We start from the raw sequence: 288,358 nt of genomic DNA, 5'->3' as shown, positions 1-288,358 counted from the left end.
TGGAGGATGGTCGACATTGATGTTACACAATGGTCAGTGCTGGGACCACAGTTGTTTTTTTTTACCGCATAAAAATGACACGGATCTTGGAATACGGAGTAGAATTTATATTTTTTCTGATGATTGCAACCTTGGAGGAGTGGGGAACAGTGAGGACGATACAAACCACCGACAACATGATATAGATAGGCGAGCAGAATGGACATAGAAGTGGCAGGTAGAATTTAATAAAGAGGAGTGTGAGGTAATGTATTTTGTCAGAAAGAATAGGAAGACAACATAGACTTAATGACACAGTTCTAAAGATTTTGCAGGAACAGAAGGACCAGGGGCTCCATATGCATTGATCTTTGAAGGTGGCAGGACATATTAGCAGAGTGTTTAGCAAAACATATCAGATCTTGGGCTTCATCAAAAGAGGCAAATATACAAAAACAGGGCGGTTTAGCTGAAACTTTACAAAGCTTTGGTTAGACCCCAACAAGAGAACTGTGCCCTGTTCGGGTCGCCAGACTGCAGGAAGGATGTGAAAGTCCTTGAGAGGGTGCAGAGGAGATTTACCAGAATGAATCCAGGGATGGGAGTTTAGGTACAAAGTGAGTTTGGAGAAGATGGAGTTGTTCTCCCTGGAGTAAAGGCAATTGAGAGAGATTTGATAGAGGTGTACAAGATTATGATAGACTTAGATAAGATAGACAAGGAAAAACTGTTCCCATTAACTGATGCAACGCAGACTAGGGGGCACAGATGGAAGGTTTTGGTTAAGAGATGCAGGGGAATGTGAGGAGGAACATTTTTACACAGTGGATGGTAATGAGCTGGAACTCACTGCCCATGAGGGTGGTGGAAGCCGAGATAATCAAAGATTTCAAAAGGAAACTGGATGGAAACCTGAAGGAAATGAACTTGCAGGGATACAGGGATTGAGCGGAGGAGTGGGAGAGTGGGGCTGACTGGATTGTTGCACAGAAAGCCGGCAGTGAGGGGCTGAATGGCCTCTTTCTGTGTTGTTAATGACTCCATCAATTTCTACCACACTATGTTGGATATGTCACCTGCTCCTGCCTGTAAATATGAAGATACATAGAAGTTCAATGAAACTGTGAGCTTAACAACCACTGACAGCTCCGTCCTCACCCTGGTGTGAGGCTCCAGGTTGTGTTACAGGAGGTGACACAGCTCTGTGACCACCTCCTTATTGAATCAGAGTCACCTCACACATTGCTCCTGGGTTAGGTGTAGGTAGGAAAAGTGCTCTTGGAGCACCCGGGGTGGGTAGGGAAGAGCCCTCTCCTCCTCTCTCTTTACAGAGCTTCCCCTCTCGGCAGCATCTGCTCCATTTGTTGGTCATGTTACAGACCCAGAGACAATGTAACTACAGTCCCCATACGTCGTCCAGAGTTGGGTCACAAAATCGTCTGTACTCAAAGAACAAAGAAGAAAGAAAATTACAGCACAGGAACAGGCCCTTCGGCCCTCCAAGCCTGCGCCGATCCAGATCCTCTATCTAAACATGTCGCCTATATTCTAATGCTCTGTATCTCTTTGCTTCCTGCCCATTCATGTATCTGTCTAGATACATCTTAAAAGACGCTATCGCGCCCGTGTCTACCACCTCCGCTGGCAACGCGTTCCAGGCACCCACCACCCTCTGCGTAAAGAACTTTCCACGCATATCCCCCCTAAACCTTTCCCCTCTCACTTTGAACTCGTGACCCCTATTAATTGAATCCCCCACTCTGGGAAAAAGCTTCTTGCTATCCAACCTGTCTATCCCTCTCATGATTTTGTACACCTCAATCAGGTCCCCCCTCAACCTCCGTCTTTCTCATGAAAATAATCCTAATCTACTCAACCTCTCTTCATAGCTAGCGCCCTGCATACCAGGCAACATCCTGGTGAACCTCCTCTGCACCCTCTCCAAAGCATCTACATCCTTTTGGTAATGTGGCGACTAGAACTGCATGCAGTATTCCAAATGTGGCCGAACCAAAGTCCTATACAACTGTAACATGATCTGCCAACTCTTGTACTCAATACCCCGTCCGATGAAGGAAAGCATGCCGTATGCCTTCTTGACCACTCTATTGACCTGCGTTGCCTCCTTCAGGGAACAATGGACCTGAACACCCAAATCTCTCTGCACATCAATTTTCCCCAGGACTTTTCCATTTACTGTATATTTCACAAATGTCCCTGAATGTCTGCAGCAGCTCACAACACAACCTCCAGAAAAACATCCACAACACCTCCACTAACTTTACAATAGCAGAAGTAAGTCAAAAGCCTGTAGGCTAGATGCCTGGTATTTTTAAATAACACCAGGGGGTTTCCTTTTGCTACTGACTGTATATTCAACGGTGAGTGACTAACACAGGTGGTCAGTGGACATGCACAGAAAAAGTTTAAAGAAGTACATCAAAGCTGCTGGTATGGTACATTGACATCACTTTCAAATCCACCCTCAAAGTAACAACACATACAAGGTACAATTGAGCTAGAGCCCTGCGCAGCTTGGGACACTGTGCAGGGCATAGAAGAGGTGGCCGGCTGTGAAGACCACGCTGACAGCACATAGATGATGTGACTGGGCTGGAGTCCCACCCAGCATGGGATATTGTGCAGACCGCACTGGAAGTGGCCGGCTGTGCGATTCACATCTCTTTTTGGATCCCAATTCTGTACCGTCAGCAGCAGTCTTGCTGCAGAGTCTAAAATCGTGGCTCGGAACAGATACTGAGGGAACGAAATTCACTTTACAAGGAGAACTGAAAAAAGATTGAAGTCGAAAGATTTGCAGGAATAGATGAATTGGAGAGGGGAAAGTGAATAAATGGAAGGGTGAGGCCATGGAGAGATTCAAACACAAGAATGAGAATATTAAAATTAAGGTGCTGCCAGACGGGAGCCAATGTAGATCAGTGAACACAGGGGTGATGGGTGATCGGGATTTGGTGTGAGTTCGAATACAGGCAGCAGAGTTCTGGATGGGCTGTGGTTTATGGAGGTTTAGAACTGTGAGGGTGAACAAGATGGAATTGGAATTGTCAACTGTGTATTTAACAGTGATGCGGATGAGGGTTTATGCAGTAGATGGGCTGAGGCAGAGGTGGAGTTGGGTGATATCATAGAGATGATATTAGGCAGGGTTAGTGATGGAAAGAATATGGAGATGAACTTAGCTCAGGTTTAAATATAACAAAGAAGTTGTAGACTGTCTGGTTGAGCCTCAGATATTGGGCAGGGTGGAATATGTGCCTCCCAGATTGGTGATGGAGTTTGTGATGGAGAGCAATGACACTGGCTTCCGTCTTCCCAAAATTTACATAACAGAACAGTATTTCAGTGAAACAGGGTTTACAGATCTCCTGGCCTGAAATAGAGACAGCAATAGCAGCAAAGATGAGAGAGTAAATGACAAGAACTGTAATACTGTTGACAATGGTTTGTTGAGCTAATAGCTGGAGATATTCACCAGGCATACAACGGCAGCAAGAAGGGCAGAGTAAATTACAGGAGCAGTAATGCAGTCAAACATGGTTTAAAGGATTTATAGCTAGATAGAGAGACTTACCAGGGACACCAATAATAGCCAGGATGGGATAGTAAATGTATTGAATAATCTTCAGTGCGAGATAGATACGAGTGATTAATGACATCCAATCATAATATGTAGAAAGAGAGGAAAGATCCGAGGATAAACTCCTGTCCATTGTTGTAACATTCCAATCTATTGTTCTCAGATTCTGACCCATTGTTGTAACATTCCAGTCTTTTGTTCTCAGATTCTGATCTATCCTCTCTCTATCTCTCTGGAGCAGCTGATCTCTGTAAGTGCCGGGGCTGATGTTCCCACTGACACTGTGGGATAACACATTGAAAGAAGCCCCTTATTAATAGAAGATGGAAAACGTCCAGTGACACAATTAGGGTCCATGGAGACTGACATTAATTACAGTCACAGAACAAACAGATTCAGTTAACCTTTTTCAATCCAACACTTTAGTACCACGATAAAGTTGAACATTTATCCAGTCTGGATGGGATGTATGAGGGTTGCTGAGGGAAGCAATGGTGGAAATAGCAGAGGCACTGGCCAGAATCTTCCAATCCCCCTTGAATATGGGCGTGATGACAGATTTCCACAGGCTCACCACCCTCTGGTGGAGAAAAGTCTCTTCATCTCAGTCCTGAAAGTTTTACCCCATATACTTAGACTATGACACCTGGTTCGGTAGTCCCCCACCATCGGGAACATCCTTCCTGCATATACCCTGTCAAGCCATGTTAGAATTTTATAGGCTTCGATGAGATCCCTCCTCACTCTTCTGAATTCCAGTGAATATAGTCCGAACCGACTCATTCTCTCCTCATACGACAGTCCTACCACCCCAGAAATCAGTCTGGTAAAACTCTACTGCACTCCCTCTATAGCAAGAGCATCCTTCCTCAGATAACGAGACCAAAACTGCACAAAATATTCCAAGTGCGGCCTCACCAAGGCCCTGTATAATTGCAGCAAAACATCCCTGCTCCTGTACTCGAATCCTGTCTCTATAAAGGCCAACATAACATTCGCCTTTTTCGACCGCCTGTTGCACCTGCATGCTTACCTTCAGTGACTGGTGTACGAGAACACCCAGGTCTCGCTGCATATTCCCCTCTCTCAGTTTATAGGAGTTCAGATAATAATCTGCCTTCCTGTTTTTGCTAGTCAAGTGGATAACTTCACATTTATCCACATTATACTGCATCTGCCATGCATTTGCCCACTCACTCAACTTGTCCAAATCACCCAGAAGCCTCTCTGCATCCTCCTCACAACTTACCCTCACACCCAATTTTGTATCAGCTGCAAATCTGGAGATATTACATTTAGTTTCCTCATCTAAATCATTACTATATATTGTGAATAGCTAGGGTCCTAGCTCCGATCCCTGCGGTACCCCACTAGTCACTGCCTGCCATTCAGAAAAAGATCCGTATGTTCCAATGCTTTGTTTCCTGTCTCCCAAACAATTTTCTATCTATCGCAATACACTACCCCCAGTCTCGTGCACTTTAATTTTACACGCTAAACCCTTACGTGGAACTTTGTCGAGAGCCTTCCGAAAGTGCAAATAAATCACATCCACTGGCTCCCTCTCATCAACTCTACTAGTGACATCCTCGAAGAATGCTAGTAGATTTATCAAGCATGATTTCCCTTTCATAAATCCATGCTGACTCTGTCCGATTCTACCACTGTTCTCCAAGTGCTCTGCTGAAAAATCTTTGATAATGAACTCCAGGATTTTCCCCACGACCGATATCAGGCTGACTGGTCTACAATTTCCTGCTTTCTCTCTACCTTCCTTTTTTAATAGTGGGGTAACATTCCAATCTGTAGGAACTGTTCCAGAGTCCATAGAATCTTGGAAGATGACCACCAATCCATCCACTATTTCTCGGGCCACTTCCTAAGTACTCTGGGATGTAGATTACTAGGCCCTGGGGATTTATCGGCCTTCAATACCATCAACTTCCCCAACACCATTTCTCTACTAATACTGATTTCTTTCAGTTCCTCTCTCTCACTAAACCCTGTATTCACCAATATTTCTGGTATGATATTGGCGTCCTCCTTTGTGAAGACAGAACTAAAGTATGCATTTAGTTGGTCAGCCGTTTCTTTGTTTCCCATAATAAATTTCCCTGTTTCTGACTGCAACGGACCTGCCTTTGTCTTCGCCAATCTTTTCCACTTCACATACCTATAGATTCGTTTACAGTCAGTTTTTATGCTCCCCGCAAGCTTACTCTTGTACTCCATTTTCCCCTTCTCAATCAATCCCTTGGTGCTCCTTTGCTGAATTTTAAACTGCTCCCAATCCTCAGGTCTGTTGTTTTTTTCCTGGCAAATTTATATGCCTCTTCCTTGGATCTAACCCTACCTCTACCTTTCCTTGCAAGCCATGATTTGGCTACCTTTTCTATTTTACTTTTGCGCCAGACAGGGATAAACAATTGTTGCAGTTCATCCATGCGCTCTTTGAATGTTTGCCATTGCCTTTCCACCGTCAACTCTTCAAGTAAAGTTTCCCAATGTATCATCAACGACTCATGCCTCATACCTTCGTAGCTTACTTTATTAAGATTCACGACCCCAGTCTCAGAATCAACTAAGACACTCTCCATCATGATGAAGAATTCTATCATATTATGCTCGCTCATCCCAGAGGGATCTCGCACAACTAGATTGTCAATTATTCCTCTCTCATTATACAATAACCAGTCTAGGATGGCCTGTTCTCCAGATGGTTCCTCAAAGAATTGGTCCTGGAAACCATCCCGTATATTCTCCTGGAATTCCTCCACAATGTATTGTGACCAATTTGATTTGCCCAATCTATATGCAGATTCAAGAAACCCATAATTACAGATGTTCCTTTATCGCATGCGTCTCTAATTTCCTGTCCAATGCCATTCCCAAATTCAGCACTACAGTCTGGGGGTCTATATGCAACCCCCACTAACGTTTTCTGCCCCTGAGTGTTTCTCAGCTCTACCCACACATATTCGACATCGTCAGATCTAATATCCTGCCTCACTATTGCGTTCATTTACTCTTTAACCAGCAATGCAACTCCACCGGGGTTGGAGATAGGCCGTTTTAGTGATGGTGTGAATATTTGGTAGGAAGCTCATCTCAAGGGATCTCAAGGTTAACTATGTAAACAAGTTTGTGAACAGTTTGGCTTCGTCTCAAACATTTACAAAGGAGACGGATGGAGTGTGTAACTAGGACATGTTTGGAGCAGAGACAGAAAGCAATGGCTTCAATCTTCTCAATATTTAATTGGCATTGCAGATGTGTGAGGTAATACATTTTGAAAGGATGATTGAAGAGAGACAATACAAGTTAAATGGGACAACTATAAAGATGGTGAAATAACAGAGACACCTGGGATTTGTACATAAATCTTTGAAGGTGGCAGGAAAGGTTAACTTGACAGTTCATAAATGTATGGGATCCTAGGGTTTATAAATAGAGGCAAAAAGAACAAAAGCAAGGACATTATGTGAAACATATATAAAATACTAGTCCAGCTGCACCTGGAGTCTTGTGTCGAATACTGGGAACCACACTTTAGGGAGGACATGAAGCCTTCGGAGAGGGTACAGAACTGTTTTCCTAGTATTTGTCCAGGCATGAGGGATTACAGTTATGTAGCTGAGGTTGTTCTGCTTGGAGCAGAGAACTTTCAGAGGAGATTTGATTGAGGTGTTTAACATTAGGGAGGATTTAGATAAATTAAATAAAGAGAAACTATTTCCAATGTCCAAGAGACACAGATTTAAGGCGATTGGTAAAAGAAGCAGACATGAGGATTTTTGTTTCTGAGTGGTTTGGATTTGGGATGCACTGTCTGATAGGCTGATGGATACAGATTCAATAGTAGATCCCAAAAGGGAATTGGATAAATATCTGAAGGAGAAAAAATGCAAGGATATAGTGAAAGAGCCAGGGAGTGGGACTAATTGGATTGCTCTTTGAAAGGGCCAGCACAGACTTGATGGACCGAATGGCCTCATTCAGTTTGTGCTATTCTGTGATTCTATGATGGTTCCCACCTGGACTTTCACAATATTCCAATCCTTTCACAAGGCGTTTGAAAAAGTTCCACATAACAGCCGTGTTACCGAATGAGAAACACATGGGATTAAAGGACCAATGTCAGCTGTGGCTCAGTTTGTAGCTCTCTCCCCTTTCAGTGGCAAGCTTCCAGGATCAAGTGTCACTGCAGGACTTGATCACAAGAATCAATGCTGACATTGCAGTGCAGTACTGAGGGTGTGCTGCACTGTCAGAGGTGCAGTCTATCGAATGAAACTTTAAACCAAGTTGCAGTCTGCCCTCTCAGGTGGATGTTAAAGATCCCATCGCACTATGCAGAAGCAGAGCAGGCGAATTATTCCCGGTGTCCTGGTCAATATTTTTTCCTTCAATCAACATCAGAAAAACAGATCTGATCATTCTCACATGACTGCTTGTGGGATCTTGCTGTGCAGAAATTGTCTGCCTGTTTCCCACATTACAAGAGTGACTTCGCTTTAAGAAGTATTCATTGGTTGTAAATCACTTTGGGACATGCAGTGGTCATGAAAGGCGTTTCATAAATGGAAGTCTGTTTTTTATTTTCAATGTCAGCATGTGGGAAATTAGCTCAGTGACAGAAAGTAGAGAATAGTGGAGAATGTTATTCTTCAGCCTGGAGGGAAGTACACAGTGGGGTTCCCCAGTGTCACAGTTGGGATCACAGTTGCTGTATGTTATTACAATGGGCTTGTGTACAGAGGTGATAATGTCAAAGTTTTCAGATGGCAGGAAAATCAGAAATGTTAATAAACAGTGAGAAGGATAGTAACAGACTTCAGGAGGACAGAGACTGACCAGTGAAATGAGCAGGCGAATGGCAAATATAAATTAACACAGTGAAGTGTGAAGTGAGACATTTGGGTAGGAAGTGTAAGGGAAGGCAACAGAAACAAATGGGTATTGTTTAAGTGAGGAGACAGGAACAGATAGATCTTTCAGACAGATCTTTGAAGGCCGCATGAAAGGTTAACAAGTTTATGTCTGATATAACAGACATCAGGTAGAAAATACCATTGAGAAACAGGCTGAATACAGAAGGTCCAGAGGGGAAGTGAAAAAGCAAATAAGAGAAGCAAAGAGAGAGCATGAAAAGAGGTGAGCATTAAATGAAATCCCAAAGTTTTCTATCGGCATCTAAACAGTAAAAGGGTAGTAAAAGGAACAATGGGGCCGACTCCGGACCATAAAGGGGATTTGCACATGGAGGCAGAGGATATAGCTGAGGTAATAAATGAATAATTTCCACCTGTCTTTACCAAGGAAGAAGATATGGAATCCTTTCCTTTATCAGCCGAGGTATAGAATATACGGCCAGGGAGGTGATGCTAGAATTCTATAATTCATTGGTTAGGACACAACTTGAGTACTGTGTGCAGTTCTGCTCACCTCATTACAGAAAGGATGTAATTGCACCAGAGAGGGTGCAGAGGAGATTTATGAGGATGTGGCGAGGACTGGAAAAATGCAGCTATGAGGAAAGATTGGACAGGCTGGGATTGTTCTCCTTGAAATAGAGAAGGCTGAGGGTAAATCTGATTGAAATGTACAAAACTGAGAGTAGAGTGGAGCTGAAGGGTCCATTCACCTGAGCAAAGAGGTCAGTGGCGAGGGGGCATGGACTTAAAGTGATTGGTAGAAAGACTAAAAGGGAGCTGCGGATTTTATTTTTCACCCAGCGGGTGGTGGGAGTCTGGAACTCACTTTCTGAAAGGGTAGTTGAGGCAGAAACCAACAACTCATTCAAAAGGTGTCTGGATATGCACCTCAAGTGCTGTAATCTATCAAATGCTGGAAGGTAGGATTAGAATGGATGGATCGTTTTTTGGACAGCATAGACACGATGGGCCAAGTGGTCTCTCTCTGTGCCATAAACTGTCTATGATTCTAAGATGCAACCCAGGCAATGTTGAAAGAGGAGATAAGTCAGACACTAGTGGGGTTTAAAATTGATAAAGAGGAAGTATTAGATAGGCTGTCTGGAATTAAATTGAATAAAGCACCAGGACCAGATGAGATGTATCCAAACATACTGAGGGAAGTGAGGGTGGAAATCGCAGAGGCACTGGACATAATTTTCCAGTCTTCCTTAGACTCGGGGTGATGCCAGAGGACTGGAGAATTGTAAACGTTACACCCTTGTTCAAAAAAGGGTGTAAAGATAAGGCCAGCAACTATAGGCCTGTCAGTTAAACTTCGGTGGTGGGAAAACTTCTAGAAAGAAATAATCTTGGACAAAGCTGATAGTCACATGGACAAATGCGAGTTAATTAAACAAGCCAGCATGGATTTCTTGAGAGAACATCATGTTTAACTAATTTTCTGGAGATGTTTGAGGTGGTATCAGAGAGAGTTGATGAGGGCAATTCTGTTGATGTGGTGTACATTGATTTTCATATAACGGTCTATTCAGTTTCAAATGAACCTGCCTCCACCATTCTCAAGCTGTGCATTCCAGACATTTAACTATTCCCTGCATGCAAAAACCTTTTGATACAATGCCACACAACAGACCTGTGAGCAAACTTGTAGCTCATAGCATAAAAGGGACATTAGCAACATGGATACGAAATTAGCTGAGTGACAGGAAACAAAGAGTAGTGGTTAATGCATGTTTTACAGGCTGGAGGAAGGTTTGTGGTGGAGTTCCCCAGAGATCAGTGTTGGGATCCTTGCTTTTCCTGATATATATTAAGGACCTAAACCTGTGTGTACAGGGCACAATTTCAAAGTTTGCAGCTGATACGAACGTTGGAAGCATTGTGAACTGTGAGGAGGATAGTGTAGAACTTCAAAAGGACACACACAAGTTGCTGGAATGGGCAGACAGGTGGCAGATGTCGTTCAATACAGAGAAATGTGAAGTGATTCATGTTGGTAGGAAGAACATGGGGTGACAATATACAATAAAGGATACAATTCAATAAGGTGTTCAGGAGCAGAATAGCCTATGTGTATATGTGCAGAAGTCATTGAAGGCGGCAGGACAGGTTGAGAAAGTGTTTAATAAAGCATGCAGTATCCTGGGCTTTATTAATAGGGGCAGAGAGTACAAGAGCAAATAAGTTATATTGAACTTATATAAGGCACTATTTCAGCTTCAGCTGTGGTATTGCGTCCAGTTCTGGGTGCCACACTTGAGGAAAGACGTGAGGGCATTGGAGAGAGTGCAGAAAAGATTGACCAGAATCATTCCCAGGTTGAGGAATTTTAGTTATGAAGATAAATTGGAGAAGTTAGGAAAGTTTTCCTCGGAGAAGGCCGAGAGGTGATTTATTAGAGGTTTCAAAAATCATGAAGTGTCTGGACAGAGTAGATAGAGAGAAACAGTTCCCATTCGTGAAAGGATCGAGAACGAGAGGGCACAGATTTAAAGTCATGGGTAAAAGAAGCAAAGACGACCTGAGGAAAATATTTTTTCACACAGTGAGTGGTTAGAGTCTGGAATGCACTGCCTGAGAGTATGGTGGAGGCAGGTTCAATTGAAGCTGAATAGACTGTTATGTGAGAAGGAAGAATGTGCAGGATTACAGGAAGAAGGCAGGGAACGGCACTGGGAGAATTGCTCATTCGGAGAGCCAGTGCAGACACGAAAGGCTGAATTGGTCCTTCTGTGCTGTAATAATTCTCTGATGTTTTTATTACAGGATGCTGACCAAGGGGACACTGTGATGGGGCTTCTCAGATGGGTGTAATGGTGGAGAATGGGGAATTCATGGCTGGAAAGGGAAGTTGTCCTATGGGAACTGGAATCTTAGCAGGGACTCTCCGACAGCTTGTCTGGGTCGAAGGCATCCAGGAAATATCTTCCCTCCCACCTCCTCCTGAGGTGGCCTCTGGATTCCTGGTGCCAATGCCTGTGTCCTCATGATGGTGATGATATGAAGGGTGCAGCAGAACACCATGAACTCAGACACCTGCTCCAGTGAATACTGGAGGGCTCTCCCCGAGCGCTTCAGACATCGGAAGCATTGCTTCATCACACCGATGGTCTGTTCCACCATGTTCCTGGTGACTCCATTGCTCACATTATACACATGCTAATTGCGTAACTAACTGTTGATGGTGGGAGGTGGATTGAGGGTGTAGAAGCATGGGCTGTGTCTAGAGGGGGTTCATTTGTCTCCAAGGAGCTACATTCTGGTTTTTCATGGAGCCCCGATGTGTTGGGACCGGCTGACTGATTCAGAATGAAGGTATGGTGGCTGCTGCCCGGATAGTGGACATTCACCAACATGACGTACTGGCCATGCTCACACACCAGCTGTACATTGATGGAGTGAGAGTTATTTCAGTCCCTGTACCTCAACCCATGGGTTGACATGGGGTCCCCGCAGAGCCACCTACACCATCAGGAATTCCGCTATCCTGACAAAGCCACGGGATCTTTCATCCTGCTTCTCCCTGCTGAGGGAGATATTGATGATATAGATGGTCACCCTCACCTCCCAGAATTATCAATGGACAACACACAGGCCTAGTAACTACTGGCCAGTTAGTTTAACATCAGTTGTGAGGAAAGTTTTAGAAACAATAATCAGGGGAAAAGGATAACAAACACTTGGAGAGGTTGAGTTAATTAAGGATTGTCAGCACGGATTTCTAAAAGGCAGATCATGCTTGATGAACTATTTTAATTTATTTAGAGAATCAGAGAAGGTTGATGAAGGGAATGTGGTGGATGTTGTCTACGTGGATGTTATGAAATTATTTGACGAAGAAACACACAGAAGCTTGGCTAACAAAATTGAACCTCATGGAATAGCATCTAATTGGATCAAAAATTGTCCATAGGACAGAAAAAAGAGAAATGTGTTAAATGGTTGTTTTTCAGACTGGAGGATGGTAGACAGTGATGTTTCCCAAGGGTCAGTGCTTAGGACCACTGTTTGTTTTTTTGCTATATATAAGTTACATGGATCTTGGAATACAGAGTAGAATTTCAAAATTTTCCGATGATACCAATCTTGGAAGTGTGGTAAACAGTGATGATGTTGCAAACCACCTGTAGCAGGATATAGATAGGCTAGCAGAATGGACAGAGAAGTGGCAGGTGGAATTTCATACAACGGAGTGTGAGATGATGTATTTTGTCAGAAGGAATAGGAAGGTAATATAGACTTAATGACACAGTTCGAAAGATTGTGCAGGGACAGAGCGACCTGGGGCTGCATATGCATTGATATTTGAAATTGGCAGGACATATTAGGAGAGTGTTTAGCGAAGCATATCAGATCTTGGACTTCATCATTCGAGACAATGAATTCAAAAGGATACTGGATGGACACCCGAAGGAGATGATCTTGCAGGGATACGGGGACTGACTGGGAGAGTGGGACTGACTGGATTGTTCCACAGGGAGCGGGCACCGAGGGGCCGAATGGCAATCTTCTGTGCCTTAAATGTGTCTATCACTCTCTATGACTCTATGTTTGATATGTCTCCTGCTCCTGCCTGGAAATATTCAGATACATGGAAGTTCAATGAAACTGTGACTTTAACAGCCACTGACAGCTCCGTCCTCACCCTGGTGTGAGAAAGAACAAAAGAACAAAAAACATTACAGCACAGGAACAGGCCCTTCGGCCCTCCAAGCCTGCGCTTAGCCAGATCCTCGATCGAAACATTCGCCTATTTTCAAAGGGTCTGTATCTCTTTTCTTCCTGCCCATTCATGTATCTGTCTAGATACATCTTAAAAGACGCTATCGTGCCCGCGTCTACCACCTCCGCTGGCAACGTGTTCCAGGCACCCACCACCCTCTGCGTAAAGAACTTTCCACGCATATCCCCCCTAAACTTTTCCCCTCTCACTTTGAACTCGTGACCCCTAGTAATTCAATCCCCCACTCTGCGAAAAAGCTTCTTGATATCCACCCTGTCTTTACCTCTCATGATTTTGTACACCTCAATCAGGTCCCCCCTCAAGCTCCGTCTTTCTAATGAAAATAATCCTAATCTGCTCAACCTCTCTTCATAGCTAGCGCCCTCCATACCAGGCAACATCCTGGTCAACCTCCTCTGCACCCTCTCCAAAGCATCTACATCCTTTTGGTAATGTGGCGACCAGAACTGCACGCAGTGAGGCTCCAGGTCGTGTTGCAGGAGGTGACACAGCTCTGTGGCCACCTCCTAATTGAATCAGAGTTACCTCACACACTGCTCCTGGGTTAGGTGTGCAAAGGCAAATTGCTCTTGGAAAACCCAGGGAGGGTAGGGCAGAGCCCCTTCCTCCTCTCACTTGACTGAGCTTCCCCTCTCTGCAGCCTCTGCTCCATTTGTTGGTCGTGTTACAGACCCAGGGACACTGTAACGACAGTCAAGAACAAATACCAAAGAACAGTACAGCACAGGAACAGACCATTCGGCCCTCCAAGCCTGCGCCGATCTTGATGCCTGCCTAAACTAACACCTTCTGCACCTCCGGGGCCCATATCCCTCTCTTCCCTTCCTATTTATGCTTTTGTCAAGATGTCTCTCAAACGTCGCTATCGTATTTGCTTCTAACACCTCCCCCGGCAGCAAGTTCCAGGCACTCACCACCGTCAGTGTAAAATACCTGCCTCGCAGATTCACTCTAAACTTTGCCCCTCGCACCTTAAACCTATGTCGCCTAGTAACTGACTCTTCCACCCTGGGAAAAAGCTTCTGACTATCCACTCTGTCGATGCCGCTCATAACTTTGTAAACCTCTATCATGTCGCCCCTCCACCTCCGTCGTTCCAGTGAAAACAATCCGAGTTTTTCCAACCTCTCCTCATAACTAATGCCCTCCAGACCAGGCAACATCCTGGTAAACCTGCTCTGTAACCTCTCCAAAGCCTCCACATCCTTCTGGTAGTGTGGCGGCCAGAATTGCACGCAATATTCCAAGTGTGGCCTAACTAAGGTTCTGTACAGCTGCAACATGACATGCCAATTTTTATACTCTGTGCCTCGTCCGATGAAGGCAGGCATGCTGTATGCCTTCTTGAATACCTTTTCCACCTGCGTTGCCACTTTCAGTGACCCGTGGACCTGTATGCCCAGATCTCTCTGCCTGTCAATACTCCTAAGGGTTCTGCCATTTACTGTATACTATCCCACCTGCATTAGACCTTCCAAAATGCATTACCTCACATTTGTCCGGATTAAACTCCATCTGCCATTCCTCCGCCCAAGTCTCCAACCGATCTATATCCTGCTGTATCCTCTGACAATCCCCATTATTATCTGCAACTCCGCCAACCTTTGCATCATCCGCAAACTTACTTATCAGACCAGCTACATTTTCCTCCGAATCATTTACATATACTACAAACAGCAAACGTCCCAGCACTGATCCCTGCGGAACACCACTAGTCACATCCCTCCATTCAGGAAAACACCCATCCACTGATACCCTCTGTCTTCTGTGACCAAGCCACTTCTGTATCCATCTTGCCAGCTCACCTCTGATCCCGTGTGACTTCACCTTTTGTCTGCCATGCGGGACCTTGTCAGAGGCTTTACTAAAGTCCATATAGATAACATCCAATGCCCGTCCTTCATCAATCATTTTCGTCACTTCCTCAAAAAACGGAATCAAATTAGTAAGACACGACCTCCCCTTCACAAAACCATGCTGTCTCTCGCTAATAAGTTCGTTTGTTTCCAAATGGAAGTAAATCCTGTCCCGAAGAATCCTCTCTAATAATTTCCCTACCACTGACGTAAGGCTCACCGGCCTATAATTTCCTGGATTATCCTTGCCACCCTTCTTAAACAAAGGAACAACATTGGCTTTTCTCCAGTCCTCTGGGACCTCACCTGTAGCCAATGAGGATGCAAAGATTTCTGTCAAGGCCCCAGCAATTTCTTCCCTTGCCTCCCTCAGTATTCTAGGTTAGATCCCGTCAGGCCCTGGAGACTTATCTATCTTATTGCTTTGCAAGACACCCAACACATCCTCCTTTTTGATAATGAGATGACTGAGACTATCTGCACTCCCTTCCCTCGGCTCATCATCCACCAAGTCCTTCTCTTTGGTGAATACTGATTCAAAGTACTCATTTAGCACCTCGCCCATTTCCTCTGGCTCCACGCATAGATTCCCATCTCTGTCCTTGAATGGGCCAACCCTTTCCCTGGTTACCCTCTTGCTCTTTATAAATGTATAAAAAGCCTTGGGATTTTCCTTAAACCTGTTTGCCAATGACTTCTCATCATCCCTTTTAGCCTTCCTGACTCCTTGCTTAAGTTCCTTCCTACTGTCTTTATATTCCTCAAGTCTGTTCCTAGCCATCCAGCCCTTACAAATGCTTCCTTTTTCTTTTTGACGAGGCTCACAATATCCTGTGTTATCCAAGCTTCCCGAAACCTGCCCAACTTGTCTTTCTTCCTCACAGGAACATGCTGGTCCTGGATTCTAATCAGCTGACGTTTGAAGGACTCCCACATGTCAGATGTTGATTTACCATCAAACAACCACCCCCAATCTAAATTCTTCAGATCCTGCCTAATTTTGTTATAATTAGCCTTCCCCCAATTTAGCACCTTCACCCGAGGACTACTCTTATCCTTATCCACAAGTACCTTAAAACTTATGGAATTATGGTCACTGTTCCGGGAATGCTCCCCCACTGAAACTTCGACCACCTGGCCGGGCTCATTCCCCAACAACAGGTCCAGAATGGCCCCATCCCCAGTTGGACTATCTATATACTGTTTCAAGAAGCCCTCCTGGATGCTCCTCACAAATTCTGCCCCATCCAAGCCCCTAGCACTAAGTGAGTCCCAGTCAATATTGGGGAAGTTAAAATCGCCCACCACTAAAACCCTGTTACCTTTACATCTTTCCTAAATCTGTCTACATATCTGCTCCTCTCCCTCCCGCTGGCTGTTGGGAGGCCTGTAGTAAACCCCCAACATCGTGACTGCACGCTTCCTATTCCTGAGCTCCACCCATATTGCCTCACTGCATGACCCCTCTGAGGTGTCCTCCCGCAGTACAGCTGTGATATTCTCCTTAACCAGTAATGCAACTCCCCCACCCCTTTTACATCCCCCTCTATCCCGCCTGAAGCTTCCAAAGCCTGGAACATTTAGCTGCCAATCCTGCCCTTCCCTCAACCAAGTCTCTGCAATAGCAACAACATCATATTTCCAAGTACAAATTCAAGCTCTAAGTTCATCTGCCTTACCTGTTATACTTCTCGCATTGAAACAAATGCACTTCAGACCACCAGTCCCGCTGTGCTCAGCAACATCTCCCTGCCTGCTCTTCCTCTTCGTCCTGCTGGCGTTCTTTACTATGTCCTCCTCATTTATTTCACTAGCTGTCCTACTGCTCTGGTTCCCACCCGCCTACCACACTAGTTTAAACCCTCCCGAGTGATGCTAGCAAATCTTGCAGCAAGGATATTTGTGCCCCTTCAGTTTACATGCAAACCGTCCTTCTTGTACAGGTCCCATCTGTCCCTGAAGAGAGCCCAATTGTCCAGATATCTGAAACCCTCCCTTCTACACCAGCTGCTCAGCCACGTGTATAGCTGCACTATCTTCCTACTTCTAGCCTCACTGGCACGTGGCACAGGGAGTAATCCAGAGATCACAATCCTCGAAGTCCTGTTTCTTATATTTCTACCTAACTCCCTAAACTCACCCTGCAGGACCTCATCACTCTTCCTGCCTATGTCATTGGTACCGATGTGTACCACAACCTCTGGCTGTTCACCTTCCCCCCTTCAGAATGCCCCCTGTTCGTTCAGAGACATCCTTGACCCTGGCACCAGGGAGGCAACATACCATCCTGTAGTCTCTTTCACGTCCACAGAAGCGCCTATCTGTGCCCATGACTATCGAGTCCCCTATAACTATTACTCTTCTGCGCTTTGTCCCTCCCTGCTGAGCAACAGTGCCAGCCGTGGTGCCACTGCTCTGGCTGCTGCTGTTTTCCCCTGATAGGCCATACCTCGTCCAGAGTTGGTTCACCAAATCCTCTGTCCTCCCTGAATGTCTGCAGCAGCTCACAACACAACCTCCAACAAACCATCCACAGCACCTCCACTAACTTTAAAATAATAGAAGTAAGTCAAACGCCCCTCACCTGTAAGTTGGATGCCTGGTCCTTTTAAATAATACTAGATGGGCTTCCTCATGCTGCTGAATATATGTTCAACTGAGAGTGACTAACACAGGCGGTCAGTGGACATGTACAGACCAAGTTTCAAAGACGTACATCAAAGCTGACGGTATGGTACATTGACAACACATTCAAAACCATCCTCAGAGCAGCAACACAAACATGGGACGATTGAGCGAGAGCCCTGCCCAGCTTGGGGCATTGTGCAGGCCGCAGTAGAAGTGCCCTGTTGTGCAGTTCACATCTCTCTATGGATCCCAGCTTCTGTACCGTCAGCACCAGTAGTGCTGTAGAGTCTAAAATAGTGGCTCGGGACAGATACAGTGTGAAAGGAATTCACTTCAGAAGGACTAATGAGAAAAGATTGAAGTCAAAACATTTTCAGGAATATGAGAATGGGCAGGACAATGGGACTAATTGGAGGGGTGAGGCCATGGAGGGATTCAAACACAAGAATGACTATATTAAAATTAAGGTGCTGCCAGACATGGAGCCAATGTAGATCAGTGAGCACAGGGGTGATGGGTGATCGGGATTTGGTGTGAGTTAGAATACAGGCAGCAGAGTTCTGCATGGTCTGTGGTTTATGGAGGTTTATAACAGGGAGGGTGACCAGGATAGAATTGGAATAGTTAAGTGTGGATTTAACAAAGGTACAGGTGAGGGTTTATGCAGCAGATTGGCTGAGACAGAGGTGGAGTTTGGGGATATTACAGAGGTTGTCGTAGACAGGGTTGGCAATGGAGAGAATATGGAGATGGACTCAGCTCAGGTTTAAATAGAACACACCGATTGCAAACAGTCTGGTTCAGCCTCAGATATTGGGCAGGGTGGTGTATTTGTTTCACAGATAGGGGATGGAGTTTGTGATGGAGATCAATGACACTGGCTTCAGTCTTCCTAAAATTTACATAACAGAACAGTATTTCAGTGAAACGGGGTTTACAATGCCCTGCCGGGAAATAGAGACAGCAACAGCAGTAAAGATGAGAGAGCAAATGTCAAGAAATCCAATAAAGTTGGCAATGGTTTATAGAGCTAATAGCTGGACATATTCACCAGGAATACAACGGCAGCAAAAAGTGCAGAGTAAATTACAGGAGCAGTAATGCTGTTAAACGTGGTTTATAGAATTAATAGCTAGATAGAGAGACTTACCAGGGACACCAATAATAGCCAGGATGGGGTAGTAAATGTATTGAATAATCTTCAGTGCGAGACGCATACGAGTGTTTAATGACATCCAATCATAATATGTAGAAAGGTAGTAAAGATCCGAGGATAAACTCCTTTCCATTGTTGTAACATTCCAATCTATTGTTCTCAGATTCTGACCCATTGTTGGAACATTCCAGTCATTTGTTCTCAGATTCTGATCTATCCTTTCTCTCTCTCTGGAGCCGCTGATCTCTGTTGTGCCGGGGTTGATGTTCCGGCTGAAACTATGGGACAACACATGGGAGCCCCTTATTAATAGAAGATGGCAAACCTCCAGTGACACAATTAGGGTCCATGGAGACTGACATTATTTGCAGTCACTGAACAAACAGATTCAGTTAACCCTTTTCAATACAGCACTTTTTGTATCACAATAAAGTAGATCATTTACCCAGTCTGGATGGGATGCATGAGTGTTGCTGAGGGATGGAATGGTGGAAGTAGCAGAGGCACTGGCCAGCATATTCCAATCCCTCTTGTACATGGGAGTGATGACGTAATTTCACTGGCTCACCACTCTCTGGGTGTTGAAATTTCTCCTCATTTCAGTCCTGAAAAGTTTACCCCATATCCTTCGACTATGACCCCTGGTTCTGGACTCCCCCACCATCGGGAGCATCCTTCCTGCAACTACCCTGTCAAGTACTGTTAGAATTTTATAGGTTTCTATGAGATCCCTCTTCACTCTTCCGAACTCCAGCGAATATAATCCTAACTCTCCTCATACATCAGTCCCGCCATCCCAGGAATCAGTCTGATAAACCTTCATTGCACTCTCTCTTTAGCAGGAACACCCTTTCTCGGAGAAGGAGACCCAAACTGCACAAAATATTCCAAGTGCGGCCTCACCAAGGCCCTGTATAATTGCAGCAAGACATCCCTGCTCCTGTACTCGAATCCTGTCTCTCTGAAGGCCAACATAACATTCGCCTTTTTCTACCGCCTGTTGCACCTGCATGCTTACCTTCAGTGACTGGTGTACGAGAACACCCAGGTCTCGTTGCATATTCCCCTCTCTCAGTTTATAGCAGTTCACATAATAATCTGCCTTCCTGTTTTTGCTAAGAAAGTGGATAACCTCACATTTATTCACATTATACTGCATCTGCCATGCAATAGCCCACTCACTCAACCTTTCCAAATCACCTTGAAGCCACTTTGCATCCTCCTCACAACTCACCCTCCCACCCAGTTTTGTGTCTTCTGAAAATTTGGAGATATTACATTTCGTTCCCGCATCTAAATCATTAATATAGTGTGAATAGCTGGGGTCCTAGCGCCGGTCCCTGGGGTACGCCACTAATCACTGCCTGCCTTTTGGAAAAAGATCCGTTTATCCCTACTCTTTTTTTCCATCTGCCAAACAATGTTCTATCTATCGTAATACACTACCACTAATCCCATGCGCTTTAATTTTACACACTAATCTCTTATGTGGGACTTTGTCGAAAGCCTTCTGAAAGTCCAAATAAACCACATTCTCTGACTCCCCCTCATCCACTCTATTAGTTACATACTCGAATATTCTGATAGATTTATCAAGCATGATTTCCCTTTCGTAAATCCATGCTGATGCTATCCGATTCTAACACTGTTCTCCAAATGCTCTGTCATAAAAACTTTGATAATGGACTCTAGAACTTTCCCCACTACCGACGTCAGGCTGACTTGTTTATAATGCCCTGCTTTATTTCTACCTCCCTTTTTAAATGGTGGGGTTACAGGAGCTGCCCTCCAATCAGCTGGAACTGTTCCAAAGTCTATAGAATCTTGAAAGATGACCACCAAAGCATCCACTATTTCTAGGGTCACTTCTTTAAGTAATCTGGGATGTAGATTTTCAGGCCCTGAGGATTTATCGGCCTTCAATACCATCAACTTCCCCAACACAATTTCTCTACTAATACTGATTTCCTTCGGTTCCTTCCTCTCACTAAACCCTGTGTTCCCCAACATTTCTGGTAAGATATTTGGGTCATCATTTGTGAAGACAGAATCAGAGTCTGCATTTAGTTGGTTAGCCATTTCTTTGTTTCCCATAATAAATTCCCATGTTTCTAACTGTAAGGACCTACATTTGTCTTAACCAATCCTTTCCTCTTTACATACCTACAGAAACCTTTACAGTCAGGTTGTATGTTCCTCGCAAGCTTACTCCCGTACTTTATTTTCCCCTTCTTAATCAATCCCTTGGTCCTCCTTTGCTGAATTCGAAACTGCTCCCAATCCTCAGGTCTGTTATTCCTTTCTGTGGAATGTATCTGCCTCTTCCGTGAATCTAATACTATCTCTAATTTTCCTTGTAAGCCATGGTTTGGCTACGTTTCCCATTTTACTTTTGCGCCAGACAGGAGTAAACAATTGTTGCAGTTCATCAATGCACTGTTTGAATATTTGCCATTGCCAATCCACCGTCATCCCTTTAAGTAACGTTTCCCAATCCATCATAGCCATACTCGTGCCTCACACCTTCATAGTTTCCTTTATTAAGATTCACGACATTAGTCTCAGAATCAACTACGTCACTCTCCATCTTAGAGTCATAGATTCGTGCAGCATAGAAACAGGCCATTCGGCCCACTGCGTCCATGCCGACCATAATGCCTATCGATACTAATTCCACGTGCCTGCATTAATTCCATATCCGTCTGTGCTTTGCTCATTCAAATACCTGTCCAGATGCCTCTTAAATGTTGCTGCTGTTCCTGCCTCCACCTCCTCCTCTGGCAGCTCATTCCAGATACCCACTATTATTTCTGTGAAAAATTTACCCCTTTGATCCCCTTTACACCTCCTCTATCTCACCTTTAATTTATGCCCTCCAGTTTTAGTCAGCCCTACCATGGGAAACAGACTCTGGCTATCTGCCCATCTATGCCTCTCATAATTTTATATACCTCTATAATGTCCCCTCTCAGCCGTCTTCGCTCCTGGGAAAACAGACCCAGCCTATCCAATCTCTCTTCATAACTCAAGCCCTCCAAACCAGGCAACATCCTTATGAATCTTTTCTGCACCCTCTCTAGCTTAATCACATCTTTCCTATAGTGCGGCGACTAGAACTGCACACAGTACTCCAATGTTATGTACAACTGCAACATGACATCCCAACTCTTGTACACCATGCGCAGCTGATGAAGACAAGCATGCCATACACCTTCTTCACCACTCTGCCGAGCTGTGTTGCCACTTTCATGGTACTATGTATTTGCACCCCAACGTCTCGCTGCTCAACAACACTCCCCAGGCCCTGTCATTCACTGTATATGTCCTGCCCTGGTTTAACTTCCCAAAATGCATCACTTCACACTTATCTGTGTTAAATTCCATTTGTCAATCCATTGCCCACTTTCCAAGTTTATCTATATCCTGTTGTAACCTGAGACAACCTTCTTCACTTTCTACTATTCCATCAATTTTTGTTTCATCTGCAAACTTACCAATCATGTCCCCTACATTCACATTCAAGTCATTAATATATATGACAAACAAACGAGGGCCCAGAACCGATCCCTGCGGCACACCACTGGTCACCGGCCTCCAATCTAAAAAACAACCCTCCAGTTCCACCCTCTGCCTCCTATTACCAAGCCAATGTTGTATCCAATTGGCTAGCACACCCTGGATCCCATGTGTTCGAACCTTCTGGACCAGCCGACCATGCGGGACCTTGTCAAAGGCCTTGCTAAAGTCAATGTAAACAACGTCCATCGCCCTGCCTTCGTCAATCCTCATGGTCACCTCCTCAAAAAACTCAGTCAAATTCGTGAGACATGATTCCCATGCACAAAGCCATGCTGACTATCCCGAATCAGACGTTGCCTTTCCAGATGCAAATAAATCCTGTCTGTCAGAGTCCCTTCCAATAACTTTCCCATCACTGATGTAAGGCTCACCGGCCTGTAGTTCCCTGGCTTATCACTGCTGCCCTTCTTAAATAAAGGCACAGCATTAGCTATCCTCCAGTCTTCCGGTGTCTCACCCGTGGCTAACGATAATGCAAAAACCTCTGCTCGGGCTCCAGAAATCTCCTCCCTTTCTACCCATAGCATCCCAGGATACACCTGGTCAGGCCTTGGGGGATTTTTCCACCTTAATGCGCTTCAAAACCTCCAACACCGCCTCCTTTGTAATGTTGATATGCTCCAGGATATCGCTGTTCCCTCCCTTCAAATCACTAGCTTCCATGTCAAATCCATGGTAAATATAGATGCGAAGTATTCATTTAAGACCTCGCCCATTTCCCGTGGCTCCACACATAGATTACCACACTGTTCCTTAAGGGGACCTACTCTCTCCCTAGCGTCCCTTTTCCTCTCAATCTACTTATAGAATATTTTAGGATTCTCCTTTAGCTTATCTGCCAGCGAAATCTCATGGCCCCTTTTCACCCTCCTAATTTCCTTCTTAAGAGTACTCCTACATCCCCTGTACTCCTCGAGGGACTCGTGTGATCCCCGCTGTCTGTACCTGACATATGCCTCCTCTTTTGTCCTGACCAGAACCTCAACATCCCTTGTCAACCAAGGTTCCCTAAACCTGCCAGCCCATAACTATTCCTTTCTCACTTTTAAAAGCCTCCCACTTGCCAGACGTCCCTTTACCTGCAAACCGTATCTGCCATTCAACTTTTGAGAGTTCCTGTCTGATGCCATCGAAATGAACCTTCCTCCAATTTGGGACTTCAACCTGAGGACCAGTCCTATCCTCTTCCATAACTATCTTGAAGCTAATAGAGTTATGGCCACTGGTCCCAAAGTGCTCCCCCACTGACACATCATCTACCTGCCCATCTTCATTTCCTAAGAGGAGGTCGAGTGCAGCCTTTTCTCTCGTAGGGCCATCCACATACTGTTTCAGAAAACTATCCTGGACACACTTAACAAATTCTTGCCCATCTGATCCCTTAGCACTAAGACAGTCCCAGTCAATATTAGGGAAGTTAAAATCACTTACTATTACAATCTTATAATTCCTACACCTATCTGTGATTTCCCTACATATATGCTCCTCCAATTCCCTCTGACTATTGGGGGGCCTATAGTATAATCCCATCAAAGTGATCACCACTTGTTTATTTCGAAGCTCTACTCAAATGGCCTCACTGGACGTTCCCCCCGGGATATCCTCTCTAACTACTGCCGTGATGCGCTCCCTAATCAGTAGTGCAACTCCCCATCCTCTCTTAACTCCACCTGAAGCATCGGTACCCCGTAACATTGAGCTGCCAGTCTTGCCTATCCCTCAACCACGTTTCTGTAATAGCTACAATATCACAATCCCATCTACTGACCCGTGCTCTGAGTTCATCTGCCTTATCTGTAAGGCCTCTTACATTAAAGTACATGCAGTTTAGCCTACCAGATCTTCCACGCTCCCTGTCTGGCCCCTGCCCGGCCTGCCTACTGGACTTTCTTGCATTAACCTCTACATTTACCTCAACTACCTCATCGGAGAGACTACTACTTTGAGTCCTACCCCCCTGCAAGACTAGTTTAAACCCTCCCGAGTAGTACTAACAAACCTCCCCTCAAGGATATCGGTCCCCTTCCAGTTTAGACGCAACCTGACCCTCTTGTACAGGTCATCTCTGCACCAGAAGAGATCCCAATCATCCAAGTAGCTGAAGCTCTCCCGCCTACACCAGCTCTTCAGCCACACATTCATTTGCCTAATCCTCCTATTCCTACCCTCACTAGCACGTGGCACAGGGAGTAATCCTGAGATTCTTCTTCTTCTTTGGCCTCCTTGTCTCGAGAAACAATGGATACGCGCCTGGAGGTGGTCAGTGGTGTGTGGAGCAGCGCCTGGAGTGGCGATAAAGGCATATTCTAGAGGGACAGGCTCTTCCACAGATGCTGCAGAAAAATTTGTTTGTCGGGGCTGTTACACAGTTGGCTCTCCCTTTGCACTTCTGTCTTTTTTCCTGCCAACTGCTAAGTCTCTTCGACTCACCACACTTTAGCCCTGCCTTAATTGCTGCCCGCCAGCTCTGGCGATCGCTGGCAACTGACTCCCGCAACTTGTGATCTATGTCAAAGGACTTCATGTCGCGTTTGCAGACGTCTTTAAAGTGGAGAAATGGACGGCCGGTGGGTCTGATACCAGTGGCGAGCTCGCTGTACAATGTGTCCCTGGGGATCCTGCCAACTTCCATGCGGCTGACATGGCCAAGCCATCTCAAGCGCCACTGACTCAGTAGTGTGTATAAGCTGGGTATGTTGGCCGCCTCGAGGACTTCTGTGTTGGAAATACGGTCCTGCCACCTGATACCAAGTATTCTCCGGAGGCAGCGAAGATGGAATGAATTGACACGTCGCTGTTGGCTGACATACGTTGTCCAGGCCTTGCTGCCATTGAGCAAGGTACTGAGGACACAGGCTTGATACACTCGGAGTTTTGTGTTCTTTGTCAGTGCGCCTTTTTCAACACTCTCTTGGCCAGTCTGGACATAGCAGTGGTAGCTTTTCCCATGCGTTGTTGATTTTATTTTAGAGATACAGCACTGAAACAGGCCCTTCGGCCCACCGAGTCTGTGCCGACCATCAACCACCCACTGATACCAATCCTACATTGATCCCATATTCCAACCACATCCCCAACTGTCCCTATATTTCCCTACCACCTACCTCCACTAGGGGCAATTTTATAATGGCCAATTTACCTATCAACCTGCAAGTCTTTGGCATGTGGGAGGAAACCGGAGCACCTGGAGGAAACCCACGCAGACACAGGGAGAACTTGCAAACGCCACACATTTCTGCATCTAGAGACAGGTTACTGGTGATAGTTGAGCCTAGGTTGGTGAACTCTTGAACCACTTCCAGAGCGTGGTCGCCAATATTGATGGATGGAGCATTTCTGACGTCCTGTCCCATGATGTTCGTTTTCTTGAGGCTGATGATTAGGCCAAATCCTGGGATTATCCCTAGAGGTTCTACTTTTTAACCTTCTGCCTAACTCCCTGTATTCACTGTGCAGGACCTTATCTCTCTTCCTGTGTATATCGTTTGCACCAATATGGGCCACGACCTCTGGCTGCTCACTCTCCCCTTCCAGAATTTTCTGCAGCCACTCCGAGACATCCTTGACCCTAGCAGCAGGGAGGCAACATACCATCCTGGTGTCTCTTTTGCGGCCACAGAAACGCCTACCTGCACCCCCTACGATAGAATCCCCTATCATGATAGCTCTTCCACCCGTTTTCAACCCCTGCTGTGCAGCAGATCCCTCTGTGGTCCCACGGGCCTGGCTGTTGCTGCTTTCCCCTGGGAGGTCATCCCCCCAACAGTATCCAAAGCGGTCTATCTGTATGAGAGGGGGGTGGCCACAGGGGACTCCTGCACTACCTGCCTGTGCCTACTACTCCGTCTGGTGGTCACCCATCGCTTTTCTGCCTGTGCAGCGATTACCTGCGGTGTGACCACCTCGCTAAACATGTTATCCACGACTTCCTCAGCATTATGGATGCTCCACAGTGATTTCACCCGCAGCTCCTTCTCCGTAATGTGGGTAGCCAGCAGCAGCAGATGGATACACTTCCAGCACACATGGTCACCAGGGGCACTGGAAGCGTCCCTGATTTCCCACAAAGGGCAGGAGGAGCAGATCACGGGGCTGAACTCTCCTGTCATGACCTACCCTTAGATTAATTAGTTACACCCTTAATTTAAAAATACTAATTACATGAGGGGCCTTTTTCTACCCACTTCAATCTAAGATTCTTAATAAACTACACTGAATTAAAAAAATAAACATTTCAGTAGTACTTTGGGCGGCACAGTGGCGCAGTGGTTAGCACCGCAGCCTCACAGCTCCAGGGACCCGGGTTCGATTCCGGGTACTGCCTGTGTGGAGTTTGCAAGTTCTCCCTGTGTCTGCGTGGGTTTTCTCCGGGTGCTCCGGTTTCCTCCCACAAGCCAAAAGACTTGCAGGTTGATAGGTAAATTGGCCATTATAAATTGTCACTAGTATATGTAGGTGGTAGGGAAATATAGGAATAGGTGGGGATGTTTGGTAGGAATAGGTGGGGATGTTTGGTAGGAATATGGGATTAGTGTAGGATTAGTATAAATGGGTGGTTGATGTTCGGCACAGACTCGGTGGGCCGAAGGGCCTGTTTCAGTGCTGTATCTCTAATCTAATCTAATCTAATCTACTCACTTTATCACCAGAGTTCTTTTCCCACAAAAATAAACTTTTCACTTTTTTAAAGATATCGACATGCACTAACAGCTGCTACTCACCCAACCAATCAGCTTGCCACTCCCCCCTGCAGACACTCCCCCCTGCTCTCATGCTCACATCTATGTCCTGGGATTGCTGCAGTGTTCCAGTGAACATCAACGCAAGCTCGAGGAACAGCATCTCATCTACCGATTAGGCACACTACAGCCTGCCGGACTGAACATTGAGTTCAATAATTTCAGAGCATGACAGCCCCCCATTTTACTTTCATTTTTAGTTATTTTTTCTTCCTTTTTTTACATTCTTTTTTACATTTTTTACAATCTTCTTTTGCATTTATTTCATTTCATCTTAGTTTGTTCAGTTAGCTGACCCACTGTTTTTTTCCAGGTTTTTTTTCAGGTTTGCACTTGCTGCTGTTCAATATTCAGTGTATTTACACCTAATCTGGACTAATGCTTTGTCTTTCAACACACCATTAACATATTGTTTGCCTTTGCTCCGTGATCTTTTGGTCAGCTATGTGGCCTGGTCCAATCTGAACCTTCTCCTTTGTTATCTCTTGCCCCACCCCCACCTCACTTGTTTATAATCTGTGACTTTTCTAATATTTGTCAGTTCCGAAGAAGGGTCATGACCCGAAACGTTAACTCTGCTTCTCTTTCCACAGATGCTGCCAGACCTGCTGAGTGATTCCAACATTTCTTGTTTTTATTTCAGATTTCCAGCATCCGCAGTATTTTGCTTTTATTATGGCCTGTTCTCTGGTTGGTTCCTCAACGTATTGGTCCAGAAAACTATCCCATATACATTCCATGAATTCCTCTTTGACGTTATTGTGACAAATCTGATTTGACCAATCTATATGCAGATTAAACTCACCCATAATTACAGATGTTGCTTTATCGCATGCATCTCTAATTTCCTATTCAAGACCATTCCCACATCACCACCACAGTTTGGGGGTCTATATATAACACCCACTAACGTTTTTTGCCCCTTAGTGTTTCTCAGCTCTTCCCATACAGACTCCACATCATCAGAGCTAATATCCTTCCTCACTATTGGGTGGAAATAAGCCGTTTTACTGATGGTGTGAATATTTGGTCGGAAGCCCATCGCCAGGCATCTCAAGGTTAACTATGTACCCACGTTTCTGAACAGTTTGACTTCGTCTCAAGCATTTACAAAGGAGAGGGATGGAGTGTGTAGCTAGGAAATGTTTGGAGCAGAGACGGAAAACAATGGCTTCAATCATCTAAATATTTAATTGGCATTGCAGATGTGTGAGGTAATACATTTTGAAAGGATGAATGAGGAGAGACACGACAAGTTAAATGGTACAACTATAAAGGTGGTGAAATAACAGAGACACCAGGGGTGTTTGTACACAAATCTTTGAAGCTGGCACGAAAGGGTAGCGAAACAGTTAATAAATATATGGGATCCTAGGTTTTCTAAAAAGAGGCAAAATGAACAAAAGCAAGGACATCATGTGAAACATATATAAAATACTAGTTCAGCTGCACATGAAGTCTTGTGTCGAATACTGGGAACCACACTTTAGGAAGGACATGAAGCCTTTGGAGAGGTGACAGAACTGTTTTACTAGAACTTGTCCAGGCATGAGGGATTACAGTTATGTATTTGGGATTGTTCTGCTTAGAGCAGAGAACTCACAGAGGAGATTTCATTGAGGTGTTTAACATTAGGAAGGGTTTAGATAAATTAAATAAAGAGAAACTGTTTCCAATGTCCAAGGGACCGCTAACCAGAGACACAGTTTTAAGGTGATTGGTAAAAGAAGCAGACATGAGGATTTTTGTTTCTGAGTGGTTTGGATTTGGAATACAATGTCTGATAGACTGATGGATACAGATTCAACAGTGGATCCCAAATGGGAATTGGATAAATATCTGAAGCAGAAGAAATGTTAGGATATAGTGAAAGAGTCAGGGAGTGGGAGTAACTGGATTGCTCTTTGAAAGGGCCAGCACTGAATTGATGGGCAGAATAACATCATTCAGGGCTGTGCAATTCTATGATTCTATGATTGTTCCTGTCTGTACTTTCCCAATATTCCTATCCTTTCAACAGGTGTTTGAGAAGGTACCACATAACAGCAGTGTTACCGAATTAGAAACACATGGGATTAAAGGGACAATGTCAGCCATGGCTCAGTTTGTAACTCTCTCCCCTTTCAATCACAAGCTTCTAGGATCAAGTGTCACTGCAGGACTTGATGACAAGAATCAAGGCTGACACTGCAGTCCTGTACTGAGGGAGTGTTGCACTGTCAGAGGTGCCGCCTTATCAAAGAAAAGGTAAAGCCAGGCCCCGTCTGCCCTCTCAGGTGGATGTAAAGATCCCATGGAATTATTTAGAAGGTCAGGGGAATTATTCCCAGTGTCCTGGTCAACATTTACCCCTCAAATTAACATCACAAAAACAGATCTGATCATGATCACACTGCTACTTGTGGGATCTTGCTTAGGCTTTATTAATAGAGACACAGAGTAGAATAGTCAGGATGATATATTAATCCCATAGAAAAGACTAGTTCATCTGCACCTGGACTATTGTGTCCAATAATGGAAAACCCACTTTAGGAAGGACATTAAACCTTTGGAGAGGGGATTTCACTGGAACATTTCCAGGGATGAGGGATTACAGTTATGTAGCTGGGATAGTTCACCTTAGAGCAGGGAAATTTAAAAGGAGATCTGATCGAAATGTTTAAGATTATGTGGAGTTTATATAAATTAAATAAAATGAAATTGTTTCCAATGTGTGAGGGGCCATTGACCAGAGGACACAGATTTACGGTGATTGGAAACAAGAAGCAGAGGTGACACGGGGATTTTTTTTATGCAATGGGTGTTTCGGATTTGCAATGTGTGGTCTGGTAGGCTGAAGGATACAGATTCAATAGTAGATTCCAAAAGGGAATCGGATAGATATCTTAAGGCAGAAAAAATGGAAGAATCTGGGAAAGAGCCCGGGTGAGGGACTAACTGGAAGCTCTTCAAAAGTGACAGCACAGACTTGATGGACTAAATGGCCTCCTTCAGTGCAATGCTATTCTATAATTCCTATGATTGTTCCTGCCTGTACTTTCCCAATATTCCTACCCTTTAAACGGGCGTTTGATAAAGTACTACATCACAACCATGTTACCAAATTAGAAACACATGGGATTAAAGGACCAATGTTCGCAGTGGCTCAGTTTGTCGCTCTCTCCCCAATCAGTCACAAGCTTCAAGGATCAAATGTCACTGCAGGACTTGATCACAAGAATCAAGGCTGACACTGCAGTGCAGTACTGAGGGAGTGCTGCACTGTCACAGGTGCCGCCTTATCAAAGAAAAGGTAAAGCCAAGCCCCGTCTGCCCACTCATGGGATGGAAAGATCCCATGGAATTATTTAGAAGGTCAGCGGAATTATTCCCAGTGTCCTGGCCAACATTTACCCCTCAAATCAACATCACAAAAACAGATATGATCATGATCACACTGCTACTTGTGGGATCTTGCTGTGCGGAAATTGGCAGTGTTTTTCCGACATTACAAGACTGACTAAACATTAAAAGGTACGCGTTGGTTGTAAATCGCTTTGGGACATGCAGTGGTCATAAAGGCGTTACATAAATGGAAGTCCTTTTTTTTTATTTTCAATGCCAGCAAGCAGGAACTTAGCTCCGTGACAGAAAACGGAGAGTATTGGAGAATGGTTGTTGCTCGGTCTGGAGGGAAGTACACAGTGGGGTTCCTCAGGGTCACTGTTGGGATCACTGTTGCTGTATGTTAATGTAATGCGCTTGTGTTCAGACGGGATAATGTCAAAGTTTCCAGATGACAGGAAACTCAGAAATGTTAATAAAGAGTGTGATGGATAGTAACAGACTTCAGCAGGACAGAGACTGACTGGTGAAATGTACAGGAACATGGCAGATGTAATTTAACACAGTGAAGTGTGAAGTGAGACATTTGGGTAGGAAATATGAGGAGAAACAATATAAACTCAATGGTACCATTATAAAGTGGGTGCAGGATTAGAGAGAACTGGAGGTGTACACACACAGATCTTTGAAGGTAACATGTAGTGTCCTTGGTGTTAGAGAGAGAGGCACAGAGTAATAAAACTCAGGAGGAAATGCTGATTTTTATACATCATTGGTTAGGTCCCAGCTGGACAATTGTGTCCAATTCTGATCACCACACTTTGGTAAGGATGTCAAGGACTTAGTGAAGATGCAGAGATGATTTACTAGAATGGTACCAGGGACCTGGGAATTCAGTTACGTGGAGAGATTGGAAAAGCTGGGATTCTTCTCTTTAGAGCAGTGAAGGGTAAGGGGAGATTTAATATAGAATTCAAAATCATGAAGGGTCTTGATAGGTTAATTAATGTGAAACTGTTTCCAGTGTCAGAAAGTTCAGTATTAAGAAGACGCAGATTGAAGGTAATTGACAAAGAACCAGAGGTGAAATGAGGAGAATTTTCTTACACAGCAAGTTGTTGGGATCTGGAATTCACTGCTTGAAAACATGGTGGAAGCAGATTCAATAATATCTTTCAAAAGAGAATTCAGCAAATACATGAATTGGAATTTAAAAAGCTGGAATGTGGGGCAAGAGGAGGGGAGAGGAACTAATTAGATATCCCTTTCAAAGAGACTGCACTAACACAATGGGCCGAATATCCTCCTTCTGTGCGTCGGGTTTGTGATTCATGATCTGCCCGTGCCCGTTCTTGTTGAGGCAGGTGACACACAAAGCTTCTGCTGTCTCCTCATTTCCATGAATTCTACTTGCTGCCCAGGGTGACCCGCACTGCTGTCTGTCTGCACTGTTAACTGGGACAGAACTGTGTGTGAGGCTGGCTCGTGTTTCAGCCAGCATTCAGCTTTTAAAGGCAGTCTGTCCCTCTTAAAGGGAAGCTGCACTGAATCACAGGAGTCTGCGTGTGCTGACTGTGAATTCTGCAATTGGAAACAAGGTAAATGGAACATTAGGGCGGCACAGTGGTGCAGTGGTTAGCACTGCAGCCTAACAGCTCCAGCGACCCGGGTTCAATTCTGGGTACTGCCTGTGTGGAGTTTGCAAGTTCTCCCTGTGTCTGCGTGGGTTTCCTTCGGGTGCTGCGGTTTCCTCACACATGCCAAAGACTTGCAGGTTGATAGGTTAATTTCCCATTATAAATTGCCCCTAGTATAGGTAGGTGGTAGGGAAATATAGGGACAGGTAGGAATATGTGGTAGGAATATGGAATTAGTGTAGGATTAGTATAAATGGCTGGTTGATGATCGGCACAGACTCGGTGGGCCGAAGGCCTGCTTCAGTGCTGTATCTCTAACACGAAAACTAAAAAACTATAGAGGGCTCTGCAGTTCACGGATGTGGTGCTGGAGGCCTTAGTCATGGAGGGTGACAGGAGGAAAGAGGCCATGTTTCCATGGCGTGCGGCCGAGGCCCTCAAGTAACGCTCTCTGAAGGGACTGGGAGAAGGTGGCCAGGGATGTCAATGCAAGAGGTGTGGGCCCGAGGACGTGGCAGCAGTGCCAGAAGAAGTTTAATGAGCTCACACGGGTGTTCGATGTCAGTGACGTCATCTCCAAATGGCATCTCCTACCCCCAACATCACCAACATCTCACACTGCTCAATGTACCACACCCCCATCACTCACCCATCAGGAGCACCGAACACTCAGGACTCACACCGAACATTCACATACTCCACCTCACCCTTACACACCTTCCACTGATACCAGCCTCATACCCACCTCTCACTGCCTCCACATACCTCCAGCTATTCAGCTATGGCAGGCACATCACCCAAATACAGTGAAACACAATTACTGATATTCCATCCCATCTCTTACAGGACAAGGTGGCCCATAATCACAGGCGAAGAAGTGAACCGGCGGGAGTCAGGCAGACCTTCATCCCCTGAGCCTGAGGGAGGAGATGATTCTCCACATCATGGGACCGGCTGTGACAGAGCCAGTAGCATCCGACATGACCAAGAGCATTCAGGATGATGTTATGCACCTGCCTGATGTCCCTTCTTAACTCCCACCTCCCCCTCATCCTGCTGTCTGGGATGATGTACAAGCTGGAGATGGTGGGACCATGGACCTCCTGCTTTCCATCCCACCCCCAATCCCTCAACCCAACCCTCCCCTTCTGATTTTGTACTTTCCAACGATAACTGAAAACACCAGCTTCCCAGTCACAGCAGCTCCAGGAGACAGAGAAAGAGCAGCAGCACAGCACTGATGGTGAAGCCCCATCACTTGCTCTGATACTCACAGCCAACAGCTCAAATACTTACACTGTGTGTGCTGTAGAGGCTGGTATAGAGTCAGAATCTGCACGTGGTTAGTCACCGAGCACGAGTGAGCTGCAGCCAGGCCACGGGGAAAGGATAGTTCATGTGCCAGCTCACCGGAGGGCAAGGTCACAAACGAGTTATTATACACAGGACTCGGATGTAAACATTGCTGGAACAGCATGCAGGAGAATGCTGATCGACATGTACACTGAGATACTTTGTCCATTGACAGGCCTGTCAGACACTCTGTTATCACTGTCAAGGAACATGGAGGAGTCCAGCTCCAACATGGCACAGGACATTGCACAGAGGTAGAAGCCTATTCCTTCCCCTGTGGAAGTGGTCACTAACTCTATGACAGCATTAGGGGACTCAGCTGCGATACAGTGTTCGGTGACCATTAGATTAGATGAGAACATTATAGCGCAGTACAGGCCCTTCGGCCCTCGATGTTGCGCCGACCTGTGAAACCATCTGACCTACACTGTTCCATTTTCATCCATATGTCTATCCAATGACCATTTAAATGCCCTTACAGTTGGCGAGTCTACTACTGTTGCAGGCATGGCGTTCCACGCCCCTACTACTCTCTGAGTAAAGAAACTACCTCTAACATCTGTCCTATATCTATCACCCCTCAACTTAAAGCAATGTCCCCTAGTGTTTGCCATCACTATCCGAGGAAAAAGACTCTCACTATCCACCCTATCTAACCCTCTGATTATCTTGTATGGCTCTATTAAGTCACCTCTCCTCCTCCTTCTCTCCAACGAAAACAACCTCAAGTCCCTCAGCCTTTCCTCGTAAGACCTTCCCTCCATACCAGGCAACATCCTAGTAAATCTCCTCTGCACCTTTTCCAAAGCTTCCACATCGTTCCTATAATGCGGAGACCAGAACTGCACGCAATACTCCAGGTGCGGTCTCACCAGAATTTTGTACAGCTGCAGCATGACCTCGTGACTCCGAAACTCGATCCCCCTACTAATAAAAGCTAACACACCATATGCCTTCTTAACAGCCCTATTAACCTGGGTAGCAACTTTCAGGGATTTATGTACCTGGACACCAAGATCTCCCTGTTCATCTACACTACCAAGAATCTTCCCATTAGCCCAGTACTCTGCATTCCTGTTACTCCTTCCAAAGTGAATCACCTCGCACTTTTCCGCATTAAACTCCATTTGCCATCTCTCAGCCCAGCTCTGCAGCCTATCTATGTCCCTCTGTACCCTACAACATCCTTCGGCACTATCCACAACTCCACCGACCTTCGTGTCATCCACAAATTTACTAACCCACCCTACTACACCCTCTTCCAGGTCATTTATAAAAATGACAAACAGCAGTGGCCCCAAAACAGATCCTTGCGGTACACCACTAGTAACTAAACTCCAGGATGAAGATTTACCATCAACCACCACCCTCTGTCTTCTTTCAGCTAGCCAATTTCTGATCCAAAGCTCTAAATCACCTTCAACCCCATACTTCCGTATTTTCTGCAATAGCCTACCGTGGGGAACCTTATCAAACGCCTTACTGAAATCCATATACACCACATCCACTGCTTTACCCTCATCCACCAGTTTGGTCACCTTCTCGAAAAACTCAATAAGGTTTGTGAGGCACGACCAACCCTTCACAAAACCGTGCTGACCATCGCTAATGAACTTATTCTTTTCAAGATGATTATAAATCCTGTCTCTTATAACCTTTTCCAACATTTTACCCACAACCGAAGTAAGGCTCACAGGTCTATAATTACCAGGGCTGTCTCTACTCCCCTTCTTGAACAAGGGGACAACATTTGCTATCCTCCAGTCTTCCGGCACTAATCCTGTCGACAATGACGACATAAAGATCAAGGACAAAGGCTCTGCAATCTCCTCCCTGGCTTCCCAGAGAATCCTAGGATAAATCCCATCTGGCCCAGGGGACTTATCTATTTTCACACTTTCCAAAATTGATAACACCTCCTCCTTGTGAACCTCAATCCCATCCAACCTAGTAGTCTGAATCTCAGTATTCTACTCGACAACATTTTCTTTCTCTACTGTAAATACTGACGAAAGATATTCATTTAATGCTTCCCCTATCTCCTCTCATTCCACACACAACTTCCCACGACTATCCTTGAGTGGCCCTAATCTAACTCTAGTCATTCTTTTATTCCTGATATACCTATAGAAAGCCTTAGGGTTTTCCTTGATCCTATCCCCCAATGACTTCTCGTGTCCTCTCCTTGCTCCTCTTAGCTCTCCCTTTAGATCCTTCCTGGCTGGCTTGTAACTCTCAAGCGCCCTAACTGAGCCTTCACGTCTCATCCTAACATAAGCCTTCTTCTTCCTTTTGACAAGCGTCTTCAACTTCTTTAGTAAACCACGGCTCCCTCGCTCGACAACTTCCTCCCTGCCTCACAGGTACATACTTCTCAAGGACACGCAGTAGCTGCTCCTTGAATAAGCTCCACATTTCGATTGTGCCCATCCCCTGCAGTTTCCTTCCCCATCCTACGCATCCTAAATCTTGCCTAATCGCATCATAATTTCCTTTCCCCCCGCTATAATTCTTGCCCTGCGGTATATACCTGTCCCTGCCCATCGCTAAGGTAAACCTAACCGAATTGTGATCACTATCACCAAAGTGCTCACCTACATCTAAATCTAACACCTGGCCGGGTTCATTACCCAGTACCATATCCAATGTGGCATCGCCCCTGGTTGGCCTGTCTACATGCTGTGTCAGAAAACCCTCCTGCACACACTGGACAAAAACAGACCCATCTAAAGTACTCGAACTCTAATATTTCCAGTCAATATTTGGAAAGTTAAAGTCCCCCATAACCACTACCCTGTTACTCTCGCTCCTGTCAAGAATCATCTTCACTATCCTTTCCTCTACATCTCTGGAACTATTCGGAGGTCTATAGAAGACCGGTGACCTCTCCTCTCCTGTTTCTAACCTCGGTCCATACTACCTCAGTAGACGAGTCCTCAAACGTCCTTTCTGCCGCTGTAATACTCTCCTTGATTAACAATGCCACACCCCCTCCTCTTTTACAATCTTCTCTGTTTTAACTGAAACATCTGAATCCCGGAACCTGCAACATCCATTCCTGCCCCTGCTCTACCCATGTCTCCGAAATGGCCACAACATCGAAATCCCAGGTACCAACCCATTCTGCAAGCTCACCCACCTTATTCCGGATGCTCCTGGCGTTGAAGTAGACACACTTTAAACCAAGTTCTTGCTTGCCAGTGCCCTCTTGCGTCCTTGTAACCTTATCCCTGACCTCACTACTCTCAACATCCTGTACACTGGAACTACAATTTAGGTTCCCATTCCCCTGCTGAATTAGTTTAAACCCCCCCGAAGAGCACTAGCAAATCTCCCCCCCAGAATATTGGTACCCCCCTGGTTCAGGTGACGACCATCCTGTTTGTAGAGGTCCCACCTACCCCAGAATGAGCCCCATTGTCTCAGCTTCCACAGCAGCACAGACGGCAGACACCCAGTGTCTCAGTGATCCGGTGGATTACATGGATTGCTGAGGTGTCATCAAGTGGGATTTACAGTGGCTCCGTGGAGCATGAACCTGCTTTCCTCTCTCAGGATGACAGTATTTGTTCTCCCTTCACTGTCACTCCACCAATGTCCTTGCTGTTACTCATCAGCCAGCCCAGGCTGCTGCTGCCCATATCGAGGTGGTGCAGTCTGAATCCGAGCCCCCAGTGCCCAGAGCCGCTCGAGGACGTCCACCAAGGCAATCTGCAGTCACCCCCCAGTGAAAGTCAGCAGCCTTTCACCAGCCATGCTGCAGTCACTGGAGAAACATTGTGTAGGAGCACAAGGCAGGTCGAGGGAACTCACAAGACAGGCACCAAGGGAATACACAAGTGTGAATAGTTCAGTTTTGTTTGTTTAATTGGTGATGGATAGAGATGTTCATGAAAAGGTTTTTGTTGGTGGCTTTTATTGCAGGATGGTGACCAAGGGGACGCTGTCACGGGGCGTTCAGATGGGTGTAATGGTGGAGAATGGGGGGGATCCATGGTGGGACAGGGAAGTTGTCCTGTGGTATCTGGAATCTTGGCAGGGACTCTCTGACAGCCTGTCCGGGTCGAAGGCAACCAGGAAATATCCTCCCTGCCTCCTCCGCTTCCTCCTGAGGGAACCTCCGGATTCCTGGTGCCAATGACGGTGTCCTCATGATGGTGATGATATGAAGGGTGCAGCAGAACACCATGCACTTGGACACCTGCTCCAGTGTGTACTGGAGGGCTCCCCCCGAGCGGTTCAGACATTGTAAGCATTGCTTCATCACACCGATGGTCTGTTCCACTGTGTTCCTGCTGGAGTGTTTGTTTGACTGGCAGTGGAAAGTGGGTTTGGGGGTGTAGGAGGTGTAGCCATGTCTGGGGTGGGGGGGGGGGGTCCATTGTCTCTGCGGAACCGCATTCCGGTTTTCCATGGAGCTCCGAAATATTGGGACCAGCTGACTGTTTCAGAATGAAGGTATCCTGGCTGGTGCCAGGATCGTGGACATTCACCAACATGATGTACTGGGCATGCTCACACACCAACTGCACATTAATGTAGTGAGAGTTCCACCAGTTCCTGTATCTCTCCCCGTTGTCAAGGGGACCCCGCAGAGCCACCTACACCATCGCGAATCCCGATATCCTGACAAAGTCACAGGACCTTTCATCCTGCTTCTCTCTGCTGAGGATTGGACACAGGGCAGTCTTTGAGGTGGACAGGGGTAGACACTGAATGAGGGCCCACTGATACCCCACAAGCCTGAGGATTGGACACCGGGCAGTCTTTGTAGATCCAATAGTTGGATACAGAGACTTACCAGGTACACCAATAATAGCGAGGATGGGATCGTAAATCATTTCAATCATCTTCAGTGCAAAATAGATCCGCCATTCTAATGTTATCCAAAAATAATCTGCAGCAATTTCGCCAAGCCAATAGGAGAAACTCCTGCTGCCCATTGTTGTAAGATTCCAATCTATTGTTCACAGATTCTGACCCATTGTTGTAACATTCCAATCTATTGTTCTCTGATTCTGACCCATTGTTGTAACATTCCAATCTATTGTTCTCAGATTCTGACCCATTGTTGTAACATTCCAATCTATTGTTCTCAGATTATGACCCATTGTTGTAACATTCCAATCTATTGTTCTCAGATTCTGACCCATTGATGTAACATTCCAATCTATTGTTCTCAGATTCTGACCCATTGTTGTAACATTCCAATCTATTGTTCTCAGATTCTGACCCATTGTTGTAACATTCCAATCTATTGTTCTCAGATTATGACCCATTGTTGTAACATTCCAATCTATTGTTCTCAGATTCTGACCCATTGATGTAACATTCCAATCTATTGTTCTCAGATTCTGACCCATTGTTGTAACATTCCAATCTATTGTTCTCAGATTATGACCCATTGTTGTAACATTCCAATCTATTGTTCTCAGATTCTGACCCATTGTTGTAACATTCCAATCTATTGTTCTCAGATTATGACCCATTGTTGTAACATTCCAATCTATTGTTCTCAGATTATGACCCATTGTTGTAACATTCCAATCTATTGTTCTCAGATTCTGACCCATTGTTGTAACATTCCAATCTATTGTTCTCAGATTCTGACCCATTGTTGTAAGATTCCAATCTATTGTTCTCAGATTCTGACCCATTGTTGTAACATTCCAATCTATTGTTCTCAGATTCTGACCCATTGTTGTAACATTCCAATCTATTGTTCTCAGATTCTGACCCATTGTTGTAACATTCCAATCTATTGTTCTCAGATTCTGACCCATTGTTGTAAGATTCCAATTCATTGTTATCAGAATCTGATCTATCCTCTCCATCTCACTGCAGCCACGGATCCCTCTTCGTGTCAGGGTTGATGCTCCAACTGAAACTATGGGATAGCACTTTGAATGGAGCCCATTATTAATAGAAGAGGGAAACCCTCCAGTGATGCAATTAGTGTCCATAGTGACTGACATTAATTGCAGTCACTGAACAAACAGGTTCAGTCAACCCCTTTCAATCCAACACTTTTTGTACCACAATAAAGTAAAAGATTTACCCGGTTGAGATAGGATATATGAGGTTTGTTGATTGAAAGAATGGTGGACATAGCAGGGGCACTGGCCAGAATCTTACAATCCTCCTTAGATATGAAAGAGTTGTCAGAGGACTGGAAGGCTATAAATGTCACACCCTGTTTCCAAAAGGAGAGATTCGATAAACCCTATAACTACCGACCAGTCAGTGTATGTTGGTGTTTGGTAATTTCTAGAGGCCGTAGCCCAGTGCAAATAGATATCTTGCTTGGGAAAACAGGGTATAATAAATAACACGTGCCAGTGAGGATAGAAATAGGAATATGGTGCAGTTAAACACGTGGCTGAATGGCTGGTGTAGAAGGGAGGGTTTCTGATATCGAGACGATTGGGATCTCTTCTGGGACAGATGGGACCTTTACAAGAAGGACGGGTTGCATCTAAACTGGAGGGGCACAAATATCCTGGCTGCGAGGTTTGCTAGCGTCCCTCGGGAGGGTTTAAACTAGTGTGGCAGGGGGTGGGAAGCAGAGCAGAAGGACAGAAAGTGAAATAAATGAGGGGGAACAAGTAAATAAGGCCAGTAAGACGAAGAGGAAGAGCAGGCAGGGAGATGTTGCGGAGCACAGCGGGACTGGCGGTCTGAAGTACATTTGTTTCAATGCGAGAAGTATAACAGGTAAGGCAGATGAACTTAGAGCTTGGATTAGTACTTGTAAATCTGATGTTGTTGCTATTACAGAGAATTGGTTGAGGGAAGGGCAGGATTGGCAGCTAAATGCTCCAGGCTTTAGAAGCGTTAGGCGGGATATACGGGGTGTAAAAGGGGTGGGTGAGTTGCATTACTGGTTAAGGAGAATATCACAGCTGTACTGCAGGAGGACACCTCGGAGGGGGCATGCTGCGAGGCAATATGGGTGGAGCTCAGGAATAAAAAGGGTACAGTCACGATGTTGGAGGTTTACTACAGGCCTCCCAACAGCCAGTTGAAGGTAGAGGAGCAGATATGTAGACAGATTTTGGAAAGATGTAAAGGTTGAAGTGGTGGGTGATTTTAACTTCCCCAATATTGACTGGGACTCACTTAGTGCTCGGGGCTTGGATGGGGCAGAATTTGTGAGGAGCATCCAGGAGGGCTTCTTGAAACAATACGTAGATAGTCCAACTAGGGATGGGGCCGTACTGGACCTGGTATTGGGGAATGAGCCCGGCCAGGTGGTCGAAGTTTCAGTCGGGGAGCATTTCCGGAACAGTGACCATAATTCCATAAGTTTTAAGGTACTTGTGGATAAGGATAAGAGTAGTCCTCGGGTGAAGGTGCTAAATTGGAGGAAGGCTAATTGTAACAATATTAGGCAGGAACTGAAGAATTTAGATTGGGGGCGGCTGTTTGAGGGTAAATCAACATCTGACATATGGGAGTCTTCAAGCGTCAGTTGATTTGAATCAAGGACCAGGATGTCCCTGTGAAGAAGAGCGATAGGTTTGGCAAGTTTCTGGAACCTTGGATAACGCGGGATATTGTGAGTCTAGTCAAAAAGAAAAAGGAAGCATTTGTAAGGGCTGGAAGGCTAGGAACAGACGAATCGTTTGAGGAATATAAAGACAGTAGGAAAGAACTTAAGCAAGGATTCAGGAGGGCGAAAAGGGTTTATATGAAGTCATTGGCAAACAGGATTAAGGAAAATCCCAAGGCTTTTTATACGTATATAAAGAGCAAGAGGGTAACCAGGGAAAGGGTTGGCCCACTCAAGGACAGAGAAGGGAATTCTACGTATGGAGCCAGAGGAAATGGGCGAGGTACGAAATCAGTACTTTGCATCAGTATTCACCAAGGAGAAGGACTTGCTGGATGATGAGCCTAGGGAAGGGAGTGTAGATAGTCTCAGTCATCTCATTATAAAAAAGGAGGAGGCGTTGGGTGTCTTGCAAAGCATTAAGGTAGATATGTCCCCAGGGCCTGATGGGATCAGGCCCAGAATACTGAGGGAGGCAAGGGAAGAAATTGCTGGGGCCTTGACAGTAATCTTTGCATCCTCATTGGTGGCAGGTGAGGTCCCAGAGAACTGGAGAATAGCCACTGTTGTTCCTTTGTTTAAGAAGGGTAGCAAGGATAATCCAGGAAATTATCGGCCGGTGAGCCTTACGTCAGTGGTAGGGAAATTATTAGAGAGGGTCTTCGGGGCAGGATTTACTCCCATTTGGAAGCTAATGGACGTGTTAGCGAGAGGCAGCATGGTTCTGTGAAGGGGAGGTCGGATCTCACTAATTTGATTGAGTTTTTGAGGAAGTGACGAAGATATTTGATGAAGGAAGGGCATTGGATGTTATCTATATGGACTTCAGTAAAGCCTTTGACAAGATGGCAGACTGATACAAAATGTGAAGTCACATGGGATCAGAGGGGAGCTGGCAAGATGGATACAGATCTGGCTCAGTCATAGAAGACAGAGGGTAGCAGTGGAAGGGTGCTTTTCTGAATGGAGGGATGTGACTAGTGGTGTTCCACAGGGATCAGTGCTGGGACCTTTGCTGTTTGTAGTATATATAAATGATTTGGAGGAAAATGTAGCTGGTCTGATAAGTACGACACAAAGGTTTGTGGAGTTGCGGACAGTGATGAGGATTGTCAGAGGATACAACAGGATATAGATCGGTTGGCGACTTGGGTGGCGAAATGACAGATGGAGTTTAATCCGGAAAAATGTGAGGTAATGCATTTTGGAAGGTCTAATGCAGTTGGGAAGTTTACAGTAAATGGCAGAACGCTTAGGAGTATTGACAGGCAGAGAGATCTGGGCGTACAGATCCACAGGTGGCTGAAAGTGGCAACGCAGGTGGATAAGGTAGTCAAGAAGGCATACGGCATGCTTGCCTTCATCGGTCGCGGCATAGAGTATAAAAATAGGCAAGTCATGCTGCAGCTGTACAGAAATATAGTTAGGCCACACTTACAATATTGCATGCAATTCTGGTCGCCACACTACCAGAAGCACGTGGAGGCTTTGGAGAGGGTACAGAAGAGGTTTACCAGGATGTTGCCTGGTCTGGAGGGTATTAGCTATGAGTGGAGGTTGGATAAACTCGGAATGTTTTCACTGGAACGACGGAGGTGGAGGGGCGACATGATAGAGATTTACAATGTTATGAGCGGCATGGACAGAGTGGATAGTTACAAGCTTTTTCCCAGGGTGGAAGAGTCAGTTTTTGGGGACATAGGTTTAAGGTGAGAGGGGCAAAGTTCAGAGGGGATGTGCGAGGCAAGTTCTTTACGTAGAGGGTGGTGACTGCCTGGAACCTGTTGCCGGGGGAGGTGTTGGAAGCAGTTACCGTAGAGACGTTTAAGAGGCATCTAGACAAATACGTGAATAAGATGGGTATAGAGGAATCCGGACCCCGGAAGTGCAGAAGGTTTTAGTTTAGGCAGGCATCGTGATCGGAGCAGGCTTGGAGGGCTGAATGGCCTGTTCCTGTGCTGTCCTGTTATTTGTTTGTTCTTTGACATTCAGCACTGATAGGGTAATGGAAAATCATATCTGATAATCTTAATCAAGTTAGTTGATGACATAACTGTGAGTGTTGATGAGGATAATGTGTTTTGTCTTATGTATATGGACTTTCAAAAGGCCTGTGATCAAATGACATTTCGTTGACTTGTTATGAAAGATGGAACACATGGATTAATGTGACAGTGATAGTGTGGATAAGACACTGACTCAGTGACAGAAAGCAGAGAGAAGTGGTGAACAGACATTGTTCAGACAGGGGGAGCGGGAGTATACAGTATTGTGTCTCAGGGGTCCGTATTGGAACTAGCGCTGTTCCTGACATACAAATAGATATATGAATGACATAGACCTTTATGTAAAGAAAAACATAATTTCATGTCTTTCAGATGACATGAAACTCATAACTAAGGGTGGCAAACGCACAGACCACAGAATCATCCAACCTCACAGACCTTGTTTTTTAAGAATTATTCCGGATTCATATCCAACCACAATTTATTTCTCATTCTAATTTATTTGTGTGTGGTTCTCGTGTCAGTGTCTGCGTGAATGCAGTATATTTTAATTATTTTATTTAGACTCAATTAGAATTTTGAAATGTAATAAACTTACTTCCAGTTTAATCTCAAGAAAACCTGTCTGATTGGTTCTTTCACGATCACAACAAACAATCACTGAGGTGTTAAGCACGTCCACTGTTAAAAATGAATAAACCTTGTTGTGATCAAATAAACACGAAGACAAATGGGGAGACTGGGACCCATCCTCATCTGTTTTCGACAGACATCTGGAAGTTCCAGTGACCATAACCCAACAACAAACGAGAAATTGGAGTCACAGGGTTACACATCATAGAAACAGTCCCATTGGCCCACCGTGTCCACGCCCGCCATCAGGCCTATCTATTCTAATCCCATTTTCCAGCACTTGGCCCGTAATCTTGTACGGTATGGCGTTTTAAATGCACATCTAAATACATCTTAAACGTTGTTGTGAGGCTTCCTGACCTTCACCCCTTCAGGCATGTGTTCCAGATTCCAACCACCCTCTGGGTGAAAATAATTTTTCCACAAATTTTCTTTATACCTCCTGCCCCTTAATTTCAGTCTTTGCCCCCCTAGTTATTGACACTTCTGATAAGGGAAAAGGTTTCTTCCTATCTCAGTCCTTATAATTTTGTGCACCTCAGTCAGGTCCCCAGTCAGCCATCTCTGCGCTAAGGAAAACAACTCTAGCCTATCCAGTCTCTCTTCATAGCTGAAATTCTCCAGCCCAGGCAACATCCTGGTGAATCTCCTCTGCAGCCTCCCCAGTGCAATCACATCCTTCCTATAGTGTGGTGACCAGATGCGTACACAGTACTCCAGCTGTGCCCTCACTAGCGATTTATACAGCTCCATCATAGCCTCCCTGCTCTTACATTCTATAACTTGGCCAATCAAGGCACGTGTCCCATATGCCTTCCTAACCACCTTATCTCCTTGTACTGCTGCTTTCAGTAATCTATAGACAAGTACACCATGGTCCTTCTGACCCTCTGTACTTCCAGGGGTCCTCCCTTGCATTGTATATTCCCTTGCCCTGCTATTCCTCCCAAAATGCATCATCTCACATTTCTCAGGATTAAATTCCATTTGCCACTGTTTGCCCATCTTAATAGCCCATCTATATCGTCCTGTTATCTCAGGCTTCCCTCCTCACTATTTTCAACACCGTCAATTTTCGTGTCATCTGCGAACTTACTGATCATGCCTCCTATATTCACGTCTAAATCATTGATGCATACTACAAACAGCAAGGGTCCCAGCACCGATCCCGGTGGTACACCACTGGTCACAGGCTTCCACTCGCAAAAACAGCGCTCAACCATCACCCTCTGCCTCTAGCCACTAAGCCAATTTTGGATCCAATTTGCCAAATTACCCTGGATCCCATGGTCTCTTACCTTCTTAACCAATCTCCCATGCGGGACGTTATCAAAAGCCTTACTGAGGTTCATGTAGACTACATGAACTGCTTTATCCTCATTGACACATCTAGTCACCTCCTCGAAAATTCAAGCAAGTTTTTTAGACACGATCTCCCCCTGACAAAGCCATGCTGACTATCCCTGATTAATCTCTGCCTCTCCAAGTGGAGATTAATCCTGTCCTTCAGATTTTTTTCCAATAGTTTCCCAACCACTGATGTTAGACTCACTGGCCAGTAATTACCTGGTATATCCCTGCTACCCTTCTTGAATATGGTACCACATTCGCTATCCACCAGTCCTCTGGTACCCCTCCTTTGGCCAGAGAAGTGGCAAAAACAACTGATCCTGAGAAAACAATTACAAATTTCAAAGCAGTATTATTGTGTTTTCCACTGCTAGAGCACTAACATATCCACATTCGAAGCCAGTACCCTCCGAAGCCAGCGCAAACGAACACGTGAACATACGAATTAAGAGCAGGAGTAGGCCACTCGGCCCCTCAAGCCTGCCTTGCCATTTAATAAGATCATCGCTAATCTGATTTTAACCTCAACTTTAACTTCTCACCTACCTCTGATAACCTGTTACCCCCTTGTTTATCAAAAATCTATCTACCTCTGCTTTAAAATATTTAAAGACTCTGCTTCTACTGCCTTTTGAGGAAGAGAATTCCAAAATCTCACAACCCTCTGACAGAAAGAAATTCTCCTCTTTCCTGTTTTAAATGGGCGACTCCTTATTTTTAAATAGTGACCCCTAGCTCTAGATTCTCTCACAATGGGTAACATCCTTTTCCACATGCACCCTGTCAAGACCCCTCATGATTGTATATGTTCCAGTCAAGTCGCCTCTTACTCTTCTAAACTGCAGCGGATACAATCCTAGCCTGTCCAATCCTTCCTCCTAAGACAATCCACCCAATCCAAGTATTAGTCTCGTCAACCTTTTCTGAACTGCTTACAATGCAGTTACATCATTCCTTAAATAAGGAGACCAGTACTGTACACAGTACTCCAGATGTGCTCTCACCAATGCCCTGTGCAGCTAAAGCATAATCTCCCTACTTTTGTATTCAATTCCCCTCATGATAATCGATAACATTCTATTAGCTTTCCTAATAACGTGCTGTACCTGCATACTAACCTCTTGCGATTCATGCAGTAGAACACCCAGATCCCTCTGCATCTCTGAGCTCTGCAATCTCTCACCATTTAGATAATATGATTCTTTTTTATTCTTCCTGCCAAAATAGACAAGTTCACATTTTTCCACATTGTACTCCATTTGCCAGATCTTTGCCCACTGACTTCACCTATCTATATTCCATTTTTAACCTCCTGATGTCCTCTTCACAACTTACTTTACTGCCTAACTTTGTGTCATCAGCAATTTTAGCAACTATACCTTTGGTCCATTCATCCAAGTCATTTCTATAAATTGTAAAAAGTTGAGGCCCCAACATTGATTCCTGTGTCACACCACTCATTACACCTTGCCAACCAGAAAATGACCCATTTATGCCTACCTTCTGTTTCCTGTGAGCTAGCAATTCTTCTATCCATGCCAATATGTTACCCCCTATACCATGAGCAATAACGTTTGATGTGACACCTTATCAAATGCATTCTTGAACTCTAAGTACAGTACATCCATCTGGTTCCCTTTCTCCACAGCACATGCTACTTCTTCAAAGAAATCGAATAACTTTTGTTAAACATGATTTCCTTTTCAGAAAACCATGTTGACTCTGCCTGATTATCTGATTTTTCTAAGTGTCTGCTATTACGTCTTTAATAATAACGTCTCACATTTTCTGCAAGACAGATATAAAGCTAACTAGCCTGGAGCTTCCTGCTTTCTGTCTCCCTGTCTTTTTGAATAAAGGAGTTCCATTTGCAATAAAGGAGTTACATACAGAGTAAAGTAACTCGGTACAGGTTAACATCCTATCAGTTGAAAAGTTGAGTAACAAATTAAAAGCAAAATACTGCGGATGCTGGAAATCTGAAACAAAAACAAGAAATGCTGGATTCACTCAGCAGGTCTGGCAGCATCTGTGGAAAGTTGAGTAATGTGGCTGGACAGTTAGGGGTTACTCTCCGTCCAAAAGCTCGGAAACCCGAAATCCTAAGACCCGTGTGCAACCATTTCTCACTTGAAGCTGAAGACTCACACAGGGTTAGAATTACTAACAGATAGAGTAATGTCAGCTATGGTAAAACTAGAACAGAACAGACTAGAATTAGAATTCCAGAGAGAGCGAGAAAGAGCAAAGTGATAGGGAAAAAGTAAGAGTGTTCCAGAAGGAGAAGGAAGAAAGGGAGTTGAGGTGGCTCAAACAACTAGAGGAAGACCCAATACGCCCAGTGAAGGCACAGCTAGTGAGGGAGCTACCCCGAGATCAGGACCATGCGCCGAGCTCTTAAAGATCTCCCAGTTCATGAGAAAGTTCAATGAGGAGGATGGCAGAATTTTTTGTCACTTTTGAAAAACTTGCAAAGCAGCTGAAATAGCCCGCAGAGAGAAGGACACTGTTTTTGCAAAATAAATTAACAGGAAAAGGTTTATTCACTGTTTCCAGATGAAAGTTCATCAGATTTATGATGACTAAAAATGCTATCCTGGGTACATACGAGATAGTACCAGAGGTGTACCAGCAGAAATTCTGAACCCTTCGAAATCGGCTTGACTAAACTTACCTCGAGTTTGAAAGAGGTAAGCAGCTTCGGAACATAGGAGCTGGAGTAGGACATTCAGCCCATCGAGCCTGGCCCGCCATTCAATATCATAATGGCTGATCATCCACTTCAATGCCTTTTTCCCACAATATCCCCATATCCTATTATGTCACTGGTATTTAGAAAACTGTCAATCTCCACTTTAAACATACACAATGACTGAGATTCCACAGCCCTCTGGGGTAGAGAATTCCAAAGATCACAACCTTCTGAGTAAAGAAATTTCCCCTCATCTCTGTCCTAACTGGCTTCTCTATTATTTTAAAATTGTATCTGCTGGTTCTAGACTCCCCAACCAGAGGAAACATTTTACCAGCATCTACCCGGTCTAGCCATTTCAGTATTATGTAGGTTTCAATGAGATCATGGTGGGTGCGTGGAATGCACTGCCAGCGGTGGTAGTAGAAGCAGATACATTAGGGGCATTTAAGCGACTCTTGGCTAGGTACATGGGCGATAGTAGAATGAAGCATAGGTAGTTACTTAGATCTTGAGTAGGTTAATGGTTCGGCACAACACCGTGGGTCGAAGGGCCTGTACTGTGCTGTACTGTTCTATGTTCTATGACCTCTCGGTCTTTGAAACATGAGAGAATACAGGCCCAGTTTCCCCACTCTCTCTTCACAGGACAGTCCCGCCATCCCAGGAACAAGTCTGGTGAATCTTCGTTGCACTCCCTCTACGGCAATAATATCCTTCCTAAGGTAAGGGGACCAAAACTGCACACAGCACTCCAGGTGTGGTCAAACCAAGGTTCTATACAATTGAAGCAAGACTTCACTACTCCTGTGCACAAGTCCTCTTGTGATAAAGGCTAACATACCATTAGCCTTCCTAATTGCTTGCTGCACCTGCATGTTAGCTTTCAGTGACTTATTGACAAGGATACCCTGGTCCCTTTGTACATCTACACTTTCCAATCTCTTACCATTTAAGAAATGCTCTGCACATCTGTTCCTCCTACCAAAGTGGATAACCTCACATTTGTCCACTTTATATTGCCTCTGCCATGTTCTTGCCCACTCACTAAGTCTGTCCAAATTCCCTTGAAACCGCTTTGCATCTTCCTCACAGCATGCATTCGCACTTATTTTGGTATCATCTGTGAACTTGGAAATATTACGTTTGTCCTCATATCCAAATCATTGATATATGTTGTGAACAGCTTGGGCCCAAGCATTGATCCATGCAGCACCCCACTAGTCGCAGCTGGCTAACGCAAGAATGCGCTATTTATTCCTACTCTCTGCTTTCTGCCTGTTAACCAATCCTTAATGCATACACATATATTATCCCCTATTCCATGTGCTTTAATTTTGTTAACCGATCTCTTGTGGGATACTTTATCGAAAGCCTTCGGAAAATCCAAGCATACCACGTCCACGGACTCCCCCTTACTAATTCGGTTAGTAACATCCTCAATAAAAACTCCAACAGGTTCGTCAAGAATGATTTCCCATTCATAAATCCATGTTGACTATGCCCAATCAGATCATTATTATCCAAGTGTCCATTTATCACATCCTTTGGAATAGATTCCAGATTTTTGCCAACGACTGATGTAAGGCTAACAGATCCTTAATTTCCGGTTTTCTTTCTCCCTCCCTTCGTTAATAGTGGAGTGACATTTGCTACCTTCCAATCTGCAGGAACCGCTCTGGACTCTATAGAATTTTGAAAGATGATCATCAATGCACCCACTATCTCCATAGTTACCTCTTTCAACACTCTGAGATGCAGGATATCATATCCTGGGGACTTGTCAACCTTCAGCCCCATTAATTTCTCCAATGCAACCTTCTTACTAATACTAATTTCCTTCACGTCCTCATTCTCCCGAGTCCCTTGGATCTCTAATTCTGGGAGATTTCTTGTATCTCCCTCAGTTAGGACAGACACAAGATAATCATTTCGCTTCTCTGCCGTTTCTCTGTTCCCCATTATAAATTCTCCTGACTTTGCCGCAATGGACCCACATTTGTCTTAACCAAACGTTTCCTTTTTATGTATCTATAGAAGATTTTACAGTCTGTTTTTATGTTTTCTTTTGACCAGTAGATATTGACACTCAAGATAGAGCCCACATATGTAGACCTCAGATCGTTCTCGAGGAGTTCAAAAACTCGCTCTCCCTCCCATTAAAACCCACAAAGAGGGGCAAGAGGTTGAAAGAGCCAGGCTGGTTGCTTTGCAGGCTGATGAATTTTCTCTTGTACACAAGGCCTTAACACCAAAGGGAAACACTTCCCTTGTCTCCCCGAAGACCAGAGAATAAAAGGAGGATGATTGGATCCCGGCTAGCCATGGGCTAGAAGGAAAAGCTGGACACACGGGGGCCCATCCTCAAGCCAAATAGGAAGGTACTGAGACCAGGAGTAATGGCCGAAGATCTGTATGTTTCCACTGTAATAAGGCCGCTCACCGTCGAGCTGAATGATGGAAATGACGGGGAAAACCTGTAGGATTAATCAGAGTCCACCAGATCAGTGCTGGAAAACGGGCCCCAATGGAAAGCACGGCAGATCAGACTGTGCCTCTAACTGCGGCAGTCAGACCCAGTAAACCTACCACAGAGAGAGCGGGAAAACTTAACAAAATCACCGAGAGTTACCTGGAATTTGTATCCCAAGGAAAAGTGTCCCTATACCCCTCCAATGACGCAGGCAAGCCCATAGTCATACTGAGGGATACAGGGGCGACCCAATCCCTTTTGCTGGGAAAAGGCATGACCTTCCTCCGAGCGTGCAGTGAATGCTAGAGTGTTAGTGAATGGTATCAGAAGATGGTATATGTCCATACTTTTATATCGGGTGCAGTTGGAGTGTGACCTAGTTTCAGGACCGCTAACCATGGAGATTGTACCTAGTTTACCGGTGGATAGATCGACCTACTCCCAGGTAATAATCTGACAGGGGGAAAGGTGCAGCTTCCCCAGTAGTTCTCGAGAAATAAAAAGAGGTCAGGGAGAAAGAGCAGTTACAGGAGAAGGTCCCTGACGTTCTCCCTGATTGTGTGGTGACTCGGTCAATGGCCAAACAATCCCTTGAACTGACACTGCAGATGGATGACCCGACTGAAAAAAACTGAAGCAGAGGGAGTTGCAGAGTGCTACTATTTAAAGAATGAGGTGCTGATGAGGAAGTGTAGACCTGCTCATCAGACCTGCGGATGAACAGAGGACAGTGGTTCACCAGATAGTGGTGCCGCTGAGGTACCTTAAAGAAATATTAAGAATGGCCCACGAACATCCAATGGCTGGACATGTCGGTGTATGAAAAATCGAAGCCGACATAAGACAGCATTCTGACTGGCCACAACTCCACAAAAATGTGATAGAGTTCTGCAAAACTGGTCAGACATGCCAGGTTGTGGGGAAGCCTCAGTCTGCAGTAAAACCTTCACCCCTAATTCCCATACCAGCTTTTGGGGAACTGTGGGAGCAGTTATGCTGAACTGTTATTTGAGTAAGTAGATTAATATAATCCTAGTGAATATATTTATACACTCATATACAAGTTGAAAGTATAGCCACATATTGTTACAGAATGGAGTATTTACCCAAGGCATTGTGGGACAAATTAGTTAGCTTGCAGCCTTGAGCAAGGTACTGCTTAGCACAGCCAATTAGCCTGACCAAGGAGGGCCCCCATATCAGTGCATAAGACAGCAGTTTTGTGTAACTGCAGACTGCACGAAGCAATCAGGAATGCAAGCTTGATAAAGGTAGAAGGATTCATTGTGAAGACTCAAGGATAGTTGATAAGGGGGTCTGGGAACATCACAAGATGATCAGGGGGCTTGCACGAGCTGATCACGTAACCACATGATGCCTAATGAGTAATCTAATTGGTAATATGTATAATGTATGTAATCAATAACCGTTATGATTGGATTATGTCCAGCTGGGATGGAATGAGTAATTGTATATCCGTTGTGGATTTCCTTTGTTCAATGGAGTGGCACTGGACAGCCTTTAGGTAAGGTGTGCGCCCCATGATATCATGCAATAAAGTGTTTATTCTCAAAGTCTGAGTCCGGAGAATTTGTTCAATAATTTTGGCATAATCTGTATTTCTCCAACAGGAACCATTCAGCAGAGTGTTGGTGGATTGTGTGGGACACCTACTGAAAACAATAGAGGGATTACCAGTATCTTCTCACCATTATGGATGTGGTGACCCGATTCCCAGAGATCATTCTCCGGAAGAACTATCTCTGCCAAGGTAGTAGTGGAGGGGCTAACCCAATTCTATACCCGATATGGGCTGCCTGCTGAGATCCAGATGGACCAGGGCAAACATTTTATGTCTACTCCTTTTGAAAAGGTCATGGGTAATCTGGACATAACCCAGCTAAAGTCCAAGGCTTACCAACCACAGTCACAAGGGGCTCTGGAGCGGTACCACCAGACCCTAAAAACAATGATCAGGCCATACTGCTATGAGAAACCCCATGACTGGGACATAGGGCTGGGATTTCTCCTGTTGCCTATCAGGGACTTAACCAATGATTCCACTGGCTTTAGTCTCTTTGAATTAGTTTTTGGACACGAGGTGAGAGTTCCTATTAAATTAATCAAGGAGAAGTTTTGGGGACAGAGGAATGAGGCTTCCGTGTTAGACTACATTTCCATGCTCTGGGAGTGGCTCACGGGAGCCTGTGTAGTGCCGCAGGAACAACTAAAGATCTCCCAAGCAGCTGTGAAAATGTAAACATAAAGAAATGCCAAGGTTAGAACATTTCAGGACAGAGACCATGTATTGTTACTACTCCCAATGCAGGGAGAACCCCTGAAATCCCGGTTCAGTGGTCCATATCGAGTGGCAAAAGGAATAGCGGGTAAATTATTTAATTGACACCACAGACCAAAGGAAAAAAAAGTAAAGGCTGTGGAGGGGACAGACAACTGCAGATCTGTCAGACAGTCAGGAGGGAAGGATTGAAAAGAATCGTGAGGACACGTTAGAGGAGGGCCAGGAGGAATACCAACTGGAATTTCCTATTCTCCGATTAGTGAACCCTGAAATGTTAGATAAATAAATCCCCACACTCTCCTCCTTAAATACAGATCCAAGAGGCACCCTAAAAAGGCTGCGAACAGCATTTACATAAACATGCAAGGACAAGGAAAGTTCCCAAAAATGCATGCCAATGGTGAGTGAGATGCCTTACTTAGTCGAAGTGCCGCAGGAGAATGCAGTGAAAGCTGGACAGACATCTGCGAGCACTAATATCCCAGAGGATAAAGGGCAGATTAGAAAAAAAGATCCTCCCCATAGTAAAGGGAAAAGTGAAGGGAAAATACCCTCAAGTAACCAGCACTTGTGTACCTCACCAGAAAGCTAAAAGTAAGGTCAGTGTGGATCTACCCACTGAAGAACCCAATGATCAGGTCCCAAACCCAAATCTAATCAAACACAACAATTTCAAAGCAGAACTCAGCAAGAACAAAGGCCCAGAGGAAATCTCAGCCACCTCACTGGGGTTAAAGAAACAAGTTATTACTCACTGTCGGTTTAGGGAGAAAGATTATCAAGGTGCAGGAACCTGAATGGTTAAAGCTTCATTGCAGGAGAGAGAAAAAAATATATAGTAGCTGTTGATGCATTGTCCAGGGTCGAACCCGACACATAACCATCCCAGAAAAAAAACCTCCAACACAATTAAATCAGCACAACTGTAACAGAAAATCTCAGCTGCAGTAATTCTAAGGTTAATGTGTGAATTTGAGAAGTTATTATTGGGAATAAATGTGTGTTTCCGTCTATTTCTTCCCACAATTCTGCAATGAAATGCTCCTATTATCACATTTGCAGTGTCAAGATAACACAATATGCCAAATGGTGAATTTTAATTCATAGATTGAATATTTAATGGAAAAATCCGACAGTTAAACTCGAAAAAACAGGCAGCCAAGATGGCCACCGCAATTGGCATCTGAAATACTTTTTCACATTCCAAGGCCTACAACAGGAGACACGTCTGATGAGCCTGGACCCAAATCACAGGCTTGTTCTAGAGATTGAATGACCTAAGCTTACAATCATTGACATGGCATACAAGGCCACCCTGACACACTGACTTTGAAAGAGCAAACTCCTCCAAGTGTAAATACTGGTATCCTGAACCCTGCGGAGATAGAAGTTTCCAACCTTGAATCTCATTATAAGGGTCTAGAGAATACAGTGAGGCAGTCATGAGACCTTCTGCCCATCTCTGTGAAAGCTGTTAGTTTCTGCTGGACAAAGACAGACAAGCCAGTGGTTCAAATTGTGCAGAAGCAGAAGGGTTGTGTCCCTTCTCTATCTTCAGATAACATCACAAGTTTGAAAACCACATCCGACTGTGGTCCCTCCAGGTCTATAGATTACTACAGACAGAGACATCAGGGAAAGGAAGACACCTACAAGTCTGCCTCCAAGAAATCTCTGAGCCATGTGGGCCAGCCACAAAGGACACTTCCAATAGCCAAAGACTTCAAGAATACAACTTCAGCCAGAAGACCTCCGAATCGTCCAACCTCACAGAATGGGTATTTTATTTTTATATTTATTCTGGACTCCAATTCAACCATAAATTTACTTCTCACTCTGTAATCTATTTCTGTGTGATTCTCGTGTGGATGTGTTTTATATTGTTAAGTATAATAAACTCACCTCTTTCGTGTTTCAACTTTCTAAACTCCTCTCAACTTTCTGTAGTATTGAGTTCTCAGTGTCGGATATATGCTTCCCTTTTCTGTCTTACCTTACCATATAGGATCCTTGACATCCATGTGATTCTGGATTTGGCCGCCTCACTCTTTTCCTTTGTGGGAACATGTTTACCCTGAACCTCTTGAATCTCCACTTTGAATGCCTCCCAGTGCTCTGAGACTGAGTTACCTTCAGTTCGCTGTTTCCAGTCCACTTTCGCTCCTCGGTTTAGTAAAATTGGCCTTGCCCCAATTGAGAACTCTAAATCCTATTCTATGTCTGTACGTTTCCATAGTTATGTTATAACTGTTTGAATTATGATCACTCCCACCAAAATGCTCTCCCCTGACACTCCATCCACCTGCCCATCGTCATTTCCTAAAACAAAATCTAAAACTGCACACTCTCCTGTTGGACTTTCTGCATGCTGGACAAAAATGTTGTCCTGAATGCACCTCAAGAATTCTGCTCCCTCAATTCTTTTCATACTAAAACTATCCTCGTTAACATCGGGGTGATTAAAATACTCTACTATTACTGCCCTGTTGTTCTTGCACTTCTCAGAGACTTGCCTACTTATCTGCTCCTCTATCAACCTCTGACTATTTGGCTGTCGAGATCACTCTCCCTGCAGTGAGATTGCCCCTTTTTGGTTCCTTAGCTCAATCGATATGGCCTCACTTGATGAACCTTCCAACATATCATCCCTCCTCACAGCTGCAAAAGATTCCTTGACCAGAATTGCCAATCCCCTCCTTTCTTAACCCCCTCCCTATTGCGTCTGAAAACCCGGTAACCAGGAACGTTGAGCTGCCATTCCTGTCCCTCCTTAAGCCAAGTTTCTGTAACAACTATGATATCATACTGCCACATGTCTATCTTTGCACTCAGCTCATCTGCTTTATTTGCGGCACTCCATACATTGAAATAGATACCCTTGAACACTGCCAAACCATTTTTTCATTTTCTCACCCTCATTTCCTCTGTCTTCTAGACTCATCCATTAATTTGCCACCTTCCATTTTCATTTCTGATTTTGTCCCAGTTGAGTCTACCCTCAGGTCCCCATTCCCCCTGCTAAACTAGTTTAAACCCTCCCCAACAGTGCGAGCAAAACATTCCGCAAGGAACCCAGTCCTGGCTCTGTTCACGTGCAACCCGTCCGGCCTGTAAAGGTCCTGTCTCCCCCAGAGCCGGTCCCAGTGTCCCAGGAATATGAATCTCTCCCTCCTGCACCATCTTTCCAGCCACACATTCTTCTGTCTTATCTTTCTATTTCTATACTCAGTTGCACCTGGCACTGGGAGTAATCTGGAGCATTCTACATTTTGACTATGTTTGATGTCCTGCTTGCTAATTTCTTCCCTAGCTCCCTAAATTCTGACTGCAAGACCACATCCCTCTTTCTACCTCTGTAGTTGGTTCCTATGTGGACCACGACTTCTGTCTGTTTCCCTCCTCCTTCAAGAGGCTCTGCAGTCGCTGAGTGAGATCCTTGACCCTGGTACCAGGGAGGCAGCACACCATCCTGGATTCACGTCTGTGGCCACAGAAACGCCTGTCTGTTGCCCTGACTATTGACTCACCTATCACTATGGCTCTTCCAGTCATCCCTGTATCCCGCTCTGCAGCTGAGCCACCCGTGGTGCCATGGACTTGCTGTGGCTGCTCTCCCCAGGAGAATCATCACTTCCCTCAGTATTCAGAACTGAATACCTGTTGGAGACTGAGATGCACTCAGGGGTCTTCGGCACGACCTGCCTGATACTTTTTGAATGCCTGCTGATCACGCATTCCCTCTCTCCCTGCATGCTCTTCAACAGTGTGGTGAGCACATCTATGAACATGCTAAAGCTGAATAAACTGGTATATGAGAAGGAAGGATGTGCAGTGTTACAGGAAGAAAACAGGGAATGGGATTAGGTGAATTGCTCATTCAGAGAGGCGGTGCAGACAGGAAGGGCTGAATAGTTCCTTCTGTGATGTAATAACACTGTGATGGGGCATCTCAGATGGTTGTAATGGTGGAGAATGGGGGATCCATGGAGGGAAAGAGAAGTTGTCCTATGGGAACCGAAATCTTAGCAGGGACTCTCCGACCACCTGTCCGGCTGGAAGGCATCCAGGAAATATCCTCCCTGCCTCCTCCTCCTGAGGTAGCCTCCGGATTCCTGGTGCCAATGCATGTGTCCTCATGATGGTGATGATATGAAGGGTGCAGTAGAACACCATGAACTTGGACACCTGCTCCAGTGAGTACTGGAGGGATCCCCCTGAGCGGTTCAGACATTGGAAGCATTGCTTCATCACACCGATGGTCTGTTCCACCATGTTCCTGGTGATTCTATTGCTCACATTATACCCATGTTAATTGTGTGAGGTTGGTTGGTGGCGGGATGTGTTTTGGGGGTGTAGAAACATGAGCTGTGTCTAGAGGGGTTTCCTTTGCCTCCGAGAAGCCACATTCTGGTTCTGCAAGGAGCCCCAGAGTATTGGGACCGGCTGACTGATTCAGAATGAAGGTAGCCTTGCTGCTGCCAGGATAGTGGACATTCACCAACATGATTTACTGGGCATGCTCACACACACATTCATGGAGTGAGAGTTCTTTCAGTTCCTGTACCTCTCCCCCTTGACATGGGGGCCCCGCGCAGACACCTACACCATCAGGAATCCCACTCTCCTGACAAAGCCACGGGATCTCTCATCCTGCTTCTCCCTGCTGAGGGAGAAAATGATGACACAGATGTTCACCCTTACCTCCCAGAATTATCAATGTACAACACACAGGCCTAGCATCTACTGGTCAGTTAGTTTAACATCAGTGTTGAGTAATGTTTTCGAAACAATAATCAGGGGAAAAATCAACACACACTTGGCGAGGTTTGAGTTATTTAAGGATTATCAGCACAGATTTTTAAAAGGCAGATCTTGCTTGACTGAACTAATTGAATTTATTTCGATGATCTGAGAAGGTTGATGAAGGGAATGTGTTGGATGTTGTATGCATGGATTTTATGAAATTATTTGATGAACAACCACAGACAAGCTTGGTTAACAAAATTGAAGCACAGAAATAGCATCGAATAGGATCAAAAATTGTCCAAATGACAGAGAAAAGAGAAATGTGTTAAATGGTTGTTTTTCAGACTGGAGCATGGTAGACAGTGATGTTCCCCAATGGTCAGTGCGAGGAACACTGTGCTTTTTTTTTGCTACATATAAATGACATGGATTTTGGAATAATGAGTAGAATTTACATTTTTTCTGATGATTGCAATCTTGTAGGTGTGGTAAACAGGGAGGATGTCACAAACCACCTGCAACATGATATAGATAGGTTAGCAGAATGGAAAGAGAATTTAATAAATAGGAGTGTGAGATGATCCATTTTGTCAGAAGGAATAGGAAGGCAATATAGACTTAATGACACAGTTCTAAAGACTGTGCCGAAACAGAGGGACCTGGGGCTCCATATGCATTGATTTTTGAAGGTGCCAGGACATATTAGGAGGGTGTTTAGCAAATCATATCAGATCTTGGGCTTCATCATTAGAGGCAAAGATACAAAATAAGGAAAGTTATGCAGAAACTTCATAAAGCTTTGGTTAGACGCCAACTAGAGAACTGTGTCCAGTTCCGGTCACCACACTGGAGGAAGGATGTGAAAGTCCCTGAGAGGGTGCAGAAGAGATTTACCAGAATGATTCCAGGGATTGGAGTTTAGTTACAAAGTGAGTTTGGAGAAGATGGAGTTGTTCTCCCTGGTGCAAAGGAGATTGAGAGAGATTTGATAGAGGTGTACAAGATTATGATAGACTTAGATAAGATAGACAAGGAAAAACTATTCCCATTAACTGATGAAACACGGACTAGGGGACACAGATGGAAGGTTTTGGGTAAGAGATGCAGGGGGAATATGAGGAAGAACCTTTTTACACAGTGGATGGTAATGAGCTGGAACTCACTGCCCATGAGGGTGGTGGAAGCCAAGACAATCAATGATTACAAAAGGAAACTGGATGGACACCTGAAGGAAATGAACTTGCAGGGATACGGGGATTGAGCGGGGGAGTGGGACTGACTGGATTGTTCAACAGAGAGCTGGCATGGAGGAGCCGCATGGCCTCCTTCTGTCTTGTAAATGTCTCTATCACTCTCTGTGACTCAATGTTGGATATGTCTACTGCTCTAGCCAGGAACGATCCAGATACACAGAAGGTCAATGAATCTGTGACCTTAACTGCCACTGACAGCTCCGTCCTCACCCTGGTGTGAGGCTCCAGGTTGTGTTACAGGAAGTAACAGTGCTCTGTGACCACCTCCTTATTGAATCAGAGTCACCTCCTGGTTTAGGTGTAGGTAGGAAAAGTGCTCTTAGAAAACCCGGGGTGGGTAGGGCCCCCTCTCCTCTCTATTTACAGAGTTTCCCCGCTCTGCTGCCTCTGCTCCATTTGTTGGTCATGTTACAGACCCAGAGACACTGTACCTACAGTCCCCATACCTCGTCCAGAGTTGGGTCACCAAATCCTCTGTCCTCCCTGTATGTCTGCAGCAGTTCACAACACAACCTCCAGAAAACCATCCACAGCACCTCCACTAACTTTACAAAAGCAAAAGTAAGTCAAAAGCCCCTCACCTGTATGTTGGATGCTGGTCCTTTTAAATAACACTGGAGGGGTTCCTCGTGCTGCTGAATGAATCTTCAGCTGAGAGTGACTACCACAGTCAGTCAGTGAACATGCACAGACCAAGTTTCAAAGAAGTACATCAAAGCTGCTGCTATGGTACATTGACATCACATTCAAATCCACCCTCAAAGGAACAACACATGCAAGGTACAATTGAGCGAGAGCCCTGCGCAGTTTGGGACACTGTGCAGGCCACTGTAGAAGTGGCCGGCTGTGAAGACCACGCTGACAGCACAAAGATGATGCGACTGGGCTGGAGACCCTCCCAGCGTGGGACATTGTGCAGACTGCACCGGAAGTGACCAGCTGTGTGATTCACATCTCTTTATGGATCCCAATTCTGTACCGTCAGCAGCAGTCATGATGCAGAGTCTAAAATCGTGGCTCGGGACACATACAGAGTGAAATAAATTGACTTTAAAAGGAGAACTGAAAAAAGATTGAAGTCAAAAGAGTTGCAGGAATATGTGAAATGGACAGGGGAAAGTGAATAAATGGAGGGGTGGGCCATGGAGCGATTCAAACACAAGAATGAGAATATTAAAATTAAGGTGTTGCCAGACTGGGAGCCAATGTAGATGAGTGAGCACAGCGGTGATGGGTGATCGGGATTTGGAGTGAGTTAGGATACAGGCAGCAGAGTTCTAGATGGGCTGTGGTTTATGGAGGTTTATAACTGGGAGGGTGACCAAGATGGAATTGGAATAGTCAAGTGTGGATTTAACCGTGACACGGATGAGGGTTTATGCAGCAGATGGGCTGAGGCAGAAATAGAGATGGGTGATTTCACAGAGGTGGTAGTAGGCACACTTGGTTTTGGAGAGAATATGGAGATGAACTCAGCTCAGGCTTAAAAGTAACGCAGAAGTTGTAAACAGTCTGGTTCAAGCTCAGATATTGGGCAGGGTGGAGTATGTGCTTCCCAGATAGGGGATGGAGTTTGAGATGGAGACCAATGACACTGGCTTCAGTCTTCCCAAAATTTACATTACAGAACAGTATTTCAGTGAAACAGGGTTTACAGATCTCCTAGCCTGAAACAGAGACAGCAGCAGTAGCAGAGAGAGTAAATGACAAGAACTGTAATACAGTTGACAATGGTTTATAGAGCTAATAGCTGAAGATATTCACCAGGCAGACAACAGCAGCAAGAAGTGCATAGTAAATTACAGGAGCAGTAATGCAATTAAACATGGTTTAAAGAATTAATAGTTGGATAGAGAGACTTACCAGGGACACCAATAATAGCCAGAATGGGATAGTAAATGTATTGAATAATCCTCAATGTGAAATAGATACGATCGTTTACTGAGTACCAATTATAATATGTAGAAAGATAGTAAAGATCCGAGGATAGACTCCTGTCCATTGTTGTAACATTCCAATCTATTGTTCTCAGATTCTGACCCATTGTTGTAACATTCCAGACTTTTGTTCTCAGATTCTGACCTATCCTCTCTCTATCTCTCTGGAGCAGCTGGTGCTGATGCTCCCACTGACACTATGGAATAACACATTGAAAGAAGCCCCTTATTAATAGAAGATGGAAAACACAATTAGGGTCCATGGAGACTGACATTAATTACAGTCACGGAACAAACAGATTCAGTTAACCCTTTTCAATCCAACATTTTTTGTACCACAATAAATTTGAACATTTACCCAGTCTGGATGGAATGTATGAGGTTCGCTGAGGGAGGGAATGGTGGAAATAGCCGAGGCACTGGCCAGAATCTTCCAATCCCCCTTGGATATGGGCGTGATGACAGATTTCCACAGGCTTACACCTCTCTGGGTGAAGAAACTTCTCCTCATCTCAGTACTGAAAGTTTTACCCCGTATCCTTAGACTATGACCCCTGGCTCTGGACTCCCCCAACATCAGGAACATCCTTCCTGCATCTACCCTGACAAGTCATGTTAGAATGTTATAGGTTTCGATGAGATCCCTCATCACTCTTCTGAATTCCAGTGAATATAGTCCTAACCGACTCAATCACTCCTTATACGTCAGTCCCGCCATCCCAGGAATCAGTCTGGTAAAACTCTACTGTACTCCCTCTATAGCAAGAACATCCTTCCTCCGATAAGGAGACCAAAACTACACACAATATTACAAGTGCGGCCTCACCAACGCCCTGTATAATTGCAGCAAAACATCCCTGCTCCTGTACTCGAATCCTCTCGCTATAAAGGTCAACATAACATTTGCCTTTTTCTACCGAATGTTGCATCTGCATGCTTACCTTCAGTGACTGGTGTACGAGAACACCCAGGTGTCGCTGCATATTCCCCTCTCTCAGTTAAATGGTCAGCCATTTAATTGTTTTCCATAATAAATGTCCCTGTTTCTGACTGTAACGGACCAACATTTGTCTTCACCAATCTTTTGCGCTTCACATACCTATAGATTCGTTTACAGTCAGTTTTTATGTTCCCTGCAAGCTTACTCTCGAGCTCCATTTTCCACTTGTCAATCAATCCCTTGGTGCTCCTTTGCTGAGTTTTAAAATGCTCCCAATCCTCAGGTCTGTTGTTTTTTTCTGGGAAATTTATTTGCCTCTTCCTTGGATCTAATGCTATCTCTAATTTTCCTTGTAAGCCATGATTTGGCTGCCTTTTCCGTTTTACTTTTGCGCCAGACAGGAGTAAACAATTGTGGCAGTTCATCCATGTGCTCTTTGAATGTTTGCCATTGCCTTTCCACCGTCATCTCTTTAAGTTGTCAATGTATGATCGACAACTCATGCCTCATACCTTCGAAGCTTACTTTATTAAGATTCACGACTCTAGTCTCAGAATCAATTAGGTCACTCTCCATTGCGATGAAGAATTCTATCATATTATGCTCGCTCATCCCAGAGGGATCTCGTACAACGAGATTGTCAATTATTCCTCTCTCATTATACAATAACCAGTCTAGGATAGCCTGTTCTCCAGTTGGTTCCTCAAAGAATTGGTCCTGAAAACCATCCCGTATACTCTCCAGGAATTCCTCCACAATGTATTGTGACCAATTTGATTTGCCCAATCTATATGCAGATTCAAGAAACCCATAATTACAGATGTTCCTTTATCGCATGCGTCTCTAATTTCCTGTTCAATGCCATTCTCAAATTCAGCACTACAGTTTGGGGGTCTATATACAACCCCCACTAACGTTGTTTCTCAGGTTGTTTTTCTTCAGGTTTGCACTTGCTGATGTTCTATATTCAGTATATTCACACCTAATCTGTACTAATGCTTTGTCTTTCAAAACACCATTAACATATTGTTTGCCTTTGCTCTGTGACCTTTTGGTCAGCTATGTGGCCTGGTCCAATCTGCACCTTCTCCTTTGTTATCTCTTGCCCAACCCCCACCTCACTTGTTTATAATCTGTGACTTTTCTAATATTTGTCAGTTCCGAAGAAGGGTCACTGACCCGAAACGTTAACTCTGCTTCTCTTTCTACAGATGCTGCCAGACCTGCTGAGTGAATCCAGCATTTCTTGTTTTTGTTTCAGATTTACAGCATCCGCAGTATTTTGCTTTTACCCCACTAACGTTTTCTGCCCCTGAGTGTTTCTCAGCTCAACCCATACAGATTCTATAACATCAGAGCTAATATCCTGCCTCACTATTGCGTTCATTTACTCTTTTATCAGCAAAGCAACTCCACGGGGGTTGGAGATAAGCCATTTTAGTGATGGTGTGAATATTTGGTAGGAAGCTCATCTCAATACATCTCAGGGTTAACTATGTAACTAAGTCTGTGAACAGTTTGGCTTCGTCTCAAACATTTACAAAGGAGAGGGATGGAGTGTGTAACAAGGAAATGTTTGGAGCAGAGACAGAAAACAATGGCTTCAATCTTCTCAATATTTAATTGACATTGCAGATGTGTGAGGTAATACATTTTGAAATGATGAATGAGGAGAGACAATACAAGTTAAATGGTACAACTATAAAGGTGGCGAAATAACAGAGACACCTGGGGTGTTTGTGTACAAATCTTTGAAGGTGGCAGGAAAGGTTAACTAAACAGTTAATAAATATATGGGATCCTAGGGTTTCTAAATAGAGGCAAAAAGAACAAAAGCAAAGACATTATGTGAAACATATATAAAATACTAGTTCAGCTTCACCTGGAGTCTTGTGTCGAATACTGGGAACCACACTTTAGGAAGGACATGAAGCCTTCGGAGAGGGTACAGAACTGTTTTGCTAGAATTTGTCAGGGTATGAGGGATTACAGTTATGTAGCTGGGGTTGTTCTGCTTAGAGCAGAGAACTTTCAGAGGAGATTTGATTGAGGTGTTTAACATTCGGAAGGATTTAGATAAATTAAATAAAGAGAAACTATTTCCAATGTCCAAGAGACACAGATTTAAGGCGATTGGTAAAAGAAGCAGACATGAGGATTTTTGTTTCTGAGTGGTTTGGATTTGGACTGCACTGTCTGATAGGCTGATGGATACAGATTCAATAGTAGATCCCTAATGGGAATTGGATAAATATCTGAAGGAGAAAAAAAATGCAAGGATATAGTGAAAGAGCCAGGGAGTGGGACTCACTGGATTGCTCTTTGAAAGGGCCAGCATAGACTTGATGGGCCGAATGACCTCATTCTGTATGTGCTATTATATGAATCTATGATGGTTCCCACCTGGACTTTCACAATATTCCTATTCTTTCACAAGGAATTCGATAAAGTACCACATAAAAGCCATGTTACCGAATTAGAAACACATGGGATAAAAGGACCAATGTCAGCTGTGGCTCAGTTTGTAGCTCTCTCCCCTTTCAGTCACAAGCTTCCAGGATCAAGTGTCACTGCAGGACTTGATCACAAGAATCAATGCTGACATTGCAGTGCAGTACTGAGGGTATGTTGCACGGTCAGAGGTGCAGTCTAGTGAATGAAACTTTAAACCAAGTTGCAGTCTGTCCTCTCAGGTGGATGTTAAAGATCCCATCGCACTATGTAGAAGCAGAGCAGGGGAATTATTCCCGGTGTCCTGGTCAAAATGTTTCCTTCAATCAACATCACAAAAACAGATCTGATCATTATCACATTGCTGCTTGTGGGATCTTGCTGTGCAGAAATTGTGTGCCTGTTTCCTACATTACAAGAGTGACTTCGCTTTAAGAAGTATTCATTGGTTGTAAATCACTTTGGAACATGCAGTGGTCACGAAAGGCGTTTCATAAATGGAAGTCTGTTGTTTTGTTTTCAATGTCAGCATGCGGGAAATTAGCTCAGTGACAGAAAGTAGAGAATAGTGGAGAATGGTTGTTGTTCGGTCTGGAGGGAAGTAGTCAATGGGGTTCCCCAGGGTCACTGTTGCTGTATGTTAATGCAATGGGCTTGTGTACAGAGGTGATAATGTCATATATTTCAGATGGCAGGAAAGGCAGAAATGTTAATAAGCAATGAGAAGGATAGTAACACACTTCAGGAGGACAGAGACTGAATGGTGAAATTTGCAGGCGGATGGCAAATATTAGTTAACACAGTGAAGTGTGAAGTGAGACATTTGGGTAGGAAGTGTAAGGGAAGGCAATAGAAACAAATTGGTATTGTTTAAATGAGGAGACAGGAACAGAGAGTCTTGCTGTGTATTCAGACAGATCTTTGAAGGTCGCACGAAAAGTTGACAAGTTTATGCCTGATATAACAGACATCAGGTAGAAAACACTATTGAGAAGCAGGCTGAATATTGAAGGTCCGGAGGGGAAGTGAAAAAGCAAAAAAGGGAAGCAAAGAGTGAGCATGAAAAGAGGCGATCATTGAAGGAAATCCGAAAGTTAGGCACCCAAATAGTAAAAGGGTAGTAAAAGAAACAATGGGGCCGACTCAGGACCAAAAAGGGGATTTGCACATGGAGGCAGTGGATATAGCTGAGGTAATAAATGAATAATTTCCACCTGTCTTTACCAAGGAAGAAGATATGGAATCCTTTCCTTTATTAGCTGAGGTATAGAATATACGAGCAGGGAGGTTATGCTAGAATTGTATAACTCATTGGTGAGGACACAACTTGAGTACTGTGTGCAGTTCTGGTCAGCTCATTACAGAAGGGATGTAATTGTACCAGAGTGGGGACACAGGAGATTTACGAGGATGTTGCCAGGACTGGAAAAATGCAGCTCTGAGGAAAGATTGGACAGGCTGCGGTTGTTCTCCTTGGAATAGAGAAGGCTGAGGGGAAATCTGATTGAAATGTACAAAACCCGGAGGGGCCTGGATAGAGTGGAGGTGATGTGTCTATTCACCTCAGCAAAGAGGTCAGTGACGAGGGGGCATGGAATTAAAGTGATTGGTAGAAAGATTAAAAGGGAGCTGCGGATTTTTATTTTTCACCCAGCGGGTGGTGGAGTCTGGAACTCACTTTCTGAAAGGGTAGTTGAGGCAGAAACCCACAACTCATTCAAAAGGTGTCTGGATGTGCACCTCAAGTGCTGTAATCTATCAAATGCTGGAAGGTAGGATCAGAATGGATGGATCGTTTTTTGGACAGCATAGACACGATGGGCCAAGTGGCCTCTCTCTGTGCCGTAAAATTTCTATGATTCTAAGATGCAACCCAGACAATGTTGAAAGAGGAGGTAAGTCAGACACTAGTGGGGTTTAAAATTGATAAAGAGGAAGTATTAGATAGGCTGTCTGGACTTAAATTGAATAAAGCACCAGGACCAGATGAGATGTATCCAAGGATAATGAGGGAAGTAAGGGTGGAAATCGCAGAGGCACTGGACATAAATTTTCAGTCTTTCTTAGACTTGGGGTGATGCCAGAGGACTGGAGAATTGCAAACGTTACACCCTTGTTCAAAAAAGGCTGTAAATGTAAGGCCAGCAACTACAGGCCTGTCAGTTAAACTTCGGTGGTGGGAAAACGTCTAGAAAGAAATAATCTTGGACAAAGCTAATAGTCACATGGACAAATGCGAGTTAATTAAACAAGCCAGCATGGATTTCTTGAGAGAACATCATGTTTAACTAATTTGCTGGAGATGTTTGAGTTGGTATCAGAGAGAGTTGATGAGGGCAATTCTGTTGATGTGGTGTACATTGATTTTCATATAACGGTCTATTCAGTTTCAAATGAACCTGCCTCCACCATTCTCAAGCAGTGCATTCCAGACATCTAACTATTCCCTGCATGCAAAAACCTTTTGATACAATGCCACGCAACAGACCTGTGAGCAAACCTGCAGCACATGGAATAAAAGGGACGGTAGCAACATGGATACGATATTAGTTGAGTGACAGGAAACAAAGAGTAGTGGTTAATGGATGTTTTACAGGCTGGAGGAAGGTTTGCATTGGAGTCCCCCAGACATCAGTGTTGGGATCCTTGCTTTTCCTGATATATATTAAGGACCTAAACCTGGGTGTACAGGGCACAATTTCAACGTTTGCAGCTGACACGAAAGTTGTAAGCATTGTGAACTGTGAGGAGGATAGTGTAGAACTTCAAAAGGACACACACAAGTTGGTGGAATGGGCAGACAGGTGGCAGATGTAGTTCAATACAGAGAAATGTGAAGTGATTCATGTTGATAGGAAGAACACGGGGAGACAATATACAATAAAGGGTACAATTCTATAGGGTGTGCAGGAGCAGAGGGACCTGTGTGTATCTGTGCAGAAGTCATTGAAGGCGGCAGGACAGGTTGAGAAAGTGTTTAATAAAGCATGCAGTATCCTGGGCTTTATTAATAGGGGCAAAGAGTACAAGAGCAAGGAAGTTATGTTGAACTTATATAAGACACTATTTCAGCCTCAGCTGTGACATTGCGTCCAGTTCTGGGTGCCACACTTTAGGAAAGACGTGAGGGCATTGTAGAGAGTACAGAAAATATTCACGTGAATGATTCCCGGGATGAGGATTTTCAGTTGTGAAGATAGGCTGGAGAAGTTAGGACTGTTTTCCTCGGAGAAGGCTGAGAGGTGCTTTCGTAGAGGTTCCAAAAATAATGAGGTGTCTGGATAGAGTAGATAGAGAGAAACAGTTCCCACTCGTGAAAGGATCGAGAACGAAAGGGCACAGATTTAAAGTCATGTGTAAAAGAAGCAAAGACGACCTGAGGAAAATATTTTTTTCACACAGTGAGTGGTTAGAGTCTGGAATGCACTGCCTGAGAGTGTGGTGGAGGCAGGTTGAATTGAAGCTGAACAGACTGTTACATGAGAAGAAAGAATGTGCAGGGTTACAGGGAGAATGCAGGGAACGGCGTTAGGTGAATTGTTCATTCGGAGAGCCTGTGCAGACACGAAATGCTGAATCGGTTGGGGATGGAAAGAAAATGGACATGAGCTCAGCTCAGGTTTGAATATAAGCGGGCAGAACAGGCTCCTCCTCCCTCTATGCAGAGCTTCCCCTTTCTGCAGCCTCTGCTCCATTTGTTGATCACGTTACAGATCAAGGGACATTGTAACTACAGTCAAGAACAAAGAACTAAGAACAGGACAGCACAGGAACAGGCCATTCGGCCCTCCAAGCCAGCGCCGATCTTGATGCCTGCTTAAACTAACAACTTCTGCACTTACGGGGCCCATATCCCTCTATTCCCTTCCTATTCATGTATTTGTCAAGATGTCTCTTAAACGTCGCTATGCTATCTGATTCCACCACCTCCCCCAGCAGCAAGTTCCAGGCACTCACCACCCTCTGTGTCAAAAACCTGCCTCGCACATCCCCTCTAAACTATGCCCCTCTCACCTTAAACCTATGTCCCCGAGTAACTGACTCTTCCACACTGGGAAAAAGCTTCTGACTATCCACTCTGTCCATGCCCCTCATAACTTTGTAAACATCTATCATGTCGCCCCTCCACCTCCGTCGTTCCAGTGAAAACAATCCGAGTTTATCCAACCTCTCCTCATAGCTAATGCCCTCCAGACCAGGCAACATCCTGGTAAATCTCCTCTGTACCTCTCCAAAGCCTCCACATCCTTCTGGTAGTGTGGCGACCAGAATTGCACACAATATTCCAAGTGTGGCCTAACTAAGGTTTTGTACAGCTGCAACATGACTTGGCAATTTTTATGCTCTGTGCCTCGACCGTTGAAGGCAAGTGACCTGTGGACCTGTACGCCCAGATCCCTCTGCCTATGAATACTCCTCAGGGTTCTGCCATTTACTGTATACCTCCCACCTGCATTAGACCTTCCAAAATGCATTACCTCACATTTTTCCTGATTAAACTCCATCTGCCATTTCTCCGCCCAAGTCTCCAACTGATCTATATCCTGCTGTATTCTCTGACAATCCTCATCATTATCCGCAACTCCACCAACCTTTGTGTCTTTCGCAAACTTATTAATCAGACCAGATACATTTTCCTCCAAATCATTTATATATACTACAAACATCAAAGGTCCCAGCAGTGATCCCTGCGGAACAACTAGTCACATCCCTCCATTCAGAAAAAACGCCCATCCACTGTTAGCCTCTGTCTTCTATGACCAAGCAGGTTCTGTATCCATCTTGCCAGCTCACCTCTGATCCTGTTTGACTTCACCTTTCGTACCAGTCTGCCATGAGGGACCTTGTCAAAGGCTTTAGTAAAGTCCATACAGACAACATCCACTGCCCTTCCTTCATCAATCATCTTCGTCACTTCCTCAAAAAACTCAATCAAATTAGTAAGACACGACCTCCCCTTCACAAAACCATGCTGCCTCTCGCTAATAAGTTCATTTGTTTCCAAATGGGAGTAAATCCTGTCCCGAATAATCCTCTCTAATAGTTTCCCTACCACTGGCGTAAGGCTCACCAGCCTATAATTTCCTGGATTATCCTTGCACCCTTCTTAACAAAGGAACAACATTGGCTATTCTCCAGTCCTCCAGGAACTCACCTGTAGCAAATGAGGATGCAAAGATTTCTGCCAAGGCCCCAGCAATTTCTTCCCTTGCCTCCCTCAGTATTCTCGGGTAGATCCCATCAGGCCCTGGAGACTTATCTACCTTAATGCTTTGCAAGACACCCAACACTTCCTCCTTATTGTTAATGAAATGACTGAGACTATCTGCACTCCCTTCCCTAGGCTCATCATCCACCAAGTACCTCACTTTGGTGAATACTGATGCAAAGTACTCATTTAGCACCTCACCCATTTCCTCTGGCTCCACACATGGATTCCCATCTCTGTCCTTGAGTGGGCCAACCCTTTCCCTGGTTACCCTCTTGCTCTTTATATATGTATAAAAAGACTTGGGATTTTCCTTAATCCTGTTTGCCAATGACTTTTCATGACCCCTTTTAGCCCTCCTAACTCCTTGCTTAAGTTCCTTCCCACTGTCTTTATATTCCTCAAGGGCTTCGTCTGTTCCTCGCCTTCCAGCCCTTACAACCGCTTCCTTTTTCTTTTTGACTAGGCTCACAATACCCCGTGTTATCCAAGCTTCCCGAAACTTGCCAAACTTGTCTTTTTTCCAGAACATGCTGGTTCTGGATTCTAATCAGCTGACGTTTGAAAGACTCCCACATGTCAGATGTTGATTTACCCTCAAACAGCCGCCCCCAATCTAAATTCTTCAGTTCCTGCCTAATATTGTTATAATTAGCCGTCCCCCAATTTAGCACCTTCACCCGAGGACGACTCTTATCCTTATCCACAAGTACCTTAAAACTTATGGAATTATGGTCACTGTTCCCGAAATGCTCCCCCACTGCAACATCGACCACCTAGCCAGGCTCATTCCTCAATGCCAGGTCCAGAATGGCCCCATGCCCAGTTGGACTATCTACATACTGTTTCAAGAAGCCCTCCTGGATGCTCCTCAGAAGTTCTGCCCCATCCAAGCCGCACAAAGCGAATCCCAGTCAATATTGGGGAAGTTATAATCACCCACCACTACAACCCTGTTACCTTTACATTTTTTCAAAATCTGTCTGCATATCTGCTCCTCTCCCTCCCGCTGGCTGTTGGGAGGCCTGTAGTAAACACCAACATCGTGACTGCACCCTTCCTATTCCTGAGCTCCACCCATATTGCCTCGCAGCATGACCCCTCTGAGGTGTCCTGAGCAGTACAGCTGTGATATTCTCCTTAACCAGTAATGCAACTCCCCCACCCCTTTTACATCCCCCTCTATCCCGCCTGAAGCTTCTAAAACCTGCATCATTTAGCTGCCAATCCTGCCCTTCCCTCAACCAAGTCCCTGTAATAGCAACAACATCATATTTCCAAGTTCTAATAAAAGTTCTAAATTCATCTGCCTTACCTGTTATACTTCTCGCATTGAAACAAGGGCACTTCAGACCACCAGTCCCGCTGTGCTCAGAAACATCTCCCTGCCTGCTCTTCCTCTTCGTCCTACTGGCCTTATTTACTATGTCCTCCTCATTTATTTCACTAGCTGTCCTACTGCTGTCCTTCCCACCCCCCTGCCACACTAGTTTGAACCCTCCCGAGTGATGCTCGCAAACCTTGCAGCCAGGATATTAGTGCCCTTCCAGTTTAGATGCAAACCGACCTACTTGTACAGGTCCCATCTGTCCCTGAAGAGATCCCAATGGTCCAGATATCTGAAACCCTCCCTTCTACACCAGCTGTTCAGCCACGTGTTTAGCTGCACTATCTTCCTATTTCTCGCCTCACTGGCACGTTGCACAGGGAGGAATCCAGCGATTACAACCCTCGAGGTCTTGTTTTGTAACTTACTGCCTAACTTCCTAAACTCCCCCTGCAGGACCTCATCACTCTTCCTGCCTATGTCATTGCTACCGATGTGTACCACAACCTCTGGCTGTTCACCTTCCCCCCTTCAGAATGCCCCCTTTCCGTTCAGAGATATCCTTGACCCTGAAACCAGGGAGGCAACATACCATCCTGAAGTCTCTTTCACATCCACAGAAGCGCCTATCTGTGCCCATGAGTATAGAGTCCCCTGTAACTATTGCTCTTCTGCGCTTTGTCCCTCCCTGCTGAACAACAGTGCCAGCCGTGGTGCCACTGCTCTGGCTGCTGCTGTTTTCCCCTGATAGGCCATACCTCGTGCACAGTTGGGTCACCAAATCCTCTATCCTCCCTGAATGTCTGCAGCAGCTCACAACACAACCTCCAACAAACCATCCACAGCACCTCCACTAACTTTACAATAATAGAAGTAAGTCAAAAGCCCCTCACCTGTACGTTGGATGCCTGGTCCTTTTCAATAATACTAGAGGGGGTCCCTCATGTTGCTGATTGTATGTTCAGCTGAGAGTGACTAACACAGGCGGTCAGTGGACATGTACAGACCATGTTTCAAAGACGTACATCAATGCTGCCGGTATGGTACATTGACATCACATTCAAAACCATCCTCAGAGCAACAACACATGCATGGTACGATTGAGCTGGAGCCCTGCCCAGCATGTGGCACTTTGCAGGCCGCACTAGAAGTGCCTGGCTGTGCAGTTCACATCTCTCTATGGATCCCAGCTTCTGTAACGTCAGCACCAGTAGTGCTGTAGAGTCTAAAGTAGTGGCTCAGGACAGATACAGTGGGAAAGGGATTCACTTCAGAAGGAGAAATGAGAAAAGATTGAAGTCAAAACATTTTCAGGAATATGAGAATGGGCAGGAGAATGGGACTAATTGGAGGGGTGAGGCCATGGAGGGATTCAAACACAAGAATGACTATATTAAAATTAAGGTGCTGCCAGACCGGGAGCCAATGTAGATCAGTGAGCACAGGGGTGATGGGTGATCGGGATTTGGTGTGAGTTAGGATACAGGCAGCAGCGTTCTGGATGGGCTTTGGTTTATGGAGGTTTATAACTGGGAGGGTGACCACGATAGAATTGGAATAGTCAAGTGTGGATTTAACAAAGGCAGAGATGAGGGTTCATGCAGCAGATGGGCTGAGGCAGAGGTGATGACGGGTGATATAACAGAGGTGGTAGTAGGTATAGCTGGTGTTGAGGGAAATATGGCAATGAACTCAGCTCAAGTATAAATATAACGCAGATGTTCCAAACAGTGTTTCAGCCTCAGACATTGGGTAGGGAGGTGAATGCAGATAGTGGATGCAGAGTGGATTTTGTGACAGAGACTGAAGACAGCGGCTTAATTCTTCCCAAATTTAATTCACAAAAACACCATATCAGTGAAATATGGTTTATGGATCTAATAGTTGGATACAGAGACTTACCAGGGCCACCAATAATAGCGAGGATGGGGTGGTAAACCGTTTGAATAATTTTCAGAGCATAATAGATCCGCAATTCTAATGTCATCCAAAAATACTCAGCAGTAACCAGGCCAAACCAATAGGAGATACTCCTGCTGTCCATTGTTGTAACATTCCAATCTATTGTTCCCAGATTCTGACCCATTGTTGAAACATTCCAATCTATTGTTCTCAGATTCTGACCCATTGTTCTAACATTCCAATCTGTTGTTCTCAGATTCTGACCAAGTGTTGTTACATTCAAGTCATTTGTTCTCAGATTCTGATCTATCCTTTCTCTCTCTCTGGAGCCGCTGATCTCTATTGTGCCAGGGTTGATGTTCCCGCTGAAACTATGGGACAACACATGGGAGCCCCTTATTAATAGAAGATGTAAAACTTCCAGTGACACAATTAGGGTCCATGGAGACTGATATTATTTGCAGTCACTTAACAAACAGATTCAGTTAACCCTTTTCAATACATCACTTTTTGTATCACAATAAAGTAGATCATTTACCCAGTCTGGATGGGATGCATGAGGGTTGCTGAGGGATGGAATGGTGGAAGTTGCAGAGGCATTGGCCAGCATATTCCAATCCCTCTTGTACATGGGAGTGATGACGCAATTTCACTGGCTCACCACTCTCTGGGTGAAGAAATTTCGCCTCATTTCAGTCCTGAAAAGTTTACCCTGTATCCTTAGACTATGACCCCTGGTTCTGGACTCCCCCACCATCGGGAACATCCTTCCTGAAACTACCCTGTCAAGTCCTGTTAGAGTTTTATAGGTGTCTATGAGATCCCTCTTCACTCTTCCGAACTCCAGCGAATATAATCCTATCTCTCCTCATACGTCAGTCCCGGCATCCCAGGAATCAGTCTGATAAACCTTCATTGCACTCCCGCTATAGCAGGAACATCCTTTCTCGGAGAAGGAGACCAAAACTGCACACAATATCTACGTGCGGCCTCACCAAAGCCCTGTATAATTGCAGCAAGACATCCCTGCTCCTGTACTCCAAATCCTGTCTCTATGAAGGCCAACATAACATTCGCCTTTTTCTACCGCCTGTTGCACCTGCATGCTTACCTTCAGTGACTGGTGTACGAGAACACCCAGGTCTCGTTGCATACTCCCCTCTCTCAGTTTATGGCAGTTCAGATAATAATCTGCCTTCCTGTTTTGCTAACAAAGTGGATAACCTCTCATTTATTCACATTGTACTGCATCTGCCATGCAATAGCCCACTCACTCAACTTGTCCAAATCACCCTGAAGCCACTCTGCATCCTCCTCACATCTCACCCTCCCACCCAGTTTTGTGTCTTCTGAAAATTTGGAGATATTACATTTAGTTCGCTCATCTAAATCATTAATATGGAGTGTGAATAGTTGGGGTCCGAGCGCCGATCCCTGTGGTATGCCACTAATCACTGCCTGCCTTTTGGTAAAAGATCCGTTTATCCCTTCTCTTTTTTTCCATCTGCCAACCAATTTTCTATCTATCGTAATACACTACCACTAATCCCATGCGCTTTAATTTTACTCACTAATCTCTTATGTGGGACTTTGTCGAAAGCCTTCTGAAAGTCCAAATAAACCACATTATCTGGCTCCCCATCATCCACTCTATTAGTTACATCTTCGAAGAATTCTAATAGATTTATCAAGCATGATTTCCCTTTCGTAAATCCATGCTGACTCTATCCGATTCTAACACTGTTCTCCAAGTGCTCTGTCATAAAAGCTTTGATAATGGACTCTAGAATTTTCCCCACTACCGACGTCAGGCTGACTTGTCTATAATGCCCTGCTTTATTTCGACCTCCCTTTTTAAACGGTGGGGTTACATTAGCTGCCCTCCAATCAGCTGGAACTGTTCCAAAGTCGAAAGAAGCTTGAAAGATGACCACCAAAGCATCCACTATTTCTAGGGTCACTTCTTTAAGTAATCTGGGATGTAGATTTTCAGGCCCTGAGGATTTATCGGCCTTCAATCCCATCAACTTCCCCAACACAATTTCTCTACTAATACTGATTTCCTTCGATTCCTTCCTCTCACTAAACCCTGTGTTCCCCAACATTTCTGGTAAGATATTTGTGTCATCATTTGCGAAGACAGAATCAAAGTATGCATTTAGTTGGTTAGCCATTTCTTTGTTTCCCATAATAAATTCCCATGTTTCTAACTGTAAGGACCTACATTTGTCTTAACCAATCCTTTCCTCTTCACATACCTACAGAAACCTTTACAGTCAGGTTGTATGTTCCCCGCAAGCTTACTCATGTACTTTATTTTCCCCTTATTAATCAATCCCTTGGTCCTCCTTTGCTGAATTCTAAACTGCCCAATCCTCAGGTCTGTTGCTTCTTTCTGGCGAATGTATATGCCTCTTCCGTGAATCTAATACCATCTCTAATTTTCCTTGTAAGCCATGGTTTGGCTACCTTTCCCATTTTACTTTTGCGCCAGACAGCAGTAAACAATTGTTGCAGTTCATCAATGCACTTTTTGAATATTGCCATTGCCTTTCCACCATCATCCCTTTAAGTAACGTTTCCCAATCCATCATAGCCAACTCGTGCCTCATACCTTCATACTATTCTTTATTAAGATTCTCGACCCTAGTGTTAGAATCAACTACGTCACTCTCCATCTTCGAGTCATAGATTCGTACAGCATAGAAACAGGCCCTTCGGCCCACTGCGTCCATGCCGACCATAATGCCGATCTATACTGATTCCACGTGCCTGCATTAATTCCATATCCGTCTATGCTTTGCTCATTCAAATACCTGTCCAGATGACTCTTAAATGTGCCTACTGTTCCTGCCTCCACCACCTCCTCTGGCAGCTCATTCCAGATACGCAATATTCTTTGTGTGAAAAATTTACCCTTTTAATCCCCTTTAAATCTCCTCCCTTTCATCTTAAATCTATGTCCTCTAGTTTTAGTCACCCCTACCATGGGAAACAGACTCTGGCTACCTGCTCTGTCTATGCCTCTCATAATTTTATATACCTCCATCATGTCCCCTCTCTGCCATCTTTGTTCCAGGGAAAACAGACCCAGCCTACCCAAGCTCTCTTTATGACTCAAGCCCTCCAAACCAGGCAACATTCTTATAAATCTTTTCTTCACCCTCTCTAGCTTAATCACATCTTTCCTGTAGTGCTGCGACTAGAACTGCACACTGTACTCCAAATGCGGAATAACCAATGTTATGTACAACTGTAACATGACGTCCCAACTCTTGTACTCCATGCCGCATTTGATGGAGACAAGCATGCCATACACCTTCTTCTCCACCCAGTCTACCTGTGTTGCCACAATCAGGGAACTATGCACTTGCACCCCAAGGTCTCTCTTCTCAACAACACTCCCCAGGCCCTGTCATTCACTGTATATGTCCTGCCCTGGTTTAACTTCCCAAAATGCATCACTTCGCACTTGTCTGCATTAAATTCCATTTGCCAATCCCTTGCCCACTTTCCAAGTTTATCGATATCCTGTTGTAACCTTAGACAACCTTCTTCACTTTCTACTATTCCATCAATTTTTGTTTCATCTGCAAACTTACCAATCATGCCCCCTACATTCATATCCAAGTCATTAATATATATGACAAACAAGAGAGGACCCAGAACCGATGCCTGTGGCACACCACTGTTCACCAGCCTCCAATCTGAAAAACAACCCCCCACTACCAGCCGATCACCAAGCCAAATTTGTATCGAATTGGCTAGCACACCCTGGATCCCATGTGTTTGAACCTTCTGGACCAGCCGACCATGCGGGACCTTGTCAAAGGCCTTGCTATAGTCCATGTAGACAACGTCCATCGCCCTGCCCTCGTCAATCCTCTTGGTCACCTCCTCAAAAAACGCAATCAAATTCCTGAGACATGATTCCCATGCACAAAGCCATGCTGACTATCCCTAATCAGACGTTGCCTTTCCAAATGCATATAAATCCTGTCTGTCAGAATACCTTCCAGTAACTTTCCCATCACTGATGTAAGGCTCACCGGCCTGTAGTTCCCTGGCTTATCACTGCTGCCCTTCTTAAATAAAGGCACAACATTAGCTATCCTCCAGTCTTCCAGTACCTCACCCGTGGCTAACAATAATGCAGAAATCTCTGCTCGGGCTCCAGGAATATCCTCCCTTTCTTCCCATAGCATCCTAAGATACACCTGGTCAGGCCCTGGGGATTTATCTACCTTAATGCGCTTCAAAGCCTCCAACACCGCCTCCTTTGTAATGTTGATATGCTCCAGGATATCGAAATTCCCTCCCGTAAACTCACTAGCTTCCATGTCGTGTCCATGGTAAATAAAGACGAGAAGTATTCATTTAAGATCTCGCCCATTTCCCGTGGCTGCACACGTAGATTACCACACTGATCCTTAAGGGGACCGACTCTCACCCTAGCTACCCTTTTACTCTTAATATACTTACAGAATATTTTAGGATTCTCCATTATCTTATCTGCCAGGGAAATCTCATGGCCCCTTTTCTCCCTCCTAATTTCTTTCTTGAGTGTACTCCTCCATCCACTGTACTCCTGGAGGGACTCGTTTGATCCCCGCTGCCTATACCCGACATATGCCTCTTACTTTTTCCTGACCAGACCCTCAACATCCCTCATCAACCAAGGTTCCCTAAACTTGCCAGTCTTTCCCTTCCATCGAACAGGAATATGCCAGCCCATAACTCTTCCTATCTCACTTTTAAAAGCCTCCCACTTGCCAGACGTCCCTTTACCTGTAAACAGCCCCTTCCATTCAACTTTTAAGAGTTCCTGTCTGATGCCATCGAAATCAACCTTCCTCCTATTTAGGACTTCAACCTTTGGACCAGTCCTATCCTCTTCCATAACGATCTTGAAGCTAATAGAGTTATGGTCACTGGTCCCAAAGTGCTCCCTCACTAACACATCATCCACCTGCCCATCCTCATTTTCAAAGAGGAGGTCGAGTGTAGCCTTTTCTCTCGTAGGGCCATCCACATACTGTTTCATAAAACTATCCTGGACACACTGAACAAATTCTTACCCATCTGATCCCTTAGCACTAAGGCAGTCCCAGTCAATATTAGGAAAGTTAAAATCACTTACTATTACAACCCGAAAATACCTACACCTATCTGTGATTTCCCTGCATATATGCTCCTCCAATTCCCTCTGACTATTGGGGGGCCTATAGTATAATCCCATCAAAGAGATCACCCCTTGCTTATTTCTAAGCTCCACTCATATGGCCTCACTGGACGTTCCCCCCGGGATATCCTCTCTAACTACTGCCGTGATGTGCTCCCTAATCAAAAGTGCAACTCCTCATCCTCTCTTCCCTCCAACTGAAGCATCGGTACCCCGTAACATTGAGCTGCCAGTCTTGCCTATCCCTCAACCACGTTTCTGTAATAGCTACAATATCACAATCCCATGTACTGATCCATGCTCTGAGTTCATCTGCCTTACCTGTAAGGCCTCTTGCATGAAAGTATTTGCAGTTTAGTCGACCAGACCTTCCACTCTCCCTGTCAGGCCACTGCCAGGCCCGCCTACTGGACTGCTTGCATTAACCTCAACTATCTCATCGGAGAGACTACTACTTTGAGTCCCACCTCTCTGCAAGACTAGTTTAAACCCTCCCGAGTAGTACTAACAAACCTCCCCGCAAGGATATTGGTCCCCTTCCAGTTTAGATGCAATCCGACCCTCTTGTACAGGTCACCTCTGCACCAGAAGAGATCCCAATGATCCAAGTAGCTGAAGCCCTCCCGACTACACCAGCTCTACAGCCACACTTACATTTGCCTAATCCTCCTATTCCTACCCTCACTAGCACGTGGCACAGGGAGCAATCCTGAGATTCTTCTTCTTCTTTGTCTTTGGCCTCCTTACCTAGAGAGACAATGGGTAAGCGCCTGGAGGTGGTCAGTGGTTTGTGCAGCAGCGCCTGGAGTGGCTATAAAGGCCAATTCTAGAGTGACAGGCTCTCCCACAGGTGCTGCAGAAAAATTTGTCTGTCGGGGCTGTTACATAGTTGGCTCTCCCCTTGCGCTTCTGTCTTTTTTCCTGCCAACTGTGAAGTCTCTTCGACTCGCCACATTTTAGCCCCTCCTTTCAGGCTGCCCACCAGCTCTGGCGATCGCTGGCAACTGACTCCCACGACTTGTGATCAATGTCACAGGACTTCATGTCGCGTTTGCAGACGTCTTTAAAGCGGAGACATGGACGGCCGGTGGGTCTGATACCTGTGGCGAGCTCGCTGTACAATGTGTCTTTGGGGATCCTGCCATCTTCCATGCGGCTCACATGGCCAAGCCATCTCAAGCGCCGCTGACTCAGTAGTGTGTATAAGCTGGGGATGTTGGCCGCCTGGAGGACTTCTGTGTTGGAGATACGGTCCTGCCACCTGATGCCAAGTATTCTCCGGAGGCAGCGAAGATGGAATGAATTGAGAAGTCGCTCTAGGCTGACATACGTTGTCCAGGCCTCGCTGCCATAGAGCAAGGTACTGAGGACACGGGCTTGATACACTCGGACTTTTGTGTTCCGTGTCAGTGCGCCATTTTCCCACACTCTCTTGACCAGTTTGGACATAGCAGTGGAAGCCTTTCCCGTGCGCTTGTTGATTTCTGCATCTGGAGACAGGTAACTGGTGACAGTTGAGCCTAGGTAGGTGAACTCTTGAACCACTTCCAGAGTGTGGCCGCCGATATTGATGGATGGAGCATTTCTGACATCCTGTCCCATGATGTTCATTTTCTTGAGGCTGATGGTTAGGCCAAATCCTGAGATTACGCCTAGAGGTTCTACTTTTTAACCTTCTGCCTAACTCCCTATATTCACTTTGCAGGACCTTATCGCTCTTCCGGTCTATGTCGTTCGCACCAATATGGACCACGACCTCTGGCTGCTCACTCTCTCCTTTCAGAATTTCCTGCAGCCACTCCGAGACATCCTTGACCCTCGCAGCAGGGAAGCAACATACCATCCTGGTGCCTCTTTTGCGGCCACAGAAACACCTACCTGCACCCCTTACGATAGAATTCCCTATCACGATAGCTCTTACACCCCTTTACCTGCCCTGCTGTGCGGCAGAGCCCTCTGTGGTCCCATGGGCCTGGCTGTTGCTGCTTTCCCCTGGGAGGTCATCCCCCCCAACAGTATCCAAAGCGGTCTATCTGTTTGAGAGGGGGTGACCACAGGGGACTGCTGCACTACCTGCCTGTGCCTACCACTCTGTCTGGTGGTCACCCATCCCTTTTCTGCCTGTGCAGCTATTATCTGCGGTGTGACCACCTCGCTAAACATATTATCCACGACTTCCTCAGCATTATGGATGCTCCACAGTGAATTCACCTGCAGCTCCATCTCCATAATGCGGGTCGCCAGTAGTTGCAGATGGATCCACTTCCTGCACACATGCGCACTTGGGATACTGGAAGCCTCCCTGATTTCCCACAAAGGGCAGGAGGAGCAGATCACGGGGCTGAACTCTCCTGTCATGACCTACCCTTAGACTAATTAGTTACACCCTTAATTAAAAAAAAATACTAATTACATGAGGGGCCTTTTTCTACCCACTTCAATCTAAGATTCTGAATAAACTACACTGAATTAAAAAAAGAAACACTTCAGTAGTACTCACCTTATCACCAGAGTTCTTTTCCCACAAAAATAAACTTTTCACTTTTTTAAAGATATCTACATGCACTAATAGCTGCTACTCACCCAACCAATCAGCTTGCAGCTCTCCTCTGACGTCACTGTTGGCTTTCTTCATGACAAATTCGATTATATTATGGTCGCTCATCCTGAAGGGATTTCACACAACTAGATTGTCAATTATTCCTCTCTCTTTACCCAATACCCAGTCTGGGATGGCCTGTTCTCTAGTTGGTTCCTCAACATATTGGTCCAGAAAACCATCCCGTATTCTTTTGGGCCTCCTTATCTCGAGAGACAATGGATACGCGCCTGGAGGTGGTCAGTGGTTTGTGAAGCAGCGCCTGGAGTGGCTATAAAGGTCAATTCTAGAGTGACACGCTTTTCCACAGGTGCTGCAGAGAAATTTGTTTGTCGGGGCTGTTGCACAGTTGGCTCTCCCCTTGCGCCTCTGTCTTTTTTCCTGCCAACTACTAAGTCTCCTCGACTCGCCACATTTTAGCCCCGTCTTTATGGCTGCCCGTCAGCTCTGGCGAACGCTGGCAACTGACTCTCACGACTTGTGATCAATGTCACAGGATTTCATGTCGCGTTTGCAGACGTCTTTCTAGCGGAGACATGGACGGCCGGTGGGCCTAATACCAGTGGGGAGCTCGCTGTACAATGTGTCTTTGGGGATCCTGCCATCTTCCATGCAGCTCACGTGGCCAAGCCATCTCAAGAGCCGCTGACTCAGTAGTGTGTACAAGCTGGGGATGTTGGCCGCCTCGAGGACTTCTGTGTTGGAGATACGGTCCAGCCACCTGATGCCAAGTATTATAAAAGCAAAATACTGCGGATGCTGGAAATCTGAAACAAAAACAAGAAATGCTGGATTCACTCAGCAGGTCTGGCAGACCTGCTGAGTGAATCCTGCATTTCTTGTTTTTGATGCCAAGTATTCTCCGGAGGCAGCGAAGATGGAATGAATTGAGACGTCACTCTTGGCTGACATACGTTGTCCAGGCCTCGCTGCCTTAGAGCAAGGTACTGAGGACACAGGCCTGATACACTCGGACTTTTGTATACACTCCAGTAATTCCTCCTCGACGTTATTGTGACAAATTTGATTTGTCCAATCTATATGAAGATTTAAGTCACCCATAATTACAGATGTTGCTTTATCGCATGCATCTCTAATTTCCTGTTTAAGACCATTCCCACATCACCACCACAGTTTGGGGGTCTATATATAACCCCCACTAACGTTTTTTGCCCCTTAGTGTTTCTCAGCTCTACCCATACAGACTCCACATCATCAGATCTCATTTCCTTCCTCACTATTGTATTACTTTCCTTTTTAACCAGAAATACAACTCCACCGCGGGTGGAAATAAGCGATTTTACTGATGGTGTGAAAATCTGGTCAGAAGCTCATCGCAAGGCATCTCAAGGTTAACTATGTAACCAAGTGTGTGAACAGTTTGGCTTCGTCTCAAACATTTACAAAGGAGAGGGATGGAGTGTGTAACTAGGAAATATTTGAAGCAGAGACAGAAAGCAATGGCTTCAATCTTCTCAATATTTAATTGGCATTGCAGATGTGTGAGGCAATACATTTTGAAAGGAGGAATGAGGAGAGACAATACAAGTTAAATGGTATAACTATAAAGGTGGTGAAATAACAGAGACACCTGAAGTATTTGTACACAAATCTTTGTAGCCAAACCGTTAATAAATATATGGGATCCTGGGTTTTATAAATAGAGGCAAAAAAAGCAAAAGCAAGGACATTATGTGAAACATATATAAAATACTAGTTCAGCTGCACCTGAAGTCTTGTGTCGAATACTGGGAACCAAACTTTAGGAAGGACATGAAGCCTTCGGAGAGGGTAAAGAACTGTTTTACGAGAATTTGTGCAGGCATGAGGGATGACAGTTATGTAGCTGGGGTTGTTCTGCTTCGAGCAGAGAACTTTCAGAGGAGATTTAATTGAGCTGTTTAACATTAGGAAGGGTTTAGATAAATTAAATAAAGAGAAACTGTTTCCAATGTCCAAGGGGTCACTAACCAGAGACACAGATTTAAGGCGATTGGTAAAAGAAGCTGACATGAGGATTTTTGTTTCTGAGTGGTTTGGATTTGGGATGCACTGTCTGATAGGCTGATGGATACAGATTCAATAGTAGATCCCAAAAGGGAATTGGATAAATATCTGAAGCAGGAAAAATGTTAGGATATAGTGAAAGAGTCAGGGAGTGGGTGTAACTGGATTGTTCTTTGAAAGGGCCAGCACTGAATTGATGGGCAGAATGACATCATTCAGGACTGTGCTATTCTATGATTCTATGATTGTTCCTGCCTGCACTTTCCCAATATTCCTATCCTTTCAGCAGCTGTTTGATAAAGTAGCACATAACAGCTGTGTTACCGAAATAGAAACACATGGGATTAAAGGATCAATGTCAGCAGTGGCTCAGTTTGTCGCTCTCTCCCCTTTCAGTCACAAGCTTCTAGGATCAAGTGTCACTGCAGGACTTGATCACAAGAATCAAGGCTGACACTGCAGAGCAGTACTGAGGGAGTGTTGCACTGTCAGAGGTGCCGCCTTATCAAAGATAAGGTAAAGCCAGGCCCCGTCTGCCCACTCAGGTGGAGGAAAGATCCCATGGAATTATTTAGAAGGTCAGGGTAATTATTCCCAGTGTCCTGGTCAACATTTACCCCTCAAATCAACATCACAAAAACAGATCTGATCATGACCACACTGCTACTTGTGGGATCTTGTTGTGCGGACATTGGCTGTGTTTTTCCTACATTACAAGACTGACTAAACGGTTAAAAAGTACTCATTGGTTGTAAGTCGCTTTGGGACATGCAGTGGTCATGAAGGCGTTACATAAATGGAAGTCCTTTTATATTTTCAATGTCAGCATGCAGGAAATTAGGTCAGTGACAGAAAGCAGAGAGTAGCGGAGAATGGTTGTTGTTTAGTCTGGAGGGAAGTACAAAGTGCGGTTCACCAGCGTCACTGTTGGAATCACTGTTGCTGTATGTTAATGCAATGGGCTTGTGTACAGAGAGGACAATTTCAACGTTTTCAGAGGGCAGGAATCTCAGAAATGTTAATAATAAGTGAGAAGGATAGTAACAGACTTCAGCAGGACAGAGACTGACTGGTGAAATGGACAGGAACATGGCAGATGTAATTTAACTCAGTGAACTGTGAAGTGAGACATTTGGGTAGGCAATATGAGGAGAAACAAGATAAACTCAATGGTACCATTATAAAGTGGGTGCAGGATTAGAGAGACCTGGGGTGTACACATACAGATCTTTGAATGTAACATGTAGTGTCCTTGGTGTTAGAGAGAGAGGCACAGAGTAATGAAACTAAGGAGGAAATGCTGATGTTCATCCATCATTGGTTAGGTCCCAGCTGGAGAATTGTGTCCAATTCTGATCACCACACTTTGGTAAGGATGTCAAGGACTTAGTGAATATACTGAGGTGATTTACTAGAATGGTACCAGGGATCTGGGAATTCAGTTACGTGGAGAGATTGGAAAAGCTGGGATTGTTCTCTTTAGAGCAGTGAATGGTAAGGGGAGATTTAATATAGAATTCAAAATCATGAAGGGTTTTGATAGGTTAATTAATGTGAAACTGTTTCCAGTGTCAGAAAGTTCAGTATATAGAAGGCACAGATTGAAGGTAATTGACAAAGAACCAGAGGTGAAATGAGGAGACTTTTCTTACACAGCGAGTTGTTGGGATCTGGAATTCACTGCCTGAAAACATGGTGGAAGCAGATTCAATAATATCTTTCAAAAGAGAATTCAGCAAATACATGAATTTGAATTAAAAAAGCTGGAGTGTGGGTCAAAAGGAGGAGAGAGGAACTAATTTGATATCTCTTTCAAAGAGACTGCACTGACACAATGGGCTGAATATCCTCCTTCTGTGTGTTGGGTTTGTGATTCATGATCTGCCCGTGCCGGTACTTGTTGAGGCAGGTGACACACAAAGCTCCTGCTTTCTCCTCATTTCCATGAATTCTTCTTGCTGCCCAGGGTGACCCACGCTGATGTCTGTCTGCACATTAACTGGGAGGGAAGTGTGCGTGAGGCTGGTACGTGTTTCAGCCAGCATTCAGCTTTTAAAGGCAGTCTGTCCCTCTTAAAGGGAAGCTGCACTGAATCACAGGAGGCTGCGTGTGCTGCTGCTGCTGACTGTGAATTCTGTAATTGGAAACAAGGTAAATGGAATACCAGGACAGAGAGAGGGATCTGCAGTTCACGGATGTGGTGCTGGAGGCCTTAGTCGTGGCGGGGGACAGGAGGAGGGAGGCCATGTTTTCATGGCGTGGGGCCGAGGCCCTCAAGTAACACTCTCCGAAGGGAATGGGAGCAGGTGGCCTGGGAGGTCAATGCAAGAGGTCCGGCCCCGAGGACCTGGCAGCAGAGCCAGAAGAAATTTAATGAGCTCACACGGGTGATCAATGTCGGTGAATTCATCTCCACATGGCATCTCCTACCCTCAACACAACCAACCTCTCACACTGCTCAATGTACCACACCCCCATCACTCACCCATCAGCAATCCCTAACACTCAGGACTCACACCTAACATTCACTTACTCCACCTCACCCTCACACACCTTCCACTGATGCCAGCCTCACACCCACCTCTCAATGCCTCCACATACCTCCAGCTATTCAGCTATGGCAGGCAAATCACCCAAACACAGTGAAACACAATCACTGCCATTCTGCGCTCTCTCTTACAGGACAAGGTGGCCCATAAACACAGGGAGCAGCAGTACTCCGGCGAGGGCCAGGCATAACTTCATCACCTGAGCCTGAGGGAGGAGATGGTTCTTCACATCATGGGATCGGCTGTGACAGAGCCCGTAACATCCGGCATCACCGACAGTATTCAGGATGATGATATGTTCCTGCCTTATGTCCCTTCTTAACTCCCACCTCCCCCTCATCCTGCTGTCTGGGATGATGTACAAGCTTCAGCTGGTGGGACCATGGACCTCCTGCTTTCCATCCCACCCTCAATCCCTCACCCCAACTTTTCCCTTCTAATTTTATACTTTCCAATGATAACCCAAAACTACCAGCTTCCCAGTCACAGCAACTCCAGGAGACAGAGAGAGAGCAGCAGCACAGCACTGATGGCGAAGCACCATCACTTGGTCTAATACTCACAGCCAACAGTTCAAATACTTACACTGTGTGTGCTTTAGAGGCTGGTATAAAGTCGGAATCTACACGTGCTGAGTCACCGAGCACAAGTGAGCTGCAGCCAGGCCAGGGGGAAAGGATAGTTCATGTGTCAGCTCACCAGAGGGCGAGGTCACAAACGAGTTACAATACACAGGACTCAGATATGAACATTGCTGGAACTGCATACAGGAGAATGCTGATGGACATGTACACTGAGAGACTTTGTCCATTGACAGGCCTGTCAGACAGTCTGTTATCACTGTCTCGGAACATGGAGGAGTCCAGCTCCAAGATGGCACAGGATATTGCACAGAGATTGAAGCCCATTCTTTCCCCTGTGGAAGTGGTCACTAACTCCATGACATCACTCGCAGACCCAGCCATGATACAGTATCTGGTAACCATTGTCTCAGCTTCCACTGCAGCACAGACGGCAGACACCCAACGTCTCAGTGCTGCAATGGAAGCTCAGACTGAGGTCATGTGATCCATGCTTGCTGCCATGCAGGATCAAGCTTCTCTGGTGGGTAGGGCAGAGCCCCCTCCTCTTGCCTCTTGACATTGATTCCCCTCTCTGCAGCCTCTACTCCATTTGTTGGTCATGTTACAGACCCAGAGACACTGTAACTACAGTCCCCAAACCTCGTCCAGAATTGGGTCACAAATTCTTCTGCCCTGCCTGAATGTCTGCAGCAGCTCACAACACAACGTCCAGAAAAACATCCAAAGCACCTCCACTAACTTTACAATGGCATTAGCAAGTCAAAAGCCCCTCACCTGTAAGTTCGATGCCTGGTCCTTTGAAATAACAAGTGACTAACACAGGTTGTCAGTGGACATCCACAGACCAAGTTTCAAGGTCAGACATCAATACTGTTGGGCTGGTGCACTGACGTCACCTTGAACCCTCCTTACACTAACAGCACATACATAGAACGCCCGGGCATGTCCCCTGCCCAGCATGGGGCACTGTGTTGGCCACACTAGAAGTGGCTGGCTGTACAGATAGCATCATTTTATGGATCAAGGTTTCTGTAACATTGGCACCAGCATGAAATTCACAGCCGGGGGAGATAGAGAGAAAAAGCAACTCACTTTCAATGGGGAATTGGGAAAAGAGTTGAAGGCATAAGATTTTCAAGAATATGGGATATGGACAGGGAAATGGGACTAAGTGGAGGGGTGAGGCCATGGAGGGATTCAAACACAAGAATGAGAATATTTAAATTAAGGTGCTGCCAGACCGGGAGCCAATGTAGATCAGTGAGCACAGGGGTGATGGGTGATCAGGATTTGGGGTGATGGGTGATCGGGATTTGGTGTATATTAGCTTACAGGCAGCAGAGTTCTGGATGGTCTGTGGTTTATGGAGGTTTATAACTGGGAGGGTGACCAGGACAGAATTGGAATAGTCAAGTGTGGATTTAACAAAGGCACGGATGAGGGCTTATGCAGGAGATGTTTTGAGACAGAGGTGGACATGGGTGATATTACAGAAGTGGTATTAGGCAGGTTAAGTGATGGAGAGAACATGACGATGAACTCAGCTCAGGTATAAATAGAACATAGAGGTTGTAAACTGTCTGTTTCAGCCTCAGCCATTGGCTAGTCAGGTCGATATAGACAGTGGATAGGGAGCAGACTTTGTGAGAGAGACTGAAGACAGAGGCTTCAGTATTCCCAGGATTTACATGACAAGCGCACATGTCAGTGACATATGGTTTATAGATATAATAGTTGGATACAGAGACTTACCAGGGACACCAATAATAGCGAGGATGGGATAGTAAATCGTTTGAATCATCTTTAGTGCATAATAGATTCGCATTTCTAATGTTCTCCAATAATAATCTGCAGTAACTTCGCCAAACTAATAGGATAAACTCTTGCTGCCCATTTTTGTAAAATTCGAATCTATTGTTCTCAGATTCTGATCAATCCTTTCCCACTCTCTGGAGCTGCTGTTAGTGTGGGGGTGATGCTCCCGGCTTGGAATAACACATTGAAAGAAATTCCTTATTAATGGAAGTGGAAAACTCTCCAATGACACAATTAGGGTGCATGGAGACTGACATTAATTACACACACTGAACAAACAGATTCAGTTAACCCCTGTCAAACCAACATTTAGTGTTCCAAAATAAAGTAGAACATTTACCCAGACTGGATGTTATGTATGAGGTTTTTTAAGGGAAGGAGTGGCAGAGTCACTGGCCTGAAGCTTTCACTCCTCCTTGGCTATGGGAGTAGTGACAGGGGAGTGGAGTACTGTGAATGATGCACCCTGTTTAAAAAAAAAGAAATTGGATAAACCCTGTAACTTCTGACCAAACAGTCTAATGTCGGCGATTGGAAATTTCTAGAGGCCATAACCCAGCTCAAAAATATATCTTTCTTGGAAAAACATCTGATAATAAATGACAAACAGGATGGATAGCTTGATAATCAATCATGTCTGATAATCTTGATCAAGTTAGTTGATGACATAACTGTGAGTGTTGATGAGGTCAGCGTGTTTCGTGTTTTGTATATGAACTTTCAAAAGGCCTGCGATCAAATGACATTTCATAGACTTGTTATGAAAAATGGAAGACATGGATTAATGTGACAGTGATAGTGTGGATATGACACTGACTCAGGGACAGAAAGCAGAGAGAAGTGGTGAACAGACATAGTTTATTCTGGGGGCGGAGAAGTATACAGTGATGTTTCTCAGGGTTCAGTATAAGAACCAGTGCTGTTCCTAACATATATATAGATGCATGATATAGACTTAAATGTAAAAATAAACAATTTCAACTCCTGCAGATGACATGAAACTCATATGTAAGGGTGGCAAAGGCGCAGACCACAGAATTATCCAACCTCACAGACTGTATATGTTTTCTTCTTTATCATGGACTCTCATCCAACACCAATGTATTTCTCACTCTAATTTATTTATGTGTGATTCTCATGTGAGTGTGTGCGTGAATGTGTAGCGTACATGTTTATTATTTTATTCAGATCCAGTTTAGATTGTTAAGTATAATAAACTCACCTCTTGTTTAATCTCAAGAAAACCTGTCTGACTTGCTCTTTCACGAGCACAATAAAGGTATAAGGTAAAATACTCACTGAGGTGGTCAGCACGTCCAATGCGAAAAAGGAATAAACCCTATTGTGGTCAAATGAGAGATAGGACAAGAGGGGATCTGGGAACCCTCCTCACATGGCTGTAACAGAAATTGATTGTAACCCAATGACAAACGAGAAATTAGAAGTAGGATAAACAATTGATTCCCAGAAAAAAATGAAGATTTCAATGTAGGTTTTATTGTGGCTTTCGCTGCTACAGCACTAAAAAGTTCACATTCTTAGACAGTACCATCCTAAGCCACAGCTTATGAAAATATGAACAGATGAATTAGGAGCAGGAGTAGGCCACTCTGCTCCTCAAGCCTGCTCTGCCATTCAATAAGATCATGACTAATCTGATTGTAAACTCGACTTCACATTTCCACCTGCCCCCGATAACCTTTCACCCCCTTGCTTATCAATAATCTATCTACCTCTGCCTTACAAATATTCAAAGACTCTGCTTCCAGCGCCTTTTGAGGAAGAGATTTCCAAAAACACACGACCCTCACAGGAACAAAATCTCCTCATCTGTGTGTTAAATGGGTGACCCCCTTATTTTTAAATAGGGACCCCTAATTCTAGATTCTCCCACAATGGGAAACATCCTTTCCACATCCACCCCGTCAAGACGCCTCAGAGTCCTATATGTTTCAATCAAGTCGCCTCTTACTCTTCTAAAGTCCAGCGGATACAAGCCCAGCCTGTCCAATATTCCCACATAAGACGGCCCGCCCATTCCAGGTATCAGTCTAAATAGCCTTCTCTGTACTGCCCCAATACATTTACATTATTCCATTAACAAGGAGACCAATACTGTACACAATACTCCAGATGTGGTCTCACCAATGCCCTGTGAAACTGAAGCATGACCTCCATACTTTGCTATTCAATTTCTCTTGCAGTAAACAATAACATTCTATTAGTTTTCCAATTACGTGCTGTACCTGCTTACTAGCCTTTTGTGATTCATGTACTTGGACACCCAGATCCCTCTGCATCTCAGAGCACTGCAATCTCTCACCATTTAGATAACAGGCTTCCTTTTTATTGTTCCTGCCAAAGTGGATAATTTCACACTTTCCTGCGGTATACTCCATTTTCCAGGTCTTTGCCCACTCACTTAACCTATCTATATTCCTTTGCAGTCCCCTATGTCCTGTTCACAACTTAGTTTCCGACATATCTTTGTGTTATGGGAAAATGTAGCAATTCGGTCCCTTCATCCAATTCATTTATATAAATTGTAAAAAGTTGAAGATCCCTGTGGTACACCACTCGTTTCATCTTGCCAACCAGAAAATTACCCATTTATGCTGACACTCGGTTTCCTGTTCGCTGGTCAATCTTCTTTCCATACCAATATTTTACCCCCGACACCATGAGCTTTTATTTTCCACGATAAACTTTGATGTGGCATCTTATCAAATGCCTTATGGAAATCTAAGTCCAGTGCATCCACCGGTTCTCCTTCATCCACAGCACATGTAACTCCATCAAAGAAATCCAACAAACTGATTAAACATGATTTAACTTTCATAAATCCATGTTGATTCTGCCTGATTACCTCGATTTGTTCTGAGTGCCGGCTATACCATGCCTAAGAATATCTTCTAAATATTTCCCCAAGACAAAAGTGTAGCTAACTGGCCTGTAGCTTCCTGCTTTCTGTCTCCCTCCCTTTTTGAATAAAGGATTTATATTGCCCATAAAGGAGTTACATACAGAGTGAAGTAACTTGGTATAGGTTAAACGCCCTGTCTGCTGAAAAGTTCACGAATGTAGCCGGAAGGTTAGGGATTACACTCCGTCCAAAAGCTAGGGAATACGTAATCGTAAGACTTGTGGCCAACCATTTTTCACTTGAAGCTGAAGGCTCAAACAGGGTTTGAGGGTAAAATGTTGGAAAAGGTTATAAGAGATAGGATTTATAATCATCTTGAAAAGAATAAGTTCATTAGAGATAGTCAGCACGGTTTTGTGAAGGGTAGGTCGTGCCTCACAAACCTCATTGAGTTTTTTGACAAGGTGACCAAACAGGTGGATGAGGGTAAAGCCGTGGATGTGGTCTATATGGATTTCAGTAAGGCGTTTGATAAAGTTCCCCACGGTAGGCTATTGCAGAAAATACAGAAGTATGGGATTGAAGGTGAATTAGTGCTTTGGATCAGAAATTGGCTAGCTGAAAGAAGACAGAGGGTGGTGGTTGATGGTAAATGTTCATCCTGGAGTATAGTTTCTAGTGGTGTTCCGCAAGGATCTGTTTTGGGGCCACTGCTGTTCGTCATTTTTATAAATGACCTGGATGAGGGTGCAGAAGGGTGGGTTAGTAAATTTGCGGATGACACGAAGGTCGGTGGAGTTGTGGATAGTGCCGAAGGATGTTGTAGGTTACAGAGGGACATAGATAGGCTGCAGAGCTGGGCTGAGAGATGGCAAATGGAGTTTAATGCGGAAAAGTGTGAGGTGATTCACTTCGGAAGGAGTAACAGGATTGCAGAATACTGGGCTAATGGGAAGATTCTTGGTAGTGTAGATGAGCAGAGAGATCTTGGTGTCCAGGTACATAAATCCCTGAAAGTTGCCACCCAGGTTAATAGAGCTGTTATGAAGGCATATGGTGTGTTAGCTTTTATTAGTAGGGGGATCGAGTTTAGGAGCCACGAGGTCATGCTGCAGCTGGACAGAACTCTGGTGCGGCCGCACCTGGAGTATTGCGTGCAGTTCTGGTCACCGCATTATAGGAAGGATGTGGAATCTTTGGAAAAGGCACAGAGGAGATTTACTCGGATGTTGCCTGGTATGGAGGGAAGGTCTTACGAGGAAAGGCTGAGGGACTCGAGGTTGTTTTCGTTGGAGAGAAGGAGGAGAAGAGGTGACTTAATAGAGACATATAAGATAATCAGAGGGTTGGACAGGGTGGATAGTGAGAGCCTTTTTCCTCGGATGGTGATGGCAAACACGAGGGGACATAGCTTCAAGTTGAGGGGTGATAGATATAGGACAGATGTCAGAGGTAGTTTCTTTACACAGAGAGTAGTAGGGGCGTGGAACACCCTGCCTGCAGCAGTAGTAGACTCGCCAACTTTAAGGGCATTTCCGTGGTCATTGGATAGACATATGGATGAAAATGGAATAGTGTAGGTCAGATGGTTTCACAGGTCGGCGCAACATCGAGGGCTGAAGGGCCTGTACTGCGCTGGAATGTTCTATGTTCTATGTTCGACAGATAGAGTAATGATAGCTGAGGTAAAACTAGAACAGAAAGGACTAGAATTAGAATTCCAGAGAGAGCGAGAAAGAGCAGAGTGAGTGTCAAGAAAGGGAAAAAGTAAAAGTGTTCCAGAAGGAGAAGGAGGAAAGGGAGTTATGGCGGCTCAAACAACTAGATGAAGACTCAGTACACCCAGTGAAGGCACAGCTAGTGAGGGAGCTGCCCCTAGCTCAGGACCATGTGCTGAGCTCTTAAAGTTCTCCCAGTTCATTCTAAAGTTCAATGCGGAGGATGTGGCAGCACTTTTCTTTCCTTTTAAAAATGTTTTCAAAGCAACTGCAATGACCGTCAGAGAACTGGATGCTGGTTTTACAAAATAAAATAACAGGAAAGGATGAATGTTCATCAGATTATGAGCGGACTGAAAATGCTATCCTGGGCCCATATGAGATGGTACTGGAGCTGGACCAGCAGAAATTCAGAATCTTTGGAAAGCAGCCTGACCAAACCTCCCTTGGCCTTTGAAAGAGTTAAGCAATTTCGGAACATTGGAACATAGGAGCTGCAGTAGGACATCGAGCCCTGTTCCACCATTCAATATGATAATAGCTGATCATCCACTTCAATGCCTTTTTCCGACACAATCCCCATTTCCCGTTATGTCACTGGTATTTAGGCCGGGGCATTGAGTACACCAATTGGGACATCATGTTACATTTGTACATAACATTGGTTTGGCCGCATTTGGAGTATTGTGGGCAGTTCTAGTCGTCGCACTACACAAAATATGTGATTAAGCGAGAGAGGGTGCAGAAAAGATTCACAAGGATGTTGCCTGGTTTGAGGGGCTTGAGTTATAAAGAGAGACTGGATAGGCTGGGACTGATTTCCCTGCAGCGAAGAAGGCTGAGAGGATACATGATAGAGGTATATAAAATTAAGAGAGGCATAGATAGGGTAGATAGCCAGAGTCTGTTTCCCATGCTAGGGGTGACTAAAACTAGAGTGCATAGATTTAAGGTGAGAGGGAGGAGGTCTAAAGGGATCAAAGGGGTAAATGTTTCACACAAAGAATAGTGGGTATTTGGAATGATCTGCCTGAGGAGGTGGTGGAGACAGGAACAGTAGTGACATTTAAGAGGCACCTGGACAGGTACTTGAATGAACAAGGCATAGAGGGATATGGAATTAATACAGGCAGGTGGGATTAGTATAGATCGGCATTATAGTCAGCCCAGACACGGAGGGCCGAATGGCCTGTTTCTATGCTGTACGACTCTATGACTCCATTTAGAAATCTGTTAATCTCTGCTTTAAACATACTCAATGACTGAGCTTCCACAGCCCTCCGGGGTAGAGAATTCCAAAGATTCACAACCCTCTGAGAAAAGGCATGTCTCCTCATCTCTGTCTTCAGTGGATTTCCACTTATTTTGAAATTGTTTCCCCTGGTTCTAGATCCCCCAACCAGGGGAAACATGTTAGCTGCATCTACCCTGTCGATCACTTTCAATACTTTGTAGGTTTCAATGAGATCACCTCTCATTCTTCTAAACTGTAGAGAATACAGGCCCAGTTTCCCCAATCTCTCTTCGTGGGATGGTCCCACCATCTCGGGAACAAGTCTGATGAACTGTCATTGCACTCCCTCGATGATCATAACATCCTTCCTAAGGTAAGGGGACCAAAACTGCACGCATTACTCCAGGGGCAGTCTAACCAAGGTTCCATACAATTGCAGCAAAACGTCACTACTACTGCACTCAAATCCACTTCAATAAAGGCTAACATACCATTAGTCTTCCTAATTGCTTTCTGCACCTGCATGTTTGTTTTCAGTGACTTATTGACGAGGACATCCAGGTCCCTTCATACAACTACACTTTCTAATTGTCTTACCGTTTAAGAAATACTCTGCACATCTGTTCCTGCTACCGAAGTGGATAACCTCACATCTTTCCACATTATATTTCAACAGCCATGTTCTTGCCCACTCACGACATCTGTCCAAATCCCCTTGAAGCCGCTTTGCATCTTCCTCGCAACACTCATTCCCATCTAGTTTACTGGCATCTGAAAGCCTGGAAATATTACATTGGTCCCCACATCCAAGTCATTGATACAGGTTACTGGTGATAGTTGAGCCTAGGTAGGTGAATTCTTGAACCACTTCCAGAGCGTGGTCGGCAATTCTGCCTGTTAACTAATCCTTAATCCATGCCAGTGCATTATCTCCTATCCCATGTGCTTCAATTTTACTAACCAACCTCCTGTCGGGGACTTTATCAAAAGCCGTCTGAAAATCCAAGTATACCACGTCCACCAACTCCCCTTTATCAATTCTGTGAGCAACATCCTCAAAAAACTCCAACAGATTCGTCAAAAATTGTTTCCCATTTATATATCCATGTTGACTATGCCCAATCAGATCCATTTATCACATTCTTTAGAATAGAGTATAGCTTGTTCCCAGCGACTGATGTAAGGCTAACATGTCTGTAGTGCCCTGTTTTCTCTCTCCCTCCATTCTTAAATACTGGGGAGACATTTTCTATCTTCTAATCTGCAGGAACACTTCCAGAATCTACAGAATATTGAAAGATATTCACCAATGCATCCACTATTTCCAAAGCTTCCTCTTTCAACACTCTGGGATGTAGAATATCAGGTCCTGGGGACTTGTCAACCTTCAGCTCCATTAATTTCTCCAAGACAACCTTCTTACTCATACTAATTTCATTCATTTCCTTATTCACCCGAATCCCTAGGATCTGTAATTCTGGGAGATTTCTTGTATCTTCCTCAGTGAAGGCAGACACAAAATAATCATTTAACTTCTCTGTCATTTCTCAATGGCCCATTATAAATTCTCCTGACACTGCCTGTAATGGACCCACATTTGTCTAAGCGAAACGTTTCCTTTTCACGTATCTATAGAAGACTTTAAAGTCCATTTTTGTGTTTGTTTTTGGCCAGTGATTTGAGCGCTCAAGATAGAGCCCACATATGAAACCCTCAGAGCGGTGATCCCTCTCGAGGAGTTCACAAACTCGCCCCCCTCCCAGTAAAACCCACATAGAGGGACAGAAGGTTCAAAGGTATTCTGGCTGATGAATTTTCCCATGTACACAAAGCCTTAACCCCAGAGGAAAACCCTTTCCTCGTCACCCCAAAGATCCGAGAATAAAAGGTGGAAGGGAGATCGGAGCCCGAGCAGCCATGGGCAAGAAGCGGGACACACAAGGGTCCATCCTCAGGTCAAATAGGTGCTGAGAGCAGGAGTAATGGCTGAAGATCTGCGTGTTTCCACTGTAATAAGGCAGGTCACCATTGAGTTGACTAATGAAAGTGACGGGGAAAACCTGTAGGATTAATGAGAGTCCACCAGTTCAGTGCTGGAAAACGGGCCCTGATGGAAAGCACAGCAGGTCAGGCTGTGCCTTTAACTGTAACAGTCAGACACAGTAACCCCACCACAGAGAGTGCAGGAAAACTTAACAAAATCCCAGAGAGTTACAGGAATTTGTATTCAAAGGAAAAGTGACCCCATACCCCTCGAGTAGGGCAAGCAAGCCCATAGTCATACTGAGGGATAAAGGGGCCAAACAAACCCTTCTGCTGGGAAAAGACCTTTACCCGAGAGAGTGCAGTGAATACTAGAGTGTTAGTGAATGGTATCGGAAGATGATATATGACCATACCTGTATATCGACTGCACTTGGAATGTGACCCAGTTTCAAGACCGGTAACCATGGGGATTGTACCTAGTTTACCGGTGGAGGGGTCGATCAGCTCCTGGGTAATGATCTGACAGGGGAAAATGTGGCATCTTCCCCAGTAGCTCTGGAGAGACCAAAAGAGGTCAGGGAGACAGAGCGGTTCCAGGAGAAATAAAAACAAGAAATGCTGGAATCACTCAGCAGGTCTGGCAGCATCTGTGAAAAGAGAAGCAGAGTTAACGTTTCGGGTCAGTGACCCTTCTTCGGAACAGTTACGGGAGAAGGTGCCTGGCATTCTTACTGATTGTGTGGTGACTCGGTCCATGGCCAAACAATCCCCTGAACTGACACTGCAGACGGATGACCCTACTGTCTGGTTATCTGAAACCTTCTTTGGGAAGTTAGAGGACCCAAAGGATGTGTTAAACAAATCGTCCTTAGTTGAGTCTCAACAACCTGACCCAGTGTTAAAAAAGGCACAGACTGTCCAAACCAAAACTGAAGCAGAGGGAGTTGCAGAGTGTTACTATTTAAAGAACGAGGTGCCAATGAGGAAGTGGAGACCGCTTCACAGACCTGCGGATGAAGAGTGGACAGTGCTTCACCAGATATGGATGCCGCTGAGGTACCTTAAAGAAATATTCAGAATGGCCCACGAACTTCCAATGACTGGACATGTCGGTATATGAAAAATCGAACCCCGCATAAGACAGCATCTTCACTGGCCACAACTCAATAAAGATGTGGTGGAGTTCTGTCAAACTGGTCACATGTGCCAAGTTGTGGGGAAGCCCCAAGCTGCAATAAAACCTTCACCCCTAATTCCCATACCAGCTTTTGGGGAACCCTTCAGCAGAATGCCAGTGGATTGTGTGGGACACCTGCTGAAAACAAAACGGGATTACCAGTACCTTCTCACCATTATGGATGTGGTGACCCGATTCCCAGAGGCCATTATCCCGAAGAACTATCTCTGCCAAGGTAGTGGTGGAGGGGCTAACCCAATTCTTTACCCGATATGGGCTGCCTGCTGAGATCCAGATGGAACAGGGCACACATTTTATATCAAGTATTTTTGAAAAGGGAATCTGGACATAACCCAGTGCAAGTCCTCAGCCTACCATCCACAGTCACAAGGGGCTTTGGAGCGGCACCACCAGACCCCAAAGACAATGATCAGGCCATACTGCTATGAGTAACCCCATGACTGGGACAAAGGGCTGGGATTTCTCCTGTTGGTTACCAGGGACTTATCCAATGATTCCACTGGCGTTATTCTCTTTCAATTAGTTTATGGACACGAGATGAGAGGTCCTCTTAAACTAATCAAGGAAAAGTTTTTTGGGGCAGAGGGATCAAACTTCCATGTTAGACTACATTTCCTTGCTCTGGGAGTGGCTCACGAGAGACTGTGCCTTGGCTCAGTAACGCCTAAAGACCTCCCAGGCAGCTATGAAAAGGTAATCAGACTGAAATGCCGAGGCTGGAACATTTCAGGACAGAGACCATGTATTGTTACTACTCCCAATGCAGGGTGAATCCCGAAAAGCCCCCAGTTCAGTGGTCCATATCGAGTGGTAAAAGGAATAGTTAGGTAAATTATTTACTTGACACCCCAGACCAAAGGAAAAAAGCAAAGGCTTTGGAGGGGACAGACATGCACAGATCTGTCAGACAGTCAATGGGGAGGCTTGAAAAGGACAGTGAGGACAGGTTAGAAGAGGGCCATGAGGAATCTCAACTGGAATCCCCTAGTCTCCGATTAGCCAACCCAGAAATGTTAGATAAATTAGACCACACGCTCTCCTCTTTAAATACAACCCAAAAAAGGCACCCTAAAAAGTCTGCTAACAGCATTTACATAAAGCTGCAAGGGCAAGGTAAGTTCCAAAAAAGGCAAGCCGATGGTGAGGGAGATGCCTCACCTAGTCGAAGTGCCGCAGTAAAGTGAAGTGAAAGCTGGACAGACACTTGCGAGCACTAATGTCCCAGAGGACAAAGGGCAGATCAGAAAAAAATGATGCTCTCTACAGTAAAGGGAAAAGTGAGGGCGAAATACCCTAAAGTAAACAGCATTTGTGTACCTCATCAGAAGCTGAATGTGAGGTCAGTGTGGATCTTCCCACTGAAGAACCCAATGATCAGGTCCCAAACCGAAAGCTAAACAAACCCAATCAAAAAACCAATTTATTACACATTGTCAGTTTAGGGAGGAAGTTTAGACAGGAACCTGAATGGTGAAAGTTTCATTGCAGGAGAGAAAAAAAAGGTCGAACCCGACACATCATCATCCCAGACAAAACACCAAAAAATTAAATCATCAAAACTGTAATAGACAATGTCCGCTGCAGTAATTCTAAGATTAATGTTTGAATTTGAGAAGTGATTATTGAGAATTAATGTGTGTTTCCTTCTATTTCTTCTCACAATTCTGTAATAAAATGTTCCTATTATCATATTTCTTTCCATGTGCTGCAGCGGTGTCAAGATAACACAATATGCCCAATGAGGAATTTTAATTCATCGATTAGACACTAACAGTAATCTTTTAATGGAAAAAATCCTGCAGCTAACCTTGAAAAAAATGGCAGCCAAGATGGCCACCGCAATTGGCATCTGAAACACATTTTCACATTCCAGAGGCAACAGGAGACACATGTCTGATGAGCCTGGACCCAAAACATAGGCTTTCTCTAGTTACTGAATTAACTACGATTACATTCATTAACACGGTATACAAGGACATCCTGACAAATTGACTTTAAAAGAGCAAACTCCTCCAAGTGTAAATACTGGTATCCTGAAACCTGGGGAGATAGAAGTTCCTAACTTTGAATCTCTTAATAAGTGTCCAGCAAATACAATGAGGCAGTCAGGAGACCTTCTGTCATCTATGTGAAAGCTGGGAGTTGCCCCTGGACAAAGACAGACAAGCCAGTGATTCAAACTGTGCAGAAGCAGAAGGGCTGTGTCCCCCTCTCCCTCTCCCAATTTCTCTGTCCAGATAACTTCACAAGTTTGAAAACCACGTGCGGCTGTGAGCCCTCCAAGCCTACAGATTACTACAGACAGATACACCAGGGGAAGAAAGCCACCCACAAGTCTGCCTCCAAGAAAATCCTGAGCCACGTGGGTCAGCCACAAAGGGCACTTTGACCATCCAAAGACTTCAAGAATATAACTTCAGCCAGAAGACCACCGAATCATCCAACCTCACAGAATCAGTATTTTTTTAAAATTTATTTAGGACTCCAATCCAATCACAAATGTACTTCTCACTCTGTAATCTATTTCCATGTGATTCTCGTGTGAGTGTGTGCGTAAATGTGTGTTGTATTTTTTATGGTTTTATTTAGATTAGATTAGATTAGATTAGAGACACAGCACTGAAACAGGCCCTTCGGCCCACCGAGTCTGTGCCGACCATCAACCACCCATTTATACTAATCCTACACTAATCCCATATTCCTACCAAACATCCCCACCTGTCCCTATATTTCCCTACCACCTACCTATACTAGTGACAATTTTTATAATGGCCAATTTACCTACCAACCTGCAAGTCTTTTGGCTTGTGGGAGGAAACCGGAGCACCCGGAGAAAACCCACGCAGACACAGGGAGAACTTGCAAACTCCACACAGGCAGTACCCAGAATCAAACCCGGGTCCCTGGAGCTGTGAGACTGCAGTGCTAACCACTGCGCCACTGTGCCGCCCCCACATACGGTTTAGATTGCTAAGTATAATAAACTCACCTCTTTCCTGTTTAAACTCTAGAGAACCTGTCCGATTGGTTCCTTCACCATCACACCAACGGGAAAAGGGAAAATACTCACTGAGATGGTTACCACATCCGCTCTTTAGAAAGGACAAACCCTATTGCGGTCAAATAAGAGGAAGGACAAGAGGAGAGACTGTGAACCCTCCTCACCTGGCTGTAACAATAGGCAGGGTTGGAGGTGGAGAGAACACGGGAATTAAGTCAGCTCAGCATTAAATAGCAGAGGTTGTTAACATCCTGGTTCAGCCTCAGACAATGGCCAGCGAGGGGGATGCAGATCGTGGATGGGGAATATAATTTGCGACAGAAGCTGAAGACAATGGTTTCAGTCTGCTCACGATATAAATTACGAGAACACTAAATCATTGAAATATGGCTTATGAATCTAATAGTTGGATAAAGAGACTTACCAGGGACACCAATAATAGCGAGGATGGGATAATAAATCGATTGAATCATCTTCAGAGCACAAAAGATCCGCTCTTCTAATGTTATCCAGTAATAATCTGCAGTGAGCCAGTAAAACCAATAGGAGAAACTCCTGCTGTCTATTGCAGTAACATTCCAATCTATTGTTCTCAGATTCTGACCCATTGTTGTAACATTCCAATCTATTGTTCTCAGATTCTGACCCATTGTTGTAACATTCCAATCTATTGTTCTCAGATTCTGACCCATTGTTGTAACATTGCACACTATTGTTCTCAGATTCTGATCTATCCTCTCCCTCTCTCTGGAGCTGCTGATCTCTGTTATGTTCCCGCTGACATTATGGGATAATACATTGAAAGGAGCCCCTTATTAATAGACGATGGAAAGACTCCCAGTGACACAATTAGGGTCCATGGAGACGGACATTAACTACAGTCACTGAACAAACAGGTTCAGTTAACTCATTACAATCTAAACGTTTTTGTACCACAATAAAGTAGAACATTTATTTGGTATGGATAGGATATCTGAGGTTTAATGAGGAAAGGAATTGTGGAAACACAGCGGCACTGGCCAGAGTCTGCGAATCCTCCTTTGATATGGGATTGGTGACAGAGGACTGGAAGGCTGTAAATGTTACACCCTATTTAAAAAGAGGAGAGGTTGGACAAACCCTGTAACTACTGACCAGTTAGTCTAATGTTAATAGTTGGAAACTTCTGCTGTCCGTAACCCAGCACAAAGTATTTCTTGCCTGTAAAATCATGGTTAATAAATGACGCGTATCCATTGTCTCTCGAGATAAGGAGGCCCAAAAGAAAGAAATGACAAGCAGCATAGATAAGTTAATGGAAAATAATTTTCTAATCTTGATCGAGTTCGTTCAGGACGTAACTGTGAGTGTTAATGAGAATAGCGTGTTTCGTGTAATGGAATCAGAGAATCATTGTTGGGTTAAGGCACATAAAGAGGCCAGTTGGAACGTTATTGCTGTGCCAGCTGATAAACGATCTACTATTCTAATCCCACCATCCAGCATTTGGCCAATAACCCTGCAGATTGTGGCACCTGAGCTGCATGTCCAGACTCCTTCTGAATGGGTTGAGTGTCCCTGCCTCAACTACCCTTTCAGGCAGTGAGTTTCAGACTCACACCAAAGCAGGGGACCCAGTCCTGAGCCTTGTGGAACGCCGCTGGAAACATCCCTCCTGACTCTAAAATACCCGTCAACAATTACCCTTTGTTTCCTGCCACTGAGCCAATTTGCTATTTCTGGGTGAACAGGTGTTTCCTCAGCTCCCCCCTAATCTTTCCATCAATCATTTTAAATCTATGCCCCCTCATCACTGATCTCTCTGCTAATGTGATTAGACCCTTCACCTCCACTCTATCCAGGCCCCTAAAAATATATACATTTCAATCAGATCTCCCCTCAGCCTTCTCTGTTCCAAGAAGAACAACCCCAGTCTATCCATTCATTCCACATAGCTGCATTTTTCCAGTCCTGGCAACATCCTCGTAAATCTCCTCTGTGCCCTCTCTATTGCAATTATATCCTTTCAGTAATGAGGTGACCAGAACGGCACAAAACACTCAAGTTATGGTCTACCCAAAGAGTTATACAGTTCCAGCATAACCTCCCTGCTTTTGTATTCTATACCTCAGCTAATAAAGGGAAGGATTCCGTATGCCTTCTTAACCACCTAATCAACCTGTCCTGCTACTTCGGGGATCTGTGGACATTGACTCCAAAGTTCCCTCACTTCCTCTACACTTCGTAGTATTTTCCCATTAATCGTGCATCCCTTTGCTTTGTTTGAACTCCTCAATTTGCATCGCCTCATTCTTAATCAGGTGGAATCCCATTTGCCACTTTTCTGCCATCGATATCTTCCTGCAACCTACAGCAATCCTCCTCGCTATCTACCACACGGCAAATCTGTGTGTCATCTACAAACCTCTTGATCATGCTTCTACATTTACGTCCAAGTCATTAATAGATACCACAAAAAGCAGGGGACTCAGTCCTGATCCCTGTGGAACACCATTGGAAACAGTCCGAAGGTCTGTCTGAAACAGTCCGGGGTTCCGAGGAAGGGTCACTCTCCTTCTCTTTCCACAGATGCTGCCAGACCTGCTGAGTGATTCCAGCATTTGTTGTTTTTGTTTCAAATTTCCAGCATCCGCACTATTTTGCTTTTATTATATTGGAAACAGTCCTCCAGTCAATAAAACACCCATCAACAATTGCCCTTTGTTTCCTTCCAATGAGCCAATTTTGTATCAACCTTGCTTTATTTCCCTGGATTCCATGGGATTTTATTTTTTTTAACTAGTCTGCCATGTGGGACCTTGTCAAAAGCCTTGCTTAAATCCATGTAGACCACATGAACTGCACTACCCTCATCTATCTTCCTTGTTACTTCTTCAAAAAATTCAATCAAGTTGGTCAAACTAGAGCGTCCCTTAACAAATCCATGCTGACTATCCTTGATTAGCCTGTGCCTTTCTAAGAGACAGTTTATCCAGTCTCTCAGAATAGATTCCAATAATTTGCCCACTACTGAGGTTAGACTGACTGGCCTGTAATTTTTCATTCTAACCCTGGGGTCCTTTATAAACAGAGGTTCAATGTTAACAGTACTCCAATCCTCTGGCGCCACACCTGTACCCAGTGAGGACTGGAAAATGATGGTCAGACCCTCTGTTATTTCTTCTCTTGCTTCTTTGAACAGCATAGGATGCATTTTATCTGGATCTGGTGACCTATCAACTTTCAAGGATGCTAATCCCATTAATACCTCCTCTCTCCCTAAGTATATCACATCAAATACTTCATATTCCTCCTCCTTAGCTACAATATCTGCATCATACCCCTCTTTTGTAACGTGAAACACGAAGTATTCATTAAGAACCATACCAACATCTTCCACCCCTGCACATGCATATGCAATTATGTATATACACTTATGTTTACAGACTTTCTAAAGGCCTGTGATCAAATGGCATTTCATAGACCTGTTATGAAAATGGAACACATGGGTTAATGTGACAGTGATAGTGTGGATATGACACTGACTCAGGGACAGAAAGCAGAGAGAAGTAGTGAACAGACATTGTTCAGACTGGTGGAGGAGGGGGAGTATACAGTGCAATTTCTCAGGGGTCAGTATTAGAACCAGTACTCTTCCTGACATATAGATAAATAGATACATGACAAAGACTTACGTGTGAAGAGCAGAGTCTCAACATTTGCATAAGCCAGGAAAATTATAAATGTAGTAACCATTGTGAAGGATAGTAGCTGCTTCAGGAGGACATGGACAGTCAGATGGTGAAATGAGAATACACATGGTGAATGAAATTTAACACATAGAATTGGGGAAGTGATTATTTTGTGAGGGAGAATAAGGGGAGTGAATAGAAACTAAACTGCACCATTTAAAAGATGATACCGGAGCACAGAGACAGGGTGCATATGTACACAAATCTTCAATGGTGGCCGGATAAGTTCTGAAGATTTTAAAAAGGCATCCGGGATCCTTAGCTTTATAACTAGAAGCAAAGAATTTAAAAAACCACAAGAACATTCTGCTAAGACTAGAAATGAATGTTTGAGCCTCAGCTGAGATATTGTGTCCAATTCTGGACACCACACTTTATGAAGATTCCAAGGCCTTGGAGATGGTACCAAGGTGTTATACTAGAATGGTAACAGGGATGAGGGACTTCAGTTTTGGGGAGAGAATCTGGGATTGTTCTCCGTAGAGCAGAGAAGCTAAAAGGGAGAGTTAATAGAGGGGCTGAAAATAATGATGTGTTTTGCTAGAATAAATAAAGAGAAGCTGGTTTCACTGGATGAAGGGTCAGTAACCAGAGAAAACAGTTTAATGTTGATTAACAAACAAACAGAGGAGAGATGAGCAGATTTTCATTTCTTTACACAGCTAATGTTTATGATTTGGAATGCAGTTCCGGAAAGGGTTGTGGAAGCAGATTTAACAGAAACTTTCAGTCTGGAATTGGATCAATACTAACAGGGTGATTTACTGGACTGGGAGAAAAGAACAGGGGAGAGGAATCATTGAAAATGTCCTTCAAAGAGCTGGAACTGGTACGATTTGTTAAATAGTCTCCTCCTGTGCGGTGTGATTCTCTGACTGTCTGATAACAGAAACCATTGAGTACGTATCTCGTGTGTGCAATTGACACTCAGCAGTTTTTAATCCCGAGATTAATTGTTACTTGTTTTCTGATGAAGACAACAGCAGAAAGACAAATACAAGGGGCTGGTGAGGTAAATTGTGTTGACAATGTGTTTATTGGGTTATGATGTCTCTCTTTGATCACAGACCTCGCCTGGTTTCAATCCGTCAATTACAAACTCGTTGCTTTTATTCCTATTTTATTTCCTGTTTATTTGTTCTCAGGATATGGGTGATACTGACAAGGCCAGCATTTCTTCCCCATCCCTGGCTACCATGAGAAAATTGCGATTCTTGAACCACTGCAGTCCCTGTGGTTCTAACAAACAAAATAACATTTAGTATTTTGATGAGGCAGTTTCATCACTGGACAGTTCAGAATGAGTTAGGTTTGAACATGAGGATGAGAGTTTTAAAATCAAGATGTTGCCAGAGCAGGGGCCAATGTAGGTCAACGAGCACTGGAGTGATGGATGAACGGGACTTGCTTTGAGTTTAGATACAGGCAGCAGGGTTTTAGATGAACAGATATTTGTGGCAGAATCAGTACAGGTTAGATGCAGAGTAAAGCTGACTCGACACTGTGCCCATCAAACACTGCCATGAAAGGTACAGCACGGCTAAGATACAGAATAAAGCTCACTCTACACTGTCCCCCATTAAGTATTCCCAGGACAGGTACAGCACTGGGGTTGGCTGCTGCCTAATTGGAGGTGCTGAGTAGTTAACGAGGTTCAGCTGACTGTGGCTGTGTGAAGAGGCTGGAAGCTGTGTGACTGCTGCAAGAAGGAGAAACTGAGATTGAAGGAAAGGTTTTTCCACATTGTCAACAGGAGTCTGGGGAAAGAGGAGGGGAGAGCAGCTAATTAGATAGCTATTTCAAAGAGACAGTACTGACACAATGGGCCGAAAAGCCTCCTTCTGTGCTGCACCAATCTCTAATTCTATGAACAAGAGACAGAGAGTGAAGTGAGTGAGGGACAGAGAGAAAAAACGTGAAAGAGGGAAAGGTCAATAGAAAGTGCGAAAAAATCGTGTTTGCATCACTTTTTCAGCAGAGGAGTCATGATTTGCCCGTCCCCGTTCCTGTTGAGACAGGTGACACACAAACATCCTGCTGCCTCCTCATTTCCATGCATTCTACGTACACCACAAAGCGACCAGCGCTGCTGTCTGTCTGCAAGCTTAACAGGGGCCTAACTGTTTGTGAGGCTGGCTCGTGTTTCAGCCAGGCTTCAGCTCTTCAAGGCAGTCTGTCCCTCTTAACGGGAAGTTGCACTGAATTACAGGAGGCTGCTGTTGCTGATTGGGAATGCTGCAATCGGAGACAAGGCAAATGTAATACTACGACAGAGAGAGGGCTCTGTTGTTCACGGATGTGATGCTGGAGGTCTTAGCCATGGTGGGTGACAGGCGGAGAGAGGCCATGTTTCCCTGGGGTGGGCTGGAGACCCTCCAGGAACGTCCTCCGAATGGAATGGGAGCAGGTGGCCAGGGAGATCAATGCAAGAAGTCTGGCCCCGAGGACTTGGCAGCAGAGCCAGAAGAAGTTTAATGAGTTCACACGGGTCACACAATGTCAGTGAATTCATCTTCACATGGCTTCTCCTACCCCCAACATCACCAACCTCTCACACTGCTCAATGTAACACACCCCCATCACTCACCCATCAGTAGTCCCTAACACTCAGGACTCACACCTAACATTCACATACTCCATCTCACCTTCACACACATTCCACTTATACCAGCTTCACACCCACCCCTCACTGCCTCCACGTTCCTGCAGCTATTCAACTGTGCCAAGAACATCACCCAAACACAGTGCAACACAATCACTGACATTCTGCCCTCTCTCTTACAGAACATGGTGGCCGACAATCACAGGGAGCAGCAGTGAACCGGCGGGGACAAGGCAGACCTTCATCCCCTGAGCCTGAGGGAGGAGATGGTTCTTCACATCATGGGACCGGCTGTGACAGAGCCCATAGCATCCGGCATCACCGAGAGTATTCAGGATGATGCTATGTTCTGGCCTTATGTCTCTTCTTAACTCCCAACTGCCCCTCGTCCTGCTGTCGGGGATGATGTACAAGCTGCAGATGGTGGGACCATGAAGCTCCAGCTTTCCAACCCACCCCCAATCCCTCACCCCAACCCTCCCCCTCTGATTTTATACTTTCCAGTCATAACCCAAATCTGCCAGCTTCCCAGTCACAGCAGATCCAGGAGACAGAGAGAGAGAGAGAGCAGCACAGCACTGATGGTGAAACCCCATCACTTGGTCTGATGCTCATAGTTATCAGATCAAATACTTACACTGTGTGGACCTTAGATGCTGGTATAGAGTCGGAATCTGCACATGGTGAGTCACCGAGCACGGGTGAGGTGCAGCCAAGCCAGGGGGAAAGAATAGCTCATGTGTCAGCTCACCGGAGGGTGAGGTCACAAATGTGTTATAATACACAGGACACAGATGTAAACATTGCTGGAACAGCATACAGGAGAATGCTGATCGACATGTACACTGAGATACTTTGTCCATTGACAGGCCTGTCAGACAGTCTCTTATCACTGTCTCGGAACATGGAGGAGTCCGGCTCCAACATAGCACAGGACATTGCACAGAGTTTGAAGCCCATACTTTCCCCTTTGGAAGTGGTCACTAACTCCATGACAGCAGTAGCGGACTTAGCCCTGATACAGTGTCTGGTGAACATTGTCTCCGCTTCCACTGCAGCACAGACGGCAGACACCCAACGTCTCAGTGCTGCAGTGGAAGCTCAGACTGAGGTCATGAGATCCATGTTTGCTGCCAGGCAGGATCAGACTGCTGTCATCATGGCTGTGGATCTCAGTGTTCAAAGGTGTTTGCAGGCTCTCACAGCAGTCCAGCAATCTGTGATCCAGTAGATTACTAGGATTACTGATGTGTCGCCCCGTGGGAGTGAGAGTGGCTCCGTGGAGCGGGAACCTGCTGTCTTCTCTCAGGATGAAAGTATTTGTTCTCACTTCACTGTCACGACACCAGTGTCCTTGCTGTTACCCATCAGCCAGCCCAGGCTGCTGCTGTCCATGTCGGGGTGGTGCAGTCTGAATCCGAGGCCTCAAGGCCCAGAGCTGCTCGAGGACGTCCTGCAAGGCCATCTGTAGTCTCCCCCAGTGAAAGTCAGCAGCCTTCCACCAGCCATGCTGCAGTCATTGGGGAAACACTGTGTAGGAGCACTGGGCAAGTCGACGGAACCCACAAGACAGGCACTAAGGGAATATACAATGGTGAATAGTTCAGTTTCGTTTGTATAATTGAATACGTTGGATAAAGATGCTAATGAAAAGGTTTTTGTTGGTGTTTTTAACTGCAGGATGGCGACCAAGAGAACACTGTGATGGAGCGTCTCAGATGGGTGTAATGGTGGAGAATCGGGGATCCATGGTGGGAAAGGGAAGATGTACTGGGCATGCTCACACACCAAATGCACATTAATGGAGTGAGAGTTATTTCAGTTCCTGCACCTCTCCCCATTGACATGGGGACCCCGCAGAGCCACCTACACCATCAGGAATCCCGCTATCCTGACAAAGCCACGGGATGTCTCATCCTGCTTCTCCCTGCTGAGGGAGAAAATGATGACATAGATGGTCACCCTCACCTCCCAGAATTATCAATGGACAACACACAGGCCTAGTAACTACTGGCCAGTTAGTTTAACATCAGTGGTGATTAAGGTTTTAGAAACTATAATCAGAGAAAAAGGACAACACACACTTGGAGAGGTTTGTATTATGTAAGCATTGTCAGCACGGATTTCTAAAAGACAGATCACGCTTGACTGAACTAATTGAATTTATTTGATGAAGTAACAGAGAGGTTTGATGAAGGGAATGTGGTGGATGTTGTATACATGGATTTTATGAAATTATTTGATAAAGTACCACACAAAAGTTTGGCGAACAAAATTGAAGTTCATGCATTCGCATCCAATTGGATCAAATTTTGTCAAGGACAGAAAAGTGTGAGTTGTGGGAAATGGTTGTTTTTCAGACTGGAGGATTGTAGACAGTGATGTTCCCCAATGGTCAGTGCTAAGAGCTTGGAATACAGAGTAGAATATCAAAATGTTCCGATCTTGGAGCAGGTGAACGGGAGGATGTTGCAAACCGCCTGCAACAGGATATAGATAGGCTGGCAGAATGGACAGAGAAATGGCAGGCGGAATTTAATACAGAGGTGTGTGAGGTGATCTATTTTGTCAGAAGGAATAGGAAGGCAATATAGACTTAATGGCACATTTCTAAAGATTGTGCAGGAACAGAGGGACCTGGGGCTCCATAGGCATTGATCTTTGAAGGTGCCAGGACATATTAGGACAGTGTTTAGCAAAGCATATCAGATCATGGGCTTCATCATTAGAGGCAAAGATACAAAAGGAGGGAAGGTATGCTGAAACTTTATAAAGCTTTGGTTAGGCCCCAACTAGAGAACTGTGTTCAGTTCTGGTCACCACACTTTAGGAAGGATGTGAAGGTCCTTGAGAGGGTGCAGAGCAGATTTACCAGAATGGTTCCAGGGATGGGAGTTTAGTTACAAGGTTAATTTGGAGAAGATGGAGTTGTTCTCCCTGGAGTAAAGGAGATTGAGAGAGATTTGATAGAGGTGTACAAGATTATGATAGGCTTAGAAAAGATAGACAAGGAAAAACTGTTCCCATCAACTGATAAAATATGGACTAGGGGACACAGATGGAAGGTTTTGGGTAAGAGATGCAGGGGTAATATAAGGAAGAACCTTTTTACACAGTGGATGGTAATGAGTTGAATTCACTGTTCATGAGGGTGGTGGAAGCTGAGACAATCAATGATTTCAAAAGGAAACTGGATGGGCACTTGAAGGAAATGAAATTGCAGGGATACAGGTATTGAGTGGGAGAGTGGGACTGACTGGATTGTTCCACAGAGAGCTGGCACAGAGGGGCCGAATGGCCCCTTTCTGTGTCGTAAATGTCTCTATCAATCTCTGTGAATCTATGTTGGATATGTCTTCTGCTCCTCTCTGGAAAGATCCAGATAAATAGAAGTTCAATAAAACTGTGACCTTAACAGCCACTGACAGCTCTGTCCTCACCCTGGTGTGAGGCTCCAGGTCGTGTTACAGGAGGTGACACAGCTCTGTGACCATCTCCTTATTGAATCAGAGTCACCCACACACTGCTCCGGGGTTAGGTGTAGGTAGGAAAAGTGCTCTTGGAAAACACGGGGTGGGTAGGGCAGTGCCCCCTCCTTCTCCCTCTTTACAGAGCATCCCCTCTCTGCAACCTCTGCTCCATTTGTTGGTCATGTCATAGACCCAGAGACACTGTAACTACAGTCCCCATTCCTTGTCCAGACTTGGGTCACCAAATCCTCTGTCTTCCCTGAATGTCTCTAGCAGCTCACAACACAACCTCCAGAAAACCATCCACAGGACCTCCACTAACTTAACAATGGCAGAAGTATGTCAAAAACCCCTCACCTGTAAGTTGGATGCCTGGTCCTTTTAAATAACACTAGAGGGGGTTCCTCGTGCTGCTGAATGTATGTTCAGCTGAGAGTGAATAACACAGGCGGTCAGTGGACATGCACAGACCAAGTTTCAAAGACGTACATGAAAGCTGCCGGAATGGATGATCGACACCATATTCAGACCCACCCTCAAAGGAACAACAGATATATGGTACGATTGAGCTAGAGCCCTGCCCAGATTGGGACACTGTGCTGGCCACACTAGAAGTGGCCGGCTGTGAAGATAGACTAACAGCAGATAGACGACACGACCGGGCTGGAGCTCTGCCCAGCATGGGGTATTGAGCAGGCCGCACTCAAAGTTCACATCTCTTTATGGATCACAGCTTCTGCACTGTCAGCACCAGTAGTGCTGTGAAGTCTAAAATCGTGGATCAGGTCAGATACAAAGGGAAAGAAATTCACTTTGAAAGGAGATTTGGAAAAGATTGAAATAAAAAGATTTTCAGGAATATCGGAATGGGACTAATTAGAGGGGTGAGGGCATGGAGCGAGTTCAAACACAAGAATGAGAATATTAAAATTAAGGTGCTGCCAGACCGGGAGCCAATGTAGATCAGTGAGAACAGGGCTGATGGGTGATCGGGATTTGTTGTGAGTTAGGATACAGGCAGCAGAGTTCTAGATGGGCTGTGGTTTATGGAGGTTTTTAACAGGGAGGGTGACCAGGATAGAATTGGAATAGTCAAGTGTGGATTTAACAGTGACAGGGACGAGGGTTTATGCAGCAGATGGGCTGAGATATTGGGCTGGGTGAAGTTTGTATTTGACAGATCGGGGATGGACTTCATGATGGAGATCAATGACGTTGGCTTCAGTCTTCCCAAAATTTACATTGCAGACAAACATTTCAGTGAAACAGGGTTTACAGATCTCCTAGCCTGAAATAGAGACAACAACAGCAGCAAAGATGAGAGTAAATGACAGGAATTTGTAATACAGTTCACAGCAGTTTACAGAGCTAATAGCTGGAGATATTCACAAGGAATAACAACGGCAACAAGAAGGGCAGAGTAAATTACAGGAGCAGTAATGCAGTTAAGCATGGTTTATAGAAATAATAGCTAGATAGAGAGACTTACCAGGGACACCAATAATAGCCAGGATGGGATAGTAAATGTATTGAATAATCTTCAGTGCGCGGTCGATACGAGTGTTTAATGAGAACCGATCATAATATGTAGAAAGATAGTAAAGATCCCACGATAAACTCCTGTCCGTTGTTGCAACATTCCAATCTATTGTTCTCAGATTCTGACCCATTGTTGTAACATTCCAATATATTGCCCTCAGTTTCTGATCTATCCTCTATCTCTCTCTGGAGCTGCTGATCTCTGTTAGTGCTGATTTTCCCGCTGACACTATGTTATAACACATTGAAAGGTGCCCCATTTTAATAGAAAATGGGAAACTTCCAGTGACACAATTAGGATCCATGGAGACTGACATTAATTACAGTCACGGAACAAACAGATTCCGTTAACCCTTTTCAATCCAACACTTTTTGTACCACAATAAAGTAGACCATTTACCGAGTCTGGATGGGATGTATGAGGGTTGCTGAGAGAAGGAATGGTGGGAATAGCAGAGGCCCTAGCCAGAATCTTCCAATTCCCCTTGGATATGGGCGTGATGACAGATTTACACAGGCTTGCCACTCTCTGGGTGAAGAAATTTCTCCTCATTTCAGTCCTGAAAAGATTACCCCGTATCCTTAGACTATGACCCCTGGTTCTGGACTCCCCCACCATCAGGAACATCCTTCCTGCATTTACCCTGTCAAGCCCTGTTAGAATTTTATAGGTTTCTATGAGATCCCTCCTCGTTCTTCTGAACTCCAGCGAATATAATCCTAACCGACTCAATCTCTCCTCGTACGTCAGTCCCGCCATCCCAGGAATCAGTCTGATAAACCTTCGCTGCACTCCCTCTCTAGCAAGAGCATCCTTCCTCAGATAAGGAGACCAAAACTGCACACAACATTGCCGCTGTGGCCTCACCAAGGCCCTGTATAATTGCAGCAAGACATCCCTGCTCCTGTACTCGAATCCTCTCGCTATGAAGGCCAACATAACATTCGCCTTTTTTACCACCTGTTGCACCTGCATGCTAACCTTCAGCGACTTGTGTACGAGAACACCCCGGTCTCGTTGCATATTTCACTCTCTGAGTTTATAGCCATTCAGATAATAATGTGACTTCCTGCTAACCTCACATTTATCCACATTATACAGCATCTGCCATGCATTTTCCCACTCACTCAACTTGTCCATATCACCCTGAAGCCTCCCTGCATCCTCCTCACAACTCACCCTCCCACCCCGTTTTGTGTAATCTGCAAATTTGGAGATATTACAATTAGTTCCCTCATCGAAATTATTAATGTCTATTGTGAATAGCTGGGGTCCTAACAATGATCCCTGCGGTACCCCACTATTCATTGCCTGCCATTCAGAAAAAAGAACGTTTTACTCCTACACTTTGTTTCCTGTCTGCCAACCAATTTTCTATTCATCACAATACGTTACCCCCAATCACATGCATGTTAATTGTACATGCTAAGCTCTTAGGTGGGACTTTGTCGAGAGCCTTCTGAAAGTCCACTGTCTCCCCCTCATCAACTCTACTAGTTACACCCCCGAAGAATTATATTAGGTTTATCAAGCATGGTTTCCCTTTCGTAAATCCATGATCTGTCCGATTCTACCACTATTCTCCAAGTGCTCTGCTATAAAATCTTTGATAATGGTCTCTAGAATTTTCCCCACTACTGACGTCAGGCTGACTGGTCTATAATTCCCTGCTTTCTCTCTCCCTCCCTTTTTCAACAGTGGGGTTACATTAGCTACCCTCCAATCTATAGGAACTGTTCCAGAGTCTATAGAATCTTGAAAGATGACCACCAATGCTTCCACTTTTTCTAAAGCCACTTCCATAAGTACTGTGGGAAGCATTCTATCAGGCCCTGGGGATTTATCGGCCTTCAATCCCATCAATTTCCCCAACACCATTTCTCTACAAATACTGATTTCCTTCAGTTCCTCTCTCTCACTAAACCCTGTGTTCTCCAACATTTCTGGTATGATATTTGTGTTCTCCGTTGTGAAGGCAGAATCAAAGTATCCATTTAGTTGGTCAGCCATTTCTTTGTTCCCCAAAATAAGTTCCCCTGTTTGACTGTAAGGGACCTACTTTTGTCTTCACCAATCTTTTCCTCTTCACATAGCTATAGAAACTTTTACAATCAGTTTTTATGTTCCCCACAAGCTTACTCTCGGACACGATTTTCCTCTTCTTAAACAATCCCTTGGTCCTCCTTTGCTGAATTCGAAACTGCTCCCAATCACCTGGTCTGTTGTTTTTTTCTGGCTAATTTGTATGCGTCTTCCTGGGATCTAATGCTATCTCAAATTCTCCTTGTAAGCCATGGTTTGGCTACCTTTCCCGTTTTACTTTTGCACCAGACAGGAGTAAACAATTGTTGCAGTTCATCCATGCACTCTTTGAATTTTTACCATTGCCGATCGACCGTCATTCCTTTTGGTAACGTTTCCCAATCCATCATAGCCAACTCGAGCCTCATACCTTCGTAGTTTCCTTTCTTAACGTTCAGGACCCTAGTCTCAGAATCAACTAGGTCACTCTCCACGTTGACGAAGAATTCTATCATATTATGGTCGCTCATCCCCAAGGGATTTCGCACCACGAGACTGTCAATTATTCCTCTCTCATGAAACGATACCCAATCTAGGATGGCCTGTTCTCTAGTTGGTTCCTCAACGTATTGGTCCAGAAAACCATTTCGTACACACTCAAGGAATTCCTCCTCTACAGTATTGTGACCAATTTGATTTGTCCAATCTATAAGCAGATTAAAGTCACTCATAATTACAGATGTTCCTTTATCGCATGCATCTCTAATTTCCTGTTTAATGCCATTCCCAACATCACCACTACAGTTTGTGGGGTCTATATGCAACCCCCACGAACGTTTTCTGTCCGTTAGTGTTTCTCAGCTCTACCAATACATATTCGACATCGTCAGAGCTAATATCCTTCCTCACGATTACGTTAATTTCCTCTTTAACCAGCTATGCAACTCCAATGGGGCTGAAAATAGGCCGTTTTACTGATGGTGTGAATATTTGGTCGGAATTTCATCTCAAGACATCTCAAGGTGAACTATGTAACCAAGTTTGTGAACAGTTTGGCTTGCTCTCAAACATTTACAAAGCAGAAGGATCGAGATAGGAAATGTTTGGAACGGAGATAGAAAAAAATGGCTTCAATCTTCTCAATATTTATTTGGCTTTGCTGATGTGTGTTGTGATACAATTTCGAAGGACGAAAGAGGACAGACAATACAAGTAAAATGATACAACTATAAAGGTGGTGAAATAACAGAGACACCTGGGGTGTTTGTACACAAATCTTTGAAGGTGGTCGGAAAGACTAACGAAACCGTTAATAAATATATGGGATCCTAGGTTTGATAAATAGAGGAAAAAAGAGCAAAAGCAAGGACATTATGTGAAGCATATAGAAAATACTAGTTCGGTTCCACCTGGAGTCTTGTATCAAATACCAGGAACCACACTTTAGGAAGGACATGGAGCTTTCGGAGAGGGGACAGAACTGTTTTACTAGGATTTGTGCAGGCATGAGGGATTACAGTTATGTAGCTGATGTTGTTCACCTCAGAGCAGAGAACTTTCAGAGGAGATTTGATTGAGGTCTTTAACATTAGGAAGGGTTTAGATAAATTAAATAAAGAGAAACTGTTTCCAATGTCCAAGGGGCCGTTAACCAGTGACACAGATTTAAGGTGATTGGTAAAAGAAGCAGATATGGGGATTTGTGTTTCTGAGTGGTTTGGATTTGGAATGCACAGTCTGATAGGCTTATGGATTCAGATTCAATAGTAGATCCCAAAAGGGAAATGGATAATATCTGAAGCAGAGAAAATGCAAGGATATAGTGAAAGAGACAGGGAGTGGGACTAACTGGATTGCTCTTTGAAAGGGCCAGCACAGATTTGATGGGTCGAATGACCTCATTCAGTCTTTTCTATTCTATGTTTCTATGATTGTAGCTGCCTGTACTTTCACAATATCCCTATCCTTTAACCAGGCGTTTGATAAAGTAAGACATAACAGCCGTGTTTGCAAATTAGAAACACATGGGATTAAAGGGCCAATGTCAGCCGTGGCTCAGTTTGTAGCTCTCCCCCCTTTCAGTCACAAGCTTCTAGGATCAAGTGTCACTGCAGGACTTGATCACAAGAATCAAGGCTGACACTGTAGTGCAGTACTAAGGGAGTGTTACACTGTTAGAGGTGCCATATATTGAATGAAACGTTAAACCAAGGCCCCGGCTGCCCTCCCATTTGGATGTTAAAGATCCCATGGGATTATTTCGAAGAACAGGGGAATTCTCCACAGTGTCCTGGTCACTATTTACCCTTCAATTAACATCACAAAAACAGATCTGATCATCATCACATTGTTACTTGTGGGATCCTGCTGTGTAGAAATTGGCTGCCCTGTTTCCTACATTATGAAACTGACTAAGTGTTCAGAAGTATTCATTAATTGGAAGTCACTTTGGGACATGCAGTGGTCATGAAACACGTTACATAAATGGGAAACTGTTCTTTTATTTACAATGCCAGCATGCAGGAAATTAGCTCAGTGACAGAAAGCAGAGAGTATCGGAGAATGGTTATTGTTCAGTCTGGAGGGAAGTACACTGTGGGATTCCCCAGTGTCACAGTCGGGATCACTGTTGCTGTTTGTTATTGCCGTTGCGTTGTGTACAGACGGGATAATTTTCAGATGGACAGAAGCTCAGAAATGTTAATAAACAGTGAGAAGGATAGTAACAAACTTAAGGAGGACAGAGACTGACTGGTGAAATGGGCAGGAACATGGCAGATGTAATTTAACACAGTGAAGTGTGAAGTGAGACATTTGGGTAGGAAGTATGTGGTGAAACAATATAAACTAAATATAGGGCGGCACAGTGGTTAGCACCGCAGCTTCGCAGCTCCAGGGACCCGGGTTCGATTCCGGGTACTGCCTGTGTGGAGTTTGCAAGTTCTCCCTGTGTCTGCGTGGGTTTTCTCCGGGTGCTCCGGTTTCCTCCCACAAGCCAAAAGACTTGCAGGTTGGTAGGTAAATTGGCCATTATAAATTGTCACTCGCATAGGTAGGTGGTAGGGAAAGAAAGGGACAGGTGGGGATGTTTGGTAGGAATATGGGATTAGTGTAGGATGAGCATAAATGGGTGGTTGATGTTCGGCACAGACTCGGTGGGCCGAAGGGCCTGTTTCAGTGCTGTATCTCTAATCTAATCTAACTGATACCATTATAAAGTGGGTGCAGAGTGTAGAGAGACCTGAGGTGTACACACACAGATCTTTGAAGGTAACATGTAGTGTCTTTGGTGTTAGAGAGACACACACAGAGTAATACAACTCAGGAGGAAATGCTGATGTTCATACATCATTGGTTAGGTCCCAGCTAGAGAATTATGTGCAATTCTGATCACCACACATTGGTAAGGATGTCAAGGACTTATTGAAGATACTGAGGTGATTTACGGGAATGGTACCAGGGATCTGGGAATTCAGTTCTGTGGAGAGATTGGAAAAGCTGGGATTGTTCTCTTTCGAGCAGTGAATGGTAAGGGGAGATTTAATATAGAATTCAAAATCATGAAGGGTTTTGATGGGGTAATTCATGTGAAACTGTTTCCAGTGTCAGAAAGTTCAGTATTAAGAAGACACAGATTGAAGGTAATTGACAAAGAACCAGAGGTGAAATGAGGAGAATTTTCTTACACAGTGAGTTGTTGGGATCTGGAATTCACTGCCTGAAAACATGGTGGAAGCAGATTCAATAAGATCTTTCAAAAGGGAATTTAACAAATACTTGAAAATGGGAAAACACGCAGGAGTCTTGGGAAAGGGGAGGGGGCGTGGAACTCATTAGATAGCTCTTTCAAAGGGACAGCACTGACACAATGGGCCGACAGACCTCCTTCTGTAGTGCATCAATCTCTAATTCTATGAGCAAGAGACAGAAAGTGAAGAGAGGGAGAGAGAGGGAGCAAATGTGCAAGATGGAAAGGGAAATAGCAAGAACGAGAACATCCGGTTTTCGTCCCTTTTTGGGCAGTGGGATCATGATCTGCCTGTCTCCGTTTCTGTTGAGGCAGGTGACACACAAAGCTCCTGTCTCTTCATTTCCATGAAATCTACGTGTCGCCCATGGTGACCCGCGCTGCTGTCTGTCTGCACGCTTAACAGAGACCTAACTGTGTGTGAGACTAGATCGTCTTTCAGCCAGCATTCAGCATTTGAAGGCACTCTGTCCCTCTGAAAGGGAAGCTGCACTGAATCACAGGAGGCTGCTGCTGCTGACTGTGAATGCTGCAATTGGAGACAAGGTAAATGGAATACTGGGACAGAGAGAGGGCTCTTTGGTTCACGCATGTGGTGCTGGAGGCCTTAGTCATGGAGGGTGACAGGAAAAGAGAGACCCTGTTTCTGTGGGGTGGGGTGGAGACCACGAGGAACTCCCTCCGAAGGGAATGGGAGCAGGCGGCCAGGGAGATCAATGCAAGAAGTCTGGCCCCGAGGAACTGGCAGCAGAGCCAGAAGAGGTTTAATGAGCTCACAAGGGTGGTCAATGTCAGTGAATTCATCTCCACATGACATCTCCTACCCCCAACATCACCAACCTCTCACACTGCTCAATGTACCACACTCCCATCACTCACCCATCAGCAGTCCCTAACACTCAGGACTCACACCTAACTTTCACATACTCCACCTCACCCTCACACACATTCCACTTATACCAGCTTCACACCCACCTCTCACTGCCTCCACATTCCCCAGCTATTCAGCTATGGCAGGGACATCACACAAACACAGTGCAACACAATGACTGACATTTTTGCCCTCTCTCTTACAGGACAAGGTTTCCCATAATCACCGGTGCCGCATTGAACCGGCGGGGGCCAGGCTTACCTTCATCCCCTGAGCCTGAGGGAGGAGATGGTTGTCCATAACATGGGACCGGCTGTGACAGAGCCCGTAGCATCCGGCATCACCGAGAGTATTCAGGATGATTTTACGTTCCTGCCTTATGTCCCTTCTTAACTCCCATCTCACCCTCATCCTGATATCTGGGATAATGTACAGGCCGCAGATGGGGGGACCATGAAACTCCTGCTTTCCATCCCATTCATGTATCTGTCTAGATGCATCTTAAAAGACGCCATCGTGCCCGCATCTACCACCTCCGCTGGCAACGCGTTCCAGGCACCCACCACCCTCTGCATAAAGAACTTTCCACGCATATCCCCCCTAAACTTTTCCCCTCTCACTTTGAACTCGTGTCCCCTTGTAATTGAATCCCCCACTCTGGGAAAAAGCTTCTTGCTATCCACCCTGTCTATACCTCTCATGATTTTGTACACCTCAATCAGGTCCCCCCTCAACCTCCGTCTTTCTAATGAAAATAATCCTAATCTGCTCAACCTCTCTTCACAGCTAGCGCCCTCCATACCAGGCAACATCCTGGTGAACCTCCTCTGCACCCTCTCCAAAGCATCCACATCCTTTTGGTAATGTGGCGATCAGAACTGCACGCAGTATTCCAAATGTGGCCGAACCAAAGTCCTATACAACTGTAACATGAACTGCCGACTCTTGTACTCAATACCCCGTCCGATGAAGGAAAGCATGCCGTATGCCTTCTTGACCAATCTATTGACCTACGTTGCCACCTTCAGGGAACAGTGGACCTGAACACCCAAATCTCTCTGTACATCAATTTTCCCCAGGACTTTTCCATTTACTGTATAGTTCACTCTTGAATTGGATCTTCCAAAATGCATCACCTCGCATTTGCCCTGATTGAACTCCATCTGCCATTTCTCTGCCCAACTCTCCAATCTATCTATATTCTGCTGTATTCTCTGACAGTCCCCTTCACTATCTGCTACTCCACCAATCTTAGTGTCATCTGCAAACTTGCTAATCAGTCCACCTATACTTTCCTCCAAATCATTAATGTATATCACAAACAACAGTGGTCCCAGCACGGATCCCTGTGGAACACCACTGGTCACACGTCTCCATTTTGAGAAACTCCCTTCTACTGCTACTCTCTGTCTCCTGTTGCCGAGCCAGTTCTTTATCCATCTAGCTAGTACACCCTGGACCCCATGCGCCTTCACTTGCTCCATCAGCCTACCATGAGGAACCTTATCAAGCGCCTAACTGAAGTCCATGTATATGACATCTACAGCCCTTCCCTCATCAATCAACTTTGTCACTTCCTCAAAGAATTCTATTAAGTTGGCAAGACATGACCTTCCCTGCACAAAACCATGTTGCCAATCACTGATAAGCCCATTTTCTTCCAAATGGGAATAGATCCTATCCCTCAGTATCTTCTCCAGCAGCTTCCCTACCACTGACGTCAGGCTCACCGGTCTATAATTACCTGGATTATCCCTGCTACCCTTCTTAAACAAGGGGACAACATTAGCAATTCTCCAGTCCTCCGGGACCTCACTGTGTTTGTGGATGCTGCAAAGATATCTGTTAAGGCCCCAGCTATTTCCTCTCTCGCTTCCCTCAGTAACCTGGGATAGATCCCATCCGGACCTGGGGACTTGTCCACCTTAATGCCCTTTAGAATACCCAACACTTCCTCCCTCCTTATGCCGACTTGACCTAGAGTAATCAAACATCTGTTCCTAACCTCAACATCCGTCATGTCCCTCTCCTCCGTGAATACTGATGCAAAGTACTCGTTTAGAATCTCACCCATTTTCTCTGACTCCAAGCATAACATTCCTCCTTTGTCCTTTAGTGGGCCAATCCTTTCTCTAGTTACCCTCTTTCTCCTTATATATGAATAAAAGGCTTTGGGATTTTCTTTAACCCTGTTTGCGAAAGATATTTCATGACCCCTTTTAGCCTCTTAATTCCTCGTTTCAGATTGGTCCTACATTCCCGATATTCTTTCAAAGCTTCGTCTTTCATCAGCCGCCGAGACCTTATGTATGCTTCCTTTTTCCTCTTAGCTAGTCTCACAATTTCACCTGTCATCCATGGTTCCCTAATCTTGCCATTTCTATCCCTCATTTTCACAGGAACATGTCTCTCCTGCACGCTAATCAACCTCTCTTTAAAAGCCTCCCACATATCACATGTGGATTTACCTTCAAACAGCTGCTCCCAATCTACATTCCCCAGCTCCTGCCGACTTTTGGTACAGATGGCCTTCCCCCAATTTAGCACTCTTCCTTTAGGACCACTCTCGTCTTTGTCCATGAGTATTTTAAAGCTTACGGAATTGTGATCACTATTCCCAAAGTAGTCCCCTACTGAAACTTCAACCACCTGGCCGGGCTCATTCCCCAACACCAGGTCCATTATGGCCCCTTCCCGAGTTGGACTATTTACATACTGCTCTAGAAAACCCTCCTGGATGCTCCTTACAAATTCTGCTCCATCTGGACCTCTAACACTAAGTGAATCCCAGTCAATGTTGGGAAAATTAAAATCTCCTATCACCACCACCCTGTTGCTCCTACATATTTCCATAATCTGTTTACATGTTTGTGCCTCTATCTCACGCTCGCTGTTGGGAGGCCTGAAGTACAGCCCAAACATTGTTAACGCACCCTTCCTATTTCTGAGTTCTGTCCATATTGCCTCACTGCTCGAGTCCTCCATAGTGCCCTCCTTCAGCACAGCTGTGATATCCTCTTTGACCAGTAATGCAACTCCTCCACCCCTTTTACCTCCCTCTCTATCCCGCCTGAAGCATCGATATCCTGGGATATTTAGTTGCCAATCATGCCATTCCCTCAACCAAGTCTCAGTAATAGCAATAACATCGTACTCCAAGGTACTAATCCAAGCCCTAAGTTCATCTGTCTTACCTACTACACTTCTTGCATTAAAACAAGTGCACCTCAGACCACCAGTCCCTTTACATTCATCATCTGCTCCCTGCCTGCTCTTCCCCTTCGTCTGGGGTGATGTACAGGCTGCAGATGGGGGGACCATGAAACTTCTGCTTTCCATCCCACCCCCAATCTCTCACCCAACACCCCCCTTCTGAGTTTATACTTCCCAATACTTTTCTGGGCGGCACAGCGGCGCAGTGGTTAGCACCACAGCCTCACAGCTCAAGGGACCCGGTTTCGATGCTGGGTACTGTCCGTGCGGAGTTTGCAAGTTCTCCCTGTGACCGCGTGGGTTTTCGCCGGGTGCTCCGGTTTCCTCCCACAGCCAAAGCCTTGCAAGTGATAGGTAAATTGACCATTACTAATTGCTCCTAGTGCAGGTAGGTGGTAGGGAATATGGGATTACTGTAGGGTTAGTATAAATGGGTGTTTGTTGGTTGGCACAGACTCGGTGGGCCGCAGGGCCTGTTTCAGTGCTGTATCTCCAAATAAATAAATAAATAAAACAATGATTACATAAAACTGCCAGCTTCCCAGTCACAGCAGATCCAGGAGACAGAGAGAGAGGGCAGCAGCACCGCACTGATGGTGAAACCCCATCACTTGGTCTGATACTCACAGTCACCAGATCAAATACTTACACTGCGTGCATCTTGGAGGCTGGCAAAGAGTCGGAATCTGCACGGGGTGAGTCACCGAGCACGAGTGAGCTGCAGCCAGGCCAGGGGAAAAGGATAGTTCATGTGTCAGATCACTGGAGGGCGAGGTCACAAACGTGTTATAATACACAGGACTCAGATGTGAACATTGCTGGAACAGCATACAGGAGAATGCTGATGGACATGTACACTGAGAGACTTTGTCCATTGACAGGCCTGTCAGACAGTCTGTTATCACTGTCTCGGAACATGGAGGATCCCGGCTCCAACATGGCACAGGAGCTTGAAGCCCATTCTTTCCCCTGTGGAAGTGGTCACTATCTCCATGACAGCACTACCGGACCCAGTCATGATATAGTGTCTGGTGACCATTGTCTCAGCTTCCACTGCAGCACAGACGGCAGACACCCAACGTCTCAGTACTGCAGTGGAAGCTCGCACTGAGGACATGAGATCCATGTTTGCTGCCATGCAGGATCAGACTGCTACCATCATGGCTGTGGATCTCAGTGTTCAAAGGATTTTGCAGGCTCTCACAGCAGTCCAGCAATCTGTGATCCAGTAGATTACTAGGATTACTGAGGTGTCACCCTGTGGGAGTGACAGTGTCTCCGTGGAGTATGAACCTGCTGTCCTCTCTCAGGATGACAGTATTTGTTCTCCCTTCACTGTCACTACACCAGTGTCCTTGCTGTTACCCATCAGCCAGCCAAGGCTGCGACTGCACGTGTCGAGGTGGTGCAGTCTGAATCCGAGCCTGCAAGGTTCAGAGCTGTTCGAGGACGTCCTGCAAGTCCATCTGCAGTCTCCTCCAATGAAAGTCAGCAGCCTTCCACCAGCCATGCTGCAGTTACTGGAGAAACACTGTGTCGGAGCAATAGGCAAGTCGAGGGAACCCACAAGACAAGCACTAAGGGAATACACAAGGGTGAATAGTTCAGTTTTGTTTGTATAATTGGATGTGTTGTTGGATAAATATGTTATGAAAAGGTTTTTGTTGGTGTTATTATTGCAGGATGCTGACCAAGGGGACACTGCGATGGGTCGTCTCAGATGGGTGTAATGTTGGAGAATGGGGAATCCATGGTGGGAAAGGGAAGTTGTCTTATGGGAACCGTTATCTTAGTAGACACTCTCCCACAGCCTGTCCGGGTCGAAGGCATCCAGGAAATATCCTCCCTTCCTCCTCCTCCTCCTCCTGATGTGGCCTCCGGATTCCTGGTGCGATTGTAATGTAAAGACTGGGGTAATCATTGTCTCCGAGGAGCCACATATTTTTCTCTACAGATTCCTGATGGTCATTGGAATGTCTGACTGCTTCAGAATGAAGGTATGGTGGCTGCTGCCAGGATAGTGGACACTCACCAACATGATGTACTGGGCATGCTCACACACCATTAATGGAGTGAGAGATCTTTCAGTTCTTGTCCCTCTCCCCGTTGACTTGGGGCCCCCGCAGAACCAACTACACCATCAGGAATCCCGCTATTCTGACAAAGCCACGGGATCTCTCATCCTACTTCTCCCTGCTAGGGGAACAGACAGGATTATTCACCTCACCCGACATAGATGGCCTCCGTCACACAGCAGATATATCAATGGACAACACACAGGCCTCACAACTACAGGCCAGTTCGTCCTAAATGAGTGGTGGGAAAGGTTTTAGAATAATAATCAGGCGATAAAACAACAGACATCTGGAGAGGTTTGAGTCAATTCAGGATAGCCAGCATAGATATACAAAAGGAAAGTCATGTTTGAGAAATATAATTGATTTTTTTAATGATGTAACAGAGAAGGTTGCTGAAGGGAATGTGACGGATGTTGTCTATATTGGTTTGAAGGATGTGTTTGATAAAATACCACAAAAAAGGTTAATTACCAACATTGAGTCTCATGGAATGGGCTGGTCAGTGTGCAATTGGATAAAAGATGGATAATGTACAGAAAACAGTGTATCAGAGTAAATGACAGTTTTTCAGACTGGAAGATGTTAGACAGTGAGTGTTCCCCCAGGGTCAGTGCGAGGGCCATTGTTTTATTTTGCTGTGCATAAATGACTTGGATCTTGGAATACAGAGTAGAATTTCAAAATCTGTCTCTGATACCAAACTTGGAGCTGTGACAAACAGTGAGGATATTCAGAACCACCTGTGACAGGACATAGATACTGATTAGAATGGGCAGACAAGTGGCAGATGGAAATGTGAGACAAGTGTGAGGTGAGACATTTTGACTGAAAGGATAGGAAGGCAATATGGGTGACAATTGTAAACAGTGTACAGGAACAGACAGACCTGTGGGGGCATCGATCTTTAAAGGTGACAGGACATATTGAGAGATTTGTTAGTAAAACACATACAATCGTACATTTCAAAAATAGAGGTATTGAATACAAAAGCAGGGAAGTTATGATGAGCGTTTAAAATCTCTGGTTTTGTCTCAGCTGGACTATTGTTTCCACTTCTGGCCACCACACTTCAGAAAGATTGTGAAGCTCCTTGAAATGGTGCTGAGGAGATTTAACAGGATGGTTCCAGGGATGGAGGATTTTAGTTCCAAGGTTAGGTTACAAGATTATGACAGGTTTAGATAATTTAGACAATGACAAAGTGTTCCCATTAATTGATGGAAGAAGCTCTAGGGGAACGGATTGAAGGTTTTGGACAAGAGATGCAGGGGGAATGTGTGGAAGAAATTATTTCTTATGCAGCGGGTGTTAATGATCTGGAACTCACTACCCACAAGTGTGGTGGAAGCAGAGATAATCAGTGATTTCAAATGAAAGCTGGTGGGCACTTGAATGAAATGAATTTGCTACAGGGATTGAGCGGGGGAGTGGGACTGACTGGATTGTTCCATGGAGAGCCAGCATTGACATGTTGGGATGAATGGCCTCCTTCTATGTCGTACATGACTCGATGTTGGATACGTCTCCTGCTCTTGTCTGGAAAGATCCAGATACATAGAAGTTCAATGAAACTGTGACTTTAACAGCCACTGGCAGCTCCGTCCTCACCCTGGTGTGAGGCTCCAGGACGTGTTACAGGAGGTGACACAGCTCTGTGACTACCTCCTTATTGAATCAGAGTTACCTCACGCACTGCTCCTGGGTTAGGTGTAGTTATGAAAAGTGGTCTTGGAAAACTCTGAGTGGGTAGTGCAGAGCTCCCTCCTCCTCCCTCTTTACAGAGCTTCTCCTCTCCGCAGCCTCTGCTCCATTTTTTGGTCATGTTACAGACCCAGAGACACTGTAACTACAGTCCGTATACCTCGTCCAGAGTTGGGTCACCAAATTCTCTGTCCTCCCTGAATGTCTGCAGCAGCTCACAACACAACCTTCAGAAAACCATCCACAGCACCTCCACTAACCTTACAATAACAGAAGCAAGTCAAAAGCCCCTCACATGTAAGTTGGATGCCTGGTCATTTTAAATAACACTAGAGGGGGTTTCCCGTGCTGCTGAATGAATGTTCAGCTGAGAGTGAAGAACACATGCGGTCAGTGGACATGCACAGACCAAGTTTCAACGACATACATCAAAGTTGCTGGAATGGCTGATAGATGTCACATTCAAATCCCTCCTTACACTACGAGCACGTACTTGGTGAACTGGGGCTAGAGCCCTGTGCAGCATTGAGCACTGGAAGTGACCAGCAGCTTAGCTCGTACCATTTTAAGAATCCAAGCTTCCATGGCGTTGGGCCCAGTGGCGCTGAAGAGCTGAAAATCATTGCCAGGAGTAGATATAGAGAGGAAGACCATATGACCGTATGAATTCGGAGCAGACGTAGGCCATTCAGCCCGTCGAGCCTGCTCCACCATTTAATATGATCATGGTTGATCTGCTTCTGTCTCGAATTCCACACTCCCATTTACTCCCGATAACCTTTGATTCCCTTGCCCAACAAGTATCTATCGACCTCTGCCTTAAAAATATTCAATGCCCCCGCCTCCACCACCTTCAGAGGCAGAGTGTTCCAAAGTCACACAACCCTCTGACAGGAAAAAAAATCTCCTCATCTCTGCCCTAAAAGTGCGATCCCTAACTTTCAAACAGTGCCTTTTCAAACAGTTACTTTAAAAGAGAAATTGAAGAAAAGACTTCATGGCAAAAGATTGGCAGGAATATAGGAATTATGTCGGGGAATTGGAGGGGTGAGGCCATGGAGGATGTTCAAACACAAGAAAGAGAATATTAAAATTAAGATGCTGCCGGACCAGGAGACAATGTAGATCAGTGAGCACAGGGGTGATGGTAGATCGGGATTTGGTGTGAGTTACAATGCAGGCAGCAGAGTTCTGGATGGGCTGTGGTTTATGAAGAATTTTAACTGGGAGGGTGACCAGAATAGAATTGGAAAATTGGAATAGTCGAGTGTGCATTTAAGAAAGGCACAGATGAGGCTTCATGCAGCAAATGGGCTGAGGCAGTGGAGGAGACGGGTGATGTTACATAGGTGGTATTAGGCATGGTTGGTGATGGAGATGAACTCAGCTCTGGTTTATATAGAACACAGAGGTTGTAAACAGTCTGGTTCAGCCTCAGACATTGGCCAGGGAGGAGGAAGTGGTTCATGGATAGGGGACAGAATTGCTTATGGAGACCAATCACACTAGCTCCACTCTTCCCAAAATTAAAACTGCAAGAACATTATTTCCGTGAAACAAGGTTTCCAGATCTCATAGCAGGAAGTAGAGACTTACCAGGGACAGCAACAGCAGTACAGATGAGAGAGTAAATTACAAGAACTCTAATGCACGTAGTTTTATAAAGTTAATATCTGGAGATGGAGATTTGCCAAGAAGAACAAAAGTAGAAAGGAGGGCAGAGTAAATGACAAGAACGGTAATGCAGTTAAACATGGTTTATGGAATTAATAGCTGGATAGAGAGACTTACCAGGGACACCAATAATAACCAGGATGGGATAGAAAATGTGTTGAATAATCGTCAGTGCGAGATGGATCCGACTGTTTAATGGCAGCCAATCATAATTTGCAGAGAGAAAGTGAAACGCCCAGATGGAACACCTGCCCATTGCTGTAACATTCCAATCTATTGTTCTCAGATTCTGACCCATTGTTATAACATTCCAATCTATTGTTCTCAGATTCTGACCCATTGTTATAACATTCCAATCTATTGTTCTCAGATTCTGACCCATTGTTGTAACATTCCAATCTATTGTTCTCAGATTCTGACCCATTGTTGTAACATTCCAATCTATTGTTCTCAGATTCTGATCTATCCTCTCCCTCTCTCTGGAGCTGCTGATCCCTGTTAGTGTCGGGGATGATGCTCCTGCTGACACTATGGGATACCACACTGAAAGGAGTCCCTTATTAATAGAATAGGGAAACCCTCCAGCGACACAATTAGGGCCCATGGTGACTGACATTCATTACTGTCACTGAACAAACACGTTTAGTTAATCCCTTTCAATCAAACACTTTTTGTACCACAATAAACTAAACATTTATCCAGTTTGGATGGGAATTATGAGGGTTCGTGAGAGAACGAATGGTGAAAATAGCAGAGGCACCGGACAGAATCTGTCAATTCCCTTTGTATATGAGAGTGATGACAGAGGACTGGAGGGCTGTAAATTTTACACCTTGTTTACAAAAAGGAGATGCGTGAACCCATGTACTGTCAGTCATGTACTGTCACCACCACCTCTCTCCACTCCTCCACTGTTGTTAAATTATCAGACTGATTATCCGACATCCAGTACTGGATGAGCAGAAATTTTCTCCAATTAAATATTGGGAAGACTGAAGCCATTATTTTCACTCCCCACTCCAACTCTGTTACCTTGCTATTTATTCCATCCCTCTCCCTGGTAACAGTCTGAGAGTCAGACAGTTTAATTGCAACCTTGGTGTCACATTTGGGATAAAATTAATGGGCACTTGGACAAATGGGTGTTAATTAAGGGAAAATTGTGTTTAACTAAATGGCTGGAGTTTTTTGAAAAGGTAAAAAGAAAGTTTGATGAGGGCAATGCTGTTGATGTGGTATAAATTGAATTCCAAAAGGCATTTGATAAAGTGCCACACAACAGACCTATGAGCAAAGTTATAACTCATTAAATAAAACGAACAGTAGCAACATGAAACTAAGCTGGTTGAGTGACGGGAAACAGAGAGAAGTGATTAATGGATGCTTTTAGGGCTGGAGTAAGGTTTGTAGTGGAATCGAAGCAAAATACTGCGGATGCTGGAAATCTGAAATATAAACAGAAAGTGCTGGAAATACTTAGCAGGTCTGGCAGCATCTGTGGAGAGAGAAGCAGAGTTAATGTTTCAAGTCGGTGACCTTTCATCAGAACTGGAAAAGTGGGGGTTTTGGGGGAAACACAAGTACAGAAATGTGACCATTAGAGCGGGGGTGGGGGATGGAGGGTGTTGAAATGATAAGCGAGCGGATGCTCGGTGTCACACTTTTGGACTGAGTGGAGGTGTTCCACAAAGCGGTCACCCAATCTGCGGTTTAGCCTGCTGCGGTGTTCCAGTGAACATCCACGCCAGCTCGAGGTACATCACCTCATTGTCCGATTAGGCACTCTACAGCCTGCCGGTCTGAACACTGAGTTCAACGATTATTTTGTTTTATCATTTTTTGCCATGTGCCAGCATTAAACTGATTTTTTTATGTTGGTGCTTTTAGCTAGGGCTGTTCATTATTCTGTTATTTAACACCCTCACTACACTAATGCTTTGTCTTTCGCCGCACAACTAGCACACTTTCTTTGCCTTTTCCCCATGACCTCCTGGTCAGTTAATCTCTCTGACCCTCTGTTCTATCAACAGCTCTTCTGTTCTCTTTTGCCCCACCCCTGCTTTATTTGCTTAAAACCTATTACATTTCTAACCTTTGCCAATTTTGATGAAAGGTCACAGAACTGAAACGTTAACTCTGCTTTTCTCTCCACAGATGCTGCCAGACCTGCTGCGTCTTTCCAGCACTTTTTGTTTTTATTTAAGGTTTGTAATGGAATTTCCCAGGGATCAGTGTTGGGACCCTTTCTCTTCCTGACAAATATTAATGACCTAGACCTCGGTGTACAGGGCACAATTTCAAAGTTTGCAGATGATACAAAATTTGGAAGCATTGTGAACTGTGAGGAGTAAATTGTAGAAAATCAAACGGACATGGACAAGTTAGTGGAATGGACAGACAGGTGGCAGATGAAGTTCAATGTGGAGAAATGTGAAGTGATTCATTTTGGTAGGAAGAACATGGAAAGACAATGTATAATAAAGGGTACAATTCTAAATGGGGTGAGGAGCAGAGGGACCTGGATGTATATGTGCATAGGTCATTAAAGGGGGCGGGACAAGTTGAGAGAGTAGTTAATGAAACATACAGTATCCTGGGCTTCCTGCCCCTCAACTTAAGTCTTTGCCCCCCTGGTTATTGACACTTCTGTTAAGGGAACAAGTTTCTTCCTATCTCAGCCCCTTATAATTTTGTGCACCTCAGTCAGGTCCCCAGTCAGCCATCTCTGCTCTAAGGAAAACAACCCTAGCCTATCCAATCTCTCTTCATAGCTGAAATGCTCCAGCCCAGGCAACATCCTGGTGAATCTACTCTGACCCTCCCCAGTGCAATCACATCCTTCCTATAGTGTGGTGACCAGATCCGTACACAGTACTCCAGTTGTGGCCTAACGAGCGATTTATACATCTCCATCATCGCCTCCCTGCTCTTACATTCCATGCCTCGGCAAGTGTCCCATATGCCTTCCTAACCGCCTTATCTACTTGTATTGCTGCTTTCAGTGATCGATAGACAAGTACACCATGGTCCTTCTGACCCTCTGTACTTCCTGGGGTCCTACCATCCCTTCTGTATTCCCTTGCCTTGTTATTCCTCCCAAAATGCATCACCTCACATTTCTCAGGATTAAATTCCATTTGCCACTGTTTTACCATTTTACCAGCCCATCTATATCGTCCTGTAATCTCAAGCTTTCCTCCTCAGTATTTACATCACCACCAATTTTCGTGTCATCTGCGAACTTACTGATCATGCCTCCCAAATTCACGTCTAAATCACTAATGCATACTACAAACAGCAAGGGTCTCAGCACCGATCCCTGTGGTACAACACTGGTCACAGGCTTCCACTCGTAAAAACAACCCTCAACCATCACCCTCTGCCTCCAGCTGCGAAGGCAATTTTGGATCCAATTTGCCAAATTGCCCTAGATCCCATGGGCTCTTACATTCATAACCAATCCCCCATGCGGGACCTTATCAAAAGCCGTACTGAAGTCCATGTAGACTTCATCAACTGCTTTACCCTCATCGACACATTTAGTCACTTCATCAAAAATTCAATCAAGTTTGTTAGACGCGATCTCCCCCGACAAAGCCATGCTGACTATCCCTGATTGATCTCTGCCTCTCCAAGCGGAGATTAATCCTGTCCCGCAGATTTTTTCTATTACGTCTTTAATCATAACTTCTCACATTTTCTGCAAGACAGATATAAAGCTAACTAGCCTGCAGCTTCCAGCTTTCTGTCTCCCTGTCTTTTTGAATGAAGGAGTTCCATTTGCAATAAAGGAGATACACACCCAGTGAAGTAACTCGGGACAGGTTAAAAGCCCTATCAGTTGAAAAATACATCAGCTCCCCTGATGGTTTAATATACATGGGACATGTTACCAGGTGAACAGTGTAAGTGAGGAGAGTGTGTTCCCCTGATGGTTTAATATACACGGGACATGTCACCAGGTGAAAAGTATGAGTGTGTTCTCCTGATTGTTTAATATACATGGGACATGTCACCAGGTGAACAGTGTAAGTGAGGAGAGTGTGTTCCCCTGATGGTTTCATATACATTCTCCTCACTAATACTGTTCACCTGGTAACATGTCCCGTGTATATTAAACCATCAAGGGAACACATTCTCCTCACTTATACTGTTCACCTGGTAACATGTCCCGTGTGCATTAAACAATCAGGGGAACACACTCTCCTCACTTATACTGTTCACCTGGTAACATGTCCCGTGTGTATTAAACAATCAGGGGATCACACTCCAAACCCTGATGGTTTAATATACATGGGACATGGAACCAGGTGAACAGTATAAGTGAGGAGAATGTGTTCCCCTGAGTGTTTAATATACACGGGACATGTTGCCAGGTGAACAGTATAAGTGAGGATAGTGTGTTCCCCTGATGGTTTAATATACACGGGACATGTTGCCAGGTGAACAGTATAAGTGAGGATAGTGTGTTCCCCTGATGGTTTAATATACATGGGACATGTTACCAGGTGAACAGTGTAAGTGAGGAGAGTGTCTTCCCCTGATGGTTTAATATACACGGGACATGTCAACAGGTGAAAAGTTTAAGTGAGGAGATTGTGTTCCCCTGATGTTTTAATATACACGGGACATGTTACCAGATGAACAGTCTCAGTGAGGAGAGTGTGTTCCCCTGATGGTTTAATATACACGGGACATGTCACCAAATGAACTGTATAGGTGAGGAGAGTGTGTTCCCCTGATGGTTTAATACACACGAGACATGTTACCAGGTGAACAGTATAAGTGAGCAGAGTGTGTTCCCCTGATTGTTTAATATTCACGCGACATGTTACCAGGTGAACAGTATAAGTGAGGAGAGTGTTTTCCCCTGATTGTTCAATGCACACTGGACATGTTACCAGGTGAACAGTATAAGTGAGGAGAGTGTGTTCCCCTGATGGTTTAATATACACGGGACATGTTACCAGGTGAACAGTATAAGTGAGGAGAATGTGTTCCACTGAAGGTTTAATATACACAGGACATGTTACCAGGTGAACAGTATAAGTGAGGAGAGTGTGTTCCCCTGATGGTTTAATACACAGGGGACATGTTACCAGGTGAACAGTATAAGTGAGGAGAATGTGTTCCCCTGATTGTTTAATATACACGGGACATGTTCCCAGGTGAACAGTATAAGTGAGGAGAGTGTGTTCCCCTGATGGTTTAATATACACGGGACATGTTACCAGATGAACAGGATAAGTGAGGAGAGTGTGTTCCCCTGATGGTTTAATGCACACAGGGCATGTTACCAGGTGAACAGTATAAGTGAGGAGAATGTGTTCCCCTGATTGATGAATACATCCGGGACATGTTGCCAGGTGAACAGTATAAGTGAGGAGAGTGTGTTCCCCTGATGGTTTAATATACATGGGACATGTCACCAGGTGAACAGTATAAGTGAGGAGAGTGTGTTCCCCTGATGGTTTAATATACATGGGACATGTCACCATGTGAACAGTATAAGTGAGGAGAGTGTGTTCCCCTGATGGTTTAATATACACAGGACATGTTACCAGATGAACAGTATAAGTGCGGAGAGTGTGTTCGCCTGATTATTTAATACACACGGGACATGTTACCAGGTGAACAGTATAAGTGAGGAGATTGTGTTCCCCTGATGGTTTAATATACACGGGACATGTTACCAGGTGAACAGTATAAGTGAGGAGATTGTGTTCCCCTGATGGTTTAATACACACGGGACATGTCACCAGGTGAACAGTATAAGTGAAGAGAGTGTGTTCCCCTGATGGTTTAATATACATGGGACATGTTGCCAGGTGAACAGTATAAGTGAGGAGATTGTGTTCCCCTGATGGTTTAATACACACGGGACATGTCACCAGGTGAACAGTATAAGAGAGCAGAGTGTGTTCCCCTGATGGTTTAATATACACATGACATGTTACCAGATGAACAGTATAAGTGCGGAGAGTGTGTTCCCCTGATGGTTTAATACACGTGGGACAAGTTACCAGATGAACAGTATAAGTGAGGAGAGTGTGTTCCCCTGATGGTTTAATATACGCGGGACATGTTAGCAGATGAACAGTATAAGTGAGGAGAGTTTGTTCCCCTGATGTTTTAATACACAGGGGACATGTCACCAGGTGAACAGTATAAGTGAGGAGAGTGTGTTCCCCTGATGTTTTAATACACAGGGGACATGTCACCAGGTGAACAGTATAAGTGAGGAGAGTGTGTTCCCCTGATGGTTTAATACACAGGGGACATGTCACCAGGTGAACAGTGTAAGTGAGGAGAGTGTGTTCCCCTGATTGTTTAATATACACGGGACATGTTACCAGGTGTACAGGATAAGTGAGGAGAGTGTGTTCCCCTGATTGTTTAATAAACACGGGACATGTTACCAGGTGAACAGTATAAGTGAGGAGAGTGTGTTCCCCTGATGGTTTTATATACACGGACATGTCACCAGGTGAACAGTATAAGTGAGGAGAGTGTTTTCCCCTGATGGTTTCATATACACGGGATATGTGACCAGATGAACAGTATAAGTGAGGAGAGTGTGTTCCCCTGATGTTTTAATACACAGGGGACATGTCACCAGGTGAACAGTATAAGTGAGGAGAGTGTGTTTCCTTGATTGTTCAACACACACGGGACAGGTTACCAGGTGAACAGTATAAGTGAGGAGATTGTGTTCCCCTGATGGTTTAATAATGACGGGACATGTTACCAGATAAACAGTATAAGTGAGGAGAATGTGTTCCCCTGATTGTTTAATGCACACAGGACATGTTACCAGGTGAACAGTATAAGAGAGGAGAGTGTGTTCCCCTGATTGTTTAAGGCACACAGGACATGTTACCAGGAGAACAGTATAAGAGAGGAGAGTGTGTTCCCCTGATTGTTTAATGCACACAGGACATGTTACCAGGTGAACAGTACAAGTGAGGAGAGTGTGTTCCCCTGATGGTTTAATATACACGAGACATGTTACCAGGTGAACAGTATAAGTGAGGAGAGTGTGTTCCCCTGATGGTTTAATATACATGGGACATGTTACCAGGTGAACAGTATAAGTGAGGAGAGTGTGTTCCCCTGATTGTTTAACACACACGGGACATGTCACCAGGTGAACAGTATAAGTGATGAGAGTGTGTTCCCCTGATTGTTTAATACACACGGGACATGTCACCAGGTGAACAGTATAAGTGAGGAGAGTGTGTTCCCCTGAGTGTTTAATATACATGGGACATGTTACCAGGTGAACAGTGTAAGTGAGGAGAGTGTGTTCCCCTGATGGTTTAATATACACGGGACATGTCAACAGGTGAAAAGTTTAAGTGAGGAGAGTGTGTTCCCCTGATGGTTTAATATACACGGGACATGTTACCAGATGAACAGTCTCAGTGAGGAGAGTGTGTTCCCCTGATGGTTTAATATACACGGGACATGTCACCAAATGAACAGTATAAGTGAGGAGAGTGTGTTCCCTGATGGTTTAATATACACGGGACATGTCACCAAATGAACTGTATAAGTGAGGAGAGTGTGTTCCCCTGATGGTTTAATACACACGAGACATGTTCCCAGATGAACAGTCTCAGTGAGGAGTGTGTTCCCCTGATTGTTTAATATACACGCGACATGTTACCAGGTGAACAGTATAAGTGAGGAGAGTGTTTTCCCCTGATTGTTTAATACACACGGGACATGTTACCAGGTGAACAGTATAAGTGAGGAGAGTGTGTTCCCCTGATGTTTTAATACACACAGGACATGTCACCAGGTGAACAGTATAAGTGAGGAGAGTGTGTTCCCCTGATGGTTTAATATACACAGGACATGTCACCAGGTGAACAGTATAAGTGAGGAGAGTGTGTTCCCCTGATTGTTTAATATACACGGGACATGTTCCCAGGTGTACAGGATAAGTGAGGAGAGTGTGTTCCCCTGATGGTTTAAGATACACGGGACATGTCACCAGGTGAACAGTATAAGTGAGGAGAGTGTGTTTCCCTGCTGGTTTAAGATACACGGGACATGTCACCAGGTGAACAGTATAAGTGAGGAGAGTGTGTTTCCCTGATTGTTCAACACACACGGGACATGTTACCAGGTGAACACTAAAAGTGAGGAGAGTGTGTTCCCCTGATGGTTTAATACTGACGGGACATGTTACCAGATGAACAGTATATGTGAGGATCTTGTGTTCCCCTGATGATTTAGTAATGACGGGACATGTTACCAGATAAACAGTATAAGTGAGGAGAATGTGTTCCCCTGATTGTTTAATACACAAAGGACATGTTACCAGGTGAACAGTACAAGTGAGGAGAGTGTGTTCCCCTGATGGTTTAATGCACACAGGACATGTTACCAGGTGAACAGTACAAGTGAGGAGAGTGTGTTCCCCTGATGGTTTAATATACACGAGACATGTTACCAGGTGAACAGTATAGGTGAGGAGAGTGTGTTCCCCTGATGGTTTAATATACACGGGACATGTTACCAGGTGAACTGCATAAGTGAGGAGAATGTATTCCCCTGAGTGTTTAATATACACGGGACATGTTGCCAGGTGAACAGTATAAGTGAGGAGAGTGTTTTCCCCTGATTGTTCAATGCACACTGGACATGTTACCAGGTGAACAGTGTAAGTGAGGAAAGTGTGTTCCCCTGATGGTTTAATATACATGGGACATGTTACCAGGTGAACAGTATAAGTGAGGAGAATGTGTTCCCCTGAGTGTTTAATATACACGGGACATGTTGCCAGGTGAACAGTATAAGTGAGGATAGTGTGTTCCCCTGATGGTTTAATATACATGGGACATGTTACCAGGTGAACAGTGTAAGTGAGGATAGTGTGTTCCCCTGATGGTTTAATATACATGGGACATGTTACCAGGTGAACAGTATAAGTGAGGAGAATGTGTTCCCCTGAGTGTTTAATATACACGGGACATGTTGCCAGGTGAACAGTATAAGTGAGGATAGTGTGTTCCCCTGATGGTTTAATATACATGGGACATGTTACCAGGTGAACAGTGTAAGTGAGGAGAGTGTGTTCCCCTGATGGTTTAATATACACGGGACATGTCAACAGGTGAAAAGTTTAAGTGAGGAGAGTGTGTTCCCCTGATGGTTTAATATACACGGGACATGTTACCAGATGAACAGTCTCAGTGAGGAGAGTGTGTTCCCCTGATGGTTTAATATACTAGGGACATGTCACCAAATGAACTGTATAGGTGAGGAGAGTGTGTTCCCCTGATGGTTTAATACACACGAGACATGTTACCAGGTGAACAGTATAAGTGAGCAGAGTGTGTTCCCCTGATTGTTTAATATACACGCGACATGTTACCAGGTGAACAGTATAAGTGAGGAGAGTGTTTTCCCCTGATTGTTCAATGCACACTGGACATGTTACCAGGTGAACAGTATAAGTGAGGAGAGTGTGTTCCCCTGATGGTTTAATATACACGGGACATGTTACCAGGTGAACAGTATAAGTGAGGAGAATGTGTTCCACTGAAGGTTTAATATACACCGGACATGTTACCAGGTGAACAGTATAAGTGAGGAGAGTGTGTTCCCCTGATGGTTTAATACACACGGGACATGTTACCAGGTGAACAGTATAAGTGAGGAAAGTGTGTTCCCCTGATTGTTTAATACACACGGGACATGTTACCAGGTGAACAGAATAAGTGAGGAGAGTGTGTTCCCCTGATGGTTTAATATACAGGGGACATGTTACCAGGTGAACAGTATAAGTGAGGAGAATGTTTTCCCCTGATTGTTTAATATGCACGGGACATGTTCCCAGGTGAACAGTATAAGTGAGGAGAGAGTGTTCCCCTGATGGTTTAATATACACGGGACATGTTACCAGATGAACAGGATAAGTGAGGAGAGTGTGTTCCCCTGATGGTTTAATGCACACAGGGCATGTTACCAGGTGAACAGTATAAGTGAGGAGAATGTGTTCCCCTGATTGATGAATACATCCGGGACATGTTGCCAGGTGAACAGTATAAGTGAGGAGAGTGTGTTCCCCTGATGGTTTAATATACATGGGACATGTCACCAGGTGAACATTATAAGTGAGGAGAGTGTGTTCCCCTGATGGTTTAATATACATGGGACATGTCACCAGGTGAACAGTATAAGTGAGGAGAGTGTGTTCCCCTGATGGTTTAATATACACAGGACATGTTACCAGATGAACAGTATATGTGCGGAGAGTGTGTTCGCCTGATTATTTAATACACACGGGACATGTTACCAGGTGAACAGTATAAGTGAGGAGATTGTGTTCCCCTGATGGTTTAATATACACGGGACATGTTACCAGGTGAACAGTATAAGTGAGGAGATTGTGTTCACCTGATGGTTTAATACACACGGGACATGTCACCAGGTGAACAGTATAAGAGAGCAGAGTGTGTTCCCCTGATGGTTTAATATACACAGGACATGTTACCAGATGAACAGTATAAGTGCGGAGAGTGTGTTCCCCTGATGGTTTAATACACATGGGACATGTTACCAGATGAACAGTATAAGTGAGGAGAGTGTGTTCCCCTGATGGTTTAATACACAGGGGACATGTCACCAGGTGAACAGTATAAGTGAGGAGAGTGTGTTCCCCTGATGTTTTAATACACAGGGGACATGTCACCAGGTGAACAGTATAAGTGAGGAGAGTGTGTTCCCCTGATGTTTTAATACACAGGGGACATGTCACCAGGTGAACAGTGTAAGTGAGGAGAGTGTGTTCCCCTGATTGTTTAATATACACGGGACATGTTACCAGGTGTACAGTGTAAGTGAGGAGAGTGTGTTCCCCTGATGGTTTTATATACACGGACATGTGACCAGGTGAACAGTATAAGTGAGGAGAATGTATTCCCCTGATGGTTTCATATACACGGGACATGTGACCAGATGAACAGTATAAGTGAGGAGAGTGTGTTCCCCTGATGTTTTAATACACAGGACATGATACCAGGTGAACAGTATAAGTGAGGAGAGTGTGTTCCCCTGATGGTTTTATATACACGGACATGTGACCAGGTGAACAGTATAAGTGAGGAGAATGTATTCCCCTGATGGTTTCATATACACGGGACATGTCACCAGGTGAACAGTATAAGTGAGGAGAGTGTGTTCCCCTGATTGTTTAATAAACACGGGACATGTTACCAGGTGAACAGTATAAGTGAGGAGAGTGTGTTCCCCTGATGGTTTTATATACACGGACATGTGACCAGGTGAACAGTATAAGTGAGGAGAATGTATTCCCCTGATGGTTTCATATACACGGGACATGTGACCAGATGAACAGTATAAGTGAGGAGAGTGTGTTCCCCTGATGTTTTAATACACAGGGGACATGTCACCAGGTGAACAGTATAAGTGAGGAGAGTGTGTTTCCCTGATTGTTTAATATACACGGGACATGTTACCAGGTGTACAGGATAAGTGAGGAGAGTGTGTTCCCCTGATTGTTTAATAAACACGGGACATGTTACCAGGTGAACAGTATAAGTGAGGAGAGTGTGTTCCCCTGATGGTTTTATATACACGGACATGTGACCAGGTGAACAGTATAAGTGAGGAGAATGTATTCCCCTGATGGTTTCATATACACGGGACATGTGACCAGATGAACAGTATAAGTGAGGAGAGTGTGTTCCCCTGATGTTTTAATACACACGGGACAGGTTACCAGGTGAACAGTATAAGTGAGGAGCTTGTGTTCCCCTGATGGTTTAATAATGACGGGACATGTTACCAGATAAACAGTATAAGTGAGGAGAATGTGTTCCCCTGATTGTTTAATGCACACAGGACATGTTACCAGGTGAATAGTATAAGTGAGGAGAGTGTGTTCCCCTGATTGTTTAATGCACACAGGACATGTTACCAGGTGAACAGTACAAGTGAGGAGAGTGTGTTCCCCTGATGGTTTAATAATGACGGGACATGTTACCAGATAAACAGTATAAGAGAGGAGAGTGTGTTCCCCTGATTGTTTAATGCACACAGGACATGTTACCAGGTGAACAGTATAAGAGAGGAGAGTGTGTTCCCCTGATTGTTTAATGCACACAGGACATGTTACCAGGTGAACAGTACAAGTGAGGAGAGTGTGTTCCCCTGATGGTTTAATATACACGAGACACGTTACCAGGTGAACAGTATAAGTGAGGAGAGTGTGTTCCCCTGATGGTTTAATATACACGGGACATGTTACCAGGTGAACAGCATAAGTGAGGAGAATGTGTTCCCCTGATTGTTTAATACGCACGGGACTTGTCACCAAGTGAACTGTATAAGTGAGGAGAGTGTGTTCCCCTGAGTGTTTAATATACACGGGACATGTTGCCAGGTGAACAGTGTAAGTGAGGAGAGTGTGTTCCCCTGATGGTTTAATATACACGGGACATGTTACCAGATGAACAGTCTCAGTGAGGAGAGTGTGTTCCCCTGATGGTTTAATATACACGGGACATGTCACCAAATGAACTGTATAAGTGAGGAGAGTGTGTTCCCCTGATGGTTTAATATACACGGGACATGTCACCAAATGAACTGTATAAGTGAGGAGAGTGTGTTCCCCTGATGGTTTAATACACACGAGACATGTTCCCAGATGAACAGTCTCAGTGAGGAGTGTGTTCCCCTGATGGTTTAATATACACCGGACATGTTACCAGGTGAACAGTATAAGTGAGCATAGTGTGTTCCCCTGATTGTTTAATATACACGCGACATGTTACCAGGTGAACAGTATAAGTGAGGAGAGTGTTTTCCCCAGATTGTTTAATGCACACTGGACATGTTACCAGGTGAACAGTATAAGTGAGGAGAGTGTGTTCCCCTGATGGTTTAATACACACAGGACATGTCACCAGGTGAACAGTATAAGTGAGGAGAGTGTGTTCCCCTGATGGTTTAATATACACGGGACATGTTACCAGGTGAACAGTATAAGTGAGGAGAGTGTGTTCCCCTGATGGTTTAATACACACGGGACATGTCACCAGGTGAACAGTATAAGTGAAGAGAGTGTGTTCCCCTGATGGTTTAATATACATGGGACATGTTACCAGGTGAACAGTATAGGTGAGGAGATTGTGTTCCCCTGATGGTTTAATACACACGGGACATGTCACCAGGTGAACAGTATAAGAGAGCAGAGTGTGTTCCCCTGATGGTTTAATATACACAGGACATGTTACCAGATGAACAGTATAAGTGCGGAGAGTGTGTTCCCCTGATGGTTTAATACACATGGGACATGTTACCAGATGAACAGTATAAGTGAGGAGAGTGTGTTCCCCTGATGGTTTAATATACGCGGGACATGTTAGCAGATGAACAGTATAAGTGAGGAGAGTTTGTTCCCCTGATGTTTTAATACACAGGGGACATGTCACCAGGTGAACAGTATAAGTGAGGAGAGTGTGTTCCCCTGATGTTTTAATACACAGGGGACATGTCACCAGGTGAACAGTATAAGTGAGGAGAGTGTGTTCCCCTGATGGTTTAATACACAGGGGACATGTCACCAGGTGAACAGTGTAAGTGAGGAGAGTGTGTTCCCCTGATTGTTTAATATACACGGGACATGTTACCAGGTGTACAGGATAAGTGAGGAGAGTGTGTTCCCCTGATTGTTTAATAAACACTGGACATGTTACCAGGTGAACAGTATGAGTGAGGAGAGTGTGTTCCCCTGATGGTTTTATATACACGGACATGTCACCAGGTGAACAGTATAAGTGAGGAGAGTGTGTTCCCCTGATGGTTTAATATACACGGGACATGTCACCAAATGAACTGTATAAGTGAGGAGAGTGTGTTCCCCTGATGGTTTAATACACACGAGACATGTTCCCAGATGAACAGTCTCAGTGAGGAGTGTGTTCCCCTGATGGTTTAATATACACCGGACATGTTACCAGGTGAACAGTATAAGTGAGCATAGTGTGTTCCCCTGATTGTTTAATATACACGCGACATGTTACCAGGTGAACAGTATAAGTGAGGAGAGTGTTTTCCCCTGATTGTTTAATGCACACTGGACATGTTACCAGGTGAACAGTATAAGTGAGGAGAGTGTGTTCCCCTGATGGTTTAATACACACAGGACATGTCACCAGGTGAACAGTATAAGTGAGGAGAGTGTGTTCCCCTGATGGTTTAATATACACGGGACATGTTACCAGGTGAACAGTATAAGTGAGGAGAGTGTGTTCCCCTGATGATTTAATACACACGGGACATGTCACCAGGTGAACAGTATAAGTGAAGAGAGTGTGTTCCCCTGATGGTTTAATATACATGGGACATGTTACCAGGTGAACAGTATAGGTGAGGAGATTGTGTTCCCCTGATTGTTTAATACACACGGGACATGTCAGCAGGTGAACAGTATAAGAGAGCAGAGTGTGTTCCCCTGATGGTTTAATATACACAGGACATGTTACCAGATGATCAGTATAAGTGCGGAGAGTGTGTTCCCCTGATGGTTTAATACACATGGGACATGTTACCAGATGAACAGTATAAGTGAGGAGAGTGTGTTCCCCTGATGGTTTAATATACGCGGGACATGTTAGCAGATGAACAGTATAAGTGAGGAGAGTTTGTTCCCCTGATGTTTTAATACACAGGGGACATGTCACCAGGTGAACAGTATAAGTGAGGAGAGTGTGTTCCCCTGATGTTTTAATACACAGGGGACATGTCACCAGGTGAACAGTATAAGTGAGGAGAGTGTGTTCCCCTGATGGTTTAATACACAGGGGACATGTCACCAGGTGAACAGTGTAAGTGAGGAGAGTGTGTTCCCCTGATTGTTTAATATACACGGGACATGTTACCAGGTGTACAGGATAAGTGAGGAGAGTGTGTTCCCCTGATTGTTTAATAAACACTGGACATGTTACCAGGTGAACAGTATAAGTGAGGAGAGTGTGTTCCCCTGATGGTTTTATATACACGGACATGTCACCAGGTGAACAGTATAAGTGAGGAGAGTGTTTTCCCCTGATGGTTTCATATACACGGGACATGTGACCAGATGAACAGTATAAGTGAGGAGAGTGTGTTCCCCTGATGTTTTAATACACAGGGGACATGTCACCAGGTGAACAGTATAAGTGAGGAGAGTGTGTTTCCCTGATTGTTCAACACACACGGGACAGGTTACCAGGTGAACACTATAATTGAGGAGAGTGTGTTCCCCTGATGGTTTAATACTGACGGGAAATGTTACCAGATGAACAGTATAAGTGAGGAGCTTGTGTTCCCCTGATGGTTTAATAATGACGGGACATGTTACCAGATAAACAGTATAAGTGAGGAGAATGTGTTCCCCTGATTGTTTAATGCACACAGGACATGTTACCAGGTGAACAGTATAAGAGAGGAGAGTGTGTTCCCCTGATTGTTTAATGCACACAGGACATGTTACCAGGTGAACAGTATAAGAGAGGAGAGTGTGTTCCCCTGATTGTTTAATGCACACAGGACATGTTACCAGGTGAACAGTACAAGTGAGGAGAGTGTGTTCCCCTGATGGTTTAATATACACGAGACATGTTACCAGGTGAACAGTATAAGTGAGGAGAGTGTGTTCCCCTGATGGTTTAATGCACACAGGACATGTTACCAGGTGAACAGTACAAGTGAGGAGAGTGTGTTCCCCTGATGGTTTAATATACACGAGACATGTTACCAGGTGAACAGTATAAGTGAGGAGAGTGTGTTCCCCTGATGGTTTAATATACACGGGACATGTTACCAGGTGAACAGCATAAGTGAGGAGAATGTGTTCCCCTGATTGTTTAATACGCACGGGACTTGTCACCAAGTGAACTGTATAAGTGAGGAGAGTGTGTTCCCCTGAGTGTTTAATATACACGGGACATGTTGCCAGGTGAACAGTATAAGTGAGGAGAGTGTGTTCCCCTGATGGTTTAATATACATGGGACATGTTACCAGGTGAACAGTGTAAGTGAGGAGAGTGTGTTCCCCTGATGGTTTAATATACACGGGACATGTCAACAGGTGAAAAGTTTAAGTGAGGAGAGTGTGTTCCCCTGATGGTTTAATATACACGGGACATGTTACCAGATGAACAGTCTCAGTGAGGAGAGTGTGTTCCCCTGATGGTTTAATATACACGGGACATGTCACCAAATGAACTGTATAAGTGAGGAGAGTGTGTTCCCCTGATGGTTTAATATACACGGGACATGTCACCAAATGAACTGTATAAGTGAGGAGAGTGTGTTCCCCTGATGGTTTAATACACACGAGACATGTTCCCAGATGAACAGTCTCAGTGAGGAGTGTGTTCCCCTTATGGTTTAATATACACCGGACATGTTACCAGGTGAACAGTATAAGTGAGCATAGTGTGTTCCCCTGATTGTTTAATATACACGCGACATGTTACCAGGTGAACAGTATAAGTGAGGAGAGTGTTTTCCCCTGATTGTTTAATGCACACTGGACATGTTACCAGGTGAACAGTATAAGTGAGGAGAGTGTGTTCCCCTGATGGTTTAATACACACAGGACATGTCACCAGGTGAACAGTATAAGTGAGGAGAGTGTGTTCCCCTGATGGTTTAATATACATGGGACATGTTACCAGGTGAACAGTATAAGTGAGGAGATTGTGTTCCCCTGATGGTTTAATACTCACGGGACATGTCACCAGGTGAACAGTATAAGAGAGCAGAGTGTGTTCCCCTGATGGTTTAATATACACAGGACATGTTACCAGATGAACAGTATAAGTGCGGAGAGTGTGTTCCCCTGATGGTTTAATACACATGGGACATGTTACCAGATGAACAGTATAAGTGAGGAGAGTGTGTTCCCCTGATGGTTTAATATACGCGGGACATGTTAGCAGATGAACAGTATAAGTGAGGAGAGTTTGTTCCCCTGATGTTTTAATACACAGGGGACATGTCACCAGGTGAACAGAATAAGTGAGGAGAGTGTGTTCCCCTGATGTTTTAATACACAGGGGACATGTCACCAGGGGAACAGTGAAAGTGAGGAGAGTGTGTTCCCCTGATGGTTTCATATACACGGGACATGTGACCAGATGAACAGTATAAGTGAGGAGAGTGTGTTCCCCTGATGTTTTAATACACAGGGGACATGTTACCAGGTGAACACTATAATTGAGGAGAGTGTGTTCCCCTGATGGTTTAATACTGACGGGAAATGTTACCAGATGAACAGTATAAGTGAGGAGCTTGTGTTCCCCTGATGGTTTAATAATGACGGGACATGTTACCAGATAAACAGTATAAGTGAGGAGAATGTGTTCCCCTGAGTGTTTAATATACACGGGACATGTTGCCAGGTGAACAGTATAAGTGAGGAGAGTGTGTTCCCCTGATGGTTTAATATACATGGGACATGTTACCAGGTGAACAGTGTAAGTGAGGAGAGTGTGTTCCCCTGATGGTTTAATATACACGGGACATGTCAACAGGTGAAAAGTTTAAGTGAGGAGAGTGTGTTCCCCTGATGGTGTAATATACACGGGACATGTTACCAGATGAACAGTCTCAGTGAGGAGAGTGTGTTCCCCTGATGGTTTAATATACACGGGACATGTCACCAAATGAACTGTATAAGTGAGGAGAGTGTGTTCCCCTGATGGTTTAATATACACGGGACATGTCACCAAATGAACTGTATAAGTGAGGAGAGTGTGTTCCCCTGATGGTTTAATACACACGAGACATGTTCCCAGATGAACAGTCTCAGTGAGGAGTGTGTTCCCCTTATGGTTTAATATACACCGGACATGTTACCAGGTGAACAGTATAAGTGAGCATAGTGTGTTCCCCTGATTGTTTAATATACACGCGACATGTTACCAGGTGAACAGTATAAGTGAGGAGAGTGTTTTCCCCTGATTGTTTAATGCACACTGGACATGTTACCAGGTGAACAGTATAAGTGAGGAGAGTGTGTTCCCCTGATGGTTTAATACACACAGGACATGTCACCAGGTGAACAGTATAAGTGAGGAGAGTGTGTTCCCCTGATGGTTTAATATACACGGGACATGTTACCAGGTGAACAGTATAAGTGAGGAGAGTGTGTTCCCCTGATGGTTTAATACACACGGGACATGTCACCAGGTGAACAGTATAAGTGAAGAGAGTGTGTTCCCCTGATGGTTTAATATACATGGGACATGTTACCAGGTGAACAGTATAAGTGAGGAGATTGTGTTCCCCTGATGGTTTAATACACACGGGACATGTCACCAGGTGAACAGTATAAGAGAGCAGAGTGTGTTCCCCTGATGGTTTAATATACACAGGACATGTTACCAGATGAACAGTATAAGTGCGGAGAGTGTGTTCCCCTGATGGTTTAATACACATGGGACATGTTACCAGATGAACAGTATAAGTGAGGAGAGTGTGTTCCCCTGATGGTTTAATATACGCGGGACATGTTAGCAGATGAACAGTATAAGTGAGGAGAGTTTGTTCCCCTGATGTTTTAATACACAGGGGACATGTCACCAGGTGAACAGAATAAGTGAGGAGAGTGTGTTCCCCTGATGTTTTAATACACAGGGGACATGTCACCAGGTGAACAGTATAAGTGAGGAGAGTGTGTTCCCCTGATGGTTTAATACACAGGGGACATGTCACCAGGGGAACAGTGTAAGTGAGGAGAGTGTGTTCCCCTGATGGTTTCATATACACGGGACATGTGACCAGATGAACAGTATAAGTGAGGAGAGTGTGTTCCCCTGATGTTTTAATACACAGGGGACATGTTACCAGGTGAACACTATAATTGAGGAGAGTGTGTTCCCCTGATGGTTTAATACTGACGGGAAATGTTACCAGATGAACAGTATAAGTGAGGAGCTTGTGTTCCCCTGATGGTTTAATAATGACGGGACATGTTACCAGATAAACAGTATAAGTGAGGAGAATGTGTTCCCCTGATTGTTTAATACACACGGGACATGTTACCAGGTGAACAGTATAAGAGAGGAGAGTGTGTTCCCCTGATTGTTTAATGCACACAGGACATGTTACCAGGTGAACAGTACAAGTGAGGAGAGTGTGTTCCCCTGATGGTTTAATATACACGAGACATGTTACCAGGTGAACAGTATAAGTGAGGAGAGTGTGTTCCCCTGATGGTTTAATGCACACAGGACATGTTACCAGGTGAACAGTACAAGTGAGGAGAGTGTGTTCCCCTGATGGTTTAATATACACGAGACATGTTACCAGGTGAAGAGTATAAGTGAGGAGAGTGTGTTCCCCTGATGGTTTAATATACACGGGACATGTTACCAGGTGAACAGCATAAGTGAGGAGAATGTGTTCCCCTGATTGTTTAATACGCACGGGACTTGTCACCAAGGGAACTGTATAAGTGAGGAGAGTGTGTTCCCCTGAGTGTTTAATATACAAGGGACATGTTGCCAGGTGAACAGTATAAGTGAGGAGAGTGTGTTCCCCTGATGGTTTAATATACATGGGACATGTTACCAGGTGAACAGTGTAAGTGAGGAGAGTGTGTTCCCCTGATGGTTTAATATACACGGGACATGTCAACAGGTGAAAAGTTTAAGTGAGGAGAGTGTGTTCCCCTGATGGTTTAATATACACGGGACATGTTACCAGATGAACAGTCTCAGTGAGGAGAGTGTGTTCCCCTGATGGTTTAATATACACGGGACATGTCACCAAATGAACTGTATAAGTGAGGAGAGTGTGTTCCCCTGATGGTTTAATATACACGGGACATGTCACCAAATGAACTGTATCAGTGAGGAGAGTGTGTTCCTCTGATGGTTTAATACACACGAGACATGTTACCAGATGAACAGTCTCAGTGAGGAGTGTGTTCCCCTGATGGTTTAATATACACCGGACATGTTACCAGGTGAACAGTATAAGTGAGGAGAGTGTTTTCCCCTGATTGTTTAATGCACACTGGACATGTTACAAGGTGAACAGTATAAGTGAGGAGAGTGTGTTCCCCTGATGGTTTAATACACACAGGACATGTCACCAGGTGAACAGTATAAGTGAGGAGAGTGTGTTCCCCTGATGGTTTAATATACACGGGACATGTTACCAGGTGAACAGTATAAGTGAGGAGAGTGTGTTCCCCTGAAGGTTTAATATACACCGGACATGTTACCAGGTGAACAGTATAAGTGAGGAGAGTGTGTTCCCCTGATTGTTTAATACACACGGGACATGTTACCAGGTGAACAGAATAAGTGAGGAGAGTGTGTTCCCCTGATGGTTTAATATACATGGGACATGTTACCAGGTGAACAGTATAAGTGAGGAGAGTGTCTTCCCCTGATGGTTTAATATACACGGGACATGTTACCAGGTGAACAGTATAAGTGAGGAGAGTGTCTTCCCCTGATGGTTTAATATACATGGGACATGTTACCAGGTGAACAGTATAAGTGAGGAGAGTGTCTTCCCCTGATGGTTTAATATACACGGGACATGTTACCAGGTGAACAGAATAAGTGAGGAGAGTGTGTTCCCCTGATGGTTTAATATACATGGGACATGTTACCAGGTGAACAGTATAAGTGAGGAGAGTGTCTTCCCCTGATGGTTTAATATACACGGGACATGTTACCAGGTGAACAGTATAAGTGAGGAGAATGTGTTCCCCTGATTGATGAATACATCCGGGACATGTTGCCAGGTGAACAGTATAAGTGAGGAGAGTGTGTTCCCCTGATGTTTTAATACACAGGGGACATGTCACCAGGTGAACAGTATAAGTGAGGAGAGTGTGTTCCCCTGATGGTTTAATACACAGGGGACATGTCACCAGGTGAACAGTATAATTGAGCAGAGTGTGTTCCCCTGATGGTTTAATACACACGGGACATGTTACCAGGTGAACAGTATAAGTGAGGAGAGTGTGTTCCCCTGATGGTTTAATATACACGGGACATGTTACCAGGTGAACAGTATAAGTGAGGAGAGTGTGTTCTCCTGATTGTTTAATATACACAGGACATGTTACCAGGTGAACAGTATACGTGAGGAGAGTGTGTTCCCCTGATGGTTTAATATACACAGGACATGTCACCAGGTGAACAGTATAAGTGAGGAGAGTGTGTTCCCCTGATGGTTTAATACACACGGGACATGTTACCAGGTGAACAGTATAAGTGAGGAGAGTGTGTTCTCCTGATTGTTTAATATACACAGGACATGTTACCAGGTGAACAGTATACGTGAGGAGAGTGTGTTCCCCTGATGGTTTAATATGCACGGGACATGTTACCAGGTGAACAATATAAGTGAGGAGAGTGTGTTCCCCTGATGGTTTAATATGCACGGGACATGTTACCAGGTGAACAGTATAAGTGAGGAGAGTGTGTTCCCCTGATGGTTTAATATACACAGGACATGTTACCAGGTGAACAGTATAAGTGAGGAGAGTGTGTTCCCCTGATGGTTTAATACACAGGGGACATATCACCAGGTGAACAGTATAAGTGAGGAGAGTGTGTTCCCCTGATGGTTTAATATACACAGGACATGTTACCAGGTGAACAGTATACGTGAGGAGAGTGTGTTCCCCTGATTGTTTAATACGCACGGGACATGTTACCAGGTGAACAGTATAAGTGAGGAGAGTGTGTTCCCCTGTTTGTTTAATATGCACGGGACATGTTACCAGGTGAACAGTATAAGTGAGGAGAATGTGTTCCCCTGATTGTTTAATATACACGGGACATGTTACCAGGTGAACAGTATAAGTGAGGAGAGTGTGTTCCCCTGTTTGATTAATATGCACGGGACATGTTACCAGGTGAACAGTATAAGTGAGGAGAATGTGTTCCCCTGATTGTTTAATACACACAGGACATGTTACCAGGTGAACAGTATAATTGAGGAGATTGTGTTCCCCTGATGGTTTAATATGCACGGGACATGTTACTAGGTGAACAGTATAAGTGAGGAGAGTGTGTTCCCCTGATTGTTTAATACGCACGGGACATGTTACCAGGTGAACAGTATAAGTGAGGAGCTTGTGTTCCCCTGATGGTTTAATATGCACGGGACATGTTACCAGGTGAACAATATAAGTGAGGAGATTGTGTTCCCCTGATGGTTTAATACGCACGGGACATGTTACCAGGTGAACAGTATAAGTGAGGAGAGTGTGTTCCCCTGATGGTTTAATATACACAGGACATGTTACCAGGTGAACAGTATAAGTGAGGAGAGTGTGTTCCCCTGTTTGTTTAATATGCACGGGACATGTTACCAGGTGAACAGTATAAGTGAGGAGAGTGTGTTCTCCTGATGGTTTAATATACACAGGACATGTTACCAGGTGAACAGTATAATTGAGGAGATTGTGTTCCCCTGATGGTTTAATATGCACGGGACATGTTACTAGGTGAACAGTATAAGTGAGGAGAGTGTGTTCCCCTGATTGTTTAATACGCACGGGACATGTTACCAGGTGAACAGTATAAGTGAGGAGCTTGTGTTCCCCTGATGGTTTAATATGCACGGGACATGTTACCAGGTGAACAATATAAGTGAGGAGATTGTGTTCCCCTGATGGTTTAATACGCACGGGACATGTTTCCAGGTGAACAGTATTAGTGAGGAGAGTGTGTTCCACTGATGGTTTAATATGCACGGGACATGTTACCAGGTGAACAGTATAAGTGAGGAGATTGTGTTCCCCTGATTGTTTAATATGCACGGGACATGTTACCAGGTGAACAGTATAAGTGAGGAGACTGTGTTCCCCTGATGGTTTAATATACACAGGACATGTTACCAGGTGAACAGTATAAGTGAGGAGAGTCTGTTCCCCTGATGGTTTAATATGCACGGGACATGTTACCAGGTGAACAGTATAAGTGAGGAGAGTGTGTTCCCCTGATTGTTTAATACACGCAGGACATGTTACCAGGTGAACAGTATAAGTGAGGAGAGTGTGTTCCCCTGATGGTTTAATATACACACGACATGTTAGCAGGTGAACAGTATAAGTGAGGAGAGTGTGTTCCCCTGATGGTTTAATATGCACGGGACATGTTACCAGGTGAACAGTATAAGTGAGGAGAGTGTGTTCCCCTGATTGGTTAATACGCACGGGACATGTTACCAGGTGAACAGTATTAGTGAGGAGAGTGTGTTCCACTGATGGTTTGATACACATGGGACATGTTACCAGGTGAACAGTATAAGTGAGGAGAGTGTGTTCCCCTGATGGTTTAATGCACACAGGACATGTGACCATTTGAACAGTATAAGTGAGGAGAGTGTGTTCCCCTGATGGTTTAATACTCACGGGACATGTTACCAGGTGAACAGTATAAGTGAGGAGAGAGTGTTCCCCTGATGGTTTAATATACACAGGACATGTGACCAGGTGAACCGTATAAGTGAGGAGAGTGTGTTCCCCTGATGGTTTAATGCACACGGGACATGTTGCCAGGAGAACAGTATAAGTGAGGAGAGTGTGTTCCCCTGATGGTTTAATATACACGGGGCATGTTACCAGATGAACAGATTGTAGTGAGGAGAGTGTGTTCCACTGATGGTTTAATACAGAGGGGACATGTCACCAGGTGAAAAGTATAAGTGAGGAGAGTGTGTTCCCCTGATGGTTTAATATACACGGGACATGTTACCAGATGAACAGAATATAGTGAGGAGAGTGTGGTCCACTGATGGTTTAATACACACGGGACATGTTACCAGGTGAACAGTATAAGTGAGGAGAGTGTGTTCCCCTGATGGATTAATATACACAGGACATGTTACCAGGAGAACAGTACAAGAGAGGAGAGTGTGTTCCCCTGATAGTTTAATACACACGGGACATGTTACAAGGTGAACAGTATAAGGGAGGAGAGTGTATTCCCCTGATTTTTTAATACACACAGGACATGTTACCAGGTGAACAGTATAAGTGAGGAGAGTGTGTTCCCCTGATTGTTTAATACACACGAGACATGTCACCAAATGAACTGTATAAGTGAGGAGAGTGTGTTCCCCTGATGGTTTAATGCACACAGGACATGTTACCAGGTCAACAGTATAAGTGAGGAGAGTGTGTTCCCCTGTTTGTTTAATACGCACGGGACTTGTCACCAAGTGAACTATATAAGTGAGGAGAATGTGTTCCCCTGATTGTTTAATATACACGGGACATGTTACCAGGTGAACAGTATAAGTGAGGAGAGTGTGTTCCCCTGATTGTTTAATACTGACGTGACATGTCACCAGGTGATCAGTGTAAGTGAGGAAAGTGTGTTCCCCTGACGGTTTAATATACACGGGACATGTCAACAGGTGAAATGATTAAGTGAGGAGAGTGTGTTCCCCTGATGGTTTAATACACACGGGACATGTTACAAGGTGAACAGTATAAGTGAGGAGAGTGTATTCCCCTGATGCTTTAATATACACGGGACATGTTACCAGGTGAACAGAATATGTGAGGAAAGTGTGTTCCCCTGATGGTTTAATATACACGGGACATGTTACCAGGTGAACAGTATAAGAGAGGAGAGTGTGTTCCCCTGATTGTTTAATATACACGGGACATGTTACCAGGTGAACAGTATAAGTGAGGAGAGTGTATCCCCTGATTGTTCAATACACACAGGACATGTTACCAGGTGAACAGTATAAGTGAGGAGAGTGCTTTCCCCTGATGGTTTAATATACACGGGACACGTTACCAGGTGAACAGTATAAGAGAGGAGAGTGTGTTCCCCTGATTGTTTAATATACACGGGACATGTTACCAGGTGAACAGTATATGTGAGGAAAGTGTGTTCCCCTGATGGTTTAATATACACGGGACATGTTACCAGGTGAACAGTATATGTGAGGAAACTGTGTTCCCCTGATTGTTTAATATACACGGGACATGATACCAGGTGAACAGTATATGTGAGGAAAGTGTGTTCCCCTGACGGTTTAATATACACGGGACATGTCAACAGGCGAAATGATTAAGTGAGGAGAGTGTGTTCCCCTGATGGTTTAATACACACAGGACATGTTACCAGGTGAACAGTATAAGTGAGGAGAGTGTGTTGCCCTGGTGGTTTAATACACACGGGAAATGTTACCAGGTGAACAGTATAAGTGAGGAGAGTGTGTTCCCCTGATGGTTTAATATACATGGGACATGTTACCAGGTGAACAGTATAAGTGAGGAGAGTGTGTTGCCCTGATGGTTTAATATACACAGGACATGTTACCAGGTGAAGAGTAGAAGTGAGGAGAGTGTGTTCCCCTGATGGTTTAATATATACGGGACATGTTACCAGGTGAACAGTATAAGTGAGGAGAGTGTGTTGCCCTGATGGTTTAATATACACAGGACATGTTACCACGTGAACAGTATAAGTGAGGAGAATGTGTTCCCCTGATGGTTTAATATGCATGGGACATGTTACCAGGTGAACAGTATAAGGGAGGAGAGTGTGTTCCCCTGATTGTTAAATACACACGAGACATGTCACCAAATGAACTGTATAAGTGAGGAGAATGTGTTCCCCTGATGTTTTAATGCACACAGGACATGTTACCAGGTGAACAGTATAAGTGAGGAGAGTGTGTTCCCCTGATGGTTTCATATACACGGGACATGTTTCCAGGTGAACAGTATAAGTGAGGAGAGTGTGTTCCCCTGATTGTTTAATACGCACGGGACTTGTCACCAAGTGAACTATATAAGTGAGGAGAATGTGTTACCCTGATTGTTTAATATACACGGGACATGTTGCCAGGTGAACAGTATAAGTGAGGAGAGTGTGTTCCCCTGATGGTTTAATATATACGGGACATGTTACCAGGTGAACAGTATAAGTGAGGAGAGTGTGTTCCCCTGATGGTTTAATATATACGGGACATGTTACCAGGTGAACAGTATAAGTGAGGAGAGTGTGTTGCCCTGATGGTTTAATATACACAGGACATGTGACCAGGTGAACGGTATAAGTGAGGAGAATGTGTTCCCCTGATTGTTTAATACGCACAGGACATGTCACCAAGTGAACTGTATAAGTGAGGAGAGTGTGTTCCCCTGATTGTTTAATATACACGGGACATGTTTCCAGGTGAACAGGATAAGTGAGGAGAGTGTGTTCCCCTGATTGTTAAATACACACGAGACATGTCACCAAATGAACTGTATAAGTGAGGAGAATGTGTTCCCCTGATTGTTTAATACGCACAGGACATGTCACCAAGTGAACAGTATAAGTGAGGAGAGTGTGTTCCCCTGATGGTTTAATATACACGGGACATGTTACCAGGTGAACAGTATAAGTGAGGAGAGTGTGTTCCCCTGATGGTTTAATATAAACGGGACATGTTTCCAGGTGAACAGTATAAGTGAGGAGAGTGTGTTCCCCTGATTGTTTAATATACACGGGACTTGTCACCAAGTGAACTATATAAGTGAGGAGAATGTGTTCCCCTGATTGTTTAATATACACGGGACATGTTGCCAGGTGAACAGTATAAGTGAGGAGAGTGTGTTCCCCTGATGGTTTAATATACATGGGACATGTTACCAGGTGATCAGTGTAAGTGAGGAGAGTGTGTTCCCCTGATGGCTTAATATACACGGGACATGTCAACAGGTGAAAAGTTTAAGTGAGGAGAGTGTGTTCCCCTGATGGTTTAATATACACAGGGGACATGTCACCAGGTGAACAGTATAAGTGCGGAGAGTGTGTTCCCCTGATTGTTTAATGTACACAGGACATGTTACCAGGTGAACAGTATAAGTGAGGAGAGTGTGTTCCCCTGATTGTTTAATACGCACAGGACATGTCACCAAGTGAACTGTATAAGTGAGGAGAGTGTGTTCCCCTGATTGTTTAATACACACAGGACATGTTACCAGGTGAACAGGATAAGTGAGGAGAGTGTGTTCCCCGATTGTTTAATACACATGGGACATGTCACAAAATGAACTGTATAAGTGAGGAGAGTGTGTTCCCCTGATGGTTTAATGCACACAGGACATGTTACCAGGTGAACAGTATAAGTGAGGAGAGTGTGTTCCCCTGATGGTTTAATATACACGGGACATGTTACCAGGTGAACAGTATAAGTGAAGAGAGTGTGTTCCCCAGATGGTTTAATATCCACGGGACATGTCACCAGGTGAACAGTATATGTGAGGAGAATGTGTTCCCCTGATTGTTTAATACGCACGGGACATGTTGCCAGGTGAACAGTATAAGTGAGGAGAGTGTGTTCCCCTGATGGTTTAATATGCAAGGGACATGTTACCAGGTGAACAGTGTAAGTGAGGAGAGTGTGTTCCCCTGATGGTTTAATATGCAAGGGACATGTTACCAGGTGAACAGTGTAAGTGAGGAGAGTGTGTTCCCCTGATGGTTTAATATACACGGGACATGTCAACAGGTGAAACGTTTAAGTGAGGAGAGTGTGTTCCCCTGATGGTTTAATATACACGGGACATGTTACCAGGTGAACAGTATAAGTGAGGAGACTGCGTTCCCCTGATTGTTTAATACTCACGGGACATGTAACAAAGTGAAAAGTATAAGTGAGGAGAGTGTGTTCCCCTGATTGTTTAATACACACGGGACATGTCAACAGGTGAACAGTATACGTGAGGCGAGTGTGTTCTCCTGAAGGTTTATTACACACGGGACATGTTACCAGATGAACAGTATAAGTGAGGAGAGTGTGTTCCCCTGATGGTTTAATATACAAGGGACATGTTACCAGATGAACAGATTCGAGTGAGGAGAGTATGTTCCCCTGAAGGTTTAATATACACGGGACATTTCACCAGGTGAACAGTATAAGTGAGGAGAGTGTGTTCCACTGATGGTTTAATATGCACGGAACATGTTACCAGATGAACAGTATAAGTGAGGAGAGTGTGTTCCACTGATGGTTTAATATACACGGGACATGTTACCAGGTGAACAGTATATGTGAGGAAAGTGTGTTCCCCTGATGGTTTAATATACACGGGACATGTTACCAGGTGAACAGAATATGTGAGGAAAGTGTGTTCCCCTGATGGTTTAATATACACGGGACATGTTACCAGGTGAACAGTATAAGAGAGGAGAGTGTGTTCCCCTGATTGTTTAATATACACGGGACATGTTACCAGGTGAACAGTATAAGTGAGGAGAGTGTATCCCCTGATTGTTCAATACACACAGGACATGTTACCAGGTGAACAGTATAAGTGAGGAGAGTGCTTTCCCCTGATGGTTTAATATACACGGGACACGTTACCAGGTGAACAGTATAAGAGAGGAGAGTGTGTTCCCCTGATTGTTTAATATACACGGGACATGTTACCAGGTGAACAGTATATGTGAGGAAAGTGTGTTCCCCTGATGGTTTAATATACACGGGACATGTTACCAGGTGAACAGTATATGTGAGGAAACTGTGTTCCCCTGATTGTTTAATATACACGGGACATGATACCAGGTGAACAGTATATGTGAGGAAAGTGTGTTCCCCTGATGGTTTAATATACACGGGACATGTTACCAGGTGAACAGTATAAGAGAGGAGAGTGTGTTCCCCTGATTGTTTAATATACACGGGACATGTTACCAGGTGAACAGTATAAGTGAGGAGAGTGTATTCCCCTGATTGTTCAATACACACAGGACATGTTACCAGGTGAACAGTATAAGTGAGGAGAGTGCTTTCCCCTGATGGTTTAATATACACGGGACACGTTACCAGGTGAACACTATAAGAGAGGAGAGTGTGTTCCCCTGATTGTTTAATATACACGGGACATGTTACCAGGTGAACAGTATAAGTGAGGAGAATGTGTTCCCCTGATTGTTTAATACACACAGGACATGTTACCAGGTGAACAGTATAAGTGAGGAGAATGTGTTCCCCTGCTGGTTTAATATACACGGGACAAGTTACCAGGTGAACAGTATCAGTGAGGAGAGTGTATTACCCTGATTGTTTAATACACACAGGACATGTTACCAGGTGAACAGTATAAGTGAGGAGAATGTGTTCCCCTGATGGTTTAATATACACGGGACATGTTACCAGGTGAACAGTATAAGTGAGGAGAATGTGTTCCCCTGATGGTTTAATATACACGGGACATGTTACCAGGTGAACAGTATCAGTGAGGAGAGTGTGTTCCCCTGATGGTTTAATACACACGGGACATGTCACCAGGTGAACAGTATAAGTGAGGAGAGTGTGTTCCCCTGATGGTTTAATATACACGGGACATGTTACCAGGTGAACAGTATAAGTGAGGAGAGTGTGTTCCCCTGATGGTTTAATATACACGGGACATGTCACCAGGTGAACTGTATATGTGAGGAGAGTGTGTTCCCCTGATGGTTTAATATACACGGGACATGTCACCAGGTGAACTGTATATGTGAGGAGAATGTGTTCCCCTGATTGTTTAATATCCACGGGACATGTCACCAGGTGAACAGTAGAAGTGCGGAGAGTGTGTTCCCCTGATTGTTTAGTACACCCGGGACTTGTCACCAAATGAACTGTATAAGTGAGGAGAGTGTGTTTCCCTGATGGTTTAATATACACAGGACATGTTACCAGGTGAATGTATAAGTGAGGAGAGTTTGTTCCCCTGATTGTTTAATACACACGCGACATGTCACCAGGTGAACAGTATAAGTGAGGAGAGTGTGTTCCCCTGATGGTTTAATATACACGGGACATGTTACCAGGTGAACAGTATAAGTGAGGAGAGTGTGTTCCCCTGATGGTTTAATATACACGGGACATGTTACCAGGTGAACAGTATAAGTGAGGAGAGTTTGTTCCCCTGATTGTTTAATACACACGCGACATGTCACCAGGTGAACAGTATAAGTGAGGAGAGTGTGTTCCCCTGATGGTTTAATATACACGGGACATGTTACCAGGTGAACAGTATAAGTGAGGCGAGTGTGTTCCCCTGATGGTTTAATATACACGAGACATGTTACCAGGTGAACAGTATAAGTGAGGAGAGTGTTTTCCCCTGATGGTTTAATATACACGGGACATGTTACCAGGTGAACAGTATAAGTGAGGCGAGTGTGTTCCCCTGATGGTTTAATATACACGAGACATGTTACCAGGTGAACAGTATAAGTGAGGAGAGTGTTTTCCCTTGGTGGTTTAATATACACGAGACATGTTATCAGGTGAACAGTATAAGTGAGGAGAGTGTGTTCCCATGATGGTTTAATATACACGGGACATGTTACCTGGTGAACAGTATAAGTGAGGAGAGTGCTTTCCCCTGATGGTTTAATATACACAGGACATGTTACCAGGTGAACAGTATAAGTGAGGAGAGTGTTTTCCCTTGGTGGTTTAATATACACGAGACATGTTAGCAGGTGAACAGTATAAGTGAGGAGAGTGTTTTCCCTTGGTGGTTTAATATACACGAGACATGTTATCAGGTGAACAGTATAAGTGAGGAGAGTGCTTTCCCCTGATGGTTTAATATACACAGGACATGTTACCAGGTGAACAGTATAAGTGAGGAGAGTGTTTTCCCTTGGTGGTTTAATATACACGAGACATGTTACCAGGTGAACAGTATAAGTGAGGAGAGTGTGTTCCCCTGATGGTTTAATATACACGGGACATGTCAACAGGTGAACAGTATAAGTGAGGACAGTGTGTTCCCCTGATTGTTTAATGCAAACGGGACATGTCACCAGATGAACAGTATAAGTGAGGAGAGTGTGTTCCCCTGATGGTTTAATATACACGGGACATGTCAACAGGTGAACAGTATAAGTGAGGACAGTGTGTTCCCCTGATTGTTTAATGCAAACGGGACATGTCACCAGGTGAACAGTGTAAGTGAGGAGAGTGTGTTCCCCTGATGGTTTAATATACACGGGACATGTTACCTGGTGAACAGTATAAGTGAGGAGAGTGCTTTCCCCTGATGGTTTAATATACACAGGACATGTTACCAGGTGAACAGTATAAGTGAGGAGAGTGTTTTCCCTTGGTGGTTTAATATACACGAGACATGTTAGCAGGTGAACAGTATAAGTGAGGAGAGTGTTTTCCCTTGGTGGTTTAATATACACGAGACATGTTATCAGGTGAACAGTATAAGTGAGGAGAGTGTTTTCCCTTGGTGGTTTAATATACACGAGACATGTTAACAGGTGAACAGTATAAGTGAGGACAGTGTGTTCCCCTGATTGTTTAATGCAAACGGGACATGTCACCAGATGAACAGTATAAGTGAGGAGAGTGTGTTCCCCTGATGGTTTAATATGCACGGGACATGTTTCCAGCTGAACAGTATAAGTGAGGAGAGTGTGTTCCCCTGATGGTTTAATATACATGGGACATGTTACCATGTGAACAGTATAACTGAAGAGAGTGTGTTCCCCTGATGGTTTAATATACACGGGACATGTTACCAGGTGAACAGTATAAGTGAGGAGAGTGCTTTCCCCTGATGTTTTAATATACACAGGACATATTACCAGGTGAACAGTATAAGTGTGGAGAGTGTGTACCCTTGATGGTTTAATATACACGGGACATGTTACCAGGTGAACAGTATAAGTGAGGACAGTGTGTTCCCCTGATGGTTTAATACACACGGGACATGTTACCAGGTGAACAGTATAAGTGAGGAGAGTGTGTTCCCCTGATGTTTAAATATACACAGGACATGTCACCAGGTGAAAAGTTTAAGTGTGGAGAGTGTGTTCCCCTGATGGTTTAATACTGACAGGACATGTTACCAGATGAACAATATAAGTGAGGAGCTTGTGTTCCCATGATTGTTTAATATACTCGGGACATGTTACCAGGTGAACAGTGTAAGTGAGGAGAGTGTGTTCCCCTGATGGTTTAATATACACAGGACATGTCACCAGGTGAAACGTTTAAGTGTGGAGAGTGTGTTCCCCTGATGGTTTAATACTGACAGGACATGTTACCAGATGAACAATATAAGTGAGGAGCTTGTGTTCCCATGATTGTTTAATATACATGGGACATGTTACCAGGTGAACAGTGTAAGTGAGGAGAGTGTGTTCCCCTGATGGTTTAATATACACAGGACATGTCACCAGGTGAAAAGTTTAAGTGTGGAGAGTGTGTTCCCCTGATGGTTTAATACTGACAGGACATGTTACCAGATGAACAATATAAGTGAGGAGCTTGTGTTCCCATGATGGTTTAATACAGACGGGACATGTTACCAGGTGAACAGTGTAAGTGAGGAGAGTGTGTTCCCCTGATGGTTTAATATACACAGGACATGTCACCAGGTGAAAAGTTTAAGTGAGGAGAGTGTGTTCCCCTGATGGTTTAATACTGACAGGACATGTTACCAGATGAACAATATAAGTGAGGAGCTTGTGTTCCCATGATGGTTTAATACAGACGGGACATGTTACCAGGATGAACAGTATAAGAGAGGAGAGTGAGTTCCCCTGATTGTTTAATACACACGGGACATGTCTTCAACTGAACTGCATAAGTGAGGAGAGTGTGTTCCCCTGATGGTTTAATGCACACAGGACATGTTACCAGGTGAACAGTGTAATTGAGGAGAGTGTGCTCCACTGATGGTTTAATACTGAGGGGACATGTTACCAGGTGAACAGGATAAGTGAGGAGAGTGTGTTCCCCTGATGGTTTAATACACACGGTACATGTTACCAGGTGAACAGTATAAGTGAGGAGAGTGTGTTCCCCTGATGGTTTAATATACACGGAACATGTTACCAGATGAACAGTGTAAGTGAGGAGAATGTGTTCCCCTGATTGTTTAATACGCACGGGACTTGTCACCAAGTGAACTGCATAAGTGAGGAAAATGTGTTCCCCAGTTTGTTTAATGTACACGGGACATGATGCCAGGTGAACAGTATAAGTGAGGAGAGTGTGTTCCCCTGATGGTTTAATATACACGGGACATGTTACCAGGTGAACAGTATAAGTGAGGAGAGAGTGTTCCCCTGATGGTTTAATATACACGGGACATGTCACCAGGTGAACAGTATAAGTGAGGAGAGAGTGTTCCCCTGATGGTTTAATATACATGGGACATGTTACCAGGTGAACAGTATAAGTGAGGAGAGTGTGTTCCCCTGATTGTTTAATATACACGGGACATGATGCCAGGTGAACAGTATAAGTGAGGAGAGTGTGTTCCCCAGTTTGTTTAATATACACGGGACATGATGCCAGGTGAACAGTATAAGTGAGGAGAGTGTGTTCACCTGATGGTTTAATATACATGGGACATGTTACCAGGTGAACAGTATAAGTGAGGAGAGTGTGTTCCCCTGATGGTTTAATATACACGGGTCATGTCAACAAGTGAACTGTATAAGTGAGCAGAATGTGTTCCCCTGATGGTTTAATATGCACGGGACATGTTACCAGATGAACAGTATAAGTGAGGAGAGTGTGTTCCCTTGATGGTTTAATATACACGGGACATGTTACAAGGTGAACAGTATAAGTGAGGAGAGTGTGTTCCCCTGATGGTTTAATATACACGGGACATGTTACAAGGTGAACAGTATAAGTGAGAAGAGTGTGTTCCCCTGATGGTTTAATATACACGGGACATTTTACCAGGTGAACACGATAAGTGTGGAGAGTGTGTACCCTTGATGGTTTAATATACACGGGACATGTTACCAGGTGAACAGTATAAGTGAGGACAGTGTGTTCCCCTGATGGTTTAATATACACGGGACATGTTACCAGGTGAACAGTGTAAGTGAGGAGAGTGTGTTCCCCTAATGGTTTAATACACACGGGACATGTTACCAGGTGAACAGTATAAGAGAGGAGAGTGTGTTCCCCTGATTGTTTAATACACACGGGACATGTCTTCAACTGAACTGCATAAGTGAGGAGAGTGTGTTCCCCTGATGGTTTAATGCACACAGGACATGTTACCAGGTGAACAGTATAAGTGAGGAGAGTGTGTTCCCCTGATGGTTTAATACACACGGTACATGTTACCAGGTGAACAGTATAAGTGAGGAGAGTGTGTTCCCCTGATGGTTTAATATACACGGATCATGTTACCAGGTGAACAGTATAAGTGAGGTGAGTGTGTTCCCCTGATGGTTTAATATACACGGGACATGTTACCAGATGAACAGTGTAAGTGAGGAGAATGTGTTCCCCTGATTGTTTAATACGCACGGGACTTGTCACCAAGTGCACTGCATAAGTGAGGAAAATGTGTTCCCCAGTTTGTTTAATGTACACGGGACATGATGCCAGGTGAACAGTATAAGTGAGGAGAGTGTGTTCCCCTGATGGTTTAATATAAAAGGGACATGTCACCAGGTGAACAGTATAAGTGAGGAGAATGTGTTCCCCAGTTTGTTTAATATACACGGGACATGATGCCAGGTGAACAGTATAAGTGAGGAGAGTGTGTTCCCCTGATGGTTTAATATACATGGGACATGTTACCAGGTGAACAGTATAAGTGAGGAGAGTGTGTTCCCCTGATGGTTTAATATACACGGGTCATGTCAACAAGTGAACTGTATAAGTGAGGAGAGTGTGTTCCCCTGATGGTTTAATGCACACGGGACATGTCACCAGGTGAACAGTATAAGTGAGCAGAATGTGTTCCCCTGATGGTTTAATATGCACGGGACATGTTACCAGATGAACAGTATAAGTGAGGAGAGTGTGTTCCCTTGATGGTTTAATATACACGGGACATGTTACCAGGTGAACAGTATAAGTGAGGAGAGTGTGTTCCCCTGATGGTTTAATACACACGGGACATGTTACAAGGTGAACAGTATAAGTGAGGAGAGTGTGTTCCCCTGCTGGTTTAATATACACGGGACATGTTACCAGGTGAACACGATAAGTGAGGAGAGTGTGTTCCCCTGATGGTTTAATACTGATGGGACATGTTACCAGATGAACAGTATAAGTGAGGAGCTTGTGTTCCCCTGATGGTTTAATACTGACGGGACATGTTACCAGGTGAAAAGTATAAGTGAGGAGAATGTGTTCCCCTGATGGTTTAATACTGACGGGACATGTTACCAGGTGAACAGTGTAAGTGAGGAGAGTGTGTTCCCCTGGTGGTTTAATATACACGGGACATGTCACCACGTGAAAAGTTTAAGTGAGGAGAGTGTGTTCCCCTGATGGTTTAATACTGACGGGACATGTTACCAGATGAACAGTATAAGTGAGGAGCTTGTGTTCCCCTGATGGTTTAATACTGACGGGACATGTTACCAGATGAACAGTATAAGTGAAGAGCTTGTGTTCCCATGTTGGTTTAATACAGACGGGTCATGTTACCAGATGAACAGTATAAGTGAGGAGAGTGTGTTCCCCTGATTGTTTAATACACACGGGACATGTCATCAACTGAACTGTATAAGTGAGGAGAGTGTGTTCCCCTGATGGTTTAATGCTCACAGGACATGTTACCAGGTGAACAGTATAAATGAGGAGAGTGTGTTCCTCTGATGGTTTAATACTGAGGGGACATGTTACCAGGTGAACAGTATAAGTGAGGAGAATGTGTTCCCCTGATGGTTTAATACACACGGGACATGTCACCAGGTGAACAGTATAAGTGAGGAGAGTGTGTTCCCCTGATGGTTTAATACACACGGGACATGTCACCAGGTGAACAGTATAACTGAGGAGAGTGAGTTCCCCTGATGGTTTAATATACACGGTATATGTTGCCAGGTGAAAAGTATAAGTGAGGAGAGTGTGTTCCCCTGATGGTTTAATATACACGGGACATGTCACCAGGTGAACAGTATAAGTGAGGAGAGAGTGTTCCCCTGATGGTTTAATATACATGGGACATGTTACCAGGTGAACAGTATAAGTGAGGAGAATGTGTTCCCCAGTTTGTTTAATATACACGGGACATGATGCCAGGTGAACAGTATAAGTGAGGAGAGTGTGTTCCCCTGATGGTTTAATATACATGGGACATGTTACCAGGTGAAAAGTATAAGTGAGGAGAGTGTGTTCCCCTGATGGTTTAATATACACGGGTCATGTCAACAAGTGAACTGTATAAATGAGGAGAGTGTGTTCCCCTGATGGTTTAATACACACGGGACATGTCACCAGGTGAACAGTATAAGTGAGCAGAATGTGTTCCCCTGATGGTTTAATATGCACGGGACATGTTACCAGATGAACAGTATAAGTGAGGAGAGTGTGTTCCCCTGATGGTTTAATACACACGGGACATGTTACCAGGTGAACAGTATAAGTGAGGAGAGTGTGTTTCCCTGATGGTTTAATATACACGGGACATGTTACAAGGTGAACAGTATAAGTGAGGAGAGTGTGTTCCCCTGATGGTTTAATATACACGGGACATTTTACCAGGTGAACACGATAAGTGAGGAGAATGTGTTCCCCTGATGGTTTAATACTGACGCGACATGTTACCAGGTGAACAGTATAAGTGAGGAGAGTGTGTTCCCCTGATGGTTCAATATAAACAGGACATGTTACCAGATGAACAGTATAAGTGAGGAGAGTGTGTTCCCCTGATGGTTTAATATGCACGGGACATGTCACCAGGTGAACAGTATAAGTGAGGAGAGTGTGTTCCCCTGATGGTTTAATATGCACGGGACATGTTACCAGATGAACAGTATAAGTGAGGAGAGTGTGTTCCCCTGATGGTTTAATATGCACGGGACATGTTTCCAGATGAACAGTATAAGTGAGGAGAGTGTGTTCCCCTGATGGTTTAATATACACGAGACATGTTACCAGGTGAACAGTATAAGTGAGGAGAGTGTGTTCCCTTGATGGTTTAATATACACGAGACATGTTACCAGGTGAACAGTATAAGTGAGGAGAGTGTATTCCCCTGATGGTTTAATATGCACGGGACATGTTTCCAGCTGAACAGTATAAGTGAGGAGAGTGTGTTCCCTTGATGGTTTAATATACACGGGACATGTTACCAGGTGAACAGTATAAGTGAGGACAGTGTGATCCCCTGGTGGTTTAATATACACGGGACATGTTACCAGGTGAACAGTGTAAGTGAGGAGAGTGTGTTCCCCTGGTGGTTTAATATACACGGGACATGTCACCAGGTGAAAAGTTTAAGTGAGGAGAGTGTGTTCCCCTGATGGTTTAATACTGACGGGACATGTTACCAGATGAACAGTATAAGTGAGGAGCTTGTGTTCCCCTGATGGTTTAATACTGACGGGACATGTTACCAGATGAACAGTATAAGTGAAGAGCTTGTGTTCCCATGTTGGTTTAATACAGACGGGACATGTTACCAGATGAACAGTATAAGTGAGGAGAGTGTGTTCCCCTGATTGTTTAATACACACGGGACATGTCATCAACTGAACTGTATAAGTGAGGAGAGTGTGTTCCCCTGATGGTTTAATGCACACAGGACATGTTACCAGGTGAAAAGTATAAATGAGGAGAGTGTGTTCCTCTGATGGTTTAATACTGAGGGGACATGTTACCAGGTGAACAGTATAAGTGAGGATAATGTGTTCCCCTGATGGTTTAATACACACGGGACATGTCACCAGGTGAACAGTATAAGTGAGGAGATTGTGTTCCCCTGATGGTTTAATACACACGGGACATGTCACCAGGTGAACAGTATAACTGAGGAGAGTGAGTTCCCCTGATGGTTTAATATACACGGTATATGTTGCCAGGTGAAAAGTATAAGTGAGGAGAGTGTGTTCCCCTGATGGTTTAATATACACGGGACATGTCACCAGGTGAACAGTATAAGTGAGGAGAGAGTGTTCCCCTGATGGTTTAATATACATGGGACATGTTACCAGGTGAACAGTATAAGTGAGGAGAGTGTGTTCCCCTGATGGTTTAATATACACGGGTCATGTCAACAAGTGAACTGTATAAGTGAGGAGAGTGTGTTCCCCTGATGGTTTAATACACACGGGACATGTCACCAGGTGAACAGTATAAGTGAGCAGAATGTGTTCCCCTGATGGTTTAATATGCACGGGACATGTTACCAGATGAACAGTATAAGTGAGGAGAGTGTGTTCCCTTGATGGTTTAATATACACGGGACATTTTACCAGGTGAACACGATAAGTGAGGAGAGTGTGTTCCCCTGATGGTTTAATACTGATGGGACATGTTACCAGGTGAACAGTATAAGTGAGGAGCTTGTGTTCCCCTGATGGTTTAATACTGACGGGACATGTTACCAGGTGAAAAGTATAAGTGAGGAGAATGTGTTCCCCTGATGGTTTAATACTGACGGGACATGTTACCAGGTGAACAGTATAAGTGAGGAGAGTGTGTTCCCCTGATGGTTTAATATGCACGGGACAGATCACCAAGTGAACAGCATAAGTGAGGAGAGTGTGTTCCCCTGATGGTTCAATATAAACAGGACATGATACCAGGTGCACAGTATAAGTGAGGAGAGTGAGTTCCCCTGATGGTTTAATATGCACGGGACATGTCAACAGGTGAACAGTATAAGTGAGCGGAATGTGTTCCCCTGATGGTTTAATATGCACGGGACATGTTACCAGATGAACAGTATAAGTGAGGAGAGTGTGTTCCCCTGATGGTTTAATATGCACGGGACATGTTTCCAGCTGAACAGTATAAGTGAGGAGAGTGTGTTCCCCTGATGGTTTAATATGCACGGGACATGTTTCCAGCTGAACAGTATAAGTGAGGAGAGTGTGTTCCCCTGATGGTTTAATATACACGAGACATGTTACCAGGTGAACAGTATAAGTGAGGAGAGTGTGTTCCCCTGATGGTTTAATATGCACGGGACATGTTTCCAGGTGAACAGTATAAGTGAGGAGAGTGTGTTCCCTTGATGGTTTAATATGCACGGGACATGTTACCAGGTGAACAGTATAAGTGAGGAGAGTGTGTTCCCCTGATGGTTTAATATACACGAGACATGTTACCAGGTGAACAGTATAAGTGAGGAGAGTGTGTTCCCCTGATGGTTTAATATGCACGGGACATGTTACCAGGTGAACAGTATAAGTGAGGAGAGTGTGTTCCCCTGATGGTTTAATATGCACGGGACATGTTTCCAGGTGAACAGTATAAGTGAGGAGAGTGTGTTCCCTTGATGGTTTAATATACACGGGACATGTTACCAGGTGAACAGTATAAGTGAGGACAGTGTGATCCCCTGGTGGTTTAATATACACGGGACATGTTACCAGGTGAACAGTGTAAGTGAGGAGAGTGTGTTCCCCTGGTGGTTTAATATACACGGGACATGTCACCAGGTGAAAAGTTTAAGTGAGGAGAGTGTGTTCCCCTGATGGTTTAATACTGACGGGACATGTTACCAGATGAACAGTATAAGTGAGGAGCTTGTGTTCCCCTGATGGTTTAATACTGACGGGACATGTTACCAGATGAACAGTATAAGTGAAGAGCTTGTGTTCCCATGTTGGTTTAATACAGACGGGTCATGTTACCAGATGAACAGTATAAGTGAGGAGAGTATGTTCCCCTGATTGTTTAATACACACGGGACATGTTACCAGGTGAACAGTATAAGTGAGGAGAATGTGTTCCTCTGTTGGTTTAATACACACGGGACATGTCACCAGGTGAACAGTATAAGTGAGGAGAGTGTGTTCCCCTGATGGTTTAATGCACACAGGACATGTTACCAGGTGAACAGTATAAATGAGGAGAGTGTGTTCCTCTGATGGTTTAATACTGAGGGGACATGTTACCAGGTGAACAGTATAAGTGAGGAGAATGTGTTCCTCTGATGGTTTAATACACACGGGACATGTCACCAGGTGAACAGTATAAGTGAGGAGAGTGTGTTCCCCTGATGGTTTAATACACACGGGACATGTCACCAGGTGAACATTATAACTGAGGAGAGTGAGTTCCCCTGATGGTTTAATATACACGGTATATGTTGCCAGGTGAAAAGTATAAGTGAGGAGAGTGTGTTCCCCTGATGGTTTAATATACACGGGACATGTTACCAGGTGAACAGTATAAGTGAGGAGAGTGTGTTCCCCTGATTGTTTAATACTGACGGGACATGTTACCAGGTGAACAGTATAAGTGAGGAGAGTGTGTTCCCCTGATTGTTTAATGCACACGGGACATGTTACCAGGTGAACAGTATAAGTGAGGAGAATGTGTTCCCTTGATGGTTTAATATACACGGGACATGTTACCAGGTGAACAGTATTAGTGAGGAGAATGTGTTCCCCTCATGGTTTAATGCACACAGGACATGTTACCAGGTGAACAGTGTAATTGAGGAGAGTGTTTTCCCCTGATGGTTTAATACTGACGGGACATGTTACCAGATGAACAGTATAAGTGAGGAGCTTGTGTTCCCCTCATGGTTTAATGCACACAGGACATGTTACCAGGTGAACAGTGTAATTGAGGAGAGTGTGTTCCACTGATGGTTTAATACTGAGGGGACATGTTACCAGGTGAACAGGATAAGTGAGGAGAGTGTGTTCCCCTGATGGTTTAATACACACGGTACATGTTACCAGGTGAACATTATAAGTGAGGAGAGTGTGTTCCCCTGATGGTTTAATATACACGGGACATGTTACCAGGTGAACAGTATAAGTGAGGAGAGTGTGTTCCCCTGATGGTTTAATATACACGGTACATGTTACCAGGTGAACATTATAAGTGAGGAGAGTGTGTTCCCCTGATGGTTTAATACACACGGTACATGTTACCAGGTGAACATTATAAGTGAGGAGAGTGTGTTCCCCTGATGGTTTAATATACACGGGACATGTTACCAGGTGAACAGTATAAGTGAGGAGAGTGAGTTCCCCTGATGGTTTAATATACACGGGACATGTTACCAGGTGAACAGTATTAGTGAGGAGAATGTGTTCCCCTGATGGCTTGATATACACGGGACATGTTACCAGGTGAACAGTATAAGTGATGAGAGTGTTTTCCCCTGATGGTTTAATACTGACGGGACATGTTACCAGATGAACAGTATAAGTGAGGAGCTTGTGTTCCCCTCATGGTTTAATGCACACAGGACATGTTACCAGGTGAACAGTGTAATTGAGGAGAGTGTGTTCCACTGATGGTTTAATACTGAGGGGACATGTTACCAGGTGAACAGGATAAGTGAGGAGAGTGTGTTCCCCTGATGGTTTAATACACACGGTACATGTTACCAGGTGAACATTATAAGTGAGGAGAGTGTGTTCCCCTGATGGTTTAATATACACGGGACATGTTACCAGGTGAACAGTATAAGTGAGGAGAATGTGTTCCCTTGATGGTTTAATATACACAGGGCATGTTACCAGGTGAACAGTATAAGTGAGGAGAATGTGTTCCCCTGATGGTTTAATACACACGGTATATGTTGCCAGGTGAAAAGTATAAGTGAGGAGAATGTGTTCCCCTGATTGTTTAATACGCACGGGACTTGTCACCAAGTGAACTGCATAAGTGAGGAAAATGTGTTCCCCAGTTTGTTTAATGTACACGGGACATGATGCCAGGTGAACAGTATAAGTGAGGAGAGTGTGTTCCCCTGATGGTTTAATATACACGGGACATGTCACCAGGTGAACAGTATAAGTGAGGAGAGAGTGTTCCCCTGATGGTTTAATATACATGGGACATGTTACCAGGTGAACAGTATAAGTGAGGAGAATGTGTTCCCCAGTTTGTTTAATATGCACGGGACATGATGCCAGGTGAACAGTATAAGTGAGGAGAGTGTGTTCCCCTGATGGTTTAATATACATGGGACATGTTACCAGGTGAACAGTATAAGTGAGGAGAGTGTGTTCCCCTGATGGTTTAATATACACGGGTCAAGTCAACAAGTGAACTGTATAAGTGAGGAGAGTGTGTTCCCCTGATGGTTTAATACACACGGGACATGTCACCAGGTGAACAGTATAAGTGAGCAGAATGTGTTCCCCTGATGGTTTAATATGCACGGGACATGTTACCAGATGAACAGTATAAGTGAGGAGAGTGTGTTCCCTTGATGGTTTAATATACACGGGACATGTTACCAGGTGAACAGTATAAGTGAGGAGAGTGTGTTCCCCTGATGGTTTAATATACACGGGACATGTTACAAGGTGAACAGTATAAGTGAGGAGAGTGTGTTCCCCTGATGGTTTAATATACACGGGACATTTTACCAGCTGAACACGATAAGTGAGGAGAGTGTGTTCCCCTGATTGTTTAATATACACGGGACATGTCACCAGGTGAAAAGTTTAAGTGAGGAGAGTGTGTTCCCCTGATGGTTTAATACACACGGGACAAGTCACCAAATGAACTGTATGAGTGAGGAGAGTGTGTTCCCCTGATGATTTAATACACACGGGACATGTTACCAGGTGAAAAGTATAAGTGAGGAGAATGTGTTCCCCTGATGGTTTAATACTGATGGGACATGTTACCAGATGAACAGTATAAGTGAGGAGCTTGTGTTCCCCTGATGGTTTAATACTGACGGGACATGTTACCAGGTGAAAAGTATAAGTGAGGAGAATGTGTTCCCCTGATGGTTTAATACTGACGGGACATGTTACCAGGTGAACAGTATAAGTGAGGAGAGTGTGTTCCCCTGCTGGTTTAATATACACGGGACATTTTACCAGCTGAACACGATAAGTGAGGAGAGTGTGTTCCCCTGATTGTTTAATATACACGGGACATGTCAACAGGTGAACAGTATAAGTGAGCGGAATGTGTTCCCCTGATGGTTTAATATGCACGGGACATGTTACCAGATGAACAGTATAAGTGAGGAGAGTGTGTTCCCCTGATGGTTTAATATGCACGGGACATGTTTCCAGCTGAACAGTATAAGTGAGGAGAGTGTGTTCCCCTGATGGTTTAATATACACAGGACATGTTACCAGGTGAACAGTGTAAGTGAGGAGAGTGTGTTCCCCTGATGGTTTAATATGCACGGGACATGTTTCCAGCTGAACAGTATAAGTGAGGAGAGTGTGTTCCCCTGATGGTTTAATATACACGAGACATGTTACCAGGTGAACAGTATAAGTGAGGAGAGTGTGTTCCCCTGATGGTTTAATATGCACGGGACATGTTTCCAGCTGAACAGTATAAGTGAGGAGAGTGTGTTCCCCTGATGGTTTAATATGCACGGGACATGTCACCAGGTGAACAGTATAAGTGAGGAGAGTGTGTTCCCCTGATGGTTTAATATACACGGGACATGTTACCAGGTGAACAGGATAAGTGAGGAGAGTGTGTTCCCCTGGTGGTTTAATATAAACGGGACATGTTGCCAGGTGAACAGGATAAGTGAGGACAGTGTGATCCCCTGGTGGTTTAATATAAACGGGACATGTTGCCAGGTGAACAGTATAAGTGAGGAGAGTGTGATCCCCTGGTGGTTTAATATACACGGGACATGTCACCAGGTGAACAGTATAAGTGAGGAGAGTGTGATCCCCTGGTGGTTTAATATAAACGGGACATGTTGCCAGGTGAACAGTATAAGTGAGGAGAGTGTGATCCCCTGGTGGTTTAATATACACGGGACATGTCACCAGGTGAAAAGTTTAAGTGAGGAGAGTGTGTTCCCCTGATGGTTTAATACACACGGGACAAGTCACCAAATGAACTGTATGAGTGAGGAGAGTGTGTTCCCCTGATGATTTAATACACACGGGACATGTTACCAGATGAACAGTATAAGTGAGGAGAGTGTGATCCCCTGGTGGTTTAATATACACGGGACATGTCACCAGGTGAAAAGTTTAAGTGAGGAGAGTGTGTTCCCCTGAAGCTTTAATATACACGGGACATGTCACCAGGTGAACAGTATAAGTGAGGAGAGTGTGTTCCCCTGATGGTTTAATACTGACGGGACATGTTACCAGATGAACAGTATAAGTGAGGAGCTTGTGTTCCCCTGATGGTTTAATACTGACGGGACATGTTACCAGATGAACAGTATAAGTGAAGAGCTTGTGTTCCCATGTTGGTTTAATACAGACGGGTCATGTTACCAGATGAACAGTATAAGTGAGGAGTGTGTGTTCCCCTGATTGTTTAATACACAAGGGAAATGTCGTCAACTGAACTGTATAAGTGAGGAGAGTGTGTTCCCCTGATGGTTTAATGCACACAGGACATGTTACCAGGTGAACAGTATAAATGAGGAGAGTGTGTTCCTCTGATGGTTTAATACTGAGGGGACATGTTACCAGGTGAACAGTATAAGTGAGGAGAATGTGTTCCCCTGATGGTTTAATACACACGGGACATGTCACCAGGTGAACAGTATAAGTGAGGAGAGTGTGTTCCCCTGATGGTTTAATACACACGGGACATGTCACCAGGTGAACAGTATAACTGAGGAGAGTGAGTTCCCCTGATGGTTTAATATACACGGGACATGTTACCAGGTGAACAGTATAAGTGAGGAGAGTGTGTTCCCCTGATTGTTTAATACTGACGGGAGATGTTACCAGGTGAACAGTATAAGTGAGGAGAGTGTGTTCCCCTGATGGTTTAATACGCATGGGACATTTCACCAAGTGAACAGTATAAGTGAGGAGAGTGTGCTCCCCTGATTGTTTAATGCACACGGGACATGTTACCAGGTGAACAGTATAAGTGAGGAGAGTCTGATCCCTTGATGGTTTAATATCCACGGGACATGTTACCAGGTGAACAGTATAAGTGAGGAGAATGTGTTCCCTTGATGGTTTAATATACACGGGACATGTTACCAGGTGAAGAGTATAAGTGAGGAGAGTCTGATCCCTTGATGGTTTAATATCCACGGGACATGTTACCAGGTGAACTGTATAAGTGAGGAGAGTGTGTTCCCCTGATTGTTTAATGCACACGGGACATGTTACCAGGTGAACAGTATAAGTGAGGAGAGTCTGATCCCTTGATGGTTTAATATCCACGGGACATGTTACCAGGTGAACAGTATAAGTGAGGAGAATGTGTTCCCCTGATGGTTTGATATACACGGGACATGTTACCAGGTGAACAGTATAAGTGAGGAGAGTGTTTTCCCCTGATGGTTTAATACTGACGGGACATGTTACCAGATGAACAGTATAAGTGAGGAGCTTGTGTTCCCCTCATGGTTTAATACTGACGGGACATGTTACCAGGTGAACAGTATAAGTGAGGAGAGTGTGTTCCCCTGATTGTTTAATACGCACGGGACATTTCACATGGTGAACAGTATAAGTGAGGAGAGTGAGTTCCCCTGATTGTTTAATATACCCGTGACATGTCAACAGGTGAACAGTATAAGTGAGGAGAGTGTGTTCCCCTGATTGTTTAATACACACGGGACATGTTACCAGATGAACAGTATAAGTGAGGAGAGTGTGTTCCCCTGATGGTTTAATATGCACGGGACATGTTACCAGATGAACAGTATAAGTGGGGAGCTTGTGTTCCCCTGATGGTTTAATACTGACGGGACATGTTACCAGGTGAACAGTATAAGTGAGGAGAATGTGTTCCCCTGATTGTTTAATACGCACGGGACATTTCACAAGGTGAACAGTATAAGTGAGGAGAGTGTGTTCCCCTGATTGTTTAATACACACGGGACATGTTACCAGATGAACAGTATAAGTGAGGAGAGTGTGTTCCCCTGATGGTTTAATATGCACGGGACATGTTACCAGATGAACAGTACAAGTGAGGACAGTGTGTACCCCTGATTGTTTAATACACACGGGACATGTCACCAACTGAACTTTATAAGTGAGGAGAGTGTGTTCCCCTGATGGTTTAATACTGAGGGGATATGTTACCAGGTGAGCAGTATAAGTGAGGAGAGTGTGTTCCCCTGATGTTTTAATATACATGGGACATGTTACCAGGTGAACAGTGTAAGTGAGGAGAGTGTGTTCCCCAGTTTGTTTAATACACACGGGACATGATGCCAGGTGAACAGTATAAGTGAGGACAGTGTGATCCCCTGGTGGTTTAATATACACGGGACATGTCACCAGGTGAAAGGTTTAAGTGAGGAGAGTGTGTTCCCCTGAAGCTTTAATATACACGGGACATGTCACCAGGTGAACAGTATAAGTGAGGAGAGTGTGTTCCCCTGATTGTTTAATACACACGGGACATGTCACCAAATGAACTGCATAAGTGAGGAGAGTCTGTTCCCCTGATGATTTAATACACACGGGTCATATTACCAGATGAACACTCTCAGTGAGGAGAGTGTGTTCCCCTGATGATTTAATATTCACAGGACATGTTACCAGGTGAACAGTATAAGTGAGGAGAATGTGTTCCCCTGATGCTTTAATATACACAGACATGTTACCAGCTGAACAGTTTAAGTGAGGAGAGGGTGTTCCCCTTATGGTTTAATATACACAGGACATGTTACCAGGTGAACAGTATAAGTGAGGAGAGTGTGTTCCCCTGATGCTTTAATATACACGGTACATGTTACCAGGTGAACAGTATAAGTGAGGAGAGGGCGTTCCCCTTATGGTTTAATATACACAGGACATGTCACCAGGTGAACAGTGTAAGTGAGGAGAATGTGTTCCCCTGATTGTTAAATACGCACGGGATTTGTCACCAAGTGAACTGTATAAGTGAGGAGAATGTGTTCCCCAGATTGTTTATTATACACGGGACATGATGCCAGGTGAACAGTATAAGTGAGGAGAGTGTGTTCCCCTGATGGTTTAATATACATGGGACATGTTACCAGGTGAAAAGTTTAAGTGAGGAGAGTGTGATCCCCTGATGGTTTAATATACCCGGGACATGTCACCAGGTGAAATGTTTAAGTGAGGAGAGTGTGTTCCCCTGATGGTTTAAAATACACGGGACATGTCACCAGATGAACAGTATAAGTGAGGAGAATGTGTTCCCCAGATTGTTTAATATACATGGGACAAGTTACCAGGCGAACAGTGTAAGTGAGGAGAGTGTGTTCCCCTGATGGTTTAATATACACGGGACATATCACCAGGTGAAATGTTTAAGTGAGGAGAGTGTGTTCCCCTGATGGTTTAAAATACACGGGACATGTCACCAGATGAACAGTATAAGAGAGGAGAGTGTGTTCCCCTGATTGTTTAATACACATGGGACAAGTCACCAAATGAACTGTATGAGTGAGGAGAGTGTGTTCCCCTGATGATTTAATACACACGGGACATGTTACCAGATGAACAGTATAAGAGAGGAGAGTGTGTTCCCCTGATGATTTAATATACACGGGACATGTTACCAGGTGAACAGTATAAGTGAGGAGAGTGTGTTTCCCTGATGGTTTAATATACACGGTACATGTTACCAGGTGAACAGTATAAGTGAGGAGAGTGTGTTCCCCTGATGGTTTAATATACACGGGACATGATGCCAGGTGAACATTATAAGTGAGGAGAGTGTGTTCCCCTGATGGTTTATTACACACGGGACAAGTCACCAAATGAACTGTATGAGTTAGGAGATTGTGTTCCCCTGATGATTTAATATACACGGTACATGTTACCAGGTGAACAGTATAAGTGAGGAGAGTGTGTTCCCCTGATGGTTTAATATACACGGGACATGTTACCTGGTGAACAGTATAAGTGAGGAGAGTGTATTCCCCGGATGGTTTAATACACACGGGACATGTCACCAGGTGAACAGTACAAGTGAGGAGAGTGTGTTCCCCTGATGGTTTAATACACACGGGACATGTTACCAGATGAACAGTATAAGTGAGGAGAGTGTGTTCCCCTGATGGTTTAATATACACGGGAAATGTTACCAGATGAACAGTATAAGTGAGGAGAGTGTGTTCCCCTGATGGTTGAATATACACGGGACATGTTACCAGGTGAACAGTATAAGTGAGGAGAGTGTGTTCCCCTGATTGTTTAATATACATGGGAAATGTTACCAGATAAACAGTATAAGTGAGGAGAGTGTGTTCCCCAGATTGTTTATTATACACGGGACATGATGCCAGGTGAACAGTATAAGTGAGGAGAGTGTGTTCCCCTGATGGTTTAATATAAACGGGACATGTTACCAGGTGAACAGTATAAGTGAGGAGAGTGCTTTCCCCTGATGGTTTAATATACGTGCGACATGTTACCAGGTGAAAAGTTTAAGTGAGGAGAGTGTGTTCCCCTGATGGTTTAATACACACGGGAAATGTTACCAGATGAACTCTCTCAGTGAGGAGAGTGTGTTCCCCTGATGTTTTAATATACGTGGGACATGTTACCAGGTGAAAAGTTTAAGTGAGGAGAGTGTGTTCCCCTGATGGTTTAATATACCCGGGACATGTCACCAGGTGAACAGTATAAGTGAGGAGAGATTGTTCCCCTGATGGTTTAATACACACGGGACATGTTACCAGATGAACTCTCTCAGTGAGGAGAGTGTGTTCCCCTGATGGTTTCATATACACAGGACATGTTACCAGGTGAACAGGATAAGTGAGGAGAGTGTGTTCCCCTGATGGTTTAATATACACGGGAAATGTTACCAGATGAACAGTATAAGTGAGGAGAATGTGTTCCCCTGATTGTTTAATATACACGGGAAATGTTAGCAGGAGAACAGTAAAAGTGAGGAGAGTGTGTTCCACTGATGGTTTAATACACACGGGACATGTTACCAGGTGAACAGTATAAGTGAGGAGAGTGTGTTCCCCTGATGGTTTAATACTGACGGAACATGTTACCAGATGAACAGTATAAGTGAGGAGAGTGTGTTCCCCTGATTGTTTAATACACACGGGACATGTTGCCAGGTGAACAGTAAAAGTGAGGAGAGTGTGTTCACCTGATGGTTTAATATACACGGCACATGTTACCAGCTAAACAGTATAAGTGAGGAGAGTGTGTTCCCCTGATGTTTTAATATACACGGGACATGTTACCAGGTGAACAGTATAAGTGAGGAGAGTGTGTTCCCCTGATGGTTTAATATACACAGGACATGATGCCAGGTGAACAGTATAAGTGAGGAGAGTGTGTTCCCCTGATTGTTTAATATACACGGGACATGTCACCAGGTGAACAGTATAAGTGAGGAGAATGTGTTCCCCATATTGTTTAATATACATGGGACATGTTACCAGGTGAACAGTGCAAGTGAGGAGAGTGTGTTCCCCTGATTGTTTAATATACACGGGACATGTCACCAGGTGAACAGTATAAGTGAGGAGAATGTGTTCCCCATATTGTTTAATATACATGGGACATGTTACCAGGTGAACAGTGCAAGTGAGGAGAATGTGTTCCCCATATTGTTTAATATACATGGGACATGTTACCAGGTGAACAGTATAAGTGAGGAGAGTGTGTTCCCCTGATGATTTAATACACACATGACATGTTACCAGGTTAACAGTATAAGTGAGGAGAGTGTGTTCCCCTGATGGTTTAATACACCCGGTACATGTTACCAGGTGAAAAGTATAAGTGAGGAGAGTGTGTTCCCCTGATGTTTTAATATACACGGGACATGATGCCAGGTGAACAGTATAAGTGAGGACAGTGTGTTCCCCTGATGGTTTAATGCACACGGGACATGTTACCAGGTGAACAGTATAAGTGAGGAGAGTCTGATCCCTTGATGGTTTAATATCCACGGGACATGTTACCAGGTGAACAGTATAAGTGAGGAGAATGTGTTCCCTTGATGGTTTAATATACACGGGACATGTTACCAGGTGAACAGTATTAGTGAGGAGAATGTGTTCCCCTGATGGTTTGATATACACGGGACATGTTACCAGGTGAACAGTATAAGTGAGGAGAGTGTGTTCCCCTGATGGTTTAATACTGACGGGACATGTTACCAGATGAACAGTATAAGTGAGGAGCTTGTGTTCCCCTCATGGTTTAATACTGACGTGACATGTTACCAGGTGAACAGTATAAGTGAGGAGAGTGTGTTCCCCTGATTGTTTAATACGCACGGGACATTTCACAAGGTGACCAGTATAAGTGAGGAGAGTGAGTTCCCCTGATTGTTTAATATACCCGTGACATGTCAACAGGTGAAATGTATAAGTGAGGAGAGTGTGTTCCCCTGATTGTTTAATACACACGGGACATGTTACCAGATGAACAGTATAAGTGAGGAGAGTGTGTTCCCCTGATGGTTTAATATGCACGGGACATGTTACCAGATGAACAGTATAAGTGGGGAGCTTGTGTTCCCCTGATGGTTTAATACTGACGGGACATGTTACCAGTTGAACAGTACAAGTGAGGACAGTGTGTACCCCTGATTGTTTAATACACACGGGACATGTCACCAACTGAACTGTATAAGTGAGGAGAGTGTGTTCCCCTGATGTTTTAATATACATGGGACATGTTACCAGGTGAACAGTGTAAGTGAGGAGAGTGTGTTCCCCTGATGTTTTAATATACATGGGACATGATGCCAGGTGAACAGTATAAGTGAGGAGAGTGTGTTCCCCTGATGTTTTAATATACACGGGACATGTCACCAGGTGAAAGGTTTAAGTGAGGAGAGTGTGTTCCCCTGATTGTTTAATACACACGGGACATGTCACCAAATGAACTGCATAAGTGAGGAGAGTCTGTTCCCCTGATGATTTAATACACACGGGTCATGTTACCTGATGAACACTCTCAGTGAGGAGAGTGTGTTCCCCTGATGATTTAATATTCACAGGACATGTTACCAGGTGAACAGTATAAGTGAGGAGAATGTGTTCCCCTGATGCTTTAATATACACAGACATGTTACCAGCTGAACAGTTTAAGTGAGGAGAGGGTGTTCCCCTGATTGTTTAATATACACGGGACATGTTACCAGGTGAACAGTATATGTGAGGAGAGTGTGTTCCCCTCATGGTTTAATATACACGGGACATGTTACCAGATGAACAGTATAAGTGAGGAGCTTGTGTTCCCCTGATGGTTTAATACTGCCGGGACATGTTACCAGATGAACAGTATAAGTGAGGAGAGTGTGTTCCGCTGATGGTTTAATATACACGGGACATGTTACCAGGTGAACAGTGTAAGTGAGGAGAATGTGTTCCCCTGATGGTTTAATATACACAGGACATGATGCCAGGTGAACAGTATAAGTCAGTAGAGTGTGTTCCCCTGATTGTTTAATATACACGGGACATGTCACCAGGTGAACAGTATAAGTGAGGAGAATGTTTTCCCCAATTTGTTTAATATACATGGGACATGTCACCAGGTGAACAGTATAAGTGAGGAGAGTGTGTTCCCCTGATGGTTTAATATACACGGGACATATCACCAGGTGAAAAGTTTAAGTGAGGAGAGTGTGTTCCCCTGATGGTTTAATATACGTGCGACATGTTACCAGGTGAAAAGTTTAAGTGAGGAGAGTGTGTTCCCCTGATGGTTTAATATACACATGACATGTTACCAGGTGAACAGTATAAGTGAGGAGAGTGTGTTCCCCTGATGGTTTAATATACGCGGGAAATGTTACCAGATGAACAGTATAAGTGAGGAGAATGTGTTCCCCTGATTGTTTAATATACACGGGAAATGTTACCAGGAGAACAGTATAAGTGAGGAGAGTGTGTTCCCCTGATGGTTTAATACACACGGGACATGTTACCAGGTGAACAGTATAAGTGAGGAGAGTGTGTTCCCCTGATGGTTTAATACTGACGGAACATGTTACCAGATGAACAGTATAAGTGAGGAGAGTGTGTTCCCCTGATGGTTTAATATGCATGGGACATGTTACCAGGTGAACAGTATAAGTGAGGAGAGTGTGTTCCCCTGATGGTTTAATATACACGGTACATGTTACCAGGTGAACAGTATATGTGAGGAGAGTGTGTTCCCCTCATGGTTTAATATACACGGGACATGTTACCAGATGAACAGTATAAGTGAGGAGCTTGTGTTCCCCTGATGGTTTAATACTGCCGGGACATGTTACCAGATGAACAGTATAAGTGAGGAGAGTGTGTTCCGCTGATGGTTTAATATACACGGGACATGTTACCAGGTGAACAGTGTAAGTGAGGAGAATGTGTTCCCCTGATGGTTTAATATACACAGGACATGATGCCAGGTGAACAGTATAAGTCAGGAGAGTGTGTTCCCCAGATTGTTTAATATACATGGGACATGTCACCAGGTGAACAGTATAAGTGAGGAGAGTGTGTTCCCCTGATGGTTTAATATACATGGGACATATCACCAGGTGAAAAGTTTAAGTGAGGAGAGTGTGTTCCCCTGATGGTTTAAAATACACGGGACATGTCACCAGATGAACAGTATAAGAGAGGAGAGTGTGTTCCCCTGATTGTTTAATACACACGGGACAAGTCACCAAATGAACTGTATGAGTGAGGAGAGTGTGTTCCCCTGATGATTTAATACACACGGGACATGTTACCAGATGAACAGTATAAGTGAGGAGAGTGTGTTCCCCTGATGATTCAATATACACGGGACATATTACCAGGTGAACAGTATAAGTGAGGAGAGTGTGTTCCCCTGATGGTTTAATATACACGGTACATGTTACCAGGTGAACAGTATAAGTGAGGAGAGTGTGTTCCCCTGATGGTTTAATATACACGGGACATGATGCCAGGTGAACATTATAAGTGAGGAGAGTGTGTTCCCCTGATGGTTTAATATACATGGGACATGTTACCAGGTGAACAGTGTAAGTGAGGAGAGTGTGTTCCCCTGATGGTTTAATATACACGGGACATGTCACCAGGTGAAAAGTTTAAGTGAGGAGAGTGTGTTCCCCTGATGGTTTAAAATACACGGGACATGTCACCAGATGAACAGTATAAGAGAGGAGAGTGTGTTCCCCTGATTGTTTATTACACACGGGACAAGTCACCAAATGAACTGTATGAGTGAGGAGATTGTGTTCCCCTGATGATTTAATATACACGGTACATGTTACCAGGTGAACAGTATAAGTGAGGAGAGTGTGTTCCCCTGATGGTTTAATATACACGGGACATGTTACCTGGTGAACAGTATAAGTGAGGAGAGTGTATTCCCCGGATGGTTTAATACACACGGGACATGTCACCAGGTGAACAGTACAAGTGAGGAGTGTGTGTTCCCCTGATGGTTTTATATACACGGACATGTCACCAGGTGAACAGTATAAGTGAGGAGAGTGTGTTCCCCTGATGGTTTAATACACACGGGACATGTTACCAGATGAACAGTATAAGTGAGGAGAGTGTGTTCCCCTGATGGTTTAATATACACGGGAAATGTTACCAGATGAACAGTATAAGTGAGGAGAGTGTGTTCCCCTGATGGTTGAATATACACGGGACATGTTACCAGGTGAACAGTATAAGTGAGGAGAGTGTGTTCCCCTGATTGTTTAATATACATGGGAAATGTTACCAGATAAACAGTATAAGTGAGGAGAGTGTGTTCCCCTGATTGTTAAATACGCACGGGACTTGTCACCAAGTGAACTGTATAAGTGAGGAGAATGTGTTCCCCAGATTGTTTATTATACACGGGACATGATGCCAGGTGAACAGTATAAGTGAGGAGAGTGTGTTCCCCTGATGGTTTAATATACGTGCGACATGTTACCAGGTGAAAAGTTTAAGTGAGGAGAGTGTGTTCCCCTGATGGTTTAATACACACGGGAAATGTTACCAGATGAACTCTCTCAGTGAGGAGAGTGTGTTCCCCTGATGGTTTAATATACACGGGACATGTCACCAGGTGAAAAGTTTAAGTGAGGAGAGTGTGTTCCCCTGATGGTTTAAAATACACGGGACATGTCACCAGATGAACAGTATAAGAGAGGAGAGTGTGTTCCCCTGATTGTTTATTACACACGGGACAAGTCACCAAATGAACTGTATGAGTGAGGAGATTGTGTTCCCCTGATGATTTAATATACACGGTACATGTTACCAGGTGAACAGTATAAGTGAGGAGAGTGTGTTCCCCTGATGGTTTAATATACACGGGACATGTTACCTGGTGAACAGTATAAGTGAGGAGAGTGTATTCCCCGGATGGTTTAATACACACGGGACATGTCACCAGGTGAACAGTATAAGTGAGGAGAGTGTGTTCCCCTGATGGTTTAATACACACGGGACATGTTACCAGATGAACAGTATAAGTGAGGAGAGTGTGTTCCACTGATTGTTTAATACACACAGGACATGTCACCAGGTGAACAGTATAAGTGAGGAGAGTGTGTTCCCCTGATGGTTTAATATACGTGCGACATGTTACCAGGTGAAAAGTTTAAGTGAGGAGAGTGTGTTCCCCTGATGGTTTAATATACACATGACATGTTACCAGGTGAACAGTATAAGTGAGGAGAGTGTGTTCCCCTGATGGTTTAATATACGCGGGAAATGTTACCAGATGAACAGTATAAGTGAGGAGAATGTGTTCCCCTGATTGTTTAATATACACGGGAAATGTTACCAGGAGAACAGTATAAGTGAGGAGAGTGTGTTCCCCTGATGGTTTAATACACGCGGGACATGTTACCAGGTGAACAGTATAAGTGAGGAGAGTGTGTTCCCCTGATGGTTTAATATGCATGGGACATGTTACCAGGTGAACAGTATAAGTGAGGAGAGTGTGTTCCCCTGATGGTTTAATATACACGGTACATGTTACCAGGTGAACAGTATATGTGAGGAGAGTGTGTTCCCCTCATGGTTTAATATACACGGGACATGTTACCAGATGAACAGTATAAGTGAGGAGAGTGTGTTCCCCTGATGCTTTAATATACATGGGACATGTTACCAGGTGAACAGTGTAAGTGAGGAGAGTGTGTTCCCCTGATGGTTTAATATACACGGGACATGTCACCAGGTGAAAAGTTTAAGTGAGGAGAGTGTGTTCCCCTGATGGTTTAAAATACACGGGACATGTCACCAGATGAACAGTATAAGAGAGGAGAGTGTGTTCCCCTGATTGTTTATTACACATGGGACAAGTCACCAAATGAACTGTATGAGTGAGGAGATTGTGTTCCCCTGATGATTTAATATACACGGTACATGTTACCAGGTGAACAGTATAAGTGAGGAGAGTGTGTTCCCCTGATGGTTTAATATACACGGGACATGTTACCTGGTGAACAGTATAAGTGAGGAGAGTGTATTCCCCGGATGGTTTAATACACACGGGACATGTCACCAGGTGAACAGTACAAGTGAGGAGAGTGTGTTCCCCTGATGGTTTTATATACACGGACATGTCACCAGGTGAACAGTATAAGTGAGGAGAGTGTGTTCCCCTGATGGTTTAATACACACGGGACATGTTACCAGATGAACAGTATAAGTGAGGAGAGTGTGTTCCCCTGATGGTTTAATATACACGGGAAATGTTACCAGATGAACAGTATAAGTGAGGAGAGTGTGTTCCCCTGATGGTTGAATATACACGGGACATGTTACCAGGTGAACAGTATAAGTGAGGAGAGTGTGTTCCCCTGATTGTTTAATATACATGGGAAATGTTACCAGATAAACAGTATAAGTGAGGAGAGTGTGTTCCCCTGATTGTTAAATACGCACGGGACTTGTCACCAAGTGAACTGTATAAGTGAGGAGAATGTGTTCCCCAGATTGTTTATTATACACGGGACATGATGCCAGGTGAACAGTATAAGTGAGGAGAGTGTGTTCCCCTGATGGTTTAATATACGTGCGACATGTTACCAGGTGAAAAGTTTAAGTGAGGAGAGTGTGTTCCCCTGATGGTTTAATACACACGGGAAATGTTACCAGATGAACTCTCTCAGTGAGGAGAGTGTGTTCCCCTGATGGTTTAATATACGTGGGACATGTTACCAGGCGAAAAGTTTAAGTGAGGAGAGTGTGTTCCCCTGATGGTTTAATATACCCGGGACATGTCACCAGGTGAACAGTATAAGTGAGGAGAGATTGTTCCCCTGATGGTTTAATACACACGGGACATGTTACCAGATGAACTCTCTCAGTGAGGAGAGTGTGTTCCCCTGATGGTTTAATATACACAGGACATGTTCCCAGGTGAACAGTATAAGTGAGGAGAGTGTGTTCCCCTGATGGTTTAATATACCCGGGACATGTCACCAGGTGAACAGTATAAGTGAGGAGAGATTGTTCCCCTGATGGTTTAATACACACGGGACATGTCACCAGGTGAACAGTATAAGTGAGGAGAGATTGTTCCCCTGATGGTTTAATACACACGGGACATGTTACCAGATGAACTCTCTCAGTGAGGAGAGTGTGTTCCCCTGATGGTTTAATATACACAGGACATGTTCCCAGGTGAACAGTATAAGTGAGGGGAGTGTGTTCCCCTGATGGTTTAATATACACGGGACATGTTACCAGGTGAACAGTATAAGTGAGGAGAATGTGTTCCCCATATTGTTTAATATACATGGGACATGTTACCAGGTGAACAGTGTAAGTGAGGAGAATGTGTTCCCCTGATGGTTTAATATACACGGCACATGTTACCAGGTGAACAGTATAAGTGAGGAGAATGTGTTCCCCATATTGTTTAATATACATGGGACATGTTACCAGGTGAACAGTGTAAGTGAGGAGAGTGTGTTCCCCTGATGGTTTAAAATACACGGGACATGTCACCAGATGAACAGTATAAGAGAGGAGAGTGTGTTCCCCTGATTGTTTTATACACACGGGACAAGTCACCAGGTGAACAGTATAAGTGAGGAGAGTGTGTTCCCCTGATGGTTTAATACACCCGGTACATGTTACCAGGTGAAAAGTATAAGTGAGGAGAGTGTGTTCCCCTGATGTTTTAATATACACGGGACATGATGCCAGGTGAACAGTATAAGTGAGGAGAGTGTGTTCCCCTGATGGTTTAATACGCATGGGACATTTCACCAAGTGAACAGTATAAGTGAGGAGAGTGTGTTCCCCTGATTGTTTAATGCACACGGGACATGTTACCAGGTGAACAGTATAAGTGAGGAGAGTCTGATCCCTTGATGGTTTAATATCCACGGGACATGTTACCAGGTGAACAGTATAAGTGAGGAGAATGTGTTCCCTTGATGGTTTAATATACACGGGACATGTTACCAGGTGAACAGTATAAGTGAGGAGAATGTGTTCCCCTGATGGTTTGATATACACGGGACATGTTACCAGGTGAACAGTATAAGTGAGGAGAGTGTGTTCCCCTGATGGTTTAATACTGACGGGACATGTTACCAGATGAACAGTATAAGTGAGGAGCTTGTGTTCCCCTCATGGTTTAATACTGACGGGACATGTTACCAGGTGAACAGTATAAGTGAGGAGAGTGTGTTCCCCTGATTGTTTAATACGCACGGGACATTTCACAAGGTGAACAGTATAAGTGAGGAGAGTGAGTTCCCCTGATTGTTTAATATACCCGTGACATGTCAACAGGTGAACAGTATAAGTGAGGAGAGTGTGTTCCCCTGATTGTTCAATACACACGGGACATGTTACCAGATGAACAGTATAAGTGAGGAGAGTGTGTTCCCCTGATGGTTTAATATGCACGGGACATGTTACCAGATGAGCAGTATAAGTGGGGAGCTTGTGTTCCCCTGATGGTTTAATACTGACGGGACATGTTACCAGATGAACAGTACAAGAGAGGACAGTGTGTACCCCTGATTGTTTAATACACACGGGACATGTCACCAACTGAACTGTATAAGTGAGGAGAGTGTGTTCCCCTGATGGTTTAATGCACACAGGACATGTTACCAGGTGAACAGTATAATTGAGGAGAGTGTGTTCCCCTGATTGTTTAATATACACGGGACATGTTACCAGGTGAACAGTGTAAGTGAGGAGAGTGTGTTCCCCAGTTTGTTTAATACACACGGGACATGATGCCAGGTGAACAGTATAAGTGAGGAGAGTGTGTTCCCCTGATGTTTTAATATACATGGGACATGATGCCAGGTGAACAGTATAAGTGAGGAGAGTGTGTTCCCCTGATGGTTTAATATACACGGGACATGTCACCAGGTGAAAGGTTTAAGTGAGGAGAGTGTGTTCCCCTGATGGTTTAATATACACGGGACATGTCACCAGGTGAACAGTATAAGTGAGGAGAGTGTGTTCCCCTGATTGTTTAATACATAAGGGACATGTCACCAAATGAACTGCATAAGTGAGGAGAGTCTGTTCCCCTGATGATTTAATACACACGGGTCATGTTACCAGATGAACACTCTCAGTGAGGAGAGTGTGTTCCCCTGATGATTTAATATTCACAGGACATGTTACCAGGTGAACAGTATAAGTGAGGAGAATGTGTTCCCCTGATGCTTTAATATACACAGACATGTTACCAGCTGAACAGTTTAAGTGAGGAAAGGGTGTTCCCCTTATGGTTTAATATACACATGACATGTTACCAGGTGAACAGTATAAGTGAGGAGAGTGTGTTCCCCTGATGCTTTAATATACACGGTACATGTTACCAGGTGAACAGTATAAGTGAGGAGAGGGCGTTCCCCTTATGGTTTAATATACACAGGACATGTCACCAGGTGAACAGTGTAAGTGAGGAGAATGTGTTCCCCTGATTGTTAAATACGCACGGGACATGTTACCAGATGAACTCTCTCAGTGAGGAGAGTGTGTTCCCCTGATGGTTTAATATACACAGGACATGTTACTAGGTGAACAGGATAAGTGAGGAGAATGTGTTCCCCTGATTGTTTAATATACACGGGAAATGTTAGCAGGAGAACAGAAAAAGTGAGGAGAGTGTGTTCCCCTGATGGTTTAATACACACGGGACATGTTACCAGGTGAACAGTATAAGTGAGGAGAGTGTGTTCCCCTGATGGTTTAATACTGACGGAACATGTTACCAGATGAACAGTATAAGTGAGGAGAGTGTGTTCCCCTGATTGTTTAATACACACGGGACATGTTGCCAGGTGAACAGTAAAAGTGAGGAGAGTGTGTTCACCTGATGGTTTAATATACACGGCACATGTTACCAGGTGAACAGTATAAGTGAGGAGAGTGTGTTCCCCTGATGGTTTAATATACACGGGACATGTTACCAGGTGAACAGTGTAAGTGAGGAGAATGTGTTCCCCTGATGGTTTAATATACACAGGACATGATGCCAGGTGAACAGTATAAGTGAGGAGAGTGTGTTCCCCTGATTGTTTAATATACACGGGACATGTCACCAGGTGAACAGTATAAGTGAGGAGAATGTGTTCCCCAGATTGTTTAATATACATGGGACATGTTACCAGGTGAACAGTGTAAGTGAGGAGAGTGTGTTCCCCTGATGGTTTAATACACACGGGACATGTCACCAGGTGAAAAGTTTAAGTGAGGAGAGTGTGTTCCCCTGATGGTTTAAAATACACGGGACATGTCACCAGATGAACAGTATAAGAGAGGAGAGTGTGTTCCCCTGATTGTTTAATACACACGGGACAAGTCACCAAATGAACTGTATGATTGAGGAGAGTGTGTTCCCCTGATGATTTAATACACACGGGACATGTTACCAGTTGAACAGTATAAGTGAGGAGAGTGTGTTCCCCTGATTGTTTAATACACACGGGACAAGTCACCAAATGAACTGTATGAGTGAGGAGAGTGTGTTCCCCTGATGATTTAATACACACGGGACATGTTACCAGATGAACACTCTCAGTGAGGAGAGTGTGTTCCCCTGATGATTTAATATACACATGACATGTTACCAGGTGAACAGTATAAGTGAGGAGAGTGTGTTCCCCTGATATTTTAATATACACGGGACATGATGCCAGGTGAACAGTATAAGTGAGGAGAGTGTGTTCCCCTGATGGTTTAATATACACGGGACATGTCACCAGGTGAAAAGTTTAAGTGAGGAGAGAGTGTTCCCCTGATGGTTTAATATACACGGGACATGATGCCAGGTGAACAGTATAAGTGAGGAGAGTGTGTTCCCCTGATGGTTTAATATACACGGGACATGTCACCAGATGAACAGTATAAGAGCGGAGAGTGTGTTCCCCTGATGGTTTACTACACACTGCACAAGTCACCAAATGAACTGTATGAGTGAGGAGATTGTGTTCCCCTGATGATTTAATATACACGGTACATGTTACCAGGTGAACAGTATAAGTGAGGAGATTGTGTTCCCCTGATGGTTTAATATACACGGTACATGTTACCAGGTGAACAGTATAAGTGAGGAGAATATGTTCCCCTGATTGTTTAATACGCACGGGACTTGTCACCAAGTGAACAGTATAAGTGAGGAGAGTGTGTTCCCCTGATGATTTAATATACATGGGACATGTTACCAGGTGAACAGTGTAAGTGAGGAGAGTGTGTTCCCCTGATGGTTTAATATACACGGGACATGTCACCAGGTGAAAAGTTTAAGTGAGGAGAATGTGTTCCCCTGATTGTTTAATACACACGGTACATGTTACCAGGTGAACAGTATAAGTGAGGAGAGTGTGTTCCCCTGATGATTTAATATACATGGGACATGTTACCAGGTGAACAGTGTAAGTGAGGAGAGTGTGTTCCCCTGGTGGTTTAATATACACGGGACATGTTACCAGATGAACTGTATAAGTGAGGAGAGTGTGTTCCCCTGATGGTTTAATATACACAGGACATGTTACCAGGTGAACAGTATAAGTGAGGAGAGTGTTTTCCCCTGATGGTTTAATATACATGGGACATGTTACCAGGTGAACAGTGTAAGTGAGGAGAGTGTGTTCCCCTGATTGTTTAATATACACGGGACATGTCACCAGGTGAACAGTATAAGTGAGGAGAGTGTATTCCCCTGATGGTTTAATACACACGGGACATGTTACCAGATGAACACTCTCAGTGAGGAGAGTGTGTTCCCCTGATGGTTTAATATACACAGGACATGTTACCAGGTGAACAGTATAAGTGAGGAGAGTGTGTTCCCCTGATTGTTTAATACACACGGGACATGTTACCAGATGAACAGTATAAGTGAGGAGAGTGTGTTCCCCTGATGGTTTAATAAACACGGGACATGTTACCAGATGAACAGTATAAGTGAGGAGAGTGTGTTCCCCTGATGTTTGAATATACACGGGACATGTTACCAGATGAACAGTATAAGTGAGGAGAGTGTGTTCCCCAGATTGTTTAATATACATGGGACATGTTACCAGGTGAACAGTGTAAGTGAGGAGAGTGTTTTCCCCTGATGGTTTAATATACACGGGACATGTCACCAGGTGAAAAGTTTAAGTGAGGAGAGTGTGTTCCCCTGATGGTTTAAAATACCCGGAACATGTCACCAGATGAACTGTATGAGTGAGGAGAGTGTGTTCCCCTGATGATTTAATATACACATGACATGTTACCAGGTGAACAGTATAAGTGAGGAGAGTGTGTTCCCCTGATGGTTTAACATACACGGGACATGATGCCAGGTGAACAGTATAAGTGAGGAGAGTGTGTTCCCTGATGGTTTAATATACACGGGACATGTTACCAGGTGAACAGTATAAGTGAGGAGAGTGTGTTCCCTGATGGTTTAATATACACGGGACATGTCACCAGGTGAAAAGTTTAAGTGAGGAGAGAGTGTTCCCCTGATGGTTTAATATACACGGGACATGATGCCAGGTGAACAGTATAAGTGAGGAGAGTGTGTTCCCTGATGGTTTAATATACACGGGACATGTCACCAGGTGAAAAGTTTAAGTGAGGAGAGAGTGTTCCCCTGATGGTTTAATATACACGGGACATGATGCCAGGTGAACAGTATAAGTGAGGAGAGTGTGTTCCCCTGATGGTTTAATATACATGGGACATGTTACCAGGTGAACAGTGTAAGTGAGGAGAGTGTGTTCCCCTGATGGTTTAATATACACGGGACATGTCAACAGGTGAAAAGTTTAAGTGACGAGAGTGTGTTCCCCTGATGGTTTAATAGACACGGGACATGTCACCAGATGAACAGTATAAGAGAGGAGAGTGTGTTCCCCTGATGGTTTAATCTACACAGGACATGTTACCAGGTGAACAGTATAAGTGAGGAGAGTGTGTTCCCCTGATGGTTTAATCTACACGGGACATGTTACCTGGTGAACAGTATAAGTGAGGAGAGTGTTTTCCCCTGATGGTTTAATATACACGGGACATGTTACCAGGTGAACTGTGTAAGTGAGGAGTGTGTGTTCCCCTGATGGTTTAATCTACACGGGACATGTTAGCAGGCGAACAGTATAAGTGAGGAGAGTGTGTTCCCCTGATGGTTTAATACACACGGGACATGTCACCAGGTGAACAGTATAAGTGAGGAGAGTGTGTTCCCCTGATTGTTTAATATACACGGGAAATGTTACCACATGAACAGTATAAGTGAGGAGAGTGTGTTTCCCTGATGGTTTAATACACACGGGACATGATTCCGGTCGAACAGTTTAAGTGAGGAGAGTGTGTTCCTCTGATTGCTTAATATACATGGGAAATGTTACCAGATGAACAGTATATGTGAGGAGAGTGTGTTCCCCTGATGGTTTAATACACACGGGACATTTCACCAAGTGAACTGTATAAGTGAGGAGAGTGTGTTCCCCTGATGGTTTCATATACACGGGACATGTGACCAGGTGAACAGTATAATTGAGGAGAGTGTGTTCCCCTGATGGTTTAATGCACATGGGACATGTTACCAGGTGAACAGTATAAGTGAGGAGAGTGTGATCCCCTGATTGTTTAATAAACACGGGACATGTTACCAGGTGAACAGTATAAGTGAGGAGAGTGTGTTCCCCTGATGGTTTTATATACACGGACATGTCACCAGGTGAACAGTATAAGTGAGGAGAGTGTTTTCCCCTGATGGTTTAATACACATGGGACATGTTACCAGGTGAACAGTATAAGTGAGGAGAGTGTGTTCCCTGATTGTTTAATAAACATGGGACATGTTACCAGGTGAACAGTATAAGTGAGGAGAGTGTGTTCCCCTGATGGTTTTATATACACGGACATGTCACCAGGTGAACAGTATAAGTGAGGAGAGTGTTTTCCCCTGATGGTTTAATACACATGGGACATGTTACCAGGTGAACAGTATAAGTGAGGAGAGTGTGTTCCCCTGATGGTTTTATATACACGGGAAATGTTACGAGATGAACACTATAAGTGAGGAGAGTGTGTTCCCCTGATGGTTTAATATACACGGGACATGTTTCCAGGCGAACAGTATAAGTGAGGAGAGTGTGTTCCCCTGAGTGTTTAATAAACACGGTACATGTTACCAGGTGAACAGTATAAGTGAGGAGAGTGTGTTCCCCTGATGGATTTATATACACGGACATGTCACCAGGTGAACAGTATAAGTGAGGAGAGTGTGTTCCCCTGATGGTTTAATACACACGGGAAATGTTACGAGATGAACACTATAAGTGAGGAGAGTGTGTTCCCCTGATGGTTTAATATACACGGGACATGTTACCAGGTGAACAGTATAAGTGAGGAGAGTGTGTTCCCCTGATGGTTTTATATACACGGGAAATGTTACGAGATGAACACTATAAGTGAGGAGAGTGTGTTCCCCTGATGGTTTAATATACACGGGACATGTCACCAGGTGAACAGTATAAGTGAGGAGAGTGTGTTCCCCTGATGGTTTAATACTGACGGGATATGTTACAAGATGAACAGTATAAGTGAGGAGACTGTGTTCCCCTGATGGTTTAATACGCACGGGACATGTCACCAAGTGAACTGTATAAGTGAGGAGAGTGTGTTCCCCTGATTGTTTAATACACACGGGACATGTTACCAGATGAACAGTATAAGTGAGGAGAGGGTGTTCCCCTGATTGTTTAATAAACACGGGACATGTTACCAGGTGAACAGTATAAGTGAGGAGAGTGTGTTCCCCTGATGGTTTAATACTGACGGGATATGTTACAAGATGAACAGTATAAGTGAGGAGAGTGTGTTCCCCTGATGGTTTAATACGCACGGGACATGTCACCAAGTGAACTGTATAAGTGAGGAGAGTGTGTTCCCCTGATTGTTTAATACACACGGGACATGTTACCAGATGAACAGTATAAGTGAGGAGAGGGTGTTCCCCTGATTGTTTAATAAACACGGGACATGTTACCAGGTGAACAGTATAAGTGAGGAGAGTGTGTTCCCTTGATAGTTTAATATACACGGGACATGTTACCAGATGAACAGTATAAGTGAGGAGAGGGTGTTCCCCTGATTGTTTAATAAACACGGGACATGTTACCAGGTGAACAGTATAAGTGAGGAGAGTGTGTTCCCTTGATAGTTTAATATACACGGGACATGTTAATAGATGAACAGTATAAGTGAGGAGAGGGTGTTCCCCTGATTGTTTAATAAACACGGGACATGTTACCAGATGAACAGTATAAGTGAGGAGAGGGTGTTCCCCTGATTGTTTAATAAACACGGGACATGTTACCAGGTGAACAGTATAAGTGAGGAGAGTGTGTTCCCTTGATAGTTTAATATACACGGGACGTGTTACCAGGTGAACAGTATAAGTGAGGAGAGTGTGTTCCCCTGATGGTTTAATACACACGAGACATGTTACCAGTTGAACAGTATAAGTGAGGAGAGTGTGTTCCCCTGATGGTTTAATAAACACGGGACATGTTACCAGGTGAACAGTATAAGTGAGGAGAGTGTGTTCCCCTGATGGTTTAATATACACGGGACATGTTACCAGTTGAACAGTATAAGTGAGGAGAGTGTGTTCCCCTGATGGTTTAATACTGACGGGACATGTTACCAGATGAACAGTATAAGTGAGGAGAGTGTGTTCCCCTGATGGTTTAATACACACGGGACATGTTACCAGGTGAACAGTATAAGTGAGGAGAGTGTGTTCCCCTGATTGTTTAATACACACGGGACATGTTAGCAGGTGAAAAGTTTAAGTGAGGAGACTTTGTTCCCCTGATGGTTTAATATACATGGGACATGTTACCAGGTGAAAAGTGTAAGTGAGGAGAGTGTGTTCCCCTGATTGTTTAATATACATGGGACATGTTACCAGATGAACAGTATAAGTGAGGAGAGTGTGTTCTCCTGATGGTTTAATACACACGGGACATGTTACCAGATGAACAGTTTTAGTGAGGAGAGTTTGTTCCCCGGATGGTTTAATACACACGGGACATGTTACCAGATGATCAGTACAAGTGAGGAGAGTGTGTTCCCCTGATGGTTGAATATACACCGGACATGTCACCAGGTGTGCAGTATAAGTGAGGAGAGTGTGTTTCACTGATGGTTTAATACGCACGGGACATGTTACCAGGTGAACAGTATAAGTGAGGACAATGTTTTCCCATGTTAGTTTCATGCACACGTGACATGTTACCAGGTGAACAGTATAAGTGAGGAGAGTGTGTTCCCCTGATGGTTTAATATACAAAGGACATGTCACCAGGTGAACTGTAATAGTGAGGAGAGTGTGTTCCCCTGATTGTTTAATACGCACGGGGCATGTTACCAGGTGAAGAGTATAAGTGAGGAGAATGTGTTCCCCTGATTGTTTAATACACACGGGACATGTCACCAGGTGAAGAGTATAAGTGAGGAGAGCGTGTTCCCCTGATGGTTTAATACTGACGTGATATGTTACCAGATGAACAGTATAAGTGAGGAGAGTGTGTTCCCCTGATGGTTTAATACGCACGGGACATGTCACCAAGTGAACTGTATAAGTGAGGAGACTGTGTTCCCCTGATTGTTTAATACACACGGGATATGTTACCAGATGATCAGTATAAGTGAGGAGAGTGTGTTCTCCTGATTGTTTAATAAACACGGGACATGTTACCAGGTGAACAGTATAATGGAGGAGAATGTGTTCCCCTGATGGTTTAATACTGACGGGACATGTTACCAGGTGAACAGTATAAGTGAGGAGAGTGTGTTCATCTGATGGTTTAATATACATGGGACATGTTACCAGGTGAAAAGTGTAAGTGAGGAGAGGGTTTTCCCCTGATTGTTTAATACACACGGGACATGTCACCAGGTGAAGAGTATAAGTGAGGAGGGTGTGTTCCCCTGATGGTTCAATAAACATGGGACATGTTACCAGGTGAACAGTTTAAGAGAGAAAAGAGTGTTGCCCTGATGGTTTAATATACATGGGACATGTCACCAGGTGAACAGTATAAGTGAGGAGAGTGTTTTCCCCTGATTGTTTAATATACACGGGACATGTTACCAGATGAACAGTATAAGTGAGGAGAGTGTGTTCCCCTGATTGTTTAATACACATAGGACATGTTACCAGATGAACAGTATAAGTGAGGAGAGTGTGTTCCCCTGATTGTTTAATACACACCGGACATGTTACCAGGTGAACAGTATAAGTGAGGAGAGTGTGTTCCCCTGATTGTTTAATACTCACGGGACATGTTACCAGGTGAACAGTATAAGTGAGGAGAGTGTCTTCCCCTGATGTTTTAATGTACACGGGAAATGTTACCAGGTGAACTGTATAAGTGAGGAGAGTGTGTTCCCCTGATTGTTTAATACACACGGGACATGTTACCAGATCAACAGTATAAGTGAGGAGAGTGTGTTCCCCTGATGGCTTAATATGCACGTGACATGTTACCAGGTGAACAGTATAAGTGAGGAGAGTGTGTTCCCTGGATGGTTTAATACTGACGGGACATGTTACCAGATGAACTGTATAAGTGAGGAGAGTGTGTTCCCCTGATTGTTTAATAAACACGGGACATGTTACCAGATGAACAGTATAAATGAGGAGCGTGTGTTCCCCTGATGGTTTAATACACACAGGACATGTTACCAGGTGAACAGTATAAGTGAGGAGAGTGTGTTCCCCTGATTGTTTAATACACCACGGGACATGTTACCAGATGAACAGTATAAGTGAGGAGAGTGTGTTCCCCTCATGGTTTAATACACACAGGACATGTTACCAGGTGAACAGTATAAGTGAAGAGCTTGTGTTCCCATGTTGGTTTAATACAGACGGGTCATGTTACCAGATGAACAGTATAAGTGAGGAGTGTGTGTTCCCCTGATTGTTTAATACACAAGGGAAATGTCGTCAACTGAACTGTATAAGTGAGGAGAGTGTGTTCCCCTGATGGTTTAATGCACACAGGACATGTTACCAGGTGAACAGTATAAATGAGGAGAGTGTGTTCCTCTGATGGTTTAATACTGAGGGGACATGTTACCAGGTGAACAGTATAAGTGAGGAGAATGTGTTCCCCTGATGGTTTAATACACACGGGACATGTCACCAGGTGAACAGTATAAGTGAGGAGAGTGTGTTCCCCTGATGGTTTAATACACACGGGACATGTCACCAGGTGAACAGTATAACTGAGGAGAGTGAGTTCCCCTGATGGTTTAATATACACGGGACATGTTACCAGGTGAACAGTATAAGTGAGGAGAGTGTGTTCCCCTGATTGTTTAATACTGACGGGAGATGTTACCAGGTGAACAGTATAAGTGAGGAGAGTGTGTTCCCCTGATGGTTTAATACGCATGGGACATTTCACCAAGTGAACAGTATAAGTGAGGAGAGTGTGCTCCCCTGATTGTTTAATGCACACGGGACATGTTACCAGGTGAACAGTATAAGTGAGGAGAGTCTGATCCCTTGATGGTTTAATATCCACGGGACATGTTACCAGGTGAACAGTATAAGTGAGGAGAATGTGTTCCCTTGATGGTTTAATATACACGGGACATGTTACCAGGTGAACAGTATAAGTGAGGAGAGTCTGATCCCTTGATGGTTTAATATCCACGGGACATGTTACCAGGTGAACTGTATAAGTGAGGAGAGTCTGATCCCTTGATGGTTTAATATCCACGGGACATGTTACCAGGTGAACAGTATAAGTGAGGAGAATGTGTTCCCCTGATGGTTTGATATACACGGGACATGTTACCAGGTGAACAGTATAAGTGAGGAGAGTGTTTTCCCCTGATGGTTTAATACTGACGGGACATGTTACCAGATGAACAGTATAAGTGAGGAGCTTGTGTTCCCCTCATGGTTTAATACTGACGGGACATGTTACCAGGTGAACAGTATAAGTGAGGAGAGTGTGTTCCCCTGATTGTTTAATACGCACGGGACATTTCACAAGGTGAACAGTATAAGTGAGGAGAGTGAGTTCCCCTGATTGTTTAATATACCCGTGACATGTCAACAGGTGAACAGTATAAGTGAGGAGAGTGTGTTCCCCTGATTGTTTAATACACACGGGACATGTTACCAGATGAACAGTATAAGTGAGGAGAGTGTGTTCCCCTGATGGTTTAATATGCACGGGACATGTTACCAGATGAACAGTATAAGTGGGGAGCTTGTGTTCCCCTGATGGTTTAATACTGACGGGACATGTTACCAGGTGAACAGTATAAGTGAGGAGAGTGTGTTCCCCTGATTGTTTAATACGCACGGGACATTTCACAAGGTGAACAGTATAAGTGAGGAGAGTGTGTTCCCCTGATTGTTTAATACACACGGGACATGTTACCAGATGAACAGTATAAGTGAGGAGAGTGTGTTCCCCTGATGGTTTAATATGCACGGGACATGTTACCAAATGAACAGTACAAGTGAGGACAGTGTGTACCCCTGATTGTTTAATACACACGGGACATGTCACCAACTGAACTTTATAAGTGAGGAGAGTGTGTTCCCCTGATGGTTTAATACTGAGGGGATATGTTACCAGGTGAGCAGTATAAGTGAGGAGAGTGTGTTCCCCTGATGTTTTAATATACATGGGACATGTTACCAGGTGAACAGTGTAAGTGAGGAGAGTGTGTTCCCCAGTTTGTTTAATACACACGGGACATGATGCCAGGTGAACAGTATAAGTGAGGACAGTGTGATCCCCTGGTGGTTTAATATACACGGGACATGTCACCAGGTGAAAGGTTTAAGTGAGGAGAGTGTGTTCCCCTGAAGCTTTAATATACACGGGACATGTCACCAGGTGAACAGTATAAGTGAGGAGAGTGTGTTCCCCTGATTGTTTAATACACACGGGACATGTCACCAAATGAACTGCATAAGTGAGGAGAGTCTGTTCCCCTGATGATTTAATACACACGGGTCATATTACCAGATGAACACTCTCAGTGAGGAGAGTGTGTTCCCCTGATGATTTAATATTCACAGGACATGTTACCAGGTGAACAGTATAAGTGAGGAGAATGTGTTCCCCTGATGCTTTAATATACACAGACATGTTACCAGCTGAACAGTTTAAGTGAGGAGAGGGTGTTCCCCTTATGGTTTAATATACACATGACATGTTACCAGGTGAACAGTATAAGTGAGGAGAGTGTGTTCCCCTGATGGTTTAATACACACGGGACATGTTACCAGCTGAACAGTATAAGTGAGGAGAGTGTGTTCCCCTGATGCTTTAATATACACGGTACATGTTACCAGGTGAACAGTATAAGTGAGGAGAGTGTGTTCCCCTGATGGTTTAATATACATGGGACATGTTACCAGGTGAAAAGTTTAAGTGAGGAGAGTGTGATCCCCTGATGGTTTAATATACCCGGGACATGTCACCAGGTGAACAGTATAAGTGAGGAGAGATTGTTCCCCTGATGGTTTAATACACACGGGTCATATTACCAGATGAACACTCTCAGTGAGGAGAGTGTGTTCCCCTGATGATTTAATATTCACAGGACATGTTACCAGGTGAACAGTATAAGTGAGGAGAATGTGTTCCCCTGATGCTTTAATATACACAGACATGTTACCAGCTGAACAGTTTAAGTGAGGAGAGGGCGTTCCCCTTATGGTTTAGTATACACAGGACATGTCACCAGGTGAACAGTGTAAGTGAGGAGAATGTGTTCCCCTGATTGTTAAATACGCACGGGATTTGTCACCAAGTGAACTGTATAAGTGAGGAGAATGTGTTCCCCAGATTGTTTATTATACACGGGACATGATGCCAGGTGAACAGTATAAGTGAGGAGAGTGTGTTCCCCTGATGGTTTAATATACATGGGACATGTTACCAGGTGAAAAGTTTAAGTGAGGAGAGTGTGATCCCCTGATGGTTTAATATACCCGGGACATGTCACCAGGTGAACAGTATAAGTGAGGAGAGATTGTTCCCCTGATGGTTTAATACACACGGGACATGTTACCAGATGAACTCTCTCAGTGAGGAGAGTGTGTTCCCCTGATGGTTTAATATACACAGGACATGTTACCAGGTGAACAGTATAAGTGAGGAGAGTGTGTTCCCCTGATGGTTTAATATACGCGGGAAATGTTACCAGATGAACAGTATAAGTGAGGAGAATGTGTTCCCCTGATTGTTTAATATACACGGGAAATGTTACCAGGAGAACAGTATAAGTGAGGAGAGTGTGTTCCCCTGATGGTTTAATACACACGGGACATGTTACCAGGTGAACAGTATAAGTGAGGAGAGTGTGTTCCCCAGATTGTTTAATATACATGGGACATGTTACCAGGCGAACAGTGGAAGTGAGGAGAGTGTGTTCCCCTGATGGTTTAATATACACGGGACATGTCACCAGGTGAACAGTATAAGTGAGGAGAATGTGTTCCCCAGATTGTTTAATATACATGGGACATGATGCCAGGTGAACAGTATAAGTGAGGAGAGTGTGTTCCCCTGATTGTTTAATATACACGGGACATGTCACCAGGTGAACAGTATAAGTGAGGAGAATGTGTTCCCCAGATTGTTTAATATACATGGGACATGTTACCAGGCGAACAGTGGAAGTGAGGAGAGTGTGTTCCCCTGATGGTTTAATATACACGGGACATATCACCAGGTGAAAAGTTTAAGTGAGGAGAGTGTGTTCCCCTGATGGTTTAAAATACACGGGACATGTCACCAGGAGAACAGTATAAGTGAGGAGAGTGTGTTCCCCTGATGGTTTAATACACACGGGACATGTTACCACGTGAACATTATAAGTGAGGAGAGTGTGTTCCCCTGATGGTTTAATACTGACGGAACATGTTACCAGATGAACAGTATAAGTGAGGAGAGTGTGTTCCCCTGATGGTTTAATATGCATGGGACATGTTACCAGGTGAACAGTATAAGTGAGGAGAGTGTGTTCCCCTGATGGTTTAATATACACGGTACATGTTACCAGGTGAACAGTACATGTGAGGAGAGTGTGTTCCCCTCATGGTTTAATATACACGGGACATGTTACCAGATGAACAGTATAAGTGAGGAGCTTGTGTTCCCCTGATGGTTTAATACTGCCGGGACATGTTACCAGATGAACAGTATAAGTGAGGAGAGTGTGTTCCCCTGATTGTTTAATACACACGGGACATGTTACCAGGTGAACAGTATAATTGAGGAGAGTGTGTTCCGCTGATGGTTTAATATACACGGGACATGTTACCAGGTGAACAGTGTAAGTGAGGAGAATGTGTTCCCCTGATGGTTTAATATACACAGGACATGATGCCAGGTGAACAGTATAAGTCAGGAGAGTGTGTTCCCCTGATTGTTTAATATACACGGGACATGTCACCAGGTGAACAGTATAAGTGAGGATAATGTGTTCCCCAGATTGTTTAATATACATGGGACAAGTTACCAGGCGAACAGTGTAAGTGAGGAGAGTGTGTTCCCCTGATTGTTTAATATACACGGGACATATCACCAGGTGAAATGTTTAAGTGAGGAGAGTGTGTTCCCCTGATGGTTTAAAATACACGGGACATGTCACCAGATGAACAGTATAAGAGAGGAGAGTGTGTTCCCCTGATTGTTTAATACACACGGGACAAGTCACCAAATGAACTGTATGAGTGAGGAGAGTGTGTTCCCCTGATGATTTAATACACACGGGACATGTTACCAGATGAACAGTATAAGAGAGGAGAGTGTGTTCCCCTGATGATTTAATATACACGGGACATGTTACCAGATGAACAGTATAAGTGAGGAGAGTGTGTTCCCCTGATTGTTTAATACGCACGGGACATTTCACAAGGTGAACAGTATAAGTGAGGAGAGTGAGTTCCCCTGATTGTTTAATATACCCGTGACATGTCAACAGGTGAACAGTATAAGTGAGGAGAGTGTGTTCCCCTGATTGTTTAATACACACGGGACATGTTACCAGATGAACAGTATAAGTGAGGAGAGTGTGTTCCCCTGATGGTTTAATATGCACGGGACATGTTACCAGATGAACAGTACAAGTGAGGACAGTGTGTACCCCTGATTGTTTAATACACACGGGACATGTCACCAACTGAACTTTATAAGTGAGGAGAGTCTGTTCCCCTGATGGTTTAATACTGAGGGGATATGTTACCAGGTGAGCAGTATAAGTGAGGAGAGTGTGTTCCCCTGATGTTTTAATATACATGGGACATGTTACCAGGTGAACAGTGTAAGTGAGGAGAGTGTGTTCCCCAGTTTGTTTAATACACACGGGACATGATGCCAGGTGAACAGTATAAGTGAGGACAGTGTGATCCCCTGGTGGTTTAATATACACGGGACATGTCACCAGGTGAAAGGTTTAAGTGAGGAGAGTGTGTTCCCCTGAAGCTTTAATATACACGGGACATGTCACCAGGTGAACAGTATAAGTGAGGAGAGTGTGTTCCCCTGATTGTTTAATACACACGGGACATGTCACCAAATGAACTGCATAAGTGAGGAGAGTCTGTTCCCCTGATGATTTAATACACACGGGTCATATTACCAGATGAACACTCTCAGTGAGGAGAGTGTGTTCCCCTGATGATTTAATATTCACAGGACATGTTACCAGGTGAACAGTATAAGTGAGGAGAATGTGTTCCCCTGATGCTTTAATATACACAGACATGTTACCAGCTGAACAGTTTAAGTGAGGAGAGGGTGTTCCCCTTATGGTTTAATATACACAGGACATGTTACCAGGTGAACAGTATAAGTGAGGAGAGTGTGTTCCCCTGATGCTTTAATATACACGGTACATATTACCAGGTGAACAGTATAAGTGAGGAGAGGGTGTTCCCCTTATGGTTTAATATACACAGGACATGTCACCAGGTGAACAGTGTAAGTGAGGAGAATGTGTTCCCCTGATTGTTAAATACGCACGGGATTTGTCACCAAGTGAACTGTATAAGTGAGGAGAATGTGTTCCCCAGATTGTTTATTATACACGGGACATGATGCCAGGTGAACAGTATAAGTGAGGAGAGTGTGTTCCCCTGATGGTTTAATATACATGGGACATGTTACCAGGTGAAAAGTTTAAGTGAGGAGAGTGTGATCCCCTGATGGTTTAATATACCCGGGACATGTCACCAGGTGAACAGTATAAGTGAGGAGAGATTGTTCCCCTGATGGTTTAATACACACGGGACATGTTACCAGATGAACTCTCTCAGTGAGGAGAGTGTGTTCCCCTGATGGTTTAATATACACAGGACATGTTACCAGGTGAACAGTATAAGTGAGGAGAGTGTGTTCCCCTGATGGTTTAATATACGCGGGAAATGTTACCAGATGAACAGTATAAGTGAGGAGAGTGTGTTCCCCTGATGGTTTAATATACGCGGGAAATGTTACCAGATGAACAGTATAAGTGAGGAGAATGTGTTCCCCTGATTGTTTAATATACACGGGAAATGTTACCAGGAGAACAGTATAAGTGAGGAGAGTGTGTTCCCCTGATGGTTTAATACACACGGGACATGTTACCAGGTGAACAGTATAAGTGAGGAGAGTGTGTTCCCCTGATGGTTTAATACTGACGGAACATGTTACCAGATGAACAGTATAAGTGAGGAGAATGTGTTCCCCTGATGGTTTAATATACACAGGACATGATGCCAGGTGAACAGTATAAGTCAGGAGAGTGTGTTCCCCTGATTGTTTAATATACACGGGACATGTCACCAGGTGAACAGTATAAGTGAGGAGAATGTGTTCCCCAGATTGTTTAATATACATGGGACATGTTACCAGGCGAACAGTGGAAGTGAGGAGAGTGTGTTCCCCTGATGGTTTAATATACACGGGACATATCACCAGGTGAAAAGTTTAAGTGAGGAGAGTGTGTTCCCCTGATGGTTTAAAATACACGGGACATGTCACCAGGAGAACAGTATAAGTGAGGAGAGTGTGTTCCCCTGATGGTTTAATACACACGGGACATGTTACCACGTGAACATTATAAGTGAGGAGAGTGTGTTCCCCTGATGGTTTAATACTGACGGAACATGTTACCAGATGAACAGTATAAGTGAGGAGAGTGTGTTCCCCTGATGGTTTAATATGCATGGGACATGTTACCAGGTGAACAGTATAAGTGAGGATAGTGTGTTCCCCTGATGGTTTAATATACACGGTACATGTTACCAGGTGAACAGTACATGTGAGGAGAGTGTGTTCCCCTCATGGTTTAATATACACGGGACATGTTACCAGATGAACAGTATAAGTGAGGAGCTTGTGTTCCCCTGATGGTTTAATACTGCCGGGACATGTTACCAGATGAACAGTATAAGTGAGGAGAGTGTGTTCCCCTGATTGTTTAATACACACGGGACATGTTACCAGGTGAACAGTATAATTGAGGAGAGTGTGTTCCGCTGATGGTTTAATATACACGGGACATGTTACCAGGTGAACAGTGTAAGTGAGGAGAATGTGTTCCCCTGATGGTTTAATATACACAGGACATGTCACCAGGTGAACAGTATAAGTGAGGAGAATGTGTTCCCCAGATTGTTTAATATACATGGGACAAGTTACCAGGCGAACAGTGTAAGTGAGGAGAGTGTGTTCCCCTGATGGTTTAATATACACGGGACATATCACCAGGTGAAATGTTTAAGTGAGGAGAGTGTGTTCCCCTGATGGTTTAAAATACACGGGACATGTCACCAGATGAACAGTATAAGAGAGGAGAGTGTGTTCCCCTGATTGTTTAATACACACGGGACAAGTCACCAAATGAACTGTATGAGTGAGGAGAGTGTGTTCCCCTGATGATTTAATACACACGGGACATGTTACCAGATGAACAGTATAAGAGAGGAGAGTGTGTTCCCCTGATGATTTAATATACACGGGACATGTTACCAGGTGAACAGTATAAGTGAGGAGAGTGTGTTTCCCTGATGGTTTTATATACACGGTACATGTTACCAGGTGAACAGTATAAGTGAGGAGAGTGTGTTCCCCTGATGGTTTAATATACACGGGACATGATGCCAGGTGAACATTATAAGTGAGGAGAGTGTGTTCCCCTGATGGTTTATTACACACGGGACAAGTCACCAAATGAACTGTATGAGTTAGGAGATTGTGTTCCCCTGATGATTTAATATACACGGTACATGTTACCAGGTGAACAGTATAAGTGAGGAGAGTGTGTTCCCCTGATGTTTTAATATACACGGGACATGTTACCTGGTGAACAGTATAAGTGAGGAGAGTGTATTCCCCGGATGGTTTAATACACACGGGACATGTCACCAGGTGAACAGTATAAGTGAGGAGAGTGTGTTCCCCTGATGGTTTAATACACACGGGACATGTTACCAGATGAACAGTATAAGTGAGGAGAGTGTGTTCCCCTGATGGTTTAATATACACGGGAAATGTTACCAGATGAACAGTATAAGTGAGGAGAGTGTGTTCCCCTGATGGTTGAATATACACGGGACATGTTACCAGGTGAACAGTATAAGTGAGGAGAGTGTGTTCCCCTGATTGTTTAATATACATGGGAAATGTTACCAGATAAACAGTATAAGTGAGGAGAGTGTGTTCCCCAGATTGTTTATTATACACGGGACATGATGCCAGGTGAACAGTATAAGTGAGGAGAGTGTGTTCCCCTGATGGTTTAATATACGTGCGACATGTTACCAGGTGAAAAGTTTAAGTGAGGAGAGTGTGTTCCCCTGATGGTTTAATACACACGGGAAATGTTACCAGATGAACTCTCTCAGTGAGGAGAGTGTGTTCCCCTGATGTTTTAATATACGTGGGACATGTTACCAGGTGAAAAGTTTAAGTGAGGAGAGTGTGTTCCCCTGATGGTTTAATATACCCGGGACATGTCACCAGGTGAACAGTATAAGTGAGGAGAGATTGTTCCCCTGATGGTTTAATACACACGGGACATGTTACCAGATGAACTCTCTCAGTGAGGAGAGTGTGTTCCCCTGATGGTTTCATATACACAGGACATGTTACCAGGTGAACAGGATAAGTGAGGAGAGTGTGTTCCCCTGATGGTTTAATATACACGGGAAATGTTACCAGATGAACAGTATAAGTGAGGAGAATGTGTTCCCCTGATTGTTTAATATACACGGGAAATGTTAGCAGGAGAACAGTAAAAGTGAGGAGAGTGTGTTCCCCTGATGGTTTAATACACACGGGACATGTTACCAGGTGAACAGTATAAGTGAGGAGAGTGTGTTCCCCTGATGGTTTAATACTGACGGAACATGTTACCAGATGAACAGTATAAGTGAGGAGAGTGTGTTCCCCTGATTGTTTAATACACACGGGACATGTTGCCAGGTGAACAGTATAAGTGAGGAGAGTGTGTTCCCCTGATGGTTTAATACTGACGGAACATGTTACCAGATGAACAGTATAAGTGAGGAGAGTGTGTTCCCCTGATGGTTTAATATACACGGCACATGTTACCAGCTAAACAGTATAAGTGAGGAGAGTGTGTTCCCCTGATGTTTTAATATACACGGGACATGTTACCAGGTGAACAGTGTAAGTGAGGAGAATGTGTTCCCCTGATGGTTTAATATACACAGGACATGATGCCAGGTGAACAGTATAAGTGAGGAGAGTGTGTTCCCCTGATTGTTTAATATACACGGGACATGTCACCAGGTGAACAGTATAAGTGAGGAGAATGTGTTCCCCATATTGTTTAATATACATGGGACATGTTACCAGGTGAACAGTGCAAGTGAGGAGAGTGTGTTCCCCTGATTGTTTAATATACACGGGACATGTTACCAGGTGAACAGTGCAAGTGAGGAGAATGTGTTCCCCATATTGTTTAATATACATGGGACATGTTACCAGGTGAACAGTATAAGTGAGGAGAGTGTGTTCCCCTGATGATTTAATACACACATGACATGTTACCAGGTTAACAGTATAAGTGAGGAGAGTGTGTTCCCCTGATGGTTTAATACACCCGGTACATGTTACCAGGTGAAAAGTATAAGTGAGGAGAGTGTGTTCCCCTGATGTTTTAATATACACGGGACATGATGCCAGGTGAACAGTATAAGTGAGGACAGTGTGTTCCCCTGATGGTTTAATGCACACGGGACATGTTACCAGGTGAACAGTATAAGTGAGGAGAGTCTGATCCCTTGATGGTTTAATATCCACGGGACATGTTACCAGGTGAACAGTATAAGTGAGGAGAATGTGTTCCCTTGATGGTTTAATATACACGGGACATGTTACCAGGTGAACAGTATTAGTGAGGAGAATGTGTTCCCCTGATGGTTTGATATACACGGGACATGTTACCAGGTGAACAGTATAAGTGAGGAGAGTGTGTTCCCCTGATGGTTTAATACTGACGGGACATGTTACCAGATGAACAGTATAAGTGAGGAGTTTGTGTTCCCCTCATGGTTTAATACTGACGTGACATGTTACCAGGTGAACAGTATAAGTGAGGAGAGTGTGTTCCCCTGATTGTTTAATACGCACGGGACATTTCACAAGGTGACCAGTATAAGTGAGGAGAGTGAGTTCCCCTGATTGTTTAATATACCCGTGACATGTCAACAGGTGAAATGTATAAGTGAGGAGAGTGTGTTCCCCTGATTGTTTAATACACACGGGACATGTTACCAGATGAACAGTATAAGTGAGGAGAGTGTGTTCCCCTGATGGTTTAATATGCACGGGACATGTTACCAGATGAACAGTATAAGTGGGGAGCTTGTGTTCCCCTGATGGTTTAATACTGACGGGACATGTTACCAGTTGAACAGTACAAGTGAGGACAGTGTGTACCCCTGATTGTTTAATACACACGGGACATGTCACCAACTGAACTGTATAAGTGAGGAGAGTGTGTTCCCCTGATGGTTTAATGCACACAGGACATGTTACCAGGTGAACAGTATAATTGAGGAGAGTGTGTTCCACTGATGGTTTAATACTGAGGGGACATGTTACCAGGTGAGCAGTATAAGTGAGGAGAGTGTGTTCCCCTGATGTTTTAATATACATGGGACATGTTACCAGGTGAACAGTGTAAGTGAGGAGAGTGTGTTCCCCTGATGTTTTAATATACATGGGACATGATGCCAGGTGAACACCGAACCCAGGACACTGGAGCTGTGAGACTGTGGCAGTAAACAGAACCGAACCCATGTGACTGGAGCTGTGAGACTGTGGCAGTAAACAGAACCGAACCCATGTGACTGGAGCTGTGAGACTGTGGCAGTAAACAGAACTGAACCCAGGTCACTGGAGCTGTGAGACTGTGGCAGTAAACAGAACCGAACCCAGGTCACTGGAGCTGTGAGGCTATGGCAGTAAACAGAACTGAACCCAGGTCACTGGAGCTGTGAGACTGTGGCAGTAAACAGAACCGAACCCAGGTCTCTGGAGCTGTGAGGCTGTGGCAGTAAACAGAACTGAACCCAGGTCACTGGAGCTGTGAGATTGTGGCAGTAAACAGAGCCGAACCCGGGACACTGGAGCTGTGAGACTGTGGCAGTAAACAGAACCGAACCCGGGTCACTGGAGCTGTGAGGCTGTGGCAGTAAACAGTACCGGACCCGGGACACTGGAGCTGTGAGACTGTGGCAGTCCCCAGAACCGAACCCAGGTCACTGGAGCTGTGAGACTGTGGCAAAAAACAGAACCGAACCCGGGTCACTGGAGCTGTGAGGCTGCGGCAGTAAACAGAACCGAACCCAGGTCACTGAAGCTGTGAGAGTGTGGCAGTAAACAGAACCGAACCCGGGACACTGGAGCTGTGAGGCTGTGGCAGTCCCCAGAACCGAACCCGGGACACTGGAGCTGTGAGACTGTGGCAGTACGCAGAACTGAACCCGGGTCACTGGAGCTGTGAGAGTGTGGCAGTAAACAGAACCGAACCCGGGACACTGGAGCTGTGAGGCTGTGGCAGTAAACAGAACCGAACCCAGGTCACTGGAGCTGTGAGACTGTGGCAGTCCCCAGAACTGAACCCGGGTCACTGGAGCTGTGAGACTGTGGCAGTCCCCAGAACCGAACCCAGGTCACTGGAGCTGTGAGACTGTGGCAGTAAACAGAACCGAACCCGGGTCACTGGAGCGGTGAGACTGTGGCAGTAAACAGAACCGAACCCGGGTCACTGGAGCTGTGAGGCTGTGGCAGTAAACAGAACCGAACCCGGGTCACTGGAGCTGTGAGACTGTGGCAGTAAACAGAACCGAACCCAGGTCACTGGAGCTGTGAGACTGTGGCAGTAAACAGAACCGAACCCAGGACACTGGAGCTGTGAGGCTGTGGCAGTAAACAGAACCGAACCCGGGTCACCGGAGCTGTGAGACTGTGGCAGTAAACAGAACCGAACCCAGGTCACTGGAGCTGTGAGACTGTGGCAGTAAACAGAACCGAACCCAGGACACTGGAGCTGTGAGGCTGTGGCAGTAAACAGAACCGAACCCGGGTCACTGGAGCTGTGAGACTGTGGCAGTAAACAGAACTGAACCCAGGACACTGGAGCTGTGAGACTGTGGCAGTAAACAGAACCGAACCCAGGTCACTGGAGCTGTGAGACTGTGGCAGTAAACAGAACAGAACCCAGGTCACTGGAGCTGTGAGACTGTGGCAGTAAACAGAACCGAACCCAGGTCACTGGAGCTGTAAGACTGTGACAGTAAACAGAACCGAACCCGGGACATTGGAGCTGTGAGACTGTGGCAGTAAACAGAACCGAACCCGGGACACTGGAGCTGTGAGACTGTGGCAATAAACAGAACCGAACCCGGGACACTGGAGCTGTGAGACTGTGGCAGTGAACAGAACCGAACCCAGGTCACTGGAGCTGTGAGACTGTGGCAGTAAACAGAACCGAACCCAGGTCACTGGAGCTGTGAGACTGTGGCAGTAAACAGAACCGAACCCGGGACACTGGAGCTGTGAGACTGTGGCAGTCCCCAGAACCGAACCCAGGACACTGGAGCTGTGAGGCTGTGGCAGTAAACAGAACTGAACCCGGGACACTGGAGCTGTGAGACTGTGGCAGTGAACAGAACAGAACCCGGGTCACTGGAGCTGTGAGACTGTGGCAGTAAACAGAACCGAACCCAGGTCACTGAAGCTGTGAGAGTGTGGCAGTAAACAGAACCGAACCCGGGACACTGGAGCTGTGAGACTGTGGCAGTACGCAGAACCGAACCCAGGTCACTGAAGCTGTGAGAGTGTGGCAGTAAACAGAACCGAACCCGGGACACTGGAGCTGTGAGACTGTGGCAGTCCCCAGAACCGAACCCAGGACACTGGAGCTGTGAGGCTGTGGCAGTAAACAGAACCGAACTCAGGTCACTGGAGCTGTGAGACTGTGGCAGTAAACAGAACTGAACCCAGGTCACTGGAGCTGTGAGACTGTGGCAGTAAACAGAACCGAACCCAGGACACTGGAGCTGTGAGACTGTGGCAGTAAACAGAACCGAACCCAGGTCACTGGAGCTGTGAGACTGTGGCAGTAAACAGAACTGAACCCGGGACACTGGAGCTGTGAGACTGTGGCAGTAAACAGAACCGAACCCAGGTCACTGGAGCTGTGAGGCTGTGGCAGTAAACAGAACTGAACCCAGGTCACTGGAGCTGTGAGACTGTGGCAGTAAACAGAACTGAACCCAGGTCACTGGAGCTGTGAGGCTGTGGCAGTAAACAGAACTGAACCCAGGTCACTGGAGCTGTGAGACTGTGGCAGTAAACAGAGCCGAACCCGGGACACTGGAGCTGTGAGACTGTGGCAGTAAACAGAACCGAACCCGGGTCACTGGAGCTGTGAGACTATGGCAGTAAACAGAAGCGAACCCGGGTCACTGGAGCTGTGAGACTGTGGCAGTAAACAGAACCGGACCCGGACACTGGAGCTGTGAGACTGTGGCAGTAAACAGAACCGAACCCGGGTCACTGGAGCTGTGAGGCTGTGGCAGTAAACAGAACCGGACCCGGGACACTGGAGCTGTGAGACTGTGGCAGTCCCCAGAACCGAACCCAGGTCACTGGAGCTGTGAGACTGTGGCAAAAAACAGAACCGAACCCGGGTCACTGGAGCTGTGAGGCTGCGGCAGATAACAGAACCGAACCCAGGTCACTGGAGCTGTGAGGCTGTGGCAGTCCCCAGAACCGAACACAGGTCACTGGAGCTGTGAGAGTGTGGCAGTAAACAGAACCGAACCCGGGACACTGGAGCTGTGAGGCTGTGGCAGTAAACAGAACCGAACCCGGGACACTGGAGCTGTGAGGCTGTGGCAGTAAACAGAACCGAACCCAGGTCACTGGAGCTGTGAGACTGTGGCAGTAAACAGAACCGGACCCAGGTCACTGGAGCTGTGAGACTGTGGCAGTCCCCAGAACCGAACCCGGGTCACTGGAGCGGTGAGACTGTGGCAGTCCCCAGAACCGAACCCAGGTCACTGGAGCTGTGAGAGTGTGGCAGTAAACAGAACCGAACCCAGGTCACCGGAGCTGTGAGACTGTGGCAGTAAACAGAACCGAACCCGGGTCACTGGAGCGGTGAGACTGTGGCAGTAAACAGAACCGAACCCGGGTCACTGGAGCTGTGAGGCTGTGGCAGTAAACAGAACCGAACCCGGGTCACTGGAGCTGTGAGACTGTGGCAGTAAACAGAACCGAACCCAGGTCACTGGAGCTGTGAGACTCTGGCAGTAAACAGAACCGAACCCAGGTCACTGGAGCTGTGAGACTGTGGCAGTAAACAGAACCGAACCCAGGTCACTGGAGCTGTGAGACTGTGGCAGTAAACAGAACTGAACCCGGGTCACTGGAGCTGTGAGACTGTGGCAGTAAACAGAACCGAACCCAGGTCACTGGAGCTGTGAGACTGTGGCAGTAAACAGAACAGAACCCAGGTCACTGGAGCTGTGAGACTGTGGCAGTAAACAGAACAGAACCCAGGTCACTGGAGCTGTGAGACTGTGGCAGTAAACAGAACCGAACCCAGGTAACTGGAGCTTTAAGACTGTGACAGTAAACAGAACCGAACCCACGTCACTGGAGCTGTGAGACTGTGGCAGTAAACAGAACCGGACCCGGGACACTGGAGCTGTGAGACTGTGGCAGTAAACAGAACCGAACCCAGGTCACTGGAGCTGTGAGACTGTGGCAGTAAACAGAACCGAACCCAGGTCACTGGAGCTGTGAGACTGTGGCAGTAAACAGAACCGGACCCGGGACACTGGAGCTGTGAGACTGTGGCAGTAAACAGAACCGGACCCGGGACACTGGAGCTGTGAGACTGTGGCAGTCCCCAGAACCGAACCCAGGTCACTGGAGCTGTGAGACTGTGGCAAAAAACAGAACCGAACCCAGGTCACTGAAGCTGTGAGAGTGTGGCAGTAAACAGAACCGAACCCGGGACACTGGAGCTGTGAGGCTGTGGCAGTCCCCAGAACCGAACCCGGGTCACTGGAGCTGTGAGACTGTGGCAGTACGCAGAACTGAACCCGGGTCACTGGAGCTGTGAGAGTGTGGCAGTAAACAGAACCGAACCCGGGACACTGGAGCTGTGAGGCTGTGGCAGTAAACAGAACCGAACCCAGGTCACTGGAGCTGTGAGACTGTGGCAGTAAACAGAACCGAACCCAGGTCACTGGAGCTGTGAGACTGTGGCAGTCCCCAGAACCGAACCCGGGTCACTGGAGCTGTGAGACTGTGGCAGTCCCCAGAACCGAACCCAGGTCACTGGAGCTGTGAGAGTGTGGCAGTAAACAGAACCGAACCCAGGTCACTGGAGCTGTGAGACTGTGGCAGTAAACAGAACCGAACAAGGGTCACTGGAGCGGTGAGACTGTGGCAGTAAACAGAACCGAACCCGGGTCACTGGAGCTGTGAGGCTGTGGCAGTAAACAGAACCGAACCCGGGTCACTGGAGCTGTGAGACTGTGGCAGTAAACAGAACCGAACCCAGGTCACTGGAGCTGTGAGACTGTGGCAGTAAACAGAACCGAACCCAGGTCACTGGAGCTGTGAGACTGTGGCAGTAAACAGAACCGAACCCGGGTCACTGGAGCTGTGAGACTGTGGCAGTAAACAGAACCGAACCCGGGACACTGGAGCTGTGAGACTGTGGCAGTAAACAGAACCGAACCCGGGACACTGGAGCTGTGAGACTGTGGCAGTAAACAGAACCGAACCCGGGACACTGGAGCTGTGAGACTGTGGCAGTAAACAGAACCGAACCCGGGTCACTGGAGCTGTGAGACTGTGGCAGTAAACAGAACCGAACCCGGGACACTGGAGCTGTGAGACTGTGGCAGTAAACAGAACCGAACCCGGGTCACTGGAGCTGTGAGACTGTGGCAGTAAACAGAACCGAACCCGGGACACTGGAGCTGTGAGACTGTGGCAGTAAACAGAACCGAACCCAGGTCACTGGAGCTGTGAGACTGTGGCAGTAAACAGAACCGAACCCGGGACACTGGAGCTGTGAGACTGTGGCAGTAAACAGAACCGAACCCGGGACACTGGAGCTGTGAGACTGTGACCGTAAACAGAACCGAACCCGGGACACTGGAGCTGTGAGACTGTGGCAGTAAACAGAACCGAACCCAGGACACTGGAGCTGTGAGACTGTGGCAGTAAACAGAAACGAACCCAGATCACTGGAGCTGTGAGACTGTGGCAGTAAACAGAACCGAACCCAGGACACTGGAGCTGTGAGACTGTGGCAGTAAACAGAACCGAACCCAGGTCACTGGAGCTGTGAGACTGTGGCAGTAAACAGAACCGAACCCGGGACACTGGAGCTGTGAGACTGTGGCAGTAAACAGAACCGAACCCGGGACACTGGAGCTGTGAGACTGTGGCAGTAAACAGAACCGAACCCGGGACACTGGAGCTGTGAGACTGTGGCAGTAAACAGAACCGAACCCGGGTCACTGGAGCTGTGAGACTGTGGCAGTAAACAGAACCGAACCCGGGACACTGGAGCTGTGAGACTGTGGCAGTAAACAGAACCGAACCCAGGTCACTGGAGCTGTGAGACTGTGGCACTAAACAGAACCGAACCCGGGACACTGGAGCTGTGAGACTGTGACAGTAAACAGAACCGAACCCGGGACACTGGAGCTGTGAGACTGTGGCAGTAAACAGAACCGAACCCGGGTCACTGGAGCTGTGAGACTGTGGCAGTAAACAGAACCGAACCCGGGACACTGGAGCTGTGAGACTGTGGCAGTAAACAGAACCGAACCCAGGTCACTGGAGCTGTGAGACTGTGGCAGTAAACAGAACCGAACCCGGGACACTGGAGCTGTGAGACTGTGACAGTAAACAGAACCGAACCCGGGACACTGGAGCTGTGAGACTGTGGCAGTAAACAGAACTGAACCCGGGTCACTGGAGCTGTGAGACTGTGACAGTAAACAGAACCGAACCCGGGACACTGGAGCTGTGAGACTGTGGCAGTAAACAGAACCGAACCCAGATCACTGGAGCTGTGAGACTGTGGCAGTAAACAGAACCGAACCCGGGACACTGGAGCTGTGTGACTGTGGCAGTAAACAGAACTGAACCCGGGTCACTGGAGCTGACAGACTGTGGCAGTAAACAGAACCGATCCCGGGACACTGGAGCTGTGAGACTGTGGCAGTAAACAGAACCGAAACCGGGTCACTGGAGCTGTGAGACTGTGGCAGTAAACAGAACCGAACCCGGGACACTGGAGCTTTGAGACTGTGGCAGTAAACAGAACCGAACCCAGGACACTGGAGCTGTGAGACTGTGGCAGTAAACAGAACCGAACCCGGGACACTGGAGCTTTGAGACTGTGGCAGTAAACAGAACCGAACCCGGGACACTGAAGCTGTGAGACTGTGGCAGTAAACAGAACTGAACCCGGGTCACTGGAGCTGACAGACTGTGGCAGTAAACAGAACCGATCCCGGGATACTGGAGCTGTGAGACTGTGGCAGTAAACAGAACCGAACCCGGGACACTGGAGCTGTGAGACTGTGGCAGTAAACAGAACCGAACCCGGGACACTGGAGCTGTGAGACTGTGGCAGTAAACAGAACCGAGCCCAGGTCACTGGAGCTGTGAGACTGTGGCAGTAAACAGAACCGAACCCGGGACACTGGAGCTGTGAGACTGTGGCAGTACGCAGAACCGAACCCGGGTCACTGAAGCTGTGAGACTGTGGCAGTAAACAGAACCGAACCCAGGTCACTGGAGCTGTGAGACTGTGACAGTAAACAGAACCGAACCCGGGTCACTGGAGCTGTGAGACTGTGGCAGTAAACAGAACCGAACCTGGGTCACTGGAGCTGTGAGACTGTGGCAGTAAACAGAACCGAACCCAGGTCACTGGAGCTGTGAGACTGTGGCAGTAAACAGAACCGAACCTGGGTCACTGGAGCTGTGAGACTGTGGCAGTAAACAGAACCGAACCTGGGTCACTGGAGCTGTGAGACTGTGGCAGTAAACAGAACCGAACCCGGGACACTGGAGCTGTGAGACTGTGGCAGTAAACAGAACCGAACCCAGGTCACTGGAGCTGTGAGACTGTGGCAGTAAACAGAACCGAACCCAGGACACTGGAGCTGTGAGACTGTGGCAGTAAACAGAACCGAACCCTGGTCACTGGAGCTGTGAGGCTGTGGCAGTAAACAGAACCGAACCCAGGACACTGGAGCTGTGAGACTGTGGCAGTAAACAGAACCGAAACCGGGTCACTGGAGCTGTGAGACTGTGGCAGTAAACAGAACCGAACCCGGGACACTGGAGCTGTGAGACTGTGGCAGTAAACAGAACCGAACCCGGGTCACTGGAGCTGTGTGACTGTGACAGTAAACAGAACCGAACCCGGGACACTGGAGCTGTGAGACTGTGGCAGTAAACAGAACTGAACCCGGGTCACTGGAGCTGTGAGACTGTGACAGTAAACAGAACCGAACCCGGGACACTGGAGCTGTGAGACTGTGGCAGTAAACAGAACCGAACCCAGGACACTGGAGCTGTGAGACTGTGGCAGTAAACAGAACTGAACCCGGGTCACTGGAGCTGTGAGACTGTGGCAGTAAACAGAACTGAACCCGGGTCACTGGAGCTGTGAGACTGTGGCAGTAAACAGAACCGAACCCGGGACACTGGAGCTGTGAGACTGTGGCAGGAAACAGAACCGAACCCAGGTCACTGGAGCTGTGAGACTGTGGCAGTAAACAGAACCGAACCCGGGACACTGGAGCTGTGAGACTGTGACAGTAAACAGAACCGAACCCGGGACACTGGAGCTGTGAGACTGTGGCAGTAAACAGAACTGAACCCGGGTCACTGGAGCTGTGAGACTGTGGCAGTAAACAGAACCGAACCCGGGACACTGGAGCTGTGAGACTGTGGCAGTAAACAGAACCGAACCCAGGTCACTGGAGCTGTGAGACTGTGGCAGTAAACAGAACCGAACCCGGGACACTGGAGCTGTGAGACTGTGGCAGTAAACAGAACCGAACCCGGGACACTGGAGCTGTGAGACTGTGGCAGTAAACAGAACCGAACATAGGTCACTGGAGCTGTGAGACTGTGGCAGTAAACAGAACCGAACCTGGGTCACTGGAGCTGTGAGACTGTGGCAGTAAACAGAACCGAACCCGGGTCACTGGAGCTTTGAGACTGTGGCAATAAACAGAACCGAACCCAGGTCACTGGAGCTGTGAGACTGTGGCAGTAAACAGAACCGAACCCGGGACACTGGAGCTGTGAGGCTGTGGCAGTAAACAGAACCGAACCCGGGTCACTGGAGCTGTGAGACTGTGGCAGTAAACAGAACCGAACCCAGGTCACTGGAGCTGTGAGACTGTGGCAGTAAACAGAACCGAACCCGGGTCACTGGAGCTGTGAGACTGTGGCAGTAAACAGAACCGAACCCGGGACACTGGAGCTGTGAGGCTGTGGCAGTAAACAGAACCGAACCCGGGACACTGGAGCTGTGAGGCTGTGGCAGTAAACAGAACCGAACCCGGGTCACTGGAGCTGTGAGACGGTGGCAGTAAACAGAACCGAACCCAGGACACTGGAGCTGTGAGGCTGTGGCAGTAAACAGAACCGAACCCGGGTCACTGGAGCTGTGAGACTGTGGCAGTAAACAGAACAGAACCCAGGTCACTGGAGCTGTGAGACTGTGGCAGTAAACAGAACCGAACCCGGGACACTGGAGCTGTGAGGCTGTGGCAGTAAACAGAACCGAACCCGGGACACTGGAGATGTGAGACTGTGGCAGTAAACAGAACCGAACCCAGGTCACTGGAGCTGTGAGACTGTGGCAGTAAACAGAACCGAACCCGGGAAACTGGAGCTGTGAGACTGTGACAGTAAACAGAACTGAACCCGGGTCACTGGAGCTGTGAGGCTGCGGCAGTAAACAGAACCGAACCCAGGTCACTGGAGCTGTGAGACTGTGGCAGTAAACAGAACCGAACCCAGGTCACTGGAGCTGTGAGACTGTGGCATTAAACAGAACTGAACCCGGGTCACTGGAGCTGTGAGACTGTGGCACTAAACAGAACCGAACCCAGGTCACTGGAGCTGTGAGACTGTGGCAGTAAACAGAACCGAACCCAGGTCACTGGAGCTGTGAGACTGTGGCAGTAAACAGAACCGAACCCGGGACACTGGAGCTGTGAGACTGTGGCAGTAAACAGAACTGAACTCGGGTCACTGGAGCTGTGAGACTGTGACAGTAAACAGAACCGAACCCAGGTCACTGGAGCTGTGAGACTGTGGCAGTAAACAGAACCGAACCCGGGTCACTGGAGCTGTGAGACTGTGGCAGTAAACAGAACCGAACCCGGGACACTGGAGCTGTGAGACTGTGGCAGTAAACAGAACCGAACCCGGGACACTGGAGCTGTGAGACTGTGGCAGTAAACAGAACCGAACCCAGGTCACTGGAGCTGTGAGACTGTGGCAGTAAACAGAACCGAACCCGGGACACTGGAGCTGTGAGACTGTGACAGTAAACAGAACCGAACCCGGGACACTGGAGCTGTGAGACTGTGGCAGTAAACAGAACCGAACCCGGGTCACTGGATCTGTGAGACTCTGGCAGTAAACAGAACCGAACCCAGGTCACTGGAGCTGTGAGACTGTGGCAGTAAACAGAACCGAACCCGGGACACTGGAGCTGTGAGACTGTGGCAGTAAACAGAACCGAACCCGGGTCACTGGAGCTGTGAGACTGTGGCAGTAAACAGAACCGAACCCGGGACACTGGAGCTGTGAGACTGTGGCAGTAAACAGAACCGAACCCGGGTCACTGGAGCTGTGAGACTGTGGCAGTAAACAGAACCGAACCCGGGTCACTGGAGCTGTGAGGCTGTGGCAGTAAACAGAACCGAACCCAGGACACTGGAGCTGTGAGACTGTGGCAGTAAACAGAACTGAACCCAGGACACTGGAGCTGTGAGACTGTGGCAGTAAACAGAACCGAACCCGGGACACTGGAGCTGTGAGACTGTGGCAGTAAACAGAACCGAACCCGGGTCACTGGAGCTGTGAGACTGTGGCAGTAAACAGAACCGAACCCGGGACACTGGAGCTGTGAGACTGTGGCAGTAAACAGAACCGAACCCGGGACACTGGAGCTGTGAGACTGTGGCAGTAAACAGAACCGAACCCGGGACACTGGAGCTGTGAGACTGTGGCAGTAAACAGAACCGAACCCGGGACACTGGAGCTGTGAGACTGTGGCAGTAAACAGAACCGAACCCGGGACACTGGAGCTGTGAGACTGTGGCAGTAAACAGAACCGAACCCAGGTCACTGGAGCTGTGAGACTGTGGCAGTAAACAGAACCGAACCCGGGACACTGGAGCTGTGAGACTGTGGCAGTAAACAGAACCGAACCCGGGACACTGGAGCTGTGAGACTGTGGCAGTAAACAGAACCGAACCCAGGTCACTGGAGCTGTGAGACTGTGGCAGTAAACAGAACCGAACCCGGGACACTGGAGCTGTGAGACTGTGACAGTAAACAGAACCGAACCCGGGACACTGGAGCTGTGAGACTGTGGCAGTAAACAGAACTGAACCCGGGTCACTGGAGCTGTGAGACTGTGGCAGTAAACAGAACTGAACCCGGGTCACTGGAGCTGACAGACTGTGGCAGTAAACAGAACCGATCCCGGGACACTGGAGCTGTGAGACTGTGGCAGTAAACAGAACCGAACCCAGGTCACTGGAGCTGTGAGACTGTGGCAGTAAACAGAACCGAGCCCAGGTCACTGGAGCTGTGAGACTGTGGCAGTAAACAGAACCGAACCCGGGACACTGGAGCTGTGAGACTGTGGCAGTACGCAGAACCGAACCCGGGTCACTGAAGCTGTGAGACTGTGGCAGTAAACAGAACCGAACCCAGGTCACTGGAGCTGTGAGACTGTGGCAGTAAACAGAACCGAACCCAGGTCACTGGAGCTGTGAGACTGTGGCAGTAAACAGAACCGAACCTGGGTCACTGGAGCTGTGAGACTGTGGCAGTAAACAGAACCGAACCCAGGTCACTGGAGCTGTGAGACTGTGGCAGTAAACAGAACCGAACCCGGGACACTGGAGCTGTGAGACTGTGGCAGTAAACAGAACCGAACCTGGGTCACTGGAGCTGTGAGACTGTGGCAGTAAACAGAACCGAACCCGGGACACTGGAGCTGTGAGTCTGTGGCAGTAAACAGAACCGAACCCGGGACACTGGAGCTGTGAGACTGTGGCAGTAAACAGAACCGAACCCGGGACTTTGGAGCTGTGAGACTGTGGCAGTAAACAGAACCAAACCCGGGTCACTGGAGCTGTGAGACTGTGGCAGTAAACAGAACCGAACCCGGGACACTGGAGCTGTGAGACTGTGGCAGTAAACAGAACCGAACCCAGGTCACTGGAGCTGTGAGACTGTGGCACTAAACAGAACCGAACCCGGGACACTGGAGCTGTGAGACTGTGACAGTAAACAGAACCGAACCCGGGACACTGGAGCTGTGAGACTGTGGCAGTAAACAGAACTGAACCCGGGTCAGTGGAGCTGTGAGACTGTGGCAGTAAACAGAACCGAACCCAGGTCACTGGAGCTGTGAGACTGTGGCAGTAAACAGAACCGAACCCGGGACACTGGAGCTGTGAGACTGTGGCAGTAAACAGAACCGAACCCGGGACACTGGAGCTGTGAGACTGTGGCAGTAAACAGAACCGAACATAGGTCACTGGAGCTGTGAGACTGTGGCAGTAAACAGAACCGAACCTGGGTCACTGGAGCTGTGAGACTGTGGCAGTAAACAGAACCGAACCCGGGTCACTGGAGCTTTGAGACTGTGGCAATAAACAGAACCGAACCCAGGTCACTGGAGCTGTGAGACTGTGGCAGTAAACAGAACCGAACCCGGGACACTGGAGCTGTGAGGCTGTGGCAGTAAACAGAACCGAACCCGGGTCACTGGAGCTGTGAGACTGTGGCAGTAAACAGAACCGAACCCAGGTCACTGGAGCTGTGAGACTGTGGCAGTAAACAGAACCGAACCCGGGTCACTGGAGCTGTGAGACTGTGGCAGTAAACAGAACCGAACCCGGGACACTGGAGCTGTGAGGCTGTGGCAGTAAACAGAACCGAACCCGGGACACTGGAGCTGTGAGGCTGTGGCAGTAAACAGAACCGAACCCGGGTCACTGGAGCTGTGAGACGGTGGCAGTAAACAGAACCGAACCCAGGACACTGGAGCTGTGAGGCTGTGGCAGTAAACAGAACCGAACCCGGGTCACTGGAGCTGTGAGACTGTGGCAGTAAACAGAACAGAACCCAGGTCACTGGAGCTGTGAGACTGTGGCAGTAAACAGAACTGAACCCGGGACACTGGAGCTGTGAGGCTGTGGCAGTAAACAGAACCGAACCCGGGACACTGGAGATGTGAGACTGTGGCAGTAAACAGAACCGAACCCAGGTCACTGGAGCTGTGAGACTGTGGCAGTAAACAGAACCGAACCCGGGACACTGGAGCTGTGAGACTGTGACAGTAAACAGAACTGAACCCGGGTCACTGGAGCTGTGAGGCTGTGGCAGTAAACAGAACCGAACCCAGGTCACTGGAGCTGTGAGACTGTGGCAGTAAACAGAACTGAACCCAGGTCACTGGAGCTGTGAGACTGTGGCAGTAAACAGAACCGAACCCGGGTCACTGGAGCTGTGAGACTGTGGCATTAAACAGAACTGAACCCGGGTCACTGGAGCTGTGAGACTGTGGCAGTAAACAGAACCGAACCCGGGACACTGGAGCTGTGAGACTGTGGCAGTAAACAGAACTGAACCCGGGTCACTGGAGCTGTGAGACTGTGGCAGTAAACAGAACTGAACCCGGGACACTGGAGCTGTGAGACTGTGGCAGTAAACAGAACCGAACCCAGGTCACTGGAGCTGTGAGACTGTGGCAGTAAACAGAACCGAACCCGGGACACTGGAGCTGTGAGACTGTGGCAGTAAACAGAACTGAACCCGGGTCACTGGAGCTGTGAGACTGTGGCAGTAAACAGAACTGAACCCGGGACACTGGAGCTGTGAGACTGTGGCAGTAAACAGAACTGAACTCGGGTCACTGGAGCTGTGAGACTGTGACAGTAAACAGAACCGAACCCAGGTCACTGGAGCTGTGAGACTGTGGCAGTAAACAGAACCGAACCCGGGTCACTGGAGCTGTGAGACTTTGGCAGTAAACAGAACCGAACCCAGGTCACTGGAGCTGTGAGACTGTGGCAGTAAACAGAACCGAACCCGGGACACTGGAGCTGTGAGACTGTGGCAGTAAACAGAACCGAACCCGGGTCACTGGAGCTGTGAGACTGTGGCAGTAAACAGAACCGAACCCAGCTCACTGGAGCTGTGAGACTGTGGCAGTAAACAGAACCGAACCCGGGACACTGGAGCTGTGAGACTGTGACAGTAAACAGAACCGAACCCGGGACACTGGAGCTGTGAGACTGTGGCAGTAAACAGAACCGAACCCGGGTCACTGGAGCTGTGAGACTCTGGCAGTAAACAGAACCGAACCCAGGTCACTGGAGCTGTGAGACTGTGGCAGTAAACAGAACCGAACCCGGGACACTGGAGCTGTGAGACTGTGGCAGTAAACAGAACCGAACCCAGGTCACTGGAGCTGTGAGACTGTGGCAGTAAACAGAACCGAACCCGGGACACTGGAGCTGAGAGACTGTGGCAGTAAACAGAACCGAACCCGGGACACTGGAGCTGTGAGACTGTGGCAGTAAACAGAACCGAACCCGGGTCACTGGAGCTGTGAGACTGTGGCAGTAAACAGAACCGAACCCGGGACACTGGAGCTGTGAGACTGTGGCAGTAAACAGAACCGAACCCGGGTCACTGGAGCTGTGAGACTGTGGCAGTAAACAGAACCGAACCCGGGTCACTGGAGCTGTGAGGCTGTGGCAGTAAACAGAACCGAACCCAGGACACTGGAGCTGTGAGACTGTGGCAGTAAACAGAACCGAACCCAGGACACTGGAGCTGTGAGACTGTGGCAGTAAACAGAACCGAACCCGGGACACTGGAGCTGTGAGACTGTGGCAGTAAACAGAACCGAACCCGGGTCACTGGAGCTGTGAGACTGTGGCAGTAAACAGAACCGAACCCGGGACACTGGAGCTGTGAGACTGTGGCAGTAAACAGAACCGAACCCGGGACACTGGAGCTGTGAGACTGTGGCAGTAAACAGAACCGAACCCGGGACACTGGAGCTGTGAGACTGTGGCAGTAAACAGAACCGAACCCGGGTCACTGGAGCTGTGAGACTGTGGCAGTAAACAGAACCGAACCCGGGACACTGGAGCTGTGAGACTGTGGCAGTAAACAGAACCGAACCCGGGTCACTGGAGCTGTGAGACTGTGGCAGTAAACAGAACCGAACCCGGGACACTGGAGCTGTGAGACTGTGGCAGTAAACAGAACCGAACCCAGGTCACTGGAGCTGTGAGACTGTGGCAGTAAACAGAACCGAACCCGGGACACTGGAGCTGTGAGACTGTGACAGTAAACAGAACCGAACCCGGGACACTGGAGCTGTGAGACTGTGGCAGTAAACAGAACTGAACCCGGGTCACTGGAGCTGTGAGACTGTGACAGTAAACAGAACCGAACCCGGGACACTGGAGCTGTGAGACTGTGGCAGTAAACAGAACTGAACCCGGGTCACTGGAGCTGACAGACTGTGGCAGTAAAGAGAACCGATCCCGGGACACTGGAGCTGTGAGACTGTGGCAGTAAACAGAACCGAACCCAGGTCACTGGAGCTGTGAGACTGTGGCAGTAAACAGAACCGAGCCCAGGTCACTGGAGCTGTGAGACTGTGGCAGTAAACAGAACCGAACCCGGGACACTGGAGCTGTGAGACTGTGGCAGTAAACAGAACCGAACCCGGGACACTGGAGCTGTGAGACTGTGGCAGTAAACAGAACCGAACCCAGGTCACTGGAGCTGTGAGACTGTGGCAATAAACAGAACCGAACCCGGGACACTGGAGCTGTGAGACTGTGGCAGTAAACAGAACCGAACCCAGGTCACTGGAGCTGTGAGACTGTGGCAGTAAACAGAACCGAACCCGGGACACTGGAGCTGTGAGACTGTGGCAGTAAACAGAACCGAACCTGGGTCACTGGAGCTGTGAGACTGTGGCAGTAAACAGAACCGAACCCGGGACACTGGAGCTGTGAGACTGTGGCAGTAAACAGAACCGAACCCGGGACACTGGAGCTGTGAGACTGTGGCAGTAAACAGAACCGAACCCGGGACACTGGAGCTGTGAGACTGTGGCAGTAAACAGAACCGAACCCGGGTCACTGGAGCTGTGAGACTGTGGCAGTAAACAGAACCGAACCCGGGACACTGGAGCTGTGAGACTGTGGCAGTAAACAGAACTGAACCCGGGTCAGTGGAGCTGTGAGACTGTGACAGTAAACAGAACCGAACCCGGGACACTGGAGCTGTGAGACCGTGGCAGTAAACAGAACTGAACCCGGGTCACTGGAGCTGACAGACTGTGGCAGTAAACAGAACTGAACCCGGGTCACTGGAGCTGTGAGACTGTGACAGTAAACAGAACCGAACCCAGGACACTGGAGCTGTGAGACTGTGGCAGTAAACAGAACTTAACCCGGGTCACTGGAGATGTGAGACTGTGGCAGTAAACAGAACCGAACCCAGGTCACTGGAGCTGTGAGACTGTGACAGTAAACAGAACCGAACCCGGGACACTGGAACTGTGAGACTGTGGCAGTAAACAGAACCGAACCCGGGTCACTGGAGCTGTGAGACTGTGGCAGTAAACAGAACCGAACCCAGGTCACTGGAGCTGTGAGACTGTGGCAGTAAACAGAACCGATCCCGGGACACTGGAGCTGTGAGACTGTGGCAGTAAACAGAACCGAACCCGGGACACTGGAGCTGTGAGACTGTGGCAGTAAACAGAACCGAACCCAGGACACTGGAGCTGTGAGACTGTGGCAGTAAACAGAACCGAACCCAGGTCACTGGAGCTGTGAGACTGTGGCAGTAAACAGAACCGAACCCAGGTCACTGGAGCTGTGAGACTGTGGCAGTAAACAGAACCGATCCCGGGACACTGGAGCTGTGAGACTGTGGCAGTAAACAGAACCGAACCCGGGACACTGGAGCTGTGAGACTGTGGCAGTAAACAGAACCGAACCCGGGACACTGGAGCTGTGAGACTGTGGCAGTAAACAGAACCGAGCCCAGGTCACTGGAGCTGTGAGACTGTGGCAGTAAACAGAACCGAACCCGGGACACTGGAGCTGTGAGACTGTGGCAGTACGCAGAACCGAACCCGGGTCACTGAAGCTGTGAGACTGTGGCAGTAAACAGAACCGAACCCAGGTCACTGGAGCTGTGAGACTGTGACAGTAAACAGAACCGAACCCGGGTCACTGGAGCTGTGAGACTGTGGCAGTAAACAGAACCGAACCTGGGTCACTGGAGCTGTGAGACTGTGGCAGTAAACAGAACTGAACCCGGTCACTGGAGCTGTGAGACTGTGGCAGTAAACAGAACCGAACCCGGGACACTGGAGCTGTGAGACTGTGGCAGTAAACAGAACCGAACCCGGGACACTGGAGCTGTGAGACTGTGGCAGTAAACAGAACCGAACCCGGGACACTGGAGCTGTGAGACTGTGGCAGTAAACAGAACCGAACCCGGGACACTGGAGCTGTGAGACTGTGGCAGTAAACAGAACCGAACCCGGGTCACTGGAGCTGTGAGACTGTGGCAGTAAACAGAACCGAACCCTGGTCACTGGAGCTGTGAGGCTGTGGCAGTAAACAGAACCGAACCCAGGACACTGGAGCTGTGAGACTGTGGCAGTAAACAGAACCGAAACCGGGTCACTGGAGCTGTGAGACTGTGGCAGTAAACAGAACCGAACCCGGGACACTGGAGCTGTGAGACTGTGGCAGTAAACAGAACCGAACCCGGGTCACTGGAGCTGTGAGACTGTGACAGTAAACAGAACCGAACCCGGGACACTGGAGCTGTGAGACTGTGGCAGTAAACAGAACTGAACCCGGGTCACTGGAGCTGTGAGACTGTGACAGTAAACAGAACCGAACCCGGGACACTGGAGCTGTGAGACTGTGGCAGTAAACAGAACTGAACCCGGGTCACTGGAGCTGTGAGACTGTGGCAGTAAACAGAACCGAACCCGGGACACTGGAGCTGTGAGACTGTGGCAGTAAACAGAACCGAACCCGGGACACTGGAGCTGTGAGACTGTGGCAGTAAACAGAACCGAACCCAGGTCACTGGAGCTGTGAGACTGTGGCACTAAACAGAACCGAACCCGGGACACTGGAGCTGTGAGACTGTGACAGTAAACAGAACCGAACCCGGGACACTGGAGCTGTGAGACTGTGGCAGTAAACAGAACCGAACCCAGGTCACTGGAGCTGTGAGACTGTGGCACTAAACAGAACCGAACCCGGGACACTGGAGCTGTGAGACTGTGACAGTAAACAGAACCGAACCCGGGACACTGGAGCTGTGAGACTGTGGCAGTAAACAGAACTGAACCCGGGTCACTGGAGCTGACAGACTGTGGCAGTAAACAGAACCGATCCCGGGACACTGGAGCTGTGAGACTGTGGCAGTAAACAGAACCGAACCCGGGACACTGGAGCTGTGAGACTGTGGCAGTAAACAGAACCGAACCCGGGACACTGGAGCTGTGAGACTGTGGCAGTACGCAGAACCGAACCCGGGTCACTGAAGCTGTGAGACTGTGGCAGTAAACAGAACCGAACCCGGGACACTGGAGCTGTGAGACTGTGGCAGTACGCAGAACCGAACCCGGGTCACTGAAGCTGTGAGACTGTGGCAGTAAACAGAACCGAACCCAGGTCACTGGAGCTGTGAGACTGTGACAGTAAACAGAACCGAACCCGGGTCACTGGAGCTGTGAGACTGTGGCAGTAAACAGAACCGAACCTGGGTCACTGGAGCTGTGAGACTGTGGCAGTAAACAGAACTGAACCCGGTCACTGGAGCTGTGAGACTGTGGCAGTAAACAGAACCGAACACGGGACACTGGAGCTGTGAGACTGTGGCAGTAAACAGAACCGAACCCGGGACACTGGAGCTGTGAGACTGTGGCAGTAAACAGAACCGAACCCGGGACACTGGAGCTGTGAGACTGTGGCAGTAAACAGAACCGAACCCGGGACACTGGAGCTGTGAGACTGTGGCAGTAAACAGAACCGAACCCGGGACACTGGAGCTGTGAGACTGTGGCAGTAAACAGAACCGAACCCGGGTCACTGGAGCTGTGAGACTGTGGCAGTAAACAGAACCGAACCCTGGTCACTGGAGCTGTGAGGCTGTGGCAGTAAACAGAACCGAACCCAGGACACTGGAGCTGTGAGACTGTGGCAGTAAACAGAACCGAAACCGGGTCACTGGAGCTGTGAGACTGTGGCAGTAAACAGAACCGAACCCGGGTCACTGGAGCTGTGAGACTGTGACAGTAAACAGAACCGAACCCGGGACACTGGAGCTGTGAGACTGTGGCAGTAAACAGAACTGAACCCGGGTCACTGGAGCTGTGAGACTGTGACAGTAAACAGAACCGAACCCAGGTCACTGGAGCTGTGAGACTGTGACAGTAAACAGAACCGAACCCGGGACACTGGAGCTGTGAGACTGTGGCAGTAAACAGAACTGAACCCGGGTCACTGGAGCTGTGAGACTGTGACAGTAAACAGAACCGAACCCGGGACACTGGAGCTGTGAGACTGTGGCAGTAAACAGAACTGAACCCGGGTCACTGGAGCTGTGAGACTGTGACAGTAAACAGAACCGAACCCGGGACACTGGAGCTGTGAGACTGTGGCAGTAAACAGAACTGAACCCGGGTCACTGGAGCTGTGAGACTGTGGCAGTAAACAGAACCGAACCCGGGACACTGGAGCTGTGAGACTGTGGCAGTAAACAGAACTGAACCCGGGTCACTGGAGCTGTGAGACTGTGGCAGTAAACAGAACCGAACCCAGGTCACTGGAGCTGTGAGACTGTGGCAGTAAACAGAACCGAACCCGGGACACTGGAGCTGTGAGACTGTGACAGTAAACAGAACCGAACCCGGGACACTGGAGCTGTGAGACTGTGGCAGTAAACAGAACTGAACCCGGGTCACTGGAGCTGTGAGACTGTGGCAGTAAACAGAACCGAACCCGGGACACTGGAGCTGTGAGACTGTGGCAATAAACAGAACCGAACCCAGGTCACTGGAGCTGTGAGACTGTGGCAGTAAACAGAACCGAACCCGGGACACTGGAGCTGTGAGACTGTGGCAGTAAACAGAACCGAACCCGGGACACTGGAGCTGTGAGACTGTGGCAGTAAACAGAACCGAACATAGGTCACTGGAGCTGTGAGACTGTGGCAGTAAACAGAACCGAACCTGGGTCACTGGAGCTGTGAGACTGTGGCAGTAAACAGAACCGAACCCAGGTCACTGGAGCTGTGAGACTGTGGCAGTAAACAGAACCGAACCCAGGTCACTGGAGCTGTGAGACTGTGGCAGTAAACAGAACAGAACCCAGGTCACTGGAGCTCTGAGACTGTGGCAGTAAACAGAACAGAACCCAGGTCACTGGAGCTGTGAGACTGTGGCAGTAAACAGAACCGAACCCAGGTCACTGGAGCTGTGAGACTGTGGCAGTAAACAGAACCGAACCCGGGACACTGGAGCTGTGAGGCTGTGGCAGTAAACAGAACCGAACCCGGGTCACTGGAGCTGTGAGACTGTGGCAGTAAACAGAACCGAACCCAGGTCACCGGAGCTGTGAGACTGTGGCAGTAAACAGAACCGAACCCGGGTCACTGGAGCTGTGAGACTGTGGCAGTAAACAGAACCGAACCCGGGACAGTGGAGCTGTGAGGCTGTGGCAGTAAACAGAACCGAACCCGGGACACTGGAGCTGTGAGGCTGTGGCAGTAAACAGAACCGAACCCGGGTCACTGGAGCTGTGAGACTGTGGCAGTAAACAGAACCGAACCCAGGACACTGGAGCTGTGAGGCTGTGGCAGTAAACAGAACCGAACCCGGGTCACTGGAGCTGTGAGACTGTGGCAGTAAACAGAACAGAACCCAGGTCACTGGAGCTGTGAGACTGTGGCAGTAAACAGAACCGAACCCGGGACACTGGAGCTGTGAGGCTGTGGCAGTAAACAGAACCGAACCCGGGTCACTGGAGCTGTGAGACTGTGGCAGTAAACAGAACCGAACCCAGGTCACTGGAGCTGTGAGACTGTGGCAGTAAACAGAACCGAACCCGGGTCACTGGAGCTGTGAGACTGTGGCAGTAAACAGAACCGAACCCGGGACACTGGAGCTGTGAGGCTGTGGCAGTAAACAGAACCGAACCCGGGACACTGGAGCTGTGAGGCTGTGGCAGTAAACAGAACCGAACCCGGGTCACTGGAGCTGTGAGACTGTGGCAGTAAACAGAACCGAACCCAGGACACTGGAGCTGTGAGGCTGTGGCAGTAAACAGAACCGAACCCAGGTCACTGGAGCTGTGAGACTGTGGCAGTAAACAGAACCGAACCCGGGACACTGGAGCTGTGAGACTGTGGCTGTAAACAGAACCGAACCCGGGTCACTGGAGCTGTGAGACTGTGGCAGTAAACAGAACCGAACCCGGGACACTGGAGCTGTGAGACTGTGGCAGTAAACAGAACCGAACCCGGGTCACTGGAGCTGTGAGACTGTGGCAGTAAACAGAACTGAACCCGGGTCACTGGAGCTGTGAGACTGTGGCAGTAAACAGAACCGAACCCAGGTCACTGGAGCTGTGAGACTGTGGCAGTAAACAGAACCGAACCCAGGTCACTGGAGCTGTGAGACTGTGGCAGTAAACAGAACCGAACCCGGGACACTGGAGCTGTGAGACTGTGGCAGTAAACAGAACCGAACCCAGGTCACTGGAGCTGTGAGACTGTGGCAGTAAACAGAACCGAACCTGGGTCACTGGAGCTGTGAGACTGTGGCAGTAAACAGAACCGAACCCAGGTCACTGGAGCTGTGAGACTGTGGCAGTAAACAGAACCGAACCTGGGTCACTGGAGCTGTGAGACTGTGGCAGTAAACAGAACCGAACCTGGGTCACTGGAGCTGTGAGACTGTGGCAGTAAACAGAACCGAACCCGGGACACTGGAGCTGTGAGACTGTGGCAGTAAACAGAACCGAACCCAGGTCACTGGAGCTGTGAGACTGTGGCAGTAAACAGAACCGAACCTGGGTCACTGGAGCTGTGAGACTGTGGCAGTAAACAGAACCGAACCCAGGTCACTGGAGCTGTGAGACTGTGGCAGTAAACAGAACCGAACCCGGGACACTGGAGCTGTGAGACTGTGGCAGTAAACAGAACCGAACCCGGGACACTGGAGCTGTGAGACTGTGGCAGTAAACAGAACCGAACCCGGGACACTGGAGCTGTGAGACTGTGGCAGTAAACAGAACCGAACCCGGGTCACTGGAGCTGTGAGACTGTGGCAGTAAACAGAACCGAACCCGGGACACTGGAGCTGTGAGACTGTGACAGTAAACAGAACCGAACCCGGGTCACTGGAGCTGTGAGACTGTGGCAGTAAACAGAACCGAACCCGGGACACTGGAGCTGTGAGACTGTGGCAGTAAACAGAACCGAACCCGGGTCACTGGAGCTGTGAGACTGTGGCAGTAAACAGAACCGAACCCTGGTCACTGGAGCTGTGAGACTGTGGCAGTAAACAGAACCGAACCCGGGACACTGGAGCTGTGAGACTGTGGCAGTAAACAGAACTGAACCCGGGACACTGGAGCTGTGAGACTGTGGCAGTAAACAGAACCGAACCCGGGTCACTGGAGCTGTGAGACTGTGACAGTAAACAGAACCGAACCCGGGACACTGGAGCTGTGAGACTGTGGCAGTAAACAGAACTGAACCCGGGTCACTGGAGCTGTGAGACTGTGACAGTAAACAGAACCGAACCCGGGACACTGGAGCTGTGAGACTGTGGCAGTAAACAGAACTGAACCCGGGTCACTGGAGCTGTGAGACTGTGGCAGTAAACAGAACCGAACCCGGGACACTGGAGCTGTGAGACTGTGGCAGTAAACAGAACCGAACCCAGGTCACTGGAGCTGTGAGACTGTGGCAGTAAACAGAACCGAACCCGGGACACTGGAGCTGTGAGACTGTGACAGTAAACAGAACCGAACCCGGGACACTGGAGCTGTGAGACTGTGGCAGTAAACAGAACTGAACCCGGGTCACTGGAGCTGTGAGACTGTGGCAGTAAACAGAACCGAACCCGGGACACTGGAGCTGTGAGACTGTGGCAGTAAACAGAACCGAACCCAGGTCACTGGAGCTGTGAGACAGTGGCAGTAAACAGAACCAAACCCGGGACACTGGAGCTGTGAGACTGTGGCAGTAAACAGAACCGAACCCGGGACACTGGAGCTGTGAGACTGTGGCAGTAAACAGAACCGAACCCAGGTCACTGGAGCTGTGAGACTGTGGCAGTAAACAGAACCGAACCTGGGTCACTGGAGCTGTGAGACTGTGGCAGTAAACAGAACCGAACCCGGGTCACTGGAGCTGTGAGACTGTGGCAATAAACAGAACCGAACCCGGGTCACTGGAGCTGTGAGACTGTGGCAGTAAACAGAACAGAACCCAGGTCACTGGAGCTGTGAGACTGTGGCAGTAAACAGAACCGAACCCAGGTCACTGGAGCTGTGAGACTGTGGCAGTAAACAGAACAGAACCCAGGTCACTGGAGCTGTGAGACTGTGGCAGTAAACAGAACCGAACCCGGGACACTGGAGCTGTGAGGCTGTGGCAGTAAACAGAACCGAACCCGGGTCACTGGAGCTGTGAGACTGTGGCAGTAAACAGAACCGAACCCAGGTCACTGGAGCTGTGAGACTGTGGCAGTAAACAGAACCGAACCCGGGTCACTGGAGCTGTGAGACTGTGGCAGTAAACAGAACCGAACCCGGGACACTGGAGCTGTGAGGCTGTGGCAGTAAACAGAACCGAACCCGGGACACTGGAGCTGTGAGGCTGTGGCAGTAAACAGAACCGAACCCGGGACACTGGAGCTCTGAGACTGTGGCAGTAAACAGAACCGAACCCGGGTCACTGGAGCTGTGAGACTGTGGCAGTAAACAGAACCGAACCCAGGTCACTGGAGCTGTGAGACTGTGGCAGTAAACAGAACCGAACCCGGGACACTGGAGCTGTGAGACTGTGGCTGTAAACAGAACCGAACCCGGGTCACTGGAGCTGTGAGACTGTGGCAGTAAACAGAACCGAACCCGGGACACTGGAGCTGTGAGACTGTGGCAGTAAACAGAACCGAACCCGGGTCACTGGAGCTGTGAGACTGTGGCAGTAAACAGAACTGAACCCGGGTCACTGGAGCTGTGAGACTGTGGCAGTAAACAGAACCGAACCCGGGTCACTGGAGCTGTGAGAATGTGGCAGTAAACAGAACCGAACCCGGGTCACTGGAGCTGTGAGACTGTGGCAGTAAACAGAACCGAACCCGGGTCACTGGAGCTGTGAGACTGTGGCAGTAAACAGAACCGAACCCAGGTCACTGGAGCTGTGAGACTGTGGCAGTAAACAAAACCGAACCCGGGACACTGGAGCTGTGAGACTGTGGCAGTAAACAGAACTGAACCCGGGTCACTGGAGCTGTGAGACTGTGACAGTAAACAGAACCGAACCCGGGACACTGGAGCTGTGAGACTGTGGCAGTAAACAGAACCGAACCCGGGTCACTGGAGCTGTGAGACTGTGGCAGTAAACAGAACCGAACCCGGGACACTGGAGCTGTGAGACTGTGGCAGTCAACAGAACCGAACCCGGGTCACTGGAGCTGTGAGACTGTGGCAGTAAACAGAACCGAACCCGGGACACTGGAGCTGTGAGACTGTGGCAGTAAACAGAACCGAACCCGGGACACTGGAGCTGTGAGTCTGTGGCAGTAAACAGAACCGAACCCGGGACACTGGAGCTGTGAGACTGTGACAGTAAACAGAACTGAACCCAGGACACTGGAGCTGTGAGACTGTGGCAGTAAACAGAACTGAACCCGGGACACTGGAGCTGTGAGACTGTGACAGTAAACAGAACTGAACCCGGGTCACTGGAGCTGTGAGACTGTGGCAGTAAACAGAACCGAACCCAGGTCACTGGAGCTGTGAGACTGTGGCAGTAAACAGAACCGAACCCAGGTCACTGGAGCTGTGAGACTGTGGCAGTCCCCAGAACCGAACCCAGGTCACTGGAGCTGTGAGACTGTGGCAGTAAACAGAACCGAACCCAGGTCACTGGAGCTGTGAGACTGTGGCAGTAAACAGAACCGAACCCAGGACACTGGAGCTGTGAGACTGTGGCAGTAAACAGAACCGAACCCGGGTCACGGGAGCTGTGAGACTGTGGCAGTAAACAGAACCGAACCCGGTTCACTGGAGCTGTGAGACTGTGGCAGTAAACAGAACCGAACCCGGGACACTGGAGCTGTGAGACTGTGGCAGTAAACAGAACCGAACCCAGGTCACTGGAGCTGTGAGGTTGCGGCAGTAAACAGAACCGAACCCAGGACACTGGAGCTGTGAGACTGTGGTAGTAAACAGAACCGAACTCAGGTCACTGGAGCTGTGAGGTTGCGGCAGTAAACAGAACCGAACCCGGGACACTGGAGCTGTGAGACTGTGGCAGTAAACAGAACCGAACCCGGGACACTGGAGCTGTGAGACTGTGGCAGTAAACAGAACCGAACCCAGGTCACTGGAGCTGTGAGGTTGCGGCAGTAAACAGAACCGAACCCAGGTCACTGGAGCTGTGAGACTGTGGCAGTAAACAGAACCGAACCCGGGTCACTGGAGCTGTGAGGTTGCGGCAGTAAACAGAACCGAACTCAGGTCACTGGAGCTGTGAGGTTGCGGCAGTAAACAGAACCGAACCCAGGACACTGGAGCTGTGAGACTGTGGCAGTAAACAGAACTGAACCCGGGTCACTGGAGCTGTGAGGCTGTGGCAGTACGCAGAACTGAACCCAGGTCACTGGAGTTGTGAGACTGTGGCAGTAAACAGAACCGAACCCGGGACACTGGTGCTGTGAGACTGTGGCAGCAAACAGAACCGAACCCAGGACACTGGAGCTGTGAGACTGTGGCAGTAAACAGAACCGAACCCGGGTCACTGGAGCTGTGAGACTGTGGTAGTAAACAGAACCGAACCCGGGACACTGGAGTTGTGAGACTGTGGCAGTAAACAGAACCGAACCCGGGTCACTGGAGCTGTGAGACTGTGGCAGTAAACAGAACCGAACCCGGGACACTGGAGCTGTGAGACTGTGGCAGTAAACAGAACCGAACCCGGGTCACTGGAGCTGTGAGACTGTGGCAGTAAACAGAACCGAACCCGGGACACTGGAGCTGTGAGACTGTGGCAGTAAACAGAACCGAACCCGGGTCACTGGAGCTGTGAGACTGTGGCAGTAAACAGAACTGAACCCGGGTCACTGGAGCTGTGAGACTGTGGCAGTAAACAGAACCGAACCCGGGTCACTGGAGCTGTGAGACTGTGGCAGTAAACAGAACCGAACCCAGGTCACTGGAGCTGTGAGACTGTGGCAGTAAACAGAACCGAACCCAGGTCACTGGAGCTGTGAGACTGTGGCAGTAAACAAAACCGAACCCGGGACACTGGAGCTGTGAGACTGTGGCAGTAAACAGAACCGAACCCGGGTCACTGGAGCTGTGAGACTGTGGCAGTAAACAGAACTGAACCCGGGTCACTGGAGCTGTGAGACTGTGGCAGTAAACAGAACCGAACCTGGGTCACTGGAGCTGTGAGACTGTGGCAGTAAACAGAACCGAACCCAGGTCACTGGAGCTGTGAGACTGTGGCAGTAAACAGAACCGAACCCAGGTCACTGGAGCTGTGAGACTGTGGCAGTAAACAAAACCGAACCCGGGACACTGGAGCTGTGAGACTGTGGCAGTAAACAGAACTGAACCCGGGTCACTGGAGCTGTGAGACTGTGACAGTAAACAGAACCGAACCCGGGACACTGGAGCTGTGAGACTGTGGCAGTAAACAGAACTGAACCCGGGTCACTGGAGCTGTGAGACTGTGGCAGTAAACAGAACCGAACCCAGGACACTGGAGCTGTGAGTCTGTGGCAGTAAACAGAACCGAACCCAGGTCACTGGAGCTGTAAGACTGTGGCAGTAAACAGAACCGAACCCAGGTCACTGGAGCTGTGAGACTGTGGCAGTAAACAGAACCTAACCCAGGTCACTGGAGCTGTGAGACTGTGGCAGTAAACAGAACCGAACCCGGGACACTGGAGCTGTGAGACTGTGACAGTAAACAGAACTGAACCCAGGACACTGGAGCTGTGAGACTGTGGCAGTAAACAGAACTGAACCCGGGACACTGGAGCTGTGAGACTGTGACAGTAAACAGAACTGAACCCGGGTCACTGGAGCTGTGAGACTGTGGCAGTAAACAGAACCGAACCCAGGTCACTGGAGCTGTGAGACTGTGGCAGTAAACAGAACCGAACCCGGATCACTGGAGCTGTGAGACTGTGGCAGTAAACAGAACCGAACCCAGGTCACTGGAGCTGTGAGACTGTGGCAGTCCCCAGAACCGAACCCAGGTCACTGGAGCTGTGAGACTGTGGCAGTAAACAGAACCGAACCCAGGTCACTGGAGCTGTGAGACTGTGGCAGTAAACAGAACCGAACCCAGGACACTGGAGCTGTGAGACTGTGGCAGTAAACAGAACCGAACCCGGGTCACGGGAGCTGTGAGACTGTGGCAGTAAACAGAACCGAACCCGGGTCACTGGAGCTGTGAGACTGTGGCAGTAAACAGAACCGAACCCAGGTCACTGGAGCTGTGAGGTTGCGGCAGTAAACAAAACCGAACCCAGGACACTGGAGCTGTGAGACTGTGGCAGTAAACAGAACCGAACCCGGGACACTGGAGCTGTGAGACTGTGGCAGTAAACAGAACTGAACCCGGGACACTGGAGCTGTGAGACTGTGGCAGTAAACAGAACCGAACTCAGGTCACTGGAGCTGTGAGGTTGCGGCAGTAAACAGAACCGAACCCGGGACACTGGAGCTGTGAGACTGTGGCAGTAAACAGAACCGAACCCGGGACACTGGAGCTGTGAGGTTGCGGCAGTAGACAGAACCGAACCCGGGTCACTGGAGCTGTGAGACTGTGGCAGTAAACAGAACCGAACCCAGGTCACTGGAGCTGTGAGACTGTGGCAGTAAACAGAACCGAACCCAGGACACTGGAGCTGTGAGACTGTGGCAGTAAACAGAACCGAACCCGGGCCACGGGAGCTGTGAGACTGTGGCAGTAAACAGAACCGAACCCGGGTCACTGGAGCTGTGAGACTGTGGCAGTAAACAGAACCGAACCCAGGTCACTGGAGCTGTGAGGTTGCGGCAGTAAACAGAACCGAACCCAGGACACTGGAGCTGTGAGACTGTGGCAGTAAACAGAACCGAACCCGGGACACTGGAGCTGTGAGACTGTGGCAGTAAACAGAACTGAACCCGGGACACTGGAGCTGTGAGACTGTGGCAGTAAACAGAACCGAACTCAGGTCACTGGAGCTGTGAGGTTGCGGCAGTAAACAGAACCGAACCCGGGACACTGGAGCTGTGAGACTGTGGCAGTAAACAGAACCGAACCCGGGACACTGGAGCTGTGAGACTGTGGCAGTAAACAGAACCGAACCCAGGTCACTGGAGCTGTGAGACTGTGGCAGTAAACAGAACCGAACCCGGGTCACTGGAGCTGTGAGGTTGCGGCAGTAAACAGAACTGAACCCAGGACACTGGAGCTGTGAGACTGTGGCAGTAAACAAAACCGAACCCGGGACACTGGAGCTGTGAGACTGTGGCAGTAAACAGAACTGAACCCGGGTCACTGGAGCTGTGAGGCTGTGGCAGTACGCAGAACTGAACCCAGGTCACTGGAGTTGTGAGACTGTGGCAGTAAACAGAACCGAACCCGGGACACTGGTGCTGTGAGACTGTGGCAGTAAACAGAACCGAACCCAGGACACTGGAGCTGTGAGACTGTGGCAGTAAACAGAACCGAACCCGGGACACTGGAGTTGTGAGACTGTGGCAGTAAACAGAACCGAACCCGGGACACTGGAGCTGTGAGACTGTGGCAGTAAACAGAACCGAACCCGGGTCACTGGAGCTGTGAGACTGTGGCAGTAAACAGAACCGAACCCGGGTCTCTGGAGCTGTGAGACTGTGGCAGTAAACAGAACCTAACCCAGGTCACTGGAGCTGTGAGGTTGCGGCAGTAAACAGAACCGAACCCGGGACACTGGAGCTGTGAGACTGTGGCAGTAAACAGAACCGAACCCGGGACACTGGAGCTGTGAGACTGTGGCAGTAAACAGAACCGAACCCAGGTCACTGGAGCTGTGAGGTTGCGGCAGTAAACAGAACCGAACCCAGGTCACTGGAGCTGTGAGACTGTGGCAGTAAACAGAACCGAACCCAGGTCACTGGAGCTGTGAGGTTGCGGCAGTAAACAGAACCGAACCCAGGTCACTGGAGCTGTGAGACTGTGGCAGTAAACAGAACCGAACCCAGGACACTGGAGCTGTGAGACTGTGGCAGTAAACAGAACCGAACCCGGGACACTGGAGTTGTGAGACTGTGGCAGTAAACAGAACCGAACCCGGGACACTGGAGCTGTGAGGTTGCGGCAGTAAACAGAACCGAACCCAGGTCACTGGAGCTGTGAGACTGTGGCAGTAAACAGAACCGAACCCAGGACACTGGAGCTGTGAGACTGTGGCAGTAAACAGAACCGAACCCGGGACACTGGAGTTGTGAGACTGTGGCAGTAAACAGAACCGAACCCGGGACACTGGAGCTGTGAGACTGTGGCAGTAAACAGAACCGAACCCGGGTCACTGGAGCTGTGAGACTGTGGCAGTAAACAGAACTGAACCCAGGTCACTGGAGCTGTGAGACTGTGGCAGTAAACAGAACCGAACCCGGCTCACTGGAGCTGTGAGACTGTGGCAGTAAACAGAACCGAACCCGGGTCACTGGAGCAGTGAGGCTGTGGCAGTAAACAGAACCGAACCCAGGACACTGGAGCTGTGAGACTGTGGCAGTAAACAGAACCGAAACCGGGTCACTGGAGCTGTGAGACTGTGGCAGTAAACAGAACCGAACCCAGGAGACTGGAGCTGTGAGACTGTGGCAGTAAACAGAACCGAAACCGGGTCACTGGAGCTGTGAGACTGTGGCAGTAAACAGAACCGAACCCGGGACACTGGAGCTGTGAGACTGTGGCAGTAAACAGAACTGAACCCGGGATACTGGAGCTGTGAGACTGTGGCAGTAAACAGAACCAAACCCGGGTCACTGGAGCTGTGAGACTGTGGCAGTAAACAGAACCGAACCCGGGACACTGGAGCTGTGAGACTGTGACAGTAAACAGAACCGAACCCGGGACACTGGAGCTGTGAGACTGTGGCAGTAAACAGAACTGAACCCGGGTCAATGGAGCTGTGAGACTGTGACAGTAAACAGAACCGAACCCGGGTCACTGGAGTTGTGAGACTGTGGCAGTAAACAGAACCGAACCCGGGTCACTGGAGCTGTGAGACTGTGGCAGTAAACAGAACCGAACCCGGGACACTGGAGTTGTGAGACTGTGGCAGTAAACAGAACCGAACCCAGGTCACTGGAGCTGTGAGACTGTGGCAGTAAACAGAACCGAACCCGGGACACTGGAGCTGTGAGACTGTGGCAGTAAACAGAACCGAACCCGGGACACTGGAGCTGTGAGACTGTGGCAGTAAACAGAACCGAACCCAGGTCACTGGAGCTGTGAGACTGTGGCAGTAAACAGAACCGAACCTGGGTCAGTGGAGCTGTGAGACTGTGGCAGTAAACAGAACCGAACCCGGGTCACTGGAGCTGTGAGACTGTGGCAGTAAACAGAACCGAACCCGGGACACTGGAGCTGTGAGACTGTGGCAGTAAACAGAACCGAACCCCGGTCACTGGAGCTGTGAGACTGTGGCAGTAAACAGAACCGAACCCGGGACACTGGAGCTGTGAGACTGTGGCAGTAAACAGAACCGAACCCGGGTCACTGGAGCTGTGAGACTGTGGCAGTAAACAGAACCGAACCCGGGACACTGGAGCTGTGAGACTGTGGCAGTAAACAGAACAGAACCCAGGTCACTGGAGCTGTGAGACTGTGGCAGTAAACAGAACCGAACTCAGGTCACTGGAGCTGTGAGGTTGCGGCAGTAAACAGAACCGAACCCGGGACACTGGAGCTGTGAGACTGTGGCAGTAAACAGAACCGAACCCGGGACACTGGAGCTGTGAGACTGTGGCAGTAAACAGAACCGAACCCAGGTCACTGGAGCTGTGAGGTTGCGGCAGTAAACAGAACCGAACCCAGGTCACTGGAGCTGTGAGACTGTGGCAGTAAACAGAACCGAACCCGGGTCACTGGAGCTGTGAGGTTGCGGCAGTAAACAGAACTGAACCCGGGACACTGGAGCTGTGAGACTGTGGCAGTAAACAGAACCGAACTCAGGTCACTGGAGATGTGAGGTTGCGGCAGTAAACAGAACCGAACCCAGGACACTGGAGCTGTGAGACTGTGGCAGTAAACAGAACTGAACCCGGGACACTGGAGCTGTGAGACTGTGGCAGTAAACAGAACCGAACCCGGGACACTGGAGCTGTGAGACTGTGGCAGTAAACAGAACCGAACCCGGGACACTGGAGCTGTGAGACTGTGGCAGTAAACAGAACCGAACCCGGGTCACTGGAGCTGTGAGACTGTGGCAGTAAACAGAACTGAACCCGGGTCACTGGAGCTGTGAGGCTGTGGCAGTAAACAGAACCGAACCCGGGACACTGGAGCTGTGAGACTGTGGCAGTAAACAGAACCGAACCCGGGACACTGGAGCTGTGAGACTGTGGCAGTAAACAGAACCGAACCCGGGTCACTGGAGCTGTGAGACTGTGGCAGTAAACAGAACTGAACCCGGGTCACTGGAGCTGTGAGACTGTGGCAGTAAACAGAACCGAACCAGGGTCACTGGAGCTGTGAGACTGTGGCAGTAAACAGAACCGAACCCAGGACACTGGAGCTGTGAGACTGTGGCAGTAAACAGAACCGAACCCAGGTCACTGGAGCTGTGAGACTGTGGCAGTAAACAGAACCGAACCCAGGTCACTGGAGCTGTGAGACTGTGGCAGTAAACAAAACCGAACCCGGGACACTGGAGCTGTGAGACTGTGGCAGTAAACAGAACTGAACCCGGGTCACTGGAGCTGTGAGACTGTGACAGTAAACAGAACCGAACCCGGGACACCGGAGCTGTGAGACTGTGGCAGTAAACAGAACTGAACCCGGGTCACTGGAGCTGTGAGACTGTGGCAGTAAACAGAACCGAACCCAGGACACTGGAGCTGTGAGACTGTGGCAGTAAACAGAACCGAACCCGGGTCACTGGAGCTGTGAGGCTGTGGCAGTAAACAGAACCGAACCCAGGACACTGGAGCTGTGAGACTGTGGCAGTAAACAGAACCGAACCCGGGTCACTGGAGCTGTGAGACTGTGGAAGTAAACAGAACCGAATCCGGGACACTGGAGCTGTGAGACTGTGGCAGTAAACAGAACCGAACCCGGGACACTGGAGCTGTGAGACTGTGGCAGTAAACAGAACCGAACCCGGGTCACTGGAGCTGTGAGACTGTGGCAGTAAACAGAACCGAACCCGGGTCACTGGAGCTGTGAGACTGTGGCAGTAAACAGAACCGAACCCGGGTCACTGGAGCTGTGAGACTGTGGCAGTAAACAGAACCGAACCCAGGTCACTGGAGCTGTGAGACTGTGGCAGTAAACAGAACCGAACCCAGGACACTGGAGCTGTGAGACTGTGACAGTAAACAGAACCGAACCCAGGTCACTGGAGCTGTGAGACTGTGGCAGTGAACAGAACTGAACCCAGGTCACTGGAGCTGTGAGACTGTGGCAGTAAACAGAACCGAACCCGGGACACTGGAGCTGTGAGACTGTGGCAGTAAACAGAACTGAACCCGGGTCACTGGAGCTGTGAGACTGTGGCAGTAAACAGAACCGAACCCAGGTCACTGGAGCTGTGAGACTGTGGCAGTAAACAGAACCGAACCCGGATCACTGGAGCTGTGAGACTGTGGCAGTAAACAGAACCGAACCCAGGTCACTGGAGCTGTGAGACTGTGGCAGTCCCCAGAACCGAACCCAGGTCACTGGAGCTGTGAGACTGTGGCAGTAAACAGAACCGAACCCAGGTCACTGGAGCTGTGAGACTGTGGCAGTAAACAGAACCGAACCCAGGACACTGGAGCTGTGAGACTGTGGCAGTAAACAGAACCGAACCCGGGTCACGGGAGCTGTGAGACTGTGGCAGTAAACAGAACCGAACCCGGGTCACTGGAGCTGTGAGACTGTGGCAGTAAACAGAACCGAACCCAGGTCACTGGAGCTGTGAGACTGTGGCAGTAAACAGAACCGAACCCGGGACACTGGAGCTGTGAGACTGTGGCAGTAAACAGAACCGAACCCAGGTCACTGGAGCTGTGAGGTTGCGGCAGTAAACAGAACCGAACCCAGGACACTGGAGCTGTGAGACTGTGGCAGTAAACAGAACCGAACCCGGGACACTGGAGCTGTGAGACTGTGGCAGTAAACAGAACTGAACCCGGGACACTGGAGCTGTGAGACTGTGGCAGTAAACAGAACCGAACTCAGGTCACTGGAGCTGTGAGGTTGCGGCAGTAAACAAAACTGAACCCGGGACACTGGAGCTGTGAGACTGTGGCAGTAAACAAAACCGAACCCGGGACACTGGAGCTGTGAGACTGTGGCAGTAAACAGAACCAAACCCAGGTCACTGGAGCTGTGAGGTTGCGGCAGTAAACAGAACCGAACCCAGGTCACTGGAGCTGTGAGACTGTGGCAGTAAACAGAACCGAACCCGGGTCACTGGAGCTGTGAGGTTGCGGCAGTAAACAGAACCGAACTCAGGTCACTGGAGTTTTGAGACTGTGGCAGTAAACAGAACCGAACCCGGGACACTGGTGCTGTGAGACTGTGGCAGTAAACAGAACCGAACCCAGGACACTGGAGCTGTGAGACTGTGGCAGTAAACAGAACCGAACCCGGGACACTGGAGTTGTGAGACTGTGGCAGTAAACAGAACCGAACCCGGGACACTGGAGCTGTGAGACTGTGGCAGTGAACAGAACCGAACCCGGGTCACTGGAGCTGTGAGACTGTGGCAGTAAACAGAACCGAACCCGGGTCTCTGGAGCTGTGAGGCTGTGGCAGTAAACAGAACCGAACCCAGGACACTGGAGCTGTGAGACTGTGGCAGTAAACAGAACCGAACCCGGGTCACTGGAGCTGTGAGACTGTGGCAGTAAACAGAACCGAACCCGGGTCACTGGAGCTGTGAGACTGTGGCAGTAAACAGAACTGAACCCAGGTCACTGGAGCTGTGAGGTTGCGGCAGTAAACAGAACCGAACCCGGGACACTGGAGCTGTGAGACTGTGGCAGTAAACAGAACCGAACCCGGGACACTGGAGCTGTGAGACTGTGGCAGTAAACAGAACCGAACCCAGGTCATTGGAGCTGTGAGGTTGCGGCAGTAAACAGAACCGAACCCAGGTCACTGGAGCTGTGAGACTGTGGCAGTAAACAGAACCGAACCCAGGTCACTGGAGCTGTGAGGTTGCGGCAGTAAACAGAACCGAACTCAGGTCACTGGAGCTGTGAGGTTGCGGCAGTAAACAGAACCGAACCCAGGTCACTGGAGCTGTGAGACTGTGGCAGTAAACAGAACCGAACCCAGGTCACTGGAGCTGTGAGGTTGCGGCAGTAAACAGAACCGAACCCGGGTCACTGGAGCTGTGAGGTTGCGGCAGTAAACAGAACCGAACTCAGGTCACTGGAGCTGTGAGGTTGCGGCAGTAAACAGAACTGAACCCGGGTCACTGGAGCTGTGAGACTTTGGCAGTAAACAGAACCGAACCCAGGTCACTGGAACTGTGAGACTGTGGCAGTAAACAGAACCGAACCCGGGTCACTGGAGGTGTGAGACTGTGGCAGTAAACGAAACCGAACCCAGGACACTGGAGCTGTGAGACTGTGGCAGTTAGCAGAACCGAACCCGGGTCACTGGAGCTGTGAGACTGTGGCAGTAAACAGAACTGAACCCGGGTCACTGGAGCTGTGAGACTGTGGCAGTAAACAGAACCGAACCCGGGATACTGGAGCTGTGAGACAGTGGCAGTAAACAGAACCGAACCCGGGTCACTGGAGGTGTGAGACTGTGGCAGTAAACGAAACCGAACCCAGGACACTGGAGCTGTGAGACTGTGGCAGTTAGCAGAACCGAACCCGGGTCACTGGAGCTGTGAGACTGTGGCAGTAAACAGAACCGAACCCGGGACACTGGAGCTGTGAGACTGTGGCAGTAAACGGAACCGAACCCAGGACACTGGAGCTGTGAGACTGTGGCAGTTAGCAGAACCGAACCCGGGTCACTGGAGCTGTGAGACTGTGGCAGTAAACAGAACCGAACCCGGGTCACTGGAGCTGTGAGACTGTGGCAGTAAACAGAACCGAACCCGGGTCACGGGAGCTGTGAGACTGTGGCAGTAAACAGAACCGAACCCGGGACACTGGAGCTGTGAGACTGTGGCAGTAAACAGAACCGAACCCAGGTCACTGGAGCTGTGAGACTGTGGCAGGAAACAGAACCGAACCCAGATCACTGGAGCTGTGAGACTGTGGCAGTAAACAGAACCGAACCCGGGTCACTGGAGCTGTGAGACTGTGGCAGAAAACAGAACTGAACCCAGGACACTGGAGCTGTGAGACAGTGGCAGTAAACAGAACCGAACCCGGGACACTGGAGCTGTGAGACTGTGGCAGTAAACAGAACCGAACCCGGGTCACTGGAGCTGTGAGACTGTGGCAGTTAGCAGAACCGAACCCGGGTCACTGGAGCTGTGAGACTGTGGCAGTAAACAGAACCGAACCCGGGACACTGGAGCTGTGAGACTGTGGCAGTAAACAGAACCGAACCCAGGTCACTGGAGCTGTGAGACTGTGGCAGTAAACAGAACCGAACCCGGGACACTGGAGCTGTGAGACTATGGCAGTAAACAGAACCGAACCCGGGTCACGGGAGCTGTGAGACTGTGGCAGTAAACAGAACCGAACCCGGGACACTGGAGCTGTGAGACTGTGGCAGTAAACAGAACCGAACCCGGGTCACTGGAGTTGTGAGACTGTGGAAGTAAACAGAACCGAACCCAGGTCACTGGAGCTGTGAGGCTGTGGCAGTAAACAGAACCAAACCCGGGTCACTGGAGCTGTGAGACTGTGGCAGTAAACAGAACCGAACCCAGGTCACTGGAGCTGTGAGACTGTGGCAGAAAACAGAACTGAACCCAGGACACTGGAGCTGTGAGACAGTGGCAGTAAACAGAACCGAACCCGGGACACTGGAGCTGTGAGACTGTGGCAGTAAACAGAACCGAACCCGGGTCACTGGAGCTGTGAGACTGTGGCAGTTAGCAGAACCGAACCCGGGTCACTGGAGCTGTGAGACTGTGGCAGTAAACAGAACCGAACCCGGGACACTGGAGCTGTGAGACTGTGGCAGTAAACAGAACCGAACCCAGGTCACTGGAGCTGTGAGACTGTGGCAGTAAACAGAACCGAACCCGGGTCACGGGAGCTGTGAGACTGTGGCAGTAAACTAAACCGAACCCGGGACACTGGAGCTGTGAGACTGTGGCAGTAAACAGAACTGAACCCAGGTCACGGGAGCTGTGAGACTGTGGCAGTAAACAGAACCGAACCCGGGACACTGGAGCTGTGAGACTGTGGCAGTAAACAGAACCGAACCCGGGTCACTGGAGTTGTGAGACTGTGGCAGTAAACAGAACCGAACCCAGGTCACTGGAGCTGTGAGGCTGTGGCAGTAAACAGAACCAAACCCGGGTCACTGGAGCTGTGAGACTGTGGCAGTAAACAGAACCAAACCCAGGTCACTGGAGCTGTGAGGCTGTGGCAGTAAACAGAACCGAACCCAGGTCACTGGAGCTGTGAGACTGTGGCAGTAAACAGAACCGAACCCAGGTCACTGGAGCTGTGAGACTGTGGCAGTAAACAGAACTGAACCCGGGACACTGGAGCTGTGAGACTGTGGCAGTAAACAGAACCGAACCCGGGACACTGGAGCTGTGAGACTGTGGCAGTAAACAGAACTGAACCCGGGTCACTGGAGCTGTGAGACTGTGGCAGTAAACAGAACCGAACCCAGGTCACTGGAGCGGTGAGACTGTGGCAGTAAACAGAACTGAACCCGGGTCACTGGAGCTGTGAGACTGTGGCAGTAAACAGAACCGAACCCAGGTCACCGGAGCTGTGAGACTGTGGCAGTAAACAGAACCGAACCCGGGTCACTGGAGCTGTGAGACTGTGGCAGTAAACAGAACCGAACCCAGGTCACTGGAGCTGTGAGACTGTGGCAGTCCCCAGAACCGAACCCAGGTCACTGGAGCGGTGAGACTGTGGCAGTAAACAGAACCGAACCCGGGTCACTGGAGCTGTGAGACTGTGGCAGTAAACAGAACCGAACCCAGGTCACTGGAGCTGTGAGACTGTGGCAGTAAACAGAACTGAACCCGGGACACTGGAGCTGTGAGACTGTGGCAGTGAACAGAACCGAACCCGGGACACTGGAGCTGTGAGACTGTGGCAGTAAACAGAACCGAACCCGGGTCACTGGAGCTGTGAGACTGTGGCAGTAAACAGAACCGAACCCAGGTAACTGGAGCTGTGAGACTGTGGCAGTAAACAGAACCGAACCCAGGTCACTGGAGCTGTGAGACTGTGGCAGTAAACAGAACCGAACCCGGGACACTGGAGCTGTGAGACTGTGTCAGTAAACAGAACTGAACCCGGGTCACTGGAGCTGTGAGACTGTGGCAGTAAACAGAACCGAACCCAGGTCACTGGAGCTGTGAGACTGTGGCAGTAAACAGAACCGAACCCGGGACACTGGAGCTGTGAGACTGTGGCAGTAAACAGAACTGAACCCGGGTCACAGGAGCTGTGAGACTGTGGCAGTAAACAGAACCGAACCCCGGACACTGGAGCTGTGAGACTGTGGCAGTAAACAGAACCGAACCCAGGTCACTGGAGCTGTGAGACTGTGGCAGTAAACAGAACCGAACCCGGGACACTGGAGCTGTGAGACTGTGGCAGTAAACAGAACTGAACCCGGGTCACAGGAGCTGTGAGACTGTGGCAGTAAACAGAACCGAACCTCGGACACTGGAGCTGTGAGACTGTGGCAGTAAACAGAACCGAACCCAGGTCACTGGAGCTGTGAGACTGTGGCAGTAAACAGAACTGAACCCGGGTCACTGGAGCTGTGAGACAGTGGCAGTAAACAGAACCGAACCCAGGTCACTGGAGCTGTGAGACTGTGGCAGTAAACAGAACCGAACCCAGGTCACTGGAGCTGTGAGACTGTGGCAGTAAACAGAACCGAACCCGGGACACTGGAGCTGTGAGACTGTGGCAGTAAACAGAACTGAACCCGGGTCACAGGAGCTGTGAGACTGTGGCAGTAAACAGAACCGAACCTCGGACACTGGAGCTGTGAGACTGTGGCAGTAAACAGAACCGAACCCAGGTCACTGGAGCTGTGAGACTGTGGCAGTAAACAGAACTGAACCCGGGTCACTGGAGCTGTGAGACAGTGGCAGTAAACAGAACCGAACCCAGGTCACTGGAGCTGTGAGACTGTGGCAGTAAACAGAACTGATCCCGGGTCACTGGAGCTGTGAGACTGTGGCAGTAAACAGAACTGAACCCGGGTCACTGGAGCTGTGAGACTGTGGCAGTAAACAGAACCGAACCCGGGACACTGGAGCTGTGAGACTGTGGCAGTAAACGGAACCGAACCCAGGACACTGGAGCTGTGAGACTGTGGCAGTAAACAGAACCGAACCCAGGTCACTGGAGCTGTGAGGCTGTGGCAGTAAACAGAACCGAACCCGGGTCACTGGAGCTGTGAGACTGTGGCAGTAAACAGAACTGAACCCAGGTCACTGGAGCTGTGAGGCTGTGGCAGTAAACAGAACCGAACCCGGGTCACTGGAACTGTGAGACTGTGGCAGTAAACAGAACTGAACCCAGGTCACTGGAGCTGTGAGACTGTGGCAGTAAACAGAACTGAACCCGGGTCACTGGAGCTGTGAGACTGTGGCAGTAAACAGAACCGAACCCAGGTCACTGGAGCTGTGAGGCTGTGGCAGTAAACAGAACCGAACCCGGGTCACTGGAGCTGTGAGACTGTGGCAGTAAACAGAACCGAACCCAGGTCACTGGAGCTGTGAGACTGTGGCAGTAAACAGAACCGAACCCAGGTCACTGGAGCTGTGAGACTGTGGCAGTAAACAGAACCGAACCCAGGTCACTGGAGCTGTGAGACTGTGGCAGTAAACAGAACCGAACCCAGGTCACTGGAGCTGTGAGGCTGTGGCAGTAAACAGAACCGAACCCAGGTCACTGGAGCTGTGAGACTGTGGCAGTAAACAGAACCGAACCCAGGTCACTGGAGCTGTGAGACTGTGGCAGTAAACAGAACTGAACCCAGGTCACTGGAGCTGTGAGACTGTGGCAGTAAACAGAACCGAACCCAGGTCACTGGAGCTGTGAGACTGTGGCAGTAAACAGAACCGAACCCGGGACACTGGAGCTGTGAGACTGTGGCAGTAAACAGAACCGAACCCAGGTCACTGGAGCTGTGAGACTGTGGCAGTAAACAGAACCGAACCCAGGTCACTGGAGCTGTGAGGCTGTGGCAGTAAACAGAACCGAACCCAGGTCACTGGAGCTGTGAGACTGTGGCAGTAAACAGAACCGAACCCAGGTCACTGGAGCTGTGAGACTGTGGCAGTAAACAGAACCGAACCCAGGTCACTGGAGCTGTGAGACTGTGGCAGTAAACAGAACTGAACCCGGGTCACTGGAGCTGTGAGACTGTGGCAGTAAACAGAACCGAACCCAGGTCACCGGAGCTGTGAGACTGTGGCAGTAAACAGAACCGAACCCAGGTCACTGGAGCTGTGAGACTGTGGCAGTAAACAGAACCGAACCCGGGACACTGGAGCTGTGAGGCTGTGGCAGTAAACAGAACCGAACCCAGGTCACTGGAGCTGTGAGGCTGTGGCAGTAAACAGAACTGAATCCAGGTCACTGGAGCTGTGAGACTGTGGCAGTAAACAGAACCGAACCAAGGTCACTGGAGCGGTGAGACTGTGGCAGTAAACAGAACCGAACCCGGGTCACTGGAGCTGTGAGACTGTGGCAGTAAACAGAACCGAACCCAGGTCACTGGAGCTGTGAGACTGTGGCAGTAAACAGAACCGAACCCGGGACACTGGAGCTGTGAGACTGTGGCAGTGAACAGAACCGAACCCGGGACACTGGAGCTGTGAGACTGTGGCAGTAAACAGAACTGATCCCGGGTCACTGGAGCTGTGAGACTGTGGCAGTAAACAGAACCGAACCCGGGACACTGGAGCTGTGAGTCTGTGGCAGTAAACAGAACTGAACCCGGGTCACTGGAGCTGTGAGACTGTGACAGTAAACAGAACCGAACCCAGGTCACTGGAGCTGTGAGACTGTGGCAGTAAACAGAACCGAACCCAGGTCACTGGAGCTGTGAGACTGTGGCAGTAAACAGAACCGAACCCGGGACACTGGAGCTGTGAGACTGTGGCAGTAAACAGAACCGAACCCAGGTCACTGGAGCTGTGAGGCTGTGGCAGTAAACAGAACCGAACCCAGGTCACTGGAGCTGTGAGACTGTGGCAGTAAACAGAACCGAATCCGGGTCACTGGAGCTGTGAGACTGTGGCAGTAAACAGAACCGAACCCGGGACACTGGAGCTGTGAGACTGTGGCAGTAAACAGAACTGAACCCGGGTCACTGGAGCTGTGAGACTGTGGCAGTAAACAGAACTGAACCCGGGTCACTGGAGCTGTGAGACTGTGGCAGTAAACAGAACTGAACCCGGGTCACTGGAGCTGTGAGACTGTGGCAGTAAACAGAACTGAACCCGGGTCACTGGAGCTGTGAGACTGTGGCAGTAAACAGAACCGAACCCGGGACACTGGAGCTGTGAGACTGTGGCAGTAAACAGAACCGAACCCGGGTCACTGGAGGTGTGAGACTGTGGCAGTAAACGGAACCGAACCCAGGACACTGGAGCTGTGAGACTGTGGCAGTAAACAGAACCGAACCCGGGACACTGGAGCTGTGAGACTGTGGCAGTAAACGGAACCGAACCCAGGTCACTGGAGCTGTGAGACTGTGGCAGTAAACAGAACCGAACCCGGGACACTGGAGCTGTGAGACTTTGGCAGTAAACAGAACCGAACCCAGGACACTGGAGCTGTGAGACTGTGGCAGTTAGCAGAACCGAACCCGGGTCACTGGAGCTGTGAGACTGTGGCAGTAAACAGAACCGAACCCGGGTCACTGGAGCTGTGAGACTGTGGCAGTAAACAGAACCGAACCCGGGTCACGGGAGCTGTGAGACTGTGGCAGTAAACAGAACCGAACCCGGGACACTGGAGCTGTGAGACTGTGGCAGTAAATAGAACCGAACCCAGGTCACTGGAGCTGTGAGACTGTGGCAGTAAACAGAACCGAACCCGGGACACTGGAGCTGTGAGACTGTGGCAGTAAACAGAACCGAACCCGGGTCACTGGAGCTGTGAGACTGTGGCAGTAAACAGAACCGAACCCAGGTCACTGGAGCTGTGAGACTGTGGCAGTAAACAGAACCGAACCCAGGTCACTGGAGCTGTGAGACTGTGGCAGTAAACAGAACCGAACCCGGGTCACTGGAGCTGTGAGACTGTGGCAGTAAACAGAACCGAACCCGGGACACTGGAGCTGTGAGACTGTGGCAGGAAACAGAACCGAACCCAGATCACTGGAGCTGTGAGACTGTGGCAGTAAACAGAACCGAACCCGGGTCACTGGAGCTGTGAGACTGTGGCAGTAAACAGAACCGAACCCGGGTCACTGGAGCTGTGAGACTGTGGCAGTAAACAGAACCGAACCCAGGTCACTGGAGCTGTGAGACTGTGGCAGTAAACAGAACCGAACCCAGGACACTTGAGCTGTGAGACTGTGGCAGTAAACAGAACTGAACCCAGGTCACTGGAGCTGTGAGACTGTGGCAGAAAACAGAACTGAACCCAGGACACTGGAGCTGTGAGACTGTGGCAGTAAACAGAACCGAACCCGGGACACTGGAGCTGTGAGACTGTGGCAGTAAACAGAACCGAACCCGGGTCACTGGAGCTGTGAGACTGTGGCAGTAAACAGAACCGAACCCGGGACACTGGAGCTGTGAGACTGTGGCAGTCCCCAGAACCGAACCCAGGTCACTGAAGCTGTGAGACTGTGGCAGTAAACAGAACCGAACCCAGGTCACTGGAGCTGTGAGGCTGTGGCAGTAAACAGAACCGAACCCGGGACACTGGAGCTGTGAGGCTGTGGCAGTAAACAGAACCGAACCCGGGTCACTGGAGCTGTGAGGCTGTGGCAGTAAACAGAACCGAACCCGGGTCACTGGAGCTGTGAGACTGTGGCAGTAAACAGAACCGAACCCAGGTCACTGGAGCTGTGAGACTGTGGCAGTAAACAGAACTGAACCCAGGTCACTGGAGCTGTGAGACTGTGGCAGAAAACAGAACTGAACCCAGGACACTGGAGCTGTGAGACTGTGGCAGTAAACAGAACCGAACCCGGGACACTGGAGCTGTGAGACTGTGGCAGTAAACAGAACCGAACCCGGGTCACTGGAGCTGTGAGACTGTGGCAGTAAACAGAACCGAACCCGGGACACTGGAGCTGTGAGACTGTGGCAGTAAACAGAACCGAACCCAGATCACTGGAGCTGTGAGACTGTGGCAGTAAACAGAACAGAACCCGGGTCACTGGAGCTGTGAGACTGTGGCAGTAAACAGAACCGAACCCGGGACACTGGAGCTGTGAGACTGTGGCAGTAAACAGAACCGAACCCGGGTCACGGGAGCTGTGAGACTGTGGCAGTAAACAGAACCGAACCCGGGACACTGGAGCTGTGAGACTGTGGCAGTAAACAGAACCGAACCCAGGTCACTGGAGCTGTGAGACTGTGGCAGTAAACAGAACCGAACCCGGGTCACTGGAGCTGTGAGACTGTGGCAGTAAACAGAACCGAACCCAGGTCACTGGAGCTGTGAGACTGTGGCAGTAAACAGAACCGAACCCGGGTCACTGGAACTGTGAGGCTGTGGCAGTAAACAGAACCGAACCCGGGTCACTGGAGCTGTGAGACTGTGGCAGTAAACAGAACTGAACCCGGGTCACTGGAGCTGTGAGACTGTGGCAGTAAACAGAACCGAACCCAGGACACTGGAGCTGTGAGACTGTGGCAGTAAACAGAACCGAACCCAGGTCACTGGAGCTGTGAGGCTGTGGCAGTAAACAGAACCGAACCCAGGTCACTGGAGCTGTGAGGCTGTGGCAGTAAACAGAACCGAACCCGGGTCACTGGAGCTGTGAGACTGTGGCAGTAAACAGAACCAAACCCAGGTCACTGGAGCTGTGAGACTGTGGCAGTAAACAGAACCAAACCCAGGACACTGGAGCTGTGAGACTGTGGCAGTAAACAGAACCGAACCCGGGTCACTGGAGCTGTGAGACTGTGGCAGTAAACAGAACCAAACCCAGGACACTGGAGCTGTGAGACTGTGGCAGTAAACAGAACCAAACCCAGGTCACTGGAGCTGTGAGACTGTGGCAGTAAACAGAACCGAACCCAGGTCACTGGAGCGGTGAGACTGTGGCAGTAAACAGAACCGAACCCAGGTCACTGGAGCTGCGAGACTGTGGCAGTAAACAGAACTGAACCCGGGACACTGGAGCTGTGAGACTGTGGCAGTAAACAGAACCGAACCCAGGTCACTGGAGCTGTGAGGCTGTGGCAGTAAACAGAACCGAACCCAGGTCACTGGAGCTGTGAGACTGTGGCAGTAAACAGAACCGAACCCAGGTCACTGGAGCTGTGAGACTGTGGCAGTAAACAGAACCGAACCCGGGACACTGGAGCTGTGAGACTGTGGCAGTAAACAGAACTGAACCCAGGTCACTGGAGCTGTGAGACTGTGGCAGTAAACAGAACTGAACCCAGGTCACTGGAGCTGTGAGACTGTGGCAGTAAACAGAACCGAACCCAGGTCACTGGAGCGGTGAGACTGTGGCAGTAAACAGAACCGAACCCGGGTCACTGGAGCTGTGAGACTGTGGCAGTAAACAGAACCGAACCCAGGTCACTGGAGCTGTGAGACTGTGGCAGTAAACAGAACTGAACCCGGGACACTGGAGCTGTGAGACTGTGGCAGTAAACAGAACCGAACCCAGGACACTGGAGCTGTGAGACTGTGACAGTAAACAGAACCGAACCCAGGACACTGGAGCTGTGAGACTGTGGCAGTAAACAGAACCGAACCCGGGTCACTGGAGCTGTGAGACTGTGGCAGTAAACTGAACCGAACCCGGGACACTGGAGCTGTGAGACTGTGGCAGTAAACAGAACTGAACCCGGGTCACTGGAGCTGTGAGACTGTGGCAGTAAACAGAACCGAACCCGGGTCACTGGAGCTGTGAGACTGTGGCAGTAAACAGAACCGAACCCGGGTCACTGGAGCTGTGAGACTGTGGCAGTAAACAGAACCGAACCCGGGACACTGGAGCTGTGAGACTGTGGCAGTAAACAGAACCGAACCCGGGTCACTGGAGCTGTGAGACTGTGGCAGTAAACAGAACCGAACCCGGGTCACTGGAGCTGTGAGACTGTGGCAGTAAACAGAACCGAACCCGGGTCACTGGAGCTGTGAGACTGTGGCAGTAAACAGAACCGAACCCGGGACACTGGAGCTGTGAGACTGTGGCAGTAAACAGAACCGAACCCGGGACACTGGAGCTGTGAGACTGTGGCAGTAAACAGAACCGAACCCAGGACACTGGAGCTGTGAGGCTGTGGCAGTAAACAGAACCAAACCCGGGTCACTGGAGCTGTGAGACTGTGGCAGTAAACAGAACCGAACCCGGGTCACTGGAGCTGTGAGACTGTGGCAGTAAACAGAACCGAACCCAGGTCACTGGAGCTGTGAGACTGTGGCAGTAAACAGAACCGAACCCGGGTCACTGGAGCTGTGAGACTGTGGCAGTAAACAGAACCGAACCCGGGACACTGGAGCTGTGAGACTGTGGCAGTAAACAGAACCGAACCCAGGTCACTGGAGCTGTGAGACTGTTGCAGTAAACAGAACCGAACCCAGGTCACTGGAGCTGTGAGACTGTGGCAGTAAACAGAACCGAACCCAGGTCACTGGAGCTGTGAGACTGTGGCAGTAAACAGAACCGAACCCGGGACACTGGAGCTGTGAGACTGTGGCAGTAAACAGAACCGAACCCAGGTCACTGGAGCTGTGAGACTGTGGCAGTAAACAGAACCGAACCCGGGACACTGGAGCTGTGAGACTGTGGCAGTGAACAGAACCGAACCCGGGTCACTGGAGCTGTGAGACTGTGGCAGTAAACAGAACCGAACCCAGGACACTGGAGCTGTGAGACTGTGGCAGTAAACAGAACCGAACCCAGGTCACTGGAGCTGTGAGACTGTGGCAGTAAACAGAACCGAACCCGGGACACTGGAGCTGTGAGACTGTGGCAGTGAACAGAACCGAACCCGGGTCACTGGAGCTGTGAGACTGTGGCAGTAAACAGAACTGAACCCGGGTCACTGGAGCTGTGAGACTGTGGCAGTAAACAGAACCGAACCCGGGACACTGGAGCTGTGAGACTGTGGCAGTAAACAGAACCGAACCCGGGTCACTGGAGGTGTGAGACTGTGGCAGTAAACAGAACCGAACCCGGGACACTGGAGCTGTGAGACTGTGGCAGTAAACAGAACCGAACCCGGGACACTGGAGCTGTGAGACTGTGGCAGTAAACAGAACTGAACCCGGGACACTGGAGCTGTGAGACTGTGGCAGTAAACAGAACCGAACCCAGGTCACTGGAGCTGTGAGACTGTGGCAGTAAACAGAACCGAACCCAGGACACTGGAGCTGTGAGACTGTGGCAGTAAACAGAACCGAACCCAGGTCACTGGAGCGGTGAGACTGTGGCAGTAAACAGAACCGAACCCGGGTCACTGGAGCTGTGAGACTGTGGCAGTAAACAGAACCGAACCCAGGTCACTGGAGCGGTAAGACTGTGGCAGTAAACAGAACCGAACCCGGGTCACTGGAGCTGTGCGACTGTGGCAGCAAACAGAACTGAACCCAGGTCACTGGAGCGGTGAGACTGTGGCAGTAAACAGAACCGAACCCAGGTCACTGGAGCGGTGAGACTGTGGCAGTAAACAGAACCGAACCCAGGTCACTGGAGCTGTGAGACTGTGGCAGTAAACAGAACTGAACCCGGGACACTGGAGCTGTGAGGCTGTGGCAGTAAACAGAACCGAACCCAGGTCACTGGAGCGCTGAGGTTGCGGTACTAATACCTGTTACAAAAACAATACTCTGTTACATTGAGAGGCTGATTGACAGCGTCTCCAGACAGAGTTCATAAAAACAGAGAGTGCTGGAAATACTCAGCAGGTCGGGCAACATCTGTGGAGAGAGAAACAGAGTTCATAAAAACAGAGAGTGCTGGAAATACTCAGCAGGTCGGGCAACATCTGTGGAGAGAGAAATGGAGTTAATAAAAACAGAGAGTGCTGGAAATACTCAGCAGGTCGGGCAACATCTGTGGAGAGAGAAATGGAGTTAATAAAAACAGAGAGTGCTGGAAATACTCAGCAGGTCGGGCAACATCTGTGGAGAGAGAAACAGAGTTAATAAAAACAGAGAGTGCTGGAAATACTCAGCAGGTCGGGCAACATCTGTGGAGAGAGAAATGGAGTTAATAAAAACAGAGAGTGCTGGAAATATTCAGCAGGTCGGGCAACATCTGTGGAGAGAGAAAGAGAGTTAATAAAAACAGAGAGTGCTGGAAATATTCAGCAGGTCGGGCAACATCTGTGGAGAGAGAAACAGAGTTAATAAAAACAGAGAGTGCTGGAAATACTCAGCAGGTCGGGCAACATCTGTGGAGAGAAAAACAGAGTTAATAAAAACAGAGAGTGCTGGAAATACTCAGCAGGTCGGGCAACATCTGTGGAGAGAGAAATGGAGTTAATAAAAACAGAGAGTGCTGGAAATACTCAGCAGGTCGGGCAACATCTGTGGAGAGAGAAACGGAGTTAATAAAAACAGAGAGTGCTGGAAATATTCAGCAGGTCAGGCAACATCTGTGGAGAGAGAAACAGAGTTAATAAAAACAGAGAGTGCTGGAAATATTCAGCAGGTCGGGCAGCATCTGTGGAGAGAGAAACAGAGTTAATAAAAACAGAGAGTGCTGGAAATACTCAGCAGGTCGGGCAACATCTGTGGAGAGAGAAACAGAGTTAATAAAAACAGCGAGTGCTGGAAATATTCAGCAGGTCGGGCAACATCTGTGGAGAGAGAAACAGAGTTAATAAAAACAGAGAGTGCTGGAAATATTCAGCAGGTCGGGCAACATCTGTGGAGAGAGAAACAGAGTTAATAAAAACAGAGAGTGCTGGAAATATTCAGCAGGTCGGGCAACATCTGTGGAGAGAGAAACAGAGTTAATAAAAACAGAGAGTGCTGGAAATACTCAGCAGGTCGGGCAACATCTGTGGAGAGAGAAACAGAGTTAATAAAAACAGAGAGTGCTGGAAATACTCAGCAGGTCGGGCAACATCTGTGGAGAGAGAAACAGAGTTAATAAAAACAGCGAGTGCTGGAAATATTCAGCAGGTCGGGCAACATCTGTGGAGAGAGAAACAGAGTTCATAAAAACAGAGAGTGCTGGAAATATTCAGCAGGTCGGGCAACATCTGTGGAGAGAAAAACAGAGTTAATAAAAACAGAGAGTGCTGGAAATACTCAGCAGGTCGGGCAACATCTGTGGAGAGAGAAACGGAGTTAATAAAAACAGAGAGTGCTGGAAATACTCAGCAGGTCGGGCAACATCTGTGGAGAGAGAAACAGAGTTAATAAAAACAGAGAGTGCTGGAAATACTCAGCAGGTCGGGCAACATCTGTGGAGAGAAAAACAGAGTTAATAAAAACAGAGAGTGCTGGAAATACTCAGCAGGTCGGGCAACATCTGTGGAGAGAGAAATGGAGTTAATAAAAACAGAGAGTGCTGGAAATACTCAGCAGGTCGGGCAACATCTGTGGAGAGAGAAACAGAGTTAATAAAAACAGCGAGTGCTGGAAATATTCAGCAGGTCGGGCAACATCTGTGGAGAGAGAAACAGAGTTAATAAAAACAGAGAGTGCTGGAAATACTCAGCAGGTCGGGCAGCCTCTGTGGAGAGAGAAACGGAGTTAATAAAAACAGAGAGTGCTGGAAATACTCAGCAGGTCGGGCAGCATCTGTGGAGAGAGAAACAGAGTTAATAAAAACAGAGAGTGCTGGAAATATTCAGCAGGTCGGGCAGCATCTGTGGAGAGAGAAACAGAGTTAATAAAAACAGAGAGTGCTGGAAATACTCAGCAGGTCGGGCAACATCTGTGGAGAGAGAAACAGAGTTAATAAAAACAGCGAGTGCTGGAAATATTCAGCAGGTCGGGCAACATCTGTGGAGAGAGAAACAGAGTTAATAAAAACAGAGAGTGCTGGAAATATTCAGCAGGTCGGGCAACATCTGTGGAGAGAGAAACAGAGTTAATAAAAACAGAGAGTGCTGGAAATATTCAGCAGGTCGGGCAACATCTGTGGAGAGAGAAACAGAGTTAATAAAAACAGAGAGTGCTGGAAATACTCAGCAGGTCGGGCAACATCTGTGGAGAGAGAAACAGAGTTAATAAAAACAGAGAGTGCTGGAAATACTCAGCAGGTCGGGCAACATCTGTGGAGAGAGAAACAGAGTTAATAAAAACAGCGAGTGCTGGAAATATTCAGCAGGTCGGGCAACATCTGTGGAGAGAGAAACAGAGTTCATAAAAACAGAGAGTGCTGGAAATATTCAGCAGGTCGGGCAACATCTGTGGAGAGAAAAACAGAGTTAATAAAAACAGAGAGTGCTGGAAATACTCAGCAGGTCGGGCAACATCTGTGGAGAGAGAAACGGAGTTAATAAAAACAGAGAGTGCTGGAAATATTCAGCAGGTCGGGTAACATCTGTGGAGAGAGAAACAGAGTTAATAAAAACAGCGAGTGCTGGAAATACTCAGCAGGTCGGGCAACATCTGTGGAGAGAGAAACAGAGTTAATAAAAACAGAGAGTGCTGGAAATACTCAGCAGGTCGGGCAACATCTGTGGAGAGAGAAACAGAGTTAATAAAAACAGAGAGTGCTGGAAATATTCAGCAGGTCGGGCAGCATCTGTGGAGAGAGAAACAGAGTTAATAAAAACAGAGAGTGCTGGAAATACTCAGCAGGTCGGGCAACATCTGTGGAGAGAGAAACAGAGTTAATAAAAACAGAGAGTGCTGGAAATACTCAGCAGGTCGGGCAACATCTGTGCAGAGAGAAACGGAGTTAATAAAAACAGAGAGTGCTGGAAATATTCAGCAGGTCGGGCAACATCTGTGGAGAGAGAAACAGAGTTAATAAAAACAGAGAGTGCTGGAAATACTCAGCAGGTCGGGCAACATCTGTGCAGAGAGAAACGGAGTTAACGTTTCAGGTCTGTGACCCTTCATCAGAACTAACAGATATAAGAAATGTAAAAGATTTTAAGCAAGTAAAGCGGGGGTGGGGTAAGAGATAACAAAAGAGAAGGTGTTGATAGGACAAGGTCACAGACTAACAGACCAGAAGGTCATGGAGCAAAGACAAACAATATGTTAATGTTTTGCTGAAAGACACTTTAATGTAAAGCTGTGTTATCTTGTACCTCCTGGAAGCAGACACTCTGCTCTCTGACCCATGGTGACTGCACTGTGACCCAGAATATGGTGACTTCACATCTTCTTTCTTTCAGTAGGAGATATTCAATTCAGGAATGTTTTAGCATGGTATAGGATGTGTTCATTTGACACCTGTTAGCTTTGACCATTTGTCCTTTGTCCTTGTCAGACAGTTTTAACACACAAAGACCAAGATTTGTTTTCTTTCAATGCCATTTTGGATACATTGTTCATTTTGTAAATTAAAGGCTGATTTTTTTTCCTTAAAGACAAAGATGGTTTCTGGAGCTCTTTGGAGTTATTTTCACGATTGTTGTATTATCACAGCTGTGGTTTGTGTGACAACTCCATGTGGATGTTAAACTGCAAGGGTGATTGCACTGTCAAAGGCCTCTCCAGTCCTTAAACTGTCAGTGTATCCTGCATTGCAAGGTGCTGTCACCGTGCAAGAGGTGATTGAATTACAAAGGACTATTAAACTGTCAGTGTATCCTGCATTGCAAGGTGCTGTCACCGTGCAAGAGGTGATTGAATTACAAAGGACTATTAAACTGTCAGTGTATCCTGCATTGCAAGGTGCTGTCACCGTGCAAGAGGTGATTGAATTACAAAGGACTATTAAACTGTCAGTGTATCCTGCATTGCAAGGTGCTGTCACCGTGGAAGAGGTGATTGAATTACAAAGGACTATTAAACTGTCAGTGTATCCTGCATTGCAAGGTGCTGTCACCGTGCAAGAGGTGATTGAATTACAAAGGACTATTAAACTGTCAGTGTATCCTGCATTGCAAGGTGCTGTCACCGTGCAAGAGGTGATTGAATTACAAAGGACTATTAAACTGTCAGTGTATCCTGCATTGCAAGGTGCTGTCACCGTGCAAGAGGTGATTGAATTACAAAGGACTATTAAACTGTCAGTGTATCCTGCATTGCAAGCTGCTGTCACCGTGCAAGAGGTGATTGAATTACAAAGGACTATTAAACTGTCAGTGTATCCTGCATTGCAAGGTGCTGTCACCGTGCAAGAGGTGATTGAATTATTCTTTTCTTTTGGGCCTCCTTATCTCGAGAGACAATGGATACGCGCCTGGAGGTGGTCAGTGGTTTGTGAAGCAGCGCCTGGAGTGGCTATAAAGGCCAATTCTGGAGTGACAGGCTCTTCCACAGGTGCTGCAGAGAAATTTGTTTGTTGGGGCTGTTGCACAGTTGGCTCTCCCCTTGCGCCTCTGTCTTTTTTCCTGCCAACTACTAAGTCTCTTCGACTCTCCACAATTTAGCCCTGTCTTTATGGCTGCCCGCCAGCTCTGGCGAATTATAAAGGACTATTAAACTGTCAGTGTATCCTGCATTGCAAGGTGCTGTCACCGTGCAAGAGGTGATTGAATTACAAAGGACTATTAAACTGTCATTGTATCCTGCATTGCAAGGTGCTGTCACCGTGCAAGAGGTGATTGAATTACAAAGGACTATTAAACTGTCAGTGTATCCTGCATTTCAAGGTGCTGTCACCGTGCAAGAGGTGATTGAATTACAAAGGACTATTAAACTGTCATTGTATCCTGCATTGCAAGGTGCTGTCACCGTGCAAGAGGTGATTGAATTACAAAGGACTATTAAACTGTCAGTGTATCCTGCATTGCAAGGTGCTGTCACCGTGCAAGAGGTGATTGAATTACAAAGGGTATTTCTTTGCAAGAGGCTTCTGCTTTCCAGCACGTAGCTATTGAACTGCAAGAGTGTTCACACTACAAGAAGATATTACAGTGTAAGAGGCCATTGTAATGTAAAGTGTTATTGTATTAATCATGGATACTGTATTGTAAGCCCCCAATGTACTGCTTCAGGTTATTGCATTACATGGGCAAATGCACAGGAAAGGCCTCTGCATTGCAAGATGCTATTGTGCTGCTAGAGGTTCCTGCACTGCGAGGGACAATTACCCTGTCAGAGGTTCCTGCACTGCGAGGTACAATTACCCTGTCAGAGGTTCCTGCACTGCGAGGTACTATTACCCTGTCAGAGGTTCCTGCACTGCGAGGTACAATTACCCTGTCAGAGGTTCCTGCACTGCGAGGTACAATTACCCTGTCAGAGGTTCCTGTACTGCGAGGTACAATTACCCTGTCAGAGGTTCCTGTACTGTGAGGTACAATTACCCTGTCAGAGGTTCCTGTACTGCGAGGTACAATTACCCTGTCAGAGGTTCCTGTACTGCGAGGTACAATTACCCTGTCAGAGGTTCCTGTACTGCGAGGGACAATTACCCTGTCAGAGGTTCCTGTACTGCGAGGTACAATTACCCTGTCAGAGGTTCCTGTACTGCGAGGTACAATTACCCTGTCAGAGGTTCCTGTACTGCGAGGTACAATTACCCTGTCAGAGGTTCCTGCACTGCGAGGTACAATTACCCTGTCAGAGGTTCCTGTACTGCGAGGTACAATTACCCTGTCAGAGGTTCCTGCACTGCGAGGTACAATTACACTGTCAGAGGTTCCTGTATTGCGAGGTACAATTACCCTGTCAGAGGTTCCTGTACTGCGAGGTACAATTACCCTGTCAGAGGTTCCTGCACTGCGAGGTACAATTACCCTGTCAGAGGTTCCTGTACTGCGAGGTATAATTACCCTGTCAGAGGTTCCTGTACTGCGAGGTACAATTACCCTGTCAGAGGTTCCTGCACTGCGAGGTACAATTACCCTGTCAGAGGTTCCTGCACTGCGAGGTACAATTACACTGTCAGAGGTTCCTGTACTGCGAGGTCCAATTACCCTGTCAGAGGTTCCTGCACTGCGAGGTACAATTACCCTGTCAGAGGTTCCTGCACTGCGAGGTACAATTACCCTGTCAGAGGTTCCTGTACTGTGAGGTACAATTACCCTGTCAGAGGTTCCTGTACTGCGAGGTACAATTACCCTGTCAGAGGTTCCTGCACTGTGAGGTACAATTACACTGTCAGAGGTTCCTGTACTGCGAGGTACAATTACCCTGTCAGAGGTTCCTGTACTGCGAGGTACAATTACCCTGTCAGAGGTTCCTGTACTGCGAGGTACAATTACCCTGTCAGAGGTTCCTGTACTGCGAGGTACAATTACCCTGTCAGAGGTTCCTGTACTGCGAGGTACAATTACACTGTCAGAGGTTCCTGCACTGCGAGGTACAATTACCCTGTCAGAGGTTCCTGTACTGCGAGGTACAATTACCCTGTCAGAGGTTCCTGTACTGCGAGGTACAATTACACTGTCAGAGGTTCCTGCACTGCGAGGTACAATTACCCTGTCAGAGGGTCCTGTACTGCGAGGTACAATTACCCTGTCAGAGGTTCCTGCACTGCGAGGTACAATTACACTGTCAGAGGTTCCTGCACTGCGAGGTACAATTACCCTGTCAGAGGTTCCTGTACTGCGAGGGACAATTACCCTGTCAGAGGTTCCTGTACTGCGAGGTACAATTACACTGTCAGAGGTTCCTGTACTGTGAGGTACAATTACCCTGTCAGAGGTTCCTGTACTGCGAGGTACAATTACCCTGTCAGAGGTTCCTGTACTGCGAGGTACAATTACCCTGTCAGAGGTTCCTGCACTGCGAGGTACAATTACCCTGTCAGAGGTTCCTGTACTGCGAGGTACAATTACCCTGTCAGAGGTTCCTGTACTGCGAGGTACAATTACCCTGTCAGAGGTTCCTGCACTGCGAGGTACAATTACCCTGTCAGAGGTTCCTGTACTGCGAGGGACAATTACCCTGTCAGAGGTTCCTGTACTGCGAGGTACAATTACCCTGTCAGAGGTTCCTGTACTGCGATGTACAATTACCCTGTCAGAGGTTCCTGTAATGCGAGGTACAATTACCCTGTCAGAGGTTCCTGTACTGCGAGGTACAATTCCCCTGTCAGAGGTTCCTGCACTGCGAGGTACAATTACCCTGTCAGAGGTTCCTGCACTGTGAGGTACAATTACCCTGTCAGAGGTTCCTGCACTGTGAGGTACAATTACACTGTCAGAGGTTCCTGTACTGCGAGGTACAATTACCCTGTCAGAGGTTCCTGTACTGCGAGGTACAATTACCCTGTCCGAGGTTCCTGCACTGCGAGGTACAATTACCCTGTCAGAGGTTCCTGTACTGCGAGGTACAATTACCCTGTCAGAGGTTCCTGTACTGCGAGGGACAATTACCCTGTCAGAGGTTCCTGTACTGCGAGGTACAATTACACTGTCAGAGGTTCCTGTACTGCGAGGTACAATTACACTGTCAGAGGTTCCTGTACTGCGAGGTACAATTACCCTGTCAGAGGTTCCTGCACTGCGAGGTACAATTACCCTGTCAGAGGTTCCTGCACTGCGAGGTACAATTACACTGTCAGAGGTTCCTGCACTGCGAGGTACAATTACCCTGTCAGAGGTTCCTGCACTGCGAGGTACAATTACCCTGTCAGAGGTTCCTGTACTGCGAGGTACAATTACCCTGTCAGAGGTTCCTGTACTGTGAGGTACAATTACCCTGTCAGAGGTTCCTGTACTGCGAGGTACAATTACACTGTCAGAGGTTCCTGTACTGCGAGGTACAATTACCCTGTCAGAGGTTCCTGTACTGCGAGGTACAATTACCCTGTCAGAGGTTCCTGTACTGTGAGGTACAATTACCCTGTCAGAGGTTCCTGTACTGCGAGGTACAATTACACTGTCAGAGGTTCCTGCACTGCGAGGTACAATTACCCTGTCAGAGGTTCCTGTACTGCGAGGTACAATTACCCTGTCAGAGGTTCCTGTACTGCGAGGTACAATTACCCTGTCAGAGGTTCCTGTACTGCGAGGTACAATTACACTGTCAGAGGTTCCTGCACTGCGAGGTACAATTACCCTGTCAGAGGTTCCTGTACTGCGAGGTACAATTACCCTGTCAGAGGTTCCTGTACTGCAAGGTACAATTACCCTGTCAGAGGTTCCTGTACTGCGAGGTACAATTACCCTGTCAGAGGTTCCTGTACTGTGAGGTACAATTACCCTGTCAGAGGTTCCTGCACTGCGAGGTACAATTACCCTGTCAGAGGTTCCTGTACTGCGAGGTACAATTACCCTGTCAGAGGTTCCTGTACTGCGATGTACAATTACCCTGTCAGAGGTTCCTGTACTGCGAGGTACAATTACCCTGTCAGAGGTTCCTGTACTGCGAGGTACAATTCCCCTGTCAGAGGTTCCTGCACTGCGAGGTACAATTCCCCTGTCAGAGGTTCCTGCACTGCGAGGTACAATTACCCTGTCCGAGGTTCCTGCACTGCGAGGTACAATTACACTGTCAGAGGTTCCTGTACTGCGAGGTACAATTACCCGGTCAGAGGTTCCTGTACTGCGAGGTACAATTACCCTGTCAGAGGTTCCTGTACTGCGAGGTACAATTACCCTGTCAGAGGTTCCTGTACTGCGAGGTACAATTACCCTGTCAGAGGTTCCTGTACTGCGAGGTACAATTACCCTGTCAGAGGTTCCTGCACTGCGAGGTACAATTACCCTGTCAGAGGTTCCTGCACTGCGAGGTACAATTACCCTGTCAGAGGTTCCTGTACTGCGAGGTACAATTACCCTGTCAGAGGTTCCTGTACTGCGAGGTACAATTACCCTGTCAGAGGTTCCTGCACTGCGAGGTACAATTACCCTGTCAGAGGTTCCTGTACTGCGAGGTACAATTACCCTGTCAGAGGTTCCTGCACTGCGAGGTACAATTACCCTGTCAGAGGTTCCTGCACTGCGAGGTACAATTACCCTGTCAGAGGTTCCTGTACTGCGAGGTACAATTACCCTGTCAGAGGTTCCTGTACTGCGAGGTACAATTACACTGTCAGAGGTTCCTGTACTGCGAGGTACAATTACCCTGTCAGAGGTTCCTGTACTGCGAGGTACAATTACACTGTCAGAGGTTCCTGTACTGCGAGGTACAATTACACTGTCAGAGGTTCCTGTACTGCGAGGTACAATTACCCTGTCAGAGGTTCCTGTACTGCGAGGTACAATTACCCTGTCAGAGGTTCCTGTACTGCGAGGTACAATTACCCTGTCAGAGGTTCCTGTACTGCGAGGTACAATTACCCGGTCAGAGGTTCCTGTACTGCGAGGTACAATTACCCTGTCAGAGGTTCCTGCACTGTGAGGTACAATTACCCTGTCAGAGGTTCCTGCACTGCGAGGTACAATTACCCTGTCAGAGGTTCCTGTACTGCGAGGTACAATTACCCTGTCAGAGGTTCCTGTACTGCGAGGTACAATTACCCTGTCAGAGGTTCCTGTACTGCGAGGTACAATTACCCTGTCAGAGGTTCCTGTACTGCGAGGTACAATTATCCTGTCAGAGGTTCCTGCACTGCGAGGTACAATTACCCTGTCAGAGGTTCCTGCACTGCGAGGTACAATTACACTGTCAGAGGTTCCTGTACTGCGAGGTACAATTACCCTGTCAGAGGTTCCTGCACTGCGAGGTACAATTACCCTGTCAGAGGTTCCTGTACTGCGAGGTACAATTACACTGTCAGAGGTTCCTGTACTGCGAGGTACAATTACCCTGTCAGAGGTTCCTGCACTGTGAGGTACAATTACCCTGTCAGAGGTTCCTGCACTGCGAGGTACAATTACCCTGTCAGAGGTTCCTGTACTGCGAGGTACAATTACACTGTCAGAGGTTCCTGTACTGCGAGGTACAATTACCCTGTCAGAGGTTCCTGCACTGTGAGGTACAATTACCCTGTCAGAGGTTCCTGCACTGCGAGGTACAATTACCCTGTCAGAGGTTCCTGTACTGCGAGGTACAATTACCCTGTCAGAGGTTCCTGTACTGCGAGGTACAATTACCCTGTCAGAGGTTCCTGTACTGCGAGGTACAATTACACTGTCAGAGGTTCCTGTACTGCGAGGTACAATTACCCTGTCAGAGGTTCCTGTACTGCGAGGTACAATTACCCTGTCAGAGGTTCCTGTACTGCGAGGTACAATTACCCTGTCAGAGGTTCCTGTACTGTGAGGTACAATTACCCTGTCAGAGGTTCCTGTACTGCGAGGTACAATTACCCTGTCAGAGGTTCCTGTACTGCGAGGTACAATTACCCTGTCAGAGGTTCCTGTACTGCGAGGTACAATTACCCTGTCAGAGGTTCCTGTACTGCGAGGTACAATTACCCTGTCAGAGGTTCCTGTACTGCAAGGTACAATTACCCTGTCAGAGGTTCCTGCACTGCGAGGTACAATTACCCTGTCAGAGGTTCCTGCACTGCGAGGTACAATTACCCTGTCAGAGGTTCCTGTACTGCGAGGTACAATTACCCTGTCAGAGGTTCCTGCACTGCGAGGTACAATTACACTGTCAGAGGTTCCTGTACTGCGAGGTACAATTACCCTGTCAGAGGTTCCTGTACTGCGAGGTACAATTACCCTGTCAGAGGTTCCTGCACTGCGAGGTACAATTACACTGTCAGAGGTGCCTGCACTGCGAGGTACAATTACCCTGTCAGAGGTTCCTGTACTGCAAGGTACAATTACACTGTCAGAGGTTCCTGTACTGCGAGGTACAATTACCCTGTCAGAGGTTCCTGCACTGCGAGGTACAATTACCCTGTCAGAGGTTCCTGCACTGCGAGGTACAATTACCCTGTCAGAGGTTCCTGCACTGCGAGGTACAATTACCCTGTCAGAGGTTCCTGTACTGCGAGGTACAATTACCCTGTCAGAGGTTCCTGCACTGCGAGGTACAATTACACTGTCAGAGGTTCCTGTACTGCGAGGTACAATTACACTGTCAGAGGTTCCTGTACTGCGAGGTACAATTACCCTGTCAGAGGTTCCTGCACTGCGAGGTACAATTACCCTGTCAGAGGTTCCTGCACTGCGAGGTACAATTACCCTGTCAGAGGTTCCTGTACTGCGAGGTACAATTACCCTGTCAGAGGTTCCTGTACTGCGAGGTACAATTACCCTGTCAGAGGTTCCTGCACTGTGAGGTACAATTACACTGTCAGAGGTTCCTGTACTGCGAGGTACAATTACCCTGTCAGAGGTTCCTGCACTGCGACGTACAATTACCCTGTCAGAGGTTCCTGCACTGCGAGGTACAATTACCCTGTCAGAGGTTCCTGTACTGCGAGGTACAATTACCCTGTCAGAGGTTCCTGCACTGCGAGGTACAATTACCCTGTCAGAGGTTCCTGTACTGCGAGGTACAATTACCCTGTCAGAGGTTCCTGTACTGCGAGGTACAATTACCCTGTCAGAGGTTCCTGCACTGCGAGGTACAATTACACTGTCAGAGGTTCCTGTACTGCGAGGTACAATTACCCTGTCAGAGGTTCCTGTACTGCGAGGTACAATTACACTGTCAGAGGTTCCTGTACTGCGAGGTACAATTACCCTGTCAGAGGTTCCTGTACTGCGAGGTACAATTACCCTGTCAGAGGTTCCTGTACTGCGAGGTACAATTACCCTGTCAGAGGTTCCTGTACTGCGAGGTACAATTACCCTGTCAGAGGTTCCTGTACTGCGAGGTACAATTACACTGTCAGAGGTTCCTGTACTGTGAGGTACAATTACCCTGTCAGAGGTTCCTGTACTGTGAGGGACAATTACCCTGTCAGAGGTTCCTGTACTGTGAGGGACAATTACACTGTCAGAGGTTCCTGTACTGCGAGGCACAATTACCCTGTCAGAGGTTCCTGCACTGCGAGGTACAATTAGCCTGTCAGAGGTTCCTGCACTGCGAGGTACAATTACCCTGTCAGAGGTTCCTGCACTGCGAGGTACAATTACCCTGTCAGAGGTTCCTGTACTGCGAGGTACAATTACCCTGTCAGAGGTTCCTGTACTGCGAGGTACAATTACCCTGTCAGAGGTTCCTGCACTGCGAGGTACAATTACCCTGTCAGAGGTTCCTGCACTGCGAGGTACAATTACCCTGTCAGAGGTTCCTGTACTGCGAGGTACAATTACACCGTCAGAGGTTCCTGTACTGCGAGGTACAATTACCCTGTCAGAGGTTCCTGCACTGCGAGGTACAATTACCCTGTCAGAGGTTCCTGTACTGCGAGGTACAATTACCCTGTCAGAGGTTCCTGTACTGCGAGGTACAATTACCCTGTCAGAGGTTCCTGCACTGTGAGGTACAATTACACTGTCAGAGGTTCCTGTACTGCGAGGTACAATTACCCTGTCAGAGGTTCCTGCACTGCGACGTACAATTACCCTGTCAGAGGTTCCTGCACTGCGAGGTACAATTACCCTGTCAGAGGTTCCTGTACTGCGAGGTACAATTACCCTGTCAGAGGTTCCTGCACTGCGAGGTACAATTACCCTGTCAGAGGTTCCTGTACTGCGAGGTACAATTACCCTGTCAGAGGTTCCTGTACTGCGAGGTACAATTACCCTGTCAGAGGTTCCTGCACTGCGAGGTACAATTACACTGTCAGAGGTTCCTGTACTGCGAGGTACAATTACCCTGTCAGAGGTTCCTGTACTGCGAGGTACAATTACACTGTCAGAGGTTCCTGTACTGCGAGGTACAATTACCCTGTCAGAGGTTCCTGTACTGCGAGGTACAATTACCCTGTCAGAGGTTCCTGTACTGCGAGGTACAATTACCCTGTCAGAGGTTCCTGTACTGCGAGGTACAATTACCCTGTCAGAGGTTCCTGTACTGCGAGGTACAATTACACTGTCAGAGGTTCCTGTACTGTGAGGTACAATTACCCTGTCAGAGGTTCCTGTACTGTGAGGGACAATTACCCTGTCAGAGGTTCCTGTACTGTGAGGGACAATTACACTGTCAGAGGTTCCTGTACTGCGAGGCACAATTACCCTGTCAGAGGTTCCTGCACTGCGAGGTACAATTAGCCTGTCAGAGGTTCCTGCACTGCGAGGTACAATTACCCTGTCAGAGGTTCCTGCACTGCGAGGTACAATTACCCTGTCAGAGGTTCCTGTACTGCGAGGTACAATTACCCTGTCAGAGGTTCCTGTACTGCGAGGTACAATTACCCTGTCAGAGGTTCCTGCACTGCGAGGTACAATTACCCTGTCAGAGGTTCCTGCACTGCGAGGTACAATTACCCTGTCAGAGGTTCCTGTACTGCGAGGTACAATTACACTGTCAGAGGTTCCTGTACTGCGAGGTACAATTACCCTGTCAGAGGTTCCTGCACTGCGAGGTACAATTACCCTGTCAGAGGTTCCTGTACTGCGAGGTACAATTACCCTGTCAGAGGTTCCTGCACTGCGAGGTACAATTACCCTGTCAGAGGTTCCTGCACTGCGAGGTACAATTACCCTGTCAGAGGTTCCTGTACTGCGAGGTACAGTTACCCTGTCAGAGGTTCCTGCACTGCGAGGTACAATTACCCTGTCAGAGGTTCCTGTACTGCGAGGTACAATTACCCTGTCAGAGGTTCCTGTACTGCGAGGTACAATTATCCTGTCAGAGGTTCCTGTACTGCGAGGTACAATTACCCTGTCAGAGGTTCCTGTACTGCGAGGTACAATTACCCTGTCAGAGGTTCCTGTACTGCGAGGTACAATTACCCTGTCAGAGGTTCCTGCACTGCGAGGTACAATTACCCTGTCAGAGGTTCCTGTACTGCGAGGTACTATTACCCTGTCAGAGGTTCCTGTACTGCGAGGTACAATTACCCTGTCAGAGGTTCCTGCACTGCGAGGTACAATTACCCTGTCAGAGGTTCCTGTACTGCGAGGTACAATTACACTGTCAGAGGTTCCTGCACTGCGAGGTACAATTACCCTGTCAGAGGTTCCTGAACTGCGAGGTCCAATTACCCTGTCAGAGGTTCCTGTACTGCGAGGTACAATTACCCTGTCAGAGGTTCCTGTACTGCGAGGTACAATTACCCTGTCAGAGGTTCCTGTACTGTGAGGTACAATTACCCTGTCAGAGGTTCCTGTACTGCGAGGTACAATTACCCTGTCAGAGGTTCCTGTACTGCGAGGTACAATTACCCTGTCAGAGGTTCCTGCACTGCGAGGTACTATTACCCTGTCAGAGGTTCCTGTACTGCGAGGTACAATTACCCTGTCAGAGGTTCCTGTACTGCGAGGTACAATTACCCTGTCAGAGGTTCCTGTACTGCGAGGTACAATTACCCTGTCAGAGGTTCCTGTACTGCGAGGTACAATTACCCTGTCAGAGGTTCCTGTACTGCGAGGTACTATTACCCTGTCAGAGGTTCCTGCACTGCGAGGTACAATTACACTGTCAGAGGTTCCTGCACTGCGAGGTACAATTACCCTGTCAGAGGTTCCTGCACTGCGAGGTACAATTACCCTGTCAGAGGTTCCTGCACTGCGAGGTACAATTACCCTGTCAGAGGTTCCTGCACTGCGAGGTACAATTACCCTGTCAGAGGTTCCTGCACTGCGAGGTACAATTACCCTGTCTGAGGTTCCTGCACTGCGAGGTACAATTACCCTGTCAGAGGTTCCTGCACTGCGAGGTACAATTACCCTGTCAGAGGTTCCTGTACTGCGAGGTACAATTACTACTTTGCACTTATAAATGTCTATGGCACTGCCAGAGTGAGCGTGTTAATATTAATCTGTGTTCTCTGTCAGTGTGTTAATATTCCTGAGGACAGTGGGGGTGTTTTACACTTCACAGGGTGTATCTGACTGTGGGTCATGATATACACAGTGTGTCAGTGAGTGTGTTAATATTAATCTGTGTTCTCTGTCAGTGTGTTAATATTACTGAGGACAGTGGGGGTGATTTACACTTCACAGGGTGTATCTGACTGTGGGTCATGATGTACACAGTGTGTCGGTGAGTGTGTTAATATTAATCTGTGTTCTCTGTCAGTGTGTTAATATTCCTGAGGACAGTGGGGGTGTTTTACACTTCACAGGGTGTATCTGGCTGTGGGTCATGATGTACACAGTGTGCCAGTGAGTGTGTTAATATTAATCTGTGTTCTCTGTCAGGTGTTAATATTGCTGAGGACAGTGGGGGTGTTTTACACTTCACAGGGTGTATCTGACTGTGGGTCATGATATACACAGTGTGTCAGTGAGTGTGTTAATATTAATCTGTGTTCTCTGTCAGTGTGTTAATATTACTGAGGACAGTGGGGGTGTTTTACACTTCACAGGGTGTATCTGACTGTGGGTCATGATATACACAGTGTGTCAGTGAGTGTTTTAATATTAATCTGTGTTCTCTGTCAGTGTGTTAATATTACTGAGGACAGTGGGGGTGTTTTACACTTCACAGGGTGTATCTGACTGTGGGTCATGATATACACAGTGTGTCAGTGAGTGTGTTAATATTAATCTGTGTTCTCTGTCAGTGTGTTAATATTACTGAGGACAGTGGGGGTGTTTTACACTTCACAGGGTTTATCTGACTGTGGGTCATGATATACACAGTGTGTCAGTGAGTGTTTTAATATTAATCTGTGTTCTCTGTCAGTGTGTTAATATTACTGAGGACAGTGGGGGTGTTTTACACTTCACAGGGTGTATCTGACTGTGGGTCATGATATACACAGTGTGTCAGTGAGTGTGTTAATATTAATCTGTGTTCTCTGTCAGTGTGTTAATATTACTGAGGACAGTGGGGATGTTTTACACTTCACAGGGTGTATCTGACTGTGGGTCATGATATACACAGTGTGTCAGTGAGTGTGTTAATATTAATCTGTGTTCTCTGTCAGTGTGTTAATATTACTGAGGACAGTGGGGGTGTTTTACACTTCACAGGGTTTATCTGACTGTGGGTCATGATATACATAGTGTGTCAGTGAGTGTGTTAATATTAATCTGTGTTCTCTGTCAGTGTGTTAATATTCCTGAGGACAGTGGGGGTGTTTTACACTTCACAGGGTGTATCTGACTGTGGGTCATGATGTACACAGTGTGTCAGTGAGTGTGTTAATATTAATCTGTGTTCTCTGTCAGTGTGTTAATATTCCTGAGGACAGTGGGGGTGTTTTACACTTCACAGGGTGTATCTGACTGTGGGTCATGATGTCACAGTGTGTCAGTGAGTGTGTTAATATTAATCTGTGTACTCTGTCAGTGTGTTAATATTACTGAGGACAGTGGGGGTGTTTTACACTTCACAGGGTGTATCTGACTGTGGGTCATGATATACACAGTGTGTCAGTGAGTGTGTTAATATTAATCTGTGTTCTCTGTCAGTGTGTTAATATTCCTGAGGACAGTGGGGGTGTTTTACACTTCACAGGGTGTATCTGACTGTGGGTCATGATATACACAGTGTGTCAGTGAGTGTGTTAATATTAATCTGTGTTCTCTGTCAGGTGTTAATATTACCGAGGACAGTGGGGGTGTTTTACACTTCACAGGGTGTATCTGACTGTGGGTCATGATGTACACAGTGTGTCAGTGAGTGTGTTAATATTAATCTGTGTACTCTGTCAGTGTGTTAATATTACTGAGGACAGTGGGGGTGTTTTACACTTCACAGGGTGTATCTGACTGTGGGTCATGATGTCACAGTGTGTCAGTGAGTGTGTTAATATTAATCTGTGTTCTCTGTCAGTGTGTTAATATTACTGAGGACAGTGGGGGTGTTTTACACTTCACAGGGTGTATCTGACTGTGGGTCATGATATACACAGTGTGTCAGTGAGTGTGTTAATATTAATCTGTGTTCTCTGTCAGTGTGTTAATATTACTGAGGACAGTGGGGGTGTTTTACACTTCACAGGGTGTATCTGACTGTGGATCATGATGTACACAGTGTGTCAGTGAGTGTGTTAATATTAATCTGTGTTCTCTGTCAGTGTGTTAATATTACTGAGGACAGTGGGGGTGTTTTACACTTCACAGGGTGTATCTGACTGTGAGTCATGGTATACACAGTGTGTCAGTGAGTGTGTTAATATTAATCTGTGTTCTCTGTCAGTGTGTTAATATTACTGAGGACAGTGGGGATGTTTTACACTTCACAGAGTGTATCTGACTGTGGGTCATGATATACACAGTGTGTCAGTGAGTGTGTTAATATTAATCTGTGTTCTCTGTCAGTGTGTTAATATTACTGAGGACAGTGGGGGTGTTTTACACTTCACAGGGTGTATCTGACTGTGGGTCATGATATACACAGTGTGTCAGTGAGTATGTTAATATTAATCTGTGTTCTCTGTCAGTGTGTTAATATTACTGAGGACAGTGGGGGTGTTTTACACTTCACAGGGTGTATCTGACTGTGAGTCATGGTATACACAGTGTGTCAGTGAGTGTGTTAATATTAATCTGTGTTCTCTGTCAGTGTGTTAATATTACTGAGGACAGTGGGGGTGTTTTACACTTCACAGGGTGTATCTGACTGTGGGTCATGATATACACAGTGTGTCAGTGAGTGTGTTAATATTAATCTGTGTTCTCTGTCAGTGTGTTAATATTCCTGAGGACAGTGGGGGTGTTTTACACTTCACAGGGTGTATCTGACTGTGGGTCATGATATACACAGTGTGTCAGTGAGTGTGTTAATATTAATCTGTGTTCTCTGTCAGGTGTTAATATTACCGAGGACAGTGGGGGTGTTTTACACTTCACAGGGTGTATCTGACTGTGGGTCATGATGTACACAGTGTGTCAGTGAGTGTGTTAATATTAATCTGTGTACTCTGTCAGTGTGTTAATATTACTGAGGACAGTGGGGGTGTTTTACACTTCACAGGGTGTATCTGACTGTGGGTCATGATGTACACAGTGTGTCAGTGAGTGTGTTAATATTAATCTGTGTTCTCTGTCAGTGTGTTAATATTACTGAGGACAGTTGGGGTGTTTTACACTTCACAGGGTGTATCTGACTGTGGGTCATGATGTACACAGTGTGTCAGTGAGTGTGTTAATATTAATCTGTGTTCTCTGTCAGTGTGTTAATATTCCTGAGGACAGTGGGGGTGTTTTACACTTCACAGTGTTTATCTGACTGTGGGTCATGATATACACAGTGTGTCAGTGAGTGTGTTAATATTAATCTGTGTTCTCTGTCAGTGTGTTAATATTACTGAGGACAGTGGGGATGTTTTACACTTCACAGGGTGTATCTGACTGTGGGTCATGATATACACAGTGTGTCAGTGAGTGTGTTAATATTAATCTGTGTTCTCTGTCAGTGTGTTAATATTACTGAGGACAGTGGGGGTGTTTTACACTTCACAGGGTGTATCTGACTGTGGGTCATGATATACACAGTGTGTCAGTGAGTGTGTTAATATTAATCTGTGTTCTCTGTCAGTGTGTTAATATTACTGAGGACAGTGGGGGTGTTTTACACTTCACAGGGTGTATCTGACTGTGGGTCATGATGTCACAGTGTGTCAGTGAGTGTGTTAATATTAATCTGTGTACTCTGTCAGTGTATTAATATTACTGAGGACAGTGGGGGTGTTTTACACTTCACAGGGTGTATCTGACTGTGGGTCATGATATACACAGTGTGTCAGTGAGTGTGTTAATATTAATCTGTGTTCTCTGTCAGTGTGTTAATATTCCTGAGGACAGTAGGGGTGTTTTACACTTCAGAGGGTGTATCTGACTGTGGGTCATGATATACACAGCGTGTCAGTGAGTGTGTTAATATTAATCTGTGTTCTCTGTCAGGTGTTAATATTACCGAGGACAGTGGGGTGTTTTACACTTCACAGGGTGTATCTGACTGTGGGTCATGATGTACACAGTGTGTCAGTGAGTGTGTTAATATTAATCTGTGTTCTCTGTCAATGTGTTAATATTACTGAGGACAGTGGGATGTTTTACACTTCACAGGGTTTATCTGACTGTGGGTCATGATGTACACAGTGTGTCAGTGAGTGTGTTAATATTAATCTGTGTTCTCTGTCAATGTGTTAATATTACTGAGGACAGTGGGGGTGTTTTACACTTCACAGGGTGTATCTGACAGTGGGTCATGATGTACACAGTGTGTCAGTGAGTGTGTTAATATTAATCTGTGTTCTCTGTCAGTGTGTTAATATTCCTGAGGACAGTGGGGGTGTTTTACACTTCACAGGGTTTATCTGACTGTGGGTCATGATATACACAGTGTGTCAGTGAGTGTGTTAATATTAATCTGTGTTCTCTGTCAGTGTGTTAATATTCCTGAGGACAGTGGGGGTGTTTTACACTTCACAGGGTTTATCTGACTGTGGGTCATGATATACACAGTGTGTCAGTGAGTGTGTTAATATTAATCTGTGTTCTCTGTCAGTGTGTTAATATTCCTGAGGACAGTGGGGGTGTTTTACACTTCACAGGGTGTATCTAACTGTGGGTCATGATATACACAGTGTGTCAGTGAGTGTGTTAATATTAATCTGTGTTCTCTGTCAGTGTGTTAATATTACTGAGGACAGTGGGGGTGTTTTACACTTCACAGGGTGTATCTGACTGTGGGTCATGATATACACAGTGTGTCAGTGAGTGTGTCAATATTAATCTGTGTTCTCTGTCAGTGTGTTAATATTACTGAGGACAGTGGGGGTGTTTTGCACTTCACAGGGTGTATCTGACTGTGGGTCATGATATACACAGTGTGTCAGTGAGTGTGTCAATATTAATCTGTGTTCTCTGTCAGTGTGTTAATATTACTGAGGACAGTGGGGGTGTTTTACACTTCACAGGGTGTATCTGACTGTGGGTCATGATATACACAGTGTGTCAGTGAATGTGTTAATATTAATCTGTGTTCTCTGTCAGTGTGTTAATATTCCTGAGGACAGTGGGGGTGTTTTACACTTCACAGGGTGTATCTGACTGTGGGTCATGATATACACAGTGTGTCAGTGAGTGTGTTAATATTAATCTGTGTTCTCTGTCAGTGTGCTAATATTACTGAGGACAGTGGGAATGTTTTACACTTCACAGGGTGTATCTGACTGTGGGTCATGATATACACAGTGTGTCAGTGAGTGTGTTAATATTAATCTGTGTTCTCTGTCAGTGTGTTAATATTACTGAGGATAGTGGGGGTGTTTTACACTTCACAGGGTGTATCTGACTGTGGGTCATGATATACACAGTGTGTCAGTGAGTGTGTTAATATTAATCTGTGTTCTCTGTCAGGTGTTAATATTACTGAGGACAGTGGGGGTGTTTTACACTTCGCAGGGTGCATCTGACTGTGGGTCATGATATACACAGTGTGTCAGTGAGTGTGTTAATATTAATCTGTGTTCTCTGTCAGTGTGTTAATATTACTGAGGACAGTGGGGGTGTTTTACACTTCACAGGGTGTATCTGAATGTGGGTCATGATGTACACAGTGTGTCAGTGAGTGTGTTAATATTAATCTGTGTACTCTGTCAGTGTGTTAATATTGCTGAGGACAGTGGGGGTGTTTTACACTTCACAGGGTTTATCTGACTGTGGGTCATGATGTACACAGTGTGTCAGTGAGTGTGTTAATATTAATCTGTGTTCTCTGTCAGTGTGTTAATATTACTGAGGACAGTGGGGGTGTTTTACACTTCACAGGGTGTATCTGACTGTGGGTCATGATATACACAGTGTGTCAGTGAGTGTGTTAATATTAATCTGTGTTCTCTGTCAGTGTGTTAATATTCCTGAGGACAGTGGGGGTGTTTTACACTTCACAGGGTGTATCTGACTGTGGGTCATGATATACACAGTGTGTCAGTGAGTGTGTTAATATTAATCTGTGTACTCTGTCAGTGTGTTAATATTGCTGAGGACAGTGGGGGTGTTTTACACTTCACAGGGTTTATCTGACTGTGGGTCATGATGTACACAGTGTGTCAGTGAGTGTGTTAATATTAATCTGTGTTCTCTGTCAGTGTGTTAATATTACTGAGGACAGTGGGGGTGTTTTACACTTCACAGGGTGTATCTGACTGTGGGTCATGATATACACAGTGTGTCAGTGAGTGTGTTAATATTAATCTGTGTTCTCTGTCAGTGTGTTAATATTCCTGAGGACAGTGGGGGTGTTTTACACTTCACCGGGTGTATCTGACTGTGGGTCATGATGTACACAGTGTGTCAGTGAGTGTGTTAATATTAATCTGTGTTCACTGTCAGTGTGTTAATATTACTGAGGACAGTGGGGGTGTTTTACACTTCACAGGGTGTATCTGACTGTGGGTCATGATATACACAGTGCGTCAGTGAGTGTGTTAATATTAATCTGTGTTCTCTGTCAGTGTGTTAATATTCCTGAGGACAGTGGGGGTGTTTTACACTTCACAGGGTGTATCTGACTGTGGGTCATGATATACACAGTGTGTCAGTGAGTGTGTTAATATTAATCTGTGTTCTCTGTCAGTGTGTTAATATTCCTGAGGACAGTGGGGGTGTTTTACACTTCACAGGGTGTATCTGACTGTGGGTCATGATGTACACAGTGTGTCAGTGAGTGTGTTAATATTAATCTGTGTTCTCTGTCAGTGTGTTAATATTACTGAGGACAGTGGGGGTGTTTTACACTTCACAGGGTGTATCTGACTGTGGGTCATGATGTACACAGTGTGTCAGTGAGTGTGTTAATATTAATCTGTGTTCTCTGTCAGTGTGTTAATATTCCAGAGGACAGTGGGGGTGTTTTACACTTCACAGGGTGTATCTGACTGTGGGTCATGATGTACACAATGTGTCAGTGAGTGTGTTAATATTAATCTGTGTTCTCTGTCAGTGTGTTAATATTCCAGAGGACAGTGGGGGTGTTTTACACTTCACAGGGTGTATCTGACTCTGGGTCATGATATACACAGTGTGTCAGTGAGTGTGTTAATATTACTCTGTGTTCTCTGTCAGTGTGTTAATATTACTGAGGACAGTGGGGGTGTTTTACACTTCACAGGGTTTATCTGACTGTGGGTCATGATGTACACAGTGTGTCAGTGAGTGTGTTAATATTAATCTGTGTTCTCTGTCAGTGTGTTAATATTACTGAGGACAGTGGGGGTGTTTTACACTTCACAGGGTGTATCTGACTGTGGGTCATGATGTACACAGTGTGTCAGTGAGTGTGTTAATATTAATCTGTGTTCTCTGTCAGTGTGTTAATATTACTGAGGACAGTGGGGGTGTTTTACACTTCACAGGGTGTATCTGACTGTGGGTCATGATGTACACAGTGTGTCAGTGAGTGTGTTAATATTAATCTGTGTTCTCTGTCAGTGTGTTAATATTACAGAGGACAGTGCGGGTGTTTTACAGTTCACAGGGTGTATCTGACTGTGGGTCATGATATACACAGTGTGTCAGTGAGTGTGTTAATATTAATCTGTGTTCTCTGTCAGTGTGTTAATATTCCTGAGGACAGTGGGGGTGTTTTACACTTCACAGGGTGTATCTGACTGTGGGTCATGATGTACACAGTGTGTCAGTGAGTGTGTTAATATTAATCTGTGTTCTCTGTCAGTGTGTTAATATTACTGAGGACAGTGCGGGTGTTTTACAGTTCACAGGGTGTATCTGACTGTGGGTCATGATCTACACAGTGTGTCAGTGAGTGTGTTAATATTAATCTGTGTTCTCTGTCAGTGTGTTAATATTACTGAGGACAGTGGGGATGTTTTACACTTCACAGGGTGTATCTGGCTGTGGGTCATGATATACACAGTGTGTCAGTGAGTGTGTTAATATTAATCTGTGTTCTCTGTCAGTGTGTTAATATTCCTGAGGACAGTGGGGGTGTTTTACACTTCACAGGGTGTATCTGACTGTGGGTCATGATATACACAGTGTGTCAGTGAGTGTGTTAATATTAATCTGTGTTCTCTGTCAGTGTGTTAATATTCCTGAGGACAGTGGGGGTGTTTTACACTTCATAGGGTGTATCTGACTGTGGGTCATGATGTACACAGTGTGTCAGTGAATGTGTTAATATTAATCTGTGTTCTCTGTCAGTGTGTTAATATTACTGAGGACAGCGGGGGTGTTTTACACTTCACAGGGTGTATCTGACTGTGGGTCATGATATACACAGTGTGTCAGTGAATGTGTTAATATTAATCTGTGTTCTCTGTCAGTGTGTTAATATTCCTGAGGACAGTGGGGGTGTTTTACACTTCACAGGGTGTATCTGACTGTGGGTCATGATATACACAGTGTGTCAGTGAGTGTGTTAATATTAATCTGTGTTCTCTGTCAGTGTGTTAATATTACTGAGGACAGTGGGGGTGTTTTACACTTCACAGGGTGTATCTGACTGTGGGTCATGATATACACAGTGTGTCAGTGAGTGTGTTAATATTAATCTGTGTTCTCTGTCAGTGTGTTAATATTACTGAGGACAGTGGGGGTGTTTTACACTTCACCGGGTGTATCTGACTGTGGGTCATGATATGCACAGTGTGTCAGTGAGTGTGTTAATATTAATCTGTGTTCTCTGTCAGTGTGTTAATATTACTGAGGACAGTGGGGATGTTTTACACTTCACAGGGTGTATCTGACTGTGGGTCATGATATACACAGTGTGTCAGTGAGTGTGTTAATATTAATCTGTGTTCTCTGTCAGTGTGTTAATATTCCTGAGGACAGTGGGGGTGTTTTACACTTCACAGGGTGTATCTGACTCTGGGTCATGATATACACAGTGTGTCGGTGAGTGTGTTAATATTAATCTGTGTTCTCTGTCAGTGTGTTAATATTCCTGAGGACAGTGGGGGTGTTTTACACTTCACAGGGTGTATCTGACTGTGGGTCATGATATTCACAGTGTGTCGGTGAGTGTGTTAATATTAATCTGTGTTCTCTGTCAGTGTGTTAATATTCCTGAGGACAGTGGGGGTGTTTTACACTTCACAGGGTGTATCTGACTGTGGGTCATGATATACACAGTGTGTCAGTGAGTGTGTTAATATTAATCTGTGTTCTCTGTCAGTGTGTTAATATTGCTGAGGACATTGGGGGTGTTTTACACTTCACAGGGTTTATCTGACTGTGGGTCATGATGTACACAGTGTGTCAGTGAGTGTGTTAATATTAATCTGTGTTCTCTGTCAGTGTGTTAATATTCCTGAGGACAGTGGGGGTGTTTTACACTTCACAGGGTGTATCTGACTGTGGGTCATGATATACACAGTGTGTCAGTGAGTGTGTTAATATTAATCTGTGTTCTCTGTCAGGTGTTAATATTACTGAGGACAGTGGGGGTGTTTTACACTTCACAGGGTGTATCTGACTGTGGGTCATGATATACACAGTGTGTCAGTGAGTGTGTTAATATTAATCTGTGTTCTCTGTCAGTGTGTTAATAATACTGAGGACAGTGGGGGTGTTTTACACTTCACAGGGTGTATCTGACTGTGGGTCATGATATACAGAGTGTGTCAGTGAGTGTGTTAATATTAATCTGTGTTCTCTGTCAGTGTGTTAATATTCCTGAGGACAGTGGGGGTGTTTTACACTTCACAGGGTGTATCTGACTGTGGGTCATGATATACACAGTGTGTCAGTGAGTGTGTTAATATTAATCTGTGTTCTCTGTCAGTGTGTTAATATTCCTGAGGACAGTGGGGGTGTTTTACACTTCACAGGGTGTATCTGACTGTGGGTCATGATGTACACAGTGTGTCAGTGAGTGTGTTAATATTAATCTGTGTTCTCTGTCAGTGTGTTAATATTACTGAGGACAGTGGGGGTGTTTTACACTTCACCGGGTGTATCTGACTGTGGGTCATGATATACACAGTGTGTCAGTGAGTGTGTTAATATTAATCTGTGTTCTCTGTCAGTGTGTTAATATTCCTGAGGACAGTGGGGGTGTTTTACACTTCACAGGGTGTATCTGACTGTGGGTCATGATATACACAGTGTGTCAGTGAGTGTGTTAATATTAATCTGTGTTCTCTGTCAGTGTGTTAATATTGCTGAGGACAGTGGGGGTGTTTTACACTTCACAGGGTGTATCTGACTGTGGGTCATGATATGCACAGTGTGTCAGTGAGTGTGTTAATATTAATCTGTGTTCTCTGTCAGTGTGATAATATTGCTGAGGACAGTGGGGGTGTTTTACACTTCACAGGGTGTATCTGACTGTGGGTCATGATATACACAGTGTGTCAGTGAGTGTGTTAATATTAATCTGTGTTCTCTGTCAGTGTGATAATATTACAGAGGACAGTGGGGGTGTTTTACACTTCACAGGGTGTATCTGACTGTTGGTCATGATGTACACAGTGTGTCAGTGAGTGTGTTAATATTAATCTGTGTTCTCTGTCAGCGTGTTAATATTACTGAGGACAGTGGGGATGTTTTACACTTCACAGGGTGTATCTGACTGTGGGTCATGATATACACAGTGTGTCAGTGAGTGTGTTAATATTAATCTGTGTTCTCTGTCAGTGTGTTCATATTCCTGAGGACAGTGGGGGTGTTTTACACTTCACAGGGTTTATCTGACTGTGGGTCATGATACACACAGTGTGTCAGTGAGTGTGTTAATATTAATCTGTGTTCTCTGTCAGTGTGTTAATATTCCTGAGGACAGTGGGGGTGTTTTACACTTCACAGGGTGTATCTGACAGTGGGTCATGATATACACAGTGTGTCAGTGAGTGTGTTAATATTAATCTGTGTTCTCTGTCTGTGTGTTAATATTACTGAGGACAGTGGGGGTGTTTTACACTTCACAGGGTGTATCTGACTGTGGGTCATGATATACACAGTGTGTCAGTGAGTGTGTTAATATTAATCTGTGTTCTCTGTCAGTGAGCTAATATTACTGAGGACAGTGGGAATGTTTTACACTTCACAGGGTGTATCTGACTGTGGGTCATGATATACACAGTGTGTCAGTGAGTGTGTTAATATTAATCTGTGTTCTCTGTCAGTGTGTTAATATTACTGAGGACAGTGGGGGTGTTTTACACTTCACAGGGTGTATCTGACTGTGGGTCATGATATACACAGTGTGTCAGTGAGTGTGTTAATATTAATCTGTGTTCTCTGTCAGTGTGTTAATATTACTGAGGACAGTGGGGATGTTTTACACTTCACAGGGTGTATCTGACTGTGGGTCATGATATACACAGTGTGTCAGTGAGTGTGTTAATATTAATCTGTGTTCTCTGTCAGTGTGTTAATATTACTGAGGACAGTGGGGGTGTTTTACACTTCACAGGGTGTATCTGACTGTGGGTCATGATATACACAGTGTGTCAGTGAGTGTGTTAATATTAATCTGTGTTCTCTGTCAGTGTGTTAATATTACTGAGGACAGTGGGGATGTTTTACTCTTCACAGGGTGTATCTGACTGTGGGTCATGATATACACAGTGTGTCAGTGAGTGTGTTAATATTAATCTGTGTTCTCTGTCGGTGTGTTAATATTACTGAGGACAGTGGGGATGTTTTACACTTCACAGGGTGTATCTGACTGTGGGTCATGATATACACAGTGTGTCAGTGAGTGTGTTAATATTAATCTGTGTTCTCTGTCAGTGTGTTAATATTACTGAGGACAGTGGGGATGTTTTACACTTCACAGGGTGTATCTGACTCTGGGTCATGATATACACAGTGTGTCAGTGAGTGTGTTAATATTAATCTGTGTTCTCTGTCAGTGTGTTAATATTCCTGAGGACAGTGGGGGTGTTTTACACTTCACAGGGTGTATCTGACTCTGGGTCATGATGTACACAGTGTGTCAGTGAGTGTGTTAATATTAATCTGTGTTCTCTGTCAGTGTGTTAATATTCCTGAGGACAGTGGGGGTGTTTTACACTTCACAGGGTGTATCTGACTGTGGGTCATGATATACACAGTGTGTCGGTGAGTGTGTTAATATTAATCTGTGTTCTCTGTCAGTGTGTTAATATTCCTGAGGACAGTGGGGGTGTTTTACACTTCACAGGGTGTATCTGACTGTGGGTCATGATATACACAGTGTGTCAGTGAGTGTGTTAATATTAATCTGTGTTCTCTGTCAGGTGTTAATATTACTGAGGACAGTGGGGGTGTTTTACACTTCACAGGGTGTATCTGACTGTGGGTCATGATATACACAGTGTGTCAGTCAGTGTGTTAATATTAATCTGTGTACTCTGTCAGTGTGTAAATATTACTGAGGACAGTGGGGGTGTTTTACACTTCACAGGGTGTATCTGACTGTGGGTCATGATATACACAGTGTGTCAGTGAGTGTGTTAATATTAATCTGTGTTCTCTGTCAGGTGTTAATATTAGTGAGGACAGTGGGGGTGTTTTACACTTCACAGGGTGTATCTGACTGTGGGTCATGTTATACACAGTGTGTCAGTGAGTGTGTTAATATTAATCTGTGTTCTCTGTCAGTGTGTTAATATTACTGAGGACAGTGGGGGTGTTTTACACTTCACAGGGTGTATCTGACTGTGGGTCATGATGAACACAGTGTGTCAGTGAGTGTGTTAATATTAATCTGTGTTCTCTGTCAGTGTGTTAATATTCCTGAGGACAGTGGGGGTGTTTTACACTTCACAGGGTGTATCTGACTGTGGGTCATGATATACACAGTGTGTCAGTGAGTGTGTTAATATTAATCTGTGTTCTCTGTCAGTGTGTTAATAATACTGAGGACAGTGGGGGTGTTTTACACTTCACAGGGTGTATCTGACTGTGGGTCATGATATACAGAGTGTGTCAGTGAGTGTGTTAATATTAATCTGTGTTCTCTGTCAGTGTGTTAATATTCCTGAGGACAGTAGGGGTGTTTTACACTTCACAGGGTGTATCTGACTGTGGGTCATGATATACACAGTGTGTCAGTGAGTGTGTTAATATTAATCTGTGTTCTCTGTCAGTGTGTTAATATTCCTGAGGACAGTGGGGGTGTTTTACACTTCACAGGGTGTATCTGACTGTGGGTCATGATGTACACAGTGTGTCAGTGAGTGTGTTAATATTAATCTGAGTTCTCTGTCAGTGTGTTAATATTGCTGAGGACAGTGGGGGTGTTTTACACTTCACAGGGTGTATCTGACTGTGGGTCATGATATACACAGTGTGTCAGTGAGTGTGTTAATATTAATCTGTGTTCTCTGTCAGTGTGTTAATATTACAGAGGACAGTGGGGGTGTTTTACACTTCACAGGGTGTATCTGACTGTTGGTCATGATGTACACAGTGTGTCAGTGAGTGTGTTAATATTAATCTGTGTTCTCTGTCAGTGTGTTAATATTACTGAGGACAGTGGGGATGTTTTACACTTCACAGGGTGTATCTGACTGTGGGTCATGATATACACAGTGTGTCAGTGAGTGTGTTAATATTAATCTGTGTTCTCTGTCAGTGTGTTCATATTCCTGAGGACAGTGGGGGTGTTTTACACTTCACAGGGTGTATCTGACTGTGGGTCATGATGTACACAGTGTGTCAGTGAGTGTGTTAACATTAATCTGTGTTCTCTGTCAGTGTGTTAATATTACTGAGGACAGTGGGGGTGTTTTACACTTCACAGGGTTTATCTGACTGTGGGTCATGATACACACAGTGTGTCAGTGAGTGTGTTAATATTAATCTGTGTTCTCTGTCAGTGTGTTAATATTCCTGAGGACAGTGGGGGTGTTTTACACTTCACAGGGTGTATCTGACTGTGGGTCATGATATACACAGTGTGTCAGTGAGTGTGTTAATATTAATCTGTGTTCTCTGTCAGTGTGTTAATATTACTGAGGACAGTGGGGGTGTTTTACACTTCACAGGGTGTATCTGACTGTGGGTCATGATGTACACAGTGTGTCAGTGAGTGTGTTAATATTAATCTGTGTTCTCTGTCAGTGTGTTAATATTACTGAGGACAGTGGGGGTGTTTTACACTTCACAGGGTGTATCTGACTCTGGGTCATGATGTACACAGTGTGTCAGTGAGTGTGTTAATATTAATCTGTGTTCTCTGTCAGTGTGTTAATATTCCTGAGGACAGTGGGGGTGTTTTACACTTCACAGGGTGTATCTGACTGTGGGTCATGATATACACAGTGTGTCAGTGAGTGTGTTAATATTAATCTGTGTTCTCTGTCAGTGTGTTAATATTACTGAGGACAGTGGGGGTGTTTTACACTTCACAGGGTGTATCTGACTGTGGGTCATGATATACACAGTGTGTCAGTGAGTGTGTTAATATTAATCTGTGTTCTCTGTCAGTGTGTTAATATTCCTGAGGACAGTGGGGGTGTTTTACACTTCACAGGGTGTATCTGACTGTGGGTCATGATGTACACAGTGTGTCAGTGAGTGTGTTAATATTAATCTGTGTTCTCTGTCAGTGTGTTAATATTCCTGAGGACAGTGGGGGTGTTTTACACTTCACAGGGTGTATCTGACTGTGGGTCATGATATACACAGTGTGTCAGTGAGTGTGTGAATATTAATCTGTGTTCTCTGTCAGGGTGTTAATATTCCTGAGTACAGTGGGGGTGTTTTACACTTCACAGGGTTTATCTGACTGTGGGTCATGATACACACAGTGTGTCAGTGAGTGTGTTAATATTAATCTGTATTCTCTGTCAGTGTGTTAATATTCCTGAGGATAGTGGGGGTGTTTTACACTTCACAGGGTTTATCTGACTGTGGGTCATGATATACTCAGTGTGTCAGTGAGTGTGTTAATATTAATCTGTGTTCTCTGTCAGTGTGTTAATATTACTGAGGACAGTGGGGGTGTTTTACACTTCACAGAGTGTATCTGACTGTGGGTCATGATATACACAGTGTGTCAGTGAGTGTGTTAATATTAATCTGTGTTCTCTGTCAGGTGTTAATATTACTGAGGGCAGTGGGGGTGTTTTACACTTCACAGGGTGTATCTAACTGTGGGTCATGATGTACACAGTGTGTCAGTGAGTGTGTTAATATTAATCTGTGTTCTCTGTCAATGTGTTAATATTACTGAGGACAGTGGGGGTGTTTTACACTTCACAGGGTGTATCTGACTGTGGGTCATGATATACACAGTGTGTCAGTGAGTGTGTTAATATTAATCTGTGTTCTCTGTCAGTGTGTTAATATTCCTGAGGACAGTGGGGATGTTTTACACTTCACAGGGTGTATCTGACTCTGGGTCATGATATACACAGTGTGTCAGTGAGTGTGTTAATATTAATCTGTGTTCTCTGTCAGTGTGTTAATATTCCTGAGGACAGTGGGGGTGTTTTACACTTCACAGGGTGTATCTGACTGTGGGTCATGATATACACAGTGTGTCAGTGAGTGTGTTAATATTAATCTGTGTCCTCTGTCAGTGTGTTAATATTACTGAGGACAGTGGGGATGTTTTACACTTCACAGGGTTTATCTGACTGTGGGTCATGATGTACACAGTGTGTCATTGAGTGTGTTAATATTAATCTGTGTTCTCTGTCAGTGTGTTAATATTACTGAGGACAGTGGGGGTGTTTTACACTTCACAGGGTGTATCTGACTGTGGGTCATGATATACACAGTGTGTCAGTGAGAGTGTTAATATTAATCTGTGTTCTCTGTCAGTGTGTTAATATTCCTGAGGACAGTGGGGTGTTTTACACTTCAGAGGGTGTATCTGATTGTGGGTCATGATGTACACAGTGTGTCAGTGAGTGTGTTAATATTAATCTGTGTTCTCTGTCAGTGTGTTAATATTACTGAGGACAGTGGGGGTGTTTTACACTTCACAGGGTTTATCTGACTGTGGGTCATGATATACACAGTGTGTCAGTGAGTGTGTTAATATTAATCTGTGTTCTCTGTCAGTGTGTTAATATTCCTGAGGACAGTGGGGGTGTTTTACACTTCACAGGGTGTATCTGACTATGGGTCATGATGTACAAAGTGTGTCAGTGAGTGTGTTAATATTAATCTGTGTTCTCTGTCAGTGTGTTAATATTACTGAGGACAGTGGGGATGTTTTACACTTCACAGGGTGTATCTGACTGTGGGTCATGATTTACACAGTGTTTCAGTGAGTGTGTTAATATTAATCTGTGTTCTCTGTCAGTGTGTTAATATTACTGAGGACAGTGGGGGTGTTTTACACTTCACAGGGTGTATCTGACTGTGGGTCATGATATACACAGTGTGTCAGTGAGTGTGTTAATATTAATCTGTGTTCTCTGTCAGTGTGTTAATATTACTGAGGACAGTGGGGATGTTTTACTCTTCACAGGGTGTATCTGACTGTGGGTCATGATATACACAGTGTGTCAGTGAGTGTGTTAATATTAATCTGTGTTCTCTGTCAGTGTGTTAATATTACTGAGGACAGTGGGGGTGTTTTACACTTCACCGGGTGTATCTGACTGTGGGTCATGATATACACAGTGTGTCAGTGAGTGTGTTAATATTAATCTGTGTTCTCTGTCAGTGTGTTAATATTCCTGAGGACAGTGGGGGTGTTTTACACTTCACAGGGTGTATCTGACTGTGGGTCATGATGTACACAGTGTGTCAGTGAGTGTGTTAATATTAATCTGTGTTCTCTGTCAGTGTGTTAATATTCCTGAGGACAGTGGGGGTGTTTTACACTTCACACGGTGTATCTGACTGTGGGTCATGATATACACAGTGTGTCAGTGAGTGTGTTAATATTAATCTGTGTTCTCTGTCGGTGTGTTAATATTACTGAGGACAGTGGGGATGTTTTACACTTCACAGGGTGTATCTGACTGTGGGTCATGATATACACAGTGTGTCAGTGAGTGTGTTAATATTAATCTGTGTTCTCTGTCAGTGTGTTAATATTACTGAGGACAGTGGGGATGTTTTACACTTCACAGGGTGTATCTGACTCTGGGTCATGATATACACAGTGTGTCAGTGAGTGTGTTAATATTAATCTGTGTTCTCTGTCAGTGTGTTAATATTACTGAGGACAGTGGGGATGTTTTACTCTTCACAGGGTGTATCTGACTGTGGGTCATGATATACACAGTGTGTCAGTGAGTGTGTTAATATTAATCTGTGTTCTCTGTCAGTGTGTTAATATTACTGAGGACAGTGGGGGTGTTTTACACTTCACAGGGTGTATCTGACTGTGGGTCATGATATACACAGTGTGTCAGTGAGTGTGTTAATATTAATCTGTGTTCTCTGTCGGTGTGTTAATATTACTGAGGACAGTGGGGATGTTTTACACTTCACAGGGTGTATCTGACTGTGGGTCATGATATACACAGTGTGTCAGTGAGTGTGTTAATATTAATCTGTGTTCTCTGTCAGTGTGTTAATATTACTGAGGACAGTGGGGATGTTTTACACTTCACAGGGTGTATCTGACTCTGGGTCATGATATACACAGTGTGTCAGTGAGTGTGTTAATATTAATCTGTGTTCTCTGTCAGTGTGTTAATATTCCTGAGGACAGTGGGGGTGTTTTACACTTCACAGGGTGTATCTGACTCTGGGTCATGATGTACACAGTGTGTCAGTGAGTGTGTTAATATTAATCTGTGTTCTCTGTCAGTGTGTTAATATTCCTGAGGACAGTGGGGGTGTTTTACACTTCACAGGGTGTATCTGACTGTGGGTCATGATATACACAGTGTGTCGGTGAGTGTGTTAATATTAATCTGTGTTCTCTGTCAGTGTGTTAATATTCCTGAGGACAGTGGGGGTGTTTTACACTTCACAGGGTGTACCTGACTGTGGGTCATGATATACACAGTGTGTCAGTGAGTGTGTTAATATTAATCTGTGTTCTCTGTCAGGTGTTAATATTCCTGAGGACAGTGGGGGTGTTTTACACTTCACAGGGTGTATCTGACTGTGGGTCATGATATACACAGTGTGTCAGTCAGTGTGTTAATATTAATCTGTGTACTCTGTCAGTGTGTAAATATTACTGAGGACAGTGGGGGTGTTTTACACTTCACAGGGTGTATCTGACTGTGGGTCATGATATACACAGTGTGTCAGTGAGTGTGTTAATATTAATCTGTGTTCTCTGTCAGGTGTTAATATTACTGAGGACAGTGGGGGTGTTTTACACTTCACAGGGTGTATCTGACTGTGGGTCATGTTATACACAGTGTGTCAGTGAGTGTGCTAATATTAATCTGTGTTCTCTGTCAGTGTGTTAATATTACTGAGGACTGTGGGGGTGTTTTACACTTCACAGGGTGTATCTGACTGTGGGTCATGATGAACACAGTGTGTCAGTGAGTGTGTTAATATTAATCTGTGTTCTCTGTCAGTGTGTTAATATTCCTGAGGACAGTGGGGGTGTTTTACACTTCACAGGGTGTATCTGACTGTGGGTCATGATATACACAGTGTGTCAGTGAGTGTGTTAATATTAATCTGTGTTCTCTGTCAGTGTGTTAATAATACTGAGGACAGTGGGGGTGTTTTACACTTCACAGGGTGTATCTGACTGTGGGTCATGATATACAGAGTGTGTCAGTGAGTGTGTTAATATTAATCTGTGTTCTCTGTCAGTGTGTTAATATTCCTGAGGACAGTAGGGGTGTTTTACACTTCACAGGGTGTATCTGACTGTGGGTCATGATATACTCAGTGTGTCAGTGAGTGTGTTAATATTAATCTGTGTTCTCTGTCAGTGTGTTAATATTCCTGAGGACAGTGGGGGTGTTTTACACTTCACAGGGTGTATCTGACTGTGGGTCATGATGTACACAGTGTGTCAGTGAGTGTGTTAATATTAATCTGTGTTCTCTGTCAGTGTGTTAATATTACCGAGGACAGTGGGGGTGTTTTACACATCACAGGGTGTATCTGACTGTGGGTCATGATGTACACAGTGTGTCAGTGAGTGTGTTAATATTAATCTGAGTTCTCTGTCAGTGTGTTAATATTGCTGAGGACAGTGGGGGTGTTTTACACTTCACAGGGTGTATCTGACTGTGGGTCATGATATACACAGTGTGTCAGTGAGTGTGTTAATATTAATCTGTGTTCTCTGTCAGTGAGTTAATATTACTGAGGACAGTGGGGATGTTTTACACTTCACAGGGTGTATCTGACTGTGGGTCATGATATACACAGTGTGTCAGTGAGTGTGTTAATATTAATCTGTGTTCTCTGTCATTGTGTTAATATTACTGAGGACAGAGGGGGTGTTTTACACTTCACAGGGTGTATCTGACTGTGGGTCATGATATACACAGTGTGTCAGTGAGTGTGTTAATATTAATCTGTGTACTCTGTCAGTGTGTTAATATTCCTGAGGACAGTGGGGGTGTTTTACACTTCACAGGGTGTACCTGACTGTGGGTCATGATGTACACAGTGTGTCAGTGAGTGTGTTAATATTAATCTGTGTACTCTGTCAGTGTGTTAATATTCCTGAGGACAGTGGGGGTGTTTTACACTTCACAGGGTGTATCTGACTGTTGGTCATGATGTACACAGTGTGTCAGTGAGTGTGTTAATATTAATCTGTGTTCTCTGTCAGTGTGTTAATATTACTGAGGACAGTGGGGATGTTTTACACTTCACAGGGTGTATCTGACTGTGGGTCATGATATACACAGTGTGTCAGTGAGTGTGTTAATATTAATCTGTGTTCTCTGTCAGTGTGTTCATATTCCTGAGGACAGTGGGGGTGTTTTACACTTCACAGGGTTTATCTGACTGTGGGTCATGATACACACAGTGTGTCAGTGAGTGTGTTAATATTAATCTGTGTTCTCTGTCAGTGTGTTAATATTCCTGAGGACAGTGGGGGTGTTTTACACTTCACAGGGTGTATCTGACTGTGGGTCATGATATACACAGTGTGTCAGTGAGTGTGTTAATATTAATCTATGTTCTCTGTCAGTGTGTTAATATTACTGAGGACAGTGGGGGTGTTTTACACTTCACAGGGTGTATCTGACTGTGGGTCATGATGTACACAGTGTGTCAGTGAGTGTGTTAATATTAATCTGTGTTCTCTGTCAGTGTGTTAATATTCCTGAGGACAGTGGGGGTGTTTTACACTTCACAGGGTGCATCTGACTGTGGGTCATGATATACACAGTGTGTCAGTGAGTGTGTTAATATTAATCTGTGTTCTCTGTCAGTGTGTTAATATTACTGAGGACAGTGGGGGTGTTTTACACTTCACAGGGTGTATCTGACTGTGGGTCATGATGTACACAGTGTGTCAGTGAGTGTGTTAATATTAATCTGTGTTCTCTGTCAGTGTGTTAATATTCCTGAGGACAGTGGGGGTGTTTTACACTTCACAGGGTGTATCTGACTGTGGGTCATGATATACACAGTGTGTCAGTGAGTGTGTTAATATTAATCTGTGTTCTCTGTCAGTGTGTTAATATTACTGAGGACAGTGGGGGTGTTTTACACTTCACAGGGTTTATCTGACTGTGAGTCATGGTATACACAGTGTGTCAGTGAGTGTGTTAATATTAATCTGTGTTCTCTGTCAGTGTGTTAATATTACTGAGGACAGTGGGGGTGTTTTACACTTCACAGGGTGTATCTGACTGTGGGTCATGATATACACAGTGTGTCAGTGAGTGTGTTAATATTAATCTGTGTTCTCTGTCAGTGTTTTAATATTACTGAGGACAGTGGGGGTGTTTTACACTTCACCGGGTGTATCTGACAGTGGGTCATGAAATACACAGTGTGTCAGTGAGTGTGTTAATATTAATCTGTGTTCTCTGTCAGTGTGTTAATATTACTGAGGACAGTGGGGGTGTTTTACACTTCACAGGGTGTATCTGACTGTGGGTCATGATATACACAGTGTGTCAGTGAGTGTGTTAATATTAATCTGTGTTCTCTGTCAGTGTTTTAATATTACTGAGGACAGTGGGGGTGTTTTACACTTCACCGGGTGTATCTGACAGTGGGTCATGAAATACACAGTGTGTCAGTGAGTGTGTTAATATTAATCTGTGTTCTCTGTCAGTGTGTTAATATTACTGAGGACAGTGGGGGTGTTTTACACTTCACAGGGTTTATCTGACTGTGGGTCATGATACACACAGTGTGTCAGTGAGTGTGTTAATATTAATCTGTATTCTCTGTCAGTGTGTTAATATTCCTGAGGACAGTGGGGGTGTTTTACACTTCACAGGGTTTATCTGACTGTGGGTCATGATATACACAGTGTGTCAGTGAGTGTGTTAATATTAATCTGTGTTCTCTGTCAGTGTGTTAATATTACTGAGGACAGTGGGGGTGTTTTACACTTCACAGAGTGTATCTGACTGTGGGTCATGATATACACAGTGTGTCAGTGAGTGTGTTAATATTAATCTGTGTTCTCTGTCAGGTGTTAATATTACTGAGGGCAGTGGGGGTGTTTTACACTTCACAGGGTGTATCTAACTGTGGGTCATGATGTACACAGTGTGTCAGTGAGTGTGTTAATATTAATCTGTGTTCTCTGTCAATGTGTTAATATTACTGAGGACAGTGGGATGTTTTACACTTCACAGGGTTTATCTGACTGTGGGTCATGATGTACACAGTGTGTCAGTGAGTGTGTTAATATTAATCTGTGTTCTCTGTCAGTGTGTTAATATTACTGAGGACAGTGGGGGTGTTTTACACTTCACAGGGTGTATCTGACTGTGGGTCATGATATACACAGTGTGTCAGTGAGAGTGTTAATATTAATCTGTGTTCTCTGTCAGTGTGTTAATATTCCTGAGGACAGTGGGGTGTTTTACACTTCAGAGGGTGTATCTGATTGTGGGTCATGATGGACACAGTGTGTCAGTGAGTGTGTTAATATTAATCTGTGTTCTCTGTCAGTGTGTTAATATTACTGAGGACAGTGGGGGTGTTTTACACTTCACAGGGTTTATCTGACTGTGGGTCATGATATACACAGTGTGTCAGTGAGTGTGTTAATATTAATCTGTGTTCTCTGTCAGTGTGTTAATATTACTGAGGACAGTGGGGGTGTTTTACACTTCACAGGGTGTATCTGACTGTGGGTCATGATATACACAGTGTGTCAGTGAGTGTGTTAATATTAATCTGTGTTCTCTGTCAGTGTGTTAATATTACTGAGGACAGTGGGGATGTTTTACACTTCACAGGGTGTATCTGACTGTTGGTCATGATGTACACAGTGTGTCAGTGAGTGTGTTAATATTAATCTGTGTTCTCTGTCAGTGTGTTAATATTACTGAGGACAGTGGGGATGTTTTACACTTCACAGGGTGTATCTGACTGTGGGTCATGATATACACAGTGTGTCAGTGAGTGTGTTAATATTAATCTGTGTTCTCTGTCAGTGTGTTAATATTCCTGAGGACAGTGGGGGTGTTTTACACTTCACAGGGTGTATCTGACTGTGGGTCATGATATACACAGTGTGTCAGTGAGTGTGTTAATATTAATCTGTGTTCTCTGTCAGTGTGTTAATATTACTGAGGACAGTGGGGGTGTTTTACACTTCACAGGGTGTATCTGACTCTGGGTCATGATGTACACAGTGTGTCAGTGAGTGTGTTAATATTAATCTGTGTTCTCTGTCAGTGTGTTAATATTACTGAGGACAGTGGGGGTGTTTTACACTTCACAGGGTGTATCTGACTGTGGGTCATGATGTACACAGTGTGTCAGTGAGTGTGTTAATATT

This window comes from Heterodontus francisci, unplaced genomic scaffold (genome assembly GCF_036365525.1).
Source record: "Heterodontus francisci isolate sHetFra1 unplaced genomic scaffold, sHetFra1.hap1 HAP1_SCAFFOLD_391, whole genome shotgun sequence".
Taxonomy (NCBI): domain Eukaryota; kingdom Metazoa; phylum Chordata; class Chondrichthyes; order Heterodontiformes; family Heterodontidae; genus Heterodontus; species Heterodontus francisci.
This window is presented reverse-complemented; position numbering follows the sequence as displayed.